Source organism: Heterocephalus glaber, unplaced genomic scaffold (genome assembly GCF_053883595.1).
Source record: "Heterocephalus glaber isolate CG9 unplaced genomic scaffold, H.glaber_assembly_v1.0 deba00001481, whole genome shotgun sequence".
Lineage (NCBI taxonomy): Eukaryota > Metazoa > Chordata > Mammalia > Rodentia > Bathyergidae > Heterocephalus > Heterocephalus glaber.
Window position 1 is genome coordinate 54,515,955 of NW_028258317.1, and position 272,039 is coordinate 54,787,993.

At 37.6% G+C, this 272,039-nt stretch overlaps 2 protein-coding genes and 1 pseudogene across 14 annotated transcripts; 2 read left to right on the forward strand and 1 right to left on the reverse strand.

Annotated features, from left to right (window-relative positions):
• Positions 1–83,815: 83,815 nt before the first annotated feature.
• Positions 83,816–120,885, reverse strand: Abhd17b (abhydrolase domain containing 17B, depalmitoylase). 6 transcript variants are annotated; one of them, XM_087184098.1, is made up of 6 exons: positions 112,318–112,389; positions 110,349–110,488; positions 101,635–101,740; positions 92,587–93,056; positions 87,469–87,648; positions 83,816–85,282 (listed from the first exon to the last, which is right to left on the reverse strand). In XM_087184098.1, the coding sequence occupies exons 3-6, from the start codon at positions 101,677–101,679 to the stop codon at positions 85,063–85,065; spliced, it is 915 nt and encodes a 304-aa protein (XP_087040224.1). In that variant the 5' UTR covers positions 101,680–101,740; positions 110,349–110,488; positions 112,318–112,389; the 3' UTR covers positions 83,816–85,062. The 6 variants fall into 6 exon arrangements, with proteins under 6 accessions (XP_087040224.1, XP_021108374.2, XP_021108375.2 ...); XM_021252715.2 differs by lacking the exons at positions 101,635–101,740; positions 110,349–110,488 and adding an exon at positions 120,325–120,885; XM_021252716.2 differs by lacking the exon at positions 101,635–101,740.
• Positions 120,886–121,239: 354 nt separating this feature from the next.
• CUNH9orf85 (chromosome unknown C9orf85 homolog) lies at positions 121,240–191,488 on the forward strand. 8 transcript variants are annotated; one of them, XR_015440117.1, is made up of 8 exons: positions 121,453–152,921; positions 154,078–154,184; positions 161,607–161,745; positions 162,327–162,444; positions 162,909–167,078; positions 169,749–169,967; positions 181,576–181,689; positions 182,941–183,059. XR_015440117.1 is itself a non-coding variant. In XM_004838132.4 (4 exons), the coding sequence occupies exons 1-4, from the start codon at positions 121,345–121,347 to the stop codon at positions 183,077–183,079; spliced, it is 462 nt and encodes a 153-aa protein (XP_004838189.2). In that variant the 5' UTR covers positions 121,240–121,344; the 3' UTR covers positions 183,080–191,488. The 8 variants fall into 8 exon arrangements, 3 of the variants coding, with proteins under 3 accessions (XP_004838189.2, XP_087040226.1, XP_012925130.2); XR_015440118.1 differs by lacking the exons at positions 121,453–152,921; positions 169,749–169,967 and adding an exon at positions 121,240–121,446; XR_015440116.1 differs by lacking the exon at positions 169,749–169,967.
• LOC106008795 (kinectin pseudogene) lies at positions 178,363–181,569 on the forward strand (annotated as a pseudogene).
• Positions 191,489–272,039: the final 80,551 nt, after the last annotated feature.

Sequence of the window (272,039 nt, forward strand, 5' to 3'; positions counted from 1 at the left end):
CACAAAATGAAATATTTAGAACTGTTTCTTAAGAACATAGGACATGTGACCAACTGCTTGGTAGGCAGAAAAATGCCCCACCCCAAGTTAAGAGGTTCTAATCTCTGGAGCCTGTAAATGTTACCTGATTAAAAAAAAAAAAAAAAAAGAGTCTTTGCAGACATAATTAAATTAAGGGTCTTGCATCTAGATTAGTCTATGTTAGTAGGATCAGCTCCAACTGCAGCCACATGCTCCCTTATAAAAGGAAGGCAGTCTTTCTCTGCTTTGGGGATCAAGGTGATGCTTGCTTCCAGGAATGAATTCAGGAGTCTTGCTTCCCTTTCAATTTTATTGAAAGAGTTTAAACAGTAGTGGCAGTAGTTCCTCTCTAAATATCTTGTAGAATTCAGTAGGGAAGCCATCAGGACCCGAGCTTTTCTTTGTTGGTAAGTTTTTAATAGCATTTTCAATTTCGTTGATTGATACTGGGTTGTTTAGAATTTTTATATCTTCTTCGTGCAACTTTGATAATTCATGTGTATCTAGAAATCTGTTCTGTGTTTTCCATCTTACTGGAATACAGGTTCTCAAAGTAGGTATTGATCCTCTGGATTTCTGCTGGGTCTGTTTTAATTTCACCCATGCACATTGAGGCCACCATACTCTTAAGTGAAATAAATAGGACACACTTGTAAATACTGAATCGTTTCTCTGGTGTGAGAAACTAAAAGTGTAAATGAGGAGTAAAATTTATACTAGATAATGTGAAATAGAAAGAAAAGGTACAAAGAGGAAGGGGGAGGGGAAAGGAAAGGAAAAATTATGAGAAAAAGAAAAAACTGAAACAAAGTTTTTTTGTAATTAGGAGTGGAGGGCTGGAAGGGAGGGAAGGGGAATGGGGAAAAACAAGAACCAAGATACATCATGTACAGGTACAAATTCCCAATGATGAATGTGATCATAATGTATGCCTAAAATGTACCAGTACACTTAATGAATAATTTTTTAAAAGGAAGGCAGAGGAGATTTGACACACAGAGATGAGGAGATGGTAATGTGTCCATGGATTCAGAGATTGGGAGTAATGTGGCCACAAGTTGAGGAAGCAGGCTGTCACCAGAAGCTGGAAGAGTCAGGAAGGGCTTCTCCCTTAGAACCTTGATTTTTAGACCAGTGAAACTGGATTCCGACATCTGAATCCAGAAGCATGAGAATTAGAAGTGTGAGAATAAATTTCTATTGTTTTGATCTACCAAGTTGTGGCAATGTGGTACTGAAGCCATAGGAAACAAAAACACTGAGTCCTATGCTGTGCCATCTTTATACAAAAATGCCTATTTTCTGAATCCTTATTAAGCACCAGGCACTTTGGTCGCCGTTAGGATATGTTATCTAATTAAATCCTTCCAGAAGTTATATTTCTAACTCCAGAGATGGGACCTGGACATCAGAAAGTTTAAGGAGTCTGCCCAAAGCTACAAGACAACAGCCTAGTAAAGCCAAGTCTTTCAACTACTTCGCTATTAAAAATAGCACCTACTAGTAAACTAGGCAGAGGGTGGGTCTTGGGATACATCTCAGTGGTAGAGAGCTTGCCTAGCATGGGCAAGACCCTGAGTTCAGTGCCCAGTATCACAGATAAAAGCAATGACTAGTACATAGCAACCATTTTAATGAGAGTTTAGATTGGAAAGAGGTCTTCCACAATCTACATCTACACCAAAACTGTTTAAACTTTTGCTCTTAATTAATCTGGAACATGAAAAATCAGAGGAAACTAATGGGAAAGGAAGTCACAAGTTAGAGAAAATAGAGACCTCTGGTCATTGGAACTGATGTCATAGACCGGGTTCTTAGAAAACAGAGTCTGAGTGACTGGGCTACACAGTATGAAATGCCAGGGGGTCAACACCTGTGGCAGAGGGCCAGGAAGCCAGATGGGCCAGAAGGAAAAGTTGAGCTCCATAGGCACCCAATGGCCTCCACATAGGCCATCAGAATTATTGGACCTAAATGGCTGGAACTGTAGGTACCCTCCTGGGAAGTGGCCTGAGCTTTGGCAAGAAACCCTGTAGCCAAGGCAGTTCCCTCACTCAGAACCCAGCAGCCAGAATGTCCTTGCAGGCAGATCTGGAAGCTGCATTGGTATGTGACCAGCTTACATGCTATATGATATCTTCACCATTACACTGTTCTCTACAAATGAGAGAAAGCTCCATCTGGTTTTGGTTTTTGTTTTTTTCCTGGTCATGACTGTGGATTCGTAGTCTTGAGGCAGAATAGCACATGGGCTAAGAGTTGAGATCTTGGAATCTGATTGCCTATGTTAGATCCAAGGTCCACAGCTTACTAGCGTAACTTTGGACAAGATGCCCAGCCTCTCTGTGACTCTACGGTTATTTATTTTCATTTTAACATAGGAATATTAATAGTACCTAGCTGATGGTGTCATTATGAGGACTAAATATGGCAATTCAATAAGGGGCTTACATCTTAGGAGTGCTCAGAAAATGATGTAATTGGTGCCTCTGGTCATCTCTTCCTTAGACCCCCAGGGTTGGAATTTTAAGTGAAGTTATGTTCACAGTGACTTCGTAGGGACAGGAAACTCAATGTTCTTGAGATCCAGCTCAAATGGTGAACCTTGAGATACATGCACTAGGCATACCTAACAGAAGCTGGACATTTCTGATGTTGAGAAACAGCAACCACCCTCCAGACAGGCCTTGCTCTTTCAAACCTCTGTGCCTCTGCATGTTTGTCTTCTTCCACTGTCTCTGAAATCCCAGTCCTCCCCTTTCAATAACCCTGGCAGCCCCTGACTTTCCCACACTTGCTCTTTCTTCTCCTAACACATATCACCCTGTCCGGGAAACATACCAAGAACTCCCATGGGCTCTCCCCAGTGCTGATGTTTCTGTACGTAGATGTACCTGCTATGACCTTATCTCGCTGCTCCAAGACTATGCAACAAGTCTTGCCCTAGTGGCCCCCATCCTGCCCCTCCCCACAGCTGGTGGACTGGATACCTGAATCCAGAGATTCATGATGGAACCTTGGTCATTTTTCAATCCCCAAGCCCCAACAGTTTCTGCTGAGTGACAAAAAGGAGTGGGTAGAGGCCTTTGGGAGAGGGGAGAGGGGTCAAATACCTGGATATGGAAAGAGTTTGTGCCCCGCTGTGTTCAGCACTTCCAGGCCTCTGCTTGCTTTACATTTTCCAATTCTAAATCCTTTTAGGACAGAACCTCCCTTGACTGTAGGCACTCTTCCCTTTTCTGTTTTCCCCCAGGCTGTTAGAAATGAATCCCTTCAAACAGTCTTTCATTCTATGAGGGTCTGAACAGATCATTTTAAAACCATGTTGTTCTGTTCCTACTCACTTCCATTGCCCCTGGTGCATGGGTGTGGAAATAACTCTCCAGCTGACTAATGCTTCACTAGGAAGGTGTTGATACACAGTTTGCCATCCTCACCTCAATTAAAAGTCTTAGAAGAATTTCTCCCTCACCTGCTCTGCAATAACATTACAGAATGCTAGTGTGACCTTTCTCTGCTGGGGTACAGCTGTGTCTACAGACTTTTCTTTCTTTCTTTCCTTCCCTCCAACCGACCTCATTGTCACACTTCATCAGCTCATTGTGGAGGCCGCTTGCTTACTCTTCAGCTCTCTGGACACCCGCATTAAATTATGATGTAAGTACTTTTGCTATAACTAAAACTTTCATACAGTCATTTCAAGGAAAGGAAAAACATTTATGTATTTTAAACTTCTAAATACTGTTAGATCAGTAAGAATTAAACTCTTCTTTTTCTCACTCAAAAACATGACTGTATTCTGAAAAAAACTGATGACTATCCAACACCTTCAAAATCTGCACAAGTCCCTTTTATGTGATATAGTCATAATATTCTTTTGTAAAGGCCTACACAACTATATATATATATATGTAGTATTGTTTTGCTGCTGGTACCCAGACCTAAGAATTAGAGGGGGGCATCTCACCAGTTCGAATTTCACTGTTGAGGACTGCCTCTGAGAAGGGAAATAAGTTGTCTGAGGTCACTCAGCCAGAATGAAGTTACTTCTCTAACTTATTACAGGTTAAGCTTTTCTTATAGCTTGTCTAAGGTATACATAGTTTGCTATCACTGTTCTGTTTGAGGATGACATTATATATGTACACTGAAAAGCTACACATAAGAAAGATAGCACTTTTACGTTATATTCACATATGGATGTAGACTGAAACATTTTAAATAATGGATTTGTAGAAAAGTGGAGAATAATAGTGATTATATCCTTTGGTTTGAGTGTCCCCAAAGGTTCCTTGTTGATGGTGGAATCTCTAAGAGGCAGGGCCTATGGAAGGTAATTAGTTCCTTGGGGTTACTTCTCTTGGAAGGAGCTCATGTAGCTCTCTAGGGACCCTGGTTAGTTCCTAAGAGAGGAAATTGTGAAAAATGCAACTGTGATGCCATCCAGCATAAGGCCCTCAGCAGAGGCCAAATGGATGGAAAAGTCCCCAAACTTGGACTTTCAGCTTCCAAAACTCCAGGTTAAATAAACCTCTTTTCTTTACAAAGTAGCCAGGTATTTTGTTTACAGCAGCAGGAAATGGTGTAACACAGTATATAAACTTTACTTTGAGATAATATCAGTATTCTGAAATCATACATTATCCCCAGGGTTTTATCCATTCCTTCCAGTTCCTTCTTCCAGGCAACCAGTAAAGAAATATAAACCCAGTCTTCTTAGGAAGATTGGGGAGCTTTCAAAAGACCGTAATTAGAAAGGAAAAAGGAAAAACAGGATTAAGAATACCTTACATGCATAAATGCATAGCTTTCAAAGTTCCTTCAAAGAATATTGTATGAAAGCCCTCTATATTTTCTATAGCTATTGTTTAAAAAGAACTGAACTAAAAAAAAAAAAAAAAAATCCTGCAAAATCCCTAGGCCACCTGGATAACAAAAGCTCTCCAGGAAACTTGATCTCACCTTGATGTAAAAATCCACAGTTAACAGCTTCTTAAAAGTATTATTCTGGGGCTGGGGATTTAGCTCAGTGGTTTTGCCACTTGCTAAGCACAAGGACCTGAGTTTGATCCCCAGTACCAAAAAAAAAGTAATTCTCTGGCTCAATTTCACATATCTTTTTCTGACATTTCTACATTTTCCCCTAAAGAAAAGAAAATAAAACTATTCTGAACAATAGTCAGAAGAGTTGGATTACTACATGTGATTAAGGATGTGTTGAAATTTGATCATGGTAATCATTATACAATGTATATGTGTATCAAATCATCATATGGTATGCCTTGAATATATATATAACTTTTCCTTGTCAAGTATACCTTCATAAACATGGAAAAAAGATAACTTGACATAATATTAACAAACTAATAAAAATCATCAATATTTCCTGTTTTTAGGAAGAAAATGGAAAAATGTCATTCATGATACAAGTAGAAATTTTGATTTTATATTCCATTTGACTTGGTCACGTGATTAAATTGAAGCATTTTTAGAAAACTACTGTTAAAATGTATAAGGTACATTTAAAGGAAAGAATCCTTCCCATGGTCACATTGAAGCAGGATTTTTTGTAGACAAGCTAAAGTTTAGAAAACTCAGAGCTCAACTCCAGTACAGTAGCACATTCCTATAACCCAGCAACCCATGAAGCAGAGGCAAAAGAATCACAAGTTTGACACCAGCCTGGACAACCTAGTGAGGCCGTGTCTCAAATTTTTAAAATTTTACAGAGTGGAGGCTGGTGGTGGGGCCTGGGGATGTAGCTCAGCACCCTCTGGGTTCAATTCCCAATACTCCCCCCCAAATAACTCAGAACTAAGTTAATTTATTCAACAGTTATTTATTGTTGGCTTATAAGCCAAACACTGATAGATTCTGGAGGGTAAATCAGACAGCAAAGATTCCACACTTTAATAAAGGTTGCTCCCTTGAATAAAAGAAAACTGGGTTAGGGATATAGCTCAGTGGTAGAATATTTCCCCAGTATGCATGAAACCTTAGTTTTAATCCCCAGTGCTGAGGTGGGGTGGGAGGAGAGAGAGCCTTCAATGTAACCACACTTTGAATATTCTTGATATTCTCCTTCATGTGACATCACCTCCCATTTTATGTTGATTTTGTATTTGGCCACTTGACTTGCTGTGGCCTATGGAACAAGTGGAAGAATGGTATAAGCGGAGGCTTCAAAAGATGCTCAGAAAGAGATAAGACATTGTGGTCGGGGAATGCATCTCTGAGGAAGGGAAAGTTAATATCTAAAGGAAATTAACTCTGAAAGCAGAAATTTGAGAAGGAAGTTTTGACCAGAGTGAGTTAAAGCCTGGGGACCAGAGAATTCAGGCTTAAACACCGTGGGTCCATGAAAGACCAATAGCAAACTTTTTGCGTAATCTCTGCTTGAACTACACTCACCCAGATAACCTAGTAAATAAAAAGAAGTTGCAATATCCACTACTTTTCCATACAGACATTTGATCTTATACAGAAATGTGGAAACATTGTTCAGTTGAAAATCAGCAAGAGGTTTAAGAGGTCCAGGAAGCTTTGATTATTCTGTTGTTGGAAGCCAGGAGTCACCCTGTAGAAACCCAGCTATCTTGATGGAGAGGGCACAGGAACAGAGTATTGTCACCTCCAGTCACTCGCTCTACTGAGAGGCCATGTGTGAGGAAAGAGGACCAGAGCCACCAGAGAAAGAAAACCCAGGCAGATCAACATCCCAGCTGAGTGTAGCTCTATTTGTCCCCAAATACATGCAACCATTTAAGTGACTCCTCAAGTACAGCAGAGGATATGCTTAACTGAGCCAGATCCATATTTCAGAATTATGAGCAAATATAATAGTTGTTATTCTAAGCCACTAAATTTGGTGTATGTGTTATACATCAGTAAAAACCTCAACTAGTGGTTCTTAAATGGGGGCAGTTTTGTTCGCCAGAGGATGCTTGGCAATGTCTGGAGGAAGTTTTGATTGTCACATTGCTTGTGTGTGTGTGTGTATGTATGTGTGGGGGGGGGTGTGCAGGCATTTAGTGGGTAGCGGTCAGGCATGATACTAACCATCCTGCGATACACAGAACAAAGAGCTATCTGCCCAGAATATCAATAGTGCCACGACTGAGAAACTTTCACCAAACAACGCATATACTTATGATGTGGATAGGTAATAAGCAGTCTTCCACAGAGGATATGTCAATGTATTTTTTCAAGGGCAATACATGAAAATACCTGTGTTCCTATCCCCTTACCAGCAGCATGTATTACCGGGAGAAATTAATACAGACATAGATAGAAACCATGTGCCTACATTTGCCATAGGGAAAAGTGGTATCTTAACTTCCGCAGGCAGTAGTAACAGTAGTCCAGGGTGAATGTCCTTCCACCTACGCAAGCGCCTCTGGTCGTTCCTTTCTGTGCCCTCCTTGTTCATCTCCTTTGCTCTTTTTTTTTTTTTCCATGTAGCTGTTGTTCATTCACTCACTCACTGACTTGTAAAGACTTTACATATATTAAGGAAATTATTCCTTTGTTTATGATTTGGGTTGAAACTACACTTTGCCTGTTTGGCAGACAGACTTAAAGTGATAAATAGCTAGGAACCAAACTATACCAAGGAAAGTACACTGAAGTGAAAAAGTATATGTATATGTTGCAAGTTGAATGGGTGAAAGAAATTAACAAATGATGTGTTGAAAAAAATACTAGTATTTGCTGCCAAGAACTATGTGGAAAGATATGTGAGAGCTGGCTCATGTGAGCAGGGAACGAGGAAGCCCCATTGAAGAGCCTGGATTTCAAGCCAGAACCTATTGTTTTAAACAGAAGTGACACCACTGATTAAAGATCAGACTCTAAGTCCAGTCTTTACGTTGCCTTTTACTTTCTGAACCACTTGACTCTTCTCCCTCTTTCAGGCCCTCTTTACATAAAAATAGCTGCCCAACAGTATGCTGGAGGCATGCTCTCCCAGATCCAGTCTCTGCTCTACCACTGACTAACTGTGTGACTTTGGATATGTTACTTAACCTCTCCGTGCCTCCATTTCTTCATCTGTAAAAAGAGAACAATAATGGTACTCACTTCCCAAAGCTGTTAGGACAGTACATTAATCAATGTGAACATATAAAAGAGTAGCTAGTACATTTAGGCATTCTGTTTCAGACAATTACCACAGTATCTGAAATTTTCAATCCCCTCTTAGGTATAACTATCCTCATTTCACATATAGGGAAACTGAGGCTCAGAGAAAGTTAGTAAGACCCATTCTCTTTCACCATCTTTAATTCACCTACAATATTAAAGAAAATTTGGTTTTATGCAGTCTCAGGAAGAACTTGGTGTTTTCAACTTCCCACTGTATTCCCAGAGTCCATCTCAGCACTGGGCACACAGATATTTGCTTTCTTTAAATATTTGTTGAATGAATAAATAATAAAAACTGTCCAAAATAAAACAGGCTGGTTCAGGCTGGCTCCAGCTTGGCGTTGTCCAGGAAGTAGCTACAGCCACACATCTGATAAAGAATTAGAATAAATGCATATGGACCTTGAATTGCTTCCTCTGAGCTCCAGGAAGGAGATTGATTGTCTTAGTGAAAATACAAGAAGAGAAATTCCTCTCAGAACTGGTAAGGGACTGAATACTGACTCCCAAACTCACTGTACTATAGGAGAAAGAACTTCAAAAGGAATCTCTGGCAAGCGCTTCTTTACATGTGAGTCATTATTTCTGTGGGACACAAGTTTCCAGAGGCAAGTCCAGTCTGTGTACATTTTATGCAGTAAAATCAAGTAAAGGGAAGGGTTGTAAGCAGTTTGCCTCAGCAGGATTTAGAAAAAAAGGATGGGATGGTTGTAAAGGGTATAAAGTATTATAAAATTTAAAATTTGAGAACTCACTACACGCCAACCACTAAGAGAAATTGAAGGGTTTTTTGTTTTGTTTTGTTTTGTTTTTTGCAGTACCAGTGATTGAACTCAGGACGTTGTGCTTTCAAAGCAGGCATGGCACCACTGAGCTAAATCCCCAGTCCTGAGAAATTGGAGTCTTAATGGGGAAATGACTTCCACAATTTAAGGTGTTGGAGCCTAAAAGGCCCACATTCAAATCTCTGATAGTTTTCCCACATCCTCCTTGCTTCTGTTTGCCACATGTAAATCATAAAATGGGAACAAATAATACACAAAGTTACAACATGCAAAAAAAAATCAACCATGGCCTCCAATACATTTTTGGTACTGAATTTCCCTTCTTGTCCCCAAATCACACAGTCCAAGGAGCCACATATGGCAGTTGGAATTGAACAGAGATTAAATAACTTGCTTAATGAGCTTGGGAGTCCCCTGTCCCTGGAGGTGTTTTATGAAGAGGCCACACCTGCAGGCAGTGACACAAATAGTGCTTGCTAGGAGCCAGGCACTGTGATGTGTGTTTTATACACAGATATCAATTCTGCTGATCCACAACGACCCCTATGAGGAGACGTTATTATCATCCTTACTTTATAGTTGAGGAAACTAAGACTCTGAATAGCTAATTAGTTTGTGGGAATTAAACACCTAGTAGGTACCAGAAATTTGAACCCTGGGAGCCTTGGGTCTTAACCACTTGCCCCACTGCACATAAGCAAAAGAGTGAAGGACATTTGACTAATGTGGGTGATTGTTGGTGTCAATGACTCTGAGGCCCTTTTCAGCACTGAGAGCTCATGGGTACAAAATCTCAGTAAGATGTGACCAACTAAAGGGATTCAACTGTGACAGAGAAACAAATATAAAACAGGAAGCAAGAGATGCCTGCACCCAGTGAGGCCAAAGGAGCAAAATCTTCCATGCTGGGGACAGCATATCTCTCAGATAGAGTGGAACAGCAAACCTGAGATGTTTCCTAAAGCCAGACCCTAGGTGTCACCGCATGACAAAGTGACCTGTGCTTTCATTTACACGGGAAATAACACTGCGACTGTTGCTCACGTTATGTACTGCAGGGGCACTGATGCATGGAGAGGGGAAAGGGCAGAACTGGGAGGGTGGCTTGTTTGTACCAACATGTCATGCTGTCATGGTGTTCTTTCTTGCCCCAGGCTGAATCTGGCAGCTGCGTACACAAGGCTCAAGGCTTAGATTTGGAGCAGAGGAGCAGTACGACCCACAGCACATACAGTGTTTGCAGCTTTGGTTTGTGGTTATTACTATCAGTTTAGGTTTGGGGTTTGGATCTTGAGAGAGGAAGAATAACAGGATGAATAGGACCTAAAGGACTTTTCCTTTCCTTGCTTCCTTCTGCCTTCCAAAGTATTTAGATTTAATGTCTCAAGTTAACTCTTAAGTTCAAAGTGATGAAGTCATTCTGCTGGGCAAAATAATAAAAATACTGCTGTTATACATGTGCATATGAGTGCACAGAATGCTCCCATGAACTGTCTTGTTGACACACTTACGGACTGGACAGGATGAGGATTTCTCATTATAGAAATGAGAAAAGTGAGTTCTAGGAAATGGTAAACACCCAAAACAGTTTTCAGTTTCAAAAAAAATAAACATTCCTGATTTTTAAATTAAATATTTTTGTATAATTAGCCCTTGTTATTTATAGATTCAGCCTTATTCAGACTCCCTATTGACCCTCCCAAACCTGAGCCCCAGGTTATTTTCTGGTTGCAAGAGGAAAGAAGTTGAAGGTCAGAACAAGGACGGGCCTATTGTAGATTACAAAAGGCTTAAGATATGAAATAATCAGGGACAATGTCGAGTCTTATCTGAGCAAATTATTGCAAGGCACACTAGGGATGAAAGGGGAAAATTAAACATAGACAAAGAATTAGGTGGCAGTAAAGAATTATCAATTTTGTCAGGTGTGATAATGGCTTTATGATTACATAGGAAAAATTTACTTATCTTTAGATTCCCCACTAAGTATTGGGGTGAAATGTCCTGACATCTTTACTTTAAAAGACATTAGCACAACAAATTAAAATCTGTGGCAATATGTTAACGGTTGTTAACACTGGCTTATGGGTGTATATATTTATATATATATATATGGGAGTTCATTTTACTATTCTCTGTTTTCTATAAATTAAATTTTTCATAATGAAAACTGTTAGAAAACATTCACTCATTCTTTCTCACTCAAAAGCCTTTGTCTATTGTTTTATCTTTTCCTTGACTCCCTTTCAGTGCATAAAAAACTTGGTGCATAGGCGATATAAATTGAAGAAAAGTCCTGATGTCACATTTGAATGGAATTTCATAGCTGTAATCTTCTCTGATCATGTTCCTCCTCACTCCATTTGAAAAAAGTGTGCTCTGAAGAGGGTTTTGAAAAAAATATTTTTTTTGCTTTTCATTTTGACATCATTTCAAACTTACAGGAGTTGTAAGAACAGTATGAAAACGCCTGTGTACCCTTCACCTACATTCACCAGTTATTAATACTTTGCCACATTTGCATATCTGTATTTCTGTTTTCACAGTAAGATGTATTTTGTCTCAACTATTTGAAAATAAATAGCAGATATCGTTTTTTTTAATGTCTGTAAACACATCAGTGTGTAGATCCTGGAAATGGGCTTTTTTACATAACCACAACGTAATTAGCAAATTCAGAAAATGCAACACACAGCTCATGTTCAGACTTTCAACTTCCTCAACAATGTCCTGTGTAGAATTTTCCCCCAGTCCAGAACTCAGCACCCAGCCAGGGATCAGTCTCTCTTCATCCAAACAATCCCTCGACCTTTCCCTGTCTTTCTTTGTGTGAACAGTGAACAGAGCAGATCATTGTCTCATATAATGCTCTTTAATCGAGGCAGAGAAGCTAATAACCGTCTATAATCAGAGTTTCTGTCCATTCTGCCCTTCTCTTCTTCAACAATAGCTAGCATTAAGAACCAAGATGCATCATGTACAGGTACAAGCACCCAATGATAAATGTAAATGAATTGTATACCTAAAATGTACCAATAAAAGAACTTAGAAAAAAAAACAATAGCTAGAATTATTTTTAGAAGGAGAAACGCTGAACTGTTACACTTTCAGAGTATACACAAGAAGCGCTCTTCTGAAGCGCAAAGTTCAAGCTCCACTAATGAGTGAAGTTAAATTTACATGACAACATCAGGTTTGAGCTAGACAAAAAGATAACTGAAAGCTGTAAGAATTCAGTATTAAAATGTATTACCAGAAGAATTTCTAGAAATCTTTAAAAGTTTAGGTTTATTTTCACTTAATTTATTTTTAATTTTCTGAAATAGTATTTTCTTATCTGATATGAGCAAGATATATTTATGCAAAAGCAAGCACATCACGGTATAACTTGAAATATATTCCAGAATTGAATTTTTAGAGGGAAACGTCGAGATCATCCAATTCAACCCCTTGTTTAACAGGGGATTTTTTAAAAAGGCCAAGGGATTTAGCTCAGTGGTTCTGCCCCCCTGCCCTGCAAGAGCAAGGACTTGAGTTTGATCCCCAGTACCAAAAATAAAATAAAAATTTTAAAAAGGCCAAGATCCCAGCTACAAAAAAAGTCAAGACGAAGAAATATTCAGACAAGTGCATGTGGACATTTATACCAGGATATTCACCCAGGATTGTTTGTACTAATAGGAGACAGAAAATGATCTCAATGTTCCTCAAGGAGAATGTTTTTAAAAGCTAGTTTGTTGATTCAAAATTGTAAGCCATTAGTGCAAATCAAAACTACATTGAAATTCCATCTCATCACAGTCAGAATGGCTACCATCAAGAATATAAGATAGTACAACCCCTCTGGAAATCAGTATGGAGATTCCTCAGAAAAGTAAAAATAGAAATACCATTTGGTCTAATTATACTACTCTTGAGTATATTCCTGAGAGTATTAAAGACATCATATTTTAGCAATACATGCATACCCATTTTAAAGAGGCACGATTCACAACAGCCTAGATGTCCATCAACAGATGAATGGATAAGGAAAATTTGATATATATATGAATATTATTCAGCCATAAAGAAGTATGAAGTCACGTCATTTGCAAGAAAATGTATTACTAGAGATCATTATGTTAAGTGAAATAAGACAGACTCAGAAAGATAACTATTACATATTTTCTCTTACACAAGAAACCTAAAAATGCATACATACATATGTACATACATACATACATATATACAGATGTTATAGGAAACTAGAAAGTACACTTTCAGTAATAGAGAAGAGGATCTGAGGGAGTGGGGAGGAAAGGGAGAGAGAGAGATAAAGGGCTTGAAAACTATCAAAATATGTTATGTATTGTACATGTTCCAGTTCCCCCAAATGAACACCACTCTCTTATATTACTAACATGTACTAATAAAAATAAATAAATAAGGTACCGCAAGCAATTATTTTGTTGATAAAAATAGATTCTCTGTAACCATGATTAATGATTCAAATACATATTTGGTGAAAGATATCCACCAACTATGAAATGGAAAGGCAAATTCTAAAATAGTATAATATACCATTTCTGTATGTAAACAGATTTGTGTGGATGTGGGAAAAGCAGCTGGTGATAAATACACCCAAGTATCACGAGTGATGGCTTCTAGACTAGAATTGATTTTATTTTTTTAATTCAACTGTTACAAAGCAAAATCTTTTTTGCCCAGATCCCCTTTATTTTTTCAATTTTTGTTTTTCTAATCAATGCATGTTTGTAGTACACAATGATTACATTCCTGGTGGGGAGTTTAACATGTACACAACCTATTAAATTCTTTATTCAACTTCTTACCTTCTTCTACTTCCCCCCTCCAATCATCTCTTGGTCTCCCTCCCTTTTGCAAAAGATCTAGCTCCCTAGTTTCTATTATCTATATTTTTATTTTGCTCTTTATTTACATGTTGGGTTTCTCATATAAGAGAAACCACACATTCGGTTTGCCACCTTGCTAAGAATTTTTGTGTTGGTGTTCATTAGAAAGACTGGCCTGCAGTTCTTTCTTTTTTGGGGGGAGGGGTTGGGTCGTTGTCTGGTTTTGGAACCAGGGTAATGTTAGCTCCCATGAATGACTTGTGGATTACTCCTTCCTTTTCAAGTTTATTAAAGGAGCGTTGGTGTTAGAGCTTCCTAGAAATTCTTGTGGAATTCAGTAGTAGATTCATCAGGTCCTGGGCTTTTCTTACTTGAAAAGTTTTTTTAAAATTTTGTTACTGCTTCAATTTCATTACCTGTTATTGGATTATTCCAGGTTTTTAAATCTTGGTTCAGTTTTGGTAACTTATACGTATCTAGAAAAGTATCCATTTCTAGAATTGGTTTTTATTCTTTTTCTTTTTTCCCCTTGCTGTGTTGGGGATTAAATGCAGGAACTATCAAATGCTAAGCAAGTGGTCTACCTCTAAGCTACATGCATAGCCCTTAATTGACTTTTAAAAAATCTTAGTACGATGAGAATTTTTGTATCAATAACCACTTCATTAAATATGAAAAACAGTCATTTTCATTTCAAAAAGGAGCAAAAATCTTTTCTTTTTTTACAACATATAAATTTCTTATTAGTGCACATAAAAGTTTTTCAATATTTTAATTGTTGTTTTATTAGTACATGCTTGCATTGCATAGTGACTCTATTCATGGAAGGATTTGGTGCATGTATGTTATGGTTTATATCCAGATGTCCCCCTAAAGCCTCATATGTTCGTAGGTGGGGCTTTAGGGGGGGTGATTGGATCATGGGGACATGATATTCATCACATGACTTGGTCCAATGATGAGTTGACAACTGTGATTTGGGAGGTGAAGCCTAGTTGGAGCAGATGGGTCACTGGGGGCAAGGACTGGAAGGGTCTCTCTCCCTTTCTTCCCTTAGTCTCTTTATTTTTTGCCACTGTGTCATTAGCTTTCTCCTCTGCCATGTCTCCCTGCCTTGGAGCCAGCCAAATATCTACAAACTATGAACCAAAATAAGTCTTTCCTCTTTAGAGGTATGGGGGTCAGGTATTGTGTCTCAGTGATGAGAAAGTAACTAAGACAATGTACACAACACATCTTCATTCTTTTTTTATCCCTTTCCCCTCTCCTCCTTCCACCTCAATTTCACTGTCACTGATAAATATTAACCACCATCAAAAATGTGTTGTACAGTGTTTGAAACTGTTACTGCAAACATTATTTTTAATGTCCAAGATCAAAACTGCATTAAGCAACAGGGAAGAAAGCTATCTCAACCATGGAGCCCTCAGTGGAATTATAAACTTACATTAGAATCTGAAAACAGAATGGGTCTCACTCATTTGAGAAAGACTTTTTAGAAGGAGTGGTTTCATATGGATGGATGTATATAGGCCCAAATGAATGGATGGATGAACAGAGAAATGGATCGATAAGTGAATGGTCAAATAGATGAACTTAAATACATGTGAATGTGCCTCGCATGTTATCCTCTAAAGGACTAGAGACGGCTCGGAGGACATAGGGGCTGTTAGCTGATCCTAGATGTTTATTCTTTAGTATTTAGGGCCAACTTTCTCCGGGACCAGATTTCTTCGTGTTGTTAACACCTTAGGGAGAGAAAGGAGATAACTTCAGGGCTTTGCCACTCCTGACCTCTGCCCAACCCATAGCCCTGTACTATGAGATGCTCTCACCCAGCACTGAGGCTTCTAGGAGGGGAGACACAATAAATGGTGACAATCACAATTATTTAAGGAGTTCTTATGCCTCTCTGGAAGGTGCCAGGTCCCCTTTAAAGTGTGCAGAAAGCTGGGGCTCATCTCCCCAGAAAAAAGAAATGAGCGTACTATTTTGGAACAATTACAGAAGATCCATAAGCTTCCAGAATCCCATCCATCAGTGTCATTGAGGGTAACCAAGTCTATGATAAGAAATCCTAAGTCAGGCTGCAGTGAGAAGTGACTGGTGCTGGTGATGGCAGGCAGAACTAACCACAGACACTTTGGAAGCCAAGTCCTTGCATTTCTATTTGATGCAGAGGATCTACACTGAATAAAGTGAAGTAACTGAGCACTTAAAATTAGGAGGAAGTAAGCCAGGCATGGTGAAATACTTCTGTAATCCTAGCTGCTCGGGAGGCTGCAGTAGGAGGATCTCAAGTTCAAGGCCAGCCTGGGCAACTTAGTGATAGCTTGTCATAAAATAAAATAAGAAAGGGCTGGAAATGCAGCTCAGTAGTAGCATGTTTGGCTGGCATGCATGAGGCCCTGGGTTTGATCTCCAGCACTGGGGGGGGGGGGGAAGAAAGAAAAGAAGATGTAGTAAAATTAGGAAGAAGAGGCTAAAAGTTAACATATATTTCTCCAAGCTAATACTCTGAGTTATAACAATGCCTTTCAGAATAAGTCATTCATCACAGCTCCAAATGGTGAATTAAGGACAAGAGTCCACGATTCTTTACGAAGAAAACTATGGATGTATTCATTTCTATAACAAGTCTATATTGAATTCCTGCTATATACCAAGGCTTGTTCCAGGAGCTAAAGATAAACAAAGAACAAAACTAACAAAGTGTCTGCCATCTGAAACTTACTTTCTCATTGAATTGGGGGAGGGAGATAATAAACAAATAAACAAATAATTAGATGACACAATTTCACATTGTAATAAACACCCCAAAGAAAAATACAACAGAGTAAAGAGAACAGGAGCAATGAAGAGGCTGTGTGACAGAGGACAGTTTGGCCATCTTAACCATGTAGTAGAATAATCACATCTGCTGGGCAGGATCTAATATCTTGGACAGAGAAGATTTATATGGCTTCAGACACAGAGTATGCAGCCAATGATTTTACAAATTTGTCCTTTTCTACCCCAATCAGGAAAGAAAGACCAGGAAAGAAAAATAGTTGGAACTCACATGTAATAGACAATAATGTACACTTGCAGTTTTTTCCCCAGGGCTATGTGAGCTCTTGGTCCCCTGTCCTAATACAGTCCAAAGAGATCTGGACCTTCTTGGACATCCCACAAAACATCATGTGACCCATTACATTGATGCCATTGTAGTAGTTGGACTGGATGAGCAAGAAATGGCTAGCTTGCTAGAGGCTTTGGTAAGGTACACATGTTCCAGAGAGTGAGAGAGAAACCCTGAAAAATTCAGAATTTGCTATATTTAGAATGTTTCAAGGAGGCCGGAGTAAGGAGTATGCTGAGTTATCCTTTCGAGTAAAAGATTCATTATTTCATCTTGCATCTCTTAACCATGATGAAGGAGACACAATGTCTGCTCAGCCTCTTTGGGTTCTAAAGGCAACAAATTCCACACCTAGAGACATGGCTTTGGCCCACAAACTTTGTGTCACCAAACACTTCCACCCTCAATGGGGCCCAGAGCAGAAAAGGACTCTGAATCAAGTCCAACCTGCAGTGGAAGCTTCCCTGCCACTATGTGACCTGTCAGACCCCACCATGTCAGAGACAATGTGGAGGTACAGCAAGCCTGAGGGAAAATCCTTTAATCTCAGAGTGTTGTCTCTGTGCTGAGCCTTCAGTAGGCTGCTCAGACACTCTCTCAGGGTGGCAGCTTCTGGATGACCTGGGTTGTGGATCTCGGACCAAGACCTGCTCCCACACCTCTTTTGCTTTGACACAAGACCCTGGTCTGATACAGAGTTACATGGGATCCTGGGCAGTGAATTAGGCCCTTTGTAAGTCCCCAGAGAATGGTTCTGCCTGAGGCTCGGAATTCAAAAAAAAGCAGACCCATATCTAGAATATGTATCTTTTCCTGAGAATGAAAAACTGTTTCTTCCATGATGAAATGACCCCAAGGTATTCAATCTCTTCCCTGGTCTCTGTTGCTGGAAGTTGGACACTTGGTTTTGGCATCCTTGGTGAGTGGGAACCCATAGTGCTTATCCCCTGGATGACCTCTATCCCTTCCGTGTGTCCATCATGTACCTTACTTGTCTCGTCTGGACACCCTTATGCTCAATCCTGAGTTACCATCTTCACTGTATGATGGATCACTATTAGTATCTTATGATTGGTTGGTCTAGCCCAGCTCATAATGAGAAGTTTCACTGCAATGGGCACTCGGAGACCACTGTCAGGTTTTCTGTCTCTACCAGAGCCCTGAAGCATGGGAGGAGTCATTTTTCTTTTCTTTTTTTTGGTACCGGGGATCGAACTCAGGTCCTTGCGCTTGCACAGCAGGCAGCGAAACCACTGAGTTAAATCCCTGGCCCAGGAGTCATTTTTCAAAAGCATGGGATTCTGCACTGGAGATAGCATAGCCTTACTCCCAGTTCCCAAGGACCTTAATTTAATTCTTCCACTAGGCCTTGCCTCAAAATCCGTATGGCACCTTTCCCATCACTGATACCTCCAACAGCAGTGGGCCTGAAGGAACATGTAACCTGAGTGATAGAGCCTGACCTGCTGCAGAGTCCTTCCCTGCACTTGGTTCCATCTAACCCTTGTAGTTCTTCCTGTCACCAAGCTGGAGCAGTAACCAAGCTACACATAGGGCCATAAGTTTTCTTCTATTTTTGGTAAATGCTTAAATTTATGTATAGGGTCCCAGCCGTAAGTAAAAACTAGAGAATAAATTCCTTAAAACTACCTAGAGCCAGGTTTTTCCTGATGCATATGAAAACCAAACTTTCCAGTTGGTTAACCAGGCTTGAAAGTTCTACCTTGACAAGAAGGAAGTACATTCTGTTGTCATCAGGGCTTGATCTCAAGTGGGTTCTTGTCAGATATTAATTCATCTCACTTCCTTAAACACAGCGAGTAGTGTTTTCTCAAAGGCTTAGAATGGCACAATGCTCCTCTCCTTTCCTCTCCCCACACACAGAAGCTAAATGAGAACATATCTAGTTGGTATACTCCAAGTTTTCACTGACTCAGGACCAGGAGAAAGATCCAAGCAGAAGAAACAAGATTCTTCTCCTGAATCATGGCCTATTAGGTGTCCACAGGAGAAGCAGCTACTGCAACTTGAGTGACTTCATATGGAAAAATCCTGACTGACCATCAAGTTGAAATGAAGACAGTACATATGAAAGCTATTTATTGAACCTCTTTGCTAAAGCACAAAGGAAAAGGCAAACATGTTGTCTATAAATAAATAAGTCTACTCTCACCCCCTTCTGTGCTGCAACTGTGCTGTTTATCCTAGTAAGGGCCATATATACATTATATATATATATGTATATATATATATATATATATATATATATATACACACACATATACATATAATTGAACCCAGGGCCTTGCCCTGAGCTACATCCAAGCTTTTTAAATTTTGACACAGGATCTCACTAAGTTACCCAGGCTAGCCTTGAACTTGCAGTCCTCCTACCTTAAGCTTCTGGAATAGCTGAAGTTACAGGTATGAGCCACCATGGCCTGCCCTGTCCTGGCAAGGTTTTCTTAGTATATGTGCTGCCGAAGCAAGCACCTGGCAAGGTTTTTTGAATTTGATTTGCATATCAGAAAATGGTCTCTCATAGGGTATTATTTCATATCAGTGCAAAATATATTTTGATCAACTACCCAATATTAGGGCCTGTTTGTGATTCATCTCAATCTCGTTTTCTATCAGTCTTCAAAGTTTTGCATAAATGAAATCAGATTTATAGTTAAGGAATGAAGAAAATGGTTATTTCAACCACCCCTTGGCCCATATGCCCTTCCCCTTGCCTTCCCAAACAGTACTTTTTTGACTAACGTGCTTCTCTGAGCTTGGGTGAAAATATTAGCCTTATAACTTACAAGTGAAGTGAGCTTGGGGAAGCCATTTAAACTCCCTGGGTCTCAGTTTCCTCACCTGTAAAATAGGGATAATAGGATACTCGTCTCATAAGCTGTCTGTAAGAATTAAATAATATGGTGCGTGTATTGCTTTTAGCACACTCTCTGGCATGTGCTTAATAAATTTAATTTTTTTCATTATTATCAGAAGAGCGATAGCTGGCAATCCAGGTTGAAAACTCTTTACAGTCTATTTAGAACAGAACTCCTTCCCCTTTTCTCTTTTCTGAGGAAAAGCAATTATGCATTGTTGGCATTGTTCTTATCTAAGGGGACTTAGTAATGGGAAAGTCAGGCAAAAACCCAGGCAAGACTTTTGGTGCCAAATGTTGGGAATGCTGGGATTCATCTGGAACGGAACAAGAGCTGAGTGTTACAGGATGCCAGGGATCAGGAAGCCTGAGCACCAGCTGAAACCCTAGAGATAACTTTAAAACCAGGAATGGAGGCTGCATTTACTGGCACTTTCTTGTAAATTTTCCTGATAAAATTTTGCTTATTTAGTATGTGAGTTGCTATGGTGATAAGATGATGGGAAAGAATTATGCAACAGATGTTCCCAATTATTTAAACTTTACTAACATTTATTCCTTTGAGGTAAAACCATGACAGCACATACCTAGGGCCCAAGCAAGTATTCTGAATTGATACTGGACTCTGTCTTCCTTGTATTTCCTTTTGACCCGGGAAGGACACCACATGGCCCCAGTGGTAGGGCTTGGTGAGGATTGAGGACTTACAGTAGCAATGAGAGTTTGCTTAAAAGGATTTGGAATATTTTACTCCAAGATTATAAAATGAGTTTGAGATTTGGAGTTCAAAACTTGCCTCCAACACTGAACAGTTCTGTGTCCCTGGCTCTGTTAGTTTGCTTGTAGAATCTTAGAAAACAGGACTAGCATCTGCTTTCACTACTTTAGGGTTGTTGTGAAAATCAAGTGGATTACAAACATGGGAACATTTCATGAACTGTCACGCATCATAAAGATATTTCAGTACTAACTAAATGAAGACCTTGGAGTGAAGCTTCATGAAGTCATTTTAAAGAAGTTTCTTTCTGTCTCCAGGAAAGAGTTTAAAGAACTGAATTAGAAGGTGACTGTGTTAGTTACTTTTCTCTCATTGCTGAGACAAAATACCTGACACCCGTAATTGGCTGGCTCCAAGGCAAGGATGACAAACAAGCATTGCAGAGGAGAAACAACATGGTGCCCACACAGTAGCAAAGGTAACGAGATTTAACAGCGTCTCCCTGCCCCTTTTATCTTATTTAGGGCAGGTAGCACTCAAACCTTTAATCCTAGTGCCCTTGAGCCTAGCATTGCATCATGAATCAATTCCAGCTTCACACACTCTAGATCAAGCCTATGATCACATGAGGCTTTGGAGTTACATCTAGACCCAAACCATAACAGTGACATTCCCCAATTATTTACCTACTTAATGAGCACCCCTAATAAGAACTTTGGAAAAGTACTCCTTTAAATGTAGTTTCTTATATACCTATTTACCTTCCTTCATAAATTTCAATAGGAAATACTACACTTAAAATTACAATTGTAGAAATAAAAGTTCACTTGATGTTTCTGAGATTTTTTTTGTTTGGGTTTGAGTTTTGTTGTTTGTTTTGTTTTTTTGTAAAGGGGAAGGGGTCTTGCTAAGCAGTCCAGATGTGCCTTGACCTTGCTACGTAGTCAAGGTTGGTCTCAAACTCACTATCCTCTCTCTCAGCCTCTTTGGTGCTAAGATTACAGGAATATGCCACCAGGCCTTTGCCTGACATTTAAAATGACTTATAGCTTGGCCATTTGCCTTCAAAAAAATAAAATAAAATAAAATAAAGATTAAAATTAGTAGCTCCCTTCAGATATTACTTAAATAGAAAGAATCAAGCTACAAATTTTGGTGATAGTTCAACAATATGAACCATAGGAAGAGCAGTATGATCTGTATGGTTCTGAAGCTTATCTCTGGGAATGATATCATCAGGTAGTATTGAAAAGTCTGACTTACTTCTGTGAACAACATCAGAGAGCACAGGAAAGGTTGCTAAATATTTTTCAGGCTGACTTTTTAACCTGTTAAAAGATCTGACAGGTAATGCTTCCATTTACTTGTGGTTGATACTCTGAGTTGTTACAAGTAAAACATCAGTATTTCTATACTTGAGGTCCTAATTTTTGCTTCTGTACATATTTCATACAGTGCAATTGTCCATTTCCTAAATGAGCTCTTTCCCCATCCTCTATCTTTGATAATATTTTTAAACGAGGAAATTAATAAGAGCCCCTAATGTTATTAATACTATTAATTTTTAATTTTGAAAATTTATTTTAACATGTAGGGTACATAATTTTCCTGAGCCTTTTCAAGTAGTGTAGCAGGCTAAAATTCATTGTATTGTAGTCATAATTATATCAGCAGTTTTTAAACATGTTTCCATTTTTATCTGTCCTATCTTCAAAGATGCCATATTCCTTTGTAAAGAGCATGAATAAAATATAAAGTGTGATATATTTCATTCTTTACAGAATATTTTACACTTCAATGAAACCCAGTAGATTTCAGCATAAATGTTAGTTCTAAGATATTATTATTAACATTAAGCTTTAATCACTTTTAAAATTGCTTTTCCCTACGGAAAAGAAACCTAAACTTGTTTCATAATGTGCTGTATTTAATAAGGTTTGAAACATTTTTAAAAGAACTCTTCTCTTAATATGAATCTTTTTCTTCTTAATTATGCAATTAATAAAGCTATTCAAGAGAAGCTGTTGATTTAAAAATACACGGCAGCACAACAGGTTTTTGTTTTCCCTTGCTTTGAGGAAATTCAATACAGTGCTTTAGAAAGGTTGGCAGAGGTACCAATGGGGAGAAAAGGAGGGCCTTGTGCCCCAGTTTTTATGTTTGAAACTGAACTTGAATTTTAGATCATCCACTATGTGTGGCTGTTAGGTGTTTGGTTTAGAATATTTTGCATAGATACAAAGAACATTAAAAATAAGTGATTCAGGGCCGGGGATTTAGCTCAGTGGTTCTGCTACCTGCCTCGCAAGTGCAAGGATCTAAGTTGGAACCGCAATACCAAAAAAAAAGAGCGGGAGGGGGAGGGGAGGGGGAGGGGAGGGGGGAGGAGGACAAAGAAGTAACAGGAGCAGGAAGAGAAGGGAGAAAGAAAAGGAGAAAATGAAGAAAAAGCGGAAGTAGGAGAAGAGTCCCCAAAGAACAACTCATACCACACTGTAATATCCAGCTGCTTGTCCCAAAACACGGTAGTCCTCAGCCACTGGCTATAGGATAATTTCGGGCTTTTATTGGTAATCACATCATGAAAGGAAAATACAAATGAAAGGCATTATTTTGCTACATATCTACTGATAAATAGCCATTCACCTCTCCTCATCAAAACCAGTTCACTGTCAAATAGCTTTCTAGGTTTGGCGATTATACCAGCATATGTCTACACCAGCACAAAAGAGCTGGGAAATCCTAATGATAGAAAGAATGGAACAGCTTAATTTTTTTTGAAAAAATAGAAAGTGACAGCTATATCTTTACTTGGAATGGAGTTTGCTTCATCACATCTAAAATGGTGGCATCACCCAAGTGACTCCCTAAGTGCAAGTTCAGTAGCAAATGCTAAGTTGGTGGTCTGTATTAATTAGCTTTCCAGTCACTGGTTCACAATACCTGATATCCACAAACAACTTAAAGGAGAGGTTTAATTCGGCTCACAGTTTCAGAGGTTAGCTGAGTCCGAGGGAGAAACAACATGGTGGAAAGACCGGCAGAGCAAAGATGTTCAGTTCACGAAGCAAAGCAGGGGAACAGAGCCAGAGAGGAAGTGGCAAGGAACCATATATGTAGTACCCAAAGTAGCACCTCCATCATCCACCCAGACACACCCAGAAACGTGCTCTACTAATCTCCTCCACAATCAAGCTTAACTCTCAAGCTATCCATATTGACACAATCAAGCTTAACCACCATCTGCTCATTCACAGTTCTCTTTCCAAGGGAGAAGAATGGAAACATGAACTTTAAGTATTTAATAACACAGAACACACCAGGAGACTTTTCTTTCTGAACAAAGCTACCAGGGGTTCCCACTATTCTAGACTCAAAAGAGACATTAATCCCACCTGGAATACACCTTCAGGATGTTATTAAAAACTAAAAGACTATCATGAGACTTCAGACCCTTTTTTTACATATGAAAAGACATTGAACATGGTTGACTATATATAAGACCGTGCAGAAATCATCCCGAGAGTTGCCATTCTTATATGTAGTTACCTTTTTTCTTCCCCAGTACTGGGAATGGAACTTAGGACCTTGTGCTAGTCAGGCAGGCACAGTGCCACTGAGCTAAATCCCTGGCCCTGGATACCTTTTTTTAAAACATATTGATCTAGGTCTTAATCATGCTCATATCCATGACAGGAATACTGCAGGCTTACTAGCACAATGTGATAAATCTGAAAAGAAAATAAATGAACCAGAAGAATAAATCTTTTTTGGGGGGAAGAGGTAATGATCCTCATAAAAGGCCACACAAGGCATCTGCCCTGCAAAAAGCAATAGAGAAAGTAGCCAATGACATACAGATCATTTCAGCATTCAGCAACATCCCTGGATTATTTCTGTATGTGATGAAGATGTTACTTTAGAACCAAGAGTCAAGAGTCACAATTATGAAATACCTTAAAGGGTTAATGCACATGCACAGTAAACTTGTAAGTCTACTCTAGAGTCTATAGAAAGAGATAAGAGTGAAATTTTGCTTGAAGGAACAGAACACTTTTTATAATAGAAGAATTTCCAGCTAGGCAATATGAGAAAGTATGGGGAAGTATGGAGATCAGCACTTTTTTAAAAACTCTGGTAACAACATTCTAGACAGTCCACATTTAAAATATGTCCATTTTACACAAGGGCTCCCGAGACATAGTTGGCTCTCAAAACTTATTAGCTGTTCATTATAAGAAAGCATCCTATTTACAAATAAACTTTTTTTTACATAGCCAGCATCTCAAACAACACAGGAACTAAATATCTGCCTGTTTAAAAATTGTAAGAGACATTTTTAAATGTGACAATGCTGGACATTATGTATCATTCAAAATTTTTACTCCAGTGCCATCATATAAAAAGATTTTTGATTTTTTAATGATATGAAGGGATGTCAAGACTTTCAAAAATCAAATAGCTGTCTTTGCAAATCTTTGTTTTGGAAATACTATCTTTGTACTTTCTGCATAAAGTGTTCTACAGTACAAAATTTCCTATGTGCACTTGCATTAGTCATTTTCCTGCATTAGCATCTGGACATCCAAAGTTCTGCTATGAATCATTGCTAAAGACAAACAATATGTAAAAGTGAAGTTTATACCTTTTTTGTGCATCTTCTTTTATGTCACTCTTCTTTTACAATATGCTTTTATTTTTATTTAATGGCTTGGGTTCATTCCCAATAAGGCATCTTAGAAATTATGAGCTTTATTTCAGCAATGTACTGAGGGAATTCTTTTGAAGAAACTTTTCTGATTATTATTAAGTTTCATAGATAATTAATTTTATTTTTAAATGTAAAAATGTCTAAAAATATGTTGACTTGCTTATGAAAGGAATTACTACAAAGCATTTTACATTGCCATGGAAACAAGCATCATTGAATTGCAAAGAAGTATATTTTCTACTTTAATTCAAATAAAGCTTATAATAAATAAAAAGCCATCAGGAAGCCCTTTGCTCATGTTATGTATGTTCTTGCTTGGTCCAATTCTCAAAGCATCAGCCATCAATCCCACACTCCATTCCCTTTCAGATCATGGCTCCACTCTGCCAGTAGAGGGCACCATATGCACACTGGGCAGACAGGGCCAAGAGCTTTTTTTTTTTTTTTTTTAATTAATTTTATTGGTACATTTTAGGTATACAATATAATGATATTCATCATTGGAGATTTGTACCTTTACATAATATATCTTATTTTTCTCCATTCCCTTGCCCTTCTTTCAACTCCTCCACCCCACCTATTTACAAAGACTGTTTCCATTTTTTCATTTTCTCATATTAATTCCATTCCTTTCTTTCCTTTCCCCTACCCCTCCCACTTCCCCTTCCCCTTTGCATCTTTTCTTCCTATTTCGCATTATCTATGGAGATACCTCAAAGAACTAGGACTAGAGGTCCCATTTGATCCAGCTATTCCCCTGCTGGGTATCTTCCAAAAAGAATTAAAAGAATCCTACCAGAGTAATATGTGCTCACCCATGTTCATAGCAGCACAGTTCGTAATGGCTAAAACTTGGAAACAGCCCAAGTGCCCATCAACTGGAGACTGGATAAAAAAAATGTGGTTTTAAAAAAATAAAATGGAGTACTACTCAGCCACAAAGAATGAGAAATTAGAGGCATTTATAGCTAAATGGACTCACACTGAGGCAATATTCTTAAGTGAAATAAATACAGCACATATGTATAAATATTGAATAGTTTCTCTGGTGTGAGATACTAAAAGTGTAAAGAAGGATCAAAATGTATAATAGATAATGTGAAATACCAAGAGCTTATTATTAAGGACAGCTGCTTTTCATTTGATTTCATTCTCTTTGAAGGAATAGCCCAGCAAGGGGGTGTTTGTGGAGATCAGAGCTGAGGGAGGTTGCTATAGCAATTCTGTAGAACTTCAAGCTCTTTTTTGATACCCCTCAGCATTTCAACACCCAGAAGAGCCTGAGTTCAACCTTGGCCCGAATGAGAACAGAGTGTGATTATAATAGAATGGCTGGGGCAAGGGGGGATGGTTCTGTCAAAATGGACAAGAGTATCAGTCGAGGAGGGCTTTTTCTTTTTATTTCACACAGTTTGTGTAGCAAAAGGCAGACCAATCTGGGTCAGAAGACCTCTTTCTACTCTATTATACTGAGTCCTTCATCATCACTTTGTACAGACTAAGAGGCTGATCCAAAGTCCATATAAACTAACAGCTTTGCTTCAGCTTTTATCACACATGCTCAATACAAGAATTAGTTATACTTTTTTACTTTGTTGTTATAAGAATTTATTTCTGCTTATTTAAATATTCATTAAATATTTGGTTTAGAAGACATATTCAAACTTTTTGTGTATAGTATGTTTAAGATTTAACTCCAGCTAATATTTATTTTAATTTATGTTAACATAACTCATATTAAGCTAACTAATTTTCTTTTTGTAGTACTGGAGATTAAACTCAGGGTCTTTACTCTGAGCTACATTCTCAGCCCAAATACCGTAATTTACAAATTAGCAGGCAAGAGCAACTGGCTTGTCTAAGTTTTCCCTGATAGTTTCAAAGCTAGGATCAGAATCCAGATCCATTAACTCAACCTGCTTTGTCCATTACGGCACACTGCCTTGAGCCAAATTTTTAGCTATAGTATTTGCATTATAATGAGGTCTTCCTTAATATATAAAAAATCCAGAATCCTTTTTTATTTTTTTCAGTGCTTGAGATCAAACCCAGGACCTTATGCATGATAGGCAAGTTCTCTGCCACTGAACTACATATATCCCCACCCCCGAAAGAAAGAATCTTAAACCAGAAATAAAATCATCTAGGTCTGAGGATTGTAGCTCGTGGCGGAATCTGACCCTAGCATGTGCAAGCCCATAGGCCCTAGGTTCAATTTCCAACACACACACACACACACACACACACACACGCAATCATCTTTCGTAAGATTTTCTTTTCCCATAGCAATTATAGAAAAACATTTTTGCCTATATAGAGAACAGTATTTACTAATTCCAAACATTTTTTTCTAAATAATATACCAAAGAATTCAGAAATATAGTGTGTGTACTTTTATAAAAGGCATTTTTGTAAATATACTGAAAAACCCATATGTAGATCGCATTACACTAGTTGAACTAAAATACAACCACACCAGTTTTTAAATTTGAAATTTATCTAATCATCTCCATTTCTTTGCTACAAAACATAAAGAACTTTTTTTTCCCCTTTACCAGCTCTCATTTTGTTCACAGATCAAGCACAAAAGTTCAAGAGAACTACTAAGTTCTGAGTAGAACATCCGTTCCAGTGCTGGTAACAGGCACTAGCAATGCAAAGATAAATAAGTCACTCTCACATGCACCTCAGGCCAGTGGAACAACCTGGCCATGCTCACCCTAATTATTGAAACCATCTCAGCAATGAAATCACCAACCTCCTCTCTAGCATCCCCCCCTCCCCCAAACCGGGGATCAAACTCAGGACCTTGTGCTCGGGAGGCAGGCTTGGGACCACTGAGCTAAATCCTCAGGCCCTCTCTAGCAATTTTTAAGTAATTGCACTAAAGCAATTCAAGTTTTTCTTTCTCAGAAAGTAAAGCAAAGTCTACTCCCCAAATACCTCTCCTTTATGCAACACAGAGATAATATATTTCCATGTTGTCAAAATATCACTACAGAAGCATTTATCCAGACTTTCTTAGCAGATACATTCTAAAATAACCACAGAAATAAAGTGTTGTTGGAAATATTCTTTATCATCACTGCAAAAAGCTGGATGACCACTTCTCTTGTCTGCCTAAAAAGTGTGAATATGGTATGTGTGCAGTTATTTGCTCCAAAATGAATATTATCATCCACAACCTAAGTCCAGAATGGTATTGTAACTTTCAGTGTAATTAATAAGAGAAAGGTTATTATTTACAAAAAGGTTATAATTTACCAAAAAAATAGCTTAAGCTGTCTTTATATTTATAACAAATGCAGCTGCCTATGCGCCTTTGCAAACTAAGCTTGTCTTAAATGTTGGTAAGCTACTTACACTTAAGTGTACTCGCCAAATGTTATCATTTTTCTCCTTTCACACTGACAAAAAATTTTAAAAGCTAAGTTTATATTAGAGAAGACTGAGAAATCTGCCTTCTAATACCCCATTGGTAGAACTGTAAGTTGGTATAATCTTGTTGGGAAACAATTTGGCAATGAATAGCAAAAGTTTTAAAATTAGAAACCACTCATGTTCTTTGGCTCAACAATTTTGCTATTAAGAATTGGTCCAGTTGGGTGTGGTAGCACGTGGCTGTAATCCCAGCTACTCAGGAGACTAGGCAACTTATCAAGGCCCTGTCTCAAAATAAAAAAGACTGGAGATACAGCTTAGTGGTAGAGAGCTTGCCTAGAATGCAAAAAGCCCTGGGTTCAATCCCCAGTACCATAATAAATTGATTAATTTGCCTAAGAAAACAAATCAGTTAGAATTAAGGGAAAAGGAGGTTCATCACCACCTTACTTATAATAGTAACAACAACAAGAACAAGAAAAACCCGAAGAATACAAAGTACTCAGCAACAAGGGATTGTTTGGCTGTATTATGGTATAAGCATAGGATAGAACACTATGCAACTGCTGAAGATGATAAATAAGATTTAGTGGTATAAGAAAATGTTTATCAAGTATTTGAAAAACTGCATATACACATACAATCCCAAGGGTGTTGGGGATTGAACTCAGGACTTTATGAATGCCCAGCACACACTTTCTACCACTAGCTACACCCAGCCTATATAAATGCATTTTAAAGTTGTAAAGACCATGTAACAAAAACTTCACAGCAGGCAGGCATGTTGGTGCATGCCTGTAATCCCAGCACTTGGGAGGCTGAGGCAGGAGGATCGCCTCAAGTTTGAGGCAAGCCTGGACTATATAGTGAGTCCAGGGCCAGCCTGCACTACAAAGAGAGACCCTGTCTCAAAAAACCAAAAAACCAAAACGAAAACCCATTTCACAGTGACTTTCCCTGAATGGTGATGTGATAAGTGGCACTTATTTCCCTTTCTGTATTTTTCTGTACTGTCTGAATTTTTACTGTAAACATGGAGTACTTTTGTAATAAAGAAAAATATCTCTCTCCCCCGCTCCTCTCTCTCTCTCTCTCTCTCTCTCTCTCCCTCATTCTTTTAAGCCAGGCCTTTCCCAGCTGACTATCCAAAAGGGATGAGGATACATATTTGGGAGAAAATGCGCAACTGTGCCATGATGTGTTCAGAGCACATGTGCTGTTGAAGTTGTCTGCAAACCATTTGTCAGGCCTCAAGCACACACTTGGCTCAGGAGCTTAACAGTCTCCTTCCCTTTCACAGTACAAAGTCCAAGGAGGAGCACCTCAGTGGGCTGGCCCGGGGCCAAGAAGCCTTCTGAACCCTGTTAGAATAGCAGAGAGGCCAATTCCCCTCTGAACAGGCAGATGGTGAAACATCGTCCTGGCTCGTGTTCAAGCAGTATCAGTGCAGACACAGCTGAAAAAGGCCAGCAACTTCTCTGGGCCAGGCAAAAAGAGTCCTGTCTTGAGAGAGAGCTGTGCCATGCCAGCTGGCAGTTCTTGCAGCACCCTTGGCCTATTTTAGGGGTAGGCAAGGGGTAAAAACAAGAGAGGGCTCAAACTAAAGACCTGAGCATCCCATCAGACAGGAGCAGGGCTCTGCATACCGTGCACACACTGTCAGGAAGTGGCGGTCTTTCAGGAAGCAAAGAATTCCACAAGACAGCAAAATGCAAGAAGCCTGGACTTTGAACTGGGAGTCCTGGTGATAGTTACTTCTCTGTTCTCTCCACCCTCTTTGAATTTCAGTTCCTCCTTCTGTAAAATATTGGGAGTAGGGGTGGGGAGCAGATGGATAAAATGAGCTGTAGAGTTGCTGCTAGTATTTGAAACCTTTATAGTGATTTGTAATGAAGTTATCCAACATACATTTCTGTCAATAAAAATTGACTTAATGCCCATTAAATATGGCAAGGAGGAGCCAGTTAAATAAATCACTCAGAGTCCAACAGCTGTACAATTATCCACTGTACCATTTACTTACAGAATGTTTTCCCTCAGACAGAATATTCTCTGTTGCCAACAAAACTGACCCACTGCTGATAGGCAGTGTGGGTCTGTCTATCGGGAGATGGTAGGTTTGGGTAGCATGAATCCACCCTCAGAGAGTACCAGTTCAGTGTGAGTTCCACCTTTTTCTGTCTGGTACCTCTTAGCTTCAGTTTCTTTATCTTTAAGATGGGAATAATAATAAAATGTGCTTCATGGGTGCTACTGTAGGGAGGAAATTATTGGAAGTAAAATCAAGTAAACTCACAGTAAATCATTGCTAATCTTGTTGTGAATATAGGAAATATATTTTTAAAATATTTTTAGTTTTTAGAGAAAGGGTTTTGCTATGTACTATGCTGGTCTCAAACTTCAAATGCTCCTGAATTAGCCTCCCAAGTGTATGAGCCACCACACCTAGCAAACATAAAATCTTTTTTTTTCTTTTGTGGTACTGGGGATCAAACTCATGACCTCGCACATACTCAATGAGCACTCTATCACCTAGCTACATCCTCAGTCCTATAGAAATAATTTTAACATCAGTTTAAACAAAGCACAAAACCTTGGAATGTTAGATTTTAAAGGGACCTTAGAAATAATCAATTTCACTTCAATCATCTCATTTTCCATAAGGAAATCATAATCTGAAATGTTGATCAGGGTCCAGGGATTTCCTAAAAGCTATTTTATTATCTTTGTTAATTACCTAGGAAATGTATCTTTCGGAGAAACTAAAAAATATTTTGCAAATCACGTAGAAATTATTTCTACCATTTCTACTATTTTGAATAATTTATTTGCTACTTACTAAAAGTTTGATTACCATTTCAGAAAGTCCTTCCAAGAAGAATTGGCATTTTGGCTAAAGAATTCAGTTGACCCTTGTCCCAACTTCACGTAATCAATTGTGACCGAATCAAGGAGACTCAGGACTCCTCCCTGTGTATATATGCCACTCAGCCTGGTTTTTCCTGTTGGTTTTTTCTGGTCACTTTTGGATAATGCAAAATATAATTTTAAGTTAGGCAAGCCAAGTTTGTTTCATTGATTCCAATCAAGCAAAAATACTTTTCTAGAAATCAAGACTGGATATATTATAGTGTCTGAAAGGCAAAAAGAAGATAGAGCACAGAAAGACAAGTTCTGCACGATCTCGTGCATCCATGGAATCTAAGAAAGCATATCTAGAGAGTTGAGAGTAAAATGGTGGTAAGTAGAGGCCAGGGAAGACAGAGGATGGATAGATATTGGTCATTGGTACAGGATTACTGCTAAGTAAGAAGAAGTTTTGTTGTCCTATTGCACAGCAGTGTAACTATAGTTAACAATGGTATATTGGATATTTCAAAATAACTAAAGAAGGGCCGGGGATTTAGCTCAGTGGTTCCGGTGCTTGCCTTGCAAGCACAAGGTCCCAAGTTCGATCCCTGGTACCAAAAAAAAAAAAATAACTAAAGGAGATTTTTTTAATGTTCTCACCACAAAGAAATGATAAATAGTTAAGGTAATAGATCACTAATTTGATACACTGATTTGATAATTACATTATGGATACATATATCAAAACATCACATGATATCCCCATACATATGTAACAAGCATGATGTATCAATCAAAATAAATCTTAAAAATCAGAAAAAAGAAAATAGAACTAATTAGACAGAAATATTTCCTGTGCTTTCTACATGCCAAGAGACTCACTCAATCATTATAAAATCCTTGTGAATTAGATATTATGAATTAGATATTATGATCCCTACTTATTTACAGGTGAAAAAGCTGCAGGCCAGAGGTCAATTTGCCTCAAGTTGAACAGCCAGGAAAGGATGGAATTGAAATTTAACCCAGGTCAGTCTGTTTCCAAACTCTTTCATGAAAGCTGGCCATACTTGATCTTGGTATTAATGACGCTGAATTGATAGAGAACCTGTTGTTATAAAAAAATTAAATTAAATGGTTCCTACAAGATAGTGTAGTCACAAATTTGGAGAAAAGAGATCTATTATGCAATTCATAAAAATGTGTTGAGGGCCGGAGATTTAGCTCAGTGGTTCCACTGCCAGCCTCGCAAGCACAACGTCCCAAGTTCAATCCCCAGTACCAAACAAACAAACAAAAAAATGTGTTGAAAATCTACTAAATGTTACCAGAACACTGAATTCCAACCCTTAAGATTCAAGCCAAGTGTTATAGTCATTCTATAGTCCTTCCTAATATGGCTTTCTTGTACTATGAATTATGGTTCTTGTATTGTCAGAAAAGAGGTTTAGTAGATTAGGATGAAGAAATAATTGTGTACATTTTATTTATATAAAATTTTCTCTAAATCCAATCTCCTTACAATCAATCGATTCATCTTTCATGGCCTTTTTAAGAGCAAAGCTTTTGTGTTCTCCCTCACTTCTCTCCTCTGGCTTTTTTTCAAAGTGTTTTTCCAGTCCACTTACAGTTCAGAGCAGATGTAGATACTGGCCTTTTCCCAGAGTCTTGCTGCTAAACCATGACTCCACCATTCCCCACAGACTTACTAGTGCTGAAGTAGAAAATGACTTCAACCCACAACAGAATCTGTGTTACTGCCAACCCAATTTAAGCCCAAAGGAGTCAGTTCTATTTGCAGCAGTCTTTTATTTTATTCCCAGTTCATGCTGAGAATGTATAGTACATCACATTTTGATGACTTATAAAGTATATCTTCAGGCCTCTCTCTCCTCACTAACCCAACACTGTCATTTGTCAATTCCCAGACTTGAGCAGAAAAAGGAAAAAGTCTTCAGAAAACCTGAGATATGCAATATATCAAGAGTATCTAGAGTTGGCTACCATGCAAATCAACATGAACTCAAAGAAAAAAGAAAATCATCTTTAAGAGAATAACTGACAAACATTTAAAATACAAATAAAGTTAGAGGATATGACTCAGAAGACTGAACAGCACAACTTTGGGTTATTCATACATACTAAAGGCAGCTGTATCATTTCCCCATTACTGACGAATACAAGAAACTGTATGGTGTTGATAAAGAGCCGATGTGAAAGGGGACAGCTGTCAGTAACCCAGCCCTTTATTACAGTAAACTACTCTAGAAAAACCCCAGCTCAAAATACTGCACCATCCAGGAACACAAAGAAACTGAAAAATATTGTTACCACCTTTAATTCCAGAACATTTAGAGAATATTTGCAGTACCACACAGAACTCTGATGGCCAGTTTGGAAGCTCAAGAACCTATCTGTTCAGTAGTCTTTTTCTTCAGTATATTTCAGTTCTCTGAGCTATGGCATTCCTCAAAAGAGGCTTATCAACCTCATTCACTTATTCATTCACCAAGTATGTGCTGAGTTCCTACCATTGATGAAGCATTGTAGATGACACAGGACATAGACTGTTGAACTAGAAAGACAAGGGCCTCACTACCGTGAAGCCTTCACTCCAAAGTCATACTCCTTATGTCCCAGGGAGTAAATTTTAAGCAAGTCATCTATTTCATCAGTGTAGAAGATGCTCAGTGCTCACAAGTGATTTTTCAGAGTGAATGTGTTTTACTACCGGTATCAAGCTTTTTCTTCTCCAACGGATCCTTCTGTATTTTAGCCACAGAATATATGGTAGTAAATGATACTTTAAAAAAATCAAAAGTAATGAAAACTTGAACTTTGGGGAGATTCGTTTATTATTCTAAAACTGTGCTAAGCTTGCCCTACCTGAAAGTCTCTGCTGAGTGAAAATGTAAGACTCCATGGAACACACATCTACCAAGCATGTGATGCGATAGTCTTCGATATATGTAACTCTAAAGAAACTCTGACAAATTATCACATAAGGGTAGGCATGTGAACTGTCTAAGAAGGAGATCTAAGCAAATAAAACAAAATAATAACTCTCTTGTAAGGGATGTTGGACTGCAGCTCACCCTTTGCATAGGTGAGGAAACAGACTGCCAAGGGATAGAGCAATTGGCTCTAAAGCATAGAATTCAGGAAAGGGAAGGAACTCACTGAGGAATGGGGTTGAGCGCTTTAAGTAACAGTGATGAGCACTAGATTTCAGCACCTCATCTGTAAAAGCTCACTTCCTCTACATGGAGAAAAAGTTAGGAAAGAAAAACTAGAGAAAGTAGCGACGAGCCAAGCCTCAGCTGAGAACAACAGGAAGCAGCAGCAAAATGAGTGTCATTGCGGCTGCTTCTTATGGCTGACGGTGAGGACCCAGCGGATGCCAGGAAATGCAAATGGGTCTATGAAGGCAAGAAACAGAAACCAGGATGTCAGGCTCTGCAGATGCAGAAGTGAATAAGGCGAGAGTTCTGAAGAAATCTTAGTTTAGAAGAGGAAACAGACTAAAAAGGGACAAGAGTCAAAATGAGGAACACAGGGAGCCACAAGGGAAGCAGGTGATTAATTCAAATAGCACAGGCATCCTAGAGGAGGGATTATCCTTGGGGCATTGAATAAATAGGAATTTTCCTGGTAGACAAGAGGGGGAAGAGCATTGCATTCCCACAGGAAAAGAGCATTGGAGAATACCGTCCACTGAGACCATGTATTATAGCTGAAGCTTAATCATCAAGGGGGGAAAACAGTAGGAGATGAATTTGTAGAAGAAGGTAAAGACTTTGGATATTACTCTGAAGAAAGCTAGTGAAGCACTTTCTTTTATTTAATTTTATTTTGAAAATCATTTTAAGCTTACCGGGAAGTTGCAATCCTAAAGAACATGACATACAACACTTGCTTACCATTCACCTACTGTTAATATTTTGCCCCATTTATAACACTCCCACTTTCGCTCCCCCACATGTATATAACTTTTGAACCCATTGTAAGTAAAAAATTAATCATTAGTGTGAGGACACTGTCACATTTGTACTTCAGAATAATCAGGCTAGGGTGTAGCTCAGTGGCAGAGCACCTGCATAGCATATGTGAGGCTGTACGTGAAATCCCCAACTCTGGAAAAAAGAAAAATGAACAAAACCAACAACCATTCTCATGAAGGCAGGGAGATCTTAAGGGATATATATTACAGGTCTGGAAGTAAAATAATGGATTAAATGAGGGGAGAGTAAGTGGTGATGAGGAGGAAAGAGTGTGTTCAAGAAAGAAACAATCACTGCCCATTGGACATTGTATCTGAGGGCCAGGGGAGAAGAGAGTGGAACTCAAGTTTTTGCACAGGGAACTGAGTGGTTGGAGGCCCTCTCAAGACAGACAATAATCATAATAGCACAAGAGCATGCAAAAATGTATATGGAATGATAATTATATGCTAGGCACTGTTCCAAATGCTTTAAATATATTAACTCAAACTCCCCAACAATCTTATGAAGTTAATTCTCTTATTAATTTCACTTTACAGATGTTGTAAGATAATGCAGTCAGTTTTTGAAAGTAAACATAGTATAATCTTTCTAGAAGCTTTTTTAAAAAGAGCAAAAGAAATATGGGCCATAGGTCAAAGACTTAGCTTAGAAAATTTGATGCATTTGACCTTCACTCACACAGGAGATATCTTGCTCCTCTCCAGACCTCCAACCTGACCTTGAATGCTGAAGATAACACTAATTTTATACACACTTTTATATGTCTGTAATATTAAAGATTACATGCATATCATATTAAATAACAGAGCTTTAGCTCTGTTAGGGAAAAAATTAAGCCCAAAGTCCTGAAGAGTGAGAAATACTTTTAATCACCATTTTTTTCAAATTAAATGGGAAATGAACTTTATTTCTACTTTACTATTCAAAATGGTATTAAATCACTGAAATGAAAATTAACATCTCTCAGGCGCCCCCTTGTGGCCTTTCCTAATGATTCCCCAAAATATATTTTTATTAGCCATAATGATCACATGCATCATAGCACCAATGATCACATGTACCTGTATATAATATACCTCAATTCTTATTTTTCCCCATTCCCCTCTCCTCCCTTCAACTCTTCTTCCCCTCTCTACTTAAAATAGTTTTGTTTGAATTTTTTCCTTCTGTTCTCTTTTTTTTTTTTTTTTTTTTTTGGTTCCAGGGATTGAACTCAGGACCTTGCGCTTGAGAGGCAGTCGGTGGAAACATTGAGCTAAATCCCTGGCCCTGTTCTCTCTTTTTAAAATTTATTTACCCTTCTTCCTCTTCCCCATCTCCCCTCCCATTTGAACATATTCTTCCTATCTCCCAATATTTATTCTCCATTTTTCTCCTTATTTACATTTGGATTTCTCACAAAAGAGAAACAATGCAATATTTAAACTTGTGTGTCTGATTTACTTCAATCAAAATTATGGTCTTGTGGTGCATCCATTTACTTACCAATGACTCAAGTTTATTATTCTTTATGCCAGAGTAGCACTCCATTGCATATACATACCACATTTTCTTTATCCACCCATCTGTTTATGGGTATATGGGGAGTTTCCGAGATTAAGCTATTATAAACTATGTTGCCATAATCATGGGTATGCATATATCACTGTGATATGATGCTTTTAACTCTTTTGGGAAGATACCTAGAAGGGGAACAACTAGGTCAAATGGAACTGCTAGTTTTAGTTTTTTGAGGAATCACTATACGATTTCCATAGCGGTTGTAGCAATTTACATGCCCACCAACAATGGAGAAGAGGTCTTCTTCCCCCACAGCCTCACCAGCGTTTTCTATTGCTTGATTTCTTGATGATGATAGCCATTCTTCCTGGAGTGAGATGGAACCTCAGTGTTGTTTTAATTTTCATTTCATGAATGACCAATGATGTTGAACGTTTTCTTCAAATATTGATTTGCTGCTTATGCTTTTTCATCTGAGAAGTGTGTATTCTTTTCAGATTTTCATTTTTGGATTGGGTCTTTAAATTGGGGGGGATCTGATTTTTTGAGTTCTTTATATATTCTTTATATTAGTTCTTTGTCTGAGGAGTAGCTGGCAAAATTTTTTCCCATTTTGTGGGTTGACTCTTCACTATGTTGGTGGTATCTTTTGCTATGCAAAAGCAGTTTAAGTTGATGCAATCCCAGTTATTGATTCTTTGTAATATTTCCTGTGCAATTGGGGTTTTGTTCATAAAGTCTTTGCCCACACCTATGTCTTTAAGGGTTTAACCTATTCTATCTTTCAGCAGGGTAAGTGTGTCTGTTTTAATATTTAGATCTTTAATCCACTTTGGTTTTAGTTTAGTGTGTAGTGACAGATATGGGCCTAGGTTCAATCTTCAGCACATGGAAAGCCAGTTTTTCCAGCACCATTTATTAAAGATACTATCTTTCTTCCAGTGAAAGTGTTTGGCCCCTTTGTCAAAGACAAGGTAGCTGAGTGTGCTTGGAGTTGTTTCTGCATCTTCTATTTTGTTTCATTGATCCTCAAGTCTGTTTTTTGTTTCTTTGGAATTTCTGTTTGTTTTGTTTTATTTTGCTAGTTTCATGATGTTTTTATTATGGTAGCTTTGTAGTATAGCTTCAAATTGGGGACTGTGATGCCCCCTGCCTTGCCCTTGCTTTTGCCTACAAATGTGTTTGCTGTTCTAGGTCTCTCCTGGGTCCATATGAATTTTAAGATTTTTTTTTTTAGTTCTGTGAGGTATGCTATTAGTATTTTGATTGGAATTGCATTAAATCTGTACAACAGTTTTGGAAGCATGACCATCTTTGTTATATTGCTCCTGTATATCCAAGAACAGGGGATATCTTTCCATTTTGATATCCTCTTCAATCTCCTTCTTCAGAGTACTGTAGTTTGGAATGTAAAGGTCTTTCAGTTCCTTCATTAGATTGATTCCTAAAAGTCATGTTTCCCTAATTATTCTCTCAGTGAGTTTGCTATTCATGTACTAGAAGGCTATTGATTTTTTAGTGTTGACTTTCTATCCTGATATGCTGCTGAATTCAGTTGTTAAATCTGGGAGATTTTTGATGGGGTTTTGGGGATCTTCTGTGTATTGTATCATGTCTTCATGATTCACCAATAATTTTATTTCTTCCTTTCCTATCCATATTCCTTTTATTTCTTTCTCTTATCTAATTGCTCTGGCTAGTGTTTTCAGGACTATATTGAATAGGAATGATGATAGTTGGTATCTTTGTCTTGTTCCTGACTTTAGAGTGAAAGCTTTCAGTTTTTGACTATTTAGTATGATGTTGGCTGTTGGTTTGTCATAGATGGCTTTTATCAGATTGAGATAAGGTCTTTCTATTCCAATTTTATGTAGTTTTTTTTTTTTATCATGAATAGGTGTTGGACTTTGTCAATGGTTTTTCTGCATCTATTGCGATAATCATGTGGGTTTTGTCCTTGGTTCTGTTAATGTGGTGTATTACATTTATTGACTTGCATATGTTCAATCATTCCTTGGGCTGGGGATTTAGCTCACTGGCACCCTGCCTGCCTCGCAAGTGCAAGGCCTGAGTTAGATCCCTGGTGCCAGAAAAAAAAAAAGTCAAACTATCCCTGCATCCCTGGGATGAATTCTACCTGGTCATGGTGTATAATCTTGATGATTTGCTGCATTCTGTTGGCCACTATCTTACTGAGTATTTTTGCATCTATGTTCATTAAAGAGATTGGCCTGCAGATCTCTCTTTTGGTTAGGTCTTTCTCTGGTTTTAGAACTAGGGTAATGCTTACCTCTAGGAATGGCTTTGGGAGTATTACCTTCCTTTCAATTTCATTAAATTTTGAGGAGTAGCAGCATTAAATCTCCTCTAAAGTTCTTGTAGAATTCAGCAGGGACTCTGGCAGAACCTGGGCTTTTCTTTGTTGGTATTTCTTCTTCTTCTTCTTCTTCTTCTTCTTCTTCTTCTTCTTCTTCTTCTTCTTCTTCTTCTTCTTCTTCTTCTTCTTCTTCTTCTTCTCCTTCTTCTCCTTCTCCTCTCCTTCTTCTCCTTCTTCTCCTTCTCCTTCTTCTCCTTCTTCTCCTTCTTCTCCTTCTTCTTCTTCTTCTTCTCCCTCTTCTTCTTCTCCTTCTTCCTCCTCCTCCTCCTCTTCTTCTTCCTCTTCTCCTTTCTCTTCTCCTCCTCCTCCTCCTTCTTTTTCATTGACTGATGTTGAATTATTTAGAATTTTTATACCTTCTTGATTCAGTGTTGGTAATTTATATGTATCTAGGAATCTTCAGAATTTTCCATCTTATTAGAGTATAGGTTCTCAAAATAGGTACTAATGATCTTTGGGATTTCTTCAAGATCTGTTGTGATTTTGCCCTTTTCATTCCTAATTGGATGGATTTAGGTCTTTTCTTTCCTTGCTTGGATGAGGCTGGCTAAGGGTTTGTCTATCAAATCTTTCAAAGAACCAACTCTTTGATTCATTCATCCTTTGTATTGTTTTCTGAGTCTCAATTGCATTAATTTCTGCTCTGTTCTTTATAATTTACTTCCTCATATGAGCTTTGGGTTTAAATTGTTCTTTTTCTAGAAACTTGAGGTTCAAAATTAAGTTAGTTATTTGAGATTGCTCTGTTTTTCTGATGTAGTAATTCGCCACTATAAATTTTCCTTGTAGGACAGTTTTGATTGTGTTGCATAATTTTCAATATGTCTTATTGGCATTATCATTTAATTGTAGAAACTGTCTAATTTCTTCTTTCATTTCATCTGTGACCCATTGGTTGTTCAGGAAGATATTATTTAATTTCCATGTGTTTATGCAGTTTTTGTGTTTTCTTTTGCCATTTGTTTTCAATTACATTGAACTATCATCTGATAATATGCATGAGATAATTTCAGTTCCTTTACATTTACTTAAGCGTATTCAGTGAGCTAGTATGTGGTCTATTTTGGAGAAAGTCCCATGTGCTGCCAAGAAGAATATACATTCTGTTGTTGGGTGCAATATTGTGTAGTTAATCTTCTAAACACACTTGTTCAAACGTTTGGTTCAGCTCTGATATTTCTTTGTTGATTTTTTTTGTCTAGTTGATCTATGAATTTGTGATAGTGGGGTATGGAGGCCTCCATCACAACTGTATTAGTGTTTATCTGATTTTTCATATCCATTAGTGTTTGTTTTATATAGTTGGGTGTGCCAGTATTTGGTGCATAGATATTTATGAGTTATCTCTTCCTCTTGGATTGTTCCCTTGACAAGTATATAGTGACCTTCTTTGTCTCTTCTGGTCAATCTTGGCTTGAAATCCACTTTGTCTTCAAATAGAATAACTTCCTCTGTTTCTCCAGGTTCCCATTGCATAGAATAATGTTTTCCATTCTTTGACTTTCAGTCTATGAATTTCTTTTTCAGTTAAATGTGTTTCTGGTATGCAGCATATTGTTGGATCTTGTTTCTTGATCCCTTCTGCCAATCTATTTCAACTAACTGGTGAATTGAGACCATGCATATTGATGATTATAACTGATAGGTATTGATTTGTCCTTGTCATTATATTATTTTCCTGTTGTTGGTTCCTTTTTTTTCCTTTATATTTAATTGCTTACCTGGTGGATTCATTCTATTGGGAATCTTGGAATTGTTGCCTTCATTGTCTTTTTCTAAAATATCCTACATAACTTTTTAAAGTGATCATTTTGTGGTCATGGATTTCTTCAGGTGTTCTTTAGCACGAAAGTATCTTATTTCTCCATCAATCTTAAAAGATTATTTTTCAGGGTACATTAATCTGGGCTGGAGGTTCTTTTAGAGCTTGAAATACTTCACTCCAAGCTCTCAACTTGAAGGTTTGTGTTGAGAAAGTCTGCTGTGATTCTGATGGATTTTCCTTTGTAGGAGATTTGTTTCTTTTCTTTAATTTAGCTTTCAATATTTTGTTCTTGTGTTGAATTTCTGGTATCTTGACTATTATATACTCTGGCTTAGTTTTTTTTCTGATCATGGCTATTTCAGTTCTATGTGCCTCGCTTAACTGTATGTCAAATTTTTTTTCCATACATGGAAATTTCTCTGCTATTGCTTCTGTGAATAGTTTTTTTATGTCCTTTATGCTACCTTCTGAGTTTTCATTAATTCCAATTAATCTTATATTAGTTTTCTTTGCATTGTCTAGCAGTTTTTGGATTGACTTCTTGTTGTATTCATGCTATTATTAAGAAGTCTTTCATTTGGTGATTGTCAACCACAGCCCTGCCTTCAATAGCTGATATTTTATCTGCACGTTGGTTGATTCTGCTGCATATACTTTCTTTTTTCTTTTTTCCCATTAAGTTTATTGGTACATTTTAGGTATAAAATACATTTACATACATCATTGGGATCTTGTACCATTACATGAGTATCTTGGTTCTTATTTTTTTTCCCCTTCCCTTGCCCTCCCTTCACCCCCTCCACCCTTCCCTATTTGCAAAGATTTTGTTTCCATTTTTTCCTTTTCTCATATTTTTTCTTTTCCCTTTTTTCCTTTCCCCTACCCCTCCCACTTCCCCTGCTCCTTTAGACCTTTTCTTCCTATTACACAATATCAATTATACATTTTTTAAATTAAAATATTAAGATCTAGGAAATATTACCACAGATTTTACAGAATTTAAAAGGATATAGAAAGGATATTTCAAAAATCTGTTTTGAAATAAATTTGACAACTTCTAAGAAGTACCTTCGAAGACAAATTAATGAAACTAACTCTGGAGGAAATATAAAATTTTAATAGCATCTATTAAAGAAAGTATATTCCTAGCTTGAAAACCTACATATATGACAACAACAGGCTCATATACATTTTAACTGATAATTATATCAAACATTTAAAGCAGAAAAAAAAAAGGAACACTTCTCCCCTCATTTTAGGAACTCAACATTGTGCTAATCCTAAAACTGGATAAAGATAATAGAAGAAAAAAGTATGACCACAGATAGAAATTTGTTTAACAAAACAAACTATTAGAAGTCAGATCTGGCAGGATGTAGAAAGTGGTTTTATTATAGGAATGGCAGTGTTGGTTCAGCATTGGAAGATCCACCCACAAAAGTCATCATTTTAACAGAGGAAAGGAAAAAGCCATATGATCCTGTCAGTAATTGGAGAAAAAGTATTGGACTAAATTCCCTAGCTGTTCATGGTAAAAGCTATCAGGAGACTAGAAGTAGAACAGAATCTTCTCAACAGATTAAAGACATGTACTCCATACTTCCAGCGAGAACGCCTTATATGAATGGAGAAGATACAATGCTTTCTCCTTAAGGTGGGGAACAAGAACAGATATGCTTACTCTTTATCTGTCCATTAAACTTTGAAACATAGGTCCAAACCAAAATAGTCTGGCAATAAAATGACACAATTAGGATAGAATTGGCAAGGTAGAAGTAAAATCTTTATATGTAGATGAAATGATCATCTACAGAGAAAATACTAAGAAATCTCTAGGAGCCCCTAGAACTTGTATTTGAATTTAGCAGGATTAGAAAACACAAGGTATATATAAAAATTCAGGTCTGTGTATACTTGCTATAAATGAAGAACTGGATATTGAAATTTAAAAGTTATGTGGGAGTACAAAGGACCTAGAAAAGTTTAAAAAAAAAAACAGTGTTGGAAGATGTTTAGTACCTAATTTTAAGACTTCTTCTAAAGCTACAGTAATCAAGGCAGTTGTTGGTGTAAGGAAAGATATATAGATCATTGGAATAAAACAGAGAATCTAGAAATAGAACCACACGTATATGGTCCACTGAGTTTTGAAAGATTAGTTAACATTAACATTTTATAGAATATAAACTCAATTTAAGAGCAGAGGAAAAGATAGCGTTTTCAGCAAATGTCACTAGAACACCTGGTATCTGTCTATAAAAAATTAACCTCAACCCTTTATTTCCATACATAAAAATAACTTGAAGGGATCTATGAACCTAAATATGAAAGCTTAAAAGTATAAAACTTTAGAAAGAAATTATAAGGGAAAATGTTTATGAATTTAGGGTAGGCAAGAACTTCCTAGGATACAAAAAACATGATGTATAAAAGAAAAAAAAATGATAAAGGAGATTTCATCAAAATTTAGAACTTTAAATGACATCATTAAAATGAAAAGTAGTCCTTAAACAGACCATATTTACAATGCATATAACCTATGACCAGACTATATAAAGAACTCTTACAGCTCATTAATAGACAACTCAATTAAAAAGTAGACATAAGAAGGTGATAAATAGCCAGTACAGCACAAGGAAAGGTGTGCAACACTAGAATCAGAAAAATACTAATCAGTACAATAACAAGACTGAATTATACACTCATTAGGGAGATGAAGTTAAAAGTTTTAAAAGCCTTGTCATGACTTTTTCTTTCTGTTGGATTCTCCCCCTTTGTGTTTAATTTATCACGCTCAGTGGATTCATTCTTCTGGGATTCCTGGGGTCCTGATCCTCATTGCCTTTTCCTAGGATATTGTCTAAAATTTTTTGAAGTGCTAGTTTGGTATTCATGAAGCTCCTGAGGTGCTCTTTATCATGTAAGTATTTTATTTCTCCATCAAGTTTATAGTTTTGCAGGGTACATCAATCTGGGTTGGAGGCTGTTTTCCTTTAGGGCTTGGAATACATCACTCCAAGCTCTTCTTGCCTTGAGGGTTTGCATTGAGACATCTGCTGTGATTCTGACGGGCTTTCTTTTGTATGTGATTTGTTTCTTTTCTCTCACTGCTTGTAGAATTTTGTTCTTCTGTTGGATTTCTGGAATCCTAACTATTGTATGCCTATGTGTAGATTTTTTTTAATCAAGGCTATTTGGAGTCCTATATGCCTCACTTATCTGTATGTCAAGTTCTTTTGCCCTGCTTGGGAAGTTTTCTGCCATCACTTCTGTGAACAGTTTTTTAATGTCATTTGTACTCTCTCCTCTTTCTTCATTGACTCCAATCGGTCTTATGTTATTTTTTGCATCGTCTAGCAGCTGCTGGATTGATTTCTCTTGTTCCCTTACAATTTTAAAGCAATTTTTCTTTTCCTGGTCACTAATTGCAATCTTATCTTCTATATCTGAAATTCTATCCTCACATTGGTTCATTCTGCTGTGCAGAATTTGGATGGAGTTTTTAATCTCCTGGAAATCTGTTTGGATCTGCTTTATGGATTCCATTTGTTTCCTATGTTGGGATTCCATCATGTTCCTCAGATCCTCTATTCTTTTATGTGTGGGCTCTCCAGGTTTATTAATCATGTCTTGTACTATGAGCACAATCTTTGGTGTTATCTGAGTAATTATTTCTGATTTCATTTTTCCCAGATCCTCTTTTGTTGCCAGTTCAGACAGTCCAGGTGGTTGAGTATCAGATTGTTCCATCTCATTTCCCTTTGGGGTTCCTGTAGGCGATCCAGAAGTCTGTTTTTGAGGCTTGTTTACATGTCTTCTCATTTCCATGGGGTGGGAGGTGCTTCTGGCACCCACACAGCTCACCTTCTCTGCCCTAGGAGCTTGGGATGGTAGTGGGGGAGCTTCCTTCCAGCTTCTGGGACCCGCTCACCTCAGAAGCCATTCTGCCCATACTCCAAATCTAGTGTTAGACTGTGGGGGAAAGTACAAGATAAGAGCTCTCTCCCAATTCTGGCTATACTTCTTATGCTTCAGTCTTTAGAGTGTTGGCCTCAGTTTTCTCACCAAAAAAATGGAACTAATAACTCGAACTTCACAGGGTTGCTGTGAGGATAAAATAGGATAAATATACACCAAGTACTTGGGAAATAGCTAAGGACATGTTAATCTTCTTTCCTGTCATGACAGAAATAGGTAAGAATGAGTGCTCAAAATGGCATACAACTATCACCATTATTTACAAACTACATTTAAGTCTGTGCAGTATTGTAGTTACTCATTATTTTATTTGAGAGGTATTCATTGACTGGCTACTTGTACCAGATATTTTGATGACAGATAAATAACTTCAGCCTCACAGATAAAAATGGTGTCTGTTCCAACCTCAGGGATAGAGCTAAGGGAGAAGATTCTGACCCAAGCCACACACTCCATAAGAATGGAGGTACAGAAAACAAGAAAAATATTTAATAAATAATGACAATGTGACCCTTGGCGCCAACATGGTACTTAAGGCCATTCATACTCTCTGCCATCCACTGAGTCATTGCTAAATGGGGGAAACATGAGTTCCTGAAGCTACCTAGAAGGCTGGTTATGTCATCTCTGGCTGAAATGGATCCCGAAATATATGTCATCTCCAGGGTGGGGAGGGAGAGGTTTTAACTCCTGGGAAGTGAGTAGTACTTTGTTCCAGTTTACAAAAAAAAAACAAAAAAACCCAGATCTATTAGACTCCATTACCAGAAACTGCCTCCTGAATGACTTAAGAAGAGCTAAGGAAACAGAATACATATTTTTAATTGATTTTATCTTTCTTTGAGCTGAGCTTCATGCTGCCTAATAAATTTTTAAATCCCAGAGAGTTTGTTGCATTCAGAGCAACTCCAAAAATGATGTTCTAATTTGGGATGTCACAGGCATCATAGCCATAAATCATCACAAATGAAATAGTTGCTTTGACTAATTGTGGGCAATGTGAAAGGATGTCCTCTTTGTCCTTCTCATCTGCTTTCCCCTTCTTCACTTTATTGGGTATCAGTTCTCAAAATTAGGGATATGAATCCAATACATCTTCCTATTAATAATTCAGATGTAAGGTCAGAGAAGTACCATAGGACTTTGGAGCTGGTGACTGCAGCTCAGTTATTGCCTGCATTGCTCAAGGTCACATATCTTAGCTCAGTGGTTCTCAAACTTCAGTGGTCATCATCTGGAGGCTTTGTTAAAATACAGATTACTGTATTTTAATTCTCAGCATAGGAGTTTCTGGTCTTATATGTATGGAGTAGGGTGTTTAAAAATTTGCATTTTTAAAAGTAAGTTTCCAGGTGTTCCTGATGCTTCTGATCCAGGAACCATAACCTCAGAACAGACTCTTAGTTAATTAATTGTAAGACAAGATATAGAGTCTAACCCTCAAGTAATCCAGTACTTTTTCCAAAGTACTGTTCTCTAGAGTACAGACTTCTATTTGTTTGTTTATTATTTGCAGTACTGGCAACTGAATCCAGGGTCTTGCACATGGTTGCCAACCACTCTACCACTATGATACAGATTTTATGCTAAAGTTATGGAAACCATATCTGCACCTCTGTAATAAGGAGATTTTTTTTCTGCACTAGACATCCTGAAAGGGGAGAGTATCATTTTAGCTCAAGCTAAAAGCATGAGATTTGCAGACAGATATGAGTATGGAATCAGGCAATCTATAGTTTGACTTTGTGATTTAGGGTTAGTTATATAATTTATTTGAGCCCTAGTTTCTTCATTGGTAAATTAGAAATTATTAGTTCCAAAGATCTGAGACTAGTGAAAACGAGTCCAAGATCAAAAAAAAAAAAAGAGTCCAAGATCTGTTTGACATACTTGTAGTTATGAGAGTGTAAGCATTTAATTAAAAGAACATCTAATTTAGGTTGTTTTTTGTTATTGTTGTTGCTTGTTTGTGTTTTTACTTTTCAGATGTGGAAATGAAGGTCTGGGGGAAGTTGTCTTAGCCAACATCTCATGACATAGGACATTATGAAGACCAGAATCTGGCTTTTTAAAAAAAATATCCCTCATGCTGCAATTGAGTTCAGCACTGCTAAGCAAGTGCTCTATGTTACACCCCAAAGTCTTTTGATGGGATTTGCTTTGCTTTAAACCATCACATTTGATAACTATTTCCAAACTAGGCACTTCCAAACTAAACATTTTAGCAGTAAAAGTCAATTTATTGGAAAAAAATAGGATTATAGCTGGGTCCAGTGGTGCATACCTATTATCCCACCACTGAGGGAGGTGGAGGCATGAGGATTCCAAGTTCAAGTCCTGCCTGGGAAAATTAGTGAAACCCTGTCTCAAAATAAAAATTAAAAAGGCTGGGATTGTATCTTAGTGGCAGAACACCCCTAGCCTCTATCTCCCCTACAGCAAAAATAAAATAAAATAATTTTAAATGTAGGCTTATGACAAGCATGTTACAGAGCCACATTAACCAAAATCTATGATTTAATCTACTTTTAAAAATACCATACCACACATGATGTTGGTAAACATTATTAGTGGTGTCAAAGAACAAAATTACAAGCATTTTATTTAGAGATCTTAATTGGCTTTGTTTTCAAACCTAAAATTTGCAACATATTTTCCATAACATAGAATGATTATCCTGACAGGATGACCAGAGGAGGTTGGTTTTATAGGCATAGAAGGGCTGGGAAAAGCAGGAACAAAGAGTAGACTGGTCATTTCACAGTTACGTTTCTCATAAGGTAGGGACAGGCAGATACAATGATAGAAAGCTGATTGTTTAAACTGTTGTGTAAGGATTAAAGCAGGGAAACTTCATTATCATGTGGCTGAAACTGGCCATTTGGGAAATTTGGTTGTTATTTCTCATTTGTTTGGTTCCTTGGATGGTCAGCTAACAACTTAGATTTAGTTTGACATTTAGTATGAGGGATCCTCTTTTGTATTTCAGTCTGGTCTACTGGGGCCTGGTACAATTTAGTCCAAAACAATGACCTTCTATAATTATTCTTTATCAGTTGGAAGACAATAAAGAATTTATTCTGCTTATTCCTAACTACCAAAAGAAAACTTATAAGAAGTCTCCAAAATTTATTTTTCTTTTTTGGTACTGGGAATCGAACTCAGGACCTTGCACTTGCCAGGCAAGCACTGTGCTGCTGAGCTAAATCCCTGGCCCCAAAATTTATTTTTCTTCCAGGTGGATTTAAAAAAAAAAATCTTCTGTTTTGCAAAAAGAGTATGACATTTTATTTATTTATTTATTTATTTATTTATTTGGTATTAGAAATGATTGCATCTGAGAAAGACAAGATTAGAGGATGGGAAATCAATTTCCACATGAAGAAAAAGGTTTTATATGTATTAGTAAAAGGAAAGTATTTTTGTTTTGTTTTGTTGAGACAGAGTCTCACTATATAGCTTGGGCTGACCTACGTAGCCCACTTGAAATTCCCCTGCATCAGCTTCCTGAGTGCTGCGCTTACAGACATGTGTCACTGTGCCAGGCCTCAAAAGTAAATGTTTCAAAGGGGGAAAAGGCAACTCAAAGATTTCCCTTAAGATGTACCTGTTGTATTTGTTTGAGGATGTATAAAAATGAGAGTATTCTAGCCAGGTCTGGCGGCACAGGACTATAATCCCAGCACTCAAAGACGCTGAGGCAAGAGGATCAAATATTCAAGTCTAGCCTGGGCAATTTAGTGGCTTAGTGAGACCCTATCTCAAAATAAAAAATGAAAAACGGGCTGGGAATGTAGCTCAGTCCAAATGCCCTGGGTTTGAGCCCAAGTACCTCACCCCATTCAAATTGGTGTGTTCTACAGCCGGTTAAAACTCTTCATCTAGTAACATGGTTCCTGGGATGCATCAGTATTCAGAGGTCTGTTCAACTGTGCAAATGCTAATGGCAGAGAGGAAGATGGAGATCAGGACTCTCAGTCCTGGTTCTGTGCTTTTGACACTGTGACCAGCTAATCATCATTTTGTGTTTTTATTTTAATATTTTGATGAAGCCAAGAAATAAAGGGTCAGTGTTGGGTATTAAGACATCATGATGGGGACTTCTGGGAAGATGGTGGAGTGGTGAGCAGCAGAGAAAGAGCTTCTCTGAGATTTGGTGTCCTTACACTGGAATATAGCAGCTCGAGGAGGCAAAGGAGGAGGGAAGTGGGTCCCTGGGACCCAGGAAGGAGCTGAGGTGAGAATTGAAGTCTATAGGGACAGTGAAGAGAGAGACGTTAAGAAAGAGGAGGGAGGTACCAAGCAGCACTCTCTCAGAGCCCGGACTCTCCATGAGGGAACAGCAGGCCAAAACTGCAGACACATAGTGACTACTGACAACCCCAGAGGCCTCCATGGAGAAAAGCACCAGTGGATCAGAGCAGTGGACGCACCAGACTGCAGTGGCTGGTGAGTTAACCGGATTCAAACCTCACCAAGGAGAGGGTGATTGGCTGCTAGCCATCTTGGAGAAAGGCCAACTGAGCTTGGAACTCAAAACAGCTGCAGGCAGACTCCAGCTAGTGGCTTCCGGTGCCTCAGTGCAGGTGCTGAGTTCAAGTCAGTAGGAGGTCAGGGAGCAGAGTTCAAGCCAGCAGGAGACACATAGACTGTTGTAGGCTCAAGGAAACCAGTTCCAGCCTCATAGCCAGAAACCAGCCTGAACTTCAGAGGAACTAAAGTGGCAGGCTGGCTGGGATTATGCACTACCCCACCGTGAAGCTGCAGGTAGCTTGCTGGGATTAATCACTTTGGCTCTGGACTCTTTTTGCCCACAGTGCCTAACAGTGACAGCAGAGACACACCTTGAATTGGACATTTTTTTTTTTTCTTTCTGTTTTTCTTCCTTTCTAGTTCTTGTTTTGTTCTGTTTCATTTTTTCTCAATTGTTTGAACACTGTTTCTAGTTTTTTTGTTGTTGGTGGTCTGTTCTGCTCTTTTTATTTTTTGCTTTTCTCTTTCCCACACATCTGCTTCACTAGTTTCCTAAAGTTTGTCCTCCAGCCTTGCTTCTGAACTCCTTCCCTTCTTCTATTTCTGTTTTTTACCCCCTAATCCCTTTTAAATCTTCTTGCCTAAGGGGAAAAAGCCTTATTAAAGGCCACACTTTGTCATCTTCTAGGCTGTATTTGATGCTATTGTTATTGTTGATTGTACTATTTTAGCCAAGGTGACATAATTGTTCTAATTAGTTGTTCCTCCTGGTATACCAAGACTGAGACTGCCTAAAGGTCTTTAAAAAAAAAAAACCAAACCTACAAGCCAGTGCCAAAGAACAGGCAGCTGGCCTGTGTAGGCAAAAACTTCTCATCCCCAATAAATTGAAGAGGTAGGATCTTGCAAAAGACTCAAAACCCAAAAGCTAGCTACACTTGGAAGATGCTTCTGAGAAGTAGTCATTTCCTAAGGGTTCTGAATACTAGTAATAAAGCTACTCACCCTAAGCAATTTACAAGCATCAAATCAAACTTTTTTTAAAAATAGAAAATGAGAAGACATTTAAACAAGAAGCAACCCCCACAGACTTTCAGCTCACCAAAGGCAAACCCCAGGGACAATGAAGTGGGACAATCGGAAAGCCACTCACCCGGACTCTCTGATGTGGTAACAGCAGAAGTAACAAAGCAGATGAATGAGGCTCTAGAAAAAAATCAAAGCAGAAATAATGTCTCAGATAACCACAGAGATGGGGGCCAGAATGACAGATACTGATAAAAAAAAATAGAGGAGCTCAGGAATGTGATACAAGCCATGAATGCCCAGCATAGGAAAGAAATGAAATCCATGAAAGATATCATGATGTTTGTGGGTGCTTTCTTATTTTTCTAGGTGTGAGCTAACACACACCTGGGGAAAGGGAAAGGGGATGAAAAAAGGAATTGAGATGAGTTATGACATGTACCAACACCACACAAGGAATTTAAATATTATATACTGCAAACATGTAAGAATAAAAAAATTTAAAAATCCAACTACTTGTTAAAGCTAGTAAGGCAGACTTAACTCAAGACAATCCATGGTGAGAAGTATAGGGATATTGGTGAGGGGTAGCTGGAGTCAACACCAATCCACCAGAGACAAGTGGGGATTTATGCCCAAGGAGCTGGATGGGTGACAATGTGGTAGAAAACTGCTAAGAAGAAAGATCAAGAGTAATAGGTTTCTGATTAAACTGACTTAATAGGATTATTGCTGAAGGCAGGCCAGGATGATAAACTATGGAGGGTGGTCAGGCACCAAGGGTCAGAGGGCAGTTTTTTTTCTACATTTCTACAGATTCAGCAGGGTTCTTGCTCATGCCAGATTCTACAAGGACAAGAGCAGAAAGTCCAAGACTAAGCATCAGGGAGTAGAGAACCAGAGGAGCCTGACTGAAGTTTTGGTCAAAGGAGAGTCTTTGCCACACCAAAACCAACCCTTGGTTTACAGTAACACTAGGACCACTGGTATATTTTAAGAAGTTACTTTGATCTAAGGAACTTAAAGCTCTTATTCTGAGAAGAGAGCTATCCATTAAGAGATGGCTAGTTGGCTAATTAGGAAAAAGACCTCACAACTCTTTGGCTACTCTTTGAAGCTTCAATATCTAGATTCACACAGTGACACAGATATTCTCACATGAGAGGGATTTTCAGTTGCCTTGGAAGGACATATTGATGTGTAACAGATCAGTGTGGGAGGAAAGAATGTGTTCTCAGCAAAGGGGCAGGAAATTGTGCATATATCATGAAACCCATGCCATTTCACAGCCCCTAGCAACTCATAATCCTCACTGATGTGAAGGTCTTGTCCCAGTAAGGGAATGGAAAATCTCTTTAAAAAGCCGCTTTGACCCTGGCTAAACCTTATGAAATATCCTCCTTCTGATGATTTGGAATAAATCAGAAATTAAATTATTTTGAAGTGATGATATAAATTATGTATGAATATCAATTAAATACTCAAGTATAATGAGTTTACAGAATACAAGAGAGTGTTTCTTTTGAGATGCTGCAATACTGCTATTGTTAGGTTCAGGGCCCAGCTGACCTCTCATAGGGAGCTTTTGTGCAAAGTTGAAAAAGGCACCCGCACCCTTACTGGTGAGGCAGCTCTGTGGGTACACAGTTTGACAAGCAGAGCTTGGGCTGGATCTTAGCTCTCTTTTGTCCTAATGGCTGGATGCCTTTGTGCAATGAACAAAGTGTACTCCCTTAAGTGGCAGCCCAATTGCTATTGGAAATGTGTGCCAGTACAAAAGATTTAAAGGCTTGAAGTGCTTTTGTGTGTTGTTAGAGAGTACATTTGAAAAATGTAGAAGTGATTGGCTCCTTCTCTTATTTCAACACAGAATTTATTAGCAAGGAATACAGTGTCAGGCTTGAGAATAACATGAAAGCAACTAGAGCCTTCATGATAGAGCACTGAGATCTTGCCTTGAGAGTATGTTTCTTGAAGAAGCTCAGCTGGTGGAGTCACCCTTCTCAAGCAAGAAGGAAACAACCCAACACTCAGGGAATTTAGATTTCTGGTGCCAGAGGAGTCTTCCACCTGCTGCACTGACATGGGATGGGAAAATTACTGTGTTGGGGTATGGAGTTACAATGCTCTACACCCACCTAAATGGACTGAAAGTTGGGGCGGTAGATATTGGCAATAAAAAGTATATAGGTCTTAATGTTCATTTTCTCTCCAAAAACTACTGCCTTCTTGTGCCTCCACAGAGAGGCAGAACCACAGGAATCTGAGACTTGGTTTCCAGGAAAATGGATACACATCTTCCTATCTCTCCTGCTAACAAAGTCCTGGGGACTTTGTACACAAGAAAGAGAAAAGATAAGCTTAGTCAGAGATCTCAGGACTTAAGGAATGACATGACAACATGGATTTTCTTCTTTCTTTATATAAAATTTTGCCCATGTCCTAAGCCTGAAATTAAACACGGTGGATTAATTGGTCTGGCTGAGGAAACTTGAAGGTGATCCAATATTCAAAGTGTGGCATGGATACTGCTGCTTTCTTTTAGTCAGATATACAGTAAGAATCAGGAGAAAAGAGCAGGGCCAAATGATTAAGTCTGGGTGCTAGATAAGTAGGCAGTCTGAAAATGCTAACTAGCAGAGCCAAAAAAATTTAAAAGCCCCAAGAAAATTCAACTCTCTCTCTCTCTCTGGCTATATGACAAGGAAAAGGGCAGCCTGTCTCTTATGGTTGAGATCTAAAATGTACCCCCAAGTTCTCGTGTGTTCAGAGGTGGAGACTGGTCTGAAGAGGTGGGTCACTGAAGGGCATGACCTGTGAGGGTATATTCATGTCCTTAGCTCCTCCTTTCTTTCTCTGCTTCCTAACTGCCATGATGTGAGAAGCGTTCTCTGCCTTGTCCCTCTGCCATGCCATTTCTGCCTTGGAGCTGGGTGACCATGGCCTAAAACCAGGAGTCAAACTATTCCTCCTTTAAGTTGTGGTTGTCAGGTATTGTGTTCAGCAATGGGAAACTTGACTAATACAAGAAAACTAGTACAGGGAGTGGGGACTTTGCTGTAACTGGACCTGATTATGTAATTCAAAAGCCTTTGGAAATGGTTTGTGGGAGGAGTTTGGAAAGATTTGAAGATGCTGATAAGAGCAGTCTTAGAATACTGTAAGCAGAGCTTGATGTGGAATTTTTGTCAGAGCTCAGACTACAATGATGATAGGAATGCAGATGGTAAAAGCCAAGTTTACAAGGTTTCAGACAGGAATGATGACTCCATTGGCAACTGTGCTAGAGGTCATGTGTGTTTCATTTGTGCAAAGAATTTGTCTACATTTTGCCCATGTCTTAAGACTTTGAGTGAGGCTGAATTTAAACATGGTAGATTAACTGATCTGACTGAGGAAATTTCAAGGCAGCCCAGTATGCAAACTGTGGCATGGGTACTGCTGGCTTCTTTTAGCCAGATATATAGTGAGAATACAGAAAAAATAGTAGGGCTGAATGATTTTAAAAGTTGGAAGATGGGCCAGAAAGGAAGCACCTGCAAAGTTGGGGTCATAGAGAGCATGATTGCTAAAGGAATTAGCATTAAAAAGGCAAGTATTGGGCCAGGGATTTAGCTCAGTGGTGCTGCTGCCTGCCCTGGTAAGCACCAAGTCCTGAGTTTGAGCCTGGGTACAAAAAAAAAAAAAAAAAAGGCAAGTATTTTTGCATCAGAACAATAGGAAAGATGCCTTGAAGGCATCTCAAGAACCAGTCAGGCCCCATTCATCTCAGGTTCAAGGATGGAAAAGGGCAAACTCCTTTGAAAGACTTTGCTTTGAGAAGAAAGTGCTAGGATTCCCTCCTTACTCAGAGCCAACTAGGGAAGTGAATCCTGAACTCAGTCATCCAAGCAATGAGAGGCCTCTGCTGCCATGGCCCATGAGGGTTCAGCTACTGCTCAAGCTGGTGGCAGACCTTGGCATCATTTATGTGGTACATGTTTTTCATGCACACAGAATGCAAGAGTTTGGGGTCATGGAGATTTCCACCCAAATTTCAAAGGAAAGCCTGGGAGGCCAGGAAATGTGCCCCTGACAGGACAGTGCACAAAGCTGTGAGACTGAAGCCAGAGATGCAATGGAGACCCCAGGAAGTTGGAGAGCCAGGAACATAGAATGTCTTTTGAAGAAAGTCAAAGGAAGTGAGCAGACCCAGTTCAAGAGAAAGGCCATGTAATCTGTAAATGGCAATGCTGTAGGGGCAGGGATGTTCAAGCCCGTTGAAATTCACATCTCACCATAACCTTTCCTGGAGGGTGGACACAAAGCTATAAGATTTGATGTTTGCCTTGTTGGGTTTCAATCTAGCTTTGGTTTGATTCTTTTTTATCTCCCTAGTTCTCTCCTTTGGAATGGGAATGTTTCCTCTGTCTCATCATATATTGGAAGTATTTAACTTGCTTTTTGTTTTTACAGGGGCTCAAAGCTAAGAGGGTTGAGTGGGAAGTCTTGAGTCTCAGAGGAGACTTTAGACTTGGATGTTTCAGCAATGCCAGAAGTAGTAAGACTTTGGCAACTCTTAGAGATAGACTAAGTACATTTTGTATAATGGGATGGGACATAAGCCTTTTGGAGGCCAACTGGTGAGATGTAATAGTTTAGGTCTAAAATGTCCCCCAAAATTCGCATGTGTTAAGAGGTGCAACTATTTGGAAGAAGTGGGTCACTGGGACTATTGCATGGGAGGATATATTCTTGTCCTTGGCTCCTCCCTTCTCTCTCTGCTTCCTGGCCACCATAACACGAGCAGCTTTCCCCTGCCATGTACCTCTGGCATGACATTCCTGACTTGAAGGTGGCCAACTATGGACTAATACAGTGGGCCTTTAAATTGCAGGTGGTTGGGCATTTTGCCCCAGTGACAGGAAAGCTAACTAATACACTGGCAAAGCATCACTTTTGGGTACAGATTCCTCTACTCTAGCCAAATGCCCCAGAAAAAAAAAGTGACCCGCCCACACCCATAACAGCAAAGGCTGAGTGGGGAGCACAGGCTGACCTGCCCAGCTATGGCATGATACTCCTCTTCCCCCCAACCCTATTGTGTTAGGGGAGGCCAACTTGGGAAGCAAAACATTTATTCCCACCTAGAAAGAGCCTACCTCATATAATCACTCATATTGAGAACAGCATCAGCTAGTAAATATTTTAGTCTTTGCAGAAGTTGTTTGGGGAGATTTTTATTTATTTTTTTGGTGCTAGGAATTGAACTCAGGGCCTTGTGCATGCTATGCAAGGGCTCTACCACTGAGCTATAACCTCAGATCTTTAAAAAAGCAAAAATTTTTGAGACAGGTTCTGAGTTGTCCAGAATGGCTTTGGATTTGCAATCTTCCTGGATCAGTCTCTGGAGTAGCTCAGATTACATGTGCCGCTGCATGTATCTGGGGGAGATGAATTTCAAGGTGAAATTAATTCTGTTTTTTATAATTCTCCATTGTGACTTTTCCCATGTATATATTTTTTACCTGCTAAGTAGTTCAGCAACAAAATTAGGATGTAGGTATTTAAAAATAAATTCATTGTTATTATTTAATGTATATAGTTTTAAAGCTATTTAAATTTAGCATTCTAGTGAAAATAACATTCAGAATTACTTTCAATTAAATACAATAACCACATACGTCATTAATTCTACCTGGAAATAAGACCATCTCCTTTGTCAGCTTCTAGAATCAAATGATCCAAAGGGATGAGATTCTTCTGAAAAGCCAAATATTTTTCAGAATATATAACAAAGTATGTACCTGATTTTCTCATAAAAATGACATATGAAAAGTGCTTGTTGGATTGTAAAAGTATTTATTTCAAAATAGTCTCCTGTAGTCTTCTTAGCAACTCAACAAGAACACATTAGCTTTTTCTTTATAGGGAAAAACAAAAGGATTCAGAAAGATAAAGGTTGTTGCTGGACTCTTCCACCTGCAACCATCACATAATTGACACATATCAAATGTCCTTTTCTTATCTCATAAAATGTACAAACTCCTGATTTTGAAGTCTATGACAGTTAAACTTGTCAACTTGATTGCCATTGGAGTGCCTATGGGATTAGTTCTGAGTGTATCTGGGTGATCATGGGGGTATGACCTTGGGGCCTACATCTGGTCCCTGGCCCTTTCTTTTGTGGTGCTGTTTCCCTGTTCTGCTCATGGCCACCATGAAGTGAGTGGCATTCCTTTGTTCATCCACCATGATGTTCCTGCCTTAGAGCCCAGCAACTATGGACTGAACCCTCTGAAACTGAGTAAGAAAACCTCTCTTCGTTTAAGTTGTGGCTGTCCAGGTATTGTATCCTAGCAATGGGAAAGCTGACCAAAACAAGGTCTTAGATATGTCACATGGCATTATTTTAATCAAACTATGTTCTTTGCTTGAATGACATAGGACTATAAATGAGAACATTTTGTGTTCCAAAATAAGTACTCTTGTCCCAAAGCTATGTCTTCTTTAGTGTTTAATCCCTTTAAAGACTGTACTTTTTCCCATCATTTTAACAAACATTTATCTGTATCTGCTATGTGCTACATACAAAAATGGTTCCTATTTTTGAGAACACACAGTTTGGGAGGAACGTACACATACCATTTGTTTCATTTCTGTACATATTAGGTCTATTATTGGTTTTACTTTAATCTCAGGGATCAGAGATTTGACTGGGTATTTCTGAGCCTTTGAACAATATTTTTAAATGTTTTTCTCCTTTTAAGCAACAGAAATTAACTATCCATTATTTGATCCTCAGTTAGTACCCACAATGATCACAAATACTTTCAACATGTACTCTGTACATATGAAAGTAGCTATTTTCCTTACCCTCCTATCTCACCTAGTCATAATGGCCTAACTAGAAATTGTCTGAGCAAGAACATATCAATCTTTCCAGATACTCAGGAGGCTGAGGCAGAAAGATGGCAAGTTCAAGGCCAGCTTAGGCAACACAGTGAGACTGAGACAGGAAAATAGGGCATGGCTAAAACTATCTGGGAAAGGATAAGATCCTGGGACACGTGAACAAAACAATTATTGGAACCCTGCATGTGCATTTCTTGTGAGAACTTGAGCAAGTTTTGATAGAATGACCTGGACCTAACGCTAGTGAGAAATACAAAAACGGGGCAATTGCCATTAAGTACTTGCTGTTGTGCCTGTTCATGATAGCCCATTCCACACGGCAGAGTGTACTTTTATTTTTACTTCTATTTTTTCCTCCCTTTTTACTTGGCCCAAACTCGCTCTGCAGAGCCCATTTTTTCCCTATGCTTCTTTCTTTCCCCACCTTTAATAAACAGGAAACTTTGCCACCATTTATGCTTGTTTCATTCAATTCTTTATCTAGAACAGAAAGAACCAAGAAATCACTTCTAACAGGAGACTCCAGCACTCCAAAATCTGACAATGTATATATTTGGTGAACCAGCCAGGAGGGAAGGTAAGGCCCTTTTGGGTATTTTTTCTCTGTCTCTCCCCTAGGCCAGGAATTCAGGAGACTTTTCTCACGGCACCAGGAGTTGCTTCCTGCTTTTCCCACCATTGGGAGGGGTGGTGGTGGTAGTGGTGCAGGCCTCTCTTTTACTTCCAGCTGTAGGAGGCCTGCAGGCCCACTCCCAGTTTGTCTCCCCTTTTCTTTCTTTTCTCCCATTTGTGGTCACATCACGGGTACAAGTTAAGTAGCTGTTCTCCATGATATTTTGCTATTCTTTTGGGAAATTAACTTAGTCTCTTCTCACCTCTTCCTACCTCTTTTTGAGCTCAAGGTCCCATCCATGGTAGATGGACATTTCCTTCTCAGAGTGCTGTCTTAGGGTCACCGTTTGGTCATGTCACATGACTGGCTGCTGTTTTTTGTTCAGATACCACCATGTTTGTTTACTGCTTTTTCTTTTTTTTTTCTAACAACTGGCCTCATGGTCACCAGAAAGATCTCACTCTCATAGATAGGAGCTAAGCCTCTGGTTTTAGAGAACATGTATGCTTTCTCCCTCTTTTCTTTTAAATTGGGCTAGATCCCTCCCTTATTTTTTCTAACAAAATTCAGGTAATTTAGACATATGCCTGATGGCTTAAGGAGAGCAAAACAGCAGCCAGTAAAGCTTAATTCAAGTGACTGTGAGTACACAAAAGTAAAGCCATCCTTGTTCTTAAAATGTTTTAAGCCTCTTTTAAAAAAATTTTTAAAGAAGTGTCCATCTCTACTTCCATCTCTACTGTTTTTACTCTTGGGGTAAATGTGAGGGGTACTGTTTCCCAAGTGGCTCCACTCTACTTAAGTAGAATCATTAAGGGGCTCAACCTCCTGGGCCTAAGGAGTCAGTGGCCCCCAGTATGGAGACAAAAAGCCCTCAGTTGTGGTTTCTTCTATGGTTCTATCAATGATACCAGAGTCATCCAAGCTTTGGACAGAGACATCTGTCTAATGTATACTTGAGTCTCACAAAGGATGCTTTGTGGGCTCAAACTGGGTCTCCTCCTTCTGCATGGATGCCATCTTAAGGACCCAAGACCTAGTTGTCTCTGCATATAGGCTCCAAGATGAGCCACAGGAAACGGTGTGAACCATGCCCCACAGATTCCACCGACTTCACCACTGTATCCTTGATCAGTGGTAAAGGTTTGACCCTGCCAATTTAAAAAGGCAACAGCAAATCTACTATTACAATATGGTTTGGGTTCAATACGAAGTAGGAAATGGTGAGAGATAGGTATGCGGTAACAGTCTAAATTATGAGACTATTTTTCTGTTAAATCGTTTCTGCTAAAAACATAGAAGGTAGAGTGAAATCCCTTATATTCAGGCTTTTGTGATCCTTTATCTCAGGAAAAGCCCAGAACCATGGTTTTAGAGTAGCCCACAAAGGAGAGTAAGATATCTTTGATGATCCTGTTCATGGATCCCCACATGTCTCTCAAGGAGATATGGGTCTCTTCAATCTGATAACGAAGACATTCACACTGGGAGGTCTCTTTGACCTCCTCATAATCCTCAGGCCAGTAAATCAGTCCAATCCACTCCAAGTGACTCATTGGAGCCTAGAGCCCCAGAGGAAGCCAACATTTCTCAATCCTTCATCATGCTTTTCAGACAGCCTTGAGTCTTACTGGATGCACATGGACAGTTTTAAACCCTGCAGCAGTCACATATGTGAAGTGGTGCTTCTTACTCCTCTAATTCACAACTCATCCTGCCCCTGAGAGAGGTCCTAGGTGCAAAAGGGAGTACTTGAATTCAGGTTCCCCTTTTTAGTTGCAGATATCCAGCAAAGCAAAGAATAGTGAGGCTGACTATCACAGGATCCTAGTAAGTTTGGAGATGGTTTTCAAACTTGGGTCCTGGCTTTTGACTTATGGTGAGCTGTCCAATTCATCTTGTCACTTGTTGTACCCCAGATGAAAGACAAAGAATCTTACAAAAGGCTAAGAACTCCACAAATGAGCAATATGCTTTAAGAAGGGAAGGAGACTAGCTTGGAGAGGCTATTCTCCCTTCAACAAAACAAAGTGGGATTATAATACTAGTGTGGGACTAAAAATGATGTCTAATATGATAGCTTCTCTTACCACAGGGATGAAAATGTATATTAAGAAATCTGTTGTGCTGGGCATGGTGGCACACACGTGTAATCCCAGCACAGAGAAGGCTGAGGCAGGAGGATCACTGCAATTTCAAGGCCAGCCTGGGCTACATAGTGAGTTCAGGGCCAGCCTGAACTACAAAGGGAGACCCTGCTTCAAAAAAACAAAAAAACAACAACAAAAAAAGAAATTTGTTAATTATGATAAGGTAAGGAAGGTCATACAGGACAAAGAGGAAAATACAGCTGTCTTCCATGGCCAATAAATAGAAGTTTTTATAAATATACTAACATAGATCCATTTTTCAGGGAGGTAGAGGCATTATGGGACATCATTTCATTTTTCAATCAGCCCCAGATATTCAGCATAAACTACAAAAACTTTAGATGGGTCCACAGACAACCAGGACCCAATTGCTGGACACAGCCCTTTATGTGTTCAACAACTGGGATCCAGAGAAGAGGCAAAAGAGAAAGGCTAAGATTATAGCTGTCACAATTGGCAATGCTTTAAATTCACCCAAATAATATGAAAGAAAACCCAAAGAAAACTGAGGAAAAAGTTCCTGTTTCAAGTGCAATTAGTCTGGACACTGGGCATGTGACTACACCAGCTACTTCCGGGACCCCACTTTTAGTGTGAGGCAGCCAATGTGATTCATGGCACCAGACGGTTGACTGTCCCCAAAAACCTCACTTCCTGCTCTGAAGACTGAGGAGGCCCGCGGGTATCTACAATGCCCTTGCCCATGGATATAACTGTTACAAATGGCACATAAGAGGGAACTTGAACACAGGCTTTATTAGAGAAAATGCTGAATTTATAAAGTCTGGATGCAGACAGGGCTGAGATTCTGAATGATTTCTCCCAGCTAGCTGGGAGAGAAATTAAGTTTATATAGGGTTTGAGAAGGAGGCTATAATCCTAAGGAACCTGGAGTAGAATGTTTATGACTGAGGTTCAAGGATGGTCAGCCCAGGTGTACAGCCAGTTACTGGACTTCTCAGCACTGAGGATATTGTATATTCCATACTAAATTTTCTTTATGGCCATTTGTTTTGTTTGTTGAGGATAGCATCACCCTTTCCTGTTGTTTGCTGAAAACAGCATGTTTTTTGTGAAGGTCTCATTTAGGACAGGCATGACAATAACTATTTCCTGGGAAGAACACTCATGCGAAATCCAAGATGGCCTGGGTGAGCCAATTTGATTATTTATTGACTCAGGGGCAGCTAATTCAGTTTTGACTTCCTTCTCCAGAAAACCCTCCTCTAGGTCTATAGTCATAGTTAGGGTCAAGGGAACCCTTAGTCAGAGATTCTTTACCCGTGATGTGTCATTCTGAAGGCCAAATGTTTAACCATGAGTTGCAACTGTCCCACAGTGTCCTATTTACTTGGTAGGAAGAGATTTACTAGCAAAATTGGGGACAATTCTCAAATTCCAGCAAAGAACAAAATGGATTTTATCTGTTGGGACTACACTAGTCTTGCTGACAAAATTAACCAACAGGTGGATCCTGCTGCATGGCATAATGCAAGGGCAAATTCAGCTATGCCAGTAGTTATAAAACTAAAAGACCCTCAGCTGATTTCCTAACTAAAAGCAGTATCCAATCAAAGAAAAGGCATGTAAAGTCCTCTAGCTTCTTATAGCCAGGTTTCTCAAATATGGCCTTCTGCAGCCTTGTCAGCCCCCTGCAATACTCCCATTCTTCCTGTAATAAAGCCCTCAGGAAAATATATGATGGTACAAGACCTTTGCCTCATTAATGAGGCTGTCATCCTAATCCACTCTCTGGTAGCAGATCCATATAGAATTCTTCCCAAATTCCAGGAGACACTAATTGGTTCTCAGTCTTAGATCTCAAAGATGTATTCTTTTCCATTTCCCTATATTCAGATTCCCAGCTTCTGTTTGCCTTTAAATGGGAAAATCCTATTTCAAGAGAAGAGCAACAGTATACTTGGACAGTTCACCCACAGGGGATTAGAGATAGTCCTCCCAGTTTTGCTTGGGCACTAGAGAAAGACTTAAGGAACCTAGAGCTTAAATGGAGAACAATCCTATGGTATGTAGATGACATTCTAGTTTGCAGTCCAACTCAAGAGTTATCAAACCATATTACTATACAAACCCTCAAATTTCTAAGTAGGGATATAAAATCTCAAAGGAAAAGACCCAGATATCCCTCCAAAAGATTCAATATTTGAAATATATTCTTACACCTAGGGAACAACAGCTGTCCAGAGAATGTATCCAGGCTCTCTGCTCTTAGGCCTCTTGCCACCAAACAACAGTGTTCCCAGGAATGACTGGTTTCTGCTGGATCTAGATACCTAATTTTGGACTAATGGCAAAGCCTTTATATGAGGCTGTCAAAGGCCTCATCTGTGCCCCTAGAATGGACAAAAGTGGCTGACAATACCTTTAGAGAAATAAAGCATACCCTTACTCAGGCCTCAGCCCTGGGAATACCTGACTTAAGAAAATCCTTCTTCCTCTACATATCAGAAAAGAGAGGAATTGTTTTGGGGCTAGGATAAGAACTCAACCCAGTGGCATATATTTAAAAAAATTAAATAGGGTGGCTGCTGGATGGCCTCCCTTCCTGACAGCAGTAGCAGCTACAGCTATGCTAACAGGGAAAGCTGAAAAATTAACTTTAGGACAGCAACTAGAAGTCCTGACTCCCCATCAGGTCAAAGCTATTCTGGAGACAGATAGCTTGGAGGAGATAGCTTGTGGTTAACAGGAGATTGGCTTACCAAGTATCAGATCATGCTCTTAGACACCCCTGAGGTTATAACAGAAACTTGCACTACTCTTAGTCCTGCCTCTTTGATGCTTAAATGCTCATAAGTTAGCCACACTCATGAAGAAGCAATCTCCCAGACTTATGCAAGCAGGCAGGACATTAGTGACCTGCCCCTCCAAGACTCTGAGGAGATATGGTTCACTGATGAAAGTAGCTTTGTTCAAGAAGGATATCAAAAGGCAGGTTATGCAGTTTTCAGTTCACAGCAGGTCTCTGAAGCAAAACATCCTCCCACAGAGACCTCTGTGCCTCAAAAGGCAGAGCTAGCCAGGCATGGTGGTGCATGCCTATAGTCCCCGCACTTAGGATGCTGAGGCAGGAGGATTGCTGTGAGTTTGCGGCCAGCCTGGAATACATAGTGAGTTCAAGGCCAGCCTGAACTACACAGCAAGACCCTGTCTCAAAAAAAAAAAAACCAAAAAACCCCACAGAACTAACAGGATATTGATATTAGGATATGAGGAAAAGGCAAAAAAACTTAAAAAAAAAAAATGTCTTTCTGGTGCTACATGTCCATGCAGTAATCTGGAAAGAAAGCTTGTTAACTAACAAGAAATTATTTATAAAGCACAAGCAGGAAATTCTACAACTCCTACAAGCAGTCTATTTTCCCAAGCAGGTCACAGTCATGCAATGTAAGGGAGATCAAAGAGATATGTTTAAAGTCTCCTTGAGAAATCGAAAGGCTGATAAATAAGCCAAAAGGGCAGCCTTACAGCCCCTTGAGATTCTAGCCTTATTACCAGTTCCTGAGGAACCATTAAAACCAGTCTATACTCCACAGGAAGATAAATGGGCCTTAGGATAAGGAGAAATTAAAAAGGGACTCTGATGGTTTTTAGAAAACGAAGTGATCCTTCCTCAAGGGAGACAGTGGAAAGCTATTAAACCCCTTCATGATTCTTTCCATATGGGAAGAGACGCTATATTGGAAATGGTCACTTTAATTGTCGTAGGACTAGGACTAATGGCAACCACCTGATAGGTCTGCAAGGCTTGCTTGCTCTGTTCCTACAATAAACGCTGGCAAGCCCAAAACACCTCTTTTGTTAGAATGTGTAGAGGAGAGGGACATACCCTGGGGATGACTAGCAATTAGACTTTACCCACATGCCCCCATGTGGGGGATTTAAATAGATTGGTTTTAATGATTCCTTTACAGGCTGGATTGAAGCCTCCATAGAAAAGGATAAGGAGGTAGTCAAGGTTCTCCTTAAAGGACTACCCCAGTCCCTCCAGAGTGACAATGGGCCTTCTTTTACCTCTCAAGTAACCCAGGGGGTGGCAAAGTCTTTAGGAATACAGTTACTATCTCCATTCTATGTGGAGACTTCAGTCTTCTGAAAAGGTTGAGAGAGACACCCAGACCCTAAAGTGAGCTCTGGAAAAACTTTACTAAGACATCTGAACACTGGCTTCAATTACTGCCATACCTCTCAAGAGGGTTTGAAACACGTCCCAAACTGGGCTAAATATGAGCCCATTTGAGAGGTTATATGGGAGGCCATTTCTATCCTCTGATACGGTAGTAGGCCCAGAGACCAGGAGACTTACAATATCTTATTAATCTAGGCCAAGTATAACAGGCTATCCAAATGTATGGGAACAGAGTCCTGCTGGCTCCTGGTCTAGGGGAACCACCTAGGGGAAACCAAGTGCTCATAAAAACTTAAAATGGTCACTTTCATACTAATTAAAACCAAAATTGAAGGGCCTCTGTTCGGTGATCCTTGCCGCATCCACGGCAGTAAAGGTGCCAGAGATAGATAAATGGATTCATCTTTCAAGGATAAAGCTAGTCCCATTTGAATGGTCTAAAGACAAAGACCACCCAAAAACAAAAAGCTACTTCTCTGATCCTCTGGAAGACTTGTGATTTGTCTTCAAAAAGCAAGACTCTAGTGCTATTACAGGTAAGTAAACAGGACCTTGGTAAGGCCATGGCTCTCAAGACTTGATAATTTATCTGACATCTCTCTCAGACATAGATTCTCCTCCACAGGAAGCATGGAAATCTAATCTGCTCCTCATACAAAGTTTCTTTCTCCCATTCAACAGACAGCTCAGTGGTTGTTAACTTTTTTTCTCATTGTCCAAAACATTTTTTCTCTTCAATCCAGCCAGTGAGCCACAATACCCAGCATAGTTGGATAGCACATAATCACCAGTAGGTAGGGTCTACAGCCCTTCCAGCAGGAAGCAGATGTTAAGGCAGAGACCTCCTCTCCATTAGCACCCCATAAAAATTATAAGATATGTCTCTCTCAGGGGGAAATGAGACAGGAAGATAGGGTGTGGCTAAAACTAGCTGGGAGAGAAAGCACAAGATCCTGGAACACCTGGATGAAATAATTCTTGGGATCCTGCACGTGGTCTTCTCATAAGAACTTGAGCAGGTTTTTGACAGGATGACCTACATGTGATGCCAGTGTGGGGAATATAAAAAAGGGACAGTTGCCATTAAGTGCTACCACGGCTGCTCACAGTAGCCCGCCCTACGCAGAAGTGTTTTTTTTTTTTTTTCTCCTGTTTTCTTTCCTCGGCCCACACTCACTCTGTAGAGCCTTTTCTTCACCTAAGCTTCTAGTTTCTTTTCCCCTACCTTTAATAAATGTGAGACTTTGCCATTTATGTTTGCTTTGTTCAATTCTTTGGCCAGAACAGAAAGGACCTAGAAATCACTTCTTACAGGAAACTTCAGTGCCCCCAAATCCATTAACAAGACCCTGTCTCAGAATAAAAAAAATAAAAAGAACTAGAAACATAGCTTAGTAGTAGAGCACCCCTGGGTTTGATCCCCAGTCCTGGAAGGCTATAGAGAACATATCAAGGTATGAACGTCTTGTCCAAAAACACAAAAAACGCCCCCAAAACCCCCATCATTCTATTAATCTCCTTCCATTGTCTCTCCCTCTCTCCCAGATCAAACCAAGTGGTTCACTTTGCATACTCTAGGCAAACACACTGCCACTGAGCTACATTCCCAGACCTTTTTATTCTGAGACAAGATCTCACTAACCTGCCCAGGCTGATTTTGAACTTGTAGTCCTCCTACCTCCATGATCCAAGTAGGTAGGATTACAGGCATCCTGTTTAGTATCTGTTGCTTCTTTTCATTCTCTCTACCCTTCTCTCTTCCAGATGAGTTTTGCCTTTGAACATTTCTCTGATGCTTCCCTCCACTCCGAAACCCCATTTGATTATAAGAATGTCGAGAACAGGCTGTAATCCTCAGGGTATGTTATTTTCTCATCAAATTCACAAGAGACAATCTGGGAAAGCTTTTAGTCCCTTCCAAGACATTATGACCTGAATCTGATAAGGCCATGGCAATCAGTTTTATTTTTTGGCATCTTCTTCAGAATCCTAGTTCTCTGAAGTGGTGTTTTAAAATGCTAAGGCTTGAGTGTGGCTAATTGTGTTTGAATTAAAATGATGTAATAAATATTGGGTATTAAAGTGAAAAAGGACATGCCTTCTCATTTTACTTTCCAACTAAGCTGAAGTTTGGCAATAGAAGAAAATGTATTCTCTCTGCACTGTGTCTACGACATGCTTCTTAGAACATGCTTGGGGGTAGGAAACAAAATGCAGTCTGTTAAATAAACACATTATGACTAGCCCCATATCACACAGCACAGCGTGTCTGAGCAGGTTAGACTATTTAATTTCATGATGAATCAACAAATCAGTTATTCCCTAGTATCAGAGATTTTACTTTTCATCATGAGATAATAAGCATGGGTTATTTAGTGGTTTTCTTCCATCTGTTAAGATGATGTAACAGCTTGGTAAAATTATCTAAAGTTGACTAAGCATAGAGAAATTTGAATGGGATTCTAAAGGAAGATGAAAGGAAAGAGATGAAGGGTAAAACTGAGAGGTCAAAGACATTTTTTTGTTTGTTTGTTTTTCTCCATGTGGGAAGAAAACAGCTATAGAGTAAGAGATCCTAAATGCAAACTTCCTGGATAAAACTTAAGTTCCTTTAGCATCAAAAATATTTCTTTTTATTCTTATTAGAAGCACCAATCTGGGGCCAGGGATTTAGCTCAGTGTTTCTGTCACCTGCCTCACAAGTGCAAGGTCCCGAGTTCAATCTCCGGTACCAGAAAAAAAACCCAAAAAACAAAAAACCAATCTTTCTGAACATGCAAGTAAAATAGTTGAGTAATCAAAATACAAACCAATGCTCTTGCATGTGATATAGAGAACACCTCTGAAGCCCTATCTGCAGAAGCTAGGGATGTAGCTTGTTGGTAGACTATTTCCTTGCACGTGTGAGGGTTTGATTCTTGGGTTTGATTCATATCACTTCAAAAAAAAAAAAAAAAAACAACAAAAAACCACTCCCTGGCAATATGTGGTGTTTGTATGAGCCCTATTCGTCCTCAGCCCTGCTGTAGTCATAATGCAGTTAGTTTTTGCAGGCACCGGTCTCTATCTCTAGGATGGGAGTGGATTAGGGGAAAAGCTTATATTTCAGGTTTGTGTATTCTTGGATGATTTACAGTAGAATCTTTTCTTATAAAATCTTGTTAGCAGAAACAGAATCTTCTCTGGATTACCACCATCTTTTCTATGGATATTTCATGGGAAATGATGAGACATTTTTTCTTCTCTTCCTGTGCTATTGGATGACATGGCTTCACTATACTGGCCTCAAGTGAAGTGATAATAGGAAGATAAGTGGTTTATCCAATTTATGTTCCTCTACTTTCAAGTTTCTTCTCGCTTTCCTTTACACATTTGAGCATATTTACAATAACTGATTTACACCCCTTGTTAGCTAATGCCATCACTTTTGTTATTTCTGGTTTTCTATACTTTTCCTCCTAATTAAGGGTCAGGAATTTGCTTTTTTTCATTTGGTGATGGTGGCGGGAATCAAACCCAGGGCACACACATACTAGGCAAATGGTCTGCCACTAAGCAACATTCCTACCCTTATGAAAATTTTGAGACAGGGTCTCACTAAGTTGCTCAGACTAACCTTGAACTTAGAATCCTCCTGACTCAGCCTCCAATTTGCAGAGGCTTTCTGGCAGGTCCATTAAATTTTTATTGGATACTGGATGTTTTTGAGTGTTGACATTTTGTTGTTCCTTTTTAAAAAATGTTACTTGCAAATATCACCTTGATTCTTCTGAGGCTTTGAGGTGATGCGGCTAGAACCCAGGGCATGGCAAGTGCTAGGCAAGTGCTCTATCCCTGAGCTAGAACTCTAGCTATGAGACTTACATTAAAGCTTCCATTACATTAGGTCTAATTTTGCCTTTATTACAGCAACAATATGGTCCTAATACTAAGGTATGAACTTTTTCAGTCCTGATAGCCCTGAATATTCCAAAAAACTCTGTGGCCTGGATGGATGGAATTCAAATGTTCTCCGACCCTGTGTGAATACTTCAGCTTTTGTTCTTGGCCTGTGTGGCTCCACTTTATATATATTCAGGTGCACCCATGTGTGTCTGTTTGGCAGAACTAGGGATTAAATGCTGTCTCCTGCAAGTAAAGCAACTGCTCTACCACTGAGCTACAACTCCAGCCCCATGAGTAGCATTCAGGTAAGAAATCAAGCTCCTTGTGAAAGTTTCTGAGCTCTCTCCTGTGTAGCTTCTTCTCTCCCAGTATTCTGCCCTACAGATTCTAGCCACTTCAGCCTCACCAAACCTACTTCTCTTCATCTGAGTGAAACTGGCATACTCTGGATTCTCCCCTCCGTGTCAGAATCTAAAAATTACCTCCAATAGCGTTTCCACAGTTAGAAAATAAAAACTACAATGTTGTACCTTTACAGATGTCCACTAAAAAGATCTTTGTTGTAATGTGAAATTCATTGTATTTCTGAGACTTAACTAAATACCTTGTATTTTACCTAGTACCCTTCCCTCTAAGTAGAAAATCGGAACAACTGTGGGACTCATTTCAATGGTTTCTTCTCTCAGAAATTCAAATCTTGAAACTTCTACCATCTCAATGCTGGAACATTTTTTTTTTTTTGCTTCCTCCCCCCCCCCCCCCACTCCAGTACGAGGGATTGAATCCATTTGTAGTGAGCTACATTCTATCCCATTTTTTTGTTTGTTTTAGCTAAATTACCCATGCTGGGCTTGAATTGATGATCCTGTTTCAGCCTCCCAGTCTGCTAGGAGTATAGGCATGTGCTACCATGCCCGGCTACACTTGTTTCTTTTTTCCCCCACAGCTCTCTCCCTAGTACTGTGGGTTGAACCCAGGGCCTTCGTACTGAGGGGTACTTCACCAAGTCTTTTTTTTTTACTGAGGACTACATCCCCATCCTTTCATTCAATTTTTAATTCTGAGATAGGGTCCCTCCTAATTGCTACATTATCTAGGCTGTGCTCCAACTTGTCATCCTTCTTGTATGTTGTCTAGTTTCCTTGTTGTTCACAAATGGAATTCTGTACGAGTTACTCCTTGGCTAGAAATGGTAGTCCATAATGTATCTTTTAATTTAAAGCAAACAAGGAATAGGAGAGGTGATCCTTCTGGAACTGTTCAGGGGGAAAATAAACATAGCCCCTCTTTTTTTTTTTCTTTTTGGTACTGGAGATCAAACTCAGGACCTTGCACTTGCAAGGCATGCAGAGGCAACATTGAGCTAAACCCCCAGGCTCCTCCTTCTTCACCTTGGAGTGTGCATGAAGTTGTCTATGTGAGAAAGAGCTAAATTAGAATTCAGAGCACCTGCCTGCATTCAGTGTTTATATTTGATATCACCATTTCTCTTCTGCTTTGTGGTCTTAACAGGTTTTCATTGTCCCTTGGTTTTAGCTGCTCTGGAGAATGCCAACCTCTTTGGGAAGCTGTAAAAGCCCTGCAAAGTGAGGTCTGTGCACTTCACAAATTCTGTACTGTTAGAAAAAGCATACCAAATATTCCCTCAAAAGTTGTCAAATGTTATGAAGTCCTAACATGAGGGAATTTGTGTAGATAAGTACAATGGCTCTCATCTCTTCAGGAACTTAGTGTTCATCAAATAACAGTTGCACTATAGGAAAAACTCATGCCTGGAGGGGATGAGAAAGCAACTAATATTTAGTATCTGCTATATGCCAAGTATCACACATTCAGTGTTGTACTAGATCTGGCCCCTGCTGGCGCACAGGGGCATTGTGGGAGGCAATTGTTACATGATCAAGAATCTTGTCAGCCAGTTGTTAAACCACTGGTAGCTTGAAACTGGCCATGGGAGGAACATTTATACCGTGGAAATAATCAAATGTTACTTTTATCAGGGTATCCCGATCAACAACATGAGCTGATTATGAAATATCAGTACACCACTATAATCACATCTTTCATTTTATTCTCCAAACAAGGTGTTAAAACACAAAGTTTAGAAAAAGACAACTACTTAAAAAATATGTCCAACTTTACCCAGAGAATATAAAAGATAAATTCTACGTGCCTTTTATACTTACAGTCCTATACTTTGGAGCCAAGAGACTTAATATAAGTCCTTAACATTCATCTTGTATTACTATGTGACTACCATGGATTGCCATTTTATCTGTGAAGTTCAGAACACTAAACTACTTAATCTCCAAAGTCTTTTGAGTGTAATAGTTTAGAATGTCTATTAATTCCACTTCTGTCAGGACTATGGCAGAAATACTAAGAGCAAGCCCCTATCAAGTGGCTACTAGGGAAAAAAAAAAAAGGTTGTATTGTTGGAATCTTCCTGGAGCAGAAACCTAAGACATCATGATATTTGCTGTGTTTTAATAGTTCACCACCAAGATGATGCAAAAAAGAAAATGTAGATAGGTAGTAAGCTGATTTGCTGATGCACAGTAGTCTACTACAAAAGTAGTTGCCTTGTTTTTCTCAGCCTAAGAGTTCCTCATCACCACGTTTGGGCCCAGAGGGTAAGTGTATCTTTGTATAATTGATGATCTTGTCCCTGAGGACAACTATGTAAGTTTAAGTTTTCAAATGATTCACTATGAAGAAAGGTTAAAAAAAAAAAAGTACTTTAAATGTAAAGTACATTAAAGGGGAACAATCCTATTTTAGAGAACAGATACATTTTTAAAAACTGTGAGTAGTAGGCTTACAAACTTCAGAGGACTGAATTTATTGGAAGGACTGCAGAGATGTCTGTATGACCCAGGTACCAAGTATCTTGGCCTTTACAGGCTCAGTAAAGTTTCTTGTTAACAGGCACCAGTAATAAGGAGTCATTAGTACAACCAGCAACCTCTGAATGGACTGAGAAGTAATCATTTTAACTTAGGGGAAAAGAAGTTCTGAAGAATGGCTGTTTCTGACTTTGGTGCTTAGTTCTCACACCATATTAATCTCATTGTCATGAAGAAATGGATACCTCTTAAAAAATTATACAATTCATGCTTTCCAACTATCATAAAGGAGATACTATGATTCTATGCAGCAGAATGGAGAAATGTATCTTAAAAATCAGTATGCTAATTCTTAAAGAGTCTCAGTCCATATCATCCAGAAAGTGGATGGAATTACACATGCAATAGATTTACTGGACCGGGGAGAAGATGGGAAAAATAACTAGGGAGGGCAGAATAGGCAAGACCCTTCAGACTGTGATGAAGTTCTGACAGCTCTAGTCAGGGAGTCCCTGAACAAATTCCTGATGGGGTTCCTGTAGAGAGAAGTCTCACATTGGGCAAAAAATGGTCCATTCCAATACACTTGTCCTATCACTCCAATCCTTCAAGATAATCTAAGATAGGTTCAAATACTTTGCGGGAGTTTGTGTAAATCAAGGAAAAAGGTATGTTCTATCTCTGGGTCATGACACAAAAAATTTTTTACATGGAAAAGCCAATTCGTAAGAGAAATAATTCTGTAGAAACAGTTGGGACGGTCATTAACATACTTCAATCCATTACCAATTAGGCACTACCAATCCAGAGGAATATGGAGATGGGGAACAGTGTTGAGAACAAAGAAGCAATGGGAAGTTACACTGCTCTTCTGGGTTTCCTTGATTCTCGTCTTTTGTGCAATTTTTTAGTGTAATCTTGCTAACATCATTTTTCTCTTTAAGTGTACCTCTGATACAGAAGACAGGGTGTGGCAAAGCTGGCTGGGGAAAAGAGGGTGAGGGCCCTATCAGTTACAAGATCCCAGGGCAATGCCAGGACCCCGTATGTAGAACTTCTCAGGAGCTCCTACCACATGTGGATGGTATAAAAGACCAGATACCATGGGGAGCTATCACTCAGTTCCCATGATACCCTGTGCTGCATTTTTCAGATGCAGCATGTACTTTTATTTTTGCTTTTATATTCTTTTTTGCTTGTTTGGCCCAAGTTCACTCTGCAGAGCGAGTTTCTCCCAACAGATTCACCCCTCACTTTTCAAATCAACTTTTTGACACTGTTTTTGGCTTGTCCTGTCCAATTCTGTTTGAGGCAAGGATCTAGAATACTTTTGATTGGTGAGCCATTTCTAAAGAACCTACCCCTTAACACCTCCTCCACGGCATACAAAGACTTTCATGGTCCATCACACTGAACCCCTCAGTAGACCAGGCAGGGAAGAAAGTATTATCTTAGGTACTGTGTATTATTTTTCCATTTGACAAACACATCTTTAAAAAAAAAAAAAAAATCTAACTGGCCTATTAGCACTGTTTCCATAAAGAACTACATGCCTCAGACCTGCAATGTCTTGTCTATTTCAATTGGTGCTTTGAAGCTTTCCTCGATTACTATTTATAGAAATAATCTATTTTTTTCCTACTTCCATCCTCCCTCCCTGTTTTCTAAAATTCATCCACATGTGCTATCTTAACAGGTCTTTGCAAAGACCCATGGTCAGGAAAGGTATTAGTTTGCAAATATTTACACGAGGATAGTCAGGCTTAAAAAGAATTGTATAAAACCACTTGGTCAATGGTACAGCCCGAACTTGAATTCAAATGTTTCTTGTTCCAAAGCTTCCTCCCCCGCCTCCACGTTTGTGCCTTTTTAAGGGTCCTTCCATGTAGGTCCAGCTACTCCATGATTCAGTGACTCTGGGAACTACAAATGTTTTAAGTAACAGTATCTTTTTAGATCCTTCAAAGTGTACCTTATGACAAAGATTTGAATGCAAATTGTTTAAAGTGAAGGAAATCTAGAATGGGGAAGTGAGGGATAGGAAGAGAAAGGCAGCCAATGCAGTTTGAAATTAAGCCATCATGTCACTGGGCATGACAGGAACTTAAATCTCCCTGGGAAAACCCTGAGAACCTATGTAGCACAGAATTCAGCTATCCCACTTGGGACAGGAGGGAGGTAGGCTGTGCCTGAGTTCTAGTAATTCTTTGGTTAAAGGTTGCTCTGCTCCCCTGACTGTAATTCCACCAAACCTTCTCATATACCAAGAGAAAGCCCTCAGAGGATGAAATAAAAGTGCCAGAAGTAAAAGGGGCTGTGCTCAGTTAAGTGCTAAGGAGAGGGTGTGACCGCAGCACTGACAGCACCTTATTGGGAGTATCAGTGAAGTTTATCCAGTTGTCATATCCATTTTTCTCTAAAAACAGAACCCCCAAACTGTTATTGAATACAGCTTTACTTTTTTTTTTTTTTCGAGATAGGGTCTTGAGATATTGTCCAGGCCGATCTCAAACTGAAAGGGTGTCTCCAAAGTAAGAAATGGGACAGCTTTAATTACAGCATTCCATGGACTCAAGTGTTTTCTGCAAATTCACTGACAAACCAGCACATTATAAAGAACAAAGACTTCCTAAAAGTAATCCATGGCCTAACACAAGTCTTCTTTGTTACACACAGACCTACCCATGGAGCATATATAAACTCCTTACATTTTACGTACCTTTAAAACAGTAAAGGTACTCTCATTTACTTTAGGATTGTTATTTAGTCTTCAGGAATACCCTAACGGTATTTTTAGGAAAAGACATTTTCCTTATCTGTCTTTAGCTAGTGATAAAACTTTGGCTCACAGACTAATGTCTAAAATTCCAAAAGGCACCCTGTCTCTTTCTACTGTTTATTTTGCTAGTTTCTTGTCTTACATAATGGGCAGTACACAACATAGCTTCTTTTGGCTCACAAGTCTTTAGAGTGAGACTCTTCAGTAAATGATTTCTGGGAAACACTGGGAAGGATGGGAATTCCTTTTGCTAGTATTTGTTTCATTATTTATTGCTTATTTCTTATAGGAAGACCCTGGCTTCTCCAAGGCCCCAAAAGAATCCAAATGTGAACAATAAGGGTTTAAATAAATAGTACTGAAGATACAAGACTAACTCTTCATAATAATCCCATCAATATAAGCCTGTTTCCAGCATTTCAAAAAAAAGTTCCACCTATTCCTATTTAAAAAATGTGCTGAACGTATCTCATGAATTGCAAAATGTTTTTTAATTGGTTGTTTAGGCTGTATTTATACCTACCTTGTCTTTCTCCTGATTATGTGTGTTTGGAGGCATTAGACCTAAAATGTTACAGTTTCTTTCTAATTTGCTTCTTTCTCCTGTTCATCAACTTGTTTCTTCAACTTAAAGGTCACTCTAAAATTTTATTCCATATTCCCTGGTGTTTGCAAATGCTCAATTTTTGTATTGCATCCAGAAGAAAGCACTTTTAACTCGTCAATAATGGCTAGTAAAAAGCACTGAGCTTAAGTGACACATACCATCACTTCACAGGTTTCCCTCCAGTTTCTCGTATTTTCAACAAGTCACTTAAAAGCCTCTGTTCCAACACAGGCAAAGCATGGGAATTGTATATTGCTCTGTTTGTTGAAAATGCAGTAAGATAATGGCAGTAACATTCACTAGAGAAGCAGCCTCTAAGCAGCCAGAAATCCAGATCTGCTATGCATAACCCATCAACTGGGCAACAGTCAACCTAATTCTTTCTTCAGGTGGGGCAGCTTTGGTTGTGGATGCGAATAGCACACGGCATGCCTTTTCACAGCCTTAAGCAAAGCCAGTTGGCTCTTAATTTAGACAAAATTTAATCCAATTATCTTATTTTCTAGATCAGCCGAATAGAAACATAAATAGTAAGTTTTAAAGCAGATGAAAAAAATTCACAGTAGTGATCAGTGACAGTTAACAGTGTAAAAAGACAAGACAGAAAACTCAAAAGCAAATGTAAGACCCTACAAAGCAAAGCAGCCTGAGTCTCATTAACACAAGAGCATACTGAATCCTACTGCGCCCTAGTTTAAAGTAGGAGAGGAAAGAAGTATTTGAAGAACTAACAACAAAAACTTTCTGAATTTATTGAGAAATAATCTACACATACAGGAAGCTCAAAAAACTCCCAACATAAATACAAAAAGACTCTCAGACAAATATAGTATAAATCATAAACATCAAAGACAAGAAGAAATCCTGAAATCTGCAAGAGAAATGCAAGGCATCACCTACAAGGGAACCTCAAGATTAACATCTTACTTCTCAGCAGAAACAATGGAGACCAGAAAGCAGTGGTAGAAAATGGTGACAAAAACAAAAATAACGGGCAACCTCAAGAATCCTATATCCAGAAAACTGACATTTCAAAATGAAGGAAAAATAATTTCCTATAAAAACAAACTGACAAAACTTGTTGCTAGCAGACTCATATTACAAGAAATACTAAATAAAGTTCTTTACTCTGAAAATGACCCCAGAGCAGTACAAATCTAAAGGAACAAATAACATTGATAAAGGTAATTATGTAACTACAAATGCATATTCTCTTATTGAACAATTGCAAAAAACAACATGTATCTAGTATACTACTGTGCTTATAACATGTAAAAATATACAATATATTTTGCCAATAATAGCACAAATGAGGTGAATACAAGCCAAGCTAAAATGGGCTAGGGAAATGACTACAGATGATAAATTAATGCTTTGTTTGGTTTGTAACATTACGAGGCACTGTCTAGAAAACAGATTTGGTATTCAATTAAGTTTCAGATGTTATATAAATTATTACATTCCCTGCATAAGACAAAATACAGAATTCATTGTCAACCAAAAATAAATTTTCTTTTTGCTACTTTTATTTACTGCTCTGACAGCCAGGTTAAAAAGACATTTGAAAGTTACTTCTCCTTTCTATCCTAGGGTCTTATTATTTCTGAAGGCTGGATGCTAGTTTCTGACCATGGAAACCAGGAGACAGTGAAGATCTAGGTTTGTTTGTTTGTTTTTTTAATATAAAAACTTCCTAGCAACAAGTATCTATCTAAAAAAGGAAAGGGCTCACACATAATCCTCTTAGCTCAATACAGCTTTCTTTTTTCCATTCCATTTATTCTCCTTCTGGTCTTATTCCATAGGCATTCACATTTTTTTTTCCTGGTACCGGGAATCAAACTCAGGACCTTGTGTTTGCCACTGGTGCAGGCAGTGCCACTGAGCTACAGACCCAGCCTGGCACTCACATTTTTATAGATGTATAACTATATTTTTCTTTTTCCACTGTGCATTACATTGCATATTTTATGAAGTTTAATTATCATTCTTGATAGAGCATCACATATTATTCAGGGATATATAAACTATTCTATGTGTCTCTCCTTCCCATTCTATTTGATAAGTGCTGAACCCAGAAGGCTTTAGTTCAAGTATATACTTTCAGACTCAAAGGGGCTTGAAAAATAGCAAAATCTCACATTTTGGAAGTAATATAGAGTGACCTCTGGTTATTAAGAATTTAAATACAAGTTTCATCTGATTAAGATTCATAATGTAGAATTCTAGTTATTCTGATTTACAGTTTATGAATCTACCAAATTTGGAAAGTAACAGTACATCTAGAAATTTTGATTCAGATTCTCCTATATCCATAAATCTACCTGCTACTCTCCCTACTTCAATTCAATATACTGCCTAAAGCAGTTATTTTGGGGGAAAAAAATCAATTTTGAACTAATCAAGCAGTATAAGTGAAAATTTTATCAGTATATAAAAATGATTTAAAATAGCACTCCCCTTTTCTAATATAAACATCTTACTCTTAAAGCACACTATTATAACTTTGTTCGAGAAGTATTCTTAAGTATCTGGCCTAGGAGAGGAAATAAAAAGGGAATAAAATAACTTAAAATTCAGATGACCTCATATGAAGAACCAGTCTAATGCTTTTAGCTCAATGACATTTGTAAAGAGTCTATTCTTTACTTCCTATTTTGTTTTTAAACTTTATGGTCAAGTGGGTAAGCTCCAGGGTACAGGAGTTTGCTTACTACCTTAGTATTACTCATTCTATTCAGTCAGAGGCACAATCCATTTAGAAACAAGATAAATGTTTTCTCTCTCTCTCTCCAAACTGCAAATTACAACTGAAAATAATTTTTAGTATTACATATTTAAAGTTGTTATTTATTGTGGTTTACTGGATATTTGGAGTGTACATATCATTAGAATGCAACAAACTATCAATGTGTTTGACTGTATTGCTATAATGCTTATTCTAAACCAAAGTAACAAAGAAAGAGCCAATTAGTAATGACTACTTCCATACATTTTTCAATGCTTATTCTCAGCATCTTAGAATTTGTAAATGGGATGCTGAAATACTGTTTTAATCTATGACCATGGTTGCCATCACTAGGTATTAACACAACTAAAAAGCTGTTAACTGAACCTTGTAAAATAAATTAGTATTAATTACTTCAAACATACAAATCATTAATTTGAGAAATGTGAAAGGCATAACTTATCAATTTACTATTCAAGGAATAAACAGTTGATCACAACAAATCTAGGCACCATTAAAAAAATAAATAGTAACATGGGAGAGAAAACAAATTTATGCTGCATTATAGCTCAAAAAAGATCACTGTCATATTACTCCAGATAAATTTGGTAAAGAGAAGATAATAGGATACAGCACTCTCCATTGACATTAAGATTGTACACCTTGGGAAAGTCCCTTCTTTTGAATTTGTTTCTGCACCTGTAAAACAAAGGAATTAGGCTGTATTATCTCTAAAAGTCCTAAGACTTAACAAATTTACCTGGCTTTCCATAATACCTATTTATGAAAAGTTGTTCTCAAGTTTTTGTCATTTAGAATGTCTCAATGTACCAAGAATATTTACATGACAATTGCTGTCACTTTACAATTTCTGCAGTGTTTCCAATTGTCAAGCTCTCTTAAAGTGAGCAACATCTATGTATTTATAAGGAAAAAATATAAATCGTATTTATAGACTAAAAATCTGTGATATGGTTTTAGGTAGAATAAAGAACTGATAAATTTAAATTACAAAATTTAAGTTACAAAAGTCTGGCAAAGCGTAAATATAATAAACCAGCTAATGCAATTTTTTACCTACAGTTTTGCTTTTTCTATCTGTAAGATATGGTAATAGGTACACTGCTGATCAATCATTTTCTAAGGGTTAGTGTCACAACCCAAACTGTACAATATTGGTATGTACAAAAGCCAAATGTCAAAACAGGCTGAGGCTACTCTAGCCAAGGTTACAAACTGATGTAAACATATGAAAAGGGAGGATTTTTCCCAATGTTACAGATCTACTCAGGGTCAGCTGAGAAGAACCTACATCTGATTGCCAATTCAATTCCACACGACAATCTTCTAGAAACCATAGAGCAAGTGATGCTCTGAGGAGCAAGTAGGGGATATCTGAGTGGAACATACATCTAGTTCAGTGCTGTATTTAAACTTGGCATTTCTACAGACTATAGATGTCATTCAGCTTCTGCTAGTGCTAAGTGGTTAAGATACTAATCTTTAAGATGGAATACATTTTTTGAGGTACTGGAGACAACTTAGGGCCTTGCACACGCTAGGCTAGTACTCTACCATAAGTTATGGCCTCAGCTTTTTTAAATTTCTGAGACAAGGTCTCATTAAGTTTGCCCAGGCTGGACTTTTAACTTGTGATCTTCCTGCCTCAGCCTCCCCAGTAGCCAAGATTAAGGGTGTATGCCACCACATTTGGCCATTCTCTTTTATTTGGACAAATAACCATAATTTTTTTTTACACTATACTCTAATTTGCCACTTTGTAACTTTTACTTAGTTCTGCTCTGAGAGGAAAACAAAATAAATTGTGTATTTCTCTCAAATATTTGAAGATAGCTATCTTCCTTAGTTAACATCAGTTTGTCTTTGAGTTTCAGTTTATAGGACTTTCTAGTATCAACACTTCAGAATTTATTCAATTTGTAACTACCCTTTCACTGAAAATAATGAAATTAATAATAAAATGTGGTTTGTCTTAATACTTTGTATATGGAGATTTCCTCAATGTATTTTTCAGCACCCTAAGATTGTTATTTCTAGCAAGCTAAATTCTACATTTTTTTCCATCTTATACTGTCACAAACGCACTTTCATATTTCTGTCAATTTTTTCTCCTGCCTCTGGGATAAACAGAAAGGTCCAGAATGCCATATATGACTGTATCCCTAATCAGTTTGCACCAGTCTTATCCCTATGCCACCCTTTTCCTTTGATTTCTAGCTAGTCTTCTCACATTTCAAACATACTTTTCCTTTTTTAAGTCTTCCATATACTGTTTCTCTTACCCAGGAATACCCAGGTGGGCCAGGCACACAAAGTTCAGTTTAAATATCACTCCTTTCTCAGGTTCTTCTTTGCCATGCTCCCTGTAAAACACCTTTTACCTGTTACAATATCCTGAAAATCTCCTTTAGATCTCACAAAAATAGTAATATTTGTGCAATGAGGTGCCTGTGTCTTCCTTCAGCTACTCTGTGAAGTCTATGAGGGCATGATCAATGTCTACCTTTACCCAGCCAGGGTTTTATATACTATAGGCATTCAATAACTATGTTTTGAATAAAAAAATAATAAATGAGTATAATCAATATTTACATTTTCGGCCGGGGATTTAGCTCAGTGGTTTCACCACCTGCTGTGCAAACACAAGGAGCAGAGTTCAAACCCCGGTACCCCCCCCCCCAAATTTACATTTTCAAAGGTAGTAAGAGAAAACAGTTAAACCCTGGGCTGCATTTTATACAATGGATCAGCTGTATAGGTTCCAAGATAATCTTGAGAAATATATTTCCAAATAAGTGACGATGCAATTTAGAAATCTTTGAGCAGGACTATACTTATTTCTGAGAAAATAGAGATTAAAACAAAAGCCATAGGAAGAGACAAGTATGGTTATTATAAAATGATCAAGAGATAAATTCAACAAGGAGATACAAGGAATATATCCATATGTACCTAATGGTTCAGCACTCAGTTTTACAAAGCAGACCCTATTTAGCCTGAAGAGAAAGGCAGGTTCCAACATAGTAAGTAACAATGGGGAACTTTAACATGGCACTCTCATCAATGAGCAGATCATCCAGACCCCAAACAAACAAAAAACAACAAACATCAGAGTTAAACTATACATCAAATGGACTGAACACTTAACAGAACATGTCATCCAACAGCTGCAAAATGCACATTACTTTCATGAGGACATGGAACTTTCTCTAGAATAGACAGTATATTGGTCACAAAACAAGCTTAAACAATTAAAAATTGAAATCCTATTTTCTGATCACAATGGAATGAAATTAGAAGTCAACAAGAGGAACTTTATATATTATACAAATACATGGAGGCTGAATGACATACTGTTAATAACAAGTTGTCTAAGAAATTTTAAAAATTCTTAAAACAAATGAAAACACAACATACCAAAATTTATGACAGAAAAAGGAGTACTAAAGGGCATTTATAGCAGCAAGTATCTACATTAAAAAGTAATTTCAGGGCTGGGTATTTAGCTCAGTGGCACTGCACCTGCCTCACAAGCCCAAAGGTCCTGCATTCGATCCCAAGTACAGGGTGGAAAAACAAGTAATTTCAAATAACCAAGGACTTAGGGAAACAACAAAATTAGTAGAAGGAAAAAGTTAATAAAGATCAGAGTAGAGAATGAACAAAATAGTAACTAAAAAAGCCAAACTATATTTATTGATCAAGAGAAAAATTGCCTTTTTGAAAAGATAAAATTTACAAACCTTTAACAATGATAAACAAAATTTACAGACCTGTAACAAAATTTTAACCAATAAAAAAGACCCAAATAAAATTAGAGATGAAAAAGGAAACATTAAAACCAATACCACAGAAATACAAAGGATTGTTAGTGACTACTACGAAGAACTACATGCTAACAAATTGAAAAACTTGAAAGAAATGAACAAATTTCTGGGCATATATGACCTACAAGCGTGAGAACATAAAAAACCTAAATAGCTCAATAAAAAGTAATGAGATTCAATCTATAATATAAAATCTTGCAATAAAGAAAGCCCAGAGCTGGATAATGACACTGCTGAATTTTATCAGACTTTTACAGGAGTAACAAAAATGATTCTCAACCTATTCTGAAGAATTAAAAGGACAGAAGCCTTTCAAAACTCATTCTATGAAGCATATATTACCGTTACCAAAAATCTGACAAAGACAAAACAAAAATAGAACACTGTACAGCAGTATGCCTGATGAACATAGATGCAAAAATTCTCAAGAAAATACTAACAAACAGAATTCTACAGCATTCACACACACACACACACGCGCACACACACACTCACTCACCACTATCAAGTTAGTTTCATCCCAAGGATGCAAGGCTGGTTCAACATAACCAAAAATGTAATACATCACAACAAGGAGAAAAATCCATGATTATTCCAATAGACGCAGAAAAAGCATTTAATAGAATTCAACATCCCTTTACAGTAAAAGTCCTAAACATATTAGGTGCAGTATAAAAGGACAGAACCTCAACACTTAGGACACATACATGACAAACCCACAGCCAACATCACACTGAATGCTGAAAGCATTTCTAAGATTAAGAATAAGATAAAGTTGTTCACTCTCATAACCTTTATTCAATATAGTACCAGAACTTTTAGCCAGAGCAATTAGGTAAGAGAAATAAAATGCATACAAACAGAAGTCAAACTATCCTTATTTGCAGATTATACATGTAGGAAAACCTAAATATTCTACCAAAAGACTGTTAAAACTGATAAATTCAGTAAGTTAGAAGGATTAAAAAAAAAATCAACAAACATCAGTAGCTTTTCTATATACCAATGATGAATTTGATGGGAAGCAAAACCAGGAAAGCAATTCCATTTCTAATAGCTCCCCTCAAACATCCCAAAACCAAACTACCACAAAACCTAGGAATAAACTTAACCAAGGAAGTGAATGACCTCTGGAATGAAAAATACAAAACACTGAAAGAAATTGAAGAGGACACACAAAAAATGCAAAGACTTTCAATATAGACTGGAAAGATACTGTTAAAAAGTCCATACTACCAAAAATGATCTATACATTCAGTAGAATTCCCATCAAAATATCTCACATTCTTCACTGAACTAGAAAACCTAATCCTGAAATTTACATGGAAACAGGGCCTCAGATAGCCAAAACAATTACAAAACAAATGAATAAAGCTGAGGTCAACATACTGCCTAATTATGAGACATACTAGAGACACAGTAACCAAAACTAGTATGATATTGGGATAAAAATGTAAACACTGACCAACAGAACTGAATAGAGATACCAGAAATAAACACACATCTAGTCAACGGACTCTCGACAAAGGTGCCAAAGATGTACAGTACATTGGAGAAAGGACAGTGTTAGATTTGACCATTCTCTCTCATCCTATACAAAATTCAATTTGATCCAAGATGGATCGAAGACCTAAATGTAGGACTTGACTATTAGAAGAAAACATAGAAGAAATACTTCAAGACATTTGTATAGGCAATGATTACATAGGACCCCAAAAGGATAGGAAACAAGCAAAAATTGATAAATGGGATTACATCAAGTTAAATTGTATAGCAGAGGGAATAATTAATAGAGACAACTAATGGTATGGGAGAAAACAATATGCCAAATATTTATGACAGACTTAATATGCAGAAAATACAAAGAGTTAAAAAAAAAACTACCAGAAAAACCAACAGATCCAATTAAACACAGGTAAATAATTTAAATAGATACTTCTCAAAAGAAATACAGCTGTGCATGGTGGCACATCCTGGGGAAGTAGCTCAGTGGTAGAAAGTAAGAGTATGTGTGAGGGCCTGGGGTTCAATGTGCAGAGAAGGAGAAGAAAAAGAGGAAAAAGAAGGAATACAAACACAAATGGGCAAAAAATACAGTATATGAAAAAATGCTTGATATCACTAGCTATCAGGGAAATGCAAATCAGAACTGCAATAAGATACCATCTCATCCCAATCAGAATGTCTACTATTAAAGAACACTATATATAACAGACTGATGAGAATGTGAAGAAGGATCTCTTCTACACTGCTGGTGGGAATATAAATTAATCCAGCCACTATGCAGAACAGTATGGAGATTTCAAAATAAAACTAAAAACAGATCTACCATATGACCCAGCTAATTCCACTTTTGGGTTTATATCCAAAGAAAGTGAAATCAGCATACCAAAGAGATGCCAATGCTTGTGGCAGCATTATTCACAATACCTACACTATGGAATCAATATAGATGCCTACCAACAGATGATTCAAATAAATTTTATATATACAATGAAGTATTATTCAGCCACAGAGTGAAATCCTGTCATTTGTACAAAAAATGGGTGGAACTGGAGGATGTTATATTAAATAAAATAAACCAGACCAGGACCGAATGTTTCCTATTTGTGGAAGCTATAGAAAATTCATACAACTTTAGAACTCTGTCCTATAAAGGTAAATGGTTATTTCTTCACTTTTTCTAAAATGGGGGTGAGGAGCATGGAAGAAGGCAAACAAGCACAGCTGAGTGGTATATTTGTTGTTTTACTGTTAATCTGACACATTTGAACCAAAGCATTCACAATACTTGATATACTTTGAAGAGAATCATATACTATAGTCTTAAGACATAACCACAGTACAAGCAGAACAATTAAAGCTACATAAGGCCTTAAAAGATATCCACAGTGTATATTAATATTCACTCATTTACAAATTAAACTACATACCATTAAATTTCTTTTGCTTTCATTGTTTTAATCAGGCAGGATTCATTCAAGAAAAGGCAACTTAGTTTTTGTGTGTGAGCTTTATTTTTTACTATATTGATTAATATAAAACTTATGAGTGAAATGTTTTCTTACCTCCTACATATAGGAGTAAATCCACGAAATTCTCAGATAGTAATAACAAATAGCCAGTCTAGTTGTGGTCACAAAGAACAATTAATCAACTTTCAGGTTTTTATATGATAAAGAGTACTTCAACTCTGTAAGATTAGTCAAATGTAAAATAAAATCAGGTTTGAAAGCCCTAACTGCCTTTTAAATAACTAAATGAAAATTTTAAATAGTTGCCTCACAGTATCAAACTTGTAAATCCAATCTAGTTCAAATCCAGTGCTATCATGACTTCTCATTTATAATGTAACTAATTAGCAAATTGACAGATGGCATAATAATTAAGACTTCATTTCTTTTTTTTCTGGATAAATGTATTGTGACCAGAGAAAACAGAAAATTCAACGTATTTTACAGTAAAATAACCATTCAAGCCTCTATCCCTGTACAGCAGGGTAAATTCTAGTTAACTTGCATTTTTTTTCATTTATTTTTTAGTTATTCTGTGCACTTGAACTGCTTTAGATATACCGCTTTTGAAAGAGTATTACATTTGTATACCAGGATAAATTTAGTATACTGAGAGGTTTTAAAAATATTTATAAATGTTTCTGATATGCAAAAGCATTTGGCAATACTTTTACAGCATTTGACTTTTATAGAATTAAAATTTCATACAGTACTCATTTTGATGTTTAAAAAAAAAAATTCACAGAAAAATATAAATTACACAGCCTGACTGCTTGATACTGTTATTTCCAGTTTCTGGTTCTGGTAACTAAAACCTTCATTAAGTTTGTTAACAAATCATTACCTGTACATTTATGAAGGCAACTGACATGATTTGCAAACAAAATCTTCAGGTTTCATGTTATTTACCAAAGAGTGCAGTTCAGCAAGAAAAGAAAACTCAATATGCAAATTTACAGAATGTTTTACAAATTTACCAGTTCTTGGGACACAAACTGTTTCAACCTTTCAAGGTATTGCCCATAAAGTTCCACATCATTGTGTCCTGCTCCTTCAACCCACAGAGGCTCCACAGGTCTTTGGCAACGCTCAAACAACGCGAGGCCATGTGAAAAGTCAATGACTTCATCTTCAGTCCCATGAATTATTAATACTGGAGAGGTTATCTTAGAGATTTTGTCGATACTGCAGGGTAAAGAAATGGGAGAAAAAAAGATAAGTTAACTATGTAAAAAGAAGTATAACTTTTCTTGTTCTATAACAGAAAATTCAATCAGAAACTGTATAAAATCAGCTCAGAAGGGATGGATGTCTTAGATTTTGAGTAACATTTCAAAAGATGATTTTTGACTCCCAAGAATGTTGGCAGCAGGCCTTCATCTTGCAAGGGAAAACTTTAGAAAGAGCTTTCTCTGGAGATTGTACCAGATCAGCTCTTTAGTTCTCCACTCTTACCTATTAGCAGATAGCCAAAATTGTAAGGTATCAAGAGAAAACACTTCAAATATAAGAAAAAGATAAAGACAAACAGAATTTTTAAAAGGTAACTTGGAGGACAAACTATGCAGAGAACCTTACAAACAAGTCTTTTCAAAAGTCTTGAGAGATAAGACAATATAACTGTAAAATGAGAATGGAATCTTATAAAGGAAGAAATAATCAGTGAAATAATTCAAGGCTGTATTTGGTAAGACAAATGTTTATTTATACTATTTGCGGTGAAAAAGATGTTCAGTAATAGAGGAATTAAGACTTAAAAAAATAAAAAATGTATGACTTTTTAAAATATTTTATTTATGGGTAGCACTGCTTCTTTCTTTGGGTATCCTAGATATGAATGAAGGAGCTAGACAGAACTGAATGAGGGAGCTAGACAGAACTGTAAGTTGTTAAGTGTCACTTAAACCACCTTTCTTTATTAATTCCTATCATTCAGCTAAACAGAAATGGTTTAATAGATATCATTATCTAAAAGAAAAACTCAAAACAAAATAAACACCCACAGCGGTAGAATGCTTTCTTAGCATACAAGAGGCCCTGGATTTGAAAGCACTGCCAAAAAAAGGGAAACAAAACCAACCAACTCCAAACTTCCCATATCCTGCAGTAGTGATAAGATCACATTCTCCTGTTTCTCTACTAAAATGACACTTTTCTAGCCAATCATGAAAAAAACTTTTTGAAATAACCTTTGCTGTTCCAAACAACCAAGTGATAACATGGCTTCTGACCTGTCATTCACACACACACAAAAATCCTTTATGTTGTAGCCAACCAATGAAAGGGAAGCCTAAGAGTTACCAAAATCTTATACCTTCTCCCTCTTTGAAAAAATTAGGTCATCAATTTTTTCCAACTACAGTATGGAGGGAAAACTAAAAATAGGTGGGAACTACCTCCTGTTGTGAGAAGCATGAAGTAGCTGCCCTTTTTCAAATCTGTGTAACACTGTATGTTTGCAGGGTTTGTGGTGACAATACTGATATTCCTCATTTAACAACCTACATGTTTGACGACTACACATGCGACCCAGGTACGCTATTCAGATTTATGGCCCACTCTATTTTTTTGTACAGTTCTGTATGTATTATTAGCAGAGCCTCAATATCTTTTTTGTACAGACACCTTGTTTATACACAGTGCTAAAACTTTTGCTGATTGTACTGTACAGTACTGTAGTTTTGTTGTTATATATTACAGTACTGTATGAGTTATGCAAACAAAAGCAAAGTCATGAAGTTGGAGTTTCCCTCAACCATTTCTTTATTTTGAATACTGTAATTTACATACTATATACAATTCCTCACTTAGCGACCAAATTCAATGAACGACCTAGTCTCAGGACGGTAACTCAGTCATTAAATAAGGAAATGTCTATACTCTTAATTCATAAGATTCAATTATTTTGCAGTTTCCTTTTTTTTGTAAATTAGATATCATTAACTAATTTTTTCCTCTACTTATTATTCCTTTCCCTCACCGTTAGGTATCTCACTTAATGGTACCATTATTCATTACCAGCTCAAGGGAGAAACTGGGATCTTATTAAAGTTCTTCTCTTTATAGTATCTCACACCCAAATGTACAACCAGTTCTACCAATTTTACTTCACAATTTCATTCTCTTGTGTCTAATACTAGTGACACTGTGTAGAGTATAATATCCTCCTTCTACATATTGGTCAAACATTTTGACTTTCTTACTGGACACCTGCCAATACTCTTCAAACTAATTTTTTTTCACAATTCCTATATGATAATTAATAAAGAATAGAGGCTCATGGCTGAATGAACTGTGTCATCAACGTCTTAAGTGATAGAAAAATAATTCAAGTTTCTTGGAATTGCACTATCTTGAATATTGCCACTTACTTTGGGAATGCATCAAAACAGTAGGTCTTCTTGGTATCAGGAAAAGCAACTCGCATTCCTGAGGTCAAAGGAGAATGAAGAATAACAGCAGCACTCTCATACCGAGCAGCAAGATCCACAGATGGTACTGTCCCTATACTTTGGCCATATATAATCACATTTTCAGGACGAATGCCATACCTACAAAATTCAGAAGTTAAAAAAAAAGTTGGACTGGAAGAAAATGTCCCATCATTTCTGAAGATTTAACATTAGAATGATGTAGGATGAGACAATGTCAAGTAATTTACGATTAAAAATTAAGTTTCCCAGTTATCACCATCAATTTTAATGCTACAGCAAGCTCTATACTATAAGCTTATTTCACCTGTTTAATTTAACCTTTCAGAAATAATTGCTGGTATTGTTTAAAATTTCAATCTTTATGTATTAAATCACTTATTATGCTCTAGTAATTCAACCTAGCACATTGTTGACTAAGCGTGGAACACACCAGATTACTCTTTTGTTTTTATTTTTGTGCTACTGGGCATTGAACCAAGGGTCTTGAGTACAGTAGTCAAGCACTCTACCACTGAGTTACACCTTGGACCTTTTAATTTTTGTTTTGAGACAGGGTCTCAACTAACTTGGCCAGGCTCACCTTGAACTTGCAATTCTCCTGCCTCAGTCTGCCAAGTAGCTGGAATTACAATTGTGTGCCACAAGGCCCAATTATATCACTAATATTTTAATGGACTGGTGTTTAATGTATATTTAGTGTTTATTTAACAATATAACAAGTTCTTTATTTCTCCAGACACTGAGAACAGCTCATTTTTATTTTCTAAACTGGTCATACTGATGAAATGCTACATAAGACTATGGTTATGAAATGAGTACAATAATGTACGATAACTGAAAAGATGAACAGATAAACTAGAATTTCAAACACAATACAGTTCAGTGAATTATGAAGAGACTTCCAAGAGTACTATTTTCCTCCTTTTAACACTGCCAGAGATTTTAAATACAAGTTCACTGACTTAATAAAATAGTTATGTTCCAAGAACTATTAGTTGGCCTATTTAGAAGGCACAGAGTAATCAGTGCTGGTAGTTAAGAGCCATTTGCAAAGCAGCTTCTAGACCTTCAGACAGGTAAGAGAGCTTTCCGAGAATCTGAACATTCACTAGGAAAGAGCAAGGCAAACTATCCACATGTTCTCTTCCAGGAAAAGATTATGTGAACTATCCAGGTAATGATATTCCTCCCAATAGTTTCTTCTAATCAGTCCTACACAAACACTTGGGATATAATCTAAAGGTGGGTTCCATCCAGTCCTAATTTACTCTTTTTTTTTTTTAGAGATATTTATAAAAATTATTTTATTATGCCATGTTAGTTATATAATGAGTTTCATCTTGGTATATTTGAACATGTATGTAACGTACTTTGATTATTTTCACCCCCTCATTAACCTCCTTTTCCTTTCTTTCCATGATCATACTGATCTCTTTTCTCTTCTCTAGTAATCTCCTTTTGATTTTCCTGTCATAGATATATATTTTTTGTATTAAATTCTTTTATTGGTACATTGTAGGTATACAACACAATTACATTTCTCATTGGGAATTGTACCTTTACATAATGCATCTTGGTTCTTATTTTTTCCCCATTCCTAGCCCTCCCTTCACCCCCTCCACCTTTCCCCACCTACAAAGACTTTTATTTCCATTTTTTCCGTTTCTCATCATTTTTCCTTTCCCTTCTTTCCTTTCCCCTGCTCCTCCCACTACCCCTACCCTTTGGACCTTTTCTTCCTATTTTACATTATCGATTATTCATTCTAATCATTGGTACATTTTAGGTATACAAAATAATGACATTCATCATCGGAAATTTGCACCTTTACATAGTCTCTCTTGGTTCTTATTTTTCACTCTTGCCCAGCCCTCCCTTCAACCCCTCCAGTCCTCCCTATTTACAAAGATTTTGTTCCTATTTTTCCATTTTCTCATATTAATCCCATTCCCTTCTATCCTTTCCCCTAGCCCTCCCAATTCCTTCCCCTTTGCCCCTTTTCTTCCTATTTCACATTACCTATTATACATTTAGTCCTTATTTACACTTTCAGTTTCTCACACCAGAGAAACTATTCAGTATTTACACATGTGTCCTATTTATTTCACTTGAGTATCGCCTCAATGTGCATCCACTTAGCTATAAATGTCTCTAATTTCTCATTTTTTATGGCTGAGTAGTACTCCATTTTATTAAAAAACCACATTTTCTTGATCCAGTCTCCAGTTGATGGGCATTTGGGCTGTTTCCAAGTTTTAGCTATTACAAACTGTGCTGCTATGAACATGGGTGCACATATATCACTGTGGTATGATTCTTTTAATTCTTTGGGGAAGATCCCCAGCAGTGGAATTTACTCTTAATGTGACTAAACTGAGAAAAGCTTTTTTCCTTTACACAGAAATAAAGATATTGGGAGAGGGCCAGGGATTTAGCTCAGTGGTTCCGATGCCTGCCTCACAAGCGCAAGGTCCCGAGTTCAATCCCTGGTACCAAAAAAAAAAAGAAAAGAAATTGGGAGAATGAACATTAACGGCACTGGCACAATTCAACACTACATTATTAAAAGCTGAACAACAACAACTGCTGATGGCAATTATGGGTTTTCGGCTAAAGATGGCAATGGCAAGGCTCTAGAGCAGTGGTGGCGAACCTATGGCATTCATGCTGCAGCAGGCTGTTATCACTCAAAGCGCTAGAAGGTTAGTCATCACTGCTCTAGAGAAACATGGGTAGCTGCCAATGAAGTATCAGCGAACTATAAGCAGTGATAATTTCAGACAGTATGAATCAAAAGGACTTTTGAGACCATCAATCTAGTTGAGCTGTTTAATGAGATGCTCAAAGTCACAATAAGTTAATGACAGATCTATAATGAGGACCAGGTATACCAACTCCCAGGCCAGAGCTCTTTCCACTACAACACAGACAGCTTAAGAATTGTTGAGGCCCACAGAGTGAACATCAGGACCTTATTTTCTGTTGGTTCATCAGAAGGTCAGAAACTGAGGTTATTAGGCATATCAATTTTCTGAAAAGGTGATCACTCAAACAATAATTATTTAAATTCATTATTTCTCTTTTTCACTTAAGCCTTAACTTTTTACTTTTATTAAGTAAAAGAATTATAAGTCACGTATCGCAAATATGTATACCACACACACACACACACACACACACACACACATATATATGGAAATTATCTGGGTAATCTTTTACTCAACCTTTTTAAACAGATAAAGAAACAGGCTCAGAGAAGTTAAATATATTTCCTAAGACTACTTATACTTACTAACTGTTCCAATTGTATTTAGGGTGCAACATGAGAGACAATACAGAATTGCTAAGAATCTATAGGATGATTTAAATTTATTCTGCCTTTTTTATTAAAAATGATCAACAAATATGTGAAAAAAATCAAGAAAAAATCATTTTAGAAAGTTTTCTTTAAATTGATATCTGACATAAGAAAGGAAAGCTGATTATATAGATTTTCTCACAAATATAGAATACTGAATATCATGTTTTGTTTCAGTAACATCATCCTTTTATGTTGCTTAGAAGTACTAATAATAAAGACCATCTGTTTTACCTTAGCAAGTTTAAGCCATATTATTTCACTGACATTACATTTTAAAAGTATGATATTTATGACATGTGAATTGTTTTTAAAATACTAAATAATTTTTACCATCCCCCTTTTAACTCCTTACTACTATTTTAACTCTTCAAATCTATGTTTTCATTTAATTTCAATTAAAAATCTCCCCTACTCCCTCCCCTTTCCCCCTTGGTATTGGGGACTGAACTCAGGTAGCACCCAACTACATCCCCGGACTTTTCAGTTTTTTGAGACAGGGTCTTAATAAGTTGCACAGGCTTTCCTCTAACTTCCTGAGCCTACTGAAGTAGCCGGGATTACAGGTATATGCTACCACACATACCTAGTAATTCCCTTTATATGGAATTTTGCTGAAAGTGTAACTTCACACTTTTGGAGAAGGACATATTTTTAGACATTTTCTAAAACAGGTTATATCCTTTAACAAAATTAAGGAGGTTCTCCCTGTTACCATTAATATTTAAACATTAAATTAGAAACAATGAGTTTTCTTTATGCCTGCTAGCTTACACTTAAAAGTCAGGCATCTTATGACAAATAAGTTACATAAGATACCTATCTATTTATTGAACATTAATCTGATTCATGAGAAAATACACTCAAGTCTACAAAATAGATATTTTTCAAGAAAAATTTGTATGTATCTTGGTGACTAGGAAAATTTAATGTAATTTCCAGTCTCCAAATGTATATTCTTTGTTATAATCAAAAAATAATTGACAAAATAATAAAAATTTCTCACATTATCAAAACATTACTTCAAAAAACAACAACTTGAAATGGCCTTTCCAAATTTTAAGAGTCCAGAATGTAAAGTAAAATCTCATTTAAAATAATAACTTTAATCATTCCAATAAAGTATATTTACATCACAGTGCCCAAGAAATAATTATATAAAATAATGTATGGGCTGGAGATCTAGCTCAGTGGCACCGCGCCTGCCTCACAAGCATAAGGTCCTGAGTTGGATCCCTGGGACCAAAAAAATAAATAAATTAATTAAATAAAATAATGTAAACCTGTTAGGGTTTCAATTCTCTCAATAATGACAGATCAAGTGAATGATTACTTAAATATCATTTTCTCTAATTTCACTGAAAGGCTACAACTGTGAACAAATATTTGAATACCACACCTCAATAAGAGAGTTCATCAAAGCAAACATTTATCATTTGATTTAAAAATTTAAAAAGTCACATACCACATGCATTAATATACATACCAACCTGAGTTGTCTTAAAGAGCTGTTGTGGTTATTATACAAAATTTAAAATCGTAATCTAAAAGTTTAATGATTCCTAAGTATATATTTGTAAGTACAATCTTTCTATAGTAGTTCAAGGCATGTATAATAAAAACAATTTTTATATTAATGCAGTACAATTTTGGATAACTACCATAAATGTGAAAAATACTTCCCAATCACACTTTACCTTGTCCTAAGAGCAAGCCAAGCAGCTTCAATATCTGCATATAGGTTCTTCTCTGTTGGTTTTCCAGAACTTGCACCGTATCCAGAATAATCATATGAGAATATGTTACAATTAATCCGTGATCCCAGTCCTATGTAAAAGCTGCTCATCTGACCAAGATCAACAGCATTTCCATGTGAGAAGAGTAAAGTGTATTTGGCATTGGGTGAGCAACGCACAAACATACAGGCAATTCGGTTGCCTTTACTGGTTCTAGTCATGAAACATTCCATAGCATCTTTTTCTCTAGAAGAGTATTGCCAGTCAGCTCGTTCTGAGAGGTGTAAAGTCCAGCGGCTTCCACTTTCATCGCACATCAGTGTGTAAGTTGGATCAGGTGGCAAAAATGCTAATTTTGAAGCAATTTTCCCTGGGCAAGGTGGACAGCAGAAGAGGCAACATAGCTCACTAAATGAAAGATTATTCATCCTCTGAAAAAGAAAAAGAGAAAGCAAAAGTTTTTAATAACTGTGGATTCTGCATTCTTGTACAATGGGTTAAAATAAAGGCATGTGTAATTATTATTGGTGGTTCATGTCTGCTAAGTATCTGCCTCAATAGATCTTGGCATCTTTCTAGAAATACATTAAATCCTAGAGTGAGGCAAATATTCCTAGCCTGTAGATAAAACTCAAACACTGTATGTTTCAAATAGTAGTGATTATTATACATAACAAAAATGTGAAAGATAACGTATTAAGATAATAGAAGGCATGAATTATCTTTAGATTATCTTGCAATTTCTGTGTAACTCAATAAAGACTATCAGAATCTCATGAAGAAGCTAGGGATTACATAATAAAGTAAAATAAGAAAAGTACACAAGGTGAAGCAGTGGTAGAGCCAGAATTTGATGCTAGTCACTCCTACTCTCACGCAAACAGGTTCTAAAATCCTTCTTGTGGGAAAGCAGCCTTTCATTTTATCACAGTAAGGTGGTTCAAATAACCTATAAAGTGTAAAAAAATAATATATATGTAGACTTGTACCTATGTACATACTTATTGCCCACACTCAAAAAAGGCTAAAATATGAAGTCAGCTATGAAAAAAAAAGTTAAATCTCCTCATGTTGGATGAAGAACACAGAGAGCTGGGGTGGAATCCCAACTTAACACTAGCTTTGTCTCCTCGGGCAAATTATTTACCTCTTTGATCTTCATTTTCTTCATAAGTAAACAAGGCCAGTCAATACCTACACTGAACATAGTGGTTGTGAAGATCAAAAAAGATGTCAGGGAGGTATACAATCCAGTGACAGCCACATAGTTGGCACATTCCAGAATGGTCCTCCCGTTTTTTTAGTATAATACTTTTTTAAAAACTTGGGCAAAATAAACACAGTACTTATTTTTGCACCATCAGCATTTCTGTCTATTTTTACCCTTTCTCAAACTCTCTTTTTAGCTGACACAGACCATTGCTTAATTCCTGGAAAGGGGAATTCAAAACAATTACTTAATATTAAAGTTTATGGAAGTTGCCAGTGCTCTACACATTGAAATCTTAAGTACATTATAACGTATACAAGACGTTAAGATTGATGGTTCAGATTTTTTGTTCACCTCTGAACACTATTACAATACCTGTCCCATTGTAGGCACTTCATATGTTTAAAGAATGAATAAAATATTACTTAAAGGTTTGGTAGCACACTAAACTTTCTCCAAAGTAAAAGATAGGAAAAATTATACATCATTATACGGAGAAGATAGTTCCCCTTAGGTGAGCAATAGGGTTGAGATGTTTAAGAAGAGAAGAATGTCCTTTTCACTCACCATTGAATGAAAATATATTCTCTGAGACTCAATACAAATGTGTTAATTTCTCAGAGCAGAAACAGCACAGGAAGAGAGATACAAGTACAACATGAAGGACTTTAAAAGATGAGCAAGGGAAGGGCAGAAAAGTGTCTTGAATATCAAAAACACTTTTACTTGTTATTCTACCTTTATTTCTTTTCAGCCTTTTAAATAAATTTGTTGGAACAAGAATTAGAATAGAAGTGAGAACTAGGTGTCACCTCTAGTGCTAACATGAACTGGAGGATGCTGAGGGCATGCGCAGGGCAAAGGAGGCAAAGAATGTGTGATGCAGTGGTGGTGAACCTATGGCACGAGTGCCACAGTCAGGTGTCTGTTATTACTGAAAGCTCTAAAAGGTTCGCCATCACTGGTGTAATTAGCAGTGTCCACGACAGAATCTGACTATCTTGCAATAGGAAGATTTAAAAAATCTGATGAAGATGGCAACAGAAAGGGTCTGTTTCAGGAGATGACCTGGGGGTGGGGGTGGGGAATGAAGTAGGAAGTACAATATATCAATGCTTTGTTTAGTATCTGACTATGGTTATTTCTCACCCTCAATTACCTTACATGCTGTAACTACTGACCCACAACTGCCAATTAAAAGTGTGATTAGTAAGTAAAGTGGATATAGTTAGACTATGTTCCTATAATTTACCACTTAGACATGAAGACTTATACACAGTAATAAACTAGTTCTGAAATCACCTGGCGACTGAACACAGGTAATGGCACAGAGATGCTTCTGCAGATGAACACCAAAGGAAAGAAGCAAAACAAGAATGGCTGCAGTGCCAGGGTCATAGCCAGTGAAAATACACAACCTTCTTCAGGATGGCAGAAGAAATTATTCCCATGTCCGCTGTCCCAAAGTGAGCTAACTGGGACCCATTTAATGACAACTCACAAATTTTTACCTTCCAAATAACAAGCTTGATACAGGACAGCAATTTAAGTCAGGCTTTTAAAAAGTTACTGTTTCCTTTTCTGTTTGAAAAATTTCACAGTACATATAAACAAAATAAAGCTAAGTTTTTGTAGATCTGAGCTGAGTTACTGAGGAAAAAATTTTCATTTTTTTGATCTAAAAAAAAAAAGTCACTGAAACAGCTTGTTAAATTGAGCTAATTGTAAATCCAACTTAAAAAGTTACCTGAATAAAAATATCATTTAGTTGTTACACATACACACACACACACACACACACACACACACACACACTCCTAGAGAGGAAAGACAGAATAGTACTAGGGGAAAAATAAAAGATTTGGGAGTATAAGAAAACCCTAAGAGAAACAACAAATTCAATAATTTACAGAAGCAGCAAAAGTTTGAACCAGACAAAATAGGGATTTAAAACAAGTTACAATAAATCCAGAAAGAGAGAGAGAAAGAGAGAAACAGAAAAGACCAGACTGAGAAATCTCCAAATATGCAATTTGAGGGTAGGTGATGAAGAGAGAGAAAACAGAAAAGAAAATTTAATATATAAACAGATTAACAGCAGAGAAAGCAATATCCACACTATAAAGAGGTCTCAGGATAATACAGAGGAGAAAATAAAGGCCAAGCATTTCTTAGAATTAAAGATAACAATTCAGATTGAAATAGCTCAAAAGGGGCCAAACATGGGGAAACGCTCACAGCTAGACACTTTTTGGTAAAAATGAAAAACATCAGGAATAAAAAAAAGACCCCAAAATTTTTTACAAAGTAATAAGAGATTACTTACTAGAGAACAAGAATTTTTCACTTTTCAATAGCAACACCTATAATATAAAAGGCAAGTAGTCAGGGATGGCTAGAATATAGAAAATTAGAGCACTTATAAACTACTGGTGGGAAGGAAATTGATGGATCAAATCTGGAAAAATTTGGTAGTCTCTCAAAACAAAAAACAAAACAAAAATCACCCCAGAATTATGATTTTACCAAGAAATTTCACTTCTAAGTATATACCTAGGAGCAATGAAAAACTGTCCACACCAAAACCTGTACATAGATGTTCACAGCACTATTATTTATAATAGCCCCAAAGTGAAAATAACACTATGTTCAATTGATGAACGAATAAACAAAATGTATTATATTCATACAAATAAAATAAAGAGGAACAAAGCAACGATGCATGCCATGAGGTGGATGAACCTTAAAAAAATTATGCTAAATGAAAGAAGCCAATCACAAAAGACCATTTAACATATGGTTCCATTTATATGAAATGTCCACGGGCCGGGGATTTAGCTCAGTGGTGCCGCGGCCTGCCTCGCAAGCACAAAGTCCCAAGTTCAATCCCCGGTACAAAAAAAAAAAAAAAAAAGATCTATATGAAATGTCCAGAAGAGGCAAATCTATAAAGATAAAAAGTAGACTGGTGATTGTCTAGGGCCGTGGAAGATGAGTGGGTTGGGAAGTAAGGACTAAAGGAAATGAACTTTCTTTATGGAATAATGAAAATGTTGTAAAATTTATGTGGTAATGTTTGCACAAGTCTGAACAAATTCATTAAAAATCACTGAAGCATGCATGTTAAATGGGTGAGTTCTACAGTATGTGAACTTTATCCTAATAAAACAGTCACATACACACAAAATCTATGAAAAACTAATTCTGAAAAGAAAAAGCAAAGATATATATGTATTGTGCAAGGTAGCTGGGAATTTTCCCTCCCAGATAAGAAGACAGACTACACAATAACAAACGTTAAAGTAATAAAGACTGATGCTAATACAGAAACAGACCTACTAAGAAAAGACAGCTTAATGGACTCACATATGAACAAGAATATGGCAGGTTTCAAAGTAGGAAAAGATGGATTCTTTAGTAAAAGACGTTGGGAAAACTTACTACGTAAGCAATAGTTTTATCCCTATCAGTATATGACAAACTTCAGGCAGATTACAGACCTAAAGAGCAACCTACAAAAACTTAAAACCACACATACACAACTTAGTAGATTTATCTTTATTCAAATGAAGGATACCTATTCAGAAAAAAAAAAGTCTGGGAAAAAAGACTTCATCATCCAAAACTGTAATGGACATAATACTTAAAATATGACGGCTGGTATGTGGTTCAGTAGTGAAGTGGTTGTCTAGCAAAGCCTTGGGTTCCATTGTCTAAACCACAAAAATAAGTAAAATAAAATATAAGAACCTTCGCAGAAGCAAGAGGAAGAAAATAACAGGTAACTTGAAAATTCACAGAAAGACATTCACATGGCCTAACAAATATGAGGAAAAGACTCAAACTCACCATTAGAAATGCAAGAAACAGCACTTCAGAACTATAGTAAAAACAAAACTCAGTAATATTCAGTGATGTTAAAAATAGGATAAAATAGGAATCTTTGTGAAATGCAGGTAAGCCATCCTACAAGAGGGTAGGTAAGAATCCTACCCTTGGGTAAGTCCAAAGAAACTTGCAGTTTTATATGGTAATGTACAAGAGTATTCACTGCCAAGTTATTTATGTCTGAACATCAGAAGTAACACAGATGCCATCAGTGGGGAAATGAGTAAGCGTGTTTGATGCAGATAATGGAATATTATCTGTAGTCAGAAAGATGACTTGGAAGGCTAGAGCTTAAAAATATACTAGAATAAAAAAGGAATAAACAGATCTAATACCATAAATATAAAAAAGACTCATAAAGATTTATACATCATCAAGAACATGTATATCAGGGATTTAGCTCAATGGCACTGCACCTGCCTCAAAAATGCAAGGTCCTGAGTTTGATCCTTGGTACCGCAAAAAACAAAAAACCAACAACGCCCCCCCCGACACACAACCCAAGTATATCAGACTATATATTTATGGAAAGGGAAATAAAGACAGAGGGTGAAGAAAAAAATACAAATTAAATTAACAAGGGCAGAGCCTGCTCACAGACTGATAAATTCTAGATGGCAACAATCACATCTGCTTGCTTACAAATGGACCTCTAGGGCCAGAGTACCTAAAGGACAGTAAGATTTCTAGTATTTGCGAAATTAATGAGTTGGCAGATTAGTAAGATTAACTCAACTCTTTGTATCTAAGATGCTCCCACAAAAGAAGGGGTGAGGAATAGGAAAAAGAAGGAAGTAGAGAAGGAGAAACTACTAAACTTATTTTCTTACGTGGGGACAAAAGAGAAGCAGTCAAATAAAAATCCCTGAACCCGAGCGTTGTGGAGTAGGAGCAAGTGGAAGTAAATATGTTGTTAGTACTAAATTATTCAGTGCATTATGAAGAATAGGACAGTCTTCCAGGAAGGAGGAAATCTTGCCCTTCTTGAAATCAACACACAAAATGAAAGGTTGTCTCACTTTAAACAGATGGCCTATTAAGGTTTTCCTTTGCATATTCTAGGTCAAGTGCTCTATCACTGAGCTATGTATGCCCTCACCCCTACAGAGGATACTTGGTTATTTCAGTTAGAGCAAGAGGGATTTCCTAAAATTATATGAAATAATTTAAGAAGTCGTTTCTCCTGGTTAACTTTTTCTTGTTCAATAACGAAGAAAAAGGATGAACAGAGACTTTTTCCCAGCAAAACAAAGACTAATGTTAAAAATGTCCCTAAATAGAATGACCCACTACATCTCCTTCCTCTTTTCTAACACTAACTCCTGACATGACTCCTGTCAATTTCTGATACAATGATTTCTGGATAAAAATCTCTTTTCATTCTCTTTCTAATAGTTTCTTGGTAAAGGGGATCAACTAATAGTATTAACATCTGCAAATGACCATTGCTTCTTTAAGGTTCAAGATTATGTTATACTGAACAGAACTAGAACTCATATGTCTTTTACAGGTCTAGGAAACATTAAAAATGCTACCCTTGGGCCGGGGATTTAGCTCAGTGGTTTTGTGGCCTGCTGTGCAAACGCACGGATCCGAGTTCAATACTCCGGTACCAAAAAAAAAAAAGAAATGCTATCCTTTTTGTACTTTGTGTGGTATTTTGAGAACTGTGGTCTAAATACCATTTATAATTTAAAGCCTCATCCTATTCAGAGTGTAAGATGGAGATAATAAATCACTTAAATTTTGCTATACTAGATTTAATGTTAAGAAATACATTCTAAAGCCCAAGATGAATTACTTTGAATTTGGCTTCACTGATGGCTAAATCTGGGGGGCAATATCATAGTTTTTTTTTGTGGGGTATCAGAATTTATCATGTCACCTAGAGACTCTGTAACTAATTAGTTATAGGTCAGTCTATTTAACAACAAGGTTTCTGGAAGTTCCAATGATAAGGAGTAACAGAAACAGTTCCCAGACATTATTTTTTAAAGCTATTTTTAAAAACCTCTAAACATTCACAGACCAAAATAATTGAAAACAGAAAGACTGTGCAAAAATGTAAAGATTGGTTTGTTAACTACTATAAGAAAAAAGTCACTTTTGATGCTTTGGGATGGGGGGCATTTCAGAAATGGGACTTGAACTCCAAGGTGTTGCTTGCGTTAAACAAATACTACCACTGAACATACACCTCCAGCCACACTGATGCTTACTTTGGTTACAAAAATTAAAATCTGTTTTAAATGAAACTGACAGGTAAAGAAATTAGGAAAAAAATAAAACCAGACGTTTAACAACACTAGAAATGAACGAATATAAGATGTTTGATTAACAGCAAGATAGTAAATTCAGAGTGGACTAAAATGACACCAGACATTCAACTATGAAAAATAAGGGAAAAAAGGTCAGAATTTAGGTCTGTGCAAGTGGGGCCAGGTGCCCAACATACCCCAGTGACCTAGGGGAAGTCATCCTAACACTAACAAAGCTGATTATATAATAACTCAGTCTAAGTATACCAATATCAAATAAAGGAATATTATACTCATTTTAGTATCCTTTAAGAACATCATGTGAATTAGGCACCATCTTATCAAAACCAAGTATGTAACTGGTAAGTAGGATTTATTTATTTACTTACTTAGGTACTGAGGATCACTTGCAAGGCAGGTGCAGTGCCACTGAGCTAACTCCCTGACGGAGTGGTAGGATTTATTAAAGTACACACAATATGTACTTTATGTAATGTAAAACTGTGAATGCTATTGTGATCCTATCTCAAAATAAAAAATAACAAAAAAGGCAGGGAATGTCACTCATTGTGAAGGCTCTAGGTTCAAACTGCTGTGTGTGTGTGTAGACACACATGACTGAATATTCACCTGGAAAAAAATTTGGCAAAATGCTCATTTTCATTATAATGATGGAGCAGAGAACACTTACAGTGATCTGTAAATTTAAAAGGAGGTTCTTAGAATGATATACATTATCTTGTGCAGAAACAGAGCTTGTAAAGCTCATACTTACCTCTATGAGGTAGGCTGTACTTTCTCCTTTTTAAAAACTCTAATAGGAATCACCAGCAGCCACTCCACTGCCTATGAGATCACAAGATGTGAAATTTGGGTGACTGTGCTGGGAAAATTCAACTTTGCTTGAAGAAATAGACTGCACAGACTGTGCTATGTGGGTATAGAAACAAACTCATGGAAAAGTTTTTTGAAGTATTAGATTTTTTTATATTTCAAATTGAAAGAAAAAATTTCAGCAAAACTAATTTTTTCTTTAAAAAGGAATTGTCTGATACTTTTTAGGTAAAAATCAAAAATTTGAATACTAGTAAGATTCTAGATAGAGAGTAATAGAGCCAATGAGTTACTTGGGGTGTGTTTTGGTAAACCAGACAAATGCCTTGGTAATTCTGAGTTTAGAAAAGTGAAGGATTTTTGTCAAACTGGAAAATGTACTGGACAATGCCAAAATAAGATCTTTTCCCCCACTGGTGAGAAGAACTGGAGTTAAGATTAAAACACAAATAAAAACAAAAAAATCCCTGAGAAGATGGTAAACATTTACCAATGACCTCAAAATAGTTCAGTCAGGGCAAGTTATATATATATATTTTTTTAGTAGAAAAAAGTTAGGCACTAAGTACCAGAAGTGAGAAAGTTTTATCTATAATGATATTACAGTAAAAGATAGAAATTAAGATTGAAGAGCCTATATAATAGCCCAAGTAATGAAACTGGAACAGAAGTGACACAGTTCAATGTAGCCATCTCTATACTTTTGTTTTCCCTCATGTATGGCTAGTGGCACAGCATAGAACAAGTATCTCAAAAGCGCTATTGAGCAGTGCAGAACTAGAGGCTTAGAAACACAGTCAATTCAGAATCAGAACTTACGTGCTTCACATTCATACTAGCTTCAGAAGCTGGAGCCCCTTCCATCCTGGCATCTCCATCACAGTCTACATAGGTAAGCAATTTTGATAGCTCTTCTTATTGTTCACTGATGAAGCACACACAAGTCAATGAGATTACAAACACAACACTATTTTAGAAGCCTATATCTTGATAAAGATGTTCTAAGATAGGCTTATTATTAACCCAATTTTAATTTTATTAAAAATAAGCAATGCAAACCTATTAGGCTACGTTTTAACTCATGTTTTTGACAGGTTCCCTGCATACTGAAGTTGCAAGCAAACCACAAAAGCTGTAAAACACCTTGTGACTATCAGACAACTAATTTCTGAACATACCCCAGGAATATTCTAAACATTTTTACAATCCTGATGATCCAATGGAGCAATGACCTAACAAGTGAATCAAGTCTTCCTGATTGAGTAAGACAGGCCGTCCATTGTTGCATATGTTAATATCAGATTCTTATAAACCTTTTGGTGACTGGAAAGTACAATTATCATAGAGCTTTCAGAGATACACCTCTACACATTGCTGAGTGTAGGCTAAAAACATGAACAAACACGTTTCCCCCAAATCACAAGCTTTTGGTACTTCAACTGTAAGACTTCCATCATGGGTATTCCCAAAATTCACAAAAGCAGTCCTATTAGTCTAGAAACATCCCAGAAATACACATTATTTTCTCCTTATGTGTAAGAAGGAAAAGGTGTTTCTGGGAAACCTTTCACATTTCATACTACATAATGTCTATCTATGGCACAGTATAATTTAATCAATGTAGTCACGTGCTTCAGGAAACAAGGATTATTGATGACAAACGTTGAACACAATCTTTCTTAAAAAGAGGATCATACTACTGGTAACACAGTTCTTGCTTTCTAGATGCAGTACCCTCTTCAATTCTTAGAACACTAATATTAAAAAATTATTCTGTTGTGACAATTACCGCGTTTTTCAGGTATATGTTCTTTGGGCTTTCATTGCTTCTTCACTGACAGCTTTAACTATTTGATCTAATAATGCAATTAGTAAATTCTTCCAGTGAGAAGGTAATCAAGTCTTTTACACAGCATCATAGCAGAGTATAGCCCAAAACTCACAAAGCTAAGAATTAAAAGGTATGGCTTTCAGTTTTAGTTTTATTTCTGAACAGCTGGCAATTTTAGGGAAGCTAATCTATACTTCATTTTTTTCCTATAAAATGAGAAGTCTGGGCTCAGGGATTTAGCTCAGGGCACTGTGCTTACCTCTCAAGCATAAAGTCCTAAGCTCGATCCCTGGTACTAAAACATAAATAAACAAAATGAGGAGTTTGAACTAGATAATGTTTCTTCTACTTCTAAAACACTGTGATTAAGATTCTTCTCATAAGATTCAAATTCATTTAATCTTCCAAAGCATGTAAGAGAATTAAAAAATTTGTGATTTGCAAAACTTCAAGTTTGCAAAACTCCCACCACAACACTAAAAACAAAGCATCTAAAAAAGCACATTAATTTATATTTAACAAGTTAAAGTTCATGAGTTGTAAATTTGGAGGGAGGGAAACAATGTCCTTAAAGTGTGGTAAAACATATATAAACGAAAAAATTATGATTTTAAGTGTAGTTATCTGGCATTATGTAGAGTCACAATGTTGTATATCATGATCATTGCCAACCTTCTACAAAACTGAAATGCTAAACCCAATAATCCATAACTCCATTTTCTCTTTTCTGTAGCACTTGGCAACAACCATTCTTTCTCTACAATTTGGGGGAGGGGGGCAAAATGGTACTATGGATTAGGCCCAGGGGGTGTGGAACTACATCCCCAGCACTTTTTCTCAATTTAAGGATAGGATCTTGCTAAATTGCTCAGGCTAGTGCAGATCATCCTGCCTCAGTCTTCCTGGTAGATGGGGTTGCAAGCATGTGCCATCACTTCTGGCTTCTAAGTTGTTTTTTTTTTGTCTAAGATTTTGACTACTCATTCTTTTCTCTAGGACTATGACTACCTCATATAAATGGAATCATTCAACATACTGTCATTTTGTTACTGGTTTCTTTCACCTATGTCTTCAAGATCCATTTATCTTGTAACATGTCAGAATCTTCGTCCTTTTAAAGTATGAATAATATAACATTTTGTTTATCCACTCATCGACTGGCATATTTTTGGCGATTGCAAATAATGCTGCTATGAACATGAGTGAAAATTATCTATTTGAGTCTCTCCTTTCACTTCTTTTTGGGAGGGGGGTCTTGAAAAGTACAAAAATAGTTTCAGGTTTATTCTAAGGTAAATAAATTTTGACTTACTACTTTCTATAAATTGGAGACAAAATACTCTATCAAATTTGTACATACATATTAAACAGAACTGATCTGCTACTTCAAAAGCTTTAAAATTTCAATACTTTAAATTTTAATGTACTGACATGAAAATTATGAGCAATTAAATATTCAAAATACATATCCAAGTTTCTAAAAAAGTCAAATATTTTAACTTCTAAAACAATTTAAACGGGGGCTGTATTAGTGGCAGAGACAGCCTCAGCATGCATCCATGAGATCCCTTGGGTTTGCACACACATGAACAAATATTTTAAAAAACCCAAAACACAAACTGCACTAATTCTCTAAACTTAAAATTCAGTAGATAACTAAAAAATTCTATTGGAGTTTATACATATATCAAAAGTTATCTTCCAAAAGCATGGGAACAGAAGGGAAACAATTTAGTGTGTCAGAACACTTAAAACAATAGATCATCCAGGGTTTCTGGGTCCATTCCTTGTTTCCTTTTAAGACTTTTCAACTCCTTAACAATAGCATTTCTTAAAATATGGACACGGTAGTCTCCGGAGCACTAGGAAATTTTACAGAACTTATGCTAAAGCAAGGGACATATTAACAGTGAAATAAAAACTCGTCACTGTCCCAAAAAACTACCACTAACGAGTAATAGTGCATAGACAGTAACATAAATGTTACATAGGAAATCTGTCTTAGAGGTCTGAAAGGGGCTGTGAGGCTCAGCATACACTTGTCCTTGTTCCCCTTACTATCTTTTAGAGTGCTGTGGCTGTCTGAATAGACACCACCAATTTCATGATTACATACTGCCTGGAAGGTTTTAGCCTTTATCTCCCCTCAATGTCAACAGTATATTTAAGGGTTTCAAAGGCTGCCATCAAGGAGGTATTCTTAGATCTGTAAGCCAAGACATTACTCCTTAAAGACTGACTGGACCAGTAACTCACATGCCTAAGGTCTGTATCCTAGCCAAAAGGGTAGATAACACAGTACTGTCTCTCAGGGCTGAGTTATCTTTGTAACTTACTCTCAGAATATTCTCCTGCCTTTTGTAGAATGCCTGTGTGGAGAATTTCAGCTGTACCAATCTTAAGGGATAATTTAGGAACTGTTCTCACTGCTGCTAATTTTGTTTTCTTAAATCAGCTTTAAGTAGTCTAATATTAATGAAATTGAATTTAGGAGTGGATGAAGGAGGCTATAATCCAACACAGATCTTGTGAGATACAGAAGTGTTACTTTTATCTTTCTCTGTAAAGTCTGGGCAATTTGAAGACATCAAACTTCAGTCCTCAGACTCTGCAGTCACCTTGTCAATGTCCTAATGCTTCATAAACTGTTTCTAATTAACACCCTAAATGACACCAGGGTTAATAATATTGTATAATGCTCTTAGACCTGACTTTGGACAAGCCTTTACCTGGATGGCTCCAAGCTAATTAATCTATTCTATGCAAAATCAGTTAATGTGACAATAGCTTTGGGTTAAGCCTGAAAATTATCTTAGATACCAACAGCACTATTAAAACTGTAAATTTTTGGACTAAGACATGTACATTACTTTATGCTTCTCTAACTTTAGCATTTACCTAATCTGTAATTGCTGCATATCTTAATTTTCTAGAGTTATTTGGAAAATTAAAAGAAGCCTTCTCCTTTCTATTTATCTGATCTGTGGTTAAGATGGGTATGTCCGGTGTTGCACCAAAGAAAACTGCATCTTAATCTACTCATATCTCACGAATTCTGTCCCAAACATCACTTCTGTATGATTAATATTCTCGGATCTAGATAGGACTTTCTACTTTGTATTATACTCTTGACTTCAGCTTCTTTTTTCTTTTGGCATTTCACACAACCCAGATTATACAGTAATTCTGGTTGGTGACCTTTTACTCCTGGCCTGGAGCTATGTCTTCACATAGCCATTACGGAATATCCGTATCTCTGTCTTATACATAGTGGAGGTTCAAGAGAAATTAGTCAAGATTTCATACTTTCAAAAAGTACCTAAGTCCTTATCAGAGATGGACTTACAGATACTGGGGAAGGGAGAGAATTTCAGCCTGTGAAAAGGAGCGGACAGATTATTAGAGTAAGCCTGCCTTGCTACGTTTCCTGGTAGAAGATTTGTATAAAAGGTAAGATTATCATTATGATATCAGCCAAATAAACAGAGGACATAAACATTTCTCGTCTCCCAAAATACATACAAGTACACAAACAATCCTCAGGACACAGGACTATACTTTTCCTTTACCTTTTTAAAGGAAAACAAAAAGATTCCAAAGAAAAATAGGATAAACAGAGAAAACTGATCATGTCCGTATATGCATTTTCATGATGGTCGAAAGGGGTAATTTTTCTGAGCTGAAGAGGCTAACAAGTTAGGAAGTGTCATTTATCTCTTCTAGCATCTTTAGGCCTGATTATGTGGAATACTTCCTAGAATAACACTTAAAATGTTAAATGAAATTGTAGGTCCTCAGGAGGAGGTAAGGAGTAGTAAGAAAAATCTTTATCTTGCTCTGTGAACTTCTTAAAGAACAAAGCAAGAAAAACTACAGATTTCCCTTCTTGTAAGAAGCAAATCTTAAGAAAAACCAGTAAAATTTAATTAATTAATTAACAGTTGGCTCAGAAGTCTTCAACCACTGCCATGAGATATGAAGTCATCCTGTAAAGGAAAAGTGATTTCCTAATAATATTCTCCTTATCCATCAATTCTTTTTCCATACATATAATATCCATTTAGTAGGAATAATGGAAGATAACATTTATGCATTTTCAACGTAAGTATAATATTCTTTAACTCTCTTTGCATTGACAGTGGGACATATCAGTCCTTACTAATCTGGTCTTTAAATTTGTCTACCCAGTTTGACTATCTATATAAACTGCCATCTCCATCACTTCCTTTTCCTTAATCATACTCATTTGTAGTAAGTTTGAAAAAGTACCCCTAGCTTAGAAGATGTGTAGCAAATACTTGTCAGTTGTGCTGAACACATTCCCGTGGCTCATGCAAGCCAACATTGCTTTTCCTACACATTTTCTTCAGTACTGCATACTAAGAACTGGAATAATCATTTCAAAGAACAATCTAAATGCCTAATTAAAGAAAATAAGGACAACATAGTTAACAGAGAGGGAACCAATTACTGAATTTCTTCCAAGACCATTTGAAAATAAAAGGTAAGTGGGCTAAAGTTCATTATAGTCCCTTTAAAATAAATTTACATGGTCCTTTGAAAACTGGTAATTAATATTTTCAGTATTTTACAACAAAGAACAACATTAATAAAGTTCTATAGGATCTTTTCATTTTACAGAAAATTAAGGGGTATGTAGACTAGCCTCATAAACCAGGAAGAAATAGAATTCAACAGTTAGGAAAGATTTTGTAATAGAGCCAGAAATTAGGGTTAGATATGATTTGCAAAAAGAGGAAAAACCTTTAAGGCTAGGAGACCAATATGACAGTCTTACCAATATCACAGGAAAGTATGCTAGTGAGAAAGAACTGAGGCAAAGTGTATACACTGAAAGAAGAAAAAAAAAGGGGAGAAGATGGAATTTAAAAACAAATCTTTGTTCAATGATGGAAACCATGAATGCCCAGCATAAGAAATGGAATCCATAAAACAGATTCAAACAGATATCCAGATTAAAAACTCCATTGAAAGCAGCAGAATGGGTCGATGTGAGGACAGAATATCAGATATAGGAGACAGGATTGCGGTTAGCCATCATTGAGAGATTTCTTAAAAATAGCAAGGGACCAAGAGAAATCAATCCGGCAGCTGCTAAATGATGGAAAGAATATTAAGATTCAATGGTTGGGCTGGAGATTTAGCTCAGCGGTTCCGGCGCCTGTCTCCCAATTTCGATCACCGGTACCAAAAGAAAAAAAGATTGATTGGAGTCAATGGAAAAGCAGGAAATAGCACAAATGACATTAAAAAAACACCTGTTCTCAGAAGTAATGGCAGAAACCTTCCCCAACAGGGAAAAAGAATTTGACATACAGATAAGTGAAGTATGTAGAACTTCAATTAGCCATAATAAAAAAAAAAAAACCCCAAGGCATGTAACCGTCAAGATTCCAGAAATTCAAGACAAGGACAGAATATTAAAAGCTGTTAGAGAAAAGAAGCAAATCATCTGTAAAGGAAAACCCATCAGAATCTCAGCAGACTTCTCAACACAAACTCTCAAGTAAAGGTGAGCTTGGAGTGAAGTATTTAAGCCCTAAAGGAAAACAATCTCCAACCCAGATTGATGTACCCTGTAAAAACAAATCTTTGTTCAATAATGTGTAGAAAGACCATTGTAGTTCTTTAAGCATGGACAGAATGAAGCAGTCATTTAAACCACTGCATACAGTATAGGCCTGTATATAGGGACTGATTTACATCAGAATTTGATAGTACTGATGGCTTAAGTAGAGCACAATAATTTGGTAACTCATGTAATGCTGTTAAATAATTGTTATGTACTGGGCCAGGGATTTAGCTCAGTGGTGCCGCACCTGCCTTGCAAGTGCAATGTCCTGAGGTCGATCCCCAGTACAAAAAAAAAAGAAAGAAAGAAATTGTTATGTATTGAAATTTCAAGATTCCAAATTTAAGATTCTGAAAAAAATCTCAAGATACATTTCAACCTGGTACATGAAGGTATGTCAAATATATATTACAAGGAAAACAGAAAATTAACAAATGGGTATATCATTTATAATGCAAAATGTATAAATTACATCCTTCAGTTAAATAACATTATTCAATTCCATTGAAAAACTGTTTCTTCAAATTTCCAAATTAGTAACAAATAATACTTTCTCCCATACAAAATAATGACAGTGATTTCTTTTAATTTGCTGGATACTTCAGTTTGTAAGAATTGTTTTATAGTCTCCCTTTAAAAGAAGCAAGCAGAAAGAATATAGCAAATATTGTTTTTTCTTTTTAGAGATGATGCTAGGGTAAGTGTGAAAACTATTTTAGCCAAAGCTGATAAAGCAAAGCTATTCTCAAGCTGTAGGCCAAGTAATGCAACTGGGGAAAATGGGGTATGGGTGAAGGGGGAACAGAAACTTCATTATTTGAGATGAATGTGATAGCTTGAAACTCTGGCTTTTAGGAGTCAACATGTCCGTGTATCTCTGGCATACTTGTTTACAAGAAGAAAGCAAGCATTTAAGGAGGATGGTCCATTCATCCTAAACACATCCTACATACCACTTTAGGTATGGATGCCACAAATGTTTGTAAAAGTACCAAAAACTATTAAGTTCACCAATGATTTTTTTTGTGCTGCAGAGTTTTTAACCTTTGAAAATGATTGTTTCACATCATACACACCTCATTTTTATAAAATAAAGAATAGTGGGAAGAGCACCAGCCCAGGAATTAGGAAACACAGGTTCTAGCTATCATTCTATTTCAGTGAGCTCTTAAGGCCCTGGCTCAATTTTAAGTGAAAACAATGAAATTATTAGATGCAGAGCTTTTCCAGCAAGAATATTATACTAAATCCTCCCTTTCTTCTGCTACCTAGATTTTTGAGGGCCATCACATGCTATGTTAACATTAGCTTTATATAGTTAGGTATGATTCTTTTTCTCTTTGCTCTATAGAAAAAAGAAATCTAATTTCATATTCCATCAAAAATACTAAGAATATTTAACCATTCTGTATGACATCTCTGAAGGCAAAAAAAAGTAAATCTTTTGGGAACATTACTGAAAACACCTAAAACAGCATCACACAGACAGGAAATTTTAACTAACAAATATTTTAAAATTTTAAAACCAAGAAACCCATTGGAAAGTTATACAGTTTGTGTCACCCCTGGTCGAAGATTAGGAGTACATGCAATTCCTGCATTTACTGAGATTATCTTTTCTACCCTTTTGCCTACGTAGTTCTTGGCTTTGAAAAAAGAAAGGACTGATCAGAGTTACTGAATGAATGGAAAAATAAATGAAAAAAACATAAGGAACAGCTCAGTGTGTATGAAACAAATACAAAATATTTGGGAGTAACGTGAATTTCTTCCATTCATACATGTATGTTCTACACTTTCTTTTCTAAATAGCCTAAAGGTGATTGATATCCTACATATGAACTCCTTGGTAGCTTTCCTCTGTGCATGTAATAAAATCAAACTTCTCCATACACCCTTAAAGGCCTTGCACGAACTAGCCTTAGCTTACTCCACCCTCAGTCTCACCATCTTTCAGTAACTTGAAAGCATGACATTGTTTCCACTTTAGGGCTTGCACCCATGTTTTATTTCCTCTTTATTCCAGTCTCAAATGCTACTCTTTTAAAGAGATCTTCTGAACCCCAAATCTAAATTATTTTTCCCCAGCACCCAGTTCTTGACACTTACAGCTGAAAACTGTGATCCATGCCAAGTATTCCATCTGTGTGTTTACTTGATTAAAGTCTACTGTGTTAAAAAGATTTAAGATTGAAGCTCCATGAGGTCAGTGACCATGTGTTTTCTTCAGGACTCACATGGACAATAATCTATTAACAAATGAAAGGGACAGGAAGAACCTGCAGTTATACAATTAAAGACTCCACAAAATATAAATTGAGATAATAACCAAAATAGTTTTTGTTTTGAGTCAAGAATTCAAAATATTAATGTAATTTATGGCTTGAATTCTTCTGGAAACTGTGATACTTAAATTGTTTTTAGCTACACTAAACTCTACATTAGAAAAACCCACCTTCTAATTACTTAAAATCTCTAATAAGACAGCTAACTAGAAAGACTATTAAGGTGAGGTCAATCGCATGTACAACTCACTAATCTGCTAAATATAATATTTTACCTGGCTAACATCCATTAACTGTAACATATAAAATCAAATTCCTGATTTAAAGTATTAACACTAATTTATACATATAAAGTTATTTTAAGCATTCCCTGACAAGGCTGGAAAACCTTTTTTAGAAGGGTCATTTGGATGGTGGGAGAAAAAAAAAGTGACATGCTGGGCCAGGGATTTAGCTCAGTGGTACCGGTGCCTGCCTTGCAAGCGCAAGGTCCAAAGTTTGATCCCCGGTACCAAAAAAAAAGTGACATGCTTCCTAACTGATTAATTTGGAAAGATTTTAGAGAACTTGGGCCTCATGAATTATTATTATTATTTGTTTGCAGTGGTGGGGATGGAACTCAGGGCTTGGTATACAGTAGGCAAGTGCTCTAACACTGAACAACATCATAAGCCTCTTCATGAATTATTTTGAATAGATAATGTAAGTGTGGTATTGTCAAAAACTAAACATTCTTGTATATTTTAGCGTTTCTTTTGAGATGTAACAAGCTTCTTAAAAGGTACAGTAATAAAATTTACACTTGAACCATTCATTTTTAAACGAGCATTTCTTAAAAGAATGAGTAATTTCTTCCTGTAACCTGAGGTACAGCATATGTTCCCAAGAAAAAATATTTTTAATCAATGTCCTAAACACCATGAAAGCAGCAATTTTGCCTTTATAAGTTTTCTTTCTTGGGTAGTCAACTGTAACTGTTGAAGACCTCACCAGTGGAGCTTATCCTAGCTCAAACATATGGGATACTCAGCTGATATCCCAAATCTTCCCTCCTTTTTGACCTTCCTCACCAACATCAAGGAATATAAGCAACTGTTACGCAGATCATTTTCACATTCTTCCTGACTGGGAGGAAGTAAATGTTGGCTCAAAGTTCCTGAACAATGACCTTCCTCTCTTGCTTTTATGCTCTACAGTGCCATTATCATCTAGCATCATCATTAGAAGCAGAAACTCAGACTTCAACCTAGCTCACTCTTTCACTATGGTAGGGACAAAAAAAAGTTGTATGTACAGATTGATACTTAATGCTAGAGTTGCATATCTCAGTTGCTTCAGTTTATTTGCCACTTTACTAATTTCTTAGCAGCTCTTAAAAATCAATTTGGAGTAAAATAAAGCATGACAAAGTTTACATGAGAAAAATACAATAGTTTAAACAATAAAATGTTGAAAATGTTCAGCCTTAACTAGATTTTGTTTTAAAACAGTAATAATTTACTACATTATTTTTGCATATGTGGATAAAGTTGCCTTTTTATGACTATTTTTTGGGCAATGATTTGAGCACTGATGCTAGTTTATCATAAAGTTCTTACTACAGTATTTGGCAAAATGAAAACAGCTATGAACAAATTAGTTTATTTAAAGTGATGCCTTCTATTAAAAAATCATGTTGTTCTTACTTTTCTAAGTTAAAATATCTTTTGGTGGACAATAAAATCTTTTGTAAAACAATAGCACTAAGTGCCAAGTTATATTTTTCTGAAGTGATTTTACTAGGCAAAACTTACCGAGCTTCCTCCTCCCATTTTTGAAATTTCACTTCTCTCAAGACATCAGGTTTTCAAACTCCTATACCAGGGCTTGAAATAAGACATAAATACATTCAAATCACAGCTTAGTCACTTCTAGTTTTCTGACTTTCTGTAAATTCTGCACAGTTGATGGAAAGATTAAATGCGAGAACATTTAAAATTTGCACATAATAAATAAAGAAAAAGATGTTCTCTAACTTGGGAGATGTATATTTGATCTCTTTCTGGACCTTAGAAGTCAATTAAATCCCGAAGGGCTTTCCACTTCCTGAGAACAAGTTTCATTCCTCAGGAACAACCCCCGCCCTCCCCTATTCTGGGTGGTTCCATTACCAAAAGCATCTTCAGAGACTCCAACTACTTAGCTGTCCCACATGTAGATCTATTTCCTGTATCTTCAGCCTCTTTTTGGCAGGTTTCATCTCTTTGGTTTATAAACATATTCAAGATTCTCCTTTAAAAAATTACATGTATATAAACCTAGAGTCTAATTCTTTATCTGAGAGTCCTTTAGAATCAAATTTCTTTAACTCTCTCAGGTCCAAAATGGTAATCTAATATTCATCATCAACTCACTCATTATTCAGGATCACTGACAGTGTTTAATAATTTCAAAATGCAAATAGTATTTTTCAGTTTCCAACTGTTTCATGACCACTTGGGCATGTAACATCTCTGTCCTTTCCTCCCTTCTTGCAACTAAATTCCAACCTTGTTTTTTCTGATGGCCTTGTCCTTTTTTTTTGGTACCAGAGATCGAACTCAGGACCTTGCACTTGTGAGGCAGGTGTGGTGCCACTGAGCTAAATCCCCAGCCCTCTGATGGCCTTGTCAAAGGTTTTTATTTTTAATACATTTGTCCTATTTTTTAATCCCATTCAAACTCAGGTGTTTACCACTTATTCACTAATAAATCCTAAGTTTAGAGTACTAAATCTGTTAAGATTTCAGATCTCTCCCTTACATTCCAGTCCCTGGATAACTTAATTGATACCTTTTTTTCCTTCTCATATAATTTATTTATTTATTTTGGCGGTATCAGGGATCGAGCTCAGGACCTTGCACTTGCCAGGCAGGAGCAGTGCCACTGAGCTACATCCCCAGCCCAACATATAATTTATACTTATTTATCTATCCCCCTTCCTCCTCCACCCTTACTCATCAAGTCAAGGCTATTTCCTGTTTATCTTTTTCCAATCCTCTTGGCCACATCATTTCATTGTTATAAAATCATTCTCTAATATCTACTTCATACCCTTCTAATTCATACTCTATATTGCTAAGTGTTGTAACTCGCCTGTTAAGATCTTTCAATCTTATAAGCCCTCTTGAATAAGCATAAATTCTCTAGCATGCCATACATGATTTCTTCCTACTTCCTGGTCTCTAGTCTTATTTCTGAGAACTTCTCTATCTACTGGACTTGCTACTGGATAAGAGACATATTACTTTTTTCTGCTCCTCTGCCTCTGCACATACTGTTCATTCTTTGTCGGTGAAATCCTCCCCAACTCACCACTCCCCATTCAAAAAAAGCCCAAAAAACCTCCCAAACAATTGCCTGCAGTGGTGGAGCACACCTGTGATCCCAGCTAGTCAGGAGGCTGAGGTAGGAGAATGGCAAATTCCATGCTCACTCAGCCAACTTAAGCAAACCCTATCTCAAAAAAAAAAAAAAAAAAAACCAAACAAACCTGAGACCAGGGATTTAGCTCAGTGGTTCTGGCCGCAGGTCTTGAAAGTGCAAGGTCCCACAGTTAGATCCCCAGTACCAAAATACAAAAACAAACCTAAAAACCAAAATGTAAACTGTGGTGTTTCAGATATAAGCCTGCCATCACAAGTTACTAAATAATATTATTTTCTTTGATGTGCAGAGAATAATTTTTACTTTTGTGGGTGGGAATGACAGACTTAAAGAGTAAGAAATTATCAGCATACTAACCAAGACACTAATCAGAAGCAAAATATCAAGGTCATAACCTGCAGATGGCATTTTCAGGAAAAGTTTATTACGTGAACTATGTCAAATGATTCTGATTTTTCAAAACACATTTAAAACAATCTACTACATTCAGAAGCAAAGCAAGTTTGTGGCCACTGGATAAACTGGTAACATCTTTTGATGGGACCAGAATAGACTTGAACACACCAAGTTAATGGGGCTCTTTCAATCCCCTTCCTTCTTTTTTATTATTATTATTATTTTATTATTATTTTTTGTACCAGGGATCGAACTCGGGTCCTTGTGTTTTCAAGGCAGGCGGCGGAACCACTGAGCTAAATCCCCAGCCTCCCCTTCCTTCTTTATCCAGATCTACAATGAGCATGTACTCTATTTCCTTTCTTTTTCTCCTTTGTGGTGCTGGGGATGAAAACCAGAGTCACTTACACACTAGACAAGAGCGCTCCCACTGAGCTATGCCCCCAGCCCTGTGCCTATTTTCTTAACCCTAATATTTCATGTGATATAATAAATCTAATATATGCCAAGACAGCGATAATGAGTATCAATTCTTTAGCTGCATATAATATTTTCAAGAGTAAAGTCTTTAATTTTCACCTTTTCAAACACCAGGAAGCTTCATGGCGGGAACTAAAATAAAGTTATAAATAGACTATTCATTGCATATTTTCTAGTGATTTTCCAATATGACCTATGTTTTTGCACTTATACTTTAATGATGGTCAATTTTAGCAATATTACAGAAAAGGGAAAACACCAACATGGGGAAAAAGCCAAATGAAATCAGATTTGATCCTAATTTGCTTTGATTTTCTCTGTTACTTTCTATGATTAGCTGCTTCAATTCCTTTAAATGCAAGATGATGCATACCCACTGCCTTCATCACAAAGGTGATGTGTACGTTAATGTGCCAATTCCTGTAATACAATCTGAAACTCAAGCACAAAGACTCTGTATACAAAACACTTTCTCAACAAATTTGCATGATTTTCAAAGAAAAAGGGTATAAAATGCCTTACAGAAGATAAAACTGAGTCACTATATATTAATGAAATATATAACGGCAATGACTGGTTCTTCCCATCTATATTTCAGAATAGATGCGACAAACATTTATCAAATACTGACAGATAATTATAAGCTGTGATATAGATTACGAAAGTAAAGTAGAGTGCTTTATGAAAACAAAGTAGGGGGCAGGAGGCAGCACCATTTATTTACTTGTCATCTGTTTTAATCCTAATAGTTCTTTGCTTAGGCTATCACCCTTGTACAGAGGAAATCAGAGCTTCAGCTGGTAATTTGGCCAAGTTCACACAACTTCTAAGTGGGAGAGCCAAGAACACATATTAAATACTATATTCTGTCCACTTGATTTTGCTAGTATCTACATACCCAATGATCCCACTAAGAGCGCATCTTTGTCCCCCCCCCCCGTTTAATGAGGCTGAATAAGACATCCTATTTAATAGGTCAAACTGCTTCCTTTGATCCCTCTCTCTTCTACTTATTGCAAAGTATTTACCACTAACACACAGTACATTTTACTTGTATGTGTACTAGGTGGCATAATTCAGGTGAGTGGCGGCGAACTTAGGTGGCACAGCCGGCTGTTTGTTATCGCTGAAAACTCTTAAAAAGTTCGCATTCACTGTTCTAGGAAGTTAGGAATCTGCTTGTTTTGTGCACAGATGTATTTGTCCCCTCAACACACCTGAACAAAAAACCCCGACTACAGTGACTGACACATACAAGGTAACTATTGACTCATTCTTTCTTCCCACTTTTCATCTTTAGCTGTATGCAAGAATTTCCTTAATCTTCACTTTTAATTCCTGAGAAAACAAAATAGAGCTATATCTGAGCCAAATTTACACTTAAATAATAGATGTATTCTAAAATTATTTTGTTAAAAAAAGGGGGGCCTGAAATGATGAGTATCATTTAAAAAATTTTAGCCAGCTAAAAAGTAAAGATAAGCAAAAACAAACCATGAAATGTAGAGGATGCAGATGATGATCAATGGTTATATTTAAGAGTTCCTGGTATGTCCTATTATTTAGAGGTTAAATGTCAGCCACAGACGAAACACAAGAATCAGAGTATCCCTTATGTTAAATGCATGGGGCCAGAAAGCTTTGATTTTAGAGGTTTTTGGATTTTGGGAATATTTGCATGGTTTTATCAGTTTGGGCACTGTTAATCCAAAAATCAAAAATCCTTAAATGCCCCCAAACCAAAGTCTTTTGAGAGTCACATTGGTACTCAAAGAGTTTCAGATAATAAATTTCAGGTTTTTGGATTAGGGATGCTTCACTTGTATTCTAAAACAATGCTTCTCAACCTTAAGGATTCTAAAAAACCTATTAAACTTTTAAAAAAGGATTGGGGTGTTAAAGTTGCCAAATTTTAATTTTATCACAAAGGGATATTAAGAACTAAACACAGTTATTACTATAATTTTATCAGAGAATATTAACACAAAAAGGCAATTTCAGTTTAACAAAAAGTAATTATTTTTGTGAAGTAAATGTAATTCACAAGAACCCCATACAAAGTTTCGTGTGAATTTTAAGATCTAAATATGAAAAATTAAAATTGTTAAGACTTTATTTAAAAAGAAAAAACAAGCCAAGAAAGAATAAACTGATATTAAAATTAAAACTTTCTACTTACTAAAAGATAACTTAAAGTGCAAAGGCAGGCTAAAGACTGAAGTTTCAAGGGCCGGGGATTTAGCTTAGTGGTTCTGGTGCCTGCTGCGCAAGCTCAAGGTCCAAGTTCAATCCTCGGTACCAAAAAAAAAAAAAAAAAAAAAACCCAAAAAACCCCCCAGGATATCAGGTAGTTTCATAATTGATGAGGGAGAATGGGAAGTGACTAAAGACTAAAGACTCAAAGCTTACTAAGTACTGTTATGCAGAATATATAAAAATAATTACAAAACAGTAAAAAAAGGTAACACTGAGCAGGTAATTCACAGAAAAAGAACCTGAATGGCCAATAAGTGAAAATATTAACCACATAATTGGGAGATGCAAAAGAAAACTAGAATGAGGTTTCCTACTTCTTAGAATGGCAAAAACTGAGAAGTAAAGTAACTGTAAGGTGGAAAAGCATCCTCTCATCCGTAACTGGCATAATCACTTTAGAGAGAGCACTGTACTACCAGTTATCTAATAAAGTGGAAGACACACCTTGCAGTCTAGAAAGTTACTATCAGATTTATATTCCAGGATAATCACAACATTTTGGTCATTATAATGGGGATACTACTAGATTAGAAGTCAGGGATGCCAGGCACTCTTCCCACATAAAGATAATGCTGTTCTGTGTCCTATGACTTTTAGCTACTATGCTAGACAAGAAGGGAAGGGAATAGGGAGAGGAAAAAACGAAATCAACACTAACATCAGCTACTTCTAAACAAGACTTAACACCAACATATTTGTATTAAAGGAAATGATGACTATTTTAAAGAACTGAACCAATACAGAAAAAAAGAGATCACACATTTTTGTCCAACTTAACTGGGAATAGGTTAGAGAATAATTTCTTTTAGAAACTCATTTTTCATCAACAATGTCACTTGTGGTACAAGAATGGCCACTTCAATATAACTATACTCTAGTAACTGTTGTACTGACAATGATACATACTACCTACTGGGGCAAAGTACCTGACTACTACTCCTAGCAGTGCTTCTTGGACTTTATTGTGCACACACACGGCCTGGAAATATTAACCCAGAGGCCTGAAATTCCACATTTTCAACAAGCTCTCCATGCCACCTTAGTGTCGGACTTGGTAGCAAGACTTGAGTGTAGTTGAGGTCAAGCAGTAAAATACATACTACGTTAATGCTTAAATTTTAATAAGTATTTTTAAAAAGTAAATGTTTATTATTGGGATTCTCATTTTGTGATAGTATAGGAGACATTAAGTCATAAGTAACTTTCATTCTCCAACTCATTGGCTTTGAGAGGCAAATATGGCATTGCATGTGAGCAATTAACAGGATAAAAAGGCGGGAGTATGTAACTGAGAAAAGAAAAACCTCAGATTAGAAATAAAGTCTACAAATAAACCAAACCAGTCAATAAACTCGTCATCTAAATATAGAATGCCAATACTAACACGGGAGAAACTGAGTTCATCAATTAGTAGTCTTAAATTAATATTACATAACCAGAACAACTATTACTTATATGATTCTCATTGCCTTTTCTACAAAGTGAGCTGGTGGCACATTCTATTAGCGCTGTATTACAGATGGAGAAACTAGAATCGGTCTCAGGTGTGGAGTTGGAGACAAATTTTGTAACAGAGTTTGGAACAGACACCAACTGCCTAATTCTACTACATTCACTAAGCTACGAAAACCATCACTTTGCTATTATGCTCTACAGTAATTGTGTTCCACGAAATAAAATCTTTATCCCACGCTATTTAATATGCATTTCAAAAATTAGCAAAGACACTCAAGAAAACAAGCCACAGGGCCAGAGTTCTGTGGTTCCACGGCCTGCCCGGAAGGCGCAAGGATCGGAGTTCGATCCCAGGTACCAAAAGAAAAAAAAAACAAGCCACATACTGTATCAGCTTTACTACTCTACAGCAAGGGACTGCTGCAGATTAAATTAAAACTGCCTAGCCTGGTGAAAATCTAATCCTACCCTTGCCAATTAACCTTATTAATACTAGAGCAGGAGAAAATAGAGATCAAAATATGGATAAGGGTGCTATTCACTTCCTTCTTCCTGAATCTCAAATAACATAGCATGTAAAGCACAAGAGAGACTTTATATCCTTTACAGGTTGTAACATGATTACCTTCACTTCTTCAAGTAATGCCACTACCTCTTCTCCCAAGATAAAATTTATCAATAAACACGGACTTGGGCAGTCACTATTAGTACACTGGCAGTCATGCTAATTACCAAAATACTGTATTGGCTATGATGAGGTATGTTACCCAACCGAGTGCATGCAATAAACACACGAAAGCCCATGAATTGTAAATCTCCCTTTTAATGTAAAACAAGTATTATCATAATATGTAATTTTCTACTCAGACTCATTAGGTAGTCTCTATTGCTGACATAAAATTCTTGTCCAAAATTATTTTTATTTATTGGAGGCTGACCAAAAAGCCAATGAACTATCTTATGGATCAAGCATTACATCTATTTTTTAAAGTATATAGAATTGCCTTTCATAAACTCACACCCAAAATTTAAAGTTTACCCTCTCTGTATTCCGTTATTCATCCCTTGGTTACCAAATCTACTTCACAGACTTAAAGCATCAATTAAAAAAATTCTTTATTGCCATTGGCAGAAATCTCTCCATGAAAAAAAGCTCTTAAAATTAAAAAACAAGAAGCTGAGGTTAGACTCTCCTTCACCAACGTCCTCCACACAACACAATCTGATTTGATACAACTTTGTTTCCAGGTAAACTACAACTAAAAAACAAACAAAACCCACCTATCTTCAATTTTCCAATTAAAATCGATTCCTGATAAGCTTGCCCTAGAGTCCTTAAGATTCAACTTCAACCATGAAGAGCCAGCCCGACTAGAATACACAAAATCCGTGCAGATTCCATCTAAAATCCTGGCGGGCAGGACCTACAGTCAGCAAAACGCTTTTAGGCATCCGCGGATCTCGGAGAGCCATGGAGGAGGATGTGAACGTGAGCCCATCTTTCGGGCCGGTGGGAGAAAGGAGACGGCAGCGGAATGCACCCCGGTCGGCGAGGACCCGCGTCTCCTCGAGTCCATCTCTCCGTCCCTCGGCCCGCGGGGACCCAGCACCGTCCTCCCCCCGCCCCGGATGCCCTCAGTAGCACAACCGGCCGCAGCGGCTGCGGCCTCCCGCGCCCAGAAGGGTCCGGGTCGCGACAACAAAGCGGCCGGTGCCCCTCCCCCGCCGCCCGGCTCAAGCTCCCGCGCCGCGGCCCGGGCCCAGCGCCCCCTCCCCGAGCCCCGCCGCCCGCCCGCAGCCCCACGCACCTGCACCTGGACGGCCACGGCCGGGCCGCCGAGCCGGGAGGGTCGGGAGAGGACGCCCGCCGCCGCCGCGCTGCGCTCCACGAGCTGCGACCCGCGCTCCGGCAGCCGGCTGCTCCACGCCCGCGGACGGCCCGGCCGAGCGGCTGCTGTAAGGGCTGCGGAGCCCGGCGCCGGGACTCGCGCTCCCAAGTCTCCTCCGCGCGGCTTGCGTTCTGCTGACTAACGGCCCGGGCGCGAGGCGCTGGAGCGGCCGCCGTCGCCGGGGGCTCTCGGGCCTCACGTCCCGCGCGGCCGTGGTCGCAGCCGCCACCTTCTTCCCTGGCACTGCAGACAACACCCAGTCCCAGCCAGGTCTTTCTTCTCCTTAATCCTCTTTCTCTGCTCCTCCGCAGCCCGCCAAGCGCCGGGCTCGCTTCGGCAGCGGGTGGGAAACCGGCGGGACGCAGAGGGGGCGTGCTGAGCGCTCACTAACCCGAAGTTAGCCACTGACTGGAGGAAGGTGCTAAAGCTGACCCGGGCTCCAGCCTGCAAGCAAGACGGGGGGGAACCGAGCCAGCCTCGCCCAACTTCCACCAATCACAAGCCACCCAGCAGCGTCGGTAGCGCTCCGCGCTCGCTGAGAGGCTGAACAGGCTCGGCAGGAGGCGGGGATTGCGGAAAAGAAGAGCCAATCGGAGTAGAGGGTCCCCGCCCCTCCGCCGAGATGAACTGCCACTTTCGAGCCAATAGGGGGATTCTCAATTCGAAGCAACCGGGATTGGTTCCCTCGGTTTGAAAAGGAGCCTGCGCGCTGGGCCTCAGCGGCACCTGGGCCGCGTGGAGAATCCCGTACCCGGAGCCGGAGGGCGGGAGGTCGATCTTTGACCTCTGCTGGGAGTCACGTGTGCAGACTGGGAGCGGAAAAGCTGGGTAAGTTCCTTCCGGGTCACTGGCCTACGCGTCCGCGCCGCGAAGCGAGCTCCTGGGTTTTCCGTGTAGCCTTTTCACTGCACCTGGTACAAGCTGGTGGCGATTCCGGCGATGAGCTCCCAGAAAGGCAACGTGGCTCGTTCCAGGCCGCAGAAGCACCAGAATACGTTTAGCTTCAAAAATGACAAGTTTGACAAGAGTGTTCGGACCAAGGTAGGAGCCTGCTGTGTAGACTGACTCCAGAAAGAAATGACTCATTAGATGAGGGGTGAGGTTATGAGAGTCGACAAGGGCGATTGTGGACCGCAGCCTAGTCAGTCCTGGCTGCAGTGCTGCCCTTTCCAAAATGTTATTCCCACACCCTTTCTCTAACCTGGGTATGTTGTGTCGCAAATATATCTATCTCATGGTCAACACACCTAACTAATTGCAGAGTGGACAGGACGCTCCTCGAGAGCTAAAGTACAAGAGAGGAAACAGTGTTTGAATGTTCCCGGTCGGATCACGCATTTGCAGTAGTTATTTGTACTAAAATGTTGATTCAGAGCCGGGAGTGGGGGCGCACGCCTGTGATCCCAGCACCGGGGAGGCTGAGGCAGGAGGATCACCTAAGTTCGAGACCAGCCTGGACTACATAGTGAGACCCTGTCTCAAAATAAAATAGAATATAATAAAATCTTGATTCTGTCAAGGCAACCTACTTTCCCTTACTGGAGAGGCAGCAATGTATAAATGAAAACAACATTGAACTTAGAGAAGCGAACCATACTTTAGCCTCAATTCTATTGCTTATTTTGCTTTGGAATATCAGACAATTTGCCTAAATTAATACTAAATTAATTCAGTATTATCTCTTGTCTTAATTTCAGGATTGATGTTGCGATCATTATAAAGATATTTCTAAGAAATAGTGATACAAATATGAAGAATAAAGTATGCAACTTATATAAACCTGCATTTGCTCAAAGCCTAACAGATTAATTAGAAAAGAAATGCATACTTGTCAAGGAATATTTGAAGAATTAGAGGAGCATATAAAGTATGAAAATGGAAGTCATTTCCTAGTCCTAGTCCTACGCAGGTGTAGTCACTGTTAACATTTTGATGTGTGTGTGTTCTAGACATCTATGTACAAGCCAGTCTGTCTATAATAATATACACTTTTTCCTTCTCATTCAGCGAAGCGGTGGTGTTAGAATAGATACTGTTTTCAATGGGTTTACTATGTATAAATGCAGAGTAACTCATTTAATAGCTTTTGTCATGTTAATAAATAATTGCAGTGTCTTCAGTTTTTTCACTGTGTGAAAAAACAATTCTTTTGAAATTCTTTTATTGATGTATTTCTTCCACATCTAGTATCTGGTACCAAACATGCAAGATGCTGGGTTATATGGTTAGGAAAAAATTAGTAACTGCCTTAATTGAACTTATAATAGTTTGGGCACTAATCAAATAATATTTCAAGTATGTTAATGATGGTAGTATCTCCCAGCGGTCTCATCCGTCTCTCTGTTCCTGCTTGTCTGTGTGTGCCCTTAACCCACTCCCCTCCCGCATCACTGTCTCTGCCTCATGTTGTTTTTACTAGCATTTCTTGAAGTGTATTCTGTAGGGTTCCAGGGCCACATGATCTTGATCGGGCAAGAATAAGCTCATGGTCAAATTACTTCGGAAATAATGTATACTAGATCTCACTTTGAGGGAGGATATAGTATGCATTGCCATAAAGCACTGAGATGTTTACTGCTTTAAAAAAATTATTTAACTTAGACTTTCTTAGCGTATGGAATTCTTTTGTTTATACAATACCCATTAAACTTCTTTATTATGAAACACACTCTTTGGGAGACTGATCTTTACCTTGATTTGGATATGGAAAGTGACATAGTCTGGGGCTATACTCTCTAAATAGTTTTGGAAATGTAGTTATGTTAATAATAGCAAATATTTGTGTACTTAAGTATGTTATGTACTATGTCTACTTTATACAAATGATCTAATCTTCAAAATAACCCTATGATAGATGGCATAATTATCCCATTTAACCTACTGGGAAATTAGGACTTAGGGGAGTGAATAATGTGTCCAAAGTTGCATAATGTTGGTCTCCTGAAGTTGATTTTCATAAGAGTGGGTTGTTACAAAGTGAGGTCACTGCACGTGCTTGTTGCCCTCTGCACCCTTTGTACGCAGCTTTCCCTTTTCTACTCCTAGCTGAGCTGTGAGGTAGCAAAGGGAACACTCTTCAGAGGCTGAACAGGTGGGGTCACCAGATCTTGCTCTTTCAGACTCCCAAACTGTGAACCAAATAAACCTCTTTTGTTTATCAAGTGTCTACCCTCAGGTAGTAGATAATAACAGAAATCAGACTAATACAGCCCCTAACACTGCCTGCTTGAAATGTTCTAGAGTCTCATTTCAGGACACGTGGCCTTGCAGTGTCATGCATCACAGATGTGGGAGGTTGGGTTGGATCTCATCTAATCAGCCAGGGTACTGTTGCTGAAGCACCTTCTACCCACTTACTGTAGAAGTAGATGCTAATTTAGTCCAATCCCTCAGCTTCTTGTTTGGTTGAAACAGGAAGAAAGTGGTCCTAAGTTTAAGGTGCTGTGATTACATTTATACAGCAGAACAAGACTCTGTTTACAAGCTTCTTCATTGACAATAGCACAAAACAGGAAAACCCCCAAATATCTGTCAGCAAGAGATTGATAAGCAAATCATGGCAGATGCATACGATGGAATACTACTATGCTATTTTAAAAATGAAGTGCTGATACATGTACTCCAAGTGAATCTCAAGAACATATGGAGGAAAAAATACTGACTTCTGCTATAGAACTAGGAACTATACTTGCCTTGGGTACTGAGGAATTGACTAGAAGAACCCAAAGAGACTTTCTAGGGTGATGGAGGCAGTGAAGATTGCAGAAGTGAATATATTTATCACATTTCTTTGAATTGTACATTTAAGGCCTGTGTGTTATGTTAGTGTAAATTTTACCTCAATTAAAAACAGGCATTGCAGCCAAAAGACTGATTACCAGTCAGGTGTATTGAAGCTCTGTTCTCTGTTTATGTTTTGGAGAAATTGCAGGAACATATATCAGTCCTTTGTAAAAAGAAAACTGTATTATTGTTCAGGAATAAACAAAAACATTAATAGGTGTCAGGTACTGAATATCTTAGACAACCACAATAACTATAATTCTAATAATTGTCTTTTAAGTTTTACCCTCCTTGTATGCCTTTATCTTCAAACTCTAGTCATGACACTTGACTTATTTCTCTGTATAAAAGGTACAAATAGGGGCTGGGGATTTAGCTCTGGTTCCACCACCTGCCTCGCAAGCACAAGGACCCAAGTGTGATCTCCGGTACCAAAAAAAAGAAGAATGGATTTAAATTAAAAAAAAAAAAGGTACAAATAACAATTATACAGTGGATTGTTTTTTTCCCATTTAGTTTATTGGCACATTTTCGGTATACAATACAGTTACATTCATCATTGGGATCTTGTACCATTACATGAGTCTCTTGGTTCTTATTTTTTCCCGTTCCCTTGCCCTCCCTTCACCCCCTCCACCCATCCCTATTTACAAAGACTTTGTTTCCACGTTTTTCCTTTTCTCATATTTTTTCTTTTCCCTTCTTTCCTTTCCCCTTCCCCTCCCACTTCCCCTATTCCTTTAGACATTTTCTTCCTATTTCACAATATCAATTATACATTTTGATTCTTATTTACTCTTTTAGTTTTTCACACCAGAGAAACTATTCGGTATTTATACATTTATGTCCTATTTAATTTCACTTAAGAGTATGGCCTCAATGTGCATCCACTTAGCTATAAATGTCTTTAGTTTCTCGTTCTTTATGGCTGAGTAGTACTCCACTTTATTAAAAAAAACACATCTTCTTTACCCAGTCTCCAGTTGATGGGCAATTGGGCTGTTTCCACGTTTTAGCTATAAACATGGGTGCACATATATATCATGGTGCACATGTATAATATGATTCTTTTCATTCTTTTGGGAAGATACCCAGTAGAGGAGTAGCTGAGTTAAATGAGACTTCCAATCCTAGTTGTTTGAGATATCGCCATATTGATTTCCACAGTGGTTGCACCAGTCTGCACTCCCACCAAAGATGAAGAAGGGTTCCTTTCTCTCCACACCCCCTCCAGCATTTGTTATTGGTTGATTTAATGATAGTAGCCATTCTTTCTGGGGTGAGGTGGAATTTTAGCGTTGTTTTCATCTGCATTTCTAGAATGACCAGTGATGCTGAACATTTTTTCATATATTTATTTGCTGCTTTTACTTCTTTGGCTGAGAAATGTCTGTTCTTTTCAGATGCCCATTTTTGAATTGGATCTTTATATTTGGGGGATCTGATTTTTTTTTTTTTAGTTTTTTATATATTCTAGATAGTAGTCCTTTGTCTGAGGTACAGCTGGTAAAAATTTTTTTCCACATTGTGGGTTGTCTCTTAGCTCTGTTGGTGGTTTCTCTTGCAGTGCAGAAGCTTTTTAATAAGATGAGATCCCAGTTGTTGATTCTTCGTGCTAGTTCCTGTGCTACTGAGGATTTGTTCATAAAGTCCTTTCCTATGCCAGTGTCTTCGAATGTTGTACCTACCTTGTCTTCCAGCAAGTTTAGTGTTTCTGTTTTAATATTTAGATCTTTAATCCACTTCGATTTTAGTTTAGTGCATGGTGAAAGATAGGGGTCTAGTTTTAACCTTTGGCTAGTTGAAATCCAGTTTTTCCAACACCATTTATTAAAGAGGCTGTCTTTCCTCCAGTGAGGACAGTTGGCTCCTTTTTCAAAGATGAGGTAGCTGAGTATGTCTGGAGTTGTTTCTGCATCTTTTCATCTGTTCCACTGATCCTCTGGTCTGTTTCCCTTCCATGCTGTTTTTACCACAGTGGCTTTATAGTGCAGTTTCAAGTTGGGAATTTTGATACCCCCTGCCACGTCCCTATTGCCAAGACTAGGTCTCTTCTGGTTCCAGGTGAACTTTTGGATTGTTTTCTCTAGTTCTGTGAAATATGCTGCTGGAATTTCAATCGGCATTGCATTAAATCTATGTAGCAGTTTTGGAAGTATGGCCATTTTCACTATATTGGTTCCTCCTACCCAGGAACAGGGGATGTCTTTCCATTTTATATCCTCTTCAATCTTTTTTCAGAGTGCTGTAGTTCTCTATGTAGAGGTCTTTTGCTTCCTTTGTTAGATTGATTCCTAGATACTTCATTTTTTTATATGCTATTGTAAAAGGGATTGTCTCCCTAATTTCTCCCAGTGAGTCTGTTATTTGTTTTTTTGTTTTGTTTTGTTTTGTTTTTTGGTACCGGGGATCGAACTCCGGTCCTTGTGCTTGTGCAGCAGGCAGCAAAACCACTGAACTAAATCCCCGGCCCATTGCTAATAATCTTTACAGCGCCCCCTTCCTTATCCCTCCACTGTACCTTCTGCAATTTAGATTTTATTATTATTAAATAGAGACAAAGTGCTGAAAATAAAGTTTCTCTCATTTTCTTACCCTAGCTGACTCATCCTGGGAACTCTGTCCGGAGACTTGTAAGGGATAATTTTCAGCCCACATCTCCTCTTCTGCTCATGTAGAATCCTTCGTCCCATTTGCTATTTTAGTCCATTTCTCCTCACTCAGAAACTCTAGCTCTTCTGAAATAAAGAAGCATCGTCAGTCTGTCTTCAATGGGTTATTATAATTTCTTTAAAAATCTTCCTTAAAACCTGTTCCCTCCATCCTCGCTATTGCCTTGTTTCTTCTTCTTTGTGGAAAAATCTCATGAAAATCTAGAAAATCACTTCTTTGTGTTCCATGGTGTCATCCCCGTCTACGTTGTTTTTCGACCTGCCGTTCCACTGAAACCACCCTTGACAAGGTCATTGGTCTCTGTATTGTGAAGTCCTTTGAAAATACTCAGTCCTTGTGGATGATGAAAGTCTATCAGTGTAGGTTCATCAATAGTAACAGATTTACCAGCCAGGTGAGGATGCTGATAATGGAGGAGGCTGTGCATTGGTGCAGGCAGGGGACTCTGTGCCTTTCTCTCAATTTTGCTTTGAATCTAAGACTACTCAAATATAAAATTTATTATAAAAAGTAATAATGCTCAGCAGTCATCTTAATTACTCACCAACATTTGCCTTTTAAAAACTGTCTTGAACAATTCAATCTGTGGCTTAAAATGTGGCTTAAAATGCCATGTTTTATGCTTATAACTCCCAGGACTTAAGACTCTAGGTCACATTTTCTCCTGAGCTGCAGACTCATGAATTTAACTACCTATTTGGCCTCTGTTCTAGCATTTCCAAAAGGGAGTTCAAGAATAGCATGGCAGACTGGGGATTTAGCTCAGTAGTGCTGCCACTTGCTTTGCAAGCACAAGGTTCCGAGTTCGATCCCCAGTACCAAAAAAACAAAAGAATAGCATGGCAAAGAAAGAACTGTTACATTTTTTTTCTCAGTGTTCCCTAACTCTTTAAATGACCTGACTAATTGACTTTTGGCCTTTTCTCTCATTCCACATTTCAGTTCATCAGCAAAAACGTGAACTGTTACATTTTCATTTTCATAGCCCTCATTCCTTTCTAACATACTATTTTCGTTTTAAACCCCTCTCCTAGAATTTGAAGGCAAGGATTTCCTTTTCATCCACAGCACCTAGACTAGGGGTTGGTACATAGAAGGTATTCCATAAGTAGTTGGTGACTAAATATATATAACAGTATCAAATGCTGTGACCATGATAGTACAATTATGATTCAGAAATAAAGAGGGAATAACTGATAAGCTATTATTATCCTCAGAGAAATAGTGGAGCTCAGTGATGAGGGACTGAAGGGAAGTGAAATTAGATGGAACAAAGGGAGATGTGAGCTTGTAAGTTGTGTGGGTGAAGAAGTTGAATGAGTTTAGTTCACTCTGAAAACAAAGCAAAATGAAAGGATCCAGTAACATTATCACACGGGGAAATCTTGAGAACGGGGCTCCTCTGTTACTCACCTTTGAAGGAGAAGTTCTTACATGTTGAAGGCTCCTCAGAAATGTTCCAGTAAGTGATTTAAGGTCTCTTAAAAGGAGAGGGCAAGGCAAGGATAGGCCAAGAGCCTATAAAGTTGGGTGTTTTTTACCCAGTGAGTGTTGTCAAACAAGATTGCAAATAGTTGTTTATGTTTATTGCCAAAATGAACACAGTACATTATATGGTGGCAAAGGCATGAGAATAAAAGGTTCTCACATAATTTGCTTTCTGAGGCAATTACTGCAGTTGACTGAGGCCTTTTAACCAAAACGAATAATTGAATGGATTTATCTTAAACTGTGAATTAAAATTCTAATATTGCCAGTTTAGGCTATCCTTCTTTTAAGAAGGCTGGTTGTTTTTCTTGTTATTTGTTTGGGTTTTTTTTTTTTTTTTTTTTTTTTTTGGTACTGGGGATCGAACTCAGGCCCTTGCACTTGCGAGGCAGGTGTCAGAACCACTGAGCTAAATCCCCAGCCCTATTTGTTTGTTTTTGATTTTTGGCTTTAGTCGTTTTATTTTGAAGAATAAAGATATTTTGAAGGTTATGCATTGGGTAGGGAAAAAAGTCCTGCTAGTTTCAGCTGTAAGCTTTTGGATTTTTTTGGTCCAAAATATCAAGCTCTTGTTCAAGACCATATCTACAGTGGCATTGGGGTAGTAGAAAGACGTTGATCTTGGACTCAAAAGATTTAGTTCAAATTCTTTGCTATTTACTGGCTGTGTGATCTTGGGCAAATTATTTAACCGTTCAGGGTCTTGAAAGGTTTAGCTGTACTGTATTATGGAAGGTTTGTGAAAATGCTCGTATGGCATCTGAATACAGTGTTAAGCATTTTGTAAATATTATTGCATTTCTTCATCATACTAAGATGTTCATCATGGTCATGTGCTACTCTCTCCATTATGCCTTCCTGTTTGATCTATACCTGTCCTTCCTTGTGGCATTTATTTATCATACATACAGTGAGTGTCATATTAGTTAGTCGTATACTTGTCTTAGCTTCTCATTCTTACACACATACACAAATACCATCTCTCTCCCAAACTCATAGACTCAAGTATTTTTTAGCTATTCATTGTGCATAATGTATATACTGTATAGCAACAATGCTATAAGGTGGCATGTAAAAAGGGAAATCAAATAGTTCTTATTGACAAAGTATAACTGATTACTGATGTATAATAATTTGTTTTATTGACCCACTACAAACCAGTCACTGACAAAGATGGGTATGATATAAATTCATTTGGGAATCTCAGTCTAGTAACTAGTTTTAAAAGTGGAAAAGGGTAAATATGAAGCTTTAACTACACTTGTATTTGTTAACTACATTTTGTTAACTACACTTTTATTAAAGTATAACTTATAAGTAGAAAATTGCATTGATCTTAGTACAGCTCAGTGAATTTTCACAAGTGAGCAAGCTATAGAGAACATTACTGACTTCTAGTCACAATCACCCATTTCTCCCAAATGTGACCATTATCTTGAGAAATAAGAAGGATATTAAAAGAAACTAAGTCATAGCTTTTGAGTGACCAAGGAGAGGGGGCACGTAGGTTCCTGGATCACCAGCTTCTCTTTTCAGAAATAGTGTAACTGTGGAAAATCATTGTGATGGATCATCCTCATGCTTAAATGTGCAGTACAACCTCAGATAATCCTTCTTTGTACTGAAAGAACTCAGTGTGATTTGATTTTCCAACAGTGATTATTTCGGTCCCTATAGGATTTTTGGCTTCTAAAAATATCAGAAATTATATTTTCCTTAGCTTTGGAACTGATTATCTCAACTGAAATCCTGATTCTCATTATTTGCTTATTCATGAAGTTGAATACATTTTTAGAACTTGATTGTGGGCATTTCTTTAGGAGTTTATGAAGTTCATTTCTAACTGCAACAATTGAGTTTATATTCTAAAGTTAATATAGTTTTTCAAATTGTCCTTTAAGAACTAAGTTGTACGTGTGGGTTTTTTGTTTGTTTGCTTGTGTTCGTTTTGACAGACTCATATGCCATTAACCAGGAAGTATCTTAGAGATGATGGAGCTGTGAGTGTGTAATGTTTAAGTGATGTTGTATCACCAGAATTCTATTACAACTTTACTCAAACCCAGTTTTGAAGGTCAGAAAATATTGTAGGTCATAGACAATGTCATGCACATGAAATACCAAGCTAAGCTAGGGACTATTTTAAATGCTTTGTTGTTCTGTGAAGATTTATGTATTATTAAATGCCCAGCCCTTTCCTACCAGGTGGCTGACTTGTTTTGAAATTACTCATGTCGCTGAAGTCATCAATTTGAGTAATATATTTGACATCATGGTGTATACTTGTATATGTGAATGTTCAGTATGCCATTATTAGCCTTTATCACAAGATACCACGTTTCTTGTAAACTTGAATGACATAATAATGCTCTGTCTAGCTTTTGATGAAGTCATGTGGGGTAAGTTGTCATCTATTATCTATATAAAGAATGTTATGGTTACTTTCACATAGGTAATGATGTTTGAAGTTACAGTCCTTGGACCCTCACTCGTATGAGGAGCTCAAGCTCAGCTCTTCACTAATATATTTAAAGCAAAAATTTCTAGCTTACTGTGGAGGTTAACTTTAGGAACATGGTTGTTCAGGTCTTCTTTTTGCTGTCCAGTAAGAAAAATCAGTCACATTTTACTAAAGTTTCTAATTCAGAATGACTTACTGAAAACACACACTTTCCTTTCCAATTTTAGTGAAAAGGAAGAAGGGAAAAATAAAACTATGGCTTTAGAAAATTGAAAAAGGTGCTGTTAGCAAGAAAGAGCATTAAGGAAAGCAGCGCAAGGACAGGTACTTTCTCTGAAGCCAGTAAATAACCCCTTGTACACTTAATGGGTTTGGGAAAAATAGAAACTAGAAACCCGGGAAACTGCGCATGTACCTGAAAGGGACTGTTTGACTGTGTTGGCAGCTTCTGACAAAGGTCAGATTATTTGTAAGAAATGAACACACTGTTTTGTTATATATCTGAATATAGACATCCTTATGATATGTATACTAGGTGGGTGAACAAAATAAAAAATTCAGGACATTTAAGATACTGAATAAAGTAGTAGGATTAGACTGATACAACTAAACAGTGTGGTTCTATTATAATATGGTTGGAAGTTAAGATTTTTCCCAGTAAGACCTTAGAATAATGCTAAAACAACATCAGAACATCTCTGTGATAGAGAAATAGCATGAAAGAGAAAGGCAAAGCAGTATTATTGATGATTTTTTTTTTTCTGGATCATTTTTGGTCTTGGCTTAACAAGGAACCCCTACACTTGGAAGCAGCATGTTTCTTATGCATACTAAAGCAAAAGCTATAAGCTGTTAATTTTTATTCTCTCAACCACAGACAAGGATTTTATAATTAATACCTGAATTCACTTTCTTTTTTGTTGTTGTTGTTTATTTTTTAGTAGTGCACTTTTGCAATACATAATGATTACATTTTCCATGGAGAATTGGTACATGTATATAATACATCTTAATTCTTTTTTCATCCCTTTCTCATATATGGAAGCAGCCTATATGTCCATCAGCACATGAATAGAAAAAGAAAATGTGGTATTCATACACAGTGAAATACTACTCTGCTATACAGTAGGATAAATCTGAACCTTTTGTAGGAAAATGGATGCACCTTGAAAACGTAATGTTAAGTGAAATAAACCAGGAACACAAGCTTAAATATTGTATGTTTTCTCTCATCTGAGAACTCCAAGGTGTAAATACAGTAAAGAGCAAAGTAAAAGATACACAAAAGGATACAAGGATATAGATCTACTGCAAATGGGAGGGGGAACAGGAGATGAAGGGAGGGGAGAAAGGCGACACATAAAAAAAAAGATGTGTCAATCAATGTACATGTACCAAATACCCATAATGAAAGTGGTCATTATGTATTGCAAACATAATAAATACTATATTATTAATATTTAAATATTTGCAAATCAGTAGAGGTAATGTATCATATAAAAACAAGGACGAAAACCACATGATTATCTCTCCATAGATGCAGAAAAAGCCTTTGACAAAATCCAACATCCATTTATGATAAAAACTGTGAAGAAAATAGACATAGACATCTTATCTCACTCTGATAAAAGCCAATTATGACAAACCTAATGACAACCCATATTAAATGGGGAAAAACCTAAAGCTTTCCCTTTAAAATCAGGAACAAGACAAGGGTGTCCACTATCATCACTTCTGTTCAATATGGTACTCAAAACAAGAAATAAAAGGGATATGGATAGGAAAGGAAAAAGTCAGATTATCGTTATTTGCAGATGACATGACTCTACGTAGAAGACCACCTCCCTCCCAAAAAATGAATTCACTTTCAAGGCAGTAGTGATTTTCATTTCTGCCTTAGTAATCCATTCTGTGTCTAATGCTAATAAAAATATACCAGTAGTGTCCAGGGCCTCTCAATGGTGATTTAAGTAGTCCTTATCAGTGTTATTCAGTATGGGAACTGCTGGCCATATGAACCTATTGAGCATTTGAAATGTGAGGAATGGAAATGAGGGGTTGAATTTTACTTCCTTTTCAGTCATTTATAATAGCTATCTGTGGATATTGTGTTGGATAGTATAGATCTAGGCCCTCATTTGTGAATATGAGTGCCCTGCTAGGCGGTACTAAAATTTTTAGGAAAATAAAACTATGAGATGCATAACTAGAAATTTTACTCCCATGCCCAGGTAAGAGTGGTACTACAAGACACAGAAGTGAACATAAGAAATTCCCAGTGCTATCGTTAATGATTCAAAGGCTTTCAAAATTCCAAAAACAAGGATAGAACTGTGAAAAACATAAAGTCCTGTGGTTTTCTTAAAATCTACAGTGGTCATTGCTGAAATGTAAATATCTTTTTTTTTAATGCAAACATCTTAATAAAGAGAGCTAAAGGGCCAGGAATATAGTTCAGTGATGCAATGCCTGCCTGCCTAGCAAGCACGAGGCCCTGAGTTGGATTCCCAGTACAAAAAAAAAAGGAGAGCTGAGTGAGAATTTAAAGATCACTGTACCTGGGGATTTAGCTCAGTGGTGCCACGCCTGCCTTGCAAGCACAAAGTCCTGAGTTTGATCCCCTACCAAAAAATAAATAAATAAAAAAAAAAATAAAGATCACTCTAATAATTTGGAGGATTAAGCTAATAGATTGGCCTAAAACCTAGCCTGAAAATCCAAAGTGGTAATGGAATTTGAAATATGAAAAAGATCCAGCTAAGAAAGCCACTTGTCTAAAGGAAATCCAGAGGACAATAAAGATGAGGAAAAGAGAATTAAAAAAATAAAGAAACAAAATTTTTCAAGGTTGAAGAAAACCTTAGACCTTCAGAGAGAAGAATTTTATCTAGTGCTTTACAGGAATATTGTGAGGTCACAGTGGCCTATACCTGTAATCATACCACTCAGGGAGGTTGAGATAGGAAATCAAATTCAGTCCCAGACTGGGCAGTGTAGTGACTTAGTAAGACCCTCTCTCAAAATAAAGCGAGAGGAGGATGCTAGGGGTGTAGCTTAGTGTAAAGGTCCAGGGTTCAATCTCCAGTATCACAAAGAAAAAAATATATATACATGTCATTGTGATATTTTTGATCTCTAGTGATAGAAATTCCTACTAGCTTCCAGGGAAAAGAAAAAAAAAAAGATTATTGACAAAGCACCCATAATCTTAATGGCATCAAACTTCTTTTACTTTGAGAAAATAAGGCCTACAAAGTGCTTAAAAGATAATATTTTGAATTTAGAATTCCTTATAGAGCTAAGTTGTAGCTTGAAGGTCAGAGTTAAAGAATCACTCAAACTAAAATTTTGTCAAGAAAATGACACTTAAGAATATACTCCAGGAAAAAAAAAAAAAAAAAAATACTCCAGAATGTAAGAAGACATGTGGTAGAAGAAACAGTGATGAACCAAGAACCTAGTAAAACTGAATTAACTTAAAATTTTAATAAAGTCTTAATTTAACTTTAAATAAAGATAATATGAAACGTAATGGTGTTGTTATATTGAATGACAAAATAGGAGCTGTATCTTTTGGAAATAAAACATTGTTCCAGATTTCAGTCGTACCTAGGAATTAAAAATAAATGCAAGCTAAAGATAATCTTGTCTGGATTTGGGGTGGAAGGAGATGCCTTAGAGAAGAAAAATTAGTCTTGACTTCAAAAATGTGAAGTCTGCCTGCTGTTGCTTGGTGTCTGTGCTAGCAGAGTGGAGATGCAACACCTTCTAGTATTGATAGTCTAGCTGAGGCAGCAAGACACTGTATAAGAAACAATAGTGACTAAACTAGTAATTTTACTAAGAGGCTTTTTTTGAATTTTGGGTTTTTTTTTCTTTCAGTACTAAGGAACCGCCCCCCCCCCCCCCCCACTTTGCAGTACCAGAGCTTCATGTATCCCAGGCAAGTGCTCAACCACTGAGCTATACCCTAGCCTTTTTGTTTATTTATTTATTTAGGGTACTAGGGATTGAACTCAGGACCTTGCACTTGTGAGGCAGGCAGCAGCACCACTGAGCTAAATCCCCAGCCCCCATCCTTTTTATTTTGAGACCTACCTTAAATTTGGAATCCTCCTGTCTCAGCCTCCCACATAGCTGGGATTACAGGCAGGCATCATCATGCCCAGCTTCACTGAGAGCTTCTTATAAGTTTTGGGTTAAAAAAAATAGTTGAATTAAGCTGGGCTTGGTGAAGCACACCTGTAATCCAGGAACTCTGGGAGGCTGAGGCAGAAGGTGTGCAAATTAGAGCCCAGCCTGGGCAATTTAGTGAATTAGTGAGACCCTGTCTCAAAAATAAAGTTTAGGGATGTAGCTCAATGTTAACGCCCTGGGTTCAAACCCCAAATACCACAAGAGGGTGGGGCTAAATTAAGGGTTCGAAATTGTTCATATACCCTGGCATTTAAATCACAGGATTTCTCCTCTCATAAAAGCAGCTCTCTGAATCACCTTACTCTTGTGTCTTATGAAGTCACATGCATTTCAGGAAAGGCTGAAACATAGTGGCCTGTGTGAATAATAACTACACATTACCCACACATCTTTCTTGGTTCTACTTGTGGTTGAACCCTGTTTCTAGTTTTAATATCTGACTGTAGAGGTATAAGGAAGGTATGAAGGAAAAGGAATTGCTGTTGTAAATTGTCAGTATATCACAGTAGACTTTGATCTGAAACTTTTTGAGGACTTAATATACTTTAGATTAACAGTAGTTGTCGAAAGCACAAAATGCTTTTTCCCTGTGTCACACCTTTATAAATTTGTCATAAGCAATAGAGATGCATTACTTCCATCAGGTTGGAGTTGAATGAAATGATACAGCTTTTGAATCTGCAAGACTGAAATAGCCAAGGTCTGTCATGGCTCCCCCTCTGTCGAAATCCTTCTGAAAGCCCAGTTTGATGAACCCAGCCTGGTAATCTGTTATTTTAAACACTAAGCGTATTGCCTTGCTCTTCAGAAGTATATTATGCCCATTACTTTAGTATTTCCAACCAGATTTTAAGCACTGCAAGGAAGAGATTATACATTGTAAATCTTTGGAATATTTTTGAAATGCCTAGCATAGTACCAAGTACATACTAGCTCATAACTTTTGGAATTGTTCCTATAGACAGCAGAAGTCATGACACAGGGTGTGCTTAAGTCCAACCTATGACACATTCATAGTTTGATAGGTTGGAAAGAGTCCTAAACATGGAGTCACAGCAACACAGTAGAGTCCTGAATGCTAGAGTGTCTTACTGAGTTGCTCTTTATAAAACCTTGCGTGAATTACATCAACTTTGTAAGAATAACAACAAATAACAATAACACTTTCTTCCCTCCACACATGAAGGTTTGAAAATAAAACAGGAAGAATTACAGGACAAATTTAGAATTTAGAAAAGCCATAGAAATGAAATGTTGTAGTACTGTATTTTGTTACAGTTGTTTTGCATGTTTCATTCAAAATCTGTTTTAATTTTATCCCTTAGTTGTTTATATTCTTATCATCAGAACCATCTTTCTCCTATTTCTCTTTTAACAATGAGAAAAGGCTCACAATTAAAGGTTAGATTAGTCATATGTAAAAACTGAGCTTTAAACTAAATGAATTGTGGTACAAACCCAAGTTTTACTCATGTGACTTGACTCCTGAGTCCATTATCAGTACAAACAGATTCTTCTTATGACTTGTTACTATGGCCAGAGCAAGGTAGCTATCCTCAAAAGAGGCTAACTACATTCTAGATGACAATTACCTCCTTACACCAGACCCCAAGTAAGTTAAAATACAGATTTATTTAAAAAAAAAAATTGGCTTATGGATATTACCAGTTATTATGCTTGTAAGAGTTAAATCTACAAATTCCTAAAATGTTATTAGGAAAAGAATATCATAATTTTTTGTTTAATACATGTTAAACCATAGTAGTTTTGTCTCTTTTAAGATTACTAACTCGGGGCATATCATACTGGTTAGACAAGATCTCAAATTGTGACTAGCTTCGAATGAGTGGGGATAAAAACATGTGTGTTTTTATAAATGACACTACACAGTTGCTGCCTCAATAGGGCTTTTCACATTCCAGTTGAATTGTACATAGGTCGCCGCATACTGTTCACCATTTAGTTACCCTTCATTGTTTGGACCTGAGAGCACTGAAAATCTGGGAAGCTGATAGAAAAGGAAATTCTTCTCTCTTAGAATAGTGTTTAATAAAGATAATATTTTCTTCTCTAAATGATGTTTTCTAACATTGGGGTTTGTTCTGTGCTTTTAAAACAAATATACAAAAATTACCTTAGGGACAAGCCAGCAGGTTGAGCCCTTATCAGCAAAGCAGTTGATATACAAGTTTTAGAATAAGTCATAACATTATACAAATTGAAATATATACTGTACAGAATTGGAGTGGGCTTTGCTTTGCTTTATTTTGTTTTTATATTTAGAAGATGTTGAAAGCTATACAGGAACACTTTCTACTTGTAACTTAATAGCATGCCCTAAACTAAGAGGCATCTTTATGGGTTCTCCTCTGCTGCTCCTGATTAATTCTGTGACCTCAAGCAAATCTCTTAATTCTCTGAGCCTCAGGTTTCTCATCTGCAAAATGAAGATAATTATGCCTACCCTAACCGCAAGAATGTTGTAAAAATAGCAGGGAGCATTTTTATAAAGGATTAGGCATGTGGTTTATAGATTTATGGTAGCACTCTTTTATGTACAAATGATTTAATTTGCTATTATTTTTATGATAAAAACCAAAAAGACTTGCTTTATAGTAAACTGTGTCAGCAACTCTTCCCTGAGATATCTGACCCAAGTACAGCTGTGCCTCATGCATTTGAAATCACTTGAAGACTTTTGTAAGTGAACATTGACCAGGAACATTACCAAGCAAGAGTTAAAGGATAAGTATAGTAGAGGATCTGTTGAGAAGACACACACATACGCATGCTATATAGCTCCTTTACTTTTGAAGTCCTCTGTTGGGAGATGTGTCAGGATCTCTCTTCTCTTTCTCCCAAATATTCATTACACTCCTATAAGTTAAGATACACTATTTTCTGTCTGTGATGGGGATAGGAGTATGTGAACAACAGAAGTACAAACAAACCCCGAAAATCACTTATCTAGATAGTACCCACATTTTCTACCATGTTCCTAATTTTACATTTCTTCACTGAGATTTGGTCTGACATTTGATCTTTTTACTTAAAACAAGATTAATAGGAAAGAGTGAAGAAGGAGGAATACTTTTCCAGCTTTCAATATGTTTAGCTTTGATGAAATTTTATGAATAGAAATAAAAACAAAAAACTACTGGTATAAATTCGATTTTTCTGATCATGAGGAAGTCCAGAAGTCAGATGCTTTTTATTCAGTGCTGTAATGTTGTCAAACAGTGTCTGAATTCAGGGACTTCGCTCATAATACAGTTTGGTCAGGGTTAGAGCACTTAGTGCAGATGCACCTGTTCCCCTCATATATGCAAGCCCCTTTCTCCTCTGGCTAAAGTGACTTGTAGTGACTTGTTGTACAGAGCCAACACCTTCATTTTTCTCCTTTTACCCCTTTGGGACTCAGATATTGAAGTAGGACATTCAAAAGCAAAAGAAAGTTGCTGCACATGCCCAGGGAAGGGGCAAGTACAGAAAATTTGATAAGATCTTAGCTGATCCCTCAGGCTCATTGTTGGCACAGTGACAGCATAAAATAATAGTTTAAAAAGCAAACAAACAAGAAATCCCAAGGGAAAGAGAGAATCTGACTTTTAGAAAAGTTGCACAAGCTATGTAGAGAAAAAAGAGTACATGGCTCATTCAAAGGAAAAAAGCAAATCAGTAGAAATTACCTTTGTAAAAGAGCTGATTCTAGATTAGACGAGGCATTTAAAGCAACTTGACTGAAGGACAGTAAAAGAACTAAAGATGTAAAGAAAGTCAAGAAAATGATGTATGAACATGACCAAAACATCAGTAAAGAGATAGAAAACCTAAAAATCCAAAAGCAACTCTGGAACTGAAAAGTATAGTAACTGATGTGAAAAATTCACTAAAGGGATTAAGAGACAGTTTTGAGGAGAAAGAAAACATAATGCAAAGATAGGACAATGGAAATGATGGGGTATGAGGGAAAAAAAGAAAAAAAATGCAGGAAAGTGAATAGAGTCTAAAGAATCTGTAGGAAACCCTCAAGCAGACCAGCGTGTGTAATCTGGCAGTTCTAGAAGAAGACAGAGCAAGTGGCAAAGAGAATATTTTAACAGTGGCTGAAAATATCCTAAATTTGATAAAAGACATGAAAGTAAACATCCAGGAACCCCAACAAGCTTGAAATAAAATGAACATAAACTCACACTTAGACACATTATAATCAAACAGTTAGAAACTGTTATGATCTATCTAGAGTGTCCCTCAATCCTCACATGTTCAAAGATGGGGTTTGTGGAAGGTGATTGGATCAGAGGATCCTGTACTTATCCGTGGATTAATCCATGCATGCATAGCTAAATGTGCTATTAGGAGGTGGGGCCTGGTTAGAAGAGCTTGTTCACTGGAACCATGACCTGGAAGAGTTGATCCCCCTCCCTGCTCTTCCCTTCTCTCTCTCTTCCCGGCCACCATGACATGAACAGCTTCTCTCTGCCAACCCTTCTGCCATGCGTTTGTTTCATTGTAGCCAGCAGCCATGGACTGAAAATGTGAGCCAAAATAAACCTCTCCTCCTTTTAAGTTGTGGATGTTGGGTATTGTGTCCAGTGATGAAGAAATAACTAAGACAGAAACCAAGACAGAGAAAATCTTGAAAGCAGCAAGAAAAGAAATGACTCATAACATCCAAGGGATCCTCAATAAGAGTTTTTTTATTAAAAACTTCAGCCAGCTGGCAGTGGGCTGATACATTTAAAGTGTTCAAAGAAAAATCTGTCAGCCAACAATCTTACATCTGACAAAACTGTCCATCAAAAGTAAAAGATAATGAAGATATTACCATATAAAAGCTGAAGGAGTTTGCTACCACTAGACCTGCTGTTCAAGAAATGTTAAAATGAAAGGCCATTCGGTAGTAAATCAAATCTGTATGAAGAAATAAAGATCTCTTGGGCCAGGGATTTAGCTCAGTGGTTTCGCCGCCTGCTGTGCAAGCTCAAGGACCTCAGTTTGATCCCCGGTACCAAAAACAAAAGAAATAAAGATCTCAATAGAGGTAAATACATTGACAATTATAAAAGCTAGTATTGTTTTAAAACAACATGCAACTAATTTTTATTTTCTATATGATTTAAGAGACTACATTTAAAAAATAATTGGCATTAACACATTAATGTAACTTTGGCTTATAACTCCCTTTTTGCTTTCTATAATTTAAAGATAAATGTACAAAAATAACTGTTTTTGGACATAACAATGTGTAAAGAACTAGTTTTGTGACAACAACTGAAAAAGGTGAGGATGGAACTTAAAGAAACAGCATTTGATGTTATTGATGTTAAGCTGCTATAAAATAAAAGTAGAGTGTTACAACTTTAGGTTATTAAATACAATTCCTATGACAACCACAAAGAAAATACCTTATGTCATTATATTGAATGTCATTATATTGTATACCTAAAACGTACCAATGATTAGAATGAATAATCGAAAATGTAAAATAGGAAGAAAAGGTCCAAAGGGCTAGGGGTAGTGGGAGGGGCAGGGGAAAGGAAAGAAGGGAAAGGAAAAATGATGAGAAATGGAAAAAATGGAAATAAAGTCTCTGTAAATAGGGAAGGGTGGAGGGGGTGAAGGGAGGGCTAGGAATGGGGAAAAAATAAGAACCAAGATGCATTCTGTAAAGGTACAATTCCCAATGAGAAATGTAATTGTGTTGTATACCTACAATGTACCAATAAAAGAATTTAATAAAAAAAAAAGAAAATATGCTACCACTAAAAAAGAAAATATCTTATATAGGGCCTGAGATTTAGCTCAGTTGGCACTGCACCTGCCTCCCAAGCACAAGGTCCTGAGTTTGATCCCTGGGACTGGAAAAGAAGAAAATAGCTTATAGACTATGCACAAAATGAAATGAAAAAATTTAGACGTTTTACTGTAAGAATCAGTAAAACACAACAGAAGACAGAAAAGGACAAAGCAAAAACTATAAAGCATATAGAAAACAGCAATAATAGAAGTAAATCCTTTCTTATCATACTTGTCTTTAAATGTAACTAGACTAAACTCTTTAGTCAAAAGACAGAGATTAGCAGTGTTGTAGGGCCAGGCGAGTAGGAACTAACTATAGAGATGCACCACACTGAATTAAATGGAATCCTAGATTATCATAGCTGGCTTCCAGAGCAGGCTCAGGCCTCCAAAAACTAGACAAAGGAAAGGCAGTTTGCAGGGTCCTTTTAAGGGCTCTTCTATTTTGGGAGGACTTGGAGTGGGGGAGCATAAGGGAGGTTTCACAGGGGGCAGAACTTTGGGAAGCTAGTGGGGGTTCTGGAAGTTTTACACAGTTTAGTTAAAGTATCACAGGTGTGGGGGTCTTCTGTTTACGAGGTAGTAAAGATAACAGTTGCATACTGCTCTACCAAAAGGTCACAAAGGTGACATGTAGTTGTAGACTTACATAGGATTCAGTGGTCTGTTATGATTAACTGAGGGGACTCCCAAGGGGGAAGGGGAAGGTGACCACCCGGAATCACTGAACTTTACACAGATGGAGTCAGGTACACAAATGGAGTCAGGTTCCCTATCACAGCAGAATGGATTAAAAATAAAACTCAACTGGGTGGGGGATTTAGTTCAGTGGCATAGTCCCTGCCTTGCAAGCGCAAGGTCCTGAGTTTGATCCCAGGTACCAAAAAAACCTCAACTGTATTTTCTCTACAAGGGACTTTAAATCCAAAGAAATAAATAGGTTAAAAGTGAAAGGATGAAAAGAAAAAAAATAGTCCGTGCAAATAGTAACCAAAAGAGAACAAGAAAAAAAACTTTAAAAAATTTACAAGAGACAAAGGACATTGTATTAATAAAAAATTTAATATAACAAAGAGACTATAGCAATCATGAACATATATGTGCCTAAAATCAGACCAACAAAATCTGTGGTGTACAAAATAGTTCTAATAGTTGGATACCTATTATCCTATTCTCAATAATAGATTGAACAAGGAAACAGAAGATAAGCAGGAAATAGGACTTGAACAACACAATAAACCAACTAGATCTATCCTAAATGTCCCTGGCGCCCTTGAGAAGTATATTTTATTGTTGGTGAACACAATCACAAATTTAAACCCATTGTGAGCTACTTAGTCACACCCTGTCTGAATGAATGAATGAATGAGGCTGGGGGTGTGGCTCAGTATGAAGGTCCTGGGTTCAATCCCCAGTACCACAAAGGGAGGGGACACTATCAATAGGGTAAAAAAAAGCAACCCAGTAACAGAAAAAAAAAATTGCAAATCATGTAGGTTATAACAGATTAATATCTAGAATATATGGAGAATTCTTAGTGCTCAACAGCAGAAAAACCACACAACCGATTTTAAAATGGGCAGAGGGCTTGAGTAGACATTTCTCCAGAGGGGACATACAATTGGCCAGTAAGCACAAGAAAACATGCTTGATATCACTACTCACTGGGGACTGCAAATTAAAACTACCTCATACTCATTACAATGGCTAATATTAAAAAAAAAGTGTTGGTGAGACCATGGAGAAATTAGAACCTTTGCACTCTGTTGGGAATATTAAATGGTATAGATACTGCAGAAAATGGCACGGAGGCTCCTCAGAAAATGAAAAATGGAATTATATGAGCATGTAATTCTACTTCTGAGTATATACTCAGAAGAATTGAAAGCAGGGTCTTGAAGAGATATTTGTACATTGTGTTAACAGAAGCAACCCAAGTGTCTATTGAAGTGTGAATGGATAAGCAAAATATATATACACAATGGAATATTAGCCTTAAAAAAGGAAATGCTGATATTTTACGTCTGTGAACCTTGAGGATATTATGGTAAGTGAAATAGCAAAAGAAAGACAAACACTTTGTAATTCCACTTACACGAGGTAAAGTAGTAAAAATATAGATAGAGTAGAATGGTAATCAGCTGGGGTTGAGAAGAGAGAATGAGGTTTACTGACTATGTTTACTGTTTACTGACTATGGAGTTTTAAATTTGCAAGATGAAAAGAGCTCTGAAGATGCATGGTAGTGATGGCTGCACAACATGAATATATTGTAATACCACTGAACTGATACTTGGAAGTGACTAAGATAGTGAGCTCTGTGCCATGTGTATTTTACTATGAAAAAAAATAACGAGGCATTTTGGTTTCCCTCCTGCCATCTTTACATGCTAATCCATCTTTATCTGGTCAGATCCTCATTTCATGATCCTCACTTATCATGATCACAAGGATGAGGATCTGGGAAATAGGAGATAGAGAAGACAAAGGGAAGGAACACTGTGGAAGAAATGATTTTGTCACCACTGGTGTGTTGGTGAAAGGAGATGCTGAAGTAAAGAAACCTGAACTTTGTTTACTTGAGCTGTGTAAAAGAGATTTTAAAGATGGTGTTTGGGACAGAGGAGGAACAGGTTTTATTGGTAAGATAATAATTGCTATTTAGTTCATGAATTTAATGTGTGTCAAGGATTTCTGTGAGGAAGTAAATGGACATCTCTCATGGAATCTGAAACATCAAAATCTCTAGAGAGACAATAGTGCTGGAGACATAGTTTTGGATGTTTATCTTCATTGCACTCATTGCTGAAGCTCTAGTAGGGCATTTAGTAGATTACAAGTAAATAATATGAAAAGAAAGGAAGACAACACCTGTGTGTGTTGAGAGAGAAAGAGAATGTTGATGAAGAGGACAAAGCAGAGAATTTTTTTTTTTTTGGTACCGGGGATCGAACTTGGGACCTTGCGCTTACAAGGCAGGCGCCGGAACCACTGTGCGGAACCACTGTGCTAAACCCCCGGCCCAAAGCAGAGAATCTTAAAAGGACCTGATGGGATTGGAGGTACCATCCTGCCTGTTAGCTGAAGTCTATTTTCAAGAAAGAGAAACTTCCTAGATTGACATTTTCAAACATGTAAGTGAAATTTTGAGGAAGAAAAGACTTGGTTCCCATAGAACTGACAGTAAGGCTATTTGTGTTATACAGAGAAATTTTTCTTGGATTATTTACTAAAAGGTACTAAAAGATAATTGAAAATACGTTACCTTAAAATACTTGGTACTCATGTTTTAATTGTTGTAAGGCACAATTTCCCCTGTTGTCAAAAGATAATTCCTTCTGCGTTTCTTTAGCATATTTTTGCATTGTGGACCCTTTCTTTAAACTATTTTGTGGCTGGGGATGTAATGTAGCTCAGTAGTATAGTGCTTGCTTAGCATGTACAAGGTCCTAGTTTTGATTCTCAATACCACAAAAAAGTATTTCTTATAACATTTATAACATGCCCTTCTAAATTGGAACAGAATGGAGAGAATTAAAAATCTTCATAATAGAGCTCTTTGTTCAAGCTGTAACTAGTCTTTTTAAAAGTGCAACAAATTTGTCATTGCAACATTTAGTTGTTAGAATCTAGCTTCAGAAATACTTATTTATTAAAATACCTGCAGCACCACTTTATTTTCATTTTTCTTTAAAAGTGAGTGGGCCTGGGCCTGTCCTTCAGCAATAGAGCACCTGCCTGGCAGGTGCAAGTCTCTGAGCTTTATCCTCAGCGACACACACACACACACACACACACACACACACACACACACACATGGAGAGTAAATTGGAAAATAAAATTGCTGTAATAGGTTTCCTCTCCTGACAGAAGGTACTGCCATGGCATGTTTCTGCCTGTTAGGCAGGTGTGGCTCTGTTTAAGTGTCTGTATTAAATTTGTCAGTAAAAATGGGTCATTTGCTTGACTGCTGAAATAAACTAGTACAGAGTTTGCAACAGACAGTATCTCGAACAACTTTGAGAGAACTATTGAGAGAATAGTCCTCTGTTTGAGATGATCAGAACTCATTTTATATTCAGTCTTGGGGTGAAACTCTTGATTGTTTATTGTTACAGATGGCATTTGTTAAGGATTCTGTCAATAACGAGAGAAATAGGAAGAAGGAAGCAAATATTATTTGTTGACTTCTAGGAAAAATTTATGTTGTACATACATTGAACAAGAGGAACAGTTTGAGTATTTCTAGTATGTATTTTCACTTCTCTGCTTATTATTGGTGTTCTAAGGAGTATCATAAATTTAGAATGAATGACAGAGGACTAGGGAAGAAAATTAGTTATTTTATTTCACAGAAGAGATATCTCATTTTCTGCCTAAGATAGATTTTAATTAAAATTTTAAAACATTAAAATTCCAAATGTTTATGTATTTGATATATATGCATATCAAATATTTTAGAATGCTAGTACAATATTTTATTTGTTGGAGATTTGGCTGATTTTTTTGTAATGAATTCTTAAAATATTGATAGCTAATCTCTAAGTAAAAATGTTATACAAATATAATCTCCTGAAAAAAGGTAAACTAATTGTAACTGATTTTACATTTTTTTTCCTTAGATTACACTAAAACCAATTTTACTAGAATTCACTAGAGTTTCACTAGAATTCACTTCAGAAGTATTTTTGGGCTATTTATATGATTAGCTCTTTTCCAGAAACAGTAAAACATATAAAAGTAGTAAAACCCAGAAGTTATTCAAATAATGTATTTCTAATAGTGGGTAGATATTCAAATTGTTACTTTTTATCACATTAAAAAATGATTCACAGGTTCAAAACTTGTAAATGAGTAAGAGTCAGTATCTTGGATCATGGAGTAACTAAATGTGATAATAAGTTGATTTTATCAATGATTTTTAAAATTCCCTTTTTGAAAAGGAAAATGGCAGTATCTTTTTTTCTTTTAAAAATATTAATTACCAGGCATGGTGGCACAATCCTGTGATTCCAGCATTTTGGGAGGAATTCTGCAAGTTTGAGCCCAGCCTGGGCAATTTAGTGACTTAGCGAGACCTTGTCTCAAAAATAAAAAGGGACAGGAACATAATTCAGAATCTAAACATGGTTTCAATTCCCAAAACTATGATGATGATGATGATGATGATGATGGCGTCCAGGATTAAAAAGCAGAGCAGATTTTTATAAATAATATTTGGAAACTTTATTTCAGTATCCAGATAATTAACCACACTCATTCAAATTTGGTCTTTTTTTTTTTTTTATGTGCAATGCAATGTGTACAGATTTGGGAATTCTTATCTGCTTTATCAGAATAGCAACAATAAATGTAATCCTGGAACTTTGGGAGGCCAAGACAAGAGGACCAAAGTTCAAGCCCACTTCAGGCAACTTAGCGAGACCCTGTCTCAAAACTGAAAACAATTTTAAAAGGGGGGCTGGAAATGTAAATGGGAAATCTATGGGTTCAGTCTCTTTATTCACAAAAGAAAAAATATATAGTCAGAAATTGGAAATAATCAAATTGTCCAATAGGAAATGAATTAAATTATTATTTCTCTGAGAATATAATGTAGCCAATATAAACATGCTTTAAAGTCATATGTGTTAATATGGAAAATTAATAAAAATTTACAAAGCAACATGTAAGGAAACACAAATTTATGTAAATAGTATGCTTGAAATGCTGGAAAATATAAGTATCTCCAGGTGATAAAACTTTTTTGCTTATCTCTATTTTTATTGACTTTTTACAGTGTGGATGCTTATATGTAAATGCTCATGTTGTTTTAAATCTGTAAAATCAAAACATTTTTCATCTACAAAAGTAATAGTCTTGTCATAAGCAAATTATACAGTACAGTGTACCACTGTTAATTTACAAAGAAAGTATTGAAGGGAGAAATCTTAACAGTAGAGAAAGAAACAGACTACTAAACAGAATGAGTCCTGTATGAAAGAGAATATCGTTCTCTCACCTGCCCCATTCATATTTATCTGTATATCACATGGACAAGTGGTCTCCTAGAAGTCTTTTGTAAATATGATTAAATGAAGAGCTAGCTACACCATGAGAAACTAAGCTTCTTTAATTAGTATAAACTATTGGAGGTAGTGCCAAAAATGTATATCATACTTATAAACATTTAAAAATACAAATTTCAGCTTATTCCACAAGATATTAAAAATATTCTAGAGTTCTTCTAAGATATATAAAAATCTTCTATTTTAAGTACTTTTAAACCTTGCATATGAAGTCTCTAGTAACTTAAACTAGACACCAAAGCCAGAGAAAAACATTATTAGGAAAAAAACTCAACTGTGGATATCCCTCATAAGTATAGACACAAAAATCTTCAACAAAATATTAGCATATCGAACTTGTCAGCAAATAAAGAAGATAATAAATCATAGCAAAGTGTAGTTTATCATAGGAATCCAGCATTATGAATTTGAAGATTCAGTATTGTTAAGATGCAATCAGAATAAAATTGATTAATAGTTTAATACAATCCTAATCAAAAATCCTAACAGGCTAGGTAAAATAAGATTCTGAAATTTATACAGAAAATCAAAGAAATTAGAATAGTTGAACAATTTTAACAAGAAACAGAATTGGGGCACTCACAATACTGATTTCAGAACTTATCTTAAAGGTACAGTAATTAAGACAGGGTGGTATTGGTGAAAGAGTAGTCACATAGACTGTCATGTGTGGCAGAATATTGTGTCCAGAAATAAATGCTGCACATAATTAAATTTTTTTTTTTTTTTTGGTACCGGGGATCAAACTCTGGACCTTGCCCTTGAGAGGTAGGTGGCGGAACCACTAAGCTAAATCCCCAGCCCCACATATTTAATTTTTGACTAAAGTACAAAAGCATTTCAGTGGTGCTGGAACAATTGGACATCCACATGTAATTTAAAAAGAACTTCTGCCAGTGTACTGTACCTGTACAGAAGTTAATTCCAAATGTATGAGACTAAATATAAAACTTAAAATTACTAAACTTCCAGAAGAAAACAAGTGGAAAAAAATTTAACCATTCTTCAAAGATTTCTTATATTTTACATAAAAAGTATGGTTCATAAAAAATAATTGGCAAATTATTTATTAAAATTGAAATGCACTAAAAAATTTTTCCCACATTGTAGGTTGTCTCTTAGCTCTGTTGGTGGTTTCTCTTGCAGTGCAGAAGCTTTTTAATAAGATGAGATCCCAGTTGTTGATTCTTTATGCTAGTTCCCGTGGTACTGAGGTTTTTTTGTTCATAAAGTCTTTTCCTATGCCAATGTCATCAAGAGTTCTACCTAACTTATCTTCCAGCAAGTTTCGTGTTTCTGTTTAGGAGGGAAGGGAAAGGAAAACTTATGAGAAAAGGAGAAAATGGAAACAGAAATCTTTGTAAATAGGGAAGGATGGAGGGGGTGAAGGGAGCACAGGGAATGGGGAAAAAAATAAGAACCAAGATACATCATGTATAGGTATAAGCACTCAATAATAAATGTAAATGTATTGTATACCTAAAATGTACCCATAAAAGAATTTAAGCAAAAAAAAAATTGAAATGTACTTTTAGGAAAGCAATATGAAGATAATAAAAATAAAAGCACAGATTGGAAAAATATATTTTCAAAACATGTTATCCAGAATATATACAGAATTCTCATATCTTAAAATAAGAAAACAAACTAAAATCAGAAATTCCATTTGACCCTTCTAGGTATCGTCTCAAAAGACTTAAAAACATATTACAGTGGTACAAGCATACCCACGTTACAGCACCACAATTCACAATAGCTGAATCTTGGAAGCAGCCTACATGTCCATCAGCAGATGAATGGATATGGTATTTACACACAGTGGAGTATTACTCTACTATAATGAAGGATAAACTTGAGTCAGTGTAGGGAAATGGATGAGGCCATAATGTTAAGTGACATAAATTGGACATACAATCTTAAATATCAAAGGGTTTCTCTTATATAAGAAACTCAAAATATAAAAAAAAAAAGACGAAAATAAAAATAGATAATAGGAAATAGGGAGAGAGATCTCTCTCAAGTAGGAAGGGGATCAAAAGATGGAAGGAAGGGAAGTGAAAGGGAATAAAACAAGGAATTAAAATGTGTTATGTACATGTACCAGTTCCACACAAGGAGCGTAAGCATTATCTACTTTGAACATGTACTAATAAACACATTTTTAAAAATGGACAGAATATTTAAACAAATCATAGTGAGAACACTACCTTTCTTTTCAAATAGCTAAAGCAAAAAATATTTACAATTTCAAGTGCCAGAAGGCATTCAGAAAGTTGGATCTTCATAGGTGGCTGTTGGGAATGCAAAATGGTACAGCTAGTTTTAAAAAATTGTTTATTGCTGGGGATCTAGCTCAGCAGCGCTGCACCTGCCTGGCAAGAGCAAGGTCCTGAGTTTGATCCCTGGTACCAAAAACTAAACTAAAATAAAAAACTTTGTTATAAAATTGTCATACAAACTAACCACATTATTCCAAGGTATTAACTCAAGGGAAAAAATGTCCATATAAAATTTTGTATGTGAATATTTATGTGTACCCAAAACTATAAGCAACTCAAAATGAATGAATAAACATCATACTAAGCCATACCATGGAACACTATTAAACCAATGAATGGAGTAAGCTTCTCAAATGACTATACTTTATCATTCTTTTTATATTGCAAAAGCCACAGGAACAGGAAAAAGCAAAACTACAGTAACAGGTTATAAAAATTTGTGTTGCCTAGGGAAGATAAGTTGTAAAGGAAATTGTCAGCCAAGGAACACGAGGGAACTTTTTGGAGTGAAGGAAATGTGTATTTTGGTTGCCAGATCCATAGAACTGTATGTATACCTAAAATGGATGAATTTTACAGTATGTATACTGTACTTCAAAACTGACTTAAGATAGTCTTTTAAAAAAATTAATACAAAATTATATTAAAGAGGTAGCAGCCAACAGCACTTGAATTGAATACTGGTTTGATCCTGGTTTTGGTGGTAAGAATTGGGGTAGGGGGAACAGCTCTGAAAGACAGGAAATTTCGGTCAACACTGGCTACATTCATGGATGTTATGGAGTTATTTTCAGTTTTCTTAGGTATGGTACTAGAGTGGTTAAATAGGAGAAAGTATATTTCTGAGATATGATGAGTAGTAAGAGATGAAATGCTTCATGTCCTTCACTTATTTTAAGAATACACACACACAAAAGCTAATAGGTAACATGTTAATGATTATCTCAAGGTAGTATGTATGTGGCTGTGTGCTAAAACTTTTCTGCAAGATAGACATTTTCAGTTGAGGGAAATAGTATTTATTGAAGATGACCATATCGAACGCAGTGTGTTCCTGTGAAAATCTATGACCACTGGCGATCTGTGCCTACGTTGCATTCTTCAGAATAACTTCTTTTTTACTGCAATCGGGGCATGATAACACAGGCTTACATTGAGAACTGGGGCAGAAAACATTTCTGTGAAATGCTCTGTGTTGTAGGATGTTTTTGAGACCTTTGTTTACTGGATTGTATGATGGCTTTTTTGGGAAAGATGAAACTGTGTTTCAATACAAGAATAGTTGTGCGGCTCTTGAGAAACTGACTGTGGCGTGTTACAGATGTTGAGTTGCTTCACTGGCTGCTGAAAGCTCTGGTCTTGCTTACCGACCCTCTCTAGCAGGCGTGCCTCCCAGCTGTAGTCCAGGTACTTTCGAACTTTCCCCTACTTGCCCTTAGTTTTACTTCATCCTGATTCTGCCATCATTTTTTAAATTTTATTTTATTTTATGAGGCTCTTTATATCCAACAATGTTCTAGCTATGTTAAAAGGATTTAAAATAATGTAGGGCAGGTAGTGTAGCTCACTAGTAGTTCTTTTTGCATAAGCAGAGCCTTGGGTTCACTCCCCAGTACCCCCCCCAAAAAAAAGAAAAAAAAAAGAAAAAAAAAGTAAAGTAATGTAGTTTATTTCAAGAATAGGGAAATGTTTCTAGAAAGTTTAAAAGTGCATTTTTAAGTGTAATTAAATAATATATAAAATTTCCTGTTTTCTGCAGTAACACAATTGTAGCTATATTAAAGTAAAATTCTCTTGGGGAGCACGCTGTTAAGACAGAGTGTCATTCTGTAGTTCAGGCTGGCCTCAAAACTCCAAACTCAGGGCGATCCTCCTGCCTCAGCCTCCTGAGTGCTGGAATTACAGACATGCACCACCACCACACCCTGCAAGAGGAAAATTCCTTTTTTTTTTTTAAGGCAAGGAGTAGAGTAGGGCAAAGACAAAGGCCAGTCCCTAGAAATAAATTTTCAACAGTAGGAGGAATTGGCATTTTCCTTTGATAATTTCATTTTTTTGTACCAGGAATCGAACTCGGGACCTTGTGCTTGCGAGGCAGGTGCTGGAACCACTGAGCTAAATCCCTGGCCCTTCATTTTTTTTAATTAAAGGAAGTAAAATACACTATTTGTAGTTGTTTTATCTTTAACATTTCTTAAAGAATTATATATAGGGGGGGCGAGGGATTTAGGTCAGTGGTGCCGCTGCCTGCCTTGCAAGCGCAAGGTCCTGAGTTCCATCCCCAGTACCAAAAAAGAATTATATATAGGTCCTACAGAAAAATTACATTAGTAGTTTTTGAATAGTATTCAGTTTTCTTCCCTCTCGCAATAGTATCATCCTTCTATTAAATGATACTTATTTTATGAAATATTTTTCAATGTCAGTATGTTGAAACACGTTATATTTACAGTTTCTGCTGCCTTTGGAAGTCTCCATCCCATTTAGATTGCTGTATTATATTATGATAGATATGTGGTCTGACAACAGCACGCTTAGAGCAAGAATAGCATTACTTAGTCTAAAATATACATGTTTTATGGACTACGTTGGCTGAAACATTTTAAGGGGTGTGTATTAAGAATGTCTTTTGGGGGCCAGGGATTTTTAGCTCAGTGGTTCTGCTGCCTGCCTCTTAAGCACAAGTGTGAGTTAGATCCCCGGTACAAAAAAAAAAAAAAAGAATGTCTTTTGATATACTTAAGTTTATTCTAACTTTAAAGTATTCACTTAATAAGTAAGGTTTTCTTTAACTGACTCAGTGTTCAGTTTAAGCTTTCTCCCTCCTTGAAAATCTGGAAAATAATTGAGTTAAATTATCTTAAAAAAAATTGAGTTTTGATTTTATATTTGGGCATACTTAAATCTTAACCTTAACCTATGATCGTCTACTATGAAGAATATATTAAAATTGATTGCCAAAATAGGGTTAGTTGTAAGCACAGGGATAAAGTAAGATTGCTGTGTCCTTTGCCCCAGGTAAAACAATTCTTAGAACTAGGATTCATTTTTCTTTGCTTACATGACTGGATTCACTTCTAGTTTGCTAAAATATGATAAAACGGAGTGCACACTTCTCTTTCTTTCTGCACCTGTTTTTAAGTGAAAATGCTACTTATTCTCATTCTTCTCCTTAGTCTTTTCTTAACACATCAAGTTTAATTTTGTAGCCATGCCAGTCAGTCATGTGAACTCTGTACAACATCTCCATTTATACTGCTTCACACATCACTCACAGAACAAGTTCTCACAAAGATCTGTTTTGTTCTACTGTTGATCCACCCTAAAGAAACCAGTTTCCAAATGATGCAAGGCTTTGTAAATCAAGATGAACTGGTCAGAAATTGGATACAGAAGCAAACAGGAAACCAAATAATGCTGCCTAATTAATATGATAACAGGCACATGTAATAAAATTGAGGGTAATGAAATGTTATGTATTCTAAGAATGTTCTCATTAGAAAGCTTACATCACATCCATACTGGAATCATACTGAAAAGGCGACAGAGAGGCCAGTGAGAACAAGTGATCAGTTGTGAACTTCAGTTGTGTGTGTTGGTTAGCCAGCCCTGTGTGTGATAATGAAGAGTACCAAGGTTGAGAGACAGAAGAGTCCGGTGTGTAGGCAGCAATGGCCCACGGAGGGTGCAAACACAGTGGCAAACAACTTCCTTTCTCAGAAACTCTCTCTGTCAGGAAGAAAGGAACCGACCTCCACACAATTCGTAAGTCACAGAATGTTTTTTAACCAGAATTAACTCAAATATAATGTATTCATGGATTAACATAGTTTTTGAAAATACCCTTGAAATATTTTCTCTTCGAATAAATGTTTTGTCAAATTAGTTCACTTTATTCAGAGGTTTCAAAAATACCAAGCTCTTTTTCAGAAGTTTTTTCTTTCAGATGATCTAATCTAAGCATTAGCTTTTAACTCACTGTCACATAGCTTCCCAAAGAATCTGTATCTTTGTGATGTGTTTTTCCCCTTGAGAAATAAAAGAAAGGAAACGAAAGAAGTTTAAAAAGAATTATAATGCCCTCTACTCATTTCCAACCTTCCTCATCCAAAAGAAATCAGAGAATTCTCAGAATACTTTGTGAAAATACACAATCTAAGTCTTGAATCAAATGACTGTGTTAAAAAAAATAAAACTATTACAGAGAACATAGCATACATTTTAAGATGTTGCCATCTCAACAGTTTTTGAGAAGAGAATTGTAATTAAAACATTTTCTTAAAGCCCTTTGCACATTAAGCTATTCACAGTCACAGATACTTTCTATTCTGATGAAACCAGGTTAGCAGGAGGAACTTTTCTAAAACAAAGAATTAAATTGAGTAAAGAATTGCCTTCCTGCTTTCAGCCTGCTTCTCCCTGGCATATCTTAAGTTTCATAGTCTGCTGTCTCTGACAGAGTGATAGATAATTCAGGATTCTTTGATTTCCCAGTTTAATCAACTCCCTGGTACCATTTGAATTGTTGAAACAGTAGTCTTAAAATATAAACTAGTTTTTAATTACATTTTTATTAAGGTGTAATCAACATATAGTAAAACACATTTGTCTTAACTGTATGAGTTTTAACCAATCAGAATATGATACACATCAGGATTACTAGGTAAGGTTTCTTAAAATATACCTATCAGGAAGTTAAAAAGTTTTCTAAATGATTCTGAGCTAACCCCTTTTAAGAACCATTGCCTTTGTGAAGAACCAAATTGAATAATATATATAAAATACATAATCTATCATGAAATGTTATATAAAGTTAGGTTATTGTTTATAAAACATTTATACTTTTTATGTGCCTTTTTATAAAGCTTGCCATTCTGGCTGAAGTGAAATTCTCAATTTGTTTTTTTTATTTGTTTTTAAGAAAATTAATGCAAAACTTCATGATGGAGTATGTCAGCATTGTAAAGAAGTTCTTGAATGGCGGGTAAAATACAGCAAATATAAACCATTATCAAAACCTAAAAAATGGTGAGTTTTTTATTACCTTACCAGTAACATATGTATATATGTATTATATTTATTATTTTACTTCCTATCTTTCATGTTAAGTAAATTTAAAACTAACTTCATTCTCCCTTGTAGAATTTTGTCTTGCATGCTGAATCTTGGTTTGTGGTGGCAGACAGATGGAAAAGTAGATTCATCACTCTCATCCATTCTTTTCATCAATAAATAATGTACCATTTTGGTAGAAAATTATTTATAAAAATTATCTATAAAAGGGAAGTTGGGACAGAGAGGAGAAAGTTTATTTTGGAAATTCTATTTTTCACCAATTAAGTAACAATATATACTATAGATTATTCTTAAAAGGGTTCTGACCTTTTGAATTTTTTTGAAACTTTTAGAAATTTTTGTACTTCCTCAAGCTAGAGTGAGTTTTTTAAAAAAGCAGTTTCTCTGGAGATCAAGAAACATCTACTTTTAATACTTTGAATTATTTTAATCTTTGTTAAATTCCAGTAAAGTTAATATTTTTATTTGAAATAGGTTATATAATCCCATTATAATGTATTTTCTCCCTATTAAAATACCCTTTCATCTGTATATCTTTGAGTTTTTTCTTTTTTTTATTAGTATATGTTTGCAATACATAATGAATACAGTTCATCATGGGGAGTTGGTACAGTGTCACATCTTAGTCCTTTTTACTTTCCCTCTGCTTTTCTTTCTTCCCTTCTCCCTCCATCCCTACCTACATCCCTTCCCCATCTCCAAAAAGTCTACCTAAAGTTAAAAATTGTGTGGTTTCAAAGGCCGGGGGTTTAGCTCAGTGGTTCTGCTGCCTGCCTTGCAAGTGCAAGGTCCAGAGTTCGATCCCCGGTACCAAAAAAAAAAAAAAAAATTGTGTTTTCTCTTAATGAGAAACCCAAAGTATAAATCATTCAAAAAGCAAAATAAAAAAATAAAGGGGTTCTTACCTTTTAATTAAACACATGAAGATTACTGAAATGTCTTGGATCTGATATCATAAGTGAATCACTAGTTCGTAACTTACAGGTGTATTCATTTGTAGATTGGTGTATTAATGAAGCAATACCAGACTTTGTTTTGTGTCCCTCTGTCCCAAACCATTCTGTAATTCCCAGGCTCTTGCACATCCTGTGTTGCTCCCTTGCATCCTTTAGCTCAGCTGAGTAAGGACAATATTGGATGACAACTGCTGTGTGAAAGAGAAAATGATTATATTTAATATAAAAACTAGCATATTTTTACATAAATTTTAATGTGGTAGCTATTGAAAACATATTTATTGTTGCTTTATTTTATTTAGCCATTCAGAAGGATAAACTAAAGTAGTCTATTTAGAATTTTTTTTCCCCTGGTGCTACTCTTTTAGGGCAGAATTTTTAATATTATTTACTACAGGTATATTTGACTCCCCTTTTAGACAGCTTCAGAAATTCCTTCTTTTGGTTTTTTTCTTTTGTTTTCCAGCATATCCTCCCAAAAGAAAAATATTTTAAAATCTGATCACTTTTGTGCTCACTAGCCCACATTAGCAGAAGGGAAATTCAGTAGGAGGGAAAATGTTTGCACGCTCCAATTTTAGATTTCCATGAATGAATTAACTGTGTTCTCGAGACAGTAACTAGATGTTGGTTGTGCAACAAATCGTGTCCCTTTAGTTAATAGGTGTAATATAAGGTATTCAGCTTTCTGCACATCTTCAACAAGGCTTTTCTCCATAAAGGTATTTTAAAACTTTATCACCAATCTACATTTTCCTTTGGTAGCATCATTTCCCAAAATAATTTGGAGTGTAGACAGTAAACGTTTATGAAGCCACAGCATTTTAGTGGACCAGTGCTATGTAACAAAGGAAACCACTTAAGAACATTCCTGCCTCATCCATTAATCTAATCTCTTGTCTTTAATGTGTTTAATATCTGTTGTAGCCTATGTTTAGCTTCATTATGAGTATGCCAGTATATGAAGGATCATATCATACTAATTATGAATTTTCAAAATGCTAGACTTTGCTGTAAAATTTCTGAATTTTTTTAGACAGTGCTTAGTTTTCTCTTCCAAACATGTATTTTTATGACCAGAAAATTTTGTATACTTTAAGTCCTCAGAGAAGCAACTTTTTATTCCAAAGGACACAAGATTCAGTTGAAAACAAATTGAAAGGAAACAGTGTTGGTATCAAATTTTTGTACAGTCACATGTCACTTAATGACAGGTATGTGTTCTGAGAAATGCCTCGTTAGGTGATTTCATGTTGCGCAAACATCATAAAGTGTACTGAGCACAAGCTAAGAATACCAAGAAGCTATAAGTGATGTAATCTTATGAGACTGCCCTGGAAGTCGGTCATACAAGTGATCCTTCATTGACTAAAACATCATTGTGTGGTGCATCGTTTTATTTAGTTTTCTTGAACATTTATAACACAGCAACCTTAAGGATGCTGAATATGAACACATTGACTCAATGATCTGCAACGGTGTCCAGTCTTGGAACTGTCGAAGTCCAGGAGACTTGATGATGATGATGATGTTGCCACAACCTAAGCCATATGGTGGCTCAGAACCCAGTAAGAGACCATTGCGTCAGGAAGGAGGAGGGCTAAAGAGGACCTAAGGAGCTGTTCTACATCACACTGGGTTAGATGTGGTTAGCCCTATATTAGCTCACACTAAATGCAAAATGAGGAAAATACAATATTGCATAAACACTAAGATACAGAATCAAGACAGTAAAGCCAAGAAAAGATCTCTAGGAATAAAGAAGGCCAAGCTCATGCAAAAGAATTGCCCCCTGGGATATAGAAACAGTTATTTTATTGTAGAACATTCCCCTTTACCGGTATTTTAGTAATGTAATTTTACTGTTTAAGTTCTGGAATTTTTTTTTTTTTTTGGTACAGGGGATCAAACTTGGGACCTTGCGCTTGCCAGGTAGGCACCAGAACCACTGAACTAAATCCCCAGCCTAAGTTTTGGGAATTTTGCATAGCTCTGAATTTAGATCTTTTTTTATTTCAGACTGAGTCTTCCAGAGTTTCCCAGGCTGGCCTTGAACTTGCAGTCCTTCTGTCTCTGTCTCCCAAGTAGCTGGGATAACAGGCATGTGCCACTGCACCCCATAAAACTTTAGATCCCTAGAGAAATTAAGTAAAAGGCTCATAAAGATAAAAGCACTAGAACCAGCTCCCACACTTGTTTATACACTGTAATATAGAGATCGGCTCCATCTCTATGATACTTGCCCCTGCCCCCATTTTGGCTGATGTCTTCATTTTAAGGCTGGTACCTGCTGCTCCCTAGAAGAGGGCTGCTGCAGTGCCTGCCACATCTCCCTGACACTGAAAGGCGTAATTATTGTTAGACTTCAGTCAGAGGTTTTCAGACTTTAAGAATATACATATTGTGGTTCTGGACAAAACTAAGACGTTTTATATAAAAACTTCACTTTTCAGTCACTTTGTTTTTGGCTTTTGAAAAAGAAACCCAAAGATAAAATTATTCATTACCATTTCTGATTAGTCCTAAATCATTCACAAATACCTCAGATAACTTTGGGTATACAGCTAGATTATTGGAAAAGCAAGAGATCTTATAAAATGATGCATGTAACTCTTTGAGAAAGAGGGGAGTAATCTTACTACTTTCTGTATTTAAAAACCATTTATGCACATTTATATTTTTCCAGGAACTTGAAATATAAATGATCAAAGGGTTTTATTCTCTTCCTCAAGCAATGCAAAACCAGAAATGAAATGAGTTATTTTCTTTATCCTGGGCTCAGAGGAATTAAATGTTTACCAGAGACATAAGTAAAGCAGAGCCAGTTAAGATTCAAATGCAAATTGATCAGATCCCAAAGCCTGGTTTTCCCACTCCCTCAAAATGATTTTTCAGTATTGTATTATTCATTCCAAAGATCTTTTCTCCTTTTTCAACCTGAGCCCAATACTTCATTCATTTTTACAAGTGTCACCAGTATTGTTTATGGAAGTTGTATACTACAGAGTACCACATACTGTGCTGCGTGCCACCCTGCTTTTCTTGTTTAATGTATGTATCCATGGAAAGATAAATGGGTTTTGCTTTGAGGTTCTGAAATGCTGTTTCAGGTAACCAAGCAGCCTTTCCTCCTATTAATATAAATGTGTGAAAGGCAAATACCCACCTTTACATTAGATTCTCTAGTCTACTTTTCCTCTTTTCACCTTAAAAAAAAGTCACCACTAATACATCATTAGAGCAGGTTCACCATTGCCACAGTAGTAGAAAAGATAGGAGGAGCTGTATAAAACAAGAGGCCACAGACAGACTCGGTCTGAGTTTATAAGTGGATATGTAAGTCCTTTATATCAGAGGCTGTCAATGGGGAAGGGGGACTTTTGCTCCCCCGGGGACATTCTGTAATGTCTGGAGACTTTTTCATTGTTGTGACTGGGGGACGAGGAAGGGACATTATGGGCACATAGTAGGAAGAGGCCATGGATGCAGCTGTAGTACATGGGACAGCTTGGTACAACAGAGACAAGTCCAGCTCAGTCTGTCAGCAGTGTCTTGGTGGAGTGGTCTGGGTGTGTATCTCAGTGGTAGAGCACTTGCCTAGCATGTATGAGGCCCTGGGTTTAATCCCCAGCACTGTGCCGGCAAAAAGAGCAGACAGAATGTCTTAGTCAAGAAAACCTAATCTACAGAAAATAGATAAATACTTGCTAGGCCAAGGCACTGAGTTGTTCTATGTCTTGGTTCACTGATGTTCAGACTTCTCAGCTGTAGGATTCTTTAATGAAACAAAAGCTTACTTAGGAGCCCCATGAATTCAACATGCTGAAACAGAACTGTCCTAAGTGGGGACCTTAAATGATGTGAGATAAGTTATATTTAATCGCAAAACATTTCAAGTAAATAATAAAAGAGCTAATGTATCCTGCCTTGGAACCAGCATTGCTCCAGTGATATTGGGGCCTGACAGTTTCATTTTGCATTGGTGGGTGCTTTATACCTAAACAACTGTTTGCTTTTTCACTAAGTCTTTTTACTGAAGAAATTCACTCCCTGGGTTTTCACATCCAGGTACATAGTTAGCACCTCCTGATTGATAGTTTTTAACTTTCTGCTTTTCAATTTTTTTTTTGGTTTTTTTTTTGTACCAGGGATGAAACTCGGCTCCTTGCGCTTGCACAGCAGGCGGTGAAACCACTGAGCTAAATCCCTGGCCCTGCTTTTCAATTTTTAATCCCTTTGTCTATTCCAGTACAGCCCTTGTTTCTTCATACTTCATTCCATTGAATAAATTCTTGTCCCCCTTTAAAGTTATCTTTACATCCCTTCTCACTCCTACTCAGATACCTCTGTTGGTCCAGCAATCAATAAACGAGTGCTTGAAATAAAAAGAAAAAAAGCTTGGTCCTCTTAAATGTTTTGAGGCTCCAGTGGTTTTGGAGGGTTGGGTCTCCCAACAGCAGGATGCTCTGTGGAGCTTTGTCCTCAGAGAAGTTCTGCTTTTATATGTCTGCTACAGACATATAAAAGGGCTTTACAATGTAGGAGAAACGAAAAATGTACCATGGTTTGGAAGAAAATGGGAGAGAGGAATGAGATGTTCCTAGTGAGTTTAAGCCACCAAATGGCTGCCTATTCATGTGATTGCTGTTTCTGTACTGCAGAGTTTTTCTAAACAAATTAGCCAAAGCAAGACTTTAAAGATAATCTTTCATAGACCAACTCCTTTTTTTCTTGACCCTTTATTTTTATTTTATTTTATTATTTATTTATTTATTTATTTTTGGTACTGGGTATCCAACTCAGGACCTTGTGCTTGCAAGGCAGGCGCAGCACCACTGAGCTACATCCCCGGCCCTTGACCCTTTATTTTTAAAAGGAAAAAGTTCTAGACTCCTACTAAAGGTCTGCTTAATAATCCCGCTATTCTGGGTGTGGTGGTGTGTGCCTGTAGTCCCATATTTTTGGGAGGCTGAGGCAGGAGGGCACCTTGAACCCAGGAGTTCCAGTCCAGCCTGAGCAAAGGGGAGCAGGACACAGATTTGGGCACAAAGAGCACAGGATGCATCCACTGGTTTATGGTAAAACTTTGCATTTGTTCCTTGGCACTAGATTATTGTATCTGTCTGATCAATTGGCATTCGTTACTTTGTTCATTGAGCAAACACTATAACATAAGTCTTTTTGAAATTATAATCACAGTGTAGGTAGCTAGATTCCATCTCCAGCCGTCCAAATTGTACTCACTTTCAGTACCTAGAAACTAAGCCTACCACTCACTGGCAGGCACCTCAGGAGCAAAGTGTACTGTATGTGGCGCTCAATATAAACTGACTCTTGTTTTCCATATGATCTGACTTTATAGCATCTGAGTGAAGATCTATAATTTAAATGGAATTGTAATTCTACAGTCCAGACTTTCTACTTAGACTTGTCTCTATTTTGATGTATTGTAAAAGTCAAAAGGAAAATTAAATGGATGTTTTTTAAATTAATTATTTTGTAATGATTTCTTTGTTTATATTTTCTTCTTTAAAGAATGAATTTACTTTAGGACATGTTAAAGTCAAATACTTTGTTATACAATTTTCTAATAGAAAACCTATTTAAATGCTAATAAGCATGGGGTATATCACAATTGATAATTGGAATAGAAATGCTAAAGCTTTACATTTTATCATAGTATCATAACCAGAGAAGACACTTGTGATATTTCTGTAGGAAAGTGGCAAAAGAATAATGACCAAAGTCAATTGCCTTAAAAATGGAATGTATGGCAGGAAGAACAGAGGTCTTCGTAAATTTTAGATATGTAATATATATTTTTATTCTCCAAAGACTTTCTATATAGATTGTTTTATTTTTAACACTGAAATGTAGCAGCTGGGTTGTTTATCCTATGTAGGTTTAGGTTAGACCTTTTCTAATCCTCCCGTGTTTCACTGTCTTTTTTATTTATTAATTTGGGGTACTAGATTGGACATACCAGTATGTTCATTACAAGAAAAAAGGATTGGAATTTTTAATTGCTGTATTTTATTTCATTACATTTTACAAGTTTAAATTCCAGGTGGCATCCCAATGGATGTTATTGAAATAAATACATTACTAGAAATAAATACATCATATACATATTACTGGATCCGTGAAAAATTGATTATTTACTGCTGCAAAAGACCTAATTAATTAGGAAGAAATAAATTGTTCTGAAGAGAGCTAGGCATGATGGTCTCCACCTATGATCCCAGCGCTTTGGGAAGCTCAGCCAGGAGGATAGCAAGTGCAGGTTAGTCTGGGCAACTTAGCAAGACTCCGTCGCAAAAAAAGTCTAGGTGATATAGGGGAATAGATGTAACTCCCAAACCTGCTAGATATCTGAAGCACGAGTTCACATTCTCTAAAATCAAACAATGAATTCTAGGGACAACGGAGATTACAAGTTGGAAGAATTTATTGAGAGAAAGATAGCTTCTCAGAGAGACAGAAGGAGGACAAGAAAGTGGGTTGCCTGCCCACCCCGCTTCTCAAAGGTGTTTTATGGGACAAAGCCAGGAGGTAAGGTGAGTTCAAGGTGGGACAAAACTAAGGTCAACTAGTAAGATTACAGGTACAGTCCCTGAGGTAATATTTATCCAGTGGGAAATCAAGGTGGACAAAACTATGATCAACTAGTACAAGTATAGTTGCTTAGATAATATTGATTAAATAGGGATCAAATCGGGAAGCAAGTCATTGCAGCAAGGATAGGATATAAGGATCAAGCAAGGATTTTCAGAAAGGGATGGGTCAAGGATCTTTCCTGAAAGGGGTGTCTAAGATCTTGATCCCCCACTCAGGTGATTGAGACCTATTTAGAGTATCAGTCACTGCTATTCATCCTTAGGAGAAGCTCAGGGGTGTAGTAGTTTCTTTTTTTTTTTTGCAAGGCTGGCCTTCAGTGAATGTGTCTTCATTGTCTTCCATGTTGACTCCTCCACAGTCAGCCCTAACTGCCTACAAGATAACTAATTAACTTACCTATCTATAATATAGAGCTATAACTCAGAATAAAGATCCTGAATTCAATGCCAAGTATTACAAACAGAAAACAAAAACAGCAAGAGAAAGGGATATTTCATTATCAGCCTGTTCCTCTCTGTAGGTGTGGATGTCTAACAGTGCAGATTATTTTCAAATTAAATTTGTGATGGCAGAGGATATTGGGATGAAGAGAGTTGAACAGTATATGCTATCTCCCAGAATCCAAGCAGAATTAAAAGGTAATGAAGACTACAACTATAGTTTAGTTTTTTCTTTTCCATCTACTCCCTTGTCCCATTTCCTTCCTTACCTTTATTTCCCATAAATATGCTAAAGATTATTATATACAGCTGAGGTAACCCCTGCACTTGGGTACTTTTTTTCTTTTATAGTTGATTGATTTCATGAGTAAGGATTAGGAATGGCATTGCAGATAACGTGTTTTAGATCAATAAATTTTTTTAGATCAATTCTTTTCAAAGAATTGTCCCCTGGTATATAGAAACAGCCATTTTATTATAGAACTTCCCTTTACTGGTATTTTGGTAATGTAATTCTACTGTTCAAGTTCTGAAATTATATATCATTTCTGATTTGGTTTTTAAGTGTAAAAAGGTAGAAGCCAGGATGCGAGAAGTATTTTAAAATCAGAAATTATATTCTGTTGATGGTAATTGTGAGAATTACTGCTGGAATTTTTCAGAAAATTTTCAGGAAGCTGATGCAGTTTGGGGAAGCAAAGTAAAAGGGAAAGGCAAAGATCTCAAATACATGTGGCCTGAAAAGGTAATATAGCTGGGTTTAACTTTAACCTAAGGACTGTATCAGTTTTTCCATTTTCAGATTGTGTTTTAACATGCAGATAATTAAGGTATTTATATTTAGTTTAACATGTATTCTAGTAATCACCCTGTAATAGGAACAGTGAGGAATTGGCTTTAGAAAAGTTAAGTGACTTGCCTTATTCATCTATTAGGCAGCAGATTCAAAATTAGGATCAAAGCACAAGGTCCAGAGTTCGATCCCTGATATCCAAAAAAAAAAAATTAGGATCTATTTATTTTTCATAATCTCTCATTCCTGGCTTGCATTTTAATGTCTGCTCCCTAAACTTTGGCACAAAATCATCCACCATGGCTTGAACCATTCCTGTATCTTAAGTTAACCAAAATAAGAGTGTTCACTTGTAGAATGAAAATTTACCTGCTAGAAAACTTGGTCTTACAAGACCAAGTTTTCCTTAACCAGAACCAAGGCACAGAGCTAAATTGGAAAGAAAATTTACTATAATCCACTTGTTTCACTAGGAACAAAACTGTCAAAGATAGTCAAGGGTAAAAGTGAGGGATATTACCCAGACATAGCTCTTAATTTCTGAGCTAAGAAAAGATTGCTAGGAATAACAGTCAAGAAACTTGATTTAATTTGTAATTAGTTTAAATAGCACCTTCAGTGTACAAGACACTGTGCTATAATATAGACGATACCACGATGAATCTCTGCCAACAAAAGGTTTATAATCTATTAGAGAAGGATCTACAGGTAACTCTTGGGCAGATTACAAGTAGCATTAGCTGTAAGTAACGGGGAAGGAAACCCAGAGAACACGAATTTAGTCTGCAGAGGAATAAATAAAATGAGAACAAGTGAAAGAACAGTGGGTCAAACAATATTTTAAGGAAACTTTGTCAGGAGGACACAAGAGAATGAAGAGAAAATGAACAAAAATCCCCTGTTCCCTTTCATAGACAATGCAAATAATCACAAAATGTCTCTGTGTTCAGTCTTTTGGTTCCTCTTAAATTCATTTAGTTTTTCTTTCCTCTTGTTACATAACCTTGGTAGTCTATGAACATTAATCAAAGTTGCCTATCAAAAGGTTTTGGACTATCTTGAATATACATTTAATGAAAAAACTAGACTTGGAATTTTGGTTTTGAGGCTCAAAATTAATAGTCGTAAAAAGCTAGATTATCTTTTTTTTTTCTTGTTCTTTTATTAACGTGAGCATATATTACACTTTCTGTCATGTCTCTCCATGTGTACCAGTATGTGGTAATAATCTCTATAGGTTAGCTGATTTGGCTGTGCTTTTCAGTTCCAGCATTTCTAACAGAGTGAGGCTTGGAAGGGTAAACAGGGATAGGAGAGTTGTGTCACCATATTCCAGGAGTATTAAAGTATCTAGAGTGGAGTTTGATTACTGCAGCAACCTTTGATTTAAAGGTGATTGCTTTAAATGATATTAATTTTCTTTTTTTTTCTTTTTTCTAAACTGTTCTTGGGCATAGGTGAACATTTTGTACTCATTTAAGAACTATTCTAGTCCAATCTAAGACTGCAATAAGAAGAGGTAGATTAACCTCTTCACTTTCAAATAAGCAATCCAGGGACACAAGGGAGTGATTTGTAACTACACTTGAGCTTAGCCAAAAGGCCTAGAAGCGATGGGAGTGATTTGTAACTACTTATACTCCAGGAACTAGGAATTTAGGAGAGTATTGTTTTCTTAAAAAGCATTTTATAAGTAGCATATGATGTAATACCTTAATGTGGTTTTATAATCTTCTGTGCTGAGCATAGATTACAGAGAGCCACTGCAGGAAATATGACAGAGAAAAGGGAAACACCAGCAGTGTTTTGTGCACCAGAGGCTGGAGTGCCACGGCTCACTGTTTACCACGTACCTAGTCATCAGTATGTGAAGATACCATGGGTGGAGCCAAATTATGGTAAAGGTTAAGGGTAATAACCAGGAAACAAGGCAGTATCAGAAAAGTTGTACCAGAGTAAAATGTCTGTCAAATCCTAATGTATTTTATGTCTGTCCTAGTGCAAGACCTAAGAGCACAAAATACAGAAATTTTATGTTCCCTGTGTAGATCTTCCAACTGCTAATATGTGTAATTATGCGATATTAAAAAATCGTGTTACTATTAAAACAGTGTCATCTAAAAGTCTTAATAATTGTTTTTTGTTTTGTTTTGAGACAGGGTCTCACTGTGTAATTTAGGCTGGTCTTGAGCCCATTATGTATTCCAGACTGGCCTCGAACTCCTGGGGATTTTCCTGCCTGAGCCTCTGGTGTGTTGGGATTATAGGCATGCTGGGCCACCCCACCCAGCCCTGGTTTTAGTGTTTTTAACTATGAGTTCCTGGAGGTGGTGGCTACAGTGATAATTGACTGGTACAATTGGGAGCCACTGTCTTCGTGCCAAGGTGTCAGCACTTTTAGTATCCATTATAAGGAACAAGACTCAGGAGTTAAGATCACTTCAAAGATTATATGAAAGGGACATGTCAAAGCTGGACTTGCATATTGGTATCTTGTTTCCCAAGTGATTCTCTCCTGTTTTATTTTTTAAATAATATATTCCAGATCTTTCAGTGGCCCCTTGGAAACTTCAGATTTTTACTCCGATTTTCATCCTTAAATATATAAACATTTATTAGCTTTCTTTAATTTTTCTTTCGTCTTCTTTTTCATTGTAAAAAATAATGATACCAAATTTTAAAAATGTATGACTGTCTCCTTTGTCAGTAAACATAGTTTATAGGAATAACCTGTGTTTTTATTTGACCATATTTTCCATTAAAAACGATCAGTTGTATATTCATGGCCAAGATTGAAAGATTGTTTATGGGAATTGTCTTTCCACAGAGAAATGAAAAGAAGTAAAAACTATTATTATTTTAACATCTCTGAAGTTTACTAAGCAAAATCTTTAAAAGTTAGACATTTTTAAGGAAAAATTTAGGTGAACTTAGTTATATCTTACCATGAATTTTATAAGAAACACCCAGGAGCGATTAAAGAATTTGTAGTGATTTTAAAATATGTTCCAAGATACTTTATAGGTTTTATGATGACTTCAAATGCATATCTCTTCCTAAAATGATATCTAAACCAGTCTCATACATAAGATCAAGATTCTTTGGACCGGTAAATGGAGTATTGAGGTGAAAAAATGTTGAAACTATTATTTTCAGGCCTCATGCTGTACCCAGTGAGGGCATAAAGCCTGGATTAAGAGTTTTGAAAGAAAAGGCACACTAAGGTCTCACTTTTGTGACAGAGGAGGTTTTAAGTAGAAAGTTGTAAAGTTCTAACAATACTACAATTCATATTTTCACAAGCATCATATTTGTAAAAAAGAAAAATGTCATTTTAACTGTTCTATCTTTGCTGAAGATAGGTATATTTATATTCAGAGTGATTATCCTAACAAAGCCTTATTTTCAGAAACATTTAAATTTAAAAAGAACATAATTGCTTCAGCAGTGGAATTCATTCTTTTCCCAGAATTGACCTTGATAGTCTTAATTGGCCCTGGAAAGACTGAAAAACACCCCTTTGGGTGTCCAGGCAGTGTTACAAATGTTTGTAAGGGTATGAACTTCATGAATTTGAAAGAGATTCTGTGGTCTCATTCCCAAGATTTGTGTTATGTAAATAATTCATTGGGCCTAGAAATCTGTATTTTAATAAGCCACATAGGTACATATTTGATTTTTTTTTTTTTTTTTTTAAGAAGGGAAGGTTATTTTTAGCTCACACTTTGCAGAAGTTTCAGTCCACGGTCAGCTGGCTACAAGGCAGGGTGGCATGACACGGGCATCATGGAGCAGAAACCGCTCAGGCAGAAGGCCCATAGTTGATTCTTTTTTTTTTTTTGGTACCGGGGATCCAACTCGTGTCCTTGAGCTTGCGCAGCAGGCGGCGAAACTGAAAGGTCGCCGAAGAAGGGGAGCACACACGGACGTTCAAACAAGCTTTATTGGGACGGCAGTCTGCAGCCTGCCAGGCTGACTCACAGAATGGAGACCAGCAACTGCATGGGCTGAGCTGGAAGCTTATGTAGGGATCTTGCAGGTGGGAGAGCACTGGTCCATTGGTGGGGGTGGGTGACTGGGGCTCGGGTATGTAGCAATAGGTTTCGGTTGGATGGGGGCGGGGGATGGAGTCACTGCTTTCGGGAAGCCCCTGTCTCACTGGAACATCTGACTAAGAAACCGGTGGGGCAGAAAGTCCTTAACTAGGCAGAGAGTCACTAACAAAGGGGGGTCAGGCCTTAGCTATGTGGAAGTTCCCTGTTCCCTGTGTCCGGAGTGGGGTAAGGGGAAAGGAGAGGAGGGGCCTTGCTCCATGGGGGCTCTGAAATGCCTAACAGAAACCACTAAGCTAAATCCCCGGCCCCCATAGTTGATTCTTAAGGAGTCATTCTTGGGAGTGGGCAGCAAGAAAATCAGAACTTTTTCAATCTGGAGTCCTAAGGAGATATCCATTTAAAAATCTCTTTTACTTGTAAATTTTAGCAATGACAGTTCTGTGAATAAGATTTTATCCCCAGATTAGCAATTTAAAAATTTAAGGATTTGTTTACCCCAGGAGTCTCTAACAAGACAAAACATTCCGATTTCCTTAAAAGTCTCAGATGAGGGCCAGGGATTTGGCTCAGTGGTTTCACAGCCTGCTGCTCAAGCACAAGGACCCGAGTTCCATCCCCTGTACCAAAAAAAAAAAAAACAGTCTCAGATGAATCGAATCAAGAATTTTTTTTAAACATTTTAAAACTTTTTAAAAAACTAAAGCCAGAAAGCATTGTAAAAATTTTCCTAAACTATTTGAATGATTAGAATTTTATTCCATGTGTATTCTAATGGCATAAAGATTTTCAATGTATTTTTTATTGTAGAGTAATTAAGGCTTTTGGAATGATAAAGCAAGCATACCAAAATAATTTAACCCAGATGTTTTAATAATTATTTTTACTTACACCACATGTCAAAGAGTTTTTGCTTTTCTTCGTAAATGCTAATTTATATGTCCCTGTTTGGGATCTGGTATAATTTACATATAATAAAATTCATCCTTTGTAGTATACAGTTTAAGTTTAACAAATGCATAGATTTGTGAGACCAACATCACAATCATGATCTAAAACATTTCCATTACCCAAGCCATTTTATTGTAGATACATAAGTTAATTAGTTATCTTGTAGACAGTTAGGGCCAGCCCATGAGCCAACATGGAGGACAATCAAGATACTTTCACTGAAGGCCAGCATTGTGAAAGAAGAGAAACTACCACATCTGCATACTTCCCCTAGGGATGAATAGCAGTGATTGATATTCTAAACAGGTATCAATAGCCTGGCTGTCGGACCAAGATCTTACCCACTCCTTCATGGAAAGATCCGTGACTGAAATCCTTGTATGCTTGCTACAAGACTTGCTTCCTGATTTGATCCTGAATTAATCGATATTACCTAAGTGACTATATTTGTCATAATCTTATTGGTTGATTATACTTTTGTCCCACCTTAAACCTGCCTCACCTCTTAGTTTTGTCCCATAAAACACCTTTGAGAATTGGGTGAACAGGCAACCCATTTCCTGGTCCCCATTCTGTCTCTCTTAGGCAGAAGCTATCTTTCTCTCAATAAATTTTTCCTACTCTTAACCTCCATTGTTCCTGGAATTCATTCTTCAATTTCAAACAATACGAACCCCAGTTTTGGATATCTAGCACTTTGGGAGCTGCATCTCTTCCCCCTGTATCAGTTTCTTCATGCAGTTTTGTAGTCACTTCTACCCACTGCCAGCCCTGTCCAAGCACCGATGTATTTTTATTCCTATACCTTTTCCCTCCCTCCCTCCCTCCCTCCCTTCCTTCCTGTTTTTTGGTACCAAGGATCAAACGCAGGACCTTTCACTTGTGAGGCAGGTGGCAGGACCACTGAGCTAAATTCCCAGCCCTTCCTGGCCCATCTTTAAAAATACCTTTTCTTTCTTAAATGACATATACATGGAATCATATAGTATGTAAGATTTTGAGTGTGGCTTCTTTAACATAATAAGTCTGAGATTCATCCATATGGTATGAATCAGTATGTAGGTCCTTTTATTTTTTTTTTTGGTACTGGGGATCGAACTCGGGTCCTTGCGCTTGCGAGGCAGGCTGCAGAACCACTGAGCTAAATTGCCGTCCCCTGTAGGTCCTTTTAATTGGTGACTAGTATTCCATTTTGTAAAGGTGTGAGGGACATTTGGGTTTTACTAGGTTTTTGGCAGATGAATTATTCTGCCATGAACATTCATATACAGGACTCTGTGTGAAAATGGTTCTTATTACTCTTGAGCAAACAGTAATGAGATTCCTGGGTGGTGTCTGAAGGGTGTTATGTATGTACCTTTTGCATTCTCACCAGCAGTGTAAGGGAGTTCCAGACTTTCTACACCTTGATATGCACTGAGGATTGTCCAGTTTTGCCTTTCTTTTCTTTGGTACCAGAGATCAAACTCAGGGCCTTGGGCTTGCGAGGCAGGCGCAGTGCCACTGACCTAAATCCCCGGCCCTTACCTTTTGTTTTTTATTTTCAATTTTTTTAATTCTGTTTTTGCCATAAATGAGTAGCTGTATCTCATTGTGGTTTTAGTTTGCATTTTTCTGATCAATAATATTAAGCATCTTTTCATGAGCTCATTTTTCATCTTTACTCATTGGTGAAGTTTAACATCTTTTTTTTTTTTGGTATTCAGGTTCAAACCCCAAGAACTTGCACTTGTTACATAAATACTTTACCACAGAGCTATATCACCAGCCATATCAATACAAGTGGAATATAACTCCCAACCTACTACATGTGCCAAGTTTGAGTTTCTGTCCCCCAAAATCAGAGTGAATTCCAAAGCAATGCAGGTTAAGAGGAAAGATTTATTCAGAGAGAGCTACTGAAAGACAGCAGGGATTGCGCCGAGGTTTGTTTTTTTTCATTTTTAATTTTATTGGTTCATTTTAGATATACAGTATAATGACATTTATCATTGGAAATTTGCACCTTTACATAATCTCTCTTGGTTCTTATTTTTTCCCCTTTCCCCTGCCCTCCCTATTTACAAAGACTTTGTTTCCATTTTTTCATTTTCTCATATTATTTCCATTCCCTTCCTTCCTTTCCCCTACCCCTTCCCCTTTGTCCCTTTTCTTCCTATTGGACATTATCGATTATACCTTTTCGCTATTATGTACACTTTCAGTATCTCACACTAGAGAAACTATTTGGTATTTACACATGTGTGTCCTATTTATTTCACTTAAGAACATCACCTCAATGTGTATCCATTTGGCTATAAATGTCTCTAATTTTTCATTTTTTATGGCTGAGTAGTACTCCATTTTATATTTTATAAACCACATTTTCTTTATCGAGTCTCCAGTTGATGGACAATTGGGCTTCTTCCAAGTTTCAACTATCATGAATTGTGCTGCTATGAACATGGGTGCACATATATCACTGTGGCATGATTCTTTTAATTCTTTGCGCTAGATACCCAGCAGAGGAGTAGCTGGGTCAAATGGGACTTCCAGTCCTACTTCATTGAGGTATCTCCATACTGATTTCCACAGTGGTTGCACCAGTCTGCACTCCCACCAGCAGTGAAGCAGTGTTCCTCTTTCCCCATAGCCCAGCCAGCATTTGTTATTGGTTGATTTCATGATAGCAGCCACTCTTTCTGGAGTGAGGTGGAATCTGAGCTTCGTTTTCATTTGCATCTCTTGAATGACCAGTGTTGTTGAGCTTTTTTTTCATGTTTATTTGCTATTTCTGATTCTCTGTCTGAGAAATGTCTGTTTTTAAATTCTTTACAGATTCGAGATAGTAAACCTTTGTGTAAGGAAGAGCAGGTGAAAATTTTTTCTCACATTTTGGGTTGTCTCTTCACACTGTTGGTGAATTCTCTTGCTGTGCAAAAGCTTTTTAGTAAGAAGAGATCCCACTTGTTGATTGTTTATGCTAGTTCACAGGCAACTGAGGTTTTGTTCATAAAATCTTTTCCTACACCAATGTCTTCGAGTTCTACCTAACCTCTATTCCAGCCAGTTCAGTGTTTTCTGTTTTAACATTTAGATCTTTATTCCATTTAGATTTTAGTTTAGTGCATGGTAAGAGATATAGGTCTAGTTTTAATTTTTGGCAAGTTGAAACCCAGTTTTCCCAGCACCATTTATTAAAGAGGCTATCTTTCCTTCAGTGAGGGTGTTTGACTCTTTATCAAAGATGAGGTGGTTGAGTGTGTCTGGCGTTGTTTCTGCATCTTCTCATCTGTTCCACTGATCCTCAGGTCTGTTTCTTTGCCAATACCATGCTCTTTTGATCACAGTAGCTTTGTGTAGTATAGTTTCAAGTTTGGGATTGTGATACCCCCTACCTTGTCTTTATTACCTAGTATTGCTTTCACTATTCTAGGTTTCTTCTTGTTCCAAATGAATTTTTGGATTGTTTTCTCAAGGTCTGTGAAGTATGCTGCTGGAAATTCAATTGAGATTGCACTGAATCTATATAGCACTTTTGGAAGTATGGCCATTTTCACTATGTTGATCCTTTCTACCCAGGAACAGGGGATGTCCTTCCATATTCTGATATCTTCAATCTCTTTTCTTTTCAGAGTGCTATAGCTTTCAGAGAAGAGATCTTTGATTTCTTTCGTTAGGTTGATGCCTAGGTATTTCATTTTTTTGGATGCTATTGTGAAAAAAATTCTTTGCCCTATTTCTGTCTCAGTGAATCTGTTGTTTGTATAGAGGAAAGCTATTGATTTTTGTGTGTTGACCTTCTATCCAGCTACTTTACTGTATTTGGTTATTAAGTCTAGAAGACTTTTGGTGACGTTCTTGGGGTCTTCTATATAGAGTATCACGTCATCTGCAAATAATAACAATTTCACTTCTTCGTTTCCTATCTTTATTCCTTTTATTTCTTTCTCTTGACTAATTGCCGTGGCTAATGTTTCCAAAACTATATTGAACAGGCTTGGTGATAGTGGGAATCCTTGTCTTGTTTCTGATTTTAGTGTGAAGGATTTCAGGTTTTGACCATTTAGTATGATATTGGCTATTGGTTTTACATAGATAGCTTTTATCAGATTGAGGTAGAGACCATCTATTCCAGTTTTTTATAGGGTTTTTATCATAAATGCATGTTGAATTTTGTCAAATGCTTTTTCTATATCTATGGAGATAATCATATGGTTTTTGTCCTTGCCTCTATTGATATAGTGTATTACATTAACTGATTTTCATATATTGAACCATCCCTGCATCCCTGGGATGAATCCCACTTGATCAGAGTGTATGATCTTCTTGATGATCTTCTGCATTCTGTTTGCCAGTATCTTATTAAGGATTTTTGCATCTATGTTCATTAGTGAGATTGGCCTATAGTTCTCTTTTTCGGTTGGGTCATTCTCTGCTTTGGGGATCAAGGTGATGCTTGCTTCCAGGAATGAATTTGGGAGTATTGCTTCCCTTTCAATTTCACTGGAGAGTTTAAACAGTAGTGGCAGCAGTTCCTCTCTAAATGTCTTGTAGAATTCAGCAGTGAAGCCATCAGGACCTGGGCTTTTCTTAGATGGTAGGTTTTAAATTACATTTTCAATTCCATTGATTAATATTGGGTTGTTTAGAATTTTTCGGTCTTCTTCGTTCAACTTTGGTAATTCATATGTATCTAGGAATCTGTCCATTTCTTCTGTGTTTTCCATCTTATTGGCATATAAGTTCTCGAAGTAGGTATTGATGATCCTTTGGATTTCTGCAGGGTCCATTGTAATTTCACCCTTTTCTTTCCTAATTGCATGGATTTGGGACTTTTCTTTCCTTTTTCTGACAAGGTTGGCTAAGGGTTTGTCAATTTTGTTGATTCTTTCGAAGAACCAACTCTTGGCTTCATTGATTTTTTTTTTTTTTTGTATCGTTCTCTTAGTCTCCATTGCATTGATTTCTCCTCTGATCTTTATAATTTCCTCCTTTGTATGAGCTTTGGGTTTGTCCTGTTCTTCTTTTTCTAGAAGCTTGAGGTTCAGCATCAGGTTATTTAATTGGGCTTGCTCTGTTTTCCTAATGTCAATATTCACTGCTATGAATTTCCCTCATAAGACTGCTTTCATTGTGTCCCATAGATTCTGATATGTTGTATTTTCCTTGTCATTTAATTGAAGGAACAGTCTGATTTCTTCTTTAATTTCCTCTGTGACCCATTGGTTATTCAGAAGTGTGTTGTTCAATTTCCATGTGTTTATGAAATTTTTGTGGTTTCTTTTGCCATTGATCTCCAATTTTATCACACTGTGGTCTGATAATATACAGGGGATAACTTCAATTCCTTTGCACTTACTTAAACATCTGTGAGCTGTGAGCGAATATGTGGTCTGTTTTGGAGAAGCACCCATGTGTAGCTGAAAAGAAAGTGTATTCTGATCTTTGGGGATGTAACACCATGTAAACATCTCTTCATTCGTTCAAGAATTTGACTGAGTTGTAATATTTCGTTCCTTATTTTTTGTCTAGTTGATCTATGTATTTGTGACAGTGGGGTATTGAGGTCCCCCACCACTATTGTATTAGTGCTTATTTGATTTTTCATGTCCGTTAGTATTTGTTTTATATAGTTGGGTGCACTACTTTTTGGTGCATATATGTTTATGATTGTCATCTCTTCCTCTTGGATTGTTCCCTTTATAAGGATGTAGTGTCCTTCTTTGTCTCTCTTTATCAGTGTTGGTTTGAAATCCACTTGATCTGCAAAGAGGATAGCTACTCCTGCTTTTTTTTGGGTTCCCATCCCATGAAGTATTGTTTTCCACCCTTAAACTTTCAGTCTATGAGTTTCTTTTTGAATTAAGTGTGTTTCTTGTATGCAGCATATTGTTGGATCTTGCTTCTTGACCCATTCTGCAAGGCTATTTCTTTTGATTGGTGAATCGAGACCGTTAACATTGATGGTTATAACTTATACGTGTTTACTTATCATTGTCATGACTTTTGTTTCTGTTGGATTCTCCCGTTTTGCGTTTAATTTCTTATCATGCCCAATGGATTCATTCTGTTTTGCTTCCTGGGGTTGTGATCCTCATTATCTTTTCCTAGGATATTATCTAAAATTTTTTGGAGTGTTGGTTTGGTGTTTGTGAAGTTCCTAAGGTTCTCTTTGTCATGAAAGTACTTTATTTCTCCATCAGTTTTGAAAGATAGTTTTGCAGGGTACATCAGTCTGGGTTGGAGGCTGTTTTCCTTTAGGGCTTGGAATACATCACTCCAAGCTCTTCTTGCCTTGAGGGTTTGCATCGAGAAGTCTGCTGTGATTCTGATGGGCTTTCCTTTGTATGTGATTTGCTACTTTTCTCTCACTGCTTGTAGAACTTTGTTCTTCTCTTGGGTTGCTGGAATCTTGACAATTATATGCCTATGTGTAGATTTTTTTTTTGATCAAGGGTAGTTGGAGTCCTATATGCCTCACTTATCTGTATGTTCAGATCTTTTCCCCTGCTTGGAAGTTTGCCATCACTTCTGTAAATCGTTTTTTTGTGTCATCTGCACTCTCTCCTGTTTCTTCATTGACTCCAGTCAGTCTTATGTTACTCTTCTTTGCATCGTCTAGCAGCTGCTGGATTGATCTGTCATGGACCCCTTGTATTTTTAAGGAATTTTTGTTTTCCTGGTCACTAATTGCAATCTTATCTTCTATATCTGAAATTCTGTCCTCACATTGGCTCATTCTGCTGTGTAGACTTTCAATGGAGTTTTTAATCTCCTGGAAATCTATTTGCATCTGTTTTATGGATTCCATTTGTTTCCTATGTTGGGATTCCATCATGTTCCTTAGCTCCTCTATTTTTTTTATCTGTGTCTTCTCTAGATTTATTAATCATGTCTTGCAGTATGGGCACAATCTCTGCTGTTATCTGAGAAATTATTTCTGATTTCATTTTTTCCAGTTCCTCTTTTGTTGCCAGTTGGTTGAATTATCAGAATGTTTCATGTCCTTTCCCTTTGTGGTTTCTTTGGTTGATCCGGAAGTCTGGTTTTTAGACTTGTTTACGTGTCTTCTCATTTCAGTGGGGAAGGGGGATAATGTTGGTGCCCATTCAGCTCAACTCTTTGGCCCTGGTGTAGCTCTGCTCCTTGGCACTGGGTTGGTGGTTCAGGGGCCCGGAAGGCTCCTCCTTGGCGCTGCTGGCCCCAAGGCCTTTTTTGTCAAGGGTAATTTATACAGCAAAATCACAGTGCAGGTACAAGATTGGTCAAACTATAATCAACCTATAGGAGTACAAGTATTGCTGTTCAGCTAATATTGATCCAATAGGGAAGTGAAGTCACATAGGAAGGGTACATGGTAAGAATAAAGGCATTTTTGGGAAGGGATGGGTTTGGATGCTCTGGTCACCGGCCTGAGCAACTGATGCCTATCTGGACCTTCTGGACTGGGTGGTGCTATTGTAATTCCAATTAATGCTTATTCCTTAGTGTGGCATGCAGTCCTAGCCATTGCATCTTTATCTGGAGGTCTGGTCTTTAGATGTTCCTCCCCCCACAATTCTGATGTCAATTTTTTCTTCTCACTTCCTTGGCCATATATTAATTTTTTTCTAACTTATCTGCCTATAATACTTTTGCTATGTTTTGACTGTTCTTTGTGTATTTATTGATATAAATCAAATCTGAGTTTGATATAGGGCATATGATATAGGACCTCTAAATAATGTAAGGGAAATATATCTCCCAACCTGCTAGGTATCCAGAATGTAGGCCCAAGTGAATGGTCACAGTTTTTAGCAAAAGAACACTTAAATTCCTATCTTAGAAGAAAGTACAAACCATGCTTTTCATAAACTACAAGTTAAGTTCCCAGAAGCTTATCTTCTGTTCCCATAGTTGTCTCTGATTATGTTATCACTGTATCACTTCACTGTGTTGCTCAACTGGTCTTGAACTCAGGGGCTCAATCAAGTATAAGTTCTTTTGAAAAGGAAAAGTTTTTAATTATGATGAAGTCCACCCATTCATGATTATAGGTCATGGTATTATTGTAGCTAAGAAATCTGGTCACAAATAGTTTTTTCTGTTTTCTTCTAGAAGCTATATAATTATTAGTTTTAAGTTTTTCAGCTTATAATCCATTTCCTCTTAATTTTAGGGATATTCAATTGTTCCAGCATCTTTTGTGGAAAATACTGTCTTTTCTTCATTCAGTTGTCTTTGGAGTGTGTTGAAAATCAACTGGTTACATGAGTGCCATCCACCTGTTTCTGGACTCCTTTCTGTTCCATTGATCCATATGCCTACCCTTTCAACAGTAGCACAGTACTGTATCTTGGTTATTGGAATGTTTTGGTAATCTTCAAATTGTGTATCGAGAGGCCTCCAGCTTTTTCTTTCTCAAACTTATTTTGGGTCTTATAGTCACATTGTGGATGAGCAATAATATTTTAAAAGAAATTACTTTTTCTAAGCAGTGGGTCTCAAGAGTGAGCTTAAAGTATTCAGTAAGCTATGTCATAAATATATGTGCTGTTAAGCAGGTGACATCACAGTCTCTAACTTAATATTATTCTATAAAGCTACCGTGATAAAGCAAGATGGTACTGGCACTAAAACAGGCATGTGGAACAGAATAGAAAAAGCAGAAACAACCCCGGACACATATAGTTATTTGATCTTTAACAAAGGGTTCAAAAACATACACTGGAAGAAAAATAGCCTCTTTAATAAATGGTGCTGGGGAAATTGGATATCTCACTTTGTACTAAACTAAAATACAAGTCTTATCCAGGTCTTGTTCCACTTAGCATAGGAAGAGTAGATTTAGTTTGATTCTTAGGGATCTAGGATTTTGCGAATGGTAAATGACATTGACTTCAACTTAAAGTCACCAGCTACATTAGCCCTACTGGAAGAGTCAGCCTGTCCTTTGAAGCTTTGAACACAGGCACTGACTTCTGCTCTCTAGCTGTGAAAGTTCTAGATGGCATCTTCTTCCGACATGTGGTGGATAGTGTAGATGCCTTCATCAGTTATCTTAGGAAGAGCCTTTTCGTAATGCTGCAGCTTCTTCGGCAGCACGGGCTGCTCCACCTTGCACTTTGATGCTATGGAGACAGCTTCTCTGTTTAATTTCAGGAGCCAACCTCTGTTAGCCTCACACTTTGCTTCTGCATCTTCCTCGCCCTTCTCAGCCTTCATAGAACTGAAGCAAGTTAGGGACTTGCTCTGGTGAAGGCCTTGGCAGTGTTATGACTGATTTGATCTTCTCTCCTTTACAGCAAGAAGGCTGTTTTCCTTTCCAGTCATTCCCTGGAGTAGCAGTTTTAATTTTCTTTAAGAACTGTTCCTTCCCAACTTAGACTTTTGATTGGATTTCATTCAATCCCAGCTTTTGACATGCTTTCCTTGCTAAGTTTAATCATTTCTAGTTTTTATTTAAAGTGAGAGATCCGTAACTTTTCCTTTCATCTGAACACTTAGATGCCATTGTAGGGTTATTAATTGCCCTTATTTCGGTAATATTGTATCCTAGGGAATTGGGAGGCCTGACAAAAGGAGAGAGACAGGAAACAGCTGGGCAGTAGAGCAGTCAGAACAGACATAACATTTACCAATGAAGTTTGCTGCTCTGTATGGGCACAGTTCATGGCACTGCGAAACAATGGTAGTAGTAACTAACATCAGAGATCACCAGAACTGATAGAGGAATAATGAAAAACTTTGAAATATTGTGAGAATTACCAAAAGGTGACAGGGAGACATGAAGTGAGCACTTGGTATTGGAAAACAAGCACTGATGGACTTCTTGATCCAGGGCTGCCACAGTCCTTCGGTTTGTCAAAAACTATCTGTGTGGGCCTGGGATTTAGCTCAGTGGGGCTGCCGCCTGCCTTGCAAGCGCAAGGTCCTGAGTTCGATCCCTGGTACCAAAAAAAAAACAAAACAGTATCTGTCATGTACAATAAAATGAAGCACAATAAAACAAGGTATGGTTGTACAAACTCTAGGGTTATTCCACCAATTTCTGGGGGCAGAAAAAGCCAGCTGGAATTGCAGAAGAGATTGCACTGAATCCATGGGTAGGCTTGGGGAGTATTGCCGTCTTAGCAGTATTAAATGTTCCAGAGCAGAAACATGAGGTATCTTTCCATGTGGCTGGTATTTAATTTCTTTCAGTGATGTTTCATAGTGATGTTTAGCACACTGGTCTTACACTTTTTTGTTAAACTTATTGCTAGGTATTTTATTCTTTTTTAGCTTATTTGTTGCTAGTGTACAGAAAAACAGTTGATTTCAGTCTGTTAATCTTGTTTTGACATGTTTTAATGACAATTAAAAAGCTTTAAGAGGCGCCCTGCCCCACGCTCCGTTTCCGGCTGGGGTGGGGGAGCTCAAGCTGCTGGGTTCGTTTCCTGTGCTGCCACCGCAGTGCCTTCTTCAGCCTCAGAATTACAGAGTAAATTTGTGGCCAAAAAAAATGAAGTACAGAGCCTACATAGTAAATTTACAGATACCTTGGTATCAAAACAACAGTTGAAGCAAAGATTAATGCAGTTAATTGAATCAGAGCAAAAAAGTGTGAACAAAGAAAAGTCTCTACAAATGCAAGTTCAGGTTATTTTGGAGCAGAATGAGGCCTTGAAAGCACAGATTCAGCAGTATCATTCCCAGATAGCTAGCTGCCCAGACCTCCGCTTCAGTTCTAGCAGAAGAATTACATAAAGTGATTGCAGAAAAGGATAAGCAGATAAAACAAACTGAAGATTTCCTAGCAAATGAACCTGATCATTTAACTAGTAAAGAGGACGAACTTAAGGATATACAGAATATGAATTTATTAAAAGCTGAAGTGCAAAAATTACAGGCTCTGGCAAATGAGAAGGCTGCTGCAGCACATGAATTGGAGAAGACACAAAAAAGTAGTCATGTTAAGGATGATAAAGTAAGATTGCTTGAACATAAGTAACCATGTGAATTGTCAAACAAAATGGAAGAATTTAAGATTCTAAATGACCAAAACAAAGCATTAAAATTAGAAATTCAAAGACTTGCAGACTCTTCTTTCTGAACACCCCAATAAAGATGTTGTGGAACAAATGGAAAAATGCATTCAAGAAAAAGATGAGAAGTTAAAGACTGTAGAAGAATTTCTTGAAACTGGACTTACTCAGGTGGCCAACGGAGAGGAGGAACTGAATGCAGTAAGAACAGAAAATTCATCTCTGAGAAAAGAAGTTCAAGACTTAAAGGCTAAGCAAAATGATCAGGTTTCTTTTGCTTCTCTGGTTGAAGAACTTAAGAAAGTGATCAATGAGAAAGATGGAAAGATCAAATCTATAGAAGAACTTCTGGAAGTTGAACTTCTCAAAGTTGCTAATAAGGAGAAAACTGTTCAGGATTTGAAACAGGAAATAGAGGCTCTAAAAGAAGAAATAGGAAATGTCCTGCTTGGGCTCAACAGTTATCTATCACTTCTCAAGTTCAGGAGCTTCAGAACTTAGTAAAAGGAAAGGAGGAACAGATGAATACCACGAAGGCTGTTTTAGGAGAGGAGAAAGACCTAGCCAATAGAGGGAAGTGGCTACAGGATCTCCAAGAAGAAAATGAATCTTTAAAGGCTCATGTTCAAGAAGCATGACATGACTTACAAGAGTCACATTCTGCATCACAATTTGAAGAACTTGAAATTGTGTTGAAAGAAAATGAAGATAGTAGAAGCTATGCTAAAAGAGAGGGAGAGTGATCTTTCTAGCAAAACAAAGCTGTTACAGGAGGTGCAAGATGAAAACAAATTATTTAAATCCCAGATTGAGCAGTTTAAGCAACAGAATTACCAAGAGGCATCTTTTGCTTCTCAAGAAGAATTATTAAAAGTAATTTCAGAAAGAGAAAGAAATAACTGGTCTCCAGAATGAATTAGATTCTTTGAAGGATGCTGTTGATCAGAGGAAGAAAAACAATGAAAGACAGTATGTGGAAGCTGTTGAATTGGAGGCTAAAGAAGTTCTTAAAAAATTATTTTCAAAGGTGTCTGTCCCTTCTAATTTGAGTTACAGTGAATGGTTGCATGGATTTGAAAAGAAAGCAAAAGAATGCATAGCTGGAACTTCATGTTCAGAAGAGTTAAGGTTTTAGAGTATAAGTTGAAAGAAGCTGATGAAACACAGCGTGATATGTATAAATCAGTCCTTGCAGAAACAGAAGGAATTTTAGAGAAGCTACAGAAAAGTGTGGAGGAAGAGGGAAATATATGAAAAATTAAGGTCCATGAATTACGAAAGACAATTAAGCAGATGCTGTCATCAGTTACATCTTCAGAGCAATAGAGCAATTAAGAAGAGAAAATAAAGATACTGAAAATCTGAGATGAGAATGAGAGCATTTGGAAATGAACTACAGAAGGCAGAAATTGAACAATCTATTTAGGTTACAAAAGTGAGAGAGTTGAAGACACAGTTAAATGAAACACTCACAAAACTTAAAACTGAACAAAGTGAAAGACAGAGGTAGCTGGTGATTTGGATAAGGCGCAACAGTCACTGGATCTTATCCAGTCAAAAATAGTACAAGCTGCTGGAGGTACTACTGTTATTGAGAATAGTGATGTTTCCCCAGAAATGGAGCCTTCTGAAAAGGAGACGATGTCTGTAAGTCTAAATCAGACTATAGCACAGTTACAGCAATTGCTTCAGGCTGTAAACAAACAGCTCTCAAAGGAGAAATAACACTACCAGGTTTGGAGTGAAGTAACTGGGAAACTTCAGTTGAGGACAACAGAAGGCATTGTATTATATTTTGCCAAATTAAAGCCTTATTTATGTTTTCACCCTCTCTACTTTGTCAGAAACACTGAACAGAGTTTTGTCTTTTCTAATCCTTGTTAGACTACTGATTTAAAGAGAAATTTTAAAAGCCAATTTTGTAGACACCTTCAGAGTTTAGTTTTATAATAAAAACTGTTTGAATAATTAGACCTTTACATTTCTGAAGATAAACGTGTAGTATTTTACCTTATTTTGCTCAATTCAGTTCAGAAGATCAAAGTGATAAAGACAGTGTAAATTTTAACATTTTAATACTGATGTTGTACAGTTTTACTTAACACTTTGGGGGAGTAACTGCCTCTCACATCAACTCAAGACACTTTTGTTGCTAATGTAATCAGTTTTTGTAATAGCAGTCAGAGAATAAAGGGATGCTTATTATTCAAAAAAAAAAGCTTTAAGAAATTAGCCAGGCATGGTAGCTCACACCTGTAATCCCAGCATTCGGGAGGCTGAGGCAGGAGGATTGCAGCAAGTTGAAGGCCAGCCTGCACTACAAAGTGAGACCCTATCTCAAAAAAACAAAAAAAAGAGCTTTAATAAATTAGATGAATACCAAGAATTATGATTTTGTAGCTGCAAATTGTCATCTAGAAAGTAACATGAGATAAATACCTAAGTTCAAAATCTAGGAGTTTTGATTTTTAGGTTTTTCATCTATACATTTAGACACATTCCCCTATTTTATCAAATCTTTAAATGATTTTTCTTCTACTCTTAGCGTTAAATGTTTGCAGAAGACCGTGAAGGAGTCTTACCACATAATGTGTAGACCATGTGCCTATGAACTTGAAGTCTGTGCAAAATGTGGAAAGAAAGAAGATATTGTTATTCCGTGAGTATTTCCTTTTACATTCAGAGTTTACTCTTAATAATTGACATGTGCACTTTCTTTTAATGAGAAATACAGTAACTCAGTCTGAAGTTGTAGTATATCACACTAATTTAGGCTTTTTTTCCCACTGATAGGGAGAAAGTCATAATTTTGTTAAATGTTTCTGTATTACAATAAAAGTAACACTATGTATTTAAGAATGTCAGATATTTAGCTATAGGGCCAGGGATTTAGCTTAGTGGGAACACACCTGCCTTGGCATTGTAAGCACAAGGTCCTGAGTGTGATCCCTGGTACTGGAAAAAAAAAATTTAGCTTTGAGGTTCACATTCATTACAAAAGAATTAAATGTTATATAGCAACTTTCCCTTAATGGACATCTGTCCTCCATTGTGTGTCATCACCGCCCCCACCCCACCTCCATCGAGCTCAGGACCTTGCACTTGCCAGGCAGGCACAGGGCCACTGAGCTACATCCCTGGCCCTGAGTCTCCTTTAATATTTTAATTAGTAGAATCTTGAATTTAGTTAATTTTGAAGGATCTTTTTCTTTGTGCTTATTTCATCTGGCCCCTGCTCATTAATGCAGTAGTAAAGCTGAGCATGGTAGCACACACCTGTAATCCTAGCACTCTCGAAGGCTGAGGCAAGAGGGTCAAAAGTTCAAGCCCAGTCAGGCCAACTTAGGAGCTGTGGGAGAACAGATGGGAAGACTGAGGCATAATTGGCCCCTCGGTGGGCACTAAGAAGAAAGAGGGCATGCAAGGTGCTGACACACTTGTAGGGAAAAGTAAAAACACCTGAGATTATGTTGTTTACTTGGACAAGTACCATGGAGGGAGGGAGACAGATGAATCCTGTGGAACTCTAATTGCTCGTGCCTGTGTCTGAATAAAGCCAAGGTGTGCCAGTTACTTGGGGCTCTATGTCTAAGGGAAACATGAGCCCCCTGGCACCCCAAATTTTAACCTGTGTCTGTGTCTCTACTTTTCATCTTCGTCATCCCTTGGTCAAATTCGAGCTCGTAGGCTGGTTCCTACACTGAGATCCTGTCTCACAATTAAAAATAAAAGAGCTGAGGATATAGCTCAGGATAAAGCCCTTGGGTTCAGTACTCCCCCGATACCTGCACACACACACACACACAGCCCAAAAAGAAAAAAGAAATAGAATAGTAAAGGTCTTTTCAACCTATGTGGTTAAATAGTAAAAGCCTGGAAAATAATCAGAATTTTTTTCTTTAATCTTTAGGTTTAATAAAGAACCAGAAAATGCTGAAAATAATCAAAGATCCAATCATAGAAGAAGCTGCAAAAGGAATGAAGAAAGTGATGATGACTTAGATTTTGATAATGATTTAGATGACACAGGTGAAAATCAAGCGGATTAATGTACATTAAAAGTCAGTCTAGGTTGCTCGCTTCAGCAGCACATATACTAAAAGTCAGTCTAGGAATGTGAAATTCTGATCACTTTTTGCCTTTAACAGTGTCACACAAAAATACTGTTAAATCTCAATGAGGAAGTCAGAAAAAGCTATAGAAAATAGGCAAAAGTCACAAATGAACAATATGAATTAGGCATGATATTTACATAATTGTAAAACTTTTATCTAGAATTGTCTTAAAATTTTAAGTTGCATATACTAGGTTACCTGCCAAAAAGCAGATAAAATCATGGTGTCATGCTGCAGTTCATGGGAATTACTTAGAAGATAAGATTCAGAATTCGTCCTTGTATAAGAACTGTCTAAGCCAAGTGTGATGGCACATGCCTGTAATCCCAGCACTCGGGAGGCTGAGGCAGAAGGATTGCTACAAGTTCAAAGCCAGCCTGGGCTACATAGTGAGTTCAAGGCCAGCCTGAACTACACAGCAAGACCCTATCTCCAAAAAAAATACAAAAACTATGTAAAATTAAGAAACATGATTTTAATTAGCCTTAAAATATTAGTCCATGGAAAGTAACTTTTAGTGATTGATCCTCAAATACAAAATGATCCACTTGGCCAAAGCCCCCTTAATGTTTATTTCTTACAAAGCAAAAAGTTTATTCTTTAAAAATAATGTTTATCAAATGTATAGCAATTTTTCTCAGGTTTTGCGTTTATCCTCTTGTGAAATATACATCCAAAATGCATAGAATTTATATGGATAGTTTAATAAGTAATTATAAAGGAAATGCATAACACGTACACGTGGAGGAAGAAACCGCCACCAGAAGCTCCCTGTGAGGCTCTCCATCATCACTGTTTCGCTCTTCTTCCCTAGTCTGCCCTGTGCCAAATTTTGACGATTATTTTCTTTATCTTTTAGTATCCCAACTACTCCAAAACAGTATCCATTTGCTTTGGCCGATTTTTAATCCTTTCCTATTCCTTTATTTTGAAAAATCTCAAACCTGAAGGAAAGCAACGAAGTAAAATGAACCTTTTCATGCTCTTCACCTCAATTCCAGTTGTTAGCATTTTTGTCATGTTTTCTTTATAGCTCTATAGATGGGTATTTTATATGCTGAACTGTTTAAAGCATTGGTTTTGAAATTTATATGAACAGACTTATACTATGTATATTATTTTGTCTTCATTTTTATAAAGTTTGGGAGATTGATCCGTTTTGTTATAAAAGCTTTGTTTTATATTATTGTGTATCAGATTTTTTTCTGTTACAGACAATACTGGCTTGAGCATTATCTGAGTCTCTTGGTACATGTGTGCATTTTTGTCAGATGCCTGTCAGTGGTAAAGGGAATCGGGTATAGAGCTTCAGTTTTACTATGTAGTATGAAACTTTTACCGGAGGTACTGTCATGCCTCCCCTATAGCAACACTTTCCAGCCTCAGTGCTCTACAAAGAAGTAGTCTGCATGGTGCGTGTGGGCCAGTTAGAGTAGGAAAAGAAGCATGCCCTGCAGAGTGTGGTGGGTGGGATGGTCAACAGGCTCACAGTAGCAATGAGATTTATGCCCCCCCCATGTCAGATCTAAGCCCTCCCATCAAAAAACCACCTGATCTCGTGCCAGAAGATTGGTATCAGGTTAAGGGCTCAGCTTGCTCTCATACGAGAAGATTTGAAGATAGCATTCCCTGATTGGTGTCAGGTGCAGGGCTCGAAAGCTTTTTTTATGCACAACAAAAGAAACTAAGGAGTTAACAGAGTAGAAGAGGAACCGAGAAAGGCTGTCCTGGAAGCCAGGGGGCACATAGGTTGAGCACTTAATTTATCCTGATGCTGCTCTAGTCCTTTACACAATGGGCTTGTTGAATATTCATCAGTGTCCTGTGTGGTGGTAACTGTCATCCATATTTACTGATGAAAAGTTGAAGTTATTTTGAGGCTTCTTAACTTAATGAAAATAATATAAGTGTTTGCAAGCAGTTCTAGATATATAGTGTAATAGTTGTATTGGGAAGGTAACTTGTGACCATCTTCCAATATGGTAATAATTATTAGGAGGTCAGGAATGTTTTATATATAATTGGTGGTTATAATACCTTTTGAAAATAATGTAAGATAAACAGCAATGTTCTAACAAGGTCCTTCCATTTTCAAGATGACTAAACAGACTCAGGTTAAGAAACTTGGCAAAGTGAAAAAAATTGTAAACCATGTCTGTGGCCAAACCATCCTCAACGTGCCCAATCTCATCTGATCTTGGAAGCTAACAAGGGTCGGGCCTGGTTAGTACTTGGATGGGAGATAAACCTGAGATACAAAGTTTATGTAGATCTGAAACCTTTATTATTTCATCTTCTAAATCTTTTCCTTTCCTTGTAACATTATTTCTGTACTGAATGATTGCCCTATTCAAAAACAGAAATCAGGGGCTGGGGATTTAGCTCAGTGGTAGAATGCTTGTCTAAAAGGCATGGGGCCCTGGGTTCAGTTCTCAGCACCAAAAAATTGAAGAAAAAAACCCCCCAAAAACACAAATCAGTATTGATATCCTAAAATTGTGGAATAGGGTATGTGAGTGTGTGTGGAGCTAGGGATCAAACCCAGGGCCTCATACATACTAGGCAAGCACTCTACCACTGAGATATAACCGCAGCTCTGTTGTGGCATAGAATTTTTATCACTGTTTCTGTTCAAGTTTGTCAGTAATACTAAATGTTTCCACAGTTTCTTTGTTTTGTTGTTTGTTTGTTGGTGGTACTGGGGATTGAACTCAGGACCTTGTACTTGTGAGGTTTCCACAGTTTTGATTGGCTAAGATTAAATCAAAGAATTATGTTAGGATTGCTTTCTGAATTCTACACTAGTCCCATAGTTCTGTCAACAACTATGTACACATAGAAAAAATTATGCCTCCCTAAATCTGAAACATTTGTGCGGTACACCAAGTTGAACCCAGTATATTGCATGTACTAGGCAAGAGCTTCACTACTGAGCTACATCCCCAGCCTATTCATAACACTTTTTTTTTTTTTTTTTGGAACCAGGGATTGAACTTCGGACCTTGTGCTTGCTAGGCAGGCAACAGAACCACTGAGCTGAATCCCCGGCCCATCCATAACACTTTTAAGGAATTAAAGCACCAGGCTTTCAAAAAGATGTTAGTACACAAAAGCACACAAAAAATTGAATCTTTTACTTCTATAAGTTATGGTTTACTTGTGGTTTGTCTTCACCAAATCTCATGTTGAAATTTTCTTGCCAATGTAGTGTTTTAGATGGGGCCTTTAAGAGGTATCAAAGATTTTCTCATTAAGACTGGATTATTTCTCTGGAAAATGAGTTCTCATGGGAGTGAGTTGTTATACAGTGTCTGGTCCCCGTTGTCCCCTCCTCTTTTCCATAGGCACCCATTGGCTGGCCATTCTCATTGTTCCACCATGGAGTGCCAGCTGCCATGTTTCTGTCATGAGGTGCTCACCAGAAACCAAGCAGGTACCTTGCATTTTTACATCCAGGATCATGAGCCAGAATGAACCTATTTTCTTTATAAACTGCCTGTTCTCTGGTATTGTTACAGAAACAAAATGAAAAATAACACTATGTGATTTTGAATTTTTTTAATTTTATAATTAAAAATTTTACTTCATTACAAAGGAAATAATTTGATTATCATTCAATATTTAGTTAGTACATAATTGGTACTAACAAGGGTTTTTAAAATGTATTAGCTATAAAAATATATAAATAATGCACCCAGTCTGGTGGCACATGCCTGTGGTGTACAGAGGCTAAGGCCCAAAGATCATTTGAGCTCCACCGTTCAAGGCCAGCTTGGCCAACATGTTGAAATTCCATCTCAGAAACGAAAGGTGAAACAAACAACAACAAAGCAAACATATTCTGAAGTTAAGCAATGCCATATTTCAAACCTGGTTTATGTTTCTCTAAATCTTTAGCAATGTTATTTTTAAGTATATCAATTAAAATTTCAGTATTAAAATTTATATCAAATTATTTAAGTAATATCTAAAGTTAACTTTTTTCCATCCTTTCAGGCCAAATCAAATGTCTTTGAACTTAACATTAAGTGGGCTGGGGATTTAGCTCAGTGGTTCCACTGCCTGGCTGGCAAGCTCAGGGTCCCGAGTTCAATGCCTGGTACCAAAAAACCCCAAAAAAACATTAAGTTGTAATTACCATTTTTAAAAAAAATATATCTCCGTGGTAGAGCACTTGCCCAATGTGTGTGAGACCCTCAGTTCTAACCCCACCACCACAAAATATGCATATAGTGATGCCTCTTGTCATTAATGCATTAATGCATTTAACTTGAGAATGCTGAAACCAATGAGAATGGAATGAAGTTTTCCCATGATGATGTAATTAGGAAAAATTTGTGAAAACTCCCTAGAATGTGTACATTTTACTAGGCTAATACTCACCTTTTGTTGGACTAATATACTCCGGTGAGGCTTAATAGTATCTTCATTTTTTGGGAAAGACTAATATGTGAGGGTTCTACACTGTTCACAAATTATTCCGAGACAAATACTGAAACATTTTTCTTGTCAAAATGCAGAGGAGTGGGTTTGATGAGCTCTGAAACTGATGAGTACTAAGGTATGACAAGTCAATATTTGGTTTGTCTTATTTTTCATACTACAAATGTACAAGGTCTCTTTTCTGTGGTTAAGAGCGGCACATTATTAGTCCTTAAGATTTGTTCATATTCAGTCTCTCTTTGATGTAATAATTGATGCTGATTTTATTACTATAATTATATATATATATATATATATATATAATACCTGGATTACCGTGTACATTAACACTACAGTGTCCCATTATTGCAGAGCTGAGTATTGGGCCAAATATACTGCCATCTCCCATCTCAAGTAAATGGAAGTGATTGGATCCTAGGACAGAGGCAAAGGCCAGTACTTAGCCATACTCAGAGTACACCACTGAAAAGTAGACATTAACTAGAGGTCTCCATACTAGAAGTAAGGCTTTCCACTCTTAATCCCCAAGCCTCACACAAGATAAAAAAGAAAAATGAAAACATGAGAATACAAGCCAACAAAATGCCTCCAAAAACGTGAACTCCCCCCAAAGCTCATCCATGGAGCATCAAAGGAGAGCAAAGAAAAAGGCATACAGTTATTCGAAATAATATCAGAGGAGATAGTGAAACAAGATCAGTAAGGGATTTGGCAGCCTCACACAGAAAATAAGTAAACAGACAATGAGCCAAAATGAAACCATCAGCAAGTCAATGGAAGACACTTAAAAAAAAAAGACTACAGAGCTAAATAAAATTATGTGAAGCATAAATGACCAACATAGAAAAGAATGAGAGACAACCTACAATGTGGGAAAAAAATTTTACCAGTTGTTCCTCAGACAAATATCTACTATTTAGAATATATAGAGAACTCAAAAAAATCAAGATCCCCCCCAATTCAAAGACCCAATTCAAAAATGGGCATCTGAAATGAACAGACATTTCTCAGAGGAGTAAAAGCAGCAAATAAACATGAAAAAATGTTGAACATCACTGGTAACTCGAGAAATGCAGATGAAAACAACGCTGAGATTCCACCTCATCCCAGAAAGAATGGCTGCTATCAAGAAATCAACCAATAACAGGCTGAGGATTTAGCTCAGTGGTTCCGGTGCCTGCCTCGCAAGCACAAAGTCCTGAGTTCTATCCCCAGTACAAAAAAAAAAAAAAAAAGCAACCAATAGCAAATGCTGGTGGGGCTGTGGGAAGAAAGGAACCTTCTTCATTGTTGGTGGGAGTGCAGACTGGTGCAACCATTGTAATCAATATGGAGATACCTCAGAAAAGTAGCATTAGAAGTCCCATTTGACCCAGCTATTCCTCTTCTGGGTATCTTCTGCAAAGAATTAAAAGAATCATACCACAGTGATGTATGCACATCCATATTTATAGTGGCACAGTTTGTAATAGCTAGAACTTGGATACAACCCAATTGCCCATCACGTGTAAATACCGAATAGTTTTTCTGGTGTGAAAAACTAAAAGTGTAAATAAGGATCAAAATGTATAATTGATCTTGTGTAATAGGAAAAAAAGGTCTAAAGGAGTAGGGGAAGTGGGAGGGTTAGGGGAAAGGAAAAGGAAAAATATGAGAAAAGGAAAAAAAGTGGAAACAAAGTCTTTGTAAATAGGGAAGGGTGGAGGAGGTGAAGGGAGGATAGGGGAATAGGGAAAAAATAACCAAGATACATCATGTAAATCTACAAGATCCCAATGTTCAATGTGTCTGTATTATTTACGTAAAATGTACCAATACACTTAATGGAGGAAAAAAAATGAGAGTCCATAAAAACGCTCCAAATAAAAATTCAGGAGATTAAAAATTCTATCTAAAGTATAGGCAGCAGAGTGACCAGTGTCAGGAGAGTGTGGGAACTAGAAGTCAAGCCTGTTGTCAGTGACCACTTCATGAGAGAGATAGATAGTCCTCCTTTAATGACTATCCAGAGTTAATGACTGAGGCTCACTGTTAGGACTTAATGCCGGTCTTTTTTTGTACAATTTGTACATCTTGTTTATATTCCTCAATGTCATTTTTCCTGTACAGTACACCTTATAGAGTGCTGTAATTTTTGCTGATTGTACTGTATAGTATAATACTATTGTTTTATGTTTTATGCATTACAGTACTGCATGTTGGAATTTCCTTTGTCCATTTCTTCTGAATATTGTAATGTGCATACTATACACAATTCCTCATATAGCAACCAATTCATTGAACAACCTAGTCACAGTAACAGAGCTCAAGGAATATCTATCTGTACCTTACACACAGTAAGACAGTATGAAAAATGTTTCCAAGAGCTCCTAGGTGACTCAAAGATGATTAAGATTAATTGGAATTAGTGAAAAATCAGAAGACAGCACAAATGGCATAAAATAGCTATTTATTGAAAAATAGCAGAAAACTTTCCAAATAAGAGAAGAGACCAGACTGATATATCCTGCAAAATTATCTCAAAATTGATACTTCATGATAAAGAGCAACTAAACAAATTCAAGACCACCAAACCAGCACTCCATAAAATTCTAAAAGATATCCTAGAAAGACAATGAAGCTAAACAAAGACAAAAGCTCTAATAGAATGAAAACACCAAGTAGGGTGAGCAGTTGAGTAGGAGAGAATAATAGTAAATTAGCAACTGGAAAATAAGACATTGGCCATAATAAGACAGTACCTACCAGTAATAATTCACAATGTGAATGGCCTCGATTGCCCAATCAAAAACAGATTTGCAGAATTGTCTGAGACACATAAATGATATGCACCATACAAGAAACATTGAACCCATAGAAACTCTCAGCCTAAAGAATGAAAGAAAGTAATATTTCATGTAATGGGAACCTGAGAAAAAGCAGGTGTAGCTCCTGTATTCAAGCAAACTAAATTTCAAGTCAAAACTGATCAAAAGAAGCAAAGAAAATCATATTGGTTAAGGAAATAGGAAGACATAATTATTAACATATTTGCATTTAATAAGAGCACACCCAACTTGGTAAAATACATACTATTGGACATAAAATGACAAAAGAAAACAATATGCAAAGGCTTGAAACTAAACAATACACTCAATGAGTTACAGAAGAAATCAAAGTTTCTAGAACAAAATGATAATGCCAGTGCAACATACCACAATCTGTGAGACACAATGCAAGCAGTCCTATGAGGGAGGTTTATAGCTGAGTGCCCACATCACAAAAACAGTGTGTCCAAATAACATAATATGTAATAGCCAACCTGACTCCATTTTGTGCCTCCTCACTGTCCCCCCTCCTTTTTGTGTAAAGTCCAGTGATGCTCGGTGGTCACCTCCCCCTACCCCTCCACTTGAGAGTCCCCTCAGTTACATGACAGACTGCCACATCCTGTTTGGTAGGGCTAACTGCAGCTGTGTTATTGTTATGGCCTCCCCATTTGGTAGAGCAGTCTGCAGCTATATATCTTTATGACCTTGTGAACACAATACTCTGCAACTGTATGATACTTTGTTTCAACTAAACTATGTGAAACTTCCCCTGACCTCCCCCCCCCAACCTAGCAAAGCTGTGCTTCTGTAAAATTCCACTTGCTCTCCCCCTCTCCCTGAGCCTTCCCATCTAAAAGAGCACTTAAAAGAACCCCACAAGCCACTTTTCTTCATTGAGAGCATTTGGATGCAAGTCACTATCACATGCTGGCAAAAAAGGACTCAAATTTGGCTTAGACTGGTGGCAATTCTCCATCATCTCTCACTCTTGAGTATAACACATGCACCTTAACGTTTTAATAAAAACAAGAATACTCCATACTCAGAGCTCATACAAGGAAGGAAATTACAAGTATCACAACAGAAATCATTGAAAATAAAGAAAATAGACAAACACTTAGACAATAACCAAAAAAGGGAAACCACAAATCAATGTAATCAGAAATGAAAAAGGTGATATTACAGTGACACTGCCAAAATAAAATTGACTACTTTTCAAACCTATGCACCAATAAATTGGAGAATTCAGAAGAAATGGATAGATTCCCAGATACATATGAATTACCAAGACAGAACCAATGAAATTCCAAAACCCCAAGTAATCCAATGACATGAAAAAAAAATTGAGACTGCCCCAGCGCCTAGTAGCAGAGCTGCCCCCAGTGCACAGTAGGTGAACATTCTGGATCACCATGCCACCACCCCCAGTGTGGAGGTGAGCCATGCTGGCGTCAGCAGTACACATTCTCCCCTTGCCCCCCCCGTCACTTTGAAATGAGAAGACACTCAAACAAGTCTCAATACCAGACTCCCAGATCACCTAAAGCAACCCCAAAGGGAAACCAGATGGAATAATCTGATACTCAACAAACTGGACTCCCTGAACTGGCAACAAAAGAGAATCTGGAAAAAATAAAATCAGAAATGATTTCTGAGATAACAGCAGAGATTGTGTCCATAGTGCAAAACATGATTAATAAATCTAGAGAGCTCACAGATTAAAAAAAAATAGAGGTGCTAAGGAACATAATGCAATTGCAACATAGGAAACAAATGGAATCCATAAAACAGATGCAGACACATTTCCAGGAGGTTAAAAACCCCATTAAAAAAATAAATATAAAATCCCCATTGAATGTTTACACAGCAGAATGAGCCAGTGTAAGGATAGAATTTCAGATATCGAAGATAAAATTGCAATTAGTGACCAGGGAAAGAAAAACTTCTTTAAAATAATAAGGGACCATGAGAAATCAATCCAGCAGCTGCTAGACCATGGAAAGAAGAATAACATCAGACTGAATGGAGTCAATGAAGAAACATGAGAGAGCGCAGATGACAGAAAAACTGTTCACAGAAGTAATGACAGAAAATTCAAGCAGGGAAAAAGAACTTGACATACAGATAAGGGAGGCATACAGGACTCCAACTAGCCTTGATCAAAAAAAATCTACACATAGGCATATAATTGTTAAGATTCCAGAAACTCAACAGAAGAACAAAGTTCTACAAGCAGTGAGAGAAAAGAAACAAATAATATACAAAGGAAACTCCGTCAGAATCACAGCAGACTTCTCAATGCAAACCCTCAGGGCAAGAAGTGATGCAAGAAGTGGAGTAATGTATTCCAAGCCCTAAAGGAAAACAGTCTCCAACCCAGATTGATGTACCCTGCAAAATTATCTTTCACAATTGATGGAGAAATAAGATACTTTCATGACAAAAAGCACCTTAGGAATTTCATGAATACTAAACCAGCACTCCAAAAAATTTTATACAATATCCTAGGAAAAGACAATGAGGATCACAACTCCAGGAACCACAGCAGAATGAATCCACCTGGAGCAACAAGAAATTAAATGTAAAGAGGGAGAATCTAACAAAAAGACAAAGTCATGACAATGATAATTCAATATGTATCAGTTACAACCATCAACGTTAATGGTCTCAATTCACGAATCAAAAGAAATTGGCAGAATGGGTCAAGAAGTGAGATACAATATGCTGCATACAAGAAACACTTAATTCGAAAAGAAACTCATAGAATGAAAATTAAAGGGTGGAAAACAATACTCCATGTGACAGGAACCCCCCAAAAAAGCAGGAGTAGCTATCCTGTTTGCAGATTAAGTGGATTTTAAATCAACACTGATTAAGAGAGATGGAAGGACACTACATCCTTGTAAAGGGAATGACCAAAGAGGAAGAGGTGACAATCAAATATATATGCACCAAACACCAGTGCACCCAACTATAAAAAACAAATACTAATGGACATGGAAAGTCACATATGCCCTAATACAATACTAGTGGGGTACCTCAATACCCCACTGTCACAAATACATAGATCAACTAGACAAAAAAATCAGTAATGAAATACTAGAACTCAATCAAACTCTTGAACAAATGAACTTAACAGATGTTTACAGAGTGTTCCACCCCACAAAATTAGAATACACATTCTTTTCAGCTGTACATTGGTCATTCTCCAAAATAGACAACATACTCGCTCATAGAGCCTGTTTAAGTAAGTGCAAACGAATTGAAGTTATCCTCGTATATTATCAGACCATAGTGCGATGAAACTGGAGATCAATAGCAAAACAAACTGCAAGAATTTCATGAACACATGGAAATGGAATGACACACTTCTGAATAACCAATGGGTCACAGAGGAAATTAAAGAAATCAGACAGTTCCTTCAATTAAATGACAATGACAATACAACATATCAGACTCTATGGGACACAAAGCAGTCTTACGAGGGAAATTCATAGCAGTGAATACACATATTAGGAAAACAGAGTGAGCCCAATTAACCTGATGTGGAATCTCAAGCTTCTAGAAAAAGAAGAGCAGGACAACCCCAAAGCTCACACAAGGGAGGAAGTTATAAAAATTAGAGCAGAAATCAATTCAGTGGAGACTAAGAATGACACAAAAAATTAATGAAACCAAGAGTTGGTTCTTCGAAAGAATAAACAAAATTGACAAACCCTTACCCATCTTATCAGAAAAAGGAAAGGAAGGGCCCAAATCCATACAAGTAGTAACGAAAAGGGTGAAATTACCACAGACCCAGTAGAAATCCAGAGGATCATCAATACCTACTTCCAGAATCTATATGCCAATAAGATGGAAAACACAGAAGAAATGGACAGATTCCTAGATACATATGAATTACCAAAGCTGAACAAAGAAGATCTAAAAATTCTAAATGACCCAATATCAATCAATGAAGTTGAAAACATAATTAAAAACTTACCCACTAAGAAAATCCCAGGTCCTGATAGCTTCACTGCTGAATTCTACAAGACATTTGGAGAGGAACTACTGTCATTACTGTTTAAACCCTTCAATGAAATAGAAAGGGAAGCGATACTCCTGAATTTGTTCTTGGAAGCAAGCATCACCTTGATCCCCAAAGCAGAGAAAGACCCAACTGAAAAGGAGAACTATAGGCCAATCTCATTAATGAACATAGATGCAAAAATCCCTAATAAAATACTGGCAAATAGAATGCAGTAGATCATCAAGAAGATCATACACCCTGACCAATTGAGATTCATCCCAGGGCTGCAGGGATGGTTCAACATATGCAAATCAATCAATGTAATACACTATATAAATAGAGCCAAGGACAAAAACCATATGATTATCTCCATAGATACAGAAAAAGCATTTGACAAAATCCAACATGCATTTATGATAAAAACCCTACAAGAAATGGGAATAAATGGTCTCTACCTCAATCCGATAAAAGCTATCTGTGAAAAACCAACAGCCAATGTCATACTAAATGGTCAGAAACTGAAATTCTTCACACTAAAATCAGGAAAAAGACAACGATGTTCACTGTCACCACTCTTGTTCAGTATAGTTTTGGAAACATGAGTCACGGCCATTACACAAGAGAAAGAAATAAAAGGAATAAAGATAGGAAATGAAGAAGTGAAATTGTCATTATTTGCATATGACATGATATTCTATATAGAAGACCCCAAGAACTCCACCAAAAGTCTTCTAGACTTAATAACCAAATTCAGTCAAGTAGCTGGATAGAAGGTCAACACACAAAAATCAATAGCTTTCCTCTACACGAACAGCAGACTCACTGAGACAGAAATAGGGCAAATAATTCCTTTTCACAATAGCATCCAAAACACTGAAATACCTAGGAGTCAACCTAACTAAAGAAATTAAAGACCTCTTCTCTGAAAACTATAGCACTCTGAAAAGACAGATTAAAGAAGGTATCAGGAAATGGAAAGACATCCTCTGTTCCTGGTTAGGAAGGATTGACATAGTGAAAATGGCCATACTTCCAAAACTGCTATGTAGATTCAATGCAATCCCAATTGAAATCCCAGCACCATACTTCACAGACCTTGAGAAAACAATCCAAAAATTCATTTGGAACAAGAAGAGACTCAGAATAGCAAAAGCAATTCTGGGCAACATAGACATGGCAGGGGGTATCCCAACCCCAAACTTGAAACTATACTACAAAGCCACTGTGATAAAAACAGCATGGTACTGGCAAAGAAACATACCTGAGGACCAGTGGAACAGATTAGAAGATGCACAAACAACTCCAGACACACTCAGTCATCTCATCTTTGATAAAGGAGCCAAACACCCTCACTGGAGGAAATATAGCCTCATTAATAAATGGTGCTGGAAAAACTGAGTTTCAACTTGTCAAAGATTAAAACTAGACCTATATCTCTCAGCATGCACTAACCTACAATCGACATGGATTAAAGATCTAAATATTAAAATAGAAACGCTGAACTGGCTGGAACAGAGGTTAGGTAGAACTCTTGAAGACATTGGTGTAGAAAAGATTTTATGAACAAAACCTCAGTTGCCCGTGAACTAGCACAAACAATCAACAAGTGGGATCTCTTCTTATTAAAAGGCTTCTGCACAGCAAGAGAAACCACCAGCAGTGTAAAGAGACAGCCCACAATGTGGGAAAAAATCTTCACCTGCTGTTTCTCAGACAAAGGTCTACTATGTCGAATCTATAAAGAACTTAAAAAAATCAGACCTCCCAAATTTAAAGACCCAATCCAAAAATGGACATCTGAAATGAGCAGACATTTCTCAAAGAAGTAGAAATAGCAAGTAAATATATGAAAAAATGTTCAACATCACTAGTCATTTGAGTGATGCAAATGAGAACAACATTGAGATTCCACCTCCAGAAAGAATGGCTGCTATCATGAAATCAACCAATAACAAATGCTAGCAGGGCTGTGGGGAAAGAGGAAGCCTGCTCCATTGCTGGTGGGAGTGGCAAACGGTGCAACCACTATGGAAAGCAGTATGGAGATACCTCAAAGAAATAGGACTGAAAGTCCCATTTGACCCAGCTATTCCCCTGCTGGACATCTTCCCCAAAGAATTAAAAGATTCATACCACGGTGATATATGTGCACCCATGTTCATAGCAGCACAGTTTGTAATAGCTAAAACATGGAAACAGTCCAAATGCCCATCAACTGGAAACTGCATAAAGAAAATGTGATTTTTTAAAATAAAATGGAGTACTACTCAGCCATAAAAATGAGAAATTAGAGACATTTATAGCTAAATGGATGCACATTGAGGTGATAATCTTAAGTGAAATAAATAGGACACACGTGTAAATACCTTATAGTTTCTCTAGTGTGAGAAACAAAGTGTAAATAAGGACTACAAGGTATAATAGATAATGTGAAGTAGGAAGAAAAGGGGCAAAGGGGAAGGGGAAGTGGGGGGGGCAGAAGAAAGTAAAGAAGGGAATGGAATTATTAGGAGAAAATGAAAAAATGGAAACAAAGTCTTTGCAAACAGGGAGGGATGGAGGGGTTGAAGGGAGGGCAGGGGAAGGGGGAAAAATAAGAACCAAGAGAGACTATGTGCAAATTTCCAATGATGAATGTCATTATATTGTACACCTAACATATACTAATAAAATAAAATTTAAAAATTAAAATAAGGCAAAAAAAAAGAAACCATGTGATGTTTATGCTTGTGTATCTAATTTACTTTGTGTAACATTATGGTCTCATGGTAAATCAGTTTTTCCTATAAATGACTCAAATTTGTCTTTCTGTATGGCATAGGGGTACTCCACCTAACACTGCTCATTTAACACTATAACCCATACATTTGGATAGCTTCTGTGGCATTGCCTCTTTATTATTTTATCTGGCAATCTTTATTTAATTTAACTTGTAGGAAGTTTGGAACTTTCAATCAAATAGTGTTCGACCTGCCAAACAATTTTACATTTCTACACTTAAAATTGATTTCTTTTATTTTCCAACTTTTTCAAGTTCTATGTAATATTTGTATGACTGTATAATTCATTCTATCCTGTGCATATATAATCATCTTAAAATCAGAGTCAAAGAAAATGATTCCTTCATTATTCCTCTATAAATTTCCCAATTCTTACTCTTTTACACTTACAGCTTTTTAATACTTACCGCTTTGTACTTCCTCATTTTCATTTCATTGCATTCTTTTGAAATGAATGGATAGTTTGAAGGCAAATTCATTTCAGTGCTGGGTAAATAGGAAGTCTTCCTCTCTCAGACTAAGGGCTTTTAAATATGGAATTAGGTGGAGATTATAGAGGACATGGCTGAGTACTTTCATCAAGAAGAAATCCTAGGCACCACCTGCCCTGCAAGCACAAGGTTCCAAGTTTGATCCCTGGTACAAAAGAAAAAGGAAGGAGGGGGAGGGGGAGGAGGAGGAAACCCTTATGGGCTGCCTCTCATACACTTAGGATCATCTCGGATGCCTCACTCTTGGAATCATGGCCATGGGAGTCTTGCATATAAGTATTTGCACAGTTCCCAGGGATATCTGCATACATCCTTTTTTAATGAACAGTTTTCCTGTCACATATATAAGTGCTTCCCTGCATTGTATAAGCATGTGTGCATGTTCACAGTTCCCAATTTCTGGCATCATTGTGCATCTTCACTGCTTTACTTGATGGAAAGCAATTGTGAACATTTTATTCTATTGTAAAGGGCACAATGGTCAAGAAAATGAGAGGTGGGCCAGGGATTTAGCTCAGTGGCTCCACGCCTGCCTTGCAAGAACAAGGTTCTGAGTTTGATCCCCGGAACACACCACCACCACCACCACCACCAAAAAAAAAGAAAAGAAAATGAGAGTAAATATATTTGAGGGAATTTCCAATTTTAAAGAGAAGTTAGGCATTTAAATAGCTAGTGCTTTCTCTGTTAAGAGATGGAGCATTTCCTAGTAAAGATTCGTTTCATACCCAATTACAGTTCTGTACAAAAACTCTATAGAAGGGTTTAGTTGGAATCAGTGAACTGGGAAAAATGTACATGTCTCTTGGCTCATAGCAGAGGAATAATCAATGGGAATGGATTCAGGAATGTTGGTAGGTAATGTGTTTCTTGGGTTACTTTATCATATCAACTAATTTATGCTTTTTTGTTTGTTTATTTCTTTGGTACTGGGAATCTTAACTCAAGACCTTGTGCTTGCCAGGCAGGCATGGCTTCATTGAGCTACATCCCTGGCCCCTAATTTATCTGTAATCATTTGGGGCACCTGAATTATGCTTCCAATTTCATGTTGAGGTAATAACCACTTCCTTTCCTTGTCCATCTGCATGTGACTGCATCTGAACATATAGACTATAAAGAGGTAAAGCAAAATGGAGTTAGGGTGACCCTAATCAGTATGACTGGTATTGTGTGGGAAGAGAAAATTAGAGCACTCTCATGAGCTCAGGTAATGGCAGGTAGAAACACAAGCAAAAGACCAGCATGTACAAGCCACACAGCCAAGTTGAAGAAAAAAACCCTACACACATTTTGACCTCAGAATTCTAACCTTCAGGATTATGAGAAACTCAAGTCCACTAATTTAGCACTTTGTATTGATAGCCCTGCTTACATTTTAAAGATGGCAAACTAATATAATAGATTTAGTATTACACAGTCTTATCGTTTGATAAAGACAATGAAAAAGTATGAGTTTTAGCAGACTGCCATAGGGTATGCACTATGTAAACTACAAAGAAGCAAGTATTTTTAGAAGCTCATAATGGAATTGAAAATACACTGAAAGGATATGCGAGTAGTGATCATGTATTTAGGCCTATGTTCCCAGATGCAGTCAGGGCAGAGGTGGGTTTATGGAAGGCCCAGTTTCCCTATGAGGCCCTGCCTTCCTTATGGGTCCTTGCTTTAGGGATCTATATGTGAAGAAGTGAAAATTGTCTAAAGGAAAAGAAAAATGTTAGTCTTAGTGTTTGTTTAAAATAAGTTACTGTGTATTAAAATGAGTAGTAACATGAAGACAGGAACATATATGGAAAGTGGGGTCAGTATAGCAGAGTTTGCCATGTGGTGGAGAATTTCATGTGGTTAGTAATTTCCTGATAAGCCAAACACCAGAATACCTTGTAATTGCACTGTTGGGATTCATTATGAATATTAGAAATATCATCGCAAGTTTCACCTGAATGTCATATGTCCCTTGTACAAAATTTGAGCAAAGATTCAAGCAGCAGATAATCAAAATTTAATTTATATCAGTTTCTAGATGGGTAACTTTATTATGTTAAAATTTTTTATTACCCGCCCCCCCCACCACTGGTTAAACTGGTTAATACTTCAGGAATATCAAACTTATTGTGAGGATTAAATGGAAACAGTCCTATTTAATGAATATATGCTTTTTTCAGATACCACATACAAACTGGTAAATTAATTCTACTTTTATTCATGACATAATATTATTTAGATAGGAAATGAATTTGTTTATGTTGATATTCTGGGGAGACACAACAATTTATAAAGGCTTTCTCCCATGTGTGCAAAGGTGTGCACGTGAATTTAAAGTATGTCTGTTATATTAGTGATGATTAATACAAACCGGATTGTAAGAATTTATCTACCGCTTATATATAAAATATAAGTGGAGCAAATAGATTTATGACTTATCCACAGTAGTTTTTACGAGTACTGTTTCTAAGTAACTTTGTTCTAAATTATTTTGACGGTACACGATAGCAAAATGACAGCACATGTACTTCTGTTACTTTCTGAAGCAGGACATGTCAGGGGCCAGATTGGCAGGATTGTTGGCAGGGGCTGGCCCCTCCAGGAGACAGTGTCTCGTGCTGACTTTCCCACTGATAAAATACCTTAACTTAATGACTTCCAAGTGCATGAGAGAGAGTCCTCCTGTCTGGTTGAGGGAAAGCAGTAAGGCTCTCTGGGAATAAGACGGAGACTGGAGAGCCATTGCTAGCAACTGAGGGAAAACTACTCATAGCTGAGAAAATCTATCATGTTTATTTACAGTTGGAAAATAAATCCCACATGTGAAGCCTCAAAGATCCCTGTTTTGCAATGAGGGACGGAATTGACCAGCACTGAACAAGACTGGCCAATGAATACCTCAAACAATGCCTTTCATGTTTTTATTTACAGAACAGCTGCATTTTAAAAATATTTACAACCACAACCATACACTTTTAACTTTTACCTCTGGATAAATGAGAACACTATTCCTGTTGCTGTCAAATGCGCTGCATTTTTCTTCTGCTTGTAGGTGGTATCACACCTTTGTGAGTATCTGGAACTTCCCGATGGATACATTCATAGATTGGTTCCAGACTGAATTCTTACAGGTTTTTGTTCTGTCCACAGATTTTTTCTTTTATTAGTAAATGTTTGTGTACATAATGGTTACATTCACAGAAGGGGATAGGTACCACTGATGTAACACATTTTAATTTTCTTCCCCCCCCTTCTACCCCTGTTTTATTTTCCAACATCAGATTCATTTATTTATCATATAAGACCTTATAAACTTAATTATCACATATACAGATTGAAAACTAGAGTCATATGGCAAAGAACATATAAAACTTGTAAGACAAGTGTACTAAATCAAGGTAGACTTTTACATACATTGTCTGCTCTGAATTACCATAACTTTATTATTTTTCTTTTCTATCTTGCATATAAGAGAAACCCCATGACTTATCATTGTGGCCTCAAGGTATTTCCATTTTTCTACAGCTGATTCACGTTTATACTTTTTATGGCAGAGTAATACTCCATTGAGTATAAATGCCACTTTTTTTTTTTAATCCGTTCCTCTGTTGATGGATATATAGGCTGTTTCCAAAATTTGGCTATTGTGAGCTGCACAGCTATAAATATGGAAAACCTTACATCACTGTAGAATGATGTCTTTAACACTTTGGGAAGATAACTACAAGTGGAATAGGTGGGTCAAATGGAATTTCTACTTTTAGTTTTTTGAGGAAGCTTCCTACTGATTTCCATAGTGGTATATCAGTTTCCAGTCCCACCAATAACAGAGGAGGGCTCCTTTCTCCCCATAATCTCACCAGTATTTGTTATTGGTTGATTTCTTAACGGCATCCATTTTTTCTGAAGTAAGATTGAATCTCAGAGCTGTTTTAAGTTTTTCAATTTGCATTTCTCATGTCTGGCAATGTTGAACATTTTGTATTTTTCTTGTCCTTTTGTATTTATCCAAGAAGTATCTATTCATTTCAGATTGCCATGTTTTGATTGGATGCTTAAATGGGGGGCATCTCACTTTTTGAGTTCATTATATATGAGTCTTTTGTCTGAGAAGTAGCAGGCAAATTTTTTCCCATCTGTAGTTGTCTCTTCACTCTGTGATTTTCTTTGCTGTCCGAAAGCTTTTTAATCTGATGTGCTACCATTTGTTGATTCTTGGAATTATATTTTGTGTCACCAGGGTTTTCTTCAGAAAGTCTTTGCCTACACCTATGTCTGTGAAAGTTTTACCCATTTTGTCTTCCAACAAATAAGATGTTTCTGTTCTAATGTTCAGATCTCTGATCCATATTGGTTTTAGTTTAGTTCATGGTGAGAGAGATGGGTCAGGTTCAACCTTGGGCATGTGAATAGCCGGTTGTCCCAGCAGTGTTTGTTAAAGAGGCCATTTTTTCCTCCAGAAAAGGAATTTGGCCCCTTTGTCAAAAATAACATAGCTGACTGTGACTGGAGTTGTTTCTCTGAGTGTGACTGGAGTTGTTTCTCTATCTCCTACTCTGTTCCATTGATCCACCATCTTTTTTTTCTTTTAACAATACCATGCTGTTTTTATGACTAGCCTTGTAGTATAACTTGAAGTTCAGAATTGTGATGCCCGCTGCGTTGCCCTTGTCCAGAATTGCTTTTGGTATTCTAGGCCTCTTCTAGTTCCACATGAATTTTAGCATTACTTTTTCCAATTCTACAAGGAATGTTGTTGATATTCGAATTGGGATTATGTTAAATTTACAAAGCAATTTTAGAAGCATAACCATTTTAACTATATTGGCTCTATTTTTCTAAGAAAGGGTATAGCTTTCCACTTTCTGATATTCTTTTCCAGCTCCTTTTTCTGAGTACTTATTCTGAGAATCTTTCACTTCTTTGGTTAGGTTAATTCCTAAATATTTCATTTTTCTTGATGGTATTTTGAATGTTATTGTTTCCCAAATTTCCTTCTCATTGAGATTTTTATTGGTAAATAGTAATGCTGTTTATTTTTGAGTTTTGATTTTGTATCTCGCTACAATGCCAAACTTGGTTATTAGGTCTAGGTGTCTTTTGGTGAAGTTCTTGGGGTATTCTATGTAGAGGATCATACCATTAGCAATTAATGATAATTTAAATTTTTCTTTCCCTATCTATATTTCTTTTATTTCTTTCACTTGTCTTATTATTCTAGCTAGTGTTTCAAGAACTATATATTTTGTTGGTACCAGGGATCGAATTCAGGACCTTGCACTTTTGAGGCAGATGTGGTACCACTGAGCTAACTCCTCGGCCCTCAAGAACTATATTAATAAAAGTGATGATAACAGTCATCCATGTCTTGTTCCTGATTTTAGAAGAAAACATTTCAGCTTGTCTCCTTTTAGTATGATGTTGTCCATTGATTTTTCATAGATGGCTTTTATCAGATTGAGATAAATACTTTCTATTCCAATTTTCTGTAGAGTTTTTATCATGGATGGGTTTTAGACTTTGTCAAATTATTTTTTGTGTCTGTTGAAATGATCATGTGAATTTTCCTTGGATCTGATAATGTGATGCTTTACATCTACTGATTCGCATATGTTAAACCATCCCTGCATCCCTGGGATGAATCAACTTGGTCACAAATGTATAATCTTCATGGTTTGCTGAATTCTGGTTGCCAGTATCTTATTGAGGATTTTTGCATCTGTGTTCACTTAAGAAATTGGCCTGTAGTTCTTTTTGAGTTGCATCAATTCCTGGTTTTATAACCAGGGGATTGCTTACCTCCAGGAATAACTTGGGGAGTACTGCTTCCTTTTCAATTTCATTGAAGAGTTTGAGAAGTACTGGCCTCAGATCTTTTCTAAAGTTCTTATACAATGGAGCAGTGAATATGCTGGGACTTGAGCTTTTCTTAGTTGGTAGTTTTTTCTAAATAATTCTTCAATTTCACTGACTGTTCTTGGATTTTGTAAATTTTTTATATCATCTTGGTTCAGCTTTGGTAGTGCATATGTATCTAGGAATTTATCCATTTCTTCTGAAGTTTATATTTTATTAAAGCACAGATTCTCAAAGTAGCTACTGATAATCTGGATTTCAGCAAAATCTATTGTGATTTCACTTTTTCATTTCTAGTTGCATAAATTTCAGTCTTTTTATTTTGGCAAAATTAGCTAAGGATTTGCCTATTTTGTTCAGTCTCTCAAAGAACCAGCTTTTCAATTTATTCTTTGTATTTTATTTTAGTTGCTACTTTATTAATTTCTTCTCTGATCTTTATACTTTCCTTCCTCATAAGAGCTTTGGTTTTGGATAGTTCTTATTTTTCTAGGACCTTGAGATGTATCATTAGGTTCTATATTGCAGTTTTTCTGTTTTTGAATTGTGGGGATTCACTGCTATGACTTCCCTCTTCACTGCATCCCATAGATTCTGGGATGTCATACTGGCATCATTTGATTTTTACTATTTTTTAAAATTTAATTTATTTTTTTTGGTACCAGGGATTAAACTCAGGACCTTGCTCTTGCAAGGCAGGCATGGTGCCACTGAGCTAAATCCCTGGCCCATCATTTGATTTTTAGAAACTGCCTAATTTCTTCTTTAATTTCATCCATGACCCATTGATTATTCAAGAGGATATAATTTAATTTCCATGTTTTTATTACTTGATGTGGGTTCTTTTGCCATCAATTTCTAGTTTCGTTGCAATATAATGTGATACGCATGGGATATAGTGATTCTTTTGCATGTACTTAAGCATGCTTTATTGGCTAGTATATGGTTCTACATTGGAGAGAGTTACATGTGATGCTAAGAAGAATGTGTGTTCTATTGTTGGATGGAACTCTCTGGAGATAACTATTAAGTCCATTTGTTCAAAGGTTTGGTTCCACTCAAATATTTCTTTCTAAATATTTTTTGTCTAGTTGAACTGTCCATTTCTGACAGTGGAGTATTAATGTACCCCTTACTATTGCCTTGGTGTTTATCTGACTTTTCATGTCCATTAGTGTTTATTTCATGAAGTTGGGTGCACTGGTACTTGGTGCACATATGTTTATAATTGTTAACTCTTCCTAGTAAATTGTTCTCTTAACTAACATGTAGTGACTTCTTTCGTCTCTTCTGATTGGTCTTAGCTTGAAATTGACTTTGTCTGAAATTAGAATAACAACTGCTGCTTTTTTGGGGTGGTGATTCCATTGCGTGTAATAATTTTATTTTCCATTCCTTGATTTTTAATCTGTCAGTATGTTTTTTTAATTAGATCTGTTTCCTGTATGCTGCATATAGTTGGATTTTTCTTTCTTGATCCATTCTGTCAACCTGTGTCTTTTGATTGGGAACAGAGACCATTCTTATTGAGAATTATTACTGAGAGGCACTGACTTGTACCTGTCATTGCATTTCTTTATTGTTGCTGATATCCTCATTTTCCTCTTTTGCTTAGCTGCTCATCCCACCAGATGTATGCATTCTTTTTGACTTACTGACATTGTGGACTTCACTGTCTCTTTCTAGGATATCACTGAGAAAGTTTTGCAAAGCTGGATAAGAGGTCATGAATTTCTTGAGGTGCTCCTTGTCATGGAAATTCCTTATTTCTCCTTTAAGTTTAAAGAAATGTTTTGTAGGATACGTAAGTTGGGATTCAAAATTATTATCTTTTAGGGCTTGAAATACTTCAGTCCAAGCACTCCTGAGCTTTAAGTTTTGTATAGAGAAATCTGCTGGGATTCTAATGGGTTTAACTTTGTGTATGATTTGTTGCCTTGCATTAATGGCTCTTTAGATTTTTGTACCTGTGACAAACTTTTGGAATTTTGAGTAAAATGTGGCATGGAGAGTTTCTCTTTTGGCCAAAGCCATTTGGTGTTCCACATGCCTCAATTATCTGTATGTTTATTTCTTTCCCTATATTTGGAAAGTTTTCTGCCATTATTTCTTTTTAAAAATTATTTATTTTTTAAGGAAGGTCTCACTATGTAGCTCAGACTGGCCTTGAACTCAATATGTAGCCCAGGCTAGCCTTGAACTCATGCCACTCCTACTGCCTCTGCCTCCTGAGTGCTGGGATTACAGGTGTGTACCACCACTTCTGGCTGATCTGCCATTATTCTGTGAACAGATTTTTTTTATGCTGTTTGTGTTGTCTTCTAATTTTTTGCTTATTCCAATTATTCTTAGTCTTCTTTGCATCATCTAGCAGTTGTTGGAACAATTTTTCATATCCTTTTGCTATTTGTAAGGTGTCTCTGAGTACTTGGTCTTTGAAAGCATCACCGTATTCTAGTTCTGGAATTGTTTTCTCACATTGGTCCACACTGTTGCCTATACTTTTGATATTATTTTTAATCTCCTGGATTTCTAATTGAAACTTTTTCATGCACTCTAATTTTTTGGTAAACTGGTCATTCTTGTTTTGTATCATTTTGTTTAGCTCATCTAGCCTTCTATTAATGTCTTTCGACAACTCCTGCATTTTTTGTTATTATATCCATTATATGCTCAGTTATATCTTTTCTAATCTTGCTGAGTATCTCTGTGAGCGGTTTCCTTTTTTGTGTGTGTACCAGGGATCCAACTCGGGTCCTTGCGCTTGCACAGCAGGTAGTGAAACCACTGAGCTAAATCCCTGGTCCTATGAGCTGTTTTCTAACCACCTCTGTTATGCTTTCAAGTAATTCAGGTGTATGGCTTATGCAGTAATACCTTGTTTCACGAACACTTCTGTTTGCAAACAATTTGGTTAACAAACAAAAGTGTCTGTCAAAATTTTACTTCTGTTTGTAAACTCTGCATCAGTTCACAAGCATGACCACAGCCATATTCCCTACACAAACACAAACATGGCCATCTTCCACCAAAATTATGAAACAATTAAGCTCATAAATCTAAGTACTACTGTACTATTCTGCCACTTGGTGCCCCCTGGATTGGGTTCAGGGGAGTTGGGGTTTTGTAATGATTTTGTTGCCTTTTCTTCCCATGTTTCTACTGTCTTCTTTGTTTGTTTGGATTTTGTGTGTGTGTGTGTTGAGTTTTGTGGATGCGTATAATCTAAAGACTTTGATGCTAGTATAGAGATATCTTTACTTTTCAGTGGTGTACTTTCTTTTCAGGGATGTACTTTGAGTGTGGCTAACTATAATTCTTTCCCATGGCCCCAAGATTCAATACTTTGTTTATTTTGGGAACAGAGGATGCAGAGTAGTTAGCCAGCAACCATGTTCTCAGGAAAATACTGTAGTATTGCTAATGTCACAAAGACATTCCGAGTATTGGCTTACATAAACATAGTGACAATTACATGACCTTCTTAATATCAAGTGAAACAGCCATAGTAGTATCACCGTAGATCATAAGAAGTAGTTATATACCACCCTTAATCCTAGAGAAGAAACTGACAATTATGATGTATATATAAAGGCAACCCAGGTATTGACTTACAAGTAATATGAACTAAATATAGCAGCCATATATCTGCTACTGGTAGAAAAGAATTAAATAGTAATTTTACAGAGTTAATATCAAAAGATGAATAAAATTTTATGAGTATACTATTAAAGATTTAGAGTTTGGGAATGGGGGAATGCAAAAGGAAAACTTTGAAACCTTAAACTCTATGATATATGAAGGAGGAGTGAGCAGTGGTACAAAGGATCTTATTGGGGAGTACAAGGATGTCTGTAGAACTGGGCAAAGGTAAGAGAAAAATCTGGCAAGATATAGAACACAAAATATAGAAAGAAGAAAGACAGGAGAAAAACATAATTAAGTGGAGAAAATTTAAAAGAGAAGAGGGAAAAAAATGAAAGAACAAAAAGTTATGGGAACCATGGCTGGAAGGCAAAGGAAGATTACCCAACCTTCAGGAAACTGGTGAAAACAGGAGGGAAGGAAAGAAGAAAAAACAAAGAAGTAATATCAAAAAAACCCCCACTTAAAACAAAGTTCACACTCACACACACAAAAAAACTATTAAAAAACAAACAGAAAATTTAAAAACACAAAAGCAGAGACAAATTCTATGTGATTTCAAGCCTGTGCTTATGTACTGGGCTCTTCAGTTTTGTGGCAGTGTCCAATTCAAGCAGGGCTCTGTTCTCACTGTTACATAAACGAGGCAGTCAGAGGCCAGATGTGTGCTGGGTAATCACCAACAAGGCAGCAGTAGGATTGGGGTGGAGTGCTGGTTCTGGGAGTTTCAAACCCACAGAAATTCAGGCTGAACCAGTCCTGTGGTCCTGGGCTTGGGGCCTGGATCATTTAGCTTAAAACGGTATAGATGCCTCTTTCTGGCTTGACCACGGCTCCTTGGCCATGGTCGTCTCTCAGGGTTCCATTCACCTAGTCTCTGTGGGAGTTTAATACTGGGAACCCTGAGATGAAGCAAACCTATGGCTCTTTTGAGTCCTAGGTTCAGTTGGCCCCTCCCTAGAATGGCATCTGACCAAGCACTCTCTCAAGGGCATAAGGAAGACCGTAGGCCTGGAGTTACTCACCAGCTGTTGTAGGACATGGTATCCACTGCTCCACTCCAATGATTTATTTCTCCCTGAAGTCACATGCTTTGAGTGTGTGTGTGTGTGTGTAAATTTAATCTTCCTTTCTCAGGAGCCAGCAGACAGAGCAGATTGCCCCTCACATTTTCTGTGTTGTTTTCTGTCTCTTAAATTTCTCTGTGGGCTTGAATTTTCCCATCAGATCATTGCTGGGATTCACCTCCCTCCTTCTTTTCTTCCCTAAATTGTTATTTTCCAGTGATTAGATTTCAAATCTTGGAGAGACAGATTTGGTGCTGTTTGCCACTCTACCATCTTCCCAGAAGTCTGAACTCCTCTCCACAGATTTTAATGCTTACTTCTTGGCTAGTCTGTGAGTGAACCCCCTACAGAAAACTGCTAATGGCAGTTAATCCATAGGTGAGTTAGAAGGCATTTTCTCACCAAATTGACAACCCTATTGAGAGAAGATACAAAGTGCTAAGTGCAAGTAGGAGGTATTAAGGCACCTAAACTCCAGTTAGGTTTTTCTGGACACTGAGATAGTTATCATGGGTTTCAAACTCATTGGTATCCAATCTATTTTCATATATATATGAGAGTGTGGGATTTTGTGTTTGTGTGTGTATATTTGTCCACACTATGTTTTGTCCTTACAGAAAGCATTTAAAATATTTTTCTCTCACATTCAGTTCCTGGAAGTATTTGGAAATAATTGCCTTATTTCCCATGCTAGTCTCTGTAACAGTGTTAACATTGTTGTGAGAGCAGGGCACAGAAAGAGTAGAGTGTTAATAAAACACTGCAGTCTAATTCATCTCTTTGTTCAATCAACCCTGTGGCAAAGATTTTTAATGAGGCCCGTGTCTGGTTGAAATGTAATGAAAATAGTTGAGGAAGATATGGAATGAGAAATCATTTATAATCAATTTTATTTCTTAAAATTGGACAGAACATAGGTAAAACATTTAAAGTCATAGGTATAGGCAAGGATTTTCTGAACAGCACTCTAATTAAACAGGAAATACCAGAAAAAAAGAAAAATGGGATTCTATTAAGGTATAAGACTTCTGCACAGTAAAAGAATCAGTTAATAGAATACAGACATAACATATAGAACAGGAAATAATTTGCCAGATACTCCTTAAATAAGAAGACTATTATCTAGAATATACAAAGAACTCAAAAAACAGATCACTTAAAGTAAAAAACCCAATCAACAAATGAGCAAGAGGAATGAAAAAATATGTCTCAGAAGAAGAATTACAAATGCACAGCAAACACATTAAAAAAAATGTTCAACATCTTTGGCCATTAGAGAAGTGTGAATCAAGATAACACAAAGATTTCTTACACCAGAAAGAATGGCAATCATCAAGAAGTCAAAGAATTGGGCCGGGGATTTAGCTTAGTGGTTCTGGTGCCTGCCTCTCAAACGCAAGGTCCCGAGTTTGATCCCCGGTACCAAAAAAAACAAAGTCAAAGAATAAACACAAGGTCCTGAATTCCATCCCCAGTACCAAAAAAGAAGAAGACAAAGAATAACAAATGCTGGTGTGATTGGTGACAATGGTCGGTTGGAATTAAAGCTACTGTGGCCATTATGGAAAGCAACAGGGAGATTTCTCAAAGAACTAAAAGTACACATTCCATATGAACCAGCTTTGCCTTTCTAGGTATTTTTCCAACAGAGCTACAAACATCATATTAGTCATACATGCATACCAATGTTTATAGCAACACAACTCAAAATAGCTAAATCCAGGAATCAACCTGTATATCCATCAACAGATGAATGTATAGAGAAAATGTGGTGTCTGCACATGATGGAATACTACTACTTCATTTTAAAGATTCATGGATTTGAGAAATTTGTAGGAAAATGGATTCACCTGGAAAATAAAATGTTGAGTGAAATCAATCAGACACAGAAACTTAAACACTGTATGGTATTTCACTTGAGTAAGACAAAGTAAAAACAAAGAGAAAAACAAAAATGGATAGAAGAAAAAGAATGGGCACAGATCTCAGAGATGTGAAAAGGTCCGGGAAACAGGAGGAAAAAGGGGAGGGGAAGAATGATTTAAGATATGACATGTACACATTCTAAATACCCATAATGAATGTAAACATTATATGTCACAAACATGGCGGAAGAATGATATCAACAAAGAAAATAAGGGTAGGGGATTTAGAGATGGGGGTAGGAGGTGGATGAAAAGGGGATTAAAAAAGTAACAAGCTGTGTTATGTACATTTACCCACTCCCAAGGTGAATGTAAACTTCATATATAGCAAACATATACTAACAGAATAAAATTTTAAAATTTTAAACATAAAAAGATGATTTTTATTGATTATTTTGTTTTTTAGTTCACATCTAATTTATTAAATTCAGCTCTTATATATATCATTTGTTTTATTGGTTAGCTCTTTGGTTGATTATTGTTATTTTTTGACATGATGCCTTTTGTTTTCTTGAGATATCTTAGATTTTTAGAATTGTAAATAATAGCTAGAGCTTTCCATTTTAGAACTGCTCTCAATACGTCCCAATGTTTGAGGTGTATTTTGTTTCCATTTGGATATTATAAACTACTGAGCAATCAAAACTTCATCAATGCATCTCTACATATTTGTGCAAATTCTATCAATATATTTGTGCAAATTCTATCAATTCTATTAGGATTCTATTTGTGGAATTCTAATATTATATTGACCTAAGTGCCTTTTACTGAGCAGCAAATATATGGCACTTACTGAGCAGCAAATATATGGCTTCATACAGTTTATCTTTCTCATTTCTTACTTTCATGTTAATTATTTGTTTTTGCAATTATTACAGAAAGAAACAGTGCACATGAAGAAGGAATGATGACCACTCAACATATGAACAGGAATAAAACACATACCATCAAGGCAATGGTAAGTCTTAAGTACATGAATACTTGCAAGCAAATTAAAGAACTTTCACTGAGAAAAGTTAGTAATTTAGCATAATGGCTTACTCTAAGACAGGACTAAGCACTCTAAATCATAAGCTCTTGATAGCTTGATATTATTTAGAATTTAACATGAGTTCAGGGACATGATATGTAATCTTAATAAAAAACAAAAAGTTGCACTTAGTCTATGAAACACATGAAACTTCCCATATTCTAATAATTGTGTACTTGTGATGTTACAAATAAAAAATATTTGTTCTAACTAGTAATAACATATTATGAGTATACAAGTATACAAGTAAAAGTAAAACATTTGCCACTAGATTTCACAGATTAGTCTAGAATTCATAATTAGTGAGACATAATGGAATACTACTTCATTTAAAAGATTGATGAATTTGAGATATTTGTAGGAAAATGGATGCACCTGGAAACTATAATGTTGAGTGAAATCAATCAAACACAGAAGCTTAAACATTGTATGGTATTTCACTTGAGTAAGGCAAAGTATAAACAAAGAGAAAAATAAAAATGGATAGAAGATATGTTAGTATATAAAAGACAAATATTGATTTGCATCCCAAAGTAGATAAGTCATACTCCCAAAGACAATTCAGTTGGAATGAAGTAAAAGATTTAACTGATTCCTTGACTTGATACAACGTTTCTTAATTCACACTCTATATTACCACTGTATGCTTACAGTGTGAACAATCCCTTAGTGAGTGCATATACACGAAGAGACAAAACAGAATTCATGAATGTCCTCAATCAAAGAAATGGTTCTGTCAAGATTCTATATTTCTGTGATATGATAGGCCACATTCAAAAGAGAATAATGAATGCCTACAGCATACATTCTGACCTTATGTGAGAAAATAAAAATGTAATGAATGTGCACTAGCCATTGTGCAACTACCTTCTGATAACTGGAGCTTGACTTTCTCCTCAGCACATTCACTCTAGCTCTTTCACCCAGACTTGGGCTTCTTCTGCCTCTCACTGCCCCTGCCCCCATGTTGGAGGCTTTCCAGCTGTGGAACCTCCTGCACTTCAGAGATGCATGTGTTGCTTCTGTGTAATAAAACTCTCTCACTTAGCAACTTCTTTAGACTCCTTTCCTTTATTTCTATACTGGAGTGGGTCTGGACCTGAGAACATCGTAAGGTTGGTGGTCACAACCTAGCCATGACACTTCTTTCACCCAGGAGTCCCACACACCATGTTTACCTCTCTCCACACCTTCTTGGTCCTTCTGCACCTCTTCTTTTCCTTCCATGCCTCTTCATTATTTTCTACCATGCCTCTGGTCCCTCCATTTCCCCTGTGCTCCTTACATCCATCTGGGTGTCCTGTGAACCACGTTTGGTTTTCTCTTCATTTTTCTTCATGTCCCTCTTCATCACTTCCATCCACATTTTCAGGCTTTCCTGGTTTCCTGATTTCACTTCAGGTCATCTATCTGAGAGTTCCACACTCCAGGCTCAGTTCCTTCAAGCCCTCCTCAGGTCCTTCCAGGCCTCTTCCTGTCCCTCTGTACCTCCACTGATCCCATCATTTCTTTTACAACCTTTAAGTAAGGCCTTGGGTCCCTCCATTTCTCCTGGTTGCCTTCCAATCATTGGGGTGTCCCTCAGACCTGGCTTGGGTATTTCTAACTCTCTTTGCATTCCTCCATACCTCTTCTGTTGCTCTTGCTTCCTGGCCTCCCTGTGCACCTCTTGGGTCCCCCCACCTAGCCTGTCCACAGTTCCCACCCCAGACCTGAGGTTTCTGAAGCCCCTCCTCCTAGTTCTTGGTGGAGCTCCTTCTCATTCCACTCTCAAACCTAGAATGTGGAAGGGCTATTTACTTCACATTCTGCCCACTACTTAACCTGAGAGTCTCACATAGCAGGTTGCTTGTGGAAGGAGTTGCATTTTCAGGCTTCCACTAATTCAGATTTTATGAAAATGAGAAGACAGATGTCTTAGGGTCTTTGTGTCACTCTCATTGGAAAATCTAGTTCATTACCTGGGACCAATCTGCCCTTTGCATATCTAGGGGTGTCTTTGGTGCAGTTACACACAGACAGTGCTGCCTTATCAAAGGACAAAGCTTGTGTTGGTTTCACATATCCTGTCACTTGACAGGCTTATTTCTTTTAATTTTCTTAAGACACCTTGCTTTCTAGGATTTACCTCCTCATTAAAATTTCCCAGATCTAAATGATACTGTTTAATGATCTTACCCCTGCCTCATGCCCAACTGGGCACTCATTCATGGAGCCCTGATTCCTCAATATACCCATGTTTTGAAGTGGGGACAGGACAGGTGACTAGCTGAGGGTTATCTCACCATCCCTTAGGATGCATTTATGGAGAATTGGGCATCTCCTATTATCAAAGCTGTTTCTGAGATTGCCAATCAAGCATGTAATCTTACTGCATTGTAGTACAAAACTGAAGCATAAAAATTAATTTTATTTGCTAAATCTTTGTCGATCAACCTGTTGATTTTATAGCAAAACTGGTTAATGACTTTCAGATTAATTATTTAATAAGTCACAGCCCCCAACATCAATCACAGTTTCATCTCTTTGAAGGATTTTGTCAAGGTTTGTAATTCTTTTTTGGGGTGGGCGGATTTTCTGACCAGTCACAGGTTCCCAGTTCAAACCTACAGTTTATCCCAAATTTTCCTTAAAATCCTACGCATTCTATAGGTGTATGCTTCTCTACTGCCCGCCTCAAAACCTAGAATGTTTCCTGGAACATGGGAAGCAAACAGGAGGATTTGTAAATGAATAATAGGCAGATTGTGTCAAGTAAAAGGGCCAAAAACCAAGACCAGACCAGGCCACAACAGGCCTTTATTAGGGGAATAGATCGGCCAGACTGTCTCTGAACAAAGGAGAGACAAAAGCAGCATGGCCGGGGCAGGGAGAGTCTTTTATAGAGACTGGAGTGGGGCTTGTAGGGGCTGAGGTGGGGTTGAGTGAGGTAGTGATCAGGGAGTGGAGGAGCCGGTGACATCACTAAGTGGTAGAAGGTGAACGAGTATTAGGTTACTCTCTAGGTGGGACCAGGGGCATCCTGGGAAGAAGGGTTTGTTCTTTAGTGGGAGCAACCATCTTGGCATGATGTCACACAGGGGAGGGGGGAAGGCACCATAGGAAGAGGGCAGCTACTATACATAATACCTGCTGAGGTAATGGGAGACCTATCATTCCAGGCTTTTGTTTTATGACAGTTGGGCGAAGGTCTCTTCTTCTGGAGCTGCTTCCTGCTGACCAGGGGTGAAGATTGGGGCTAGACCTGGATCTGATGAGGCCTGTGGCAAGTGGGGACCTCTTCCATTTGTCGTACTGGCTGGTACCCTGCCATGATGAATTCTGTGACTGTCTGGTTGGTGAATGCCCTCATTTGTTCTGGCAAGAAATTTTGAAAACAGCAAACCAGACAGGGTCCAAAGAGTAAGATAAGGCAGATGGTGACTAATGGTCCTATCAGAGGAAGGAGCCAGGGCAGCCAACTATTTAGGGAAAAGAGATTTTCATTTACCCAATTGTTCATGTGTTGATCAATGTTTGAGGCCCTTTCAGTGAGCTTTTTTGCTGCATCTCATACTATACCCGATTGATTTGTATAAAAACAACATTCCTCTCCTAGGAAAAGACATATACCGCCCTTCTCTGCTGTAAGGAGATCTAGCCCCCTCCTATTTTGGAGAGTGACAGCCACTAAGGAATCTATTTGGTTTTGTAAAGTTGTGATTGATCTAGCTATTTCTTTTAGACTGTCACTTAGCTCTTTAGAGAGAGTTTGGAATTGAGTTAGTAAGGTAGCTAGGCCCCCTACTCCTGTCCCTAAAGCGGCAGTGATGCCTAGTCCTACGAGTAAGGGTATTAATTGGACAGCTCGTCAATGTCTGACCCATGTTTTTGTTGGCACTGATAAAGTTTGATTGTTTGGGGCTATATCAATGTTAGGGCTGAGGTAAACTAGAGTGCAAGTCCCTGTCCAGTTAGTCGGCAGGCACAGGTGGGCCAAAGTTCCACCAAGGAAGAGGATGCCTTGACTGGGTAAACAGAATTGGTTGTGTATGTCAAAAAGATGTGTGAGTTTGTTATTCTCCATTTCCCATATTCCTAGTGTTTCTGCCAATGCAGCGCCTGCTAAGGGTTGAAAAGGTCTTTGGCGTGAGATTTGTTGGGCATTGTTGGTCCTATTTTCTCATTGGAGAAAGAATCTCCTGGTTTCAACCAGAAGCCATTCTGGAGAATGGTTAAATGTTGGAATAAGGAGGCATTCTGAGACTGAGGGGGCTGTGTTGCAAGGGGTCCAGGGATGTATAGTCATGCAAGGCCTATGGTGACCATTGCAAAACCCAGAATTTTTGTTGAGAAGACCCTGTGTCTTAATTTTTGGAGCCCCAGTGAAGCGGACAGGCTGAACAAAGGAGGCATCTTGGGTGACCTTGTAGTTAGCATGACCTGATGAGGCCTGTAATTGTAACGTGTAATTACACTTCTGAGAGGGAAGATGTCCCAACATGGAGACCATGGACAAGTTACACTGAAAGCAAAGTGGGGCCTGAAAGCTCAAGATGATGTTATCAGCTATAGGTCCGAGTATAGGCTTTTCCTTACTCTCATATAGAGACAGGTTAGCCATGTAAGATTGAAGGAGTTGGGCTGCATGACCTGTTTGTGTTTTTCTTGTCATATCAGTGATGTGAAAGTTGGTGAGGGACTGTTTATTAAATAACTGTAAAGGGCCTCCCATCTTATATTGAGGATGGTAAGTAAGATTGGTTGTAGCCCAGACTTTTGTAGGGACCGGGATGGCTGTATAAGAAGCAGTGGATAGGGACATACAGAGCCAACAGTTACTGGCTAGAGATGGGTTGAATTGATTTAATAGGGAGTGGGTTAGCTGGAGCATGTTATCTAGCTAGTGTGGAAGTGAGGAGTGAGTCAATTGGAGGTCATTGTATATGTGTGTAGGGTTGATGGGTAAGGGTGGGGCCATGGAAACTGCATGTAGAGGAAAGAGGAAGATGGAGATGAGGGCACTTGGGAGAATTGTGATGTGGACCCCGTAGTGTATGATGGAATGGTGAAGAGTCTTGTCAAAGGGAAGAAGGGAAGAGTGAAGAAACAGTTTTGTGTATTTGTAAAGACAAATAAGAATACCGTGAAGGGTATAATTAGGTAATAGGTTACCATGAGAAAAAACCTTGTGAGGGAACCCTAATGACAGCTGTTAGTCACCCGTGATAAATTACTGTAGACAACCAATAATACTAATGAGGGTAATGATGAAGTAGTATATTGTCACCAGAATACACTTGTCTATAGTTTTCCAATCTCTTGGGGCAGTGGCAGTGAGCCCAATCCCAAAGAGAAGGCCCAAAAGAATTAATAAGAGAAGGCTGAGGATATCTGTAGGTGACCCTGTATATATGGAATCACAATATCCTATGGGTCCCTTAACAAAGGGGAATGTCTTGAGGCAGATGAAGGCCTGTGTACAAACAACAAATAAGAAAAGAGCTCTATCTCAAAATGTGAAAAATCAGCTAGTGCTCCCTGTAACCAGGGGTCTGTTACCCACTGGAGGATTGTCTCAGGGATGTCATCCTGTGGGCAGCACCAAGCAATGTTTTCCAGAGCACACTCGAGGAAGGCCTGAAACTGCTGCTGTAAAAGGATATACATCCATATTACCTAGGAAGGTCAATTGAATTTTGAGCCGATAAGGTTAGAGATGTCAATGGGGGGGGGTTTAACTTTCCTCTGGAATCTGTGTGAGAATATGGAATAATATGAGTTTAGTAGGTCCTGTGAGAATGGAGGAGTATCTGGCAGTGTTAGATTGTTGTTCAAGCTGTTTTATCTGGGAATCTGGAGGAGCCTTTTTTATCCTGGAAAGATGGAACCAGGGGACTCTTTCCTGGAGTTTTACCATGGTAGGAGTTATTAATGAAACAGTGAAAGGTCCCTCCCAGTGTGGCTGGAGGGGTCTTGGGGACAGGGTCTTGAGATATACCTGGTCATCTGGAGAAAGAGGAGGAGGATGTAGAATGCTTGATGAGTCCGGAAAAGGGAGAGTTTGGTTAGCCAGGGTTTGAGGGAAACGACGGGCATAATTAAGTGTTGGGATATAATCAGCAAGTGCTGGTGATGGGTCTGGTAAGTTAGAAAACAAGAGAGGTTGTCCATACATCAACTCAAAGGGAGTTCAATTTAATGGTTTTCGTGGTGTCGAGCGAAGCCGCATGAGAGCTAAAGGGAGGAGGGTAATCCAATTTTGTTTGAGCTCTATTGAGAGTTTAGTTAGTTGAGTTTTAATTATACCATTGGCTTGTTCTACCTTGCCTGATGATTGAGGTCGATATGGGATGTGTAGTTTCCACTGTATATTGAGTGTCTCTGTTACCTGTTGGGTGATCTCAGAGATGAAAGCAGGTCCATTGTCTGATTGAATGGAATGCAGAAGGCCAAATTGAGGAATGATTTCTGTTAGGAGCACATGAACTACAGCAGCCGCTCCTTCCAACCTGCAGGGAAAGGCCTCTATCCACCCCATGAAAGTATCTATCAAGGTTAGGAGATATTTAACATTTTTTACAGGTGGCATATGTGTGAAATCAATTTGCCAATCTTCCCCTGGTAGTTGTCCCCTGGACTGGTGAGTCTTTGTGTGTGTTTGAAAGCCACCTTGGGGACTGGTGGTTGAGCAAATGGGACAGGCCTGTGTTATTGTCTCTGTGTGTGTCGCTAAGGATGGGTGGTATAGAAAAGGCCTAAGAAGGTGCAGGAGGGGTTGGGTTCCTATATGGAGTGAGTTATGTGTCAGTGAGGAGAGGAATTATTTGATCATCAGGTATGACATGGCGTCCCCGATATAGAAGCCAATCATTTCTTAGTGTAGCACCCTTTTCCATGTATTTGGCCTTTTCTTGAGGAGAATAGTTAGGTTTTAAGGGTGGAATGATTAACAACTGGTTTTGGCTTTGGGGAACACATTGTTGTGCCATGTTGCAGGCAGTTTGATCTGCTCTGTTGTTTCCCTGAGCTATAGGAGAGGAAGAGGATTGATGTCCTTTACAATGAATGACCCCCCACTTGTGTTGGGAGGGTGGCCGCTTGGAGAAGGGCATGTATTAGATGTCCATTAATAATGGGTGTCCCTTTTGTGATCATAAAACCTCTTTCTCTCCAAGTGGAGTTATGAGAGTGTAGGATGTGGTATGCATATTTGGAGTCAGTATAAATATTGCCTTGCCTGTTGTGAGCTGAAGTAAGAGCTCGAGTGAGTGTAATTAATTCTGCTTGTTGAGAGGTAGTGTTGTGTGGGAGTGTGTTAGCCTCAATGGTCTGTGTGAAAGAAACTATTGCATATCCTGCCCCCTTCTGGCCAGGCACTTGGGTGGAAATTGAGCTGCCATCAATAAACCATGTGAATTCTGGATCTGAGATAGCCTCTGAGGAGACATTAGGGAGGGAAGGAAGAAGGTTTTCAATTGTTTCTGTGCACGAGTGGGAGAGTGTCTGAATGGCCTCAGGAAGGAGAGTGGCTGGGTTAAGGGAGGGGCAGGACTGAAGAGAGAAAGACAGGTTTTCTATAAAAGTGGTATGGAAGAGCTGTAGCCTAGAGGGGGATAGGCGTGAGAGGCTATAATGAGTGAGTAAGACCTGTAAGCAATGGGGTGACTTTACTGTCATTGGTTGGCCAAAGGTAAGTTTGGAACTTCCTTGGGCTAAGAGAGAAGTGGCCGCCAGAGCACATAAACATGTAGGCCAGCCTCAGACTGTGTAATCAAGCTGTTTAGACAGGTAGGCAACTGGAACAAAGTGTGATCCTATGTTTTGTCCCAGAACTCCCAAAGCCAATCCTGTTCATTCAGTGACATACAGAATGAATGGCTTTTGAAGATCTGGGATAGCCAGTGCTGGGGCAGAGAGGATAGCAGCCTGAAGGCTGAGAAATGGTCCCTTGATAGAAGTATTATTTATAGGTTCATTTGGGCCTCCCTTGGAAGCATCATATAGGAGTTTAGCAAGTAGACTGAAGTTTGCTATCCATAAGCATAGAAAGCCTGCGAGCCCCAGGAAAGACAGGATCTCAGCCTTGGAGGAGGGGATGGGGAAGGTCCCGAATAAGTTGTTTATGGTCCAAGGTGATCTCTCATTGCTGATATGAGATCTTAACCCCAAGATATTGTACTGTGAGTTGGGAGAGTTAAGCCTTGTCCCTGGAGACTCGGTACCCCTTTTTATATAAGAAATTAAGTAATGAGGCCATGTGTTGCTGAGAGAGTGTGAAGGTGGGGCTGCACAAAAGTAAGTCATCTACATATTGGAGCAGCTTAGAGGGAGGCAGGTTTAATTTTAAGAGGTCAGTAGCCAGGGCCTGTCCAAAGAGGTGTGGACTATCCCAGAAACCCTGTGGAAGAACTGTCCAAGTAAGTTGTTGAGAGTGTCCTGTATCAGGGTCAGTCCATGTGAAAGCAAAAAGATTTTGTGAGTTGGGGTGTAGGGGGATAGTGAAAAAGGCATCTTTGAGGTCTAGAACTGTGAAATAACGTGAAGAGGAGGGGATATGGGACAATAACGTGTAGGGGTTGGCAACAACAGGGTGTAAAGGAAGTACAGCAGAATTGATGGCTCTTAAGTCTTGTACTAATCTGTAGGAACCATTTGTTTTTAAAACTGGAAGGATAAGAGTGTTGTAGGGGGAGTGAGTTGGTCTGAGAAGTCCCTTGTTGAGTAGACTGGTAATTACAGACTTTAATCCTTTTAAATGTTTTAAGGCTAAAGGGTATTGGGGAACATTTGGAAATTGAGTGATATCTTTGAGAGAGATCTGAATGGGAGGGTGATGTTTAGCCACAGAAGGGGTGGAGGTGTCCCAGACTGAGGGGTTAATATAAAGCTCCCTAGGAGAGGGTGAAGTTAGATAGGGAGTTGAATCTGTCAGGGGGGCAGCCAGGAGCAGCAGAATACTGGTAGGGTCTGAATTGGCTGAGTGAAGGGTGAGTGAAACCCTAAATTTAGTTAAAATACCTCTCCCCAAGATGGGGGTAGGGCAGCTAGGAATAATCAAGAAACTATGTGAAAATGTACTGCCCTGCAGAGAACAAGCTAGGGGTAGTGTACTTAGTGGGCTTGAGGGTATTCCCTGAACTCCCATGATAGTTACCGTGGAGGGACATGGAGGGCCTGAGTACTGTGGTAAGGGCGAATAGGTAGCCCCTGTATCAAGTAAAAATGGAATAGGCCTACCTGAGACACTGACAGTTACCCTGGGCTCATTGAGAGTGATGGCCATGGGGGCTGTAGATGACCCTGGGTACTGTCAATCCTCCATCACCAGGCCGATGAGCTCTGACAGAGACGTCTCCACACCTGCTGACTGGGTTTGAGTAAGGGATGGCCTCTTACCTCTTTGGTGAAGGGGACAACCAACCCTCCAGTGACCCATCTGCTTGCAGTTGGGACAAGGGCCAGGCGGTGGCTTGGGATTGGGACATTCTCTAGCCCAGTGTCCAGTCTGATTACACTTAAAACAGGCCCCAGGAGGCCCATCATGAGTAAACGTCCTTTTGCAGGATGGTGGTTTACCCTGTAGGGCTGCTGTCAGCATCTGGTAATTGGCCACTTTTTGTTGTTTTGCTTGTTCCTCATGGTGATTGAACACCTTAAAAGCAACATTGAGGAGCTCAATTGTGTGGCCTGGGGGCCCTCCTCAACCCTTTTTAGTTTTCTCCTGATGTCAGGGGCAGACTGTGAAATAAAATGGGTGTTAATAACAATCGTGCCTGCCTGAGAGGTGGGATCAATTTTGGTATATTTTTGAAGAGCTTCAGCCAACCTAGAAAGAAACTGTGCTGGATTTTCTTGAGGTCCCTGAGTTATTTCCCTAATTTTATCAAAATTAACTGTCTTTTGTGAATTTCTCTTTAAGCCTTCTCCGAGACAAACAATCATGTAGTCTCAGAGATCTCTGCCTGGGTCTCCATCCTGGTAAGTCCAATCAGGTTGAGTATCTGGCAGTGCCTGGGTGCCCACTAGTTTAGTTGGATCTGTGGCATGAAAATCATCCGCTGCTGCCTGGGCTACCCTCCAGACCCTCTGGCATTCCTCTGGGGAGAGAGTAGTTGAAAGAATTGTATAAATATCTCACCAGGTCTTATCATAAGACTGAGTAAGGTAGCAAAATTCTTTGATATAAACATCGGGATCAGAGAAAAAGGAGCCTAGGTGTTTTTCAATTTGAGAAAGGTCAGAGAAAGAGAAGGGAACATGTACTCTAACAATGCCCTCAGTCCTGTCTACCTCTCAGAGGAGCATCTGTGTGGCCAGGGCTGATGGTGGAAGGGTGGGATAGCAAGAATGGGTGTGGGGCAGGGAGATGTGAGGTGGTGGGGATGGGGTAGGAGGAGGTAAAGGAGGGTCACAAGATGGCGGGGGAGAGGAAGGAGACAAAGGAAAGGTACAAGATGGCAGGGGAGAAGGGCCATGTGGTGAGGTGGAAGGAGACAAAGGAGAGGTACAAGATGGCAGAGGAGAAGAAGGATGGGACAAGGCAGAAGAATTTGGGGGGTTATAAGGTGGGGGAAGTGCTAGTGGTGAGTGATCAGCTGGATCAAATGAGTCAGAATCAGAAAGAGTGGAATCGGGAAGGATGGACTGTGAAGCTTGGGCTAGGAGTACTTGAGGAGGAGAACAGGATTGATGGAGGGTCGAGAGCACAGATAGAAAAAGGCTTGTATGTAGGGGATTTCTGACCATTTGCCATTGCGCTGAGAGAAGTTGTGTAAATCACACAGTATATTAAAATCAAAAGTGCCATTTTCAGGCCATTGAAACCCATTATCTAATTTATACTGAGGCCAAACCTGATTACAATAGAAAACAAGTCTTTTTGGCTTAAAATCTGGTCCCAACAATCCAAGGGGTTTAAGTTGTGCCAGAAGGCAGCCCAGAGACATTGAAGGAAGGGGTTTGGATTGTTGGGCTCCCATGTTAGAATGGGTGAGGAGGAGGCAGCCCTCTGGGAGAGGGACAAAGGGGAGAAGCGTCCTTGTCTCCTTTGACAATCTCCGAGTGAGTCTCCCAGAGGGAGAGAATGAGAGGAGCTGGGCCGATGGGATGTCTCCCAGGGGCACGATCCTGGACCCAGCGGCCATGGGGGTTTCTCTGACCAAGCTCTTGGATTTCTGAGAAGTCCCCAGAGGGAGAGAGAACGAGACAGAGAACCCAATGAGAGGGAGGCTGAACTGCCTACTCACCCAGAGATTGGTGACCAGTGTGGATGTGAAGTGTCAGCAATGGCAAAGGTAGAAAGCCCCAGAGGGTCCTGGCAACGGCAGATAGGGTTGGTCCGATGGAGATGGCCAAAAGGTCAATCAACCCCATCCTGCGGGGGATCGTCCATTAATGGACCATCTACCATCCGAGTCACGGTACCAGAAATGTCAGGTAAAAGAGCCAAAAACCAAGACCAGACCAGGCCACAACAAGCCTTTATTAGGGGAATAGATCTGCCGGTCTGTCTCTGAACAAAGGAGAGACAAAAGCAGCATGGCCGGGGCAGGGAGAGTCTTTTACAGAGACTGAAGTGGGGCTTGTAGGGTCTGAGGTGGGGTTGACTGAGGTAGTGACTAGGGAATGGAGGAGCGGGTGATGTCACTAGGTGGTAAGAGGTGAGCGAGTATTAGGTTACTCTCTAGGTGGGACCAGGGGCATGCTGGGAAGAAGGGTTTGTTCTTTGGTGGGAGCAACCATCTTGGCATGATGTCACACAGGGGAGGGGCCAAGGCACAATAAGAAGAGGGCAGCTACTATACATAATAGCTGCTGAGGTAGTGGGAGACCTATCAGATTAAATCTTTCTAATTCCCCTTCATTATGGCCTTACCTCTTTGCCCTTCAACTATGTGTTAGAGCTGCAACTTTATAGTTGTCTGTGTATCCATTTCAAAGGAACAGTGTGTGTTCCCACGAGAGTCCTGACTAGGTTTAGCCTTTGTGTTATCAGGGCTTGAACCAGGAATGCCACCTTAATTGGCTTTACTCAGTACTTTCCTCTCTATAAAGGCAAGTCAAGCACAGGATGAATTTTTCCAGAGAAGTAGGACTTGAAATAACAACTTTGAGAGAAGAGCATCTCACTGATTGCCTGTGGAACTTGCTTCAGAAACCCAGTGGGCTTTTCTGTCCTTCCCACTTTTATCTCCTGGTGAAAATAAAATTAAGGTGGAAGCTTTATTTCCTTAAAACAAGGCCTGTCAATTTTTACATCTTTCTCATATTAAAGTGTTGTGTGATCTTTAATTTTTATTCTATCAAATGTTACTTGTTCACTCTCACTTCCTAATTTTGATAATGTGTCCCTTTTCCATTTTTGCCTCTCACTTACTTCATCTTATGTGCTCCTAAACAAAGTTTTCTATCCTGTCCAATGCAATAACTAATATTCATATGTGGATATAAAACTAAAAGGTATAATCTAAACTATAGGCTCACTGAAGTTTTGGCCTCATTTAAATTATTCTGTATTCCATGTATGCTCAAACATTTGGCTGGGAAGACCCAAAGCACTTTCCTCATCACAGAAAGTTTTATTGGGAACCCTGATCTATATTTTATGTTCTTATTCTATTTTTGCTTTACAAATAATTTGCTTTGTTCTTTTTTTTTTCAGTACTGGGTATCAAACTCTTTGTTTTATTCTTATCTTTCCTAACCCTACATGAGTATTGTGATATTCCATCACTTTCTGAAGACAGGGGTGCTTATATATTTAAGATATTTTTAGCAATTACTCTAAGATGAATAATTTTCATGTTAATATTGTACGAGTGTTGTTACATTGTAATTTTTACATAATGTAATATTTTTATGCATTATTACTTATTACATTATTACATAATTTACATAATGTAATGTTTTAAGCATTATTATCTTATAACTTATTTTAGACTATGAGCCAAAGTTATGTAAAAGAAATATTTCTCCCCCAATCCTTTATATTTAGTTGGAAGATTGTGTTTTCTATGATGGAAATTAGTTATTTTATTATTTAAATAGAGGGATATTGCATATTCTTTACTCCTTCTACATACACCACTGAAATCCAGAATTTTATAAGAAACTATTTCAAAAATGTACAGTTCAATAAATTGAAGAATATAGAAGAAATGAATAAGTTATTGGACACATATGTATTACCAAAGTAGATCCAAAAGGATATAAGAACCTTGAATAGATCAGTAACAGGAAACAAAATCAAAGAAGTAATTTAAAAAAATCTTTACCAAATAAGCTCAGGATCAAATAAAGTCATCGCAGAATTTTACCAGAACTTTCAGGAAGAAATAACTCCTCCCTTTTCATATTCTGACATGAAATTGAAAGGGAATAAACATGGATAAATTTACTTCTTGAAGCTAGCATTACCCTGATACCAAAACTAGACAAAGATTTAACAGAAAAAAGAAAACAGGACAATTTCCTTAAAGAACATACATGAAGGGCCAGGGATTTAGCTCAGTGGTGCTGCACATGCCTTGCAAGCACAAGGTCCTGAGTTCGATCCCTGGTACTGAGAAAAAAATAATAATCAAAGAACATACATGCAAAAATCCTCAACAAGATTGCAAGTACAACAAATCATTAAAAACATCATACATCATGACCAAAATGATTTTATCCCAGGAATGGAAAAATGCTTTAACAGGGCTGGGGATTTAGCTCAGTGGCACCTCACCTGCATTGCGAGTGCAAGGTCCTGAGTTCGATCCCCTGTGCTGGGAAAAAAAGAAATGCTTTAACATATGTAACTGAGCATTCATTCATGATGGAACTTATGATGAAAATAGTGTAGAATATCCTTATCTCAAACTTGTACAAGCAATTTATGAGAAATTCACTGCCAACATCATACAAAATGTCCCTTCTAAGCAAAGTATGGTGGTACATGCCTGTAATTCCACCACTTGAGAGGCTGAGATAGGAGGATTGCAGCAAGTTTGAGACCAGTTTGGGCTATAAGACTAGCATGAATTACAAAGCGAGACCCTGTCTAAAAAACAAAAACAAACAAAATAAAATAACCTAAAATAAAAGTCCCTTCTGAAATCAATGCCAACACCAATTTGTTCAATGTACTACTCAAAATTAAACCAGAGGACTTAGGCAGGGAAAGAAATAAAAGAAATTCAAATAGGAAAGGAAGACATCAAATTATCCTTATTCTCAGATGACATGACTCCTTACAGAGAAGACACAAAAACATCCACAAAAAGGTGCCTAGAACTAATAAAGTCAGCAAAGTGGCAACATACAAAGTCAATACACAACAATTACTGGCATTTCTGTGTAATAATGAACCCACAGAGGAAGAAATTAGGAAAACAATCCCATTCAAAAAAGCACCAAAGAAATAAATTACTAGGCATAAACAACAAAAATGTAAAAGACCTGTACAACAAAAAGTATAGTGCTCTGAAAAGGGGGACTGAAGAGGACATTAAGAAATAGAAATTTCCTGTCTTTCTACTGTCAAAACCAATATGATTGAAGAGGTAGGATCTTGCAATTTACAAACCCAAAAACCAGTTATGGCTGGAAGGCATCTCTGAAAAGTAGTCATTTCCTAAGCGTTCTAAATACTAGCAACAAAGCTACCACCAAAAGCAATTTACAAACACCAATTCAGGAATTAAACTAAAAAAAAAAAAATAGAGAATGAGAAGGCATTTAAGTAAACTGCAACCCCAGACTTTCTGCTCACCAAAAGCATGCCCAGGGGGCAAAGAGGTAGAACAGTTCAAAAGCCATCCACCTGGACTCTCTGAAGTTGTTAGAGTGGAAGTAACAAAGTAGATGAATTAGGCTATAGAAAAAAATCAAATCAAATAATTTCTCAGATAACTACAGAGATGAAGGACATGGATTGTGACTCTAGAGAAGACACAGATTAAAAAACAGAGGAGCTTAGGAAACTGATGGAAACCATGAACACCCAACATAGGAAAGAAATGGAATCCATGAATCAGACTCAAACAGATATCCAGGAGCTTAAATATTTCATTGAAAATATATACACCAGAATGAGCCAATATGAGATAAAGAACTCAGGATTGTGGTTAGTGATCATGAAAAGAAGTATTTCTTTAAAATAACAAAGAACCATGAGAAAAATCAATCCAACAGCTGCTAAACAATGCATAGAAAAATAACAAGATTGATCGGAGTCAGGGTGGAGATTTAGCTCAGTGGTGCTGCTGCCTGCCTCACAAGTGCAAGGTCCTGAGTTCTGTCCCTGGTACAAAAAACAAAAACAAAAACAAAAACAAAAAACATTGATTGGAATCAATGAAAGAGAAGGAGATAGCACAAATGACATAAACCAATTCACAGAAGTATGGGCAGAAAATTTCACAAGCATGGAAAGAGAATTTGACATACTGATAAGTAAAAACGTAGGTAAAAAGAACTCTAATTAGCCATGATAAAAAAAAAAAATCTAACCCAAGGGATAGAATAGTCAAGTTTCCAGAAATTCAACACAAGAGCACAATATTAAAAGCTGTTAAAGAAACAAATCACCTATAAAGGAAAACCCATCAAAATCATAGCAGACTTCTCAATCCAAACCCTCAAGTCAAAGAGAACTTGGAGTGAAACATTTTAAGCCCTAAAAGAAAACAACCTCCAACCAGATTGATGTACTCTGCCAAACTATCTTTCAAAATTGATGGAGAATTAAGATTCTTCCATGACAAAGAACACCTAAAGACACTCAAGATTACCAAACCAGCACTCTAAAATGATCCGAAGGATATTATAGAAAGCATCAATGAGGACTCAACTTCATGAACACTAACAGAATGAATACACAAAGCAAGGCAAGTAATTAAACAGAGTGGAGGGGAGAAGTAAACCAACAACAGAAAAATGACATGACAAAGATAAGTCAATACATATCAGTTATACTGGATCAATGTAAATGATCTCAATTCATTAATAAAAAGTAACAGACTAGCAGAATAGATCAAGAAGCAAGATCCAACTATATAATGAATACAAGAAACACATATAATTCAAAAAGAAATTCATAAAATTAAAGTCAAAGGATGGAAAACAATATTCCATGTGACAGGAACAGGGAAAAAAGAAGGGATAGCTATTCTATTTGCAAAGTCAATTTCAAGCCAAGACTGATCAAGATAAACAAAGATGTTCATTATATCCATGTAAAGGAAACCATCTAAGAGGAAGAGATAACAATTATGAATATATATGTACCAAATACCAGTATACTGAACTATATAAAACAAATATTAACAGACATGAAAAATCAAATAAGCACTAACAATTATAATGAGGGACCTCAATACCCCATGTCACAAATAAATCAAATAGACAAAAAACCCCCACAAAAACCCACACACAAGCCACCTGCCTCACAAGTGCAAGGTCCTGAGTTCAACCCCTGGTACCAAAAAACCCCAGCAACAACAAAAAACCACACAAAGACATATAGAACTCAAGCAAATTTTGAAAAAAAAAATGGACTTAGTAATGAAAGCTTAGTAATGAAAAATCTGAAAGTGAAATTTAAAGAATTCCATTTTCAGTAACATCGAAGAATAAAATATATGAGTAGGCTTAACAAAAGAACAAGAATTGTGCACTGCACACTACAAAATATTGCTAAAAGAAATTAAAGATCTAAATAAATAGAACTCTATCCCATTTTCAATTGGAAAACAGTATTATTAAACTGGTAGGCCTGGGGATTTAGCTCAGTGGTGCCACCATCTGGCTCGCAAGCACAAGGACCCAACTTCGATCCCTGGTACCAAAAAAAAAAAGATTGTGTGATCCGAGCACAAGGGTAGACCCCCCCCCCCGCCAAAAAAGGAATAGGATTGAGAGTTCAGAAACACTCTCACATTCATGATCTAATCTCAGCAAGAGGGCTGAGACAATTCTATGAGGAAAGAAAAGTCTCTCCAACAAGTGGTACTGGGACAATTGGTACTCATGTGCAAAAGAAAAGTTGAACCTCTATATTATACTCTATACAAAAATTAACTCAAAATGGATTGTAGACCAAAATGAATGTGATAAAACTTCAAACTTCTCTCTGAAAAGAAAATGTAGGAGTTAATGCTTGTGACCCTGGATTAGACAATGATTTCTTAGATATATGCCAAAAGCACAAGTGATAAAAGAAAAAAAATAAACTGGACTTCAAAAATTAAAATTTTTGTTTCAAAGGATGATATAAATATGTGAAAAGGCAACTTAAAAAATGAAAGATATTCAAAAGTCATATATCTAATAAATGAAATAGGGAAGTAGTGAAAGACCCAGGGAGAATGAACTGTCAGCCCTCCTTGCAGGTAAGGTTGGGCTTAGGTTCCATTTTCTAAGGTTCAGGTACCATTTTCCTAACAAGAGGCACACAACAGTAATTTAAACAGTCAGTTCTAGTAAATCATGATGTGTATTAGAAAGCATTGAGAGCACTGTGGGAGGGTGAGAAGATTTCTCAGAATGACCCTGGCCCATGATGGGAGGAGGAGTGTGGGGACTGTTCTGGCAAAGGGGGGTTCCACAGACAGGACAGGCAGCCAGGGAAGAGCCAAGCCAATGAGGGAGTCAGGGTGACTCGGTGAAGGACACGATGGCCAAAGCCAGGACTCGGGAGACTCAACAAAGGCCTCATTAGATTGTTGGGATTTTCTTGGCCAGAAATAAGGTAAAGCAAGGAGATAGAGAACCAGTACCACCAAGCTTCTATTCATACCCCTCTGAAGAGTGCCTTTGTTCTGCTAGTTTTTGAAAAGTTACAAAAGTTCACTTGCTACATAACCTGAGTTCCTATAAGCCCACTTCTAAGTCAAACTTTCTTGCCTGTAACCCCATAGGTTGATCTCAATTTGGCTGAGATGTAGTCGTTTTTGTGCATAAAATTCCTAGCTAAAGAGTTTCCATGGTAATCTGCTCAAGTTCCCTCCTGGTTTCTGTACTGTGGCTTTCTGCCTTTGCTTTACAATAAATACTTTTGCTCAGTCCTCTTCTGATTCTCTACCTAGTAATTCTCTCTGTGTTGAGAGAAGAACCCACCAACCAGATGGTAATAATAAGGACTTATATCTGGAACACAGAAGAACACTTAGAATCTGTCAATAAAAAGAAAAATCACAAATTTTAAAAGAGGCAAAGGATTCGAAAAGAAATCTTTTCAAGAAAATGTGCAATTGTTTAGTAAGCATACAAAAGATGATAATTACTATTGATCATTAAGGAAATAAAAATCAAAACCACAGAGATATCACTTCCCCATGGTCATAATTTTTTAAGAAAACAAACCATTGTATTAGTGATGACATGGGGGAAAGGATCTCTCACACATTTGTGATTGAGAATGTAAAATGGTGTTGTCACTGTGGAAATTAGTCTGGAAGTCTGGCAGGGATTGAAGAATTTTATTTATGGCCCTTTCAATAAACGGTTTATATTCACACCTGGCCTAAAGGCTGAACTAATAGACTGTGTGCTCTTTGAGCTGGGGTCTGTGATTTGATAGCTTGGGGTGCAGATACAATGCCTGACACTTAGTGGATATGCAGTATTCTGGGACTGAATGTTAAGACACTTTTTATAATGTGACTTGCATGGAACAGACCTGAGAAATAGAAAATGCAACACAGCCCCGTTTCAAGCCCCAGCTCTTCTAAGATGTGTACCCTGAGTTGACAAAATTTTAACTCTCAGGAAACTCTCAGGCACTCCTCAAAACACGGTCCTGGTTCAAGTAAGACCTTTCCCATTTATTACTTTTCTAGTCCTCTGTTTGCCCATATGACACTGAGGAGATTATTTAAATACCATAGCATTGAACATTTCCACAGTTGAAGTTCACACTGTGTATGCAACAGGAGGTTAGAGTGGAAGTTCCAATAGACCTCAAGGTACAATAGCTGTGAATTTCCAATGTGAGATGCCAAATCACTGTTTGCAGAATTTTATAGGTAATGAATGAGAACTTGTTGCATGATTCTTACAATCTCACACCACTTTGAGAACATAAAAAGTGTATTCAAAGCTTCAAACTACAGAAGGCAATAGGGGAGGAGGCTATCTTTGAAGAATTCTGGACATGTCCCTTCTTTTTTTTTTTTAATCTAGCATAGGAATGGATTCTTCAGTGAAAAAATCTCAGAAGGCCCGAGATATTTTTAGGGAGGAGCCTGTGGGTTCTCTGGAATTGGGTATGACTACTGCCAGAATATTAATGGGTAACAGAAAGAGTGTCTATTTTGCTGGTCATGGTGAGAGCTGCAGCATTAGTTGGAAATGGTAACAAGGTGCAGCATTTACTGGGCTAATGAATAAAGGCTCTACTTTATAATATTCCTTTAAAGTTATCTGAAAGTCACTCTATCTACTGCTCAAGTTCAGTGGAACACATTGTTTTTATCATGTACCCTATCATCAAAAAAAGTACTGCCAACCATTAACATATTTGTTTATAAATCATATATGATTATATATATCTGTTACCATGCTAATATATTATTTACATATTAGTCAAAATAAGAGAAATGTTAAGGTATAAAAATATATTAATAAAAGCAAGGGGTTTTTTTCTGGGCCATCACTTTGAAATCATGGTTATACATTAGGGATTTCAAACCTTTCTAATCTATGGAACAGCCTTCCAACATCAAGTTTTAAATGCAAACCCAGTCTACAAAACAGATAAAACTGGAGCTGCTCAGATTAAAGAGGACATGAGGGGAGGAAGATATGGGGGCCCTGCTGAGACCTGAAGTTCCAGTGAGCACAGTTTGAAGCTACCAGTCTTGAGATCAGACTTTCCACTAGCCTCTTTGAAAATAAATGTGCTTTTAATTAATAGTGCTGTTCCCACTCCCCAAAGTGAAAGATACAGTATTAGACGATCCAACCAATATAGTACTTGCTGTTGTGCTTGCTGCAAACCTAGAGTTAAGGACACTGTTGAGCACATAACGCGGTGTTCCCACAGGATTCCATGGAAGGACACTCTCACAGGCCTCACCGAAAAATGCTGTCCTCCTAAAAACCGGACTATGTCACTGCATAGATCAAATCTAGTTTTTTTTGAGACAGTGTAGATTACAGTTATATGTCTTAATATTTGTTATGAAGCTTAACAACATAACTTTTTGCTTTATTATGCACAGTGAGTTGATGTTCAGAAGACTAGATTTGTAGTCCTCAACCTGTAACTAACCAACTACACACCCTAGGACCAATCAGCCCATGATTTTGCTCTTCAGTCTCCTCATGAGCAAATACAATGACTGACCTAACTGATTTCAAAAGACACTCCTATTTTCATTCAGGCCAAGTAACATTTTTTTAAAGAGACTCTTTTGATTTTGAATACAATAGGTCCTCCCAAAAAATAACATGATAGTTGTGAGTGGCGGTACACACCTGCATTCCAGCACTCTGCTTGGTTGAGGCAGGAGGACAGCAAGTTCAGGCCCAGTCTGAGAAACTTAGCAACCAAGTGCCACCTTGTAGCTCAGTGCAAAGGAACTGGGTTCAATCTCTAGGACCCCCACTCCAAAGTAAGAATATGCTGAAGCTGGGTGTAGTGGGTTATGCTTGTAATCCCAGCACTCTCAGGGCTAAGAGACAGAAGGGTAGAAAGTTTGAGCCCTGCCTGGGAAAATAAGTGACTTAGTGAGACCCTGTCTCAAAATTAAAAATGAAAAAAGGACCGGATATGTAGTTCAGAGCACAGGCCCTGAATTCAACCCCTAGTACTGCATTAAGGAAAAAGAATACACAGATATGCAGATCTCTATATAAATTCCCATATCTTTTAAATTAGGTTTTATAAGATTAGAGATACAATTGACTTTCTGCTATGAAAAACTATATTCCAACAAACAAAAAAAATCCTGAATCAGACAAATTTCCAAATCTAAATGAAGAAGACATAAAATTCTGAACAATCCAATAACAAGCAATGAAACTGAGGCAATTAAAAAAAAAAACCTGCCAAGGAAGAAAAGCCCAGGAAATAATGGATTTATTGCTGATCTTATTTTTTATTTTTAGTTAATTGTTTAGCACAAATTTATTTGTGGATTTTTAAAAAATTAATTTTATTGATACATTTTAGGTATACAATTTGCACCTTTACATAATCTCCCTTGGTTCTTTTTTTTTTTTTGGTACCAGGGATCGAACTCAGGACCTTGAGCTTGTGAGGCAGGTGGTGGAACCACTGAGCTAAATCCCCAGCCCTCTTGGTTCTTATTTTTATTTGTGGATATTTTTGAGGTTAAGAGTTCTTTATTTCTTCAACCATTATTTATTAAGAAAAATCAAGGTAACATAGGAACAATGACCTAACTGATACAGGAAATGAATTGGCTCTGGGGATATTGCCATGACCAGCTGAGCTTGGAAAAGGTGGTCTACTCTAGGACAACACTGGCTTCCCTTTGCAGAAGATGTTACAACACATCTGGAAAGTCAGGAAACATAAGACAAAATGATTGTTAAACTAGCTATGCTACCAGTAGTATACTCAATATGTTTTTGGTGAAGTATTCTAAAGCAATAAATCCAATTATTAATGCTTGGAAAATATATTATTAATTCCATACCGAGCACCCAGAAAGTCTGGAAAGCCAGGTAAATAGTGCATTTATTGTACTTCACCCAAAAACATACTGAGAATACAACTTTGATGTATAACTGAACAATTACACACTTTAAAAATAAGTTTCTCCTATGTTTGTCACCTTTGCAACACTGTGGCTGCCAGCTGACACTGGCAGGTGCAGCATGAATAGCTGCCAGTGGACAGTGACAAAAACAAGACTTACTGAGACAGACAACTGTTTCTTATAAACATTTTGGAAATGATCCGGGAATTTCTTGCCAATGGAAAAAGTACATTTCAGATCCTATTAAGTGATTGATTTAAGTGTGAGAAGTCCTCAGTTGGAAGTGCTGGGAATACATAATGATGCTATGCTTCTGTCTCTAAATTTGAGAGGATATCCTACAGAAAATGAAAATTCCAGAGGAAGGAAGCTCTGCTAAGGGGCTGGCTCTCTCGTCAGGGTCATGAACATTTCCTACCAGGTTTGCTATGTAGACATATGATGACACAGCCAAGTTCAAATGAAAAAGGGCCCTAGGTGATAAAATGGAGACAGAACAGGAATCCACAAAACAGCTACACAGTATGTTTGGACAAGCATCCGACTGGCCACCCTTTCTGTATTTTTCAGTTATAAAGGTCCCCTTTTTCTGTGCTCTCTTCCTCAACTACTTTTTTCCCAAACATTGGACAAGCTTGTAGTCTAAAAAATAAATCATGTTTTTCCCAAGTGAAAATGGATTGCAGAGATTCTGAAAACTTCATGGAATTGAATCCAAACTAGTAAGTTTGCTTTCCTTTCTTCAGTGCTGGTAAGGAGACACAAGTGTTTGAGGGACTTTCAACTTGGAGGCCATTGTGCCTTGGGTGACCCCCCCCTTGTCTCAAGATGCTGGTGATGCCACGTGTGTACCTAGTATCGCTAGCAGATTGACAATGTATTGCACCTGTCTCTACTCTATAGGACTTTTATGTCCAGTCATTGTGATTAGTGAAATGCAAATTCAATTATAATCATTTTACTGAGCTCACAATATTCCTGAAATTATGTATGTTTTTAATTTATCCTTAAGCTTCAATTCAACTGCTGCAGGTCTGTAACTGTTGTTAGTGTTACAGAGATTCTTGGCCTGGGAACAGTTGGGAACCACCGATAAATATAGGAGCCTTGTGCTGTAAATTTTGTAAAATACTATAAAAGCTTTTTTCACAATATAGTAATACTTCTTTCTCTATTCTTTTTAATGCCTTATTGAGGTACAATTTATATGCCACAAAATTCACCCATTTGAAGTATATAGTTTGGAGATTCAATAAATTTATACTATTGTGCAGTTAACATCACAATCCATTTTTAGACATCACCTGAGAAAGATCCCTCAAGCCCATCTGTCATCATCCCCAATCTCCAATTCCTAGCCCCAAACAACTAATCACTCTGTGCCTGTAAGAAATTTTATGAACTTTTCGTAAATGAAAAATATTTTATATTTGTTGCACCCATTGAGAGAGAACCAACCAGAGACAGTTATTAAATCCACACAGGAGTTTATTACCAGCCAGACCCGAGCCGAGCATTGGACTTGAGCCCTGACTCGGGGGAGACAAACATGTTTTATACACCTTTGAGGCCAACAGTTTCTAGGCACCCTTATGGGATAGAACTACTAAAGCAAGCAAAAGGTACAGAAGCAGAACGTCCTGCTGTTAGAACACTTGTGAAACAATAGTTGATTAATAGTTGTTTCTAAAGAGACTTTCTAAGGGGAGGAGGTTTCTAAGCTTCCTCCTTCTGAGTTCATCTAAAGGGCAGGCAGGTGGGTCAAGCAGCAATATGGAGTCTGTCTTGCTAACAAGGGTCCTTCAATATTGACACCGAAAGGAGATTAATTGTTCTCACCTAACATATATTTGAGGTACATCCATGTCATGTAATATGTACAATTAGTTCCTTCTTTTTTTATTTTTCCTGAATAGTACTGTATTGTACAAACTAATTTTGTTTACCTATTCAAATTTTCTACTTCAAGCTATTCTGAAAATACTGCTGTGAACATTCATATATACAGTTTTCTTGTGGACATATGTTTACATTTTTTAAGTATATATCCCAAAGAGTGAGATTGCTAGATTGCATGATAATTTTTGAGAAGCCACCAAAATGCTTTCTTTTTTCAAACTGCTTTCTAAAGTGGCTGTATTGTTTTACAATCCTACCACCTATGTGAGGGTGCTATGGAAGGAGTTTCCACCAACTCTTCTCACCAACTCTTGTAATTGCCAATCTATTTTTTTTGGGGGGGGCTACTGGGGATCGAACTCGGGGCCTTGAGCTTGCGAGGCAGGCAGCAGAACCACTGAGCTAAATCCCTGGCCCTGCCAATCTATTTTTGATATTGCCATTGTAGTGTGTATGGGAAATCTCACTGTGGTTTTAATTTGTATATTTTGAATGACTCAAAGGGTTGACTCAACTTATTTTCATGTGTTTACCAGTGGTCATATATCTTCTTCAGTGAAACATATATTAAGGTATTGCCCCTTTTTTTCCGGGAGCGGGGATTGAACCCAGGAGCTCTGCCTTTTAAAATTTTGAGATAGAATTTCACTAAAATGCTCAAGCATGGCTCATGTGATCTTCCTGCCTCAGCCTGACAAAGTGCTAGGATTACAAGTGTCTCCCACCAAGTCCACCTATTTTGTCTCTTTTTAAAATTGGGTTGTTTTCTTATTATTGAGTTGTAAGAATTGTTTATTTTATTCTAGATACAAATCCCTTATCAAATATGATTTGGAATTACTTTCTGCCAGTTGGTGCCTTGATTATATATGCATCTTTCAGAAGAAACCATATTCCTCTGTGTAGTGACAGAGGTTTGGATCCTGAAGCCTGACAGACTATCCACTGAGGCTCTTCAAAGTAAGCTTCATAATTTATGGAAGTTTCTGAGCAACCAATACATGTGCAGTTTTGTGTAAAGAGAATTTTAGAACTGGAAGTTGTAGAAAGCATGTAATCTAGAAAGCATGCAAAGTATTGAGCACATTACCTGAACTTGTAAGACTCTTTCTTTCTGTGGTTGGTATATTGTGAGTAGGTCCAACATGACTACAGAGGAAGAGAGAGCAATATCCTCTGAGAATGTGAGGACATGGTTTTCATTATCTTTAAGTCAAACTGAAATGCAAATAATTGAGTTTGTGTGTGTGTGTGTGTGTGTGTGTGTGTGTGTGTGTGTAAATAAGCATGCTTGGAGGGGGGGGTTCAGCCAGAGACTGCATGAGACAAAACAATATCTGGGCATATATTTCAGTAGTGGAAACTGTATATATAACAAACAAATTCAAAATGTGAATTCTGATTTTGGCCTCAGATTCTTCTTAAGAAAATGATGATATGTCCATTGTAGTTCCAAGGATCATTTTGGCCTATTATAGATGGACTGGCTTCCTTTTGCTCCATATCCAAGAGTCCTTAAGTTTTTGATCATATTCTTACTTAAAAATGTGTCTGAATCCATTGTTTTCTGTAGAAAAAATTTAAAATCTGTGCCAATGTCCTTCACCTGCTGTCTCTGGTTGATGTATTTTCATTTCTCTTCTCTGTTCTCTACTCCCACTTGATAGAATGAATCAGTTCCTGCTTGAATCCTGAGCTGAAAATATTTTCTACACTGCCCCAAAGTGAAGACCTATAGAAACTTATGATGCTCCTAAACACCCCCCTCTAAAAAATACCCAGCAACTAATGAATGAGGTAATGATTACTCACTAAATACCCACTGTGATACTGGCAGTGGTCCCCAGACCTGGATCTACATAAAAACTGCTTGTGATGTGAATTTAAAATGCAGATTCCCTATTCTCACAGGGAGAGAACTTTGGCCATGTGATGCATGTTGATACAATGTGGTGAACCACCAAGGGAGGCCCCGATGGCTCAGCAGCCCAACAGCCAATGACTATGCATTGTGCATAGTCAATGCACCATGTCATATACTACAGCTGGGAGCAGGAGCTCATGGCCAGCCCAACATACAGCATAGTGCAGGCCCTTAGGCACAGGGCTGTCTAAAGAGCAGGTGTGGGCCACAGCTGTCCTGGAAAAGGCATTTGTATCTAGGGAAATCCTGCTGTAAGCGGCAAGTGTGAGCAAAATTTAGGAGCCATAGACAGCAAGATGGAGTAAATAAATCTTGTGTTATGGAAGTTGTGGAAGAAACAGTATTGATTGAGGGGACCGGGTGACTTGTGTTCTTTGGCCAGGCAGGCTGCAGTAGCTCTGCTTTTGGGAAATGGCTGAAGGAGACAGTGTGCAAGAAGGCAGATTAACCCTTTCATGATCAGGGATTCGCATTCAGCTCCCAAAGGCAAACCACACCCTCTGTTTCCCAACTCTCTGTCTTTCTTAAGACTTGGTTCTAGTGTGTATGATATGCTTCCACATTCTCTCATTCTTAAGTTTTTGCAAGTCGGTTTATGCAAAAGAGCTGCCTCTCTCACCCCTTCAAGTTTGTCCATGTTATCCACCCCCCCCCATTAAGTTTATTGGTACAGTTTAGGTATAAAATGCAGTTACATTCATCATTGGGATCTTGTACCATTACATGAGTATCCTGATTCTTATTTTTTTCCCCTTCCCCTGCCCTCGTTTCACCCCCTCCACCCTTCCCTATTTGCAAAGATGTTGTTTCCATTTTTTTCCTTTTCTCATATTTTTTCTTTTCCTTTCTTTCCTTTCCCCTACCCCTCCCACTTCCCCTGCTCCTTTAGACCTTTACTTCTTATTACACAATATCAATTATACATTTTTAAAATTACAATATCAAGATCTAGGAGACATTACAACAGATTTTACAGAATTTAGAAGGATATAGAAAGCATATTACAAAAATTTGCTTTGAAATAAATTTGACAACTTCTAAGAAGTACCTTGGAAGACAAATTAATGAAACTAACTCTGGAGGAAATATAAAATTTGAATAGCATCTATTAAAGAAAGCATATTCCTAGCTTGAAAACCTACCTATATGACAACAACAGGCTCATATACTTTTTTTTTTTTTTGGTACCAGGGATTGAATTTGGGTCCTTGCACTTGCGCAGCAGGCAGTGAAACCACTGAGCTAAATCCCTGGCCCATGGCTCATATACACTTTAACTGATAAATTATATCAAACATTTAAAGCATAAAAAAGAAGGAACACTTCTCCCCTCATTTTAGGAACTCAACATTGTGCTAATCCTAAAACTGGACAAAGATAACAGAAGAAAAAAGTATGAACATAGATAGAAATTTGTTTAACAAAACAAACTATTAGAAGTCAGATCTGGAAGTATGTAGAAAGTGGTTTTGTTATAGGGATGGCAGTGTTGGTTCAGTATTGGAAGATCCACCCCTAAAAGTCATCATTTTAACAGAGGAAAGGAAAAAGCCATATGATCCTCTCAGTAGTTGGAGAAAAAGTATTGGACTAAATTGTACAGCTGTTCATGGTAAAAGCTATCAGGAGACTAGAAGTAGAACAGAACCTTCTCAACAGATCAGAGACATGTACTCCATACTTCCAGCCTTATTATGAATGGAGAAGATACAATGCTTTCTCCCTAAGGTGGGGAACAAGGACAGATATGCCTACTCTTCATCTGTCCATTAAACTTTGAAACATAGGCCTAAACCAAAATAGTGTGGCAATAAAATGACACAATTAGGATAGGATTGTCAGGATAGAAGCAAAATCTTTATATGTAGATGAAATGATCATCTACAGAGAAAATACTAAGAAATCTCTAGGAGCCCCTAGAACTTGTATTTGAATTTAGCAGGATTAGAAAACACAAGGTACATATAAAAATTCAGGTCTGTGTATCCTTGCTATAAATGAAGAACTGGATATTGAAAATTTAAAGTTATGTAGGAGTACAAAGGACCCAGAAAAGCCAAAAACAAAAACAAAAAGAGTGTTGGAAGATGTTTAGCACCCAATTTTAAGACTTCTTCTAAAGCTACAGTAATCAAGGCAGTTGTTGGTGTAAGGAAAGACACATAGATCATTGGAATAAAACAGAGAATCTAGAAATAGTACCACTCATATATGGTCCACTGAGTTTTGAAAGATTATTTAACATTAACATTTTGTGGAATATAAGCTCAATTCAAGAGCTGAGGAAAAGATAGTGTTTTCAGCAAATGGCTCTAGAACACTGGGTATCCGTATATAAAAAATTAACCTCAACCCTTTATTTCCATACATAAAAATAACTTGAAAGGATCTATGAACCTAAATATGAAAGCCTAAAAGTATAAAACTTTAAGAAGAAATTATAAGGGAAAATGTTTATGAATTTAGGGTAGGCAAGAACTTCCTAGGATACAAAAAACATGATGTATAAAAGAAAAAAATTGATAAATGAGATTCCATCAAAATTTAGAACTTTAAGTGACATCATTAAAATGAAAAGTAGTCCTTAAACAGACCATATTTACAATGCATATAATCTATGACCAGACTGTATAAAGAACTCTTACAGCTCAGTAATAGACAACCCAATTAAAATGTAGACACAAGAAGATGATAAATAGCCAGTACAGCACAAGGAAAGCTGTGCAACACTAGAATCAGAAAAGTATTAATCAGTACAATAACAAGATTGAATTATATACTCATTAGGGAGATGAAGTTAAAAGTTTTAAAAGCCTTGTCATGACTTTTTCTTTTTGTTGGATTCTCCCCCTTTGTGTTTAATTTGTTACACCCAATGGATTCATTCTGCTGGGTTTCCTGAGGTTGTGATACTCATTGTCTTTTCCTAGGATATTGTCTAAAATATTTTGGAGTGCCGGCTTGGTATTCACGAAGTTCCTAAGGTGCTCTTTGTCATGAAAGTATCTTATTTCTCCATCCATTTTGAAAGATAGTTTTGGAGGGTACATCAGTCTGGGTTGGAGGCTGTTTTCCTTTAGGGCTTGAAATACATCACTCCAAGCTCTTCTTGCCTTGGGGGTTTGCACTGAGAAGTCTGCTGTGATTCTGATGGGCTTTCCCTTGTATATGATTTGTTTCTTTTCTCTCACTGCTTGTAGAATTTTATTCTTCTGTTGGGTTTCTGGAATCTTATTATATGCCTATGTGTAGGGGTTTTTTTGATCAAGGCTAGTTGCAGTCCTGTATGCCTCAGGTATCTGTATGTCAAGTTCTTTTCCCCTGCTTGGGAAGTTTTCTCCCATCACTTCTGTGAACAGTTTTTTTATGTCATCTGAACTCTCTCCTGTTTCTTCATTGACTTCAATCAGTCTTATGTTATTCTTCTTTGCATTGTCCAGTGGCTGCTGGATTGATTTTTTGTGGCCCCTTACAAATTTAAAGCAATTTTTCTTTTCCTCCTCACTAATTGCAATCTTATCTTCTATATCTGAAATTCTGTCCTCAAATTGGTTCATTCTGTTGTGTAGACTTTCAATGCAGTTTTTAATCTCCTGGAAATCTGTTTGCATCTGCTTTATGGATTCCATTTGTTTCCTATGTTGGGATTCCATCATGTTCCTCAGCTTCTCTCTATTTTTTAATCTGTGTCCTCTCTAGATATATTAATCATGTCTTGCACTATGGGCACAATCTCTGCTGTTATCTGAGAAATTATTTCTGATTTCATTTTTTCCAGATCCTCTTTTGTTGCCAGTTCAGAGAGTCCAGGTGGTTGAGTATCAGATTGTTCCATCTCATTTCCCTTTGGGCTTGCTGTAGGTGATCTGGAAGTCTATTTTTGAGGCTTGTTTACATGTCTTCTCATTTCAATGGCGGGGGGGGGTGGCATTGCTTCTGGCGCCTGTGCAGCTCACCTCCTCTGCCCTGGGAGTGGTGGAATCTGTCCATATTATTTTTTTTTCAGAGAAACCAGTCTCCTACCATAGCTAAGGTTGACATAACATTCAGCAATATCCATTTTTGAACCTATCAGATGAAAATGATTATGAGGTCTCTGTTCAAATTATAACTTCATCACTGACTCACCCTGTGACTCCAGCAAATTACTTCAGCTGTGTGGCCTGCAGTTCTTCATCATATAAAATAACAGAGTTGGTTCAGATCTGTGGTTCTCTTGATGTGGCTCCTGGAGTACCTGAGTCAGCATTTCTGGAAACTTGTTAGACATACATATTTTGGGGTTCTGCCTCAAACAGGGGTGAGGGCCCAGAAATCTGTATTTGAAGGAGCCCTAGGTGTGATTCTGATGTTCCACAGAAGCCTAAGGACCTTTGGTATAGATTAGTAGTTCTTGCCCTTGGCTACACGTACAAATTACATGGGAAGCTTTTGTAATCCACCAATCCTGGGTCCTCTCTCCAAAGATACTGCTTTAAATGATTTCAGGAGACACTGTTATCTGGTTCTAATGGATGTCTAGATGCTACCTGAGGTTGTCTAAAATTAAAAGTCAGTGTTCCAAATTGTAGCTGCATACCTCCAGACCTGTAGACTCTATAAACTGTATATGTGTTGCTAAAACAGGGAGGAAAAGGTATTTTCAAAACTTTGGAGATGTACAAGAAAACAGAGAGGAAAAGGTATTTTCAAAACTTTGGAGATGCACAAGGAGAAGGAAAATGTATTTTTTGTTTGTTTGTGTGTTTTTTTTTTTTGAGACATGGTCTCACTCTATAATTCAGACTGGCCTTGAATTCACTATGTAGCCCAGGTTGACCTCAAATTCTTGGTGATCCTCCTGCCTCAGCCTCTCAGAAAAATGCATTTTTACTAAGAGGATATTCTGTGATTTGTGTCTGAGTGTGATATTTGGATATTTGTCAAATTTTGTTTAAAGAGAGTTAAATGACAAAATAATAAATTAGTTGTCATATGTGAATACAGTAGATTACTCTGCAGCAGTAAAAAAATAAACTATTGTCACACATAAAGACACAGTTGAATTTTACAATGTAACAATGATAAAAAAAACTGGACATAGGCTGGTGATGTAACTCAATGGTAAAGCACTTGCCTAGCATGCACATGGCCCTGGATTCAACCTCAGCACTATAAAACAAAAAGTAATATCATATGATTCATTTTAAATGAAAGTTTAAAAACTTGTAAAATTAGCTAGTGGTAATCAAGGTCAGAATAGTGATTACTCTTGCAGGTGGAATGCTAATAATTAGGACAGCACAAGGAAACCTCCTAAAGTGCTAGAAATGCTCTACTTCTTTACCTGGTGATAAATAGGTGTGTGTGTGTGTGTATATATATATATATATATATATATATATATATATATGCACATATACACGTGGTACACACACATCAAGCTATATGCATCTATACTGAACTATACTCTTAAATTGGAACACTTTACTGTGTCTTACTATTCAGTAAAATATTTACAAAAATTGAAATGTAATTGTCGAGAGGAATAACTGGCAATCAGGTGATTATCACTTGATAGAATATTTATTTTATTTTATTGGTACATTTTAGGTATACAGTATAATGATATTCATCATTGGAAATTTGCACCTTTCCATAATCTCTCTTGATTCTTACTTTTCCCCCTTCCTCTGCCCTCCCTTCAACCCCTCTACCCCTCCCTATTTATAAAAACTGTTTCAATTTTTTCACTTTCTCATATTAATTCCATTTCCTTCTTTCCTTTCCCCTACCCCTTCCACTTCCCCTTCCCCTTTGTCCCTTTTCTTCCTATTTCACATTATCTATTATACCTTTTAGTCCTTATTTACACTTTCAGTAACTCAAACTAGAGAACCTATTCAGTATTTACACATGTGTGTTCTATTTATTTCACTTAAGAGTATCACCTCAATATTCATCCATTTAGCTATAAATGTCTCTAATTTCTCATTTTTTATGGCTGAGTAGTACTTGATTTAAAAAAACAACCACATTCTCTTTATCCAGTCTCCAGTTGATGAGCATTTGGGCTGTTTCCACGTTTTAGCTATTACAAATTGTGTGGCTATGAACATGGGTGCACATATATCACTGTGGTATGAATCTTTTAATTCCTTGTGGATGATCCCCAGCAGGGGAATAGCGAGGTCAAATGGGACTTCCAGTCATAGTTCTTTGCGGTATCTCCATACTGATTTCCACAGTGGTTGCACCAGTCTATACTCCCACCAGCAGTGGAGCAGTGTTCCTCTTTCCCCACAGCCCCACCAGCATTTGTTATTGGTTGATTTCATGATAGCAGCCATTCTTTTTGGAGAGAGGTGAAATCTTAGCATTGTTTCCACTTGCATCTCTCGAATGACTTGTGATGTTGAACATTTTTTCATGTATTTATTTGCTATTTCTACTTCTTTGTTTGAGAAATGTCTGTTCATTTCAGATGCCCATTTTCAGATTGGGTCTTTAAATTTACGAGGTCTGATCTTTTTAAATTCTTTATAGATTTGAGATAGTAGACCTTTGTCTGAGGAAGAGCAGGTGAAGATTTTTTCCCACATTGTGGGTTGTCTCTTCACACTGCTGGTGGTTTCTCTTGGTGTGCAGAAGCCTTTTAATAAGAAGAGATCCCACTTGTTGATTGTTTGTGCTAGTTCACTTGCAACTGAGGTTTTGTTCATAAAATCTTTTCCTACACCGATGTCTTCAAGGGTTCTACCTAACCTCTGTTCCACCTGGTTCAGAGTTTCTATTTTAATATTTAGATCTTTAATCCATTTTGATTTTAATTTAGTGCATGGTGAGAGATACAGGTCTAGTTTTAATCTTTGGCAAGTTGAAGCCCAATTTTTCCAGCACCATTTATTAAAGAGGCTATCTTTCCTCCAGTGAGGGTGTTTGGTTCCTTTGTTGAAGATGAGATGGCTGAGTGTGTCTGGCATTGTTTCTGCATCTTCTAATCTGTTCCCCTGGTCCTCAAGTCTTTTTCTTTGCCAGTACCATGCTGTTTTATCACAGTAGCTTTGTAGTAGAGTTGCAGGTTGGGGATTGTGATACCCCCCTACCATGTCTCTGTTACCTAGAATTGCTTTTGCTATTCTGGGTCTCTTCTTGTTCCAAATGAATTTTTGGATTGTTTTCTCAAGATCCATGAAGTGTGCTGCTGGGATCTCAATTGGAATTGCATTAAATCTATATAGCAATTTTGGAAGTATGGCCATTTTCTCTATATTAATCCTTCCTACCCAGGAGCAGGGGATGTCTGTCCATTTTCTGAAATCATCTTCAATCTCTCTTTACAGAGTGCCATAGTTTTCAGAGAATAGGTCTTTGATATCTTTCATTAGGTTGATTCCTAGGTATTTTAGTTTTTTGGATGCTATTGTGAAAGGAATTATTTGCCCTATTTCTCTCTCAGTGAGTCTGTCATTTGTGTAGAGGAAAGCTATTGAGTTTTGTGTGTTGACCTTGTAACCAGCTACTTAACTGAATTTGGTTATTAAGTCTAGAAGACTTTTGGTGGAGTTCTTGGGGTCTTCTATATAGAGTATCATGTCATCTGCACAGAATGACAATTTGACTTCTTCATTTCCTATCTTTATTCCTTTTATTTCTTTCTCTTGTCTAATTGCCATGGCTAATGTTTCCAGAACTATATTGAACAAGAGTGGTGATAGTGGACATCCTTGTCTTGTTCCTGATTTTAGTGTGAAGGATTTCAGTTTTTGACCATTTAGTATGATATTGGCTATTGGTTTTTCATAGATGGCTTCTATCAGTTTGAGGTAGAGACCATCTATTCCAACTTTTTGTAGGGTTTTTATCATAAATGCATGTTGGATTTTGTCAAATGCTTTTTCTGTATCTATGGAGATAATCATATGATTTTTGTCCTTGACTCTATTGATACAGTGTATTACATTGATTGATTTGCGTATATTGAACCATTCCTGCATCCCTGGGATGAATCCCACTTGATCAGAGTGTATGATCTTCTTGATGATCTTCTGCATTCTGTTTGCCATTATCTTATTAAGGATTTTTGCATCTATGTTCATTAGTGAGATTGGCCTATAGTTCTCTTTTTCAGTTGGGTCTTTCTCTGCTTTGAGGATCAAGGTGATGCTTGCTTCCAGGAATGAATTTGGGAATATTGCTTCCCTTTCAATTTCATTGAAGAGTTTAAACAGTAGTGGCAGCAGTTCCTCTCTAAATGTCTTGTAGAATTCAGCAGTGAAGCCATCAGGGCCCGGGTTTTCTTAGTTGATAAGTTTTTAATTACATTTTCAATTTCATTGGTTGATATTGGGTTTTTCAGAATTTTTAGGTCTTCTTCGTTCCACTTTGGTAATTCATATGTATCTAGGAATCTGTCCATTTCTTCTGTGTTGTCCATCTTATTGGCTTATAGGTTCTGGAAGTAGGTCTTGATCCTCTGGATTTCTGCTGGGTCTGTTGTCATTTCACCCTTTTCATTCCTGGATTTGGGCCTTTTCTTTCCTTTTTCTGACAAGGTTGGCTAAAATTTTTTCAATTTTGTTGATTCTTTCGAAGAACCAACTCTTGGCTTCATTGACTTTTTGTATCATTCTCTTAGTCTCCATTGCATTGATTTCTCCTCTGATCTTTATAATTTCCTCCCTTGTATGAGCTTTGAGGTTGTCCTGCTCTTCTTTTTCTAGAAGCTTGAGGTTCAGCATCAGGTTGTTTAATTGGGCTCGTTCTGTTTTCCTAATATGCATATTCACTGCTATGAATTTCCCTCGTAAGACTGCTTTCATTTTGTCCCACAGATTCCAATATGTTGTATTGTCATTGTCATTGAATTGAAGGAACTGTCTGATTTCTTCTTTAATTTCCTCTGTGACCCATTGGTTATTCAGAAGTGTGTTGTTCAATTTCCATGTGTTTATGAAATTTTTTGAGTTTCTTTTGCTATGGATCTCCAATTTCATCACACTGTGGTCTGATAATATACAGGGGATAACTTCAATTCCTTTGCACTTACTTAAACATGTTCTATGTGTGAGTATGTGGTCTATTTTGGAGAATGAGCCATGTGCAGCTGAGAAGAATGTGTATTCTGATTTTGTGGGGTGGAAGACTCTGTAAACATCTGTTAAGTTCATTTGTTCAAGAGTTCGATTGAGTTCTAGTATTTCATTCCTTATTTTTAGTCTAGTTGATCTATCTATTTGTGACAGTGGGGTGGTTGAGGTCCCCCACTACAATTGTATTAGTGCATATATGACTTTTCATGTCCCTTAGTATTTGTTTTATATAATTGGGCGCACTAGTGTTTGGTGCATAGATATTTATGATTGTCATCTCTTTCTCTTGGATTGTTCCCTTTACAAGGATGTAGTGTCCTTCTTCATCTCTCTTAATCAGTGTTGGTTTGAAATCTACTTGATCTGCCAAGAGGATAGCTACTCCTGCTTTTTTTCAGGTTCCTGTTGCATGGAGTATTGTTTTCCACCCTTTAACTTTCAGTCCATGAGTTTCCTTTTGAATTAAGTGTGTTTCTTGTATGCAGCATATTGTTGGATTTTGCTTCTTGACCCATTGTGCCAGTCTATTTCTTTTGATTGGTGAATTGAGACCATTAACATTGATGGTTATAACTGAAACGTATTGACTTGTCATTGCCATGACTTTTTCTTTTTGTTGGGTTCTCTCCCTTTACATTTAATTTCTTGTCATGCCAGATGGGTTCATTCTGCTTTGCTTCCTGGGGTTGTGATCCTCAATGTCTGTTCCTAGGATATTGTGTAAAATTCTTTGGAGTGCCGGTTGGGTATTCACAAAGGTCCTAAGGTGCTCTTTGTCATGAAAGTATCTTATTTCTCCATCCATTTTGAAAGATAGTTTTGCAGGGTACATCAATCTGGGTTGGAGGCTGTTTTCTTTTAGGGCTTGGAATATGTTACTCCAAGCTCTTCTTGCCTTGCTGGTTTGTGTTGAGAAGTCTGCTGTGATTCTGATGGGCTTTCCTTTGTATGTGATTTGTTTCTTTTCTCTGACTGCTTGGAGAACTTTGTTCTTCTGTTGAGTTTCTGGAATCTTAACAATTATATGCCTATGTGTAGATTTTTTTTGATCAAAGCTATTTGGAGTCCTATATGCCTCACTTATGTGTATGTCAAGCTCTTTTCCCCTGCCTGGGAAGTTTTCTGCCATTATTTCTGTGAAGAGTTTTTTTATGTCATCTGCACTCTCTCCTCCTGTTTCTTCATTGAGCCCAGTCAGTCTTATGTTATTCTTCCTTGCATCATCTAGCAGCTGCTGGATTGATTTCTCATGTTCCCTTATAATTTTGAAGCAATTTTTCTTTTCCTGGTCACTAATTGCAATCTTATCTTCTCTCTCTGAAATTCTGTCCTCACATTGGCTCATTCTGCTGTATAGACTTTCAATGAAGTTTTTCATGTCCTGGAAATCTGTTTGCCTCTGTTTTATGGATTCCATTTGTTTCCTATGTTGGGATTCCATCATGTTCCTGAGATCCTCTCTAGATTTATTAATCATGTCTTGCACTAGGGGCACAATTTCTCCTGTTATCTGAGAAATTATTTCTGATTTCATTTTTTCCAGATCCCTTTTTGTTGCCAGTTCAGTGGGTCCAGATAGTTGAGTATCAGAGTGTTCCATCTCATTTCCCTTTGGGGTTGCTGTAGGTGATCTGGAAGTCTGGTTTTGAGACTTATTTACATGTTTTTTCATTTTGACTGGGGGGGGGGCTGTTGGCACCTGCACGGATTACCTCCTCTGAGCTGGGAGAAGTGGGACAGTGGCCAGGAGCAGCGGTGGGGATGGTGGCCCGAAAGCCCTTTCCTGTGAGCTGGGAGCAGTGGGAGGGATGGTGGCCAGGAAGCCCCTTCCTCTGGATCAGGAGCAGTGGGATGGCAGCTCAGAAGCCCTACCTCTGGGCCGGGAGCAGTGGGAGGGAAGGTGGCCCAGAAGCCCCTTCCTCTGGGCCAGGAGCAGCAGGACAGAAGGTGGCCCAAAAGCCCTTTCCTCTTGGCTGGGAGTAGCAGGAGGGATAGTGACCGGGAAGCCCCTGCCTCTGGACCAGGAGCAGTGGGACGGGGGCTCAGAAGCCCCTACCTCTGGGCTGGGAGCAGTGGGACTCAGTACCATGGTCTGGTGGTCTGGTGTCCTCTGTGTCTTTGTAATGTGGAACCAGGTGGCTGCCTGTCTGCAGGGGGGTGATGGCGTCTTCCGCAGGACTCGGGACCTCGGTAGGGTGTGCGCAGACCTGCCTGTCCCCAGCGGGCTGATTCGGCGTCTTCCGCACGACTCCTACACAACACCAACTTAATTCTACATGAAATGCTTCACTCTACTTGATGTTTCTGTGTGCTCCTGCCCTCCAGAAGCTTCACTAATGTGAATTCATGCTTTCTCATTCTCATGCACTTCTCTATAATTTTCTGCTGATATACACATATATTATATAATGCACTTATGCCTGTGCATGTGGTTTATGCATACCTTTTAGAAATATAGCATTTTATTCTGGTTCACTCTTTTTTACTGTTCTCCATTTTATGAAAACACCACAACTTAGTACTTGAAACTTTTATTAACCAAATGATATTTAACTTGATAAAATTTCTTGCCTTAAATTCCATTTTGGGGATATTACTATAGCTATAGCAGTTTTTAAATTGGTTAGTATCTGCATATTAATACATAAAGTGTATATCTATTTTTTAATTCTTTTACTATAAGGTATTCTATATCCTTGTGTTTTAGGTTTATTTCTTAAATATAGGCATGAAAAAGTTTTTTTTTAAACTTGTGCCCCAACAATCTCAGTCTTTTAACTGGCTAGTTGAGTTTATTTATATTTTTAATATTTCTCAAATTTATTTCTAAATTTTCTTGTACTTTCTCTTCATGCTTTTATTATATTCTCTCTTTTCTTATTATTGCTTTCTTCTGGATATTCTTTATTTGACGTTTACTTTCTTCTGTTTAGAATTACCACACTCATTTCTATTTCTTTAGTGCATAGCCTTACTTGTTTTTGAAACCGATGTGCAGAGAAAATACTGCATCTTACCTCTCAAAAGGTGGGTTCTGGGCCAGTAGCTGAGCTGATCAGAAATGCAGTATCACAGGCCTCACCCAGACCTGCTGAATCACACCTGTATTTTAACAGGATCCTCAGTGGATTTGTGTGCACATTAAAATGTGAGTGGCACTGGCTTAATGAATACACATCTCCTGTGTTTAACAGATGTTAATGTTTTATCACAATTGCCTCACACTTTAATTGTTGCCTTACACAGTTAAAAATAAGTTATAGAAATTGTGACACTTATACTTTAAATAATTAAATATAAATATCTTTAAAAAAATACCTTTCTACATATTCACAGTACCAATATTGCAGTTAATAGCATTAATCATAATTTCTTTTTTTATTTTGGACTGGGGATCGAACTCGAGTCCTTGTGCTTGTGGGGCAGGTGGCGGCACCACTGAGCTAAACCCCTGGCCATAATCATAATCTCTCATCACTTAGTACCAATCAGTATTTAGATTTCTATCGTTGTTACACTGTAGCCTTTATTGTTGTTTAGTGTGGACTAGGATCCCATCTTGGCCTATACTTAGTTTTTGGTCACTATGTCTTGTGTCTCTTGAACCTCTTTGAATTGGGAATATTCTTCCTTTTCTTTTCTAACATGCTCTAGTTCTACAGATCAGGTCAATTGGCTTTTTTTGTACTGGGGATTGAACTCAGGACCTTGTGCTTGCAAGGCAGGCACAGTGCTCCTGAGCTGAATCCCTGGCCCCTAGTCAATTGTCTTATAGAATGTCAAATTCTAGATTTGTCTGATTACTTCCTTGTGGTGTTATTTATTCTTTTAACCCCTATAATCCATATGAGCTAGAAATGAGAGCTACTGGCCTGAATAAATTTGGGTTAAATATTTGGGGCAAGGATACAACACAGATCTATATGTTTACTTCACAGTGCACCACATTCAGACACATTGAGTTTATGATGTGTTCATCACTGGGTTAAGATGTTGTAAGCTTGATCTTTCTTTTATTTTTACTTTTATTTTGCCTGACATTTTATTTATTTTTATTAGTACACGTTTGCCATACATAATGATCATATTCATCATAGGGAATTTGTACCTGTACATAATATATCTTTTCTTGTTTTGTTTTTGGTGCTTGGGATCGAACTCAGATACTTGCACTTGCAAGGCAGGCAGCAGAACCACTGAGCTAAATCCCCAGCCCCATGATATATCTTAATTCTTCCTTTTTTCCCATTCTCCTTCTCTCCCTTCAACCCTTTATCCCCTCCCCCATTTACAATATCTTTGTTTCCATTTTTTCTTTTTCTTTTTCAAAAATCCCTTTTCTCTTCCTTCCTTTTCCCTTCCTTTGTTTCCCTTCTCATTTGAGTATTTCATTCCTACTTCCCAATATCTATCCTCCATTTTGCTCCTTATTTACCCTTTAGGTGTCTCACACAAGATATTTGAACTTCGGTGTCTGAGTTATTTCACTTATAATTCTGGTCTGAAGGTGCATCCATTTACCTAAAATTGTCTCAAGTTTATCCTTTTTTATGGCAGAGTAGTACTCGTATATAAAAACCATATTTTTTTTCATTCACCTGTTGATGGGCATATAGGCTGTTTTCAAGAGTTTGCTATTATAAATTATGTTGCTAATTACATGAGTATGCACGTATCACTATGATGTGATACTTTTAACTCTTTTGGGAAGATACCTAGAACAATTGGCTCAAATGGAATCTCCAGTTTTAGTTTTCTGAGGAATCTCCATACTAATTTCCCTAGTGATTAGAGCAATTTACACTCTCACCAACAATGGAGAAGGGTTCCTTTTTCACCAAAGCCTTGCCAGCATTTGTTATTGGTTGATTTCTTGATGATAGCCATTCTTTCTGGAGTGAGATGGAATCTCAGTGTTGTCTTAATTGCTTTTCTCAAATGACTAGTGATGTTGAATATATTTTCATATATTTATTTATTGTTTGTACTTCACCTGAGAAGTGTCTGTTCATTTCAGATGCCCATTTTTTGGTTGGGTTTTTAAATTTGGGGAGGGTCTCTTTTTTTTTTTTAGTTCTTTATATATTCTGGGTATTGGTCCTTTGTCTGAGAAGTAGCTGGTAAAATTTTTTTCCCATGTTGTGGGTTGTCTCTTCACTCTGTTGGTGGTTTCTTTTGCTGTGCAGAAGCTTTTTAATTTGTTTTTCTTTTGTACCAGGGATCGAACACAGGACTTTGGGCTTGCAAGGCAGGCACGGTGACACTGAGCTAAATCCCCGGCTCCAGAAAGTTTTTAATTTGATGTGATCCCAGTTGTTGATTTTTTGTAATATGTCCTTCGCAAATGGGGTTTTGTTCATAAGTCTTTGCCTACACCTGTGCCTTTAAGAGTTCTACCTATATTCTATCTTCCAGCAGATTGTTTCTGTTTTAATATTTAGACCTTTAATCTATTTGGATTTTAGTTTAATGCATAGTGAGAGATTTGGGTTTTGGTTCAATCTTCAGCATGTGGAAAGCCAGTTTTCCCAGGATCATTTGTTAAAGAGGTTCTTCCAGTGAAGGTGTTTGGCCCCTTTGTCAAAGACAAGTTAGCTGAGTGTGCTTGGAGTTGCTTCTGCATCTTCTGTTTTGTTTCATTGATCATCAAGTCTCTTTTGTTCCTGTTTTTTTGCTGGACCCATGATGTTTTTTTGTCACAGTAGCTTTGTAGTATAACTTCAAATCGGGGATTGTGAAGCCTTCTGCTGTGTCCTTGTTGCCCAGAACTGCCTTTGCTATCCTAGGTTTCTTCTGGTTCCATATGAATTTTAGGATTGTTTTCTTTAGTTCTGTAAGCTATGCTGTTGGTATTTTAGTGCAGGTAGCATTAAATCTGTATAATAATTTTGGGAGGATGGCCATTTTCACTATATTAGTTCTGCCTATCCAAGAACAGGAGATATCTTTCCATTTTCTGATATCCTCTTCAATCTCCTTTTTCAGAGTACTGTAGTTTTCAATGTAAAGGACATTCACTTCCTTTGTTAGATTGATTCCTAAGTATTTCATTTTTCTTGATGCTTCTGTGAAAGGTGTTTCCCTAATTTCTCTCTCAGTGAGTTATTCATGTACAGGAATGTTATTGATTTTTTTTTTTTTTTTTTTTTTTTGGTACAGGGGATTAAACTCAGGTCCTTAGGGTTAGAGAAGATTTAATGCTACTACTCAAACTCCTTAGCCATTCCTGGAAGCAAGCATTATAAGAGTTTCTTTGTTGGTAGGGTTTTTTTTATTCCTTCTTTAATTTCATTGGCTGATACTGGATTGTTTAGAATATCTGTATCTTCTTGAGTCCGTGTTGGTAATTTATATATATCTAGGAATCTATCCATTTCTTCTGAATTTTCTCTCCTATTAGAGTGCAGGGTCTCAAGGTAGGTAGTGATGATCTGGATTTGACTGTTTTCTTTCCTTGTTTGGATGAGGCTGGCTATGGTTTGTCTATTTTATTTAATCTTTCAAAGAACCAACTCTTTGATTCATTGACTCTGTGTATTGTTTCTGTAGTCTCAATTGCATTAATTTCTGCTTTGATCTTTGTAATTTCCTTACTTGTACTGGCTTTGGGTTTAGCTTGTTCTTTTTCTAGAATCTTGATGTTCAACATTAGATTATTTATTGAGCTCATTCTGTTTTTCTGATGTGGGAGTTCACTGCTAAAATTTCCCTGGCAAGATTGTGTTTGTTTTGCCCTACAAGTTCTGGTGTGTCTTATTGTTCACTTGTAGAAACTGTCTAATCTCTTTTTTAATTTCATCTGTGACCCATTGGTTTTTCAAGAGGGTATTATTTAATTTCCATGTGTTTCTGTGATTTCTTTTGCTATTTATTTCCAAGTTCATTTCACTACTATCTTATATGCATGGATAATTTCAGTTCCTTTACATCTACTTAAGCATGTTATATGAGCTAGTATGTGGTCCATTTTGGAGAAAGCCCCATGTGCTGCTGAAAAGAATGTGTGCTCTGTTATTGTTGGGTGAAATACTCTGTAGATATTCACTAAGTACATTTGTTCAAAGATTTTGTTCAGCTCTGATATTTCTTTGTTGATTTTTTTTTGTCTAATTAATATGTCTGTGACAGTGGAGTGTGGAGGTCCCCCATTACAATTGTATTGCTGTTTATCTGATTTTTTAATGTCCATTAGTATTTTTTTTATAGTTGGGTGTGCATGTGTTTGGTGCCTATACATTTATGATTGTTATCTATTCTTCTTGGATTCTTTCTTTGACAAGTATGTAGTAACCTTTATCTCTTCTGATCAGTCTTGGTTTAAAATCTACTTTGTCTACAAATAGACTAGCTATCCCTAGTTTTTTCCGGGCTCCTGTTGCATGGAGTATTGTTTTCTATCTTTTGATTTTCAGTCTATGAATTTCTTTTTGAGTTAAATGTGTGAATTGTATGCAGCATATTGTTGTATCTTGTTTCTTGATCCATTCTGCCAATCTTTTTCATTGTATTGCTGAATTGAGACCATTCAGATTAATGGTTATAACTGATAGATATTGACTTATCCTTGTCATTATATTATTTTCCTGTTGTTGGTTTCTTTCCTTTCTATTCCATTTAATTGCTTGCTTTGCTGGGTGGATGGATGCTATTGGGATTCTTGGAATTGTTGTCTTGGTTTTCTCTTTCTAGAATGTCCTTCAGAACTTTTTGGAGTGCTGGTTTGGCAGTCATGAATTTCTTCAGGTGTTCTTTATCATGATTTATTTCTCCATCAATCTTTTTTGTTTGTTTGTTTTTGGTTCCGGGGATTGAACTTGGGACCTTGCGCTTGCAAGGCAGGTGCCAGAACCACTGAGCTAAATCCCTGGCCCTTCTCCATCAATCTTGAAAAATTATTTTGCATTGTACATCAATCCGAGCTGACAGTTGTTTTCTTTAGGAGTTGAAATACTTCATTCCAAGCTCTCCTTAACTTAAGAGTTTGTTTTGACAAGCCTGTGATTCTGATGGGTTTTCCTTTATAGGTGATTTGGGTTTTTTTCTGTAATAGCTTTTAATATTTTGTTCTTGTGCTGAATTTCTGGAATCTTGACTATTATATGACTTGGTATAGTTTTTTTCTGATCATGGTTAGTTGGAGTTCTGTATGCCTCACTTATCTGTGTGTTAAATTCTTTTTCCATGCTTGGAAAATTTTCTACTATTAATTCTGTGAACATTTTTTAATGTCCTTTGTGCTATCTTCTGATTTTTCATGGATTCCAGTTACTCCTATATTATTCTTCTTCACATTGTCTAGCAGCCATTGGATTGATTTTTTTGTGGTCCTTTGCTACTTTTTAAGAAGTCTTTCATTTGATGATCACCAACTGCAACCTTGTTTCTAGAGCTAATATTCTGTGTTCACATTGGTTATTCTTCTTCACATTGTCTAGCAGCTGTTGGATTGATTTTTTGGGGGTCCCTTGCCACTTTTTAAGAAGTCTTTCATTCAATGATCCCCTACTGCTACCCTGTTTCTAGAGCTAATATTCTGTGTTTACATTGGTTAATTCTGCTGTGTATAATTTCAGTAGAATTTTTAATGTTCTGGATATCTGTTTGAATTTGTTTTAGGTAATACAGTTCTTTCCTAAATTGGACATTCATGGTTTCCATGTCTTTTTTAAGCTCCTCTATTTTTCTTTTTTTTAACCTGTTTCTATTCTAGATTCACTAACCATTTCTTAAATTATGGTCATGTCATCATTTCTTTAATTATCTATGTAATTATTTGTTCTGGTTTTGTCAAGGGATTTATATATCTGTTTTCTTCTTCAGAAATTTCAGCTGGGTGACTTTTGATTTCTTCTACCTCAGTGCCCCCTGGATTTGCCTTGGGTGACTTGGGGTGTTGGGTTGCATGTTACTTCCATATTTTCTCATTTTCTATTTTTTTGTTCATTTGTTTATTTGTTTTCTGAATGAGGCTTATCAATTACTTGTGGTAGATACTAATATCGAAACTTCTTAAGGAAATAACTACTTTTCAGAGATATCTTCTAGGTGTACTTGGCTTTTGGCTTTTGAGTTCGTTCCAGGATCCTGCCTCTTCTGTTTATTAGGTATAAAAGGCTGCATCTTGTTTGGCCTAGAACCCAGTTCTTTGGTACTGGGCTGTGGCATTGATTATGACCCCCAGACAATCTAGGTATTGGCATACAGAGAAGATCAATTGATCACAACAACAATGTCACCTTGGCTAATATAGTACAATCAGTAATAACAATAGCATCAAACACAGACTGGAAAACGAATGTGATGACTAATAATTTGCCACCTTTAACCCTACGTATAAGTTTTACACTTATATAACAAAATCTATGAGAAATCAGAAAATTATATACAGTAAATATCTACTTAATAGAGCGATTTTACATGAAGGAGAGAAAACTGAAAAGGGAGAAGAGGAAAAAATAGAGAAATGAAAGAAGAAAAAGATTAGAAGCAAAGCTGTAGGATAAAGGAAGACTGTACAAGCCTCAGGAAACTGGTAAAGAAGATAGAAGGGAAGGAAAGAATGCAGAAACAAAAAAACCAAAAAGACTAAAATCACACTCACAAAAAAACACCCAAAACACACAATCAAAAAATGAAGAAACAAAAAAAACTTCAGTGAACAAAATTTTTTTTTTTAAAGTCCAAGAGCAAAGAAAAAATAAAAGGAAATTTGTGATTTCAAGCCAGTGGTTATCTTCTCAAATCTACAGTTTTGTGGTAGTGTCCAGTTCAAGGCATAACTCTGCTCTTGTTGGTAGACAAGGGAGGCAGTCAGAGCCAGATCCATGCTGAATAATCCCTGAAAGTCTGCAATAGGATTAGGGAGGAGTGCCCATTTTGGGATTTTCAATTCCACAGAAATTCAGGTTGAACTCATGCTCTGGTCTTGAATAGTTTAGCTTATAACACACTGGGTCTCTCCTACCAGCCTGACCACAGCTCCCTGACCATGGACATCTCCTGTTGGTGTCCCTCACCCAGTAACTGTGGGAGTTTAACACTGGGATCCCTGAGACAAAGCCAACTCATGGCTGCTCTGAGTTCCATGTTCCTAAACTCATGCCTGACCAGGCACTCTGATGTGGATAGGGCAGATCCTTGGACTGGAGTCACTCACCAGCTGTTGTTGTGCATGGCATCCACTACTCCATTCCACTGGTGTGTTTCTCTCCGATGGCCTCTGGATTCACCCATTTTACTGTGTCTCTGTAATTTGATCTTACTTTCTCATGCCATAACGCAGGAACTGGGGAGAAAGTGCAAATTTCCCCTTCCTTACTCTGTGTTGTGGTCTGTCTCTTCAGTTTCTCTGAAGGCCCCAGTTTTCACTTCAGATCCTTCCTGGGTCCCAAGGGTCTATCTCCCTCCCCCTTTTCTTCCCCAAGTTGTTATTTTCCAGTGTCTGGATTGCAAATCTTGGAGAGGCTGATTTGTTGCTGCTTAGCACTCTGCCATCTTTCTGGAAGTCTCTGAGAATCTGTTGCCTTCATTTTAATGTTTGGTTTTCTCATTGTGACTTACAGGTAACTTGTAGGGTAATATTTGGTTTTTAAAATACAATCAATTCCCCATGTACTTTTTCCCTAATGGTTTTAGCACTCTTTGTTAATGCTTGCTGAACTCATTTTTTTTTTCAGTAGGGGTTATAAAATGGTGACTTTAGCGCTGGGGATTTAGCTCAGTGGTTCTGCCACCTGCCTCACAAGCACAAGGACCCGAGTTCAATCCCTGGTACCAAAAAAAAAAAATGGTGACTTTATACCTACTGATTTATTCTACATGCATTTGCTGGAATTATTTGATAAGGAATTGTTTTCCTTTGGGTTGGGGCTGTTTGATTACTCCCGATTGCAGTACTTACTTCAAAGACAGTAGAAAGATTTAATTATTTCCCTTAAAAGCCAAATATGTGTACTTAAGAAAACCTAAATGATAAGGCTGGTAGAGCACTTGCCTAACCTGGTTCCATCCCCAGCACCAAAAAACAACAAAAACAAAAGTAACAACAACTAAATGATGATTTTTCTTCCACCTAAATCCAAACATCTTTGAGTAGTTCTACTTGATTTCCACATTATGTTTGTCAGGGCTTTAGCTCTCTTCTTTTGCCCTCCCCACCGGCCTTCATTATTACTGATGTACACAGCCGCTCTTGCTTGCTTTCACCAACATGGTAGCCTCTGTCTTTTCTCTCCCTTCTCTGCCAATTTCCTCCTGTCTCCTGGGATCATTTTCTAGCATCAGTAAGATCTTTTAATGCTTCTTTAATGTGAGACTTTTTGTAGTAAACCAGCTTGGTCTCTTTCTGAAAGGGAGATGTGTTTTACTGAGCGTACAGTTCACTGCTGACCACTGCTGTCTTACATCCTCTTCCTCATTCAGGGACTGTGCTGGTCTTCAGCCACCACTCAGATCTGACTGTTTCTGTCCCCTGTAGGCTCTCTATTTGCTCTATCCTGTGTTGCCCCATTTTGCTTGCTTGTTATTATAATTCCTTTATTTTGCTGAAGAAGACTTTCTAGTAGCTCCTTTAAAAAGGGCATATGAGGTAAGTTTTTGGTTCCCTGCCATGGCTATTAAGGTCTATTTTATCTTCAGACTTGATTCATAATTTGGCATAGAACTTGGTAGGCATGGTTTCTGAACATTTTAAGGTAATTTTCTTAACATTTCTTGGTGTTTTGGATGAGAATTAAATGTTCTTTTGGCTCTCTACCCTTGGTTTGTGACCTATTTTCTTCTCTGAAAGTGTTTAGAATACCTTATTTCTCCAAAATTTTACTATGACATTCTCATGAGTGATCTTTTCCCTTTCTTTGAATTAGCCCCTTGGTGAGCTCTTTCAAGCTGAAGGCTTACTTTCTTCCATTCTGGAATATATTTTTTATTCTTGTTTTTTACTTTAAATTTATTTTAAAAATTGATACAAAAACATAAAAATTGTAGATATTAATGGGGTATCAGGTGATGTTTTGACATGTATACATTGTGTAATGTTTCAAGCATCTGTCTTCTCAAACATTTATTATTAAGGTAAAAACATTTCAAATGCTTTCTTCTGCTTGCTTGAAAATACACAGTACCTTACCGTTGCACTGTGGTTCCCTATAGTCACTCTACTGTGCAGCCACACAGCAGAACTCCTCACTTACATGTTACCCTGACTCTCTACTCACAGTCACCCTCTGTCCACTCCTCTCCACCCCTCAGTATATGCGGTTTTTATTACTACTTCTATTTTATCTGTTTGCTTTTTCTAGAGTTGTTATTAGTCACTTGATAGATATCTTTGACGTCTCTTCTAAGTTTCTTGCCTTTTCTATTTCCATCTCTTTGTCTTTTATAATTCTATATTCATGGAGAATTATTTTTTATTGTCCAACCTTTAATTGTGTTGGTCATGCTGTTTTTAAGAATGTTTTTTATTATTCTCAATGCCTTTGTCATACCATCTTATTTAGCTTTATGGGTTAAGTGTCTTCTTTCATCTCATAAATAATGACAGTTTAAAAAATAGTTTGCTTCTTTCACTACACCTATTTCCTCTCTCTTCCTGTGTGTGTGTTTGTGTGTGTGTGTGCACCTCTATTTTTCCTACTTGAAGATTTCCACAGTGACTGGCTATCATAACAAACAGAAGAACCCATAGAGGAAGAGGGAAAGGAAGTTATAAAATAAAAAGAAAATTGTTTTTGAACTAAGCATCATATTTGTTTCAACTTCACATAGTATATTGTCTCTGCAGGGCCAAAATCCAACATGCTTAATTTTTTTGTGTAATAATTCTTTGTTTTCTATAAGTGAATGTAAAGTTGGCATAAACTTGGAGGGAATTTTTAAAAATAATATTGACTGTATTTCTTTGTCTTGAGTTTTGTGAGGGCCAACATTTTTCTCTTATATACGTGTAAGAACATTAGACTGTAACTTAGCGTAACTGGGTTCCACTAATTCCAAGTGCTTTCTGTGTGAGCATAGGCAGATAACATGTTTCTCAGATCCTGTTTCCTCATTTGTGAATAAAACCAGTTTTTCTCAGATCCAATGAAATATTTTTTAAAAGTTTGGTGTTTATACATAAATCATCATTTTGAAAGTTCCTAAGTTCCTTCGGTTCTGTATCTACCGGGCAAGATAGGTATTGTTTTTTAATCAGTGATTAAATTTAGAAAGAGTTGGTAAATAGCTACCACGTTTTGATTTCTTTGTTTTCATTTATCTAATCTGGTCCAGGAATGAGGAAATGTTTTCAGTGGTGTGATTCCTGAATGAGAACCCCAGAGATGCATTCTATTGAATTTGGTCTCTACCTGGGGTTTTTTGTTTTGTTTTTTTTAGTACTGGGGATCGAACTTCGGACCTTGGCTTTGCAAGGCAGGTGGTGGAATCACTGAGCTAAATCCCTGGCCCTCTACCTGGGCTTTTAAACACAAACATGGCTGCTTGAAGTTGATGTCACAAATCTAAAGTTAAGAAAAATGTTTTAGTTCATTTGTCACCTGGAGTAGATAAGACAAGTGGCCAATGCACATCAAAAGGGATAATCCATGAATGAGTAAGGCTAATGATAATCCTCCTCAGAATTAGGTCAAATGGTATTTAGAGCTTGGGTGGTGAGTCAGCCCCAGAGCTGGGACCTCCAGGATGAGGGAGTTGTGAGGTGTGTGTGTAAGTGGGTGAGAAGAACATTTATCCTTCTAGATGTTTTTATTTTGTTCCCGCCCATTTGCTTTTGTTCTTACACCCTGGAGAAGTTACACTGTCTCTTAGGCCTGCTTCAACTCTTTCTTTCTGGCACCTCCTTTTAAGGACTAGTGCAAGGCTTTTACCTGAGACATGACAGGGCAGGGGAGGGAGGGCAGAGGACTCGGGGACCCATGGCCACACCACTGGGACTTGGTCTGAATCCCTGTTGTCCTCATTTGTCCACTCCATCCTCTGTCCACCCTACTTTATTTGGACTCCATACTGATGTTCACAGAGAAGCTTCCTGGAGGTCTGGACACTACTGTCATCGCTTCTCAGCGATTGTTACTTCCTCCCATCCCTGTTTTATCCGGTGTTCTACAGACACCTGGGCCTTTGGAAACACGAAGGACTTTTACCTGAATTCAGTTTGTGAAAGGCACACAACAGAAGAAAGTAGGTAAGAAGGGAAACATAAGTAGGGAAGTTTAATTTAGTTCTCAAGAAGATCCATAGATAGTGTTGAAGGATAACTAATGATTGGGAAAAATTTTATACATATTTTTCTTTCAAAAACAACCTATAGCCATGATAAGCCTTGACATGGAAATAAACATGAGACTGGTGGGCCAGGGATGTACCTCAGTGGCACAGGGCCTGCCTCCCAAGAGCAAGGTTCTGAGTTTAATCCCAGGTACAAAAACAAACAAACAACCCCCCCCCCAAAAAAAACCATAAGACTGGTAATTAAGCACAAGTTTGTTAAGCGGTATTTCACAATCTTTAGCAAAGTAATGATCCAAGGAAGACAGGGTACAGAGGTAAGGAAGAAAAAAATCTGTATTTATTGAGCCTGTGTGCTATTTGGGAAGCTGTAGCTATTTAAAAAATAATACATGATTCAAAGTTCATTGGATAAATGTAGCCAGATAAGAACAAATGAGCGATGTTGGTAAAGCAGATTGTGTCCCTATGCATGAAGAGACGTTGTGTACTGTAACCTAATTCACTTCAGATGTTAGACACAAGGTACAAGGCCCTGCTGTAGGGATTGGGCAGAGCTACAACATAAATGAGACACTGTTGGGACATAGAAACATCCTTGTATTTTATGTACACGTTGCTTGTTCAGGTTTTGTGGTTGTTGTGTTATATTGTGTTCTCGTTGACAGCCCTAGGGTTTAAAAACCTCTTACTCAGTGTATGGGAGATGTCCACTGCCCTGAAGAAAGGGGCTGGAGAGGAGAGGCCAGTCATTACTTAGGACTTGATGTTACAAGGTACTGTATAAGCTGCATTACTGTAGGTGGTTGGGTCAGGCTCTGTTCTGTATTGATGCTGGGGATAGAGCTCAGCACATGCACTCTATTCTACCACTGAGCGACATCTCAGCAAATTTAATATATAAAATCTAGAAAAAAATATTTAAAATGACCATGTCCCCAGTTCCTGGCCCTCTCTTGCTACCTCCCTGCGTGGAACAATATCCCTTGTTTCCTGCCCATCACAGATGCCCTTCCTCTAGCCCGAGCTCATTCAGGGCAGGGGCTACGTTCAGGTCCTTTGGAGCACAGTGCCCGTAACAGACGATCTGAAAAACGTCTGTGGACCTGTTTGTCTTCCTGGAGCTTCCTAACCCCACCCCCATATATCCTTTCAGTCAACATACTGGTCCCATATACAAAGGTCTCCTTTCAAAATCCTGGTCCTGTTTCACTTATGCTTCTTACAAGCATCTTAGATCCCTGTGAGCAGTGGTTCTCTAAGTGCTTTCTCTGAGCCGTCCTTCGGGATCAGGAGCTGTGAGCATGGACCCAGCCTGTCGGTTAATGAGCTGTCCTGCCGGTTCCCACGCTTTGACCCACAGTATGATCCCGTGATCCGGAGAACGGAGGTGAACAGCGCCCTCTGGAGGCCGCAGGGCCCATGGAGAAGGAGCTGCGCTTCTGCAGGAAGCCAGGGAGTGAGAGTTCCGGTTCCAAGCCACGATGTCCCTTCCCGCACGAAGAGACTTCACCGTAGTCTCTTTATAGTAGTCTAGGTTTCCAGACGAGTCAATTGGAGTGAATTTAAGATGACTATTTACTGGCGCACTTTGCCTTTCTGGTCCCGGTGTGTACGTCACGCCCCCTGCAGAAGTACCCAGTGGTTGTGCCCGAAGCAGCCTCCTGGTCCTCCGCCTCCCAGCGGGCTGGCCCTGTTCTGCGCCTGCGTCTTCCGCGCACGCGCGGAACCCATCTCTTGCTTTCTTCCGCGTGCGCGTTGCCCTCGGGGCTGGGGCCGCATTCTGGTAATTTCGAGCCCAGCCTTTAGCACAGTGCCTGTAATAAGAGACCATTTGCAAGGCGCTTCCCAGATGAATAAAGGGATGAATGTAACTCATGGTCTGGCCACTTGGACCTGTTTGCTGTGCATGGAGCTTCCGAACTCGGTCTCCCTTCACCAAGTTCTTTTCAGTATGAAATGCTCGCACGGGCCCCTTTCTAGCCTTTCAAATCCCCACCTGTCCGTTAGGATTCACTCGGAGTGGCTGCTGAATAAACACATGGGAGTAGACTGCATTGTGGACCCTGCCTTTGATCCGCAGAGCCACCGCGTGGGGGAGATCCTTAAGCTCTTCTCACTCTTCCTAGGGCAAAGTGCATACATGATTTTTTAAAATCACCAATAATAGTGACTTTAGTTTATAATATTATCGGTTGTCTCGGTTGAGAACATATTAAGTGCCATATTAAGTCTTTTAGATTTTGAAATCAGCCTATGAGGAATATGTGATTTGTAAAATTAAACTTGAGAAAATGGAGGTAAACGAGGCTTAATTTGCCCAAGGTCATAGGTCTGATCTGCTAAAGTCAATATTCTTAGCTTGAAACTAAGCAGATACTTGACAAAGTAAGTGGATATTTGAAATCTTTGCAATGCAAAATTGTGATCTAAACAGAATAGCAAGAAATCTGAATTTATGTGCTATTCTGTGAATGAATTGGTATTTATTGAGTACCTACTTGGGTTAGGCATTGCTTCAGAAGTGATGGATGACATAGCAGGTAAATAAGGCAGGCAGAGGTGGCTGCTCTCTAGGAATTTACTTTCCAATTCGAGGATCTGACTGAGGTGTCAGCATTGGAGTCAAGCCAGGGGCAGTGAGAAGGAGCAGGCATATGAAGATTTGGGAAGAGGCTGTCCCCAGTAAAAGGGAGGGAGAGCACAAGTACAGGCCCAGAGGCTACCAAGACTGGCTGGAACCAACAACCAGGGTCCACCAAGAGGGACTGACCGTGCGTCAAGCTGTCCTGGAACAAGTTCTGTAAGCGCAGGAACCAAACCAGCCCGGGGCCGTCCCGGAACAGGGAAGTCAATTCCAGGTCCAGGAAGAGGACTGGGTCAAAAGCAGATCCTGACAATGTTAGAGTTTATATCTAAAATGAGCGCCCCCCCCCCCTCCATTTCATGTGTTCAGAAATGGGGCTTTTGGAAAGTGATTGGCTCTAGGAGGCAGTATGTATGGTATCAATGGATCAGTCCATTGATGAGTTCATGGCTGATTGCGCTTCTGGGGCCCGGTTGGAGGAGGTGGGGCACTTGGGGATGTGGCCTGGAAGGGTATCTTCTTGTCCCGGACCCCTCCTTTCTCTCTCTGCTTCCTGGCTGCCACGGGTTGAGAAGCTGTCCTCTGCCAGAAACCTTCACCATGCCCTGTGAAACCCTGAGCCAAAATAAACCTCTGCCTGTTTAGGGAGTGCTGAGAATTGAACCCAGGGCTTTGTATATGCAAGGCACGCACTCTACCACTGAACTCTCCGCCTTTAGATTGTGGGTGTTGGGTATTTTGTTGGAGTCTTTCATCTGTGCCACCAACATTGTTTCCAGTGCCTGGAAATGAATCACACTTGGGGCAAAAGCAAGCATCTTCGCTAAACAACACCATCAACAACAGCATTTTCCAAAGTCAGTAAAGTGTGTAACAATCTAGGAAAGACATTTTCAAAGTGTCTTACTGATTGGCTTCCACATGCTGGACATCTCGTATTTTTGCCTTTTCAGAGTAGTTTTTTAAGAACGATGGCACATGACAACCATTCCAGTCTCACTAATGCTCCACCCAGTTCCCCCAGGCTTTATGAAATGTGACAGGAATCGGGAGTGATGCTTAGGTGGGAGCGAATCTGCTGACAACACACCAGGAATATTTTGCTTCCAATCCAGGAGACCACGAAAGTAGAGGGGGAGGGTCTTTAACCCAGGTGGAGAATATTAGGGGCTGCCTTGTCTGGGGAGGAGTTAACAACAATAATAGAGTTGAGCAAAAGTCACCACATGTGAACCATCCTACACCCGTCCCCTGGCGTGTTACCCTTACAGTTTCAGACCCACTTTGTAACACTCTGTTCCTTCTCTGCCCTGTGTGGTTTTCCCCAGGTCTGGTGATTGTTGCCTTTTTCTGGGTGCTATGAAGTGCTGGCTCCCTCCCTGCAGGGTTCCAATGCTTCTCTCCACAAAGATACTTTCTATGCTGTGACGATCATTGGCTTTTTTCTGAAGTGGTGCTACCTTCAGAGCATCGCTGAGAAAAAACACTCTGTGACTCACGAAACTCTTCTGCTCTCTTGGCCACAGTGAGTCACTGTCATCCAGCCTCCGGACACTTGCCTCCTTAGGCGAGCATGTTTATTACAGAAAAGCACAAATGTTTAGTGAGCACCTCCCATAGCCCAGGCATGGCCTGCACACTGGGGAGAGCATAAACCAGATAAGGCCTTTGCCCTCAGACAACTGCTAAGACGAATAATTGAACAAAATGACAGGTGATGTGACAGGAAGCAATGGGGAGTGACAACTCTTAATGGAGCAGGTGGGGGAAACCTGCCTGAGGATGGATATTTGATGAGAGACCCGAGTGCCCAAGACAAACCAGCCAAGCAATTCTGAAAAGATCTGAAGAAGAATATTCCAGCTAGCGGGAGATGCAAAGGCAAAGTTCCTGAGCTGTGAGTAAGCTTGGGGTGTCTGATGAATAGAAGTCAGTGTACTTCTGCTGAGGAAGAAGAAAGGAAGTAGTGGGGTGAGCACCCCCAGACAAGTGGCATAAAAAGTTCAGCTTGTATCCCAAGGACAAAGGAGAGCCACCAAATAGGACTTACATACATATAAATTATATTATTTCTTTATCCTTTCTACAAACAACGAGCTAATTCATACTTAAAGATTAAGAAAAATACTGAAAATGATGTGGTGAACCCAAAGGTGTCCAGGAAGGTTATGAGCAGAACCTGAAACTGGATCTTCAGACTCTCAAGTCTAGCATTTTCCACTCTGCACCATCCAAGTGCAAAGTAAGATTAATGTCAATGATAAGAGGTGAATGTTGCACTTTATTTGTGAATATTCTGAGTACACAATAAAAGAGATGATATGTATGAGTATGTCCCAGAGAGCTATATTTCTTAGTGGGCCATTTTATTCAGCAGAGAAGTTCAGCCAGCCTCTCAGGTAGGCTGAGTCCATTTTCTGTCACTTATAACACACAGACTAGTAAACTATAAAGAGAAGACTTTATTTGGCTTACAGTTCTAGTCTAAAGGTGAGGGGACATATCTGGTGAGAGGTTTCTTGCTGGTTGAGTCCAAGAACAGGAGAGAGAGAGAGAGAGAGAGAGGGAGAGGGGGAGAGAGATGTGTGAGAAACCTAGACAAACTGGGTTTTATAGGAGACTCACTCTCAAGATAACTCATTAATCCATTGATTCAATAATCACATGAAAGGATTAATCAATTTATGAGGGGGAGAACTCTTAAAAAATCTCTACCTCCAAGAATATACTTCACAGAACTTGAGAAAGCAATCCAAAAATTCATTTGCAACAAGAAGAGACTTAGAATAGCAAAAGCAATTCTAGGCAATAAAGACAAGGTAGAGGGGGTATCACAATTCCCAACTTGAAACTCTACTACAAAGCTACTGTGTTAAAAACAGCATGGTACTGGCAAAGAAACAGATCTGAGGATCAGTGGAACAGATTAGAAGATGCAGAAACAGCTCCAGACACACTCAGCCACCTCATCTTTGTTTTTGGCTTTTTGGATCGAACTTAGGACCTTGCAGCTTTCGAGACAAGTGGCAGCACCACTGAATTAAATCCTTGGCCCAGCCACCTCTTCTTCCTCACTGGAGGGAAGATAGTCTGTTTAATAAATGGTGTTGGAAAAACTGGGTTTCAGCTTGCCAAAGATTAAAACTAGACCTATATCTCTTACTATGTATTAAACTAAAATCGAAGTGGACCAAAGATCTAAATATTAAAACAGAAACACCAAACTGGCTGGAAGAGAGGTTAGGTAGAACTCTTGAAGACATTGGTGTAGGAAAATATTTCATGAACAAAACCTCAGTTACATGTGAGCTAGCACAAAGAATCAACAAAAAAGCTTCTGCACAGCAAGAGAAACCACCAACAGCATGAAGAGACAACCCACAATATGGGAAAACATTTTTACCAGCTGTTCCTCAGACAAAGATCTACTATCTAGAATATATAAAGAACGCACAAAAATCAGACCTCCCAAATTTAAAGATCCAATCCAAAAATGGGCATCTAAAATGAACAGATATTTCTCAGATGAAGAAGTAAAAGCAGCAAATAAACATATAAAAAAAAAGTTCAACATCACTGATCATTCAAGAGGTGCAAATGAAAGCAATGCTGAGATTCTACCTCACCCCAGAAAGAAGGGTTGCTATCAAGAAATCAACAAATAACAAATGCTGGGGGGGGGGATGTGGGGGAAAAGGAACCCTTCTCCATTGTTGGTGGCAGTGCAGACAGGTGCAACCACTGTGGAAATCAGTATGGAGATACCTCAAAATACTAGGATTAGAGGTCCCATTTGACCCAGCTTTTCCCTTGCTGGGTATCTTCCCAAAAGAATTAAAAGAATCATACCACAGTGATATATGTGCACCCATGTTCATAGCAGCACACTTTGTAAAAGCTAGAACTTGGAAACAGTCCAGTTTCCCATCAACTGGAGACTGGATAAATAAAATGTATTTTTTTTAATAGAAAGTACTACTCAGCCATAAAGAATGAGAAACTAGAGACATTTGTAGCTAAATGGATGCATATTGAGGCAATACTCTTAAGTGAAATAAATAAAACAGATGTGTAAATATTGAATAGTTTCTCTGGTGTGAGAAACTGAAAGTGTAAATAAGGGTCAAAATGTATAATAGATAATCTGAAATAGGAAGATAAAACCCAAAGGGGAAGGGGAAGAAGGAGGGGTAGCAGAAGAGAAGTAGGAGGGGTAGGGGAAGGGAAAGGAATAAGCATGAGAAAAGAAAAAAAATGAAACAAAGTCTTTGTAAGTAGGGAGGGCTGAAGGGGTGAAAGGGAGGGCAGGGAATGGGGAAAAAATAAGGACCAAGACATAACATGTATAGGTACAAATTCCCAATGATGAATGTCATCATATTGTATACCTAAAATGTACCAATAATTTTAATGCATTAAAAAAATCTCTACTCAGTCCTACCTCTTAATACAGTGTCTCAAAATGGGGGTTCAAAGTCAATGTGACTTCCTGAGGGGCACCATATTCATTCAAGCTGTACCATATTCAAACCATAAGGGTTAGGAACAGCAGTGATTATTGCAGTACCTGAGTCTTAAGGATGACTTACTATGTCTTCTAAATGTTTTACAAATCAGTAAGCCACAAAATACAAGGAAAACAGTCTTTAAGAGCACATTACAGGCATAGGAAAGGAAAAGTTTCTGAGACAGGAAGATATCAATGTATTTGGAGCAGGATAGTATTGTTCTTTCTTTTTTTTCTCCCATTAAGTTTATTGGTATATTTTCGGTATAAAATACAGTTACATACATCATTGGGATCTTGTACCGTTACATGAGTATCTTGGTTCTTATTTTTTTCACCTTCCCTTGCCCTCCCTTCACCACCTCCACCCTTCCCTATCTGCAAAGACTTTGTTTGCATTTCATTCCTTTTCTCATATTTTTTCTTTTCCTTTTTTTCCTTTCCTCTACCCTTCCCATTTCCCCTGCTCCTTTAGACCTTTTCTTCCTGTTACACAATATCAATTATAGATTGTTAAAATTACAATATCAAGATCTAGGAGACATTACCACAGATTTTACAGAATTTAAAAGGATATAGAAAGCATATTACAAAAATCTTTTTTGAAATAAATGTGACAACTTCTAAGAAGTACCTTGGAAGACAAACTAATGAAACTAACTCTGGATGAAATATAAAATTTGAATAGCACCTATTAAAGAAAGTATATTCATAGCTTGAAAACCTACCTATATGACAACAGCAGGCTCATAAACATTTTAACTGATAAATTATATCAAACATTTAAAGTAGAAAAAAGAAGGAACGCTTCTCCCCTCATTTTAGGAACTCAACATTGTGCTAATCCTAAAACTGGATAAAGATAATAGAAGAAAACAGTATGAACATAGATAGAAATTTGTTTAACAAGACAAACTCTTAGAAGTCAGATCTGGCAGTATGTAGAAAGTGGTTTTGTTATCGGGATGGCAGTGTTGGTTCAGCATTGGAAGATCCACTCCCAAAAGTCATCATTTTAACAGAAGAAAGGAAAAAGCCATATGATCCTGTCACTAGTTGGAGAAAAAGTATTGGACTAAATTCTACAGCTGTTCATGGTAAAAGCTATCAGGAGACTAGAAGTAGAACAGAACCTTCTCAACAGATTAAAGACATGTACTCCATACTTCCAGTAAGAATGCCTTATATGAATGGAGAAGATACAATGCTTTCTCCTTAAGGTGGGGAGCAAGGGCAGATATGCTTACTCTTTATCTGTTGATTAAACTTTGAAACCTAGTCCCCACCAAAATAGTCTGGCAATAAAATGACATAATTAGGATAGGATTGGCAAGGTAGAAGCAAAATCTTTATATGTAGATGAAATGACCATCTACAGAGAAAATACTAAGAAATCTCTAGGAGCCCCTAGAACTTGTATTTGAATTTAGCAGGATTAGAAAACACAAGGTATATATAAAAATTCAGGTCTGTGTATACTTGCTATAAATGAAGAATTGGATATTGAAATTTAAAAGTTATATAGGAGTACAAAGGACCTAGAAAAATTTTAAAAACAAACAAACAAAAAACCCCAAAAAACAAAAACAGTGTTGGAAGATGTTTAGTACCTAATTTTAAGACTTCTTCTAAAGCTACAGTAATCAGGGCAGTGTTGGTGTAAGGAAAGACATATAGATCATTGGAATAAAACAGAGAATGTAGAAATAGAACCACACATATATGGTCCACTGAGTTTTGAAAGATTATTTAACATTAACATTTTATAGAATATAAACTCAATTCAAGAGCCGAGGAACCGATAGTGTTTTCAGCAAATGGCATTAGAACACCTGGTATCCATATATAAAAAATTAACCTCAACCCCTTATTTCCATACATGAAAACCACTTGAAGGGATCTATGAACCTAAATATGAAAGCCTAAAAGTATAAAACTTTAAGAAGAAATTATAAGGGAAAATATTTATGAATTCAGGGTAGGCAAGAACTACCTAGGATACAAAAAACATGATGTATGAAAGAAAAAAATTGATAAATGAGATTCCATCAAAATTTAGAACTTTAAATGACATCATTAAAATGAAAAGTAGTCCTTAAACAGACCATATTTACAATGCGTATAACCTATGAGCAGAATATATAAAGAATTCTTAGAGCTCATTAATAGACAACCCAATTAAAAAGTAGATATAAGAAGATGATAAATAGCCAGTATAGCACAAGGAAAGGTGTGCAACTCTAGAATCAGAAAAATACTAATCAGTACAATAACAAGATTGAATTATACACTCATTAGGGAGATGAAGTTAAAAGATTTAAAAGCCTTGTCATGACTTTTTCTTTTTGTTGGATTTTCCCCCTTTGTGTTTAATTTGTCATGCCCAGTGGATTCATTCTGCTGGGTTTCCTGGGGTTGTGATCCTCATTGTCTTTTCCTAGGGTATGGTCTAAAAGTTTTTGGAGTGCTGATTTGGTATTCATGAAGTTCCTGAGGTGCTCTTTATCATGAAAGTATCTTATTTCTCCATCAATTTTGAAAGATAGTTTTGGAGGGTACATCTATCTGGGTTGGAGGCTGTTTTCCTTTAGGGCTTGAAATGCATCACTCAAGCTCTTCTTGCCTTGAGGGTTTGCATTGAGAAGTCTGCTGTGATTCTGATGGGCTTTCCTTTGTATGTGATTTGTTTCTTTTCTCTCACTGCTTGTAGAATTTTGTTCTTCTTTTGGATTTCTGGAATCCTAACTATTATATGCCTATGCATGGATTTTTTTGATTAGGCTAGCTGGAGTCCTATATGCCTCACTTATCTGTATGTCAAGTTCTTTTCCCCTCCTTGGGAAATTTTCTACCATCACTTCTCTGAACAGTTTTTTTTTATGTCATCTGTACTCTTTCCTCTTTCTTCATTGACTCTAATCAGTCTTACGTTATTCTTTGCATTGTCTAGCAGCTGCTGGATTGATTTCTCATGTTCCCTTACAATTTTAAAACAATTTTTCTTTTCCTGGTCACTAATTGCAATCTTTTCTTCTATATCTGAAATTCTATCCTCACATTTTTTCATTCTGCTGTGCAGACTTTCAATGGAGCTTTTAATCTCCTGGAAATCTGTTTGTATCTGTTTTATGGATTCCATTTGTTTCCTATGTTGGGATTCCATCATGTTCCTCAGATCCTCTGTTTTTTTTATCTGTGTCCTCTCTAGATTTATTAATCATGTCTTGCACCATGAGCACAATCTTTGGTGTTATCTGAGTAATTATTTCTGATTTCATTTTTCCCAGATCCTCTTTTGTTGCCAGTTCAGAGAGTCCAGGTGGTTGAGTATCAGACTGTTCCATCTCGTTTCCTTTGGGGTTTCTGCAGGTGATCCAGAAGTCTGTTTTTGAGGCTTGTTTATGTGCCTTCTCATTTCCATGGTGGGGGGTTGCTTCTGGTGCCCACGTGGCTCACCTTCTCTGCCCTAGGAGCCTGGGATGGCAGCGGGGAAGCTTCCTTCCGGGTGATGGGACCAGCTCAGCTTCTCTGCCCTGGGAGCATGGGATGGCAGCGGGGGAGCTTTCTTCTGGGTGCTAGGACTGGCTCAGCTTCTCTGCCCTAGTAGCATGGTATCAGGATGGTATTGTTATTATTCCAGGTTTACAGAGAATGGAACTGAAGTGTGTTAGTCAACTTTCCATCACTGTGGCCAAATACCTGAGATAAACACCTTAAAGGAAGAAAGATGTACTTTGGTGCATGGTTTCAGAGGTTTTAGTCCATGGTCAACGGTACCCTTGTTGCTGGGACTGTGGTAAGATGGAAACATCACAGTGAAAGGGAATGGTGGAGAAAAGCTACTCACCTCATGGAAGCCAGGAAGCAGAGAGGGAGATGCCTGAAAGAGGACAGGGAAAGCTATAGACCCCAAGGACCTGGTCCCAGTGACCTGCTTCCTCCAACTAGGCCCACCTCCTACAGGTTCCTTCATCTGCCAATAATCCCATCAAATTATGAATCTATCAATGGATTACTCCACTGAGGAAGTTAGAGTCCTTGTGATCCAATCTATCCCCAAAAACATCTCCTCTGGACACTGCTGCATAGGGATCAAGCTTTCTCCACATGAGTCTATGTGAACATTTTATATCCAGATGATAACATGAGGCATAGAGAGGCTAAAAACGTGCCCAATATCATATAACCAGTAAGTCTTAAAAACTCTAGAGACTAAACTTTCAACTCCATAATATGCCATTTTTTGAGTGAGCAATGTGTACAGGAGCTCTGTACAAATTATCTGTGTTGATAACAGTAGTGGCCTTGAAATATAGCTATTATTAGCTTCCTCATATGGTAGCTGATTAGAAGTTCAGAGGGTAAGTACCTCCCCAAAGATGACTCAGTGAACTGGGAATCCAATCCAGGTGTGCCTAAACCCCAAACCTACACTCTTGGCTTCACATTCTGCTGTCTCTTACAAATTCCAAGAGGAACTATCTTGTAAGCTGCAGGTGAAGTGCTCAAACCTGGGCTCAGCAGCATTGTACATGTTCTTGATATTAATCAATCCACTGAGATGCTTGGATTGAGGAGGTAGCTCTGGGTTCTTGCTGAGAGGTGGGTTATAGGATTTAAGGGTTGGGAGCTTCCAGAGGTCCTGGCCAATGATGTAGCTTCAGAATCCTGAAGCTGCAGTTCCTCACACAAAGACAGAGTGGTGCCTGCTGGAGATTAGGGAGGTGGGTGTGAAGACTTCTCAAGGAGCTCTTCTTTACCTGTTTTGCATCAGACCTGTTTGCCACCCAGTCTTATTTTTTCATGTTTTCTTTTTGATCTGGCCCATTTGATACTTATTATCTTTCCAATTTACAAAGAGGCAGGCTTATAGTTACTTTGGTTTTGACCAAGAGAATTCTATGATCACGTGTGTATAGACATTCTTCAGCTCTTTTT

What these genes read in the sequence shown, in the direction of transcription:
- Abhd17b (XM_087184098.1), bottom strand. Translation starts at nt 101,679, where the DNA reads ATGGAAGGGGCTCCAGCTTCTGAAGCTAGTATGAATGTGAAGCAC. An exon ending in TGGCTTGCTCTTAGGACAAG is followed by an intron (nt 87,649 to 92,586) that starts GTAAAGTGTGAT and finishes TGAATTTTGTAG; the next exon opens with GTATGGCATTCGTCCTGAAA. An exon ending in TGTTTTGATGCATTCCCAAA is followed by an intron (nt 85,283 to 87,468) that starts GTAAGTGGCAAT and finishes TTTACCCTGCAG; the next exon opens with TATCGACAAAATCTCTAAGA.
- CUNH9orf85 (XM_013069676.3), top strand. Translation starts at nt 152,778, where the DNA reads ATGAAGAGTACCAAGGTTGAGAGACAGAAGAGTCCGGTGTGTAGGCAG. An exon ending in AACCGACCTCCACACAATTC is followed by an intron (nt 152,922 to 154,077) that starts GTAAGTCACAGA and finishes TTTGTTTTTAAG; the next exon opens with AAAATTAATGCAAAACTTCA. An exon ending in AAAGAAGATATTGTTATTCC is followed by an intron (nt 181,690 to 182,940) that starts GTGAGTATTTCC and finishes TTTAATCTTTAG; the next exon opens with GTTTAATAAAGAACCAGAAA.